At 49.0% G+C, this 275755-nt stretch overlaps 19 protein-coding genes, 1 long non-coding RNA gene and 3 other non-coding genes across 41 annotated transcripts; 10 read left to right on the top strand and 13 right to left on the bottom strand.

Moving 5' to 3' along the window:
* Positions 1–3935: 3935 nt before the first annotated feature.
* CRCP (CGRP receptor component) lies at positions 3936–37933 on the bottom strand. Of its 8 annotated transcripts, none has more exons than XR_012588302.1 (7): positions 37683–37825; positions 33853–33889; positions 30088–30186; positions 26741–26835; positions 21301–21510; positions 13629–13686; positions 3936–5199 (listed from the first exon to the last, which is right to left on the bottom strand). XR_012588302.1 is itself a non-coding variant. In XM_074594598.1 (7 exons), the coding sequence occupies exons 4-7, from the start codon at positions 30094–30096 to the stop codon at positions 5056–5058; spliced, it is 306 nt and encodes a 101-aa protein (XP_074450699.1). In that variant the 5' UTR covers positions 30097–30186; positions 33853–33889; positions 36833–37056; positions 37683–37708; the 3' UTR covers positions 3936–5055. The 8 variants fall into 8 exon arrangements, 7 of the variants coding, with proteins under 7 accessions (XP_074450699.1, XP_074450697.1, XP_074450701.1 ...); XM_074594598.1 differs by lacking the exon at positions 21301–21510 and adding an exon at positions 36833–37056 and having other exon boundaries at positions 37683–37708; XM_074594596.1 differs by lacking the exon at positions 21301–21510 and adding an exon at positions 36917–37056 and having other exon boundaries at positions 37683–37708.
* Positions 37888–37958, bottom strand: TRNAG-GCC (transfer RNA glycine (anticodon GCC)). Its single transcript has one exon. It is a non-coding gene; the product is annotated as a tRNA-Gly (tRNA).
* A 4151-nt stretch (positions 37959–42109) lies between these two features.
* LOC141746078 (argininosuccinate lyase) lies at positions 42110–50631 on the top strand. The gene is made up of 17 exons (XM_074593840.1): positions 42110–42187; positions 42321–42383; positions 43825–44019; positions 44856–44939; positions 45267–45323; positions 45580–45677; positions 46313–46390; positions 46812–46889; positions 47034–47086; positions 47425–47487; positions 47705–47819; positions 48485–48569; positions 48751–48810; positions 49071–49154; positions 49357–49437; positions 49814–49920; positions 50394–50631. Exons 2-17 carry the CDS (start codon positions 42372–42374, stop codon positions 50542–50544), a joined length of 1401 nt encoding a protein of 466 aa, XP_074449941.1. The 5' UTR covers positions 42110–42187; positions 42321–42371; the 3' UTR covers positions 50545–50631.
* Positions 50632–55076: 4445 nt separating this feature from the next.
* LOC141746077 (argininosuccinate lyase-like) lies at positions 55077–64418 on the top strand. The gene is made up of 16 exons (XM_074593839.1): positions 55077–55270; positions 57297–57491; positions 58448–58531; positions 58859–58915; positions 59175–59272; positions 59908–59985; positions 60287–60364; positions 60797–60849; positions 61274–61336; positions 61554–61668; positions 62328–62412; positions 62591–62650; positions 62911–62994; positions 63266–63346; positions 63597–63703; positions 64177–64418. The coding sequence occupies exons 1-16, from the start codon at positions 55247–55249 to the stop codon at positions 64325–64327; spliced, it is 1413 nt and encodes a 470-aa protein (XP_074449940.1). The 5' UTR covers positions 55077–55246; the 3' UTR covers positions 64328–64418.
* Positions 64419–65823: 1405 nt separating this feature from the next.
* Positions 65824–77983, top strand: GUSB (glucuronidase beta). Of its 2 annotated transcripts, XM_074595815.1 has the most exons (12): positions 65824–66486; positions 68061–68249; positions 68611–68792; positions 69317–69459; positions 69974–70161; positions 71104–71256; positions 72047–72225; positions 72597–72743; positions 73909–73993; positions 75554–75730; positions 76341–76476; positions 77761–77983. In XM_074595815.1, exons 1-12 carry the CDS (start codon positions 66160–66162, stop codon positions 77916–77918), a joined length of 2064 nt encoding a protein of 687 aa, XP_074451916.1. In that variant the 5' UTR covers positions 65824–66159; the 3' UTR covers positions 77919–77983. The 2 variants fall into 2 exon arrangements, with proteins under 2 accessions (XP_074451916.1, XP_074451917.1); XM_074595816.1 differs by lacking the exon at positions 69317–69459 and having other exon boundaries at positions 65833–66486.
* On the bottom strand, positions 74972–96340 carry VKORC1L1 (vitamin K epoxide reductase complex subunit 1 like 1). Its single transcript, XM_074595834.1, has 3 exons — positions 96113–96340; positions 85155–85264; positions 74972–84464 (listed from the first exon to the last, which is right to left on the bottom strand). Exons 1-3 carry the CDS (start codon positions 96304–96306, stop codon positions 84238–84240), a joined length of 531 nt encoding a protein of 176 aa, XP_074451935.1. The 5' UTR covers positions 96307–96340; the 3' UTR covers positions 74972–84237.
* A 3538-nt stretch (positions 96341–99878) lies between these two features.
* Positions 99879–102491, top strand: CHCHD2 (coiled-coil-helix-coiled-coil-helix domain containing 2). Its single transcript, XM_074595836.1, has 4 exons — positions 99879–100118; positions 100640–100886; positions 101481–101643; positions 102169–102491. The coding sequence occupies exons 1-4, from the start codon at positions 100069–100071 to the stop codon at positions 102177–102179; spliced, it is 471 nt and encodes a 156-aa protein (XP_074451937.1). The 5' UTR covers positions 99879–100068; the 3' UTR covers positions 102180–102491.
* Positions 102492–103759: 1268 nt separating this feature from the next.
* Positions 103760–115903, top strand: PHKG1 (phosphorylase kinase catalytic subunit gamma 1). Of its 5 annotated transcripts, none has more exons than XM_074595825.1 (11): positions 103779–103991; positions 106355–106488; positions 106765–106940; positions 107263–107317; positions 107898–107963; positions 108207–108370; positions 108988–109078; positions 110035–110188; positions 110277–110402; positions 111039–111329; positions 112800–115903. In XM_074595825.1, the coding sequence occupies exons 2-10, from the start codon at positions 106406–106408 to the stop codon at positions 111288–111290; spliced, it is 1167 nt and encodes a 388-aa protein (XP_074451926.1). In that variant the 5' UTR covers positions 103779–103991; positions 106355–106405; the 3' UTR covers positions 111291–111329; positions 112800–115903. The 5 variants fall into 5 exon arrangements, with proteins under 5 accessions (XP_074451924.1, XP_074451926.1, XP_074451929.1 ...); XM_074595828.1 differs by lacking the exon at positions 112800–115903 and adding an exon at positions 112225–112745 and having other exon boundaries at positions 106374–106488; XM_074595824.1 differs by lacking the exon at positions 112800–115903 and adding an exon at positions 112225–112745.
* SUMF2 (sulfatase modifying factor 2) lies at positions 112135–118618 on the bottom strand. 3 transcript variants are annotated; one of them, XM_074595831.1, is made up of 9 exons: positions 118508–118618; positions 117143–117299; positions 115569–115683; positions 114929–114973; positions 114577–114727; positions 113992–114047; positions 113464–113548; positions 112769–112934; positions 112135–112433 (listed from the first exon to the last, which is right to left on the bottom strand). In XM_074595831.1, the coding sequence occupies exons 1-9, from the start codon at positions 118560–118562 to the stop codon at positions 112421–112423; spliced, it is 843 nt and encodes a 280-aa protein (XP_074451932.1). In that variant the 5' UTR covers positions 118563–118618; the 3' UTR covers positions 112135–112420. The 3 variants fall into 3 exon arrangements, with proteins under 3 accessions (XP_074451932.1, XP_074451930.1, XP_074451931.1); XM_074595829.1 differs by having other exon boundaries at positions 112135–112363; positions 118508–118601; XM_074595830.1 differs by lacking the exon at positions 118508–118618 and adding an exon at positions 117989–118031 and having other exon boundaries at positions 112135–112363.
* A 1685-nt stretch (positions 118619–120303) lies between these two features.
* On the bottom strand, positions 120304–127790 carry CCT6A (chaperonin containing TCP1 subunit 6A). The gene is made up of 14 exons (XM_074595822.1): positions 127570–127790; positions 127204–127267; positions 125548–125682; positions 124783–124956; positions 124523–124626; positions 123704–123814; positions 123014–123173; positions 122675–122757; positions 122171–122267; positions 121896–122043; positions 121447–121580; positions 121236–121338; positions 120840–120912; positions 120304–120658 (listed from the first exon to the last, which is right to left on the bottom strand). Exons 1-14 carry the CDS (start codon positions 127701–127703, stop codon positions 120586–120588), a joined length of 1593 nt encoding a protein of 530 aa, XP_074451923.1. The 5' UTR covers positions 127704–127790; the 3' UTR covers positions 120304–120585.
* Positions 123961–124096, bottom strand: LOC141746946 (small nucleolar RNA SNORA15). Its single transcript, XR_012588549.1, has one exon. It is a non-coding gene; the product is annotated as a small nucleolar RNA SNORA15 (small nucleolar RNA).
* LOC141746948 (small nucleolar RNA SNORA22) lies at positions 125089–125220 on the bottom strand. Its single transcript, XR_012588551.1, has one exon. It is a non-coding gene; the product is annotated as a small nucleolar RNA SNORA22 (small nucleolar RNA).
* Positions 127791–137734: 9944 nt separating the features above from the next.
* LOC141746760 (uncharacterized) lies at positions 137735–139225 on the bottom strand. The gene is made up of 2 exons (XR_012588474.1): positions 139089–139225; positions 137735–138994 (listed from the first exon to the last, which is right to left on the bottom strand). It is a non-coding gene; the product is annotated as an uncharacterized LOC141746760 (long non-coding RNA).
* Positions 138273–143399, top strand: PSPH (phosphoserine phosphatase). Its single transcript, XM_074595833.1, has 5 exons — positions 138273–138519; positions 139184–139318; positions 140851–140996; positions 141742–141890; positions 143213–143399. The coding sequence occupies exons 1-5, from the start codon at positions 138299–138301 to the stop codon at positions 143321–143323; spliced, it is 762 nt and encodes a 253-aa protein (XP_074451934.1). The 5' UTR covers positions 138273–138298; the 3' UTR covers positions 143324–143399.
* Positions 143400–148212: 4813 nt separating this feature from the next.
* NIPSNAP2 (nipsnap homolog 2) lies at positions 148213–163383 on the bottom strand. Its single transcript, XM_074595832.1, has 10 exons — positions 163176–163383; positions 158716–158855; positions 158592–158637; positions 155613–155707; positions 153582–153652; positions 153029–153169; positions 152586–152617; positions 151225–151319; positions 150261–150344; positions 148213–149424 (listed from the first exon to the last, which is right to left on the bottom strand). Exons 1-10 carry the CDS (start codon positions 163259–163261, stop codon positions 149360–149362), a joined length of 855 nt encoding a protein of 284 aa, XP_074451933.1. The 5' UTR covers positions 163262–163383; the 3' UTR covers positions 148213–149359.
* A 2101-nt stretch (positions 163384–165484) lies between these two features.
* On the bottom strand, positions 165485–169149 carry MRPS17 (mitochondrial ribosomal protein S17). 2 transcript variants are annotated; one of them, XM_074595837.1, is made up of 3 exons: positions 169084–169149; positions 167520–167666; positions 165485–166224 (listed from the first exon to the last, which is right to left on the bottom strand). In XM_074595837.1, the coding sequence occupies exons 2-3, from the start codon at positions 167640–167642 to the stop codon at positions 165934–165936; spliced, it is 414 nt and encodes a 137-aa protein (XP_074451938.1). In that variant the 5' UTR covers positions 167643–167666; positions 169084–169149; the 3' UTR covers positions 165485–165933. The 2 variants fall into 2 exon arrangements, with proteins under 2 accessions (XP_074451938.1, XP_074451939.1); XM_074595838.1 differs by having other exon boundaries at positions 169008–169086.
* Positions 169150–169350: 201 nt separating this feature from the next.
* On the top strand, positions 169351–194859 carry LOC141746750 (merlin-like). Of its 4 annotated transcripts, XM_074595819.1 has the most exons (20): positions 169351–170176; positions 170580–170686; positions 173760–174008; positions 175502–175619; positions 177662–177787; positions 178147–178269; positions 181943–182026; positions 182798–182866; positions 183087–183169; positions 184415–184490; positions 184938–185075; positions 186805–186879; positions 187660–187773; positions 188207–188329; positions 188915–189132; positions 190033–190135; positions 190926–191053; positions 191636–191786; positions 192478–192699; positions 193714–194853. In XM_074595819.1, the coding sequence occupies exons 3-20, from the start codon at positions 174001–174003 to the stop codon at positions 193747–193749; spliced, it is 1995 nt and encodes a 664-aa protein (XP_074451920.1). In that variant the 5' UTR covers positions 169351–170176; positions 170580–170686; positions 173760–174000; the 3' UTR covers positions 193750–194853. The 4 variants fall into 4 exon arrangements, with proteins under 4 accessions (XP_074451920.1, XP_074451921.1, XP_074451919.1 ...); XM_074595820.1 differs by having other exon boundaries at positions 169351–170686; positions 192478–192687; positions 193714–194859; XM_074595818.1 differs by having other exon boundaries at positions 169351–170686.
* Positions 194860–206958: 12099 nt separating this feature from the next.
* LOC141746759 (C-C motif chemokine 3-like) lies at positions 206959–208015 on the top strand. The gene is made up of 3 exons (XM_074595839.1): positions 206959–207102; positions 207428–207536; positions 207716–208015. The coding sequence occupies exons 1-3, from the start codon at positions 207030–207032 to the stop codon at positions 207810–207812; spliced, it is 279 nt and encodes a 92-aa protein (XP_074451940.1). The 5' UTR covers positions 206959–207029; the 3' UTR covers positions 207813–208015.
* Positions 208016–209327: 1312 nt separating this feature from the next.
* LOC141746783 (E3 ubiquitin-protein ligase PHF7-like) lies at positions 209328–211686 on the top strand. Its single transcript, XM_074595901.1, has 9 exons — positions 209328–209466; positions 209653–209744; positions 209831–209932; positions 210241–210365; positions 210454–210616; positions 210735–210841; positions 210966–211079; positions 211312–211430; positions 211580–211686. Exons 1-9 carry the CDS (start codon positions 209328–209330, stop codon positions 211684–211686), a joined length of 1068 nt encoding a protein of 355 aa, XP_074452002.1.
* A 92-nt stretch (positions 211687–211778) lies between these two features.
* On the bottom strand, positions 211779–212780 carry LOC141746625 (C-C motif chemokine 3-like). Its single transcript, XM_074595499.1, has 3 exons — positions 212645–212780; positions 212211–212319; positions 211779–212031 (listed from the first exon to the last, which is right to left on the bottom strand). Exons 1-3 carry the CDS (start codon positions 212715–212717, stop codon positions 211935–211937), a joined length of 279 nt encoding a protein of 92 aa, XP_074451600.1. The 5' UTR covers positions 212718–212780; the 3' UTR covers positions 211779–211934.
* A 1273-nt stretch (positions 212781–214053) lies between these two features.
* On the bottom strand, positions 214054–215493 carry LOC141746396 (C-C motif chemokine 13-like). The gene is made up of 3 exons (XM_074594789.1): positions 215279–215493; positions 214715–214832; positions 214054–214311 (listed from the first exon to the last, which is right to left on the bottom strand). The coding sequence occupies exons 1-3, from the start codon at positions 215349–215351 to the stop codon at positions 214212–214214; spliced, it is 291 nt and encodes a 96-aa protein (XP_074450890.1). The 5' UTR covers positions 215352–215493; the 3' UTR covers positions 214054–214211.
* Positions 215494–216265: 772 nt separating this feature from the next.
* Positions 216266–217505, bottom strand: LOC141746395 (C-C motif chemokine 3-like). The gene is made up of 3 exons (XM_074594788.1): positions 217242–217505; positions 216960–217074; positions 216266–216786 (listed from the first exon to the last, which is right to left on the bottom strand). Exons 1-3 carry the CDS (start codon positions 217312–217314, stop codon positions 216681–216683), a joined length of 294 nt encoding a protein of 97 aa, XP_074450889.1. The 5' UTR covers positions 217315–217505; the 3' UTR covers positions 216266–216680.
* Positions 217506–241126: 23621 nt separating this feature from the next.
* On the top strand, positions 241127–271617 carry TMEM132E (transmembrane protein 132E). Its single transcript, XM_074595812.1, has 9 exons — positions 241127–242378; positions 256168–257065; positions 257964–258104; positions 261744–261936; positions 262169–262312; positions 267217–267422; positions 268024–268303; positions 268387–268578; positions 269088–271617. The coding sequence occupies exons 1-9, from the start codon at positions 242306–242308 to the stop codon at positions 270114–270116; spliced, it is 3156 nt and encodes a 1051-aa protein (XP_074451913.1). The 5' UTR covers positions 241127–242305; the 3' UTR covers positions 270117–271617.
* The last annotated feature ends 4138 nt before the right edge of the window (positions 271618–275755 follow it).

Genomic DNA, 275755 nt, shown 5'->3' with positions numbered 1-275755 from the left:
ATCGCCCACCTGCGCCGGGGAGGAGTCAACGGAGAGATTTCCACGAGTCCTCCTCAGTCACCCGGACCATTTCAGAACCGCAGATGTTCTTATCAGCGAGGCAAAGCTCGCAGGGCGAGATGCTATCTGTAATTTAAACGAACTGGTACAACTGCAAAAAAAAAACCCAAAAACCGGACAACTTTTCAGGCACGAGACACCTTCTTCGCGCTCCTTCCGCAGCACGGCTTTTGAGTCGGCCTGGCAGCCCCTTCGCGCTGGGAGCTGGTACCAGGAACAGGCTGGAAAAGGCTGGTTACGGGCAGCAGATGGAAAATGAAGAAAAGAAAAGCGGGAAAAGCCCCATCTCGGCCAGGCCGAGGTGCACACAGGCTCCCCCCGACTCCCCTTCCCAAAGCCCGAAGCGTTTCCGAAGTCACTCGAACAACAGCTCCCAGTAGCTCCCAGTCGAGACTGGTGCTCTCCAAGCCCATGCCCACGCACAGGGAGGCGGATTTCATGCCTAGGAAGCGAAGCGTGTTCTGGGATGCAGAACATGCTGTCGGCACGCTGCCGGGGCAGAGGGCTGCCACCCGCCGGAGGCAGAGGCGACAAAAAGTTTAGTCACAGAAAACGCAACACAGAAAAACGTGTGCGTTTCAAAACCGGGATCCAGAATAATCCCAGTTTGCGTTGGGTTAATTGACCCATGGCTTGACTCGGGGGGGGCCGAGCACAGCCAGCGTGAACGAGTGAAATATTCTGTATTTCAGCCCAAATTTAAGGCAGCGAGAGAGAGACGCCAGGGATTAATTTGGCCCATGGAGTAACGTTAAGGAAAACTCACGAGAAAAACTGTGATTAAGATCACACTGAAACACCATCTTAATCCCAGCAGCATCCGGGGACGCAGCCTTCATTCCAGAGGAGCCTCTTCTGGACCGGCCCCAGCTCGCTGTCGCGGCAGCAGCGCGCAGAGGGACACGCTGAAACGCAGCGTCAGGCTCAAGCGACTGCTGAAGCCGCGGGCAGGGCACCAAATCCGGCTGAGATCTTCCGAGGCTGTGCCCTTCTCCCTCTGTCAACATCCCAAAGTACCAGCGCTGGGCCAGAGCCCCACGCGCCCACCGGGAAAGGGGCCGCGCTGCACCAGGCGCGGACGGGAAGGGGCACAGGGGAGAAACCCCCAACCCGCTGCCTCAGCTCTTGACGGGAGCTGCCTTTGCCTCTCAGAGGGAGCACACGGAAACAGCCCAAACCCACAGCGGGAGGAGGGGGAAGCGGAATGACAGCAACACTGAGGTGGGACGGGAGCCCTGGAGACCACCCCGTCCAACCCCCTGCTCGAGCAGGGTCAGCCAGGTCTCCCCCCTTCACCATCAGCTGGGAGGAACGTGTATTTCCGACGGGATGAAGAGCAAGGTACGGATCGGGCAGCTGGAGCTCACCCCACTCCCTCCCAGCACAACCTCCCAGACAGCGCTGGGACCTGCGGGAATCTGCCCAGGCCACACGTGGAATTCCCTCGGCAACAATTCCGCGGTGTCCTACTTACGTTTCTTGACTTTATTTCTTCTCCGGTATGACAGTTTGATTATTCTTCACGCGTCCGGTTACGGCAGCTGCAGACATCACCCCTGACGCGGTATCGTTACGCGACTGGTTAATTGTTTCAGGGCACGATTCTCAACTGGCGTAAATCAGCCCGGTTTGGGGGACTTCAGAAGCAATAGCTTAACTGTGACCAGTTAAGTAAGAAGTTATGTACAGCACTATTACTGACAGGACCTTTTAAAAAACATTTGCATCAACACTTTTAAACTTCAAGACGCTCGGTAGAAGTTATTTAACCCTTCCAGCACACCGACGCATGAGGCACAGATGTCATTTCCATGTACTACTTGGATGTTGTTTAAAGACACGCTTCAGAAGACAACCTGCTTCAGAAGAAAACCAAAATGCCCAACTCTTGGGAGTTTTGGGGTTGCTTTTTCTAATTAAGACCACACACCTTTCTATCTCGTCAACGCACCACACAAATACAGACAAACAAAACGCATTTTGCTCCCGGTACAAAGAGGAGAGCTTGCCGAATTCTGCATTTCGGCGGCGGGCCACAGCCTTACACGCAGCCCTGCCACGGCGCGGCCGCCACCAAAGCTGCTCAGCTCACCCAGAGGGATTTCCCACATCTCCTACAAAATTCCCTGCGGAACATCTCAGTTTCCAAAGCACCTGTTTCCCTTTCCCAGCACCAGGCAGGAGCAGCAGCTCCTTCTCCTCCCATAAAACAAAACTTCTTGCTAACGAAACTTCTCCAGCGAGGACTGCCGAAGAGCCCTAAGGAGAGCTCTCCTCCTTGGGCTTCCATTTACGAGAAGCCGCGACACCTCACAAACAGCTTGAAACCTCCGGTAAATTCTGGCACCTCGTTCCGCCCTCTCCCAAAGCAGCGCCGAGAGCACAAGAGCTGCCGATCTGCCAAAACCCAAACGCGTGATACAAAATAAAAGCGAGGAACACACAAGAAACGGGAAAGGTAGAAATAGCACGCACCGCTAAATATTCACAGAGTGCGGAGCGCTCTGCCCTTTCCTTCTCAAAATCACAGACCAAGCTTTTAAGCGCCCAACACTCACGCGTTTTTCTTGTCCCCCCGACACATCAGAAGGCCGCTCTCTTCACGCCATCTTTCTTGTCCCCTCCAAAAGCACTAGCAGAGTACACTTGCTGTGTTAGGCAACCGATGAGTTAAGCAAAGGAAAAGCAGCCCTGGAAGACAGGCAGACCTTTTACGCAATATATAGGACACTGGAGAAACGGTATCACATAAGCAAGATGACATTTGCTTTCCATAAGCCATTTCTGAGTCTCGGGTTTCCGAAGAACACACCCGAGAGCAAACGGCACAAGGCAAAACCTGCTCTCGGAGCCAGAGCAATTCCTCACCTGCACCTACACCGTCCGAGAGCACAGACAGCAGATTTAAAAACGATTTCTGGATGAAATGCAGATGTTGAAAACCCAGATCCCTTCGAATGTCACTTAGTATTGCATTTTTTGGGAAATTACAGTTTACGTATCTTAATTGAGACTGAACAAGCTATCCATGCATCTGCACAAGTTTAATGTACGTATCCACCTGGAACGGATTTTTGATAAAAAAGTTAAATAAAATAGCAAGCGAAGAGGTTCTTACATCTTGTACGATACACATACACCAGAAGACAACGTGGATGCTGGCAAAAATCCATGATGATAACAATCCAGCAATTCCCAAGATGGAACACACAACTTCAGAGATCTGTTAAAATATTCTTGCTGGCTAAAGATACTTGCGATCTGCTTCCGTCTGCTTTTCCTAAGTTTAGAACACGCTTCGATAACTTAATTTTAGAAAAAGAAGACAGACAAAAATGTAAACACTTGCAGCCCAAGGCCACAGCATGTCAAACACCACCGGTAACCGGTAAGAGTGAAAATGCTAATTTTAACATTAATTTCACATCATTCCCTTATATGCTCTACTCATCTCCTTTGTTTTGTTGCCCATTTAGAGAGAAAATATAAACTGATCTATCACAAAACCCACCAAGGACTTTTCCCCTCTAACACTATACTTACCCACCGAAACGTACTTTTAGTCTTCAGCCTTCGAACGCATTTAATGTAAGATAAATTATGTTCAAGAGGTAACAAATATATTTTCCAATAAGTTCCTTTCCTCTCCGAACATCAAAAGAAGCTTAAAATACCACGGAAATGCGTATCATAAATCCCCCAGACACTGGAAGTTATCGCTCCCTTTCATATATGGCCCAACTAAAGCTCAGAATGCGTAAATTCTTTGCATAAAAACACAAAATAAAACCATGACAGAAGAGGGGGGGGGGGGAAAGTCAGAGATTCTGATTCAAGGTCTTGTATCTTTTCTATAAGACACAAAATTCCCAGGATGTAATTCAAACTTTATTTCTATTTCCAGTATATTATAATAATTATAAAAGAATGGTCTGCAGTCACAGTATAAAACCAGTGCCATGTGTAACTCACGACTTATTGTATATACACACAGAAGATTTATTATAATCATCAATGCTTTCAACATTAAATACTTGATCCTGAAATCTTTAATCAGACAAAAGCTCAGTACACAAAACATTCCGCTCCAACCAGGACAGATTCTCATTCTTCTAAACCAGATCAGGGCTTCACTTCGGCGTTGACTCATTCATTTATTCCACGCTCGACAGCACGTTCCCAAGACTGTGACTTGTCTATAGATAAATACCGGCACAAACGTTCAAAGTGAAATTACACTCCTTATGCCTAAATTTTCTTCTGCTTATTACTAAGAGCCTTAACGTTTGAGTCCAGAGCCTCAAGTGCTGTAAAGTGGCCTGGCTCGGCTGATTTCAGCGGCAATGTGTTGATTTAGCTGATGATCTAGATCTCTTTTTTATCAAGTACGGACTGTCAGACATCCCTGAGAACAGTTACCCTGCCAACACATCCTCTCGAATTCCACAATGCCAGCAGCCTGCTTGAAATCCTCCGGCCAGATACCAAGCAGTTCTGGTACATCCCTGTATGTTCTGATCCCTGAGAACAGCCCCTTTCACAAACAGCTCCAAAAGTTGGCTTTCTATTGTAGACCGTATTCTGAAAACCAGTTGGGCAATTCAAAAGCATATGAAAGCAATTATAATTATAGTACTGCTGTGATAATGAGAACATCGCCAGCTGTATATAAGCCTATTCAAACGTACAGCTGTTACATGGGTAATCGAAAAAACACAAAAGCTTCAGATTCTGTGCCCCATAAATTCTCAGACTGCTACATTACAAACCCAGTTACCACCATCCCTGTTCATGACAAAATGCCAACACAACAGTGTCCTTTTCCATGCTTTCTTGTCAACAATTGCGTCCCTCATCACCTCCGAGTAATAAAAATTGTAATACATTTTACAACGATGTCCAATACAAGATTAAACTGGTATCAAGTAAAAACCAGAAAAATATTAGCTGATTCTCTTCTGCTGGAATTGTTGCCAGCTTTGGCCTAGACGCCTCCTACGCTCGGTCACCTTTGCTGTCGGTTGCCATTGCCGAGTCTCTCTGTTGTCCTTCCGAATCCCCTGGAAGAATACTGGTGACGGTTTGGAGAAGGGACTCAATCTGCTCTTCTGTTAGCCTTTCCTCGCTTTCTTCTACCATCTGCAGGTCGAAAAAAAAAAAGCCCATTGTAATCGTTAAATCCATACTTCCTTCCTCAGCTCCAAACAGAAGGACTTAACTAACCGGGAAATACTATTGCCAATGGATGCAAGACATTGTCTGAGCTCACGACAAAAGCATTTTACAAAGGGGAACTCTTACAATATTTTCAAAAGGAAAGAAGAGCTCCATTGTTAACCACTACAATTGGCACTCCAGAATGAGCCCCTGCTTTCTTTACAACAAGGAGAACACCACGCTCAGAAGAGGTTTCCCTCCCTGGTTTCTCCTAACGCCTCTCTCAGCCTACACATCAGTATCCTGAGCCGGGCTTTTCATTCAGCTCACGTCCAGACCTACCTTCCAGACCTCTTTCCCCACGTTCCTGTGCTTTCGTGGGAGAACTGAGATGAGATATAACCCAAGAGTGGTTACCGAACCGCGGTATCGTACCCAGCACCTAGACTATTAAGTAATCAGGCCATAAAAGAAACCACCTAATCCTACAGCAGCTATACTTTATTGGAATTTGCTTAGATTGTGAGATTCCTGAATATAAAGGCATATAAAAGCTCTGAGCAACACAAAACATGCTGTCACAAACCAACAATAAAATTCCGTAAGATTAATTAGGGACCTACTCTCACTGCGGAGCTGTGGGATCTCTTATATCACCGCTACCAGTAAAAACAACTGCCCTGATTTAAAGGCAGCTGTTAAAAGGAAAAGCTTGTCAGAGGACTGGAAAAGCAAGCCAAAAGAACTCTTCAAACGCAAATGAAACCAATTAGGATTGCGGAGTTTGTGATTTTCTTTTTTATACAAAGTCCTTTAAAATGTCCTTTGAAGCGCAGTGATTTATATTAATTACGGTTCCAAGTCAGCGCAGGTTTAATCAGTTCTAGCTATAAATTGTCAGCTATTCAGATGCATCTTGCCTTCTAAAAAGCAGAGTGATATATTCAATTAACTTTTTTTTTTTCTCCTCAGTGTCCTGCGAGCCCTCTTTGCACAATCTGATCATCTTTCATCAGCCATTACACACAGATCCTTGACGAGAGGAAAGCGAGCACGCTGGAACCCACTCATGTAGCAAAAGGCAGACAGCGAATACCCATTTGCAAGCGACTGTTTCTGGGGACTATGCCGATCAAAGGATGAAATTCTCTGTGGAGCGGCTTTCCAAGCACGGCGAGTTCAAGAACCGCTGTAGGACCCTGGCTTGAAGAACAGCCCTGGCTCTCATTACTGCCGTCTGCGACACGATACGCTGTGAGTTAAAATATACTAAAAATCCTCCTAACGTTACCCTTCTGTGCAAGCAACCGCTGCAGCTACTGAAGTGGTATCGGATAACTGCCTACTAGGCTGCATTTCAGAGGCGCTCAGCAGCTTGGCCAGCACACCTTGGGGCATCAACATTATACGATAAATTACGTCACAGTGCATACATACACTCTGTGTTGCCAATACTGCTGACAAAGCCGTTACTCTTCAGATGACCTACGCTATTAAGTTTTGTAGAGCACTATCAGCCTGGTTTTTGGACTGGATTATAGTGTTATTAATTACTGTTACACTGAACTTCAAAGGCGACAGCCCCATAGCAGCAGGAACCGTACAAAGAAAAAAGCCCACGTCCTTTGGACAGGCAGTATCACTTAAGGCAGAATGATTTATCTCTTAGTGGCCCATGTCTCCTGCATTCGTTACCGTCCCACTGCTTTCCGATCCTCAGAAAAACGGCCCCTGGCCTGGTTTAGATTTGATTTATTGCATCGCACAAAGTCCCCCCTCTCTTCGCCATTTAAATTTTACCCCTCCCTATATATCTCCTTCCCCTGTCTTCTCCAAACATTTTCTCCTTTAGGTGCTTGCTTCAGGTAGCCAGAGTCAAACACGAGGTTTTGATCAGAATTTAAACAGATAATAGACAGCGATTTCTAGATCAGCAACTCAACTTCTCCATTTCAGGCAGGATATAGTTACGCGAGTGTCTCATCACTGCTTCTGACGCGCTCCGCAGTGCCGAATGAGTAACGCCCCAGCTCCCAGTATGAACGACCATGTTGATGTCATCTGTGCTGGCTGCACACAGGAGCCTGCAAGACCGACAAACTGCAGATACGACGGGGGACACTGACAGAGGAGTTCTGGTGATTGCTCTGGCAGTTTAAGAAATCACGCTTTACCAGAAAGTTGATGGAAGAAAATAGTCTCTCACGTTCCAGATGCTTTGGTGCTGTAGCTGCTGTCTCATTAGCGCGTTGAGAAAAGCATCTTTAAAGAAAGACGCTGGATGCTGCACTGAGGAGTGGGTAAGGCAGCTCCAAATTCCCTTCTGTTGACAGATCCAGTGTCTCTGCCAGAGGGAAGTGGTAATTCCTTAAACCGTGTAGCAAATTCATCAAGGGCTCACCTCTCAGTGCCTTGAGCCGCGCATCCTCACTGCCAGCTCTCACACCAGGAGCCACCGATAGACAAAAATCCGCATTTAGCAGGAACGACAGCTTATTATTGAAGCTGATGCTTCAGCACTATTTTGCTGTGACACTATTCAAGAGTTTGAAGGATCAAAAGCATAAGCTATAAAAATCAATTTTTTTCACTCTTCGGGGAAAAAAGCCTGAGCAGCAACTTATGAAAACATAAGCAATTAGGAAGCAGCATGCCAAAAGGAAAAATTCAAAAATTAAGCACAGAGAGCATGTAGATAAAGAGATAAATGAAACAGTCCTCAAGGAAAACAGATACCAAGGGAAACAGGTCACTCAGAGGATTATTTTAGATTCAACAGATATTCACACAGTCTTCTGATTTACAGCTATAAGACAAAATACCTTTGCAACGCATAGTGCCAGGAAATAATGTCATGATGCTCAGAAGAGAAATTACGCGTGAGAAAAAGCCTGAAAGGCAAGAAGAAATAATTGTATTCAAGTACCTACTTTCCCAGCGAGAATTTCACCAGTACATGAAAAAATATCTACCAAAAAGCCTTTGTAACCTCTAACTTGCCTGAAACTGCTCAAGCCACAGATTCAAACCATAAGCAGTCAGGAATGTGAAGTTTATACTAAGGAAAACAAAAATGCAAACGTTTTTAATAAGTGTATGACATAAGATGTTTATGTTGGCAGTGCCATGTGCACCAAATGGAAATAGCTGACCCTCGCAGACGATGCCACGCGCAAAGTGTAAGGTATCATCAACCAGCTGAACTGCGTGATTTTCAATATTCAGGGGTTCGCGCCAGTAACAGAATTGGACAAAGCTACAGTAACACAACTGATAGGTAAAAAGCACCCTGACGTGCAGCAGGACAAGCGTGTCTCCTTCTCAGGGCTGAGAGCAAGGGGTTTTTTGAGATGAATGCAAGAGGAAGGCAGCAAGCCATGTCAGCTACGCTGCTTCTTGCAGTAAATAATTCCTAAGTCATTATTGCTTTTCAGCATCTATTCTATACCAAAGTGACTACAGGGGGTTTGTAACAGACGTTATAGCACATTGATGTCGTTCATACATGCATACAGCACGTATTTCCTATGAAACGCAACTGCGTGGCCAAGATCAACTGAGTCAAGTCAGGCCTCGATAACAACTTGGGTTTCACTCACATCACTAACAGTTAGTCTTTAAATTCTCATTGCAATATACGCATACGGTAAGCAAATGTCACGTTTCATTTCCCCCTCAGCTAATGCTCTAAACAATATCATCTACAGGGCGACCAAAGACGGAATCAAGGAAGGAAGCAGCAAAACTTCATTTGGTAACTTCACTGGAATAACATTCTTACAGCTAAAAAAAACAGAGCCGTGTTCCACCTGCAGCTCGCATATATTTTTCAAGCCTGAGTGCTTAGAGTTGATTCTTACTTCATGGATAAATATACCGATATACACAGCAGATCTGTCTGTCGAATACATACGACATATTGAGAAGGCAGCAGAAGCGACTGTACTGCTCACCTCTGAGAGCAATGCTACCTTTATTTAGGAGTCTAAACCCCAATTTTTCACCTGCTTAAGCACCTTGTACCTACAACTGTTAAGCCACAGCTTATGCATTGACTTAACTTGAAGTGCTCAAGAGGTCCAACTAACTCACGTGGGCTTTAAGCTTAAAGTTAGGCAAACATTTACCCAGTGGAGAGTATGTCAAGAGAAGGGTGCCAGTTCTGTTCTGCCTCTCCAGACACATCCCTGCACAGGCTTTCTGACACAGCAAAACGAAACGTGCATCCCGCATCCATCACTGAATCCTGCTACAAGAGAACGAAAAGACAAATCGCTCGCCAACTGCGGAATTAAACACTGGCAGACGCCTCGCTCAGTACCGTAACCGCTACCGGGAACCAGCACTGTGCTCGTTAAACAAACGTGTACGTGGAATATTTCATGACCACGCAGTCTTTCCCAGCTGCACATTTTAACAGTAGCTTTTTTTAATTGAACACCACGTACGCATTTCTCAGAGGAAGAAAACAACCACAATCACCAAATCAGAAGGTAATAACATATCTACATTAAGCAGTAAGTCACACTAAAACCTGCTGACGGCAGAAAGTTACTTTCAGAAGCTTTTAAAGGTTTTATTTACTGAGAAGGTAAATGTGAAACCACTAGCCTGACTATCAAGTTGAAAAATTTCAAGGATTAAAATGTTTACTCATAAAATAAGTGTGAAAATCTGTATGTTCATAGTGCCATGTACACACGTAAGCACAGAACATGAGCACAGATGTATAGCTATATATACACACACACACATACTTGTCTAGATTTTTTTTTTTAACTCGGTCAAACAAGGACAAACATTTTAGGAACGTGCTTTCCCTAATTACAACCACACCTTATCTATTCTGCTTACCCAAGTAAAAGCAAAGTATAAGAGACTTCATCATCCTCACTGTGCGTCTTTTAAGCTTTCAATGCTAATGTTTATCTCCTGAGCCTCCTGAGCCAGGACAATACACCGCAAATGTTGAAGAACAGACACGCTGAAGAACCTTAAAAAGTTCTGAAAGAACTGAGAAACTGTCTGACGGATAAGTAATATTTGATGGGTAACAAACCTCAGCGTCCCAGAAGAGAACAGTTTGTGGGTTAAAAGCTATTGTTTATTTGAATAATAAGCTAAGAATTTTATTTAAAAAGTAATCAGTAAACTACAGTGAAAAAGGAAATAGGGGTTCCGATGACTTCCAAAGCATTCAAGCACACAATTTAAGTCCAGTGTAGGAGGTACATGTTTTATGAGAAAATCACTGTTATTTCCTCCTTTGAGCAGTAACTTGAAATTGTTCAGCACCAACATGCTGAAAGAAAAAAAAGCGCATAAAAAAGGAATAAAATAAAAGACTGAATTACTGGATTAATGCCCCTCAGAGATAATTAACCAAGTATGCAAAGTAGGAATCAAAATATATTGTTGAGAAAATAAAAGGTTTAAATCCTCAAACATCTTCCATTTTCCAGAAGAATACTCTACGTTATTATTTTCTATTCAACAATAAAAGACAATCTGCCAGGCTGATTATGCAGCGCACATATCACAAGGTACAAAGCTCCCTGCGACGGAAATTTAGTTTTAAAAAGCACAGAATTAAAATCTACTTTTCCATTCAGATAGAAAAATGTAGAGCAATTTGTTAATTAGAAAAGATGGTACTTAATCTTCTCAACCCATCATGGCTCAGCATTAAGTAACGCTGGACCACTGTCATGGTTAGATCAACATCACTGTCTTTTTTTTTTTCCTTCCTTTGTGAACCACTGAGCCAGGAACAACATATGTTAAAGATTAAAACAGGAGGTCAAGATAGCTGCAATGTGTACAGTGTTTTACCCTGTGGGACGCGAATTAGAATTTCATGCTCCTTTTGTTGCTATTGTTGTTTGCAAATAAATCCTGGCACACAGTCCAGAAAAGACAAATATGAACAATACAGCAATTCATGCATCAGGACTCACAAAAGAACTTGAGATCAAAAGATCACAACATAAATTTGCTTTTTAGCTTAAATATAATTTTATCAAAAATGCTTTATTTTTTTTTACACGCAACTAAAGACAGGGAATTTTATAGAAGGAAAGTAAAAAACCAAAAAGCTGGAACGACAAAAACGGCGACAAGCAGCAGTCAGTGTAACCATCCTCTCACGTCAGCTGTTAAAAGCCTATCCGGTAAATCTGACTGCATTCCAGGGACAGGCGGCACGGAATAAAAACCGGAGACATCAAAACTATTCGAGCAAGTGAGAGACAGAGATATGACTTGCTTGGCATTTTGTTCAAAGTTGTTGTTTTAAAAAATAAGATTGACTTGCCTACATTATATGAAGTGGTCAGAAGTTTTCATCATCATTTATTTCTGCTATCAATCCCAGGAGTGACTTAAAGCTTTTGCGTGGCAGGGGCAAGTTCAATGAACAGACAATCAAGGCAATTTTAGACCTAAAATTCACTTCTCTGTAGGTTGTCTGTCATCCATCGACCGCGGTGAACTGATGCGCCTGCACGAAGTCTGTCTATGGGTAATCTTCTCCCTACCGACATCAAAGAAGAAAATGCTGGGCGCCTCCGCGGCTTTGCATTATTTTATACTCAAAGATGCTTGGAGAAGACAGAACTTTTCTGTGTTCAAAGACATTGCACTGCTACGGTCTCCTTCCCCTGTCCTCACCAGAAATCAAAATGATTCAGGATGGCAATCAAACGGCAAAATAATCATTTCCTCGCTATTGCTCCCAGTCTCTATATTTCACTAACAAAAATGGCCTGCAGTTTCCTAGCAGTTATTGAGCTCAAAAGACTTTGATGTGCTTTGATGAAACCGCAATTTTGGGGAGGCTTAATTTAATGCAGCGTTAACAATCCAGTCAACCTAGTTTACTGCAATACTAGTTTTGGAGAAACTTGCCCTGGGAATTACAGGGGTACCGCAACGGAACAGAAGTAACTGCATCCCCAGTACTTCCATGATGATACAAATTCAGGCTAGTTCCCAAATCTACGAATATTATGTTTTTCACTAGCTGCTTTTGATCATTAGAGAAGGGTTACATATCAATAACGGACTGATACTGAACTCAAATCTCATACCTGTATTCTCTGAGCTTTAGCAATGAGTTTTATCTAACTTTGACATTACAAAATTTGGAATATCTGAAGTAAAACACTCTACCGAAACCTGACTTCTAATATAAAGGCCCAAATTTCTTAGATTTGCCTCCTGGATTTCAAACATGACACAGGAGCAAAAGTATTTTCAATATTTCCTGGATAGGTAAGATAACGAGGAATTAGGTAGGATAATGACGGGAAGAGGAGAAAGACAGACAAAACCACACGGTCACCTGAAAGCAGCAAAAGATTACTGCATTTAAAGAAGGGGAAAAAAAGACCATATATGGCCTATATATAATAAATCTGTGTCTGAGCCCACAAAGCTAATAAAGGTACGAGACAGGCTCTAGATCACGGCTTATGAATAACTTCCTAAGCAAAACTCACAAAGCCTTAATGCTCTTGGTTGGGTTGATGATTGACACTGATCTCTTCAATCACAAAACACAGTATTAACTCCTCAGCTAGAAGCATTTTTTTTATGAGATGCTTTCAGCATTACACTGTCTACTCCTTGGCTATGAAAGAATAATAGTCCTACTGGTTAGGACTATTTAATCCTCTTTAATCCTTCCCTTTTTTCGCAGCAAAATACGATCCTGTTACTACATAGTTTGATTTCAGGATAAGATTATAAACAGATGTTCTTAACGTAAGAGATCTTTATTAAAAGAATATCCTTATTAAAATAATCTCTTTATTACCACAGTGTTTTGTATTCCTAAGGAGATACTTCAGAGAATATCACCATCTATTTCTATTTAGCAACAATCCCTCTTTACACCAGAATTACGCTTAACAGATTGACAATGGCTACTTCCCATCAGAAAGTCTGTTTATATCCATTTCTCATTCTGCACCACTGCTCAAAATTCCGTACCAGTCATTACTTTTCAGCGTGTTTAGTTTTACTGTAACATAAAACCCTGCCATCAAAACAACCAGGTCATCACAGCTGTCAAAAAGTGAAGTACTTGATTACGGAGCAGCAGCAAAAAGACTCAGGTTAAACATATTTTTAGTCGCGATACTGTAACTAACCTTTAACGAGTGCATCAGGCGTTTTCACCATGTGACACCGAAGCAAACAGAGGTGGAGAATCTGCCTGAGAGAACGACGGGCAAGTCTCTGAGGAGGTCTCAGAGAGGAAGCGGAGTGGATTTGAAACCACGAACGTAAAGACGTGCATAAAGGGATACGTTCAATCACTGACCATGAGAAAGTAATTATTCAATTGATCTTCAAGGTTAAAGCTGCTTTCATCTAAGCTCTGAACAGTCAGGAGCGTTGTTACTCACCAGCTGTATTTCAACTGCTGTCACAGGCCTGTGGTTAAGCAACTGCAGCTTTTCTGCCCTGTTTAAAAGCAAAGCGTAAAACAATCCGCGTTACTATATAATTTGAGGATCCTCCAAAATGCCTGGTAAGAGGCAAATACATTTCTGATAGTTTAGTTTCTGACTGGGTTTGCAGTGTGGTTTAATTGCCACGATAATTTGGGTATTTTAAATACAGGACTTGTGCGTTTAGACATATTGCTGCTGCCATCTCTAGTCTAAGGTGGGAAGGCAGAGGACCTGAGACCGTTACTGTACAAGCATTAATTAACATGCCCTGTTGCTTTGTTAAATGCTGAACAACTTGTCAAAGATCACAGAGTCTTTTGCTATGAACACACGACCACAAGAACAATTATCATACCTAAGAAGTTACAACCCATTAGCCAAATGGCAATAACTTGTTTATTCTTTTAGCCCATTGCAAATACAAAGTTAAAAGAAAAACAAAAAACAAATAAAAACCAGCTTGAAACCACTTGGTGTCTCATGTACTCTCTACACCCCACAGAGTTTAGGCCAACGTATTTTTCACACATCATTATAATGGGCCGAGGCCATACTGTTACACAGGGATCTTTGGGCAAAGGCGTCTCCTCAGCTCTGTTCCCACGCCAAGCCTACCCTTCTGCGCTGTTTCTACAGCTCTCGGGCACCAGGCAGCAAACCAGGCGGGGGGCTGAGCTGGACTGCAGAGATCACCAACCTCTTTTTCCGAGGTTGTTTTGGACTTGATTCACAGCACAGGCCCACAAAGACTGGCACGACCACAAGCAGCAAGGCAGCAAAGATACAGAAAATGTCAAAAAAAACCCCCAATTGCCACCTTCGATCAGTGCCTGAGCTGTAAAGGTATGGTCACTTATTGTGGTTTAAAAGATGAGCGATAACTCATTAATTTACAATAACTCAAACACTTCTGACTACCATTCCGCACTCCAAGGCGGACAGAAAGGGATTCCGCGCATTCAGATGTGGAGTCTGGTGCCTCCAGCCCAACAGCACTTCAATCAATATTACCTTCTTTTGTTTTCATTTTAGATATCAACCACGTTGCATCCGTATTTTTAACAGTTCAAATTCCATTCCCCTCTGCCTACAAGGCGAAGTCAGCAAAATTTCTCTGACGCTGTACTTAAACACGAAACACTTTAATATTCAGCTGGAGCCAGTGGCAAAACCCCTGGTACATTCGGAACCACCACTGAGCTCACCCAGCATCACCGCTCTTCTGGCATCATTTTAACCAAACAGCTATTAGCTCCACTTTCTCATCACGAAATCACAAGATCTCACGAATACCCATTAAAACACTTTGATCATTAAAACAGAAATTAAAGGGTGTGAGGGAGACAATTTCACTGACATTTAAAAATAATTTTTTTTTGGGGGGGGGGGGGGGAAGATGTGATCAAACAAGTATGTTCATTAAATGCAAACCACAACATTTAGGCAATAGCTCTGCAGCCAAAAATTATTAATTTTACACTCTACTTAAATACAAATAATTCTAAAACCAAAGTAAAAACAGCTGTCATATGCCAGTAATGCCCATTTCATTAATTTCAGAAGCCCAAAACATTAACATTGACCACATAATGGCAGCATGGCCAACGATCTGAGCTGATCTTTGTGCTTTAGAACAGAAAAGCACAATAATACAACACTCCTAAAGACAAAACAGATGTTTCAAAGGGCATATGAAACAGTAACAAATGCACTTTTATAATAAAAACTTACAATTACAGTGTAATAATAATAGAGACAATGAGTAAACAAACCTGAACATACATTTTTTGTGGGGGAAAAAATCTTGAATTATTATTATTATTATTATGATGTACGCCAGCCACCTATTTTTATGCAGCACCTCTATCGCAGACATTGATGCGTTCAAGTGAGAAACGACAGTTAACACGCACAATGTTCCAGTCTATGACACAGTAGTAAACTACGATTTTGAAGAATAAAAGCTTGGAATTTATTATTATTTAAAAGGCATCTTTAATGTATTATTTAAACTGATTCTGGAGCTTCCGCCTGGTTTATTGGGCCCGTGGGTGGCGTTCAGGAGAACCCAGAGGCCGTAACTCACAGCCCCGAGCTCTCCCTTGCAGGCGTTTACAACTAACAGGTCAATCAATGTCTGTGTGTCTGGAGATACTTCAGAGACACCGCCTCACGCCAAGGGGCGTCCGACACTGGCTGCCCTTGAAATCTAACCCCAGCTAACAGCTCCTACCATCGCCAGGCATTTCAGTACTCCATCATTCACGTACCTGCACCGGTACGTGCTCAAAGACCAGGGTGTTGAGACTTCTCAGGAGGAGCCTTTGAAGGCAAGGCGTTGCTCTGGTGTGCACGTGCGCACACGTGCGTGCGTCAAGAGACTGAATTTCATACTTAGGAAGGCAGGCAGCCGACTGCCAAAGAGAATAAGGCCCTCCATTTAGCCACCAAACACACCGAATCAGCAGCACCAGCATAAAAGTTTCCAGGCTGATGTCGCCTGAAGGAAAAAGCGCTGTATTACCACAGACTGGGGGATCTACCAGACCCTCTTCAGCTAAAACATCTGTGACTGCAAGTGACGTGGTGGTGGGAACAGGACTACGGGAGACCGCGGCTCAGGGAAGACAAGGGCTTTGCTGATACCAAACATCGGGATTCAGTATAGCAGAGGGTTTTGCGATGTGTATTCACAGCCCTTAAGAACAGAAAATCGTTCCGAAGAGCTGACACGCTGACCGTTTGTTGTTTTTAGATCCAGCCTGCTGGTAACAAAACCAAAATCCTAAAAAAAAAAAAATAAGTAACATTTTTTAATTGTTCCATCTAGTGCCTGAGCTATTCTGCCACCATTTTTATAAAATGCTGGAAAATAATTTTAATCACAACTTTCAGCTTCAAAAGAAAAGCATGCCGTTTTGAAAAAGGCAGCGTTTGTGAAATAGTAACAGCTCACAACAGAAAGCTGCAAGAAATCCTCCTGTAATTTCGTTTACCATTAAAAAGCCTACATAATTCAACATCTTGAATTTACATTTACTTTACAAATGTACCTATTTTTTTTTCTCTCTCAAATTCAAAATTGGAGAAGGGGATAAGGAATTAAACTTTATAAAGAAGAAAAAAAAAAAAGAAGAAAACTCCATTTTAGTCAACCACAGAACTGTGCAAAATGTCTGTTTAAAAAACGAGCTCAAACATTTTGGGTACCACCCTAGCCTTTTAATCTTCTTTTTTACTTCTACGGGACCACATCAGAAGATGTTTCTCAGTCTTCAGGAAAAGCTTGCAATAAAGTGACATTTGGTAAATGCCAAGAAGAGTAGCAGACTGCACATCGATTTCAGCTTTCACAGCTAAAAAAGATTATTTTTGCTGAAGAACAGGAGGATGCTTCTACCTGTGCATCGGCCCTTCCAAGCGGGGCCATCAACTTACTCCTTAAAAAACAACAAAAAAAATTGTTCTTAAAGCAAATATTTTAACAGCGGTTTCAATGTGTTTTCTAAGAAACACCAACTATCAAATTAGTTACCTGAGCTTGCCCACACTTATTTGTGTGTCCTGTATATAGCAGCAAGGGTCACTATTTTACTATTTACTATTTTAATATTTACTATCACTATTTTACAGGCGGTAAGACTGAAGGGGAACAATTAAGCGGTGACTGCTTTAAAGGTGTTGGGTTCCGGAGGTGTAAGAACAGGGAAGAGATGTGGCGTGGGAGGAGAAAAGAAAAGGCCCTTGAGACAGCACATCACAGCAGACGTTGCCGTGTTCTCTGAAGGCTCCGCTAAATAATGGTGAAAAGGACAAGCCAGACCTCCGCCTTCCTCTTGGAGATTCTCTGGTGCCTTGAAAAGGATCCCTCCTTCCCTTCATCCAAGGCGCATCCAGGCTGCAAAAACCCAGGAGGATCCTGGGGAGAAGGTCCTTTGTGTCAATTACGGTATAAATCAGTATTTAAAGGCAATTCCCACTGTAGCGACCATGTTCTCCTCCTGCAGAATAACTGTTCACGTTTCTCCTTCCTCTCCTGTTAACCACCCCTTGGCAGCACAGGGTTTGGGCTTAAATTCTGCATGCTGGGATTTTACAGGGGACACAAAGGAATCGGAATTAACGTGGTTAACCAGATTTATCAGACTGATTTATCAGGCTTTAGAGAATCAAGGATGAAAGCCAACCGTGTTTCCATTGGTGGGAAGCAGTGAATACACCTCGTTTATTTTCCCATGCTAATCACTTACATCTATTTGGCAGCTTGATGTTTACAACAAGAGACTATTAAGAGCATGGCTGAATTTAACACTGAACTGAGAGCACCACTGTTGGCTGCTTTATTGTCAAAAAGAGAAGGTGTTTACAACTGCTGCCATTTATTACCATCATAAGTAATGAAAGGACAGAAAAAAACCTTAAGATTGATGGGAGACGAGTACCGATATCTTTTAGACCAGAATTAAAATTGAGAACAGGCTATTTAAGGAATCAATGAGAGAAAACCCCCACCCTCATAAAATTGTAGTGAAAGACAGCACTGCCATAAAAGCAGAAGTCCTACCAGAGCTGGGTAAAGAATATTAAATAACATCTTCAGCGTACAAAAATCTGGCCAACGCATCTGAATAAACGTGTGAAAGATTTAGGGCTTTTTCCTCAAGAGCCAGGAAACTGCCTGGTGACGCAGGCGCAGGAGCTGCCGCGCTGGTCCTGATTTTCAGTGTTATTTGCTTTATGGTCCCTGCCCAAGCACGTGTCTGTGCCTCAGCTTCCACACATCTACCACAAAGACAACATTTTCAGCGCCGGCAGGAGAGCTCTGAGGACACCTACTTGTAAAACACCTCCCCCTCCTCCCCAAGCTCTACTTACGAAGACAGACTTTTACGTTCCCCGTGTAATGAGTTCATACAAGTTTCTCACGCGCTGCACACTCACGCGCCACCTCTGAGATCAGAGCCTTTTCAAACAAGTCTTGCTTCACTTTTGCAGCAAGACACATTCCGATCCAGTCCTACAGCTCCACCACGTCTCCAGACCAAACAAATTATCTGACTTTTACAAAAGTGCACACAAGATAAATTTTCTCATATTCTTGTTTTTCAAAGTAATATCTGTGAAATTTCTTGCCAACAAAACTTCAGAGTATTTGCAGTTTTAAGAAATGTGTACAGAAGAATGAGAGATAATTTGCAAGTAAATCATTAAAACGTGTTATCTGAAAAATTTCATGCTTGTTTTTGATCCGCAAAGCTCCCTGCTGGAAAAATGACTCAGAACATCAAAAGGGAATTAGCAGCAGGGTGCAAAAAAACAAAAGCTCCATAAATGACACACTTCATCTGAAGGTGCTTGCGTAGTGCTTCAGGGTTTTAGAAATTATGAACGCTAATTAACACTAAAAAATAATAATCTTTAGACATGTTAACATTATATAATTACTATTTAAGCAATGCATTTTTTTAATGTACATAGAGATTGAATCCAAAGGCACAGAGGAATGACCAGCTACTCAGTAACTGTCATTTCCAATTGGTACCTTGCCAATTATTTGCTGATCAACCTAGATCTTCATTGTCAGAATGACGTTTAAGTTACTTCATTTTGGCAAAAATATTGCAGGATGGCAAAGGGATAACTGGCTATAATTGAAGACATTTGGACAAATATGTTGATACTAGCATGGGTACGCTGGTAGCAGTGAGGGTAGATACGCTCCTGTAACAGAGAACAGTAACCTTTTATCTGTTCCTTTGTGACTAGTAAATACCCAGTTCTAAGATTATTTAAGAAATACCAAGCGTGCATGTGTGCAAGCCAGGGGCAGTTACCGCTGCTTACTCGGGAGGTCCCGTTAGCAGCTCTCCCTGCTGCTTGTACAGAACACAGACACACACTCCAAAAGTTCACGATCTGAGATCAGCTCTGGGGACCCTGTTGATGTTTTGGTCCCAGCTCTTCTCGCTGTCTGCAATTTCTGACCTTCCTACTCGTAGCAAATGGAGCGACCAGAAGGTTATTACTCTTGGTATCCCCTTGAAGCTCACAAAATGCCTCTGAAGTTCAATGTTGCAATAGAAAACAGGATTTCGCAGCCCTCAACACCCGCAGTAAGCAGCGTGTCACTGCGTGCAGTACGAGTCGGAGCTCAGTGCCCACCACACTGACTTCTTCTAACGCTGCTACCAAAAACTGACTGTTACGATCAGGGTCTCTGTGCACCTCGGATTTCTTGCCAGCACATACACAAATTAGAACCTAAATACCCACAATTCCATCAGAAATAAGCTTTAAGGAAGGCAAATACTGCAAGCCTGAACATGCATCTGTATCAGTGCTGACTGCAGCGCTTTGCATGGGCACAGACATGATAAGCCTGGATTTACTTCATGCTCCATTACACCTAAAAAATAAACAGAATTTTTTCCAACTCAGATGAATCCATCTTTACACTTTCTACAGCATGTATGTTTACACTCACGCTCATTAAATAAAAAGGGTAACCGTCCCAATCAACTAAACAGAAGGTGAAGAGTATTTTCAGCTTAATTGCCCCCCATAAGTAAGTCTTTGTGTTTCCTCTGGACTGCCCAGATTTTAGTAACACTGTGTAGAACACGAAAGCTGCTCATTCAAGAGAAGAATACATACAAAAGATGAGTGACGGCTAAAAGCCATTTTCTCACATAAAAGCAAGATTCCCCTAATCAGAGTTAATCGCCCGTTATGCAGACTCTTACAGGACCTGCCTAGTGAGAAATCCCCAAATGGCAATTACTGCTGTCAGCCTGAGCGGAGCCTCCCCGCTTCTAGGCCACATCCAGCAGTAGCTGAGACTCAGCCAGAGCCAAGATCAGCATTTCCAGCTGAGGGCAAAATGATGTGGAGCGGGCCCTGGGACATATAAAGCTCAGGCTGCGGGAGACAAAAACGTGCGCAGTTATGGGGGAAGAAAATGGGTCTGAGGTCTGCGTTTGAGGGGAGAGCGTACGATGTAGGAGGTGAGGATGCTGGATTACAACAGCGTAATCCTTCGCAATCAAAAAAATGTTCACCTAGAAGACAAAAAAAAATAAAATAATCCCTGTTTTGTGCTGAAGATGACACTGTATATCCGGGTAGACAGGATGGACAGCACTTGCTACAGTCCATAATAAATTCACAGATTCTAAAAAATAATAAAAACAGTTACACACTGTTGTGTAAATTAAAGACAAAAAGTATCATATTCTGCCAGCAGCGACCCAAATATTTACAGCACTTATATTTTAACCAAAACCTGGTATTATGTGTCTTGGTATTGCCCATTTTTTAGCTCCTGAATTGCTAGACCGTATGTAAATATATATGCATGCACATTTTGTTTTTCTAGTAAGAGATCCATAGGCATGGGTAAGAAGAGAACAGTATTAATGCCAAGATACAGCACACAGAGCTAAAAAAAAAAAACCCTAAAACCTCTGTGACTGCGCAGAGGCAAATTTATCCTCAGGAATGTATGTTTTTTAGTTGCTAGGAAAAGCATAAGGTAACGGCAGTATGCATAACCATGTCTTTTATTACTAGCTGAAAATATTTAAGACTCAAATCCTGTGGTCTTGAGTCAAGCACGGCAACTCACGTAAAACGTCGGCTGAATGAAGATCACAGGATCTGGCTTAGGGATGAGCAGTCCCGAGCGCGGTCTGTGCAACCCCAGCGCCGGTCTGCGCGGCGTCTGGGCAAACATACCCGGCTGCGTCCTCCGCAGGGATCACCGCTGTACTTCGCTGTCAGTACCTTCGCCCAGGATGAAATCCGAGGGCTGATAATGGTGCCTGAACACAAAACACTGAGCAACACCGCGACAGATCAAAGGGTCAATTTCCCATCAGTTCAGAGGGAAACACAACAGCCTTTTATAAGACTATTAAATGATGCTATTGTTAAACTAGCACCACCCTGACTTTCGTGTTGAATATTCACTTTGAAAGCTCAGGAGCAGACAAAAATGACAAAATAAATCATTCAGCCTTCAATACTGTAGAGGTTTATATTTGTTGTAGTTTTTGGCAGTAGTGAGGGAAAATATTTTCTAAAAGTATTACTGATTTTCAGCCCAACACTTCTTTGAATGTGTTGATTTAAAGACAAAAAAGGCAATATTTATGTCCAATTTTTAAAAATTACAATAATATGCAGTGATTGGAAATTTGTTTATTCCAAAATTAGATCCAAGACATGCTATTGGTAACAGGAAGTACAAGTACAGCCAATTTTCACTTAACCACAATTACAGGGCGCAAGCTTAATAAATGTTCTTTCCGTACAATGCCACTTGCACTACCTTACAAAACACGAAGCCATTCCAGGGACTAAAACTGGAAAATTAGCTGCTAGTGGCATACTGTATTTCCAAGTACCACATGGCTTACTGTACTGCGGCGTTAGCCAAAGCCTGAGGCCTCAACAAGGTAATAATAAAATTCACTGTGATGTCAGTTCAGAGCTTTTCATTTTTTATTTTTTTTTTTAAAATCTCAGTTCTGCAGTTTCAATTTTACCAAAATAACTGATGACAAGGAAAAAAAAAAACTGTGCTTTACCATACTTTACTGACTGCATCAGTGAAATATATATTTAGATGTCTTTGAATTTGCTCCACTTAGCAAGGCAGCTATCTGAAATGACTCAGGAAGGTTTAAGTTTTTTGTACACGTTAGTATTTATTTTTAAAATTTGCCTTTTAGGAAAAAGTATTTTTTTCCGCCTGTAACACTGATGAGAAAAACAAAATGGGTGGCTGCCAGCAGAAAAGATGCGCTGGTCTGTTAACCTGGTTTTGAGTAGCAAATATGAGCAGTGACAGAAAGAAAAGCCTTGAGATGATTTTACAGGAGCTGCACCATTTGCCAGCGCAGTGCTATCAGCTCTGTAACTGGAGCCAGAGAGTTTTAGGATATTAGTCTGATGAGCAATGCATTTTGCACGGTTAGTACTGCAGGTCTGGAGGAGGAGGGCAGGAAAAATGAGAATTCACTTGATTAAAAGCTCTGTTCTTTAAATGAATGTGCCTCAATTCTTGGTGCTTCCCTGGATGGTGTCTGGTCTTTCTTCACTACCTGGAAATTCTCAGATCCACCAGCACAACCTAGTGCTTGCGTGCTGCAATAACATGCTGAGCGGGGAAAGTCAGCTCCTCACACTACCTTCCCTCCAACAGGCTTTTAGAGACAGCTGCAAATCACAGAATCACACACAATGGTTCGGTTGGAAGGGTCATCTCGTTCGGGTTGGAAAGATCGTCTCGTTCCAACCCCCTGCCCTGGGCAGGGACAACTCCCACCAGCCCAGGCTGCTCCAAGCCTCATCCGGCCTGGCCTTGAACCCCTCCAGGGATGGGGCAGCCACAGCTTCTCTGGGCAACCTGTTCCAGTTCTCACCACCCTCACAGTAAAGAATTTCTTCCTGATATCCAATCTAAATCTACCCTCCTTCAGTCTGAAACTGTTACCCCTTGTCCTATCGCTACACTCCCCGATCAAGAGTCCCTCCCCATCCTTCCTGCAGGTCCCCTTCAGGGACTGGAAGGCTGCTATAAGGTCTCCTTGGAGCCTTCTCTTCTCCAGGCTGAAATCCTTCTTATATTCAAAGCCCTGAAGTCCTTGTATTAGAAAAGAAGTTCCTGAGCTTAATTAACAGCACAAACACACTGCCTAATTGTTTCCTCTTTGATTAGAGGCAGAGTCATAACATGGAAATCAAACAGCAGAGAAAGCAGTCTAAGATGATGAGATGTTTCTGACCAGTTGTGCCTTTTAACCACATTTTCTGTTCCTCTTGCAACGAGAAAACTGAAAACGCTGCTGTGCCCTCACCGAGAACAGACACCAACTAACATATAGGTTAAATCAAATCAGCGACCTTCAGAAAACCAGCAGAGACAGCATACGACCAGCTAAGAGATTAAGGGAGAAGCACATCTTCAAATGCCTTACCCAGAAAGGACGCAGCAAAGACAGACTCTAGAGTTCATTACTCTTCGTGGGAGGAAAGGTCATTACAGCGAGATCATGTAAGCAAGGTCCAGGAAAGCTAACATTGCAGGTTCTTTCCTCTCACAGGGGAAGAAAGCTCTCTACCAGATAACTGGAACGAAATCTCGAGTGAAGTCTTTTATACAAATACCACCTCCATCCCGCAGAATGGAAATGATTAAAGGCATTAGTTTTTCATCTATTAAACAACAGAGCAGCGTTGAAATGATCTTGGTTATGAACCAAAGGGTAGTCAAAATTTCCTTGGAGGCATCACTATTTTAAGTGGTTTAACATAAAGTGCATTATATAGCAATTGCACACCATATGCTTTCTGTGTTTTGGTGTGAAGAGGCTGCCAGATGGGCTCTGATACTTCTAGCTTCAAGCGTCTGAATGGAAAAGATTAGAAGAAAGAAGTGCCAGGATCACGCTAAACAATTCTGTTTCTTATTTTGTAAAGTACGTGGCAAATGCAGAGCTGGCAAGTTCTTTACCAGATGACAAAGATATTAACAAAGTAAAAGTTGTAGAGGATGCTCAAGAAACTAAAGTATGGCAGTCCAGTCGGAGTTCTGATAAGCCATAAATGCAGTAAATTTGTAACCTGAATTAATGGTTGGCTCTTCACTTTCATCCTTCTGCCATTATGCAGACGGAAATGGGAATAATTCTCTTGCTTATCTTACAGACTGATTCAGAGAAAAAGGAGAGAGGGGATGATACCTAAAATCAAAGGCACCTCCTAGCATCCATTAAAAAAATAAAGTAGTCAGAAAGCCCATCTAAAACTTGTAACTATTTCAACCTTTGCAGCAGTGCTATATTCAAGCTCACAGAACAGGCAGGCATGGGAAGGCGAATATTTGGGTAGACTTTCTACAAAATATCTAGGCACTACGGGGGACTGAGAGATTTTGCAGCTAGAATTTTCTGGTTTAAGATCCAACATCATTTAATACTTCACCCTCGGAGACGCCAGATGGGGGAGCAGATGCGCGGTCAAGGTATCTAACGTAGTAACAGAGCTCCTCTGTCTTTTTCTAAGAGTTAACCCTGAGGTCCTGGTCAAATTCTACCAGAAACAAGTTTAGAAATTTAAAAGAGCTTTAAAACAAAACAAAAACAAAACAAAACAAACAAACAAAAAAAAATCAACCTTTGACTTTTAATGGGACTCATACCTAACTCATTCAGTTACTTCTGCAAAATCCTATTCTGCCTTTTTAACCCCCGCTGGCTTTTTGCTGTGACACAACATTCTTCTGGTGCTTTCCCAAACTGCTGCCCTGTACAGACTGAACAAGCTCATTTCATTTCAAAGAGGACGACCGTTTCACATTACCAGAAATGAAGGATTCTCACTACTTACACCAGAAATAGTCTGCTGCCAATTTTAAGATACTCTCTTTCATTTCAATACTATCAGCTCTTTACAGTAAACAGAGAATATTTTCTCCATGCTTCAATACCTCCATGACAGAAAATAATTAAGATACTTTGCCCACTACAGAAATTAGTATCCTGCTATATAAAATGAGCTCCGGGAGGACTAAACACTGACATACTGACCTGGCAACTTTAGTTCTACAAAAGAAAGCACTACGAGCAAAGTCACAATACCCACGACAAAGCTTCCAAGTACTAGCACCCCTGTGTCTGCAATGACAGCAATCCTGTTATCAGAGCTGCTGATAAACTGGTCGTGAGCATAATTGTAGGGAGGGGGCACTGAAAGTCAACAAAATAGCTGACAGTCTGCTTTCTACTCAACTTACTATGCTTTGGACAGGGTAAAAAGTTGCCTCGCAGCACTGCGCTCTCCAGATGCTCTCACTTTGCATTTCTTTTTGTGACACAACCAAATTATTAGCAGGGGCCTCCTTCCCAGAGCACAAACTCCTTGGGAGTCCTTCCAGCAGGGAAGAAAAATACAGCATAAATACAGTCTACACAGCATAAACTACTCCTTCGTGGTGAAGGAGTCGTCATCTAGAAGCAAATAAATCTTTGCTTTTTCTGCTTTAAAAAGCAGATGACTGATTAGAGCTACCCAAGCAAGCAGACAACAGATTAAATTTCTTTCAGGTCTGACTATTTACAACAGGCTTCGCTCACGCTCTGGAGAGAGGTTGGAGAGGATTATGTGTTTCTAGCACTGTGAAGAGGCATTCGCGCCGCTGCCAAACAGGAAAAATGCCCTTTGAGTCTTCTTGTAACTGTGAAGAAAACCTTTTATTTTCTAGGCAGGACTTCCCAAAATAAGAAGATGAACCGTATGTTCAGCTTTCCTACAAACTCTGGGAGGGAGGGAGAAAGCAGAGGGGGAAGGAAGGTTGACACAACAATTAAGTAACTGAAATGTACATCTCAGAAATCCTAGTGGACATAAACATCAGTGGACAAACAGCATAAAAAGAGAAGATGAACATCTTAGTTTGCTAAAGGCCAGTTAGAGAGCATAACCCTGAGAGATGGGTTCACAGATTCTCATAAACCTTAACTGCAGAATAACATTCTTTCCCATACATCTATATTAGGATTTTATTTACTTATGACATCCCTGCAATACAGACACCTTTTTTGCCTTAGGAATGAATGCATTTTTGCTTAAGGAAGTCCGTAAAAATAAGACTGATAATAAACTGAGCTTGGGTTGGCGTTTTTTGGGGTTTTTTTTGCAGTTCTCTAACTGTGTTCAAAACCCATTTACAACTCACAGCTTCTTCCTCAGAAAATATTTCATGAACTCTGTGCTTGGTCCATGCGAAGCCATGCTAAACCCCCAACTACTGACAAGAATCTGTTTGAGAAATACATTGGCAAACACGGGCCTACTTATGGAAATACTCATCCACATAGGCGTTAACGAGGGAAGGAAAAGATGTGTGGATGAGTACTTAAATAACCGCAGAAAATACTTAAAATATGTTAAACAAAACCAGACAGATTATCACGTGTACATGATCCCCTGTGTACGTGGGGATCAGTTTTTCAACACGTCCATGAGTTCATACTTTTATTCAAAGGCACATTTCTACTCACTTGGTGAGCTTGTGGCCTTTCATTGCTGCCAGGAACTCTCTCACGGTCTCAGGACTCTGGTATCTACAGGGTGTTTTTGAGATGTACTTCAGCGTCTGCAAGGGATAGGAAGAAAGTACACATTATTTCACAGTTATTATCTGCTTTACCATGTGTGCATGAAACAAGCCGGTTTTGAAAAGTCTCCTCAGTACTACTCAGAAAAATTGGAAATCAATTCAGGTTTTGGGATTTGGCTTTTTTTTTTTTATTTTTTGTTTTTAAAGTGAGAAGTGCTGTCATAGATGATAAATCACATTTTTCAGTCTTCAGTAAGACTATACTGGTATTTGCTGAGGGAGTAAGAAACAGGCAATATGTAACTACAACATTATGGGATAGAAATCACATTAGCACTTTTACATTGGTACTTATCCAGAAAGCCCCAGTGAATTCATCCCGTAAAGACGTGACCCAAGCAGCTCACTATCCACCAGGTGGGAACTACAGCTTTGACTATTCCCTCTGTGCCTTTGGGCGAGCAATTTATCTGAACTGTTCAAAGCCCAAAGTCGCACGTTGAAGAGTTCAGGAAAGGAGCAAGTTTCAGCTCTATGAAAAAAACCACCTGCTGTTTGTGAAAGACATTTGCTTTCTTGGTTTGAAATAATCTCAGCGGATGCTAAGACTGTGATCAAGCCATACTTACAGCTGTGCTGAAGAGTTACTCGGATTTACTTTTTATTTTAAAAGCAACAAACATTTACAGATTCAAAGCTAGCTTAAAAAGGTACAAAGACACAGGGTTTGGGGATTTTTTCTGGTGTTTCTTTTTTGTTGTTTTGTGTGTGTGCGTGTGTGTGTGTGTGTGTGTGTGTGTGTGATGTTTCAGTTTGTGTTTTTCTAAAAGCAGTAGCACTTCAGAAAACCTGAATGCTATTCAACCTTAAAACCATGCTACCTTCTGCCAAGTTTTCACGTGCCAGGGATACTCTCACCGCCAACCCATCAGTAACTCATTAAGCTCTCCAATCTATGGCCGTTTTCATCCTGCGTTTTTGGCAATGCTCTCTTAAAGTTCATAGAAGCAGGTTAGGTGGGTTGTCAAGAAAATCCGCAAAAACACTGTAGTATTAGAAATGTTTATCTGACTTGAGATGATTTATCTTTGCTCTATTTTTGACATGCAACACCTACCAACCTCAGCTAACTTCTGCTGAGGTTACATCTGCTTTCTTTAAAAAGTGACATCGAGCAGACAAATAATACATAATGTAAAATAAAACCACAAATTCCAGTTCACAGCTGTCTTTTCACTGAAAGTAGCTTAGAATCTTCCTGAATGTTGCTTTGATTAGACCCCAAAATGAAGAGTGGGAAATAACGAGCATCAGTGGAAAAGTCAAGGAAATCCTTGCATTGTCTGCATTGCGTGCATCAGCAACTGAAGGATTTAAAAGAGTATTGTCGATGCTTGTTTTGAATTAAGGAAGAAAATCTTCATCAGTTGATCCTGCACAGCTACACATAAAGCTCAAAAGTATCAGTACAACTGACTCATGATGCACTAACTGGATTGCAATAACAGAGCGTGGTAGGATACCACATGCACAGATTATTAATAATAATAATAAAACCCCATAAAATTCTATGTGATACTCTTTGAGTTTCTTTCTCAGAAAATCTCTAAACTGAATATTTATATTTGAAAAGTCAGAAGCCCAAAAAGCTGAATCAGTATTCACAGAGCAGAAAACAACAGATACTGGGGGAAAATGAGCTACAAGATCCGTATGGCAAATAAGAAAATATGCGAATATGTTTACAGTGTATTTCCATTAAAATCTGTTATCACTTTAAAATGCTAGGTAAAAAACAGACTTCAACAACACAGGAGAATTCATCCTACTTAACAGATAAGAGTGTTGATGAAATACGAATCACTGGTTTTCTTAAGCACCAGTTTCCCTGGACTACTGAGAAAAGCACAGTAAGGTAATAGTAACCTTCCCTTCTCCGAGTTCCATCCCGACCTTTTCCGATAAAATGGAATTATTATACACAAATAATGCCTGACATGAAATCATCGTACTACCACGTAATAAGATTATTCAATAGGAGTAATTTCTTTTCCAGTTTAGTCTTTTTCAGCAATTTCAGATCAATTAAAATGCCAGACATAGAGCACGACACAGCTCCAGTTCAGCAAGCTTCATCTAGTTATTTCAGTACCAATGGATACAAGCCTGCACAGAGCTCAGGAAGACACACTCAGCATGAATAAAAACAATCCTGCAGGATCAAATTCGGGTTTTCTTTCAGTCGGATGCAGAGAAAATGTACATAGAGTTTACATCAGCTTCACTCCACGCACAAAAACGAGCATCCTACAGTTATTTAGCATGGAGCAATATAACATGGCAATTAAAGCTTTAAGATGCATTCTAACAAAATATACTTACAGGATCTTTCTCAGCCATTTCAAAGAGGTACAGGAAGAGACTGTTAGTCTCCATGAAGATTTAAATTAGATTTTTTGTAAGCCCCTATTTTGTTGAATATGAGGCTTAGGAATTACAGCTCTGTACCTTTTCAAACAAAGCCAGAACTAAAACAAAAACAAAGCCTAGGCCAAATCTTATTCACATGAGTAGTTTCACTGCTCAACGGGATTACTATTGCAAGCAAGGCAAACTGCTTTCAACGTCCTGCCCGTCGTGGTGCTACTCACGCAATTCTCTGACACGGACACAATAGGTCACACCGCAAGTTTGGTACAAAGTTGCTAATTTGAGATATTGGAAATGTTCGTATTTGCATTGTATGATTTTAAAAGTTCTTCCTAGCAACAGATTGAACATCCGGCATCCAACTGATTTCACTATCTGTACGTGTAATTTTGTTATTCTGGTTATCCATGTCTGGCTCTTTTGACGACAAAAAAAAAAAAAAAATCTATTTTAGTGGGAAATTATTAGTTTAAGTCTGTTAATAAGAAAATATCTGTGCCTCAGCTTTGAAACCGTGATTAGGTGGTATCATCAATTCATCAGACGATAGCAAGTTCTGCCCTGGGTCTTAAAAGGATAGAACATTTGGAATCAAAAAACACCCACAAAACCGAACAGTTAAAATACAACGGGGGTTTTATTCCTTTTGTGATTTTAATAAGAGCAGCTGCATGCCTTGACAGCACCATTAGCCTACAACCCGAATAAAGCTACCACAGAAAAGCAGCAAAAAAAGTGTATTTTACTGTGCTTTTTAATAGGGGAAATTTCATAAAAAATTATTAATATACAGACCTAAGGATGTGAATTACTCCAGCTTGGGCTAATTTGCAAAGGAAATTTCACAGTGCTACTCACTTCATACATGATTGTGTTCAGATTCTGCTGACCAGAGCTCTGCTTGTTCTTTCCGCTCTCTTTGCGCTGCTGCTTAAGATCAGTAAGTAACTGGAACACCTAGGGGAAAAAAAAAAAAAAAAAGTGTTTCAGAACATTTGAGAGTATGATTCTATGATTCTGTTTTACCTAAAAATATTACAGCAAGAAAACATAAGTGAACAACGCAAAATCCTACCAACCAAGCAACAACAACAACAAAAAGCATGGCTTCTTTGGTGAGTATTTTGGCACCAGAATCATCAATAAGTATGAAAATTGTTTTTTAAAAATTGTGACTATTTTAAACAGATTTTCAGCGCTTGTTAAATGTTATCTAAGAGCCACAAAGGAGACGCTGACAGGATGAATCTATCCTCGTTGTTTATCTTATCTCAAGTCCGGCGCAGAGTTGGGCCATACACGCTGTACGGGCACAGAGCTCCCCTTTAAACGCGAGTGATGCTTGAAGCAGAATGTCACACAAGCTCACGGCCCTGCTGGATTTGTTATGAGAGACGTACCTATAATATTAAAACGGATATACATCTTGTCTCACAGAGATGCAATTTTACATTACCTGCAAAAAAGAAGTAAACTCTGCAAGTGTCACGCTGCCAGGAACCAACTAAATAAAGGCTTGACCTATAGATGCTCCTGATATTAGTGATCCTATTGTGAATTCCAGTGGAGTTATTCATAATAGTAAATGTTACAGTGACTGGTAGGGTGTTATGGTACGTTAAACCACAAAGATTAAATTAGCTCCCTATTTCATCACAACAATGTAATACAAGCAGACATTCTTGAAAAGAATGTAATAAAGTTGTCTTCACAGATATGATGCAGTGAATACCGATGTAGGAGCGAGATTCAGAGGGTGAGTCTGAAGGCAAGGAAAGCGTTTTGGTTTTTGCATCTGTGCTCTGTCAAATCTGCTGCAACACCACAACATCTTTATTCACCATAGCTAGACGCGCACCAAAGTGTTGAGACAGCATCACAATTGCTCTTTTATTCCCACATTAAATCACATTAGGTTGAAATTTCTCCAGATGTTTTGCTTCGGGCTTTACGGTATACCCAGAGCCAATAACCACAGCAGAGTAACAGATCGCTTCTTTCTGTTTATCCCCTAATTTTTAGCTTTTTTTAATTTTAAAGATCCAGTTCCAGGGGTATTATAAACTGACAAGTCCACAGAAATAAGAATACAATCATTTCTAGACAATGAGAAATAAGAACATTACTGGCTACAAATCCTGCAATTACTTTATATTGCATCTTCTATAAAAGAGGAACACTTATCAACCCTGACCTGAAAGCCAAAACTCAAGCTATGAGCCTTTATCTAATAAATATCTAAACAAAATGCAGCCAGTGACAACAAAACATGAAATGACAACTCCAAATTCCCAGAAATGTAGGCATGGAACACGTATCTGTCCTGAATATTCCTTTCAAACACCACTTTCTGTGCAAAATATTACATCGATACAGAGAACGTTGGCTATGCCAGCCAAACCGCAAGTGGAAAGAGGAGCAAACAGAAAGAGATCGGTGGCTTTACGGGAATCAGCACTTTGAAGAGCAGAGAAAAGCCATGCCCCAAAAGCCTATAGCTGCAGAGATCATTTTGCAGTAAATAATCTCTGAAATACTTACTGTTTTCTTCACTGCAACAGTACGTGTTTTTAACAAACAGACACTTAGTACGAGTTTGGCTGACATAATATCATCTCTTTCTTAGGCAAGCCAGTTCTTTCCACGTACCTCATTAAAGCCCTTCTAACAGTCACCAGCTGGTTGCTCTGCTGTACACAGACAGATGCAGCTCAAGACAAAACACTTCAAGATTTATTTCAGGCTAGGATGAAACAGCTGTGCAACTTTTAAGCTTCAGCAATAAAACAGTTATTAAAACCATTCAAAAAAATTACACTCATAAACAAAGCACTGAAATCTTCCCGTTACCTGGCTGAAGTTAAACCAACAAGAACGTGACATTTCTTCCTACCTCACTAAAAAAATACCTTTGCTCAGGAGAGAGGAAAATGATTCAAAACTTATCTAGACGAGAAAATAAGATTTTTTTTTTGTGTTACTATGTTATTTGCATGCCAATATTCATTGTTTGTTACGACAGGGCACTGTAGCTTCCCCATGACACCAGATCAAGGTACATCACTGGCTTCTAGGGGTGTTTGTCCTGAGTAACACATCTCAGATCAGCAAACTGCCTCACCCTTACTATAACCTAACCTGCTTTGGAAACACCTCAAGATGTTTAAAAAAATACTGCCAAGCATTCAGAGGTGTAAAACTGCATTTCCAGTAGCACTGGCTTTAACAAAACCAGGTGTTAATGAGCTACAGGTTCTCGGATGATACTGCCCGTCACAAGTTAAATACGAAACATTGATTCTAGCAGCATCCATCTGTGAAAAATGTTTGAATTTTTCTGCAAGAATTTTTATTTGCAATATTAAAGAGACTCCAGCAAGCAGTGTGTCACGTATGTAGTGGTATATTGGCTTATCATACGACAAAATTCAGAAAAAGATACTTGGACATTGCTGCCCAGTTACAGAGGTGTCAACATTCCTGATCTGGGATTCGATGCACCATATGTCAGTCAAAGCAGCAATGAATCCCGTGCACTTGCCCAAATACACCAGTGTTTGAAGATGTGGAGAATCAAATTCATAGAATCATAGAATTGTTCGGGTTGGAAGGGACCTTAAGGATCATCGAGTTCCAACCCCCCCTGCCGTGGGCAGGGACACCTCCCACTAGATCAGGTTACTCAGAGCCCCGTCCAGCCTGGCCTTAAAAACTTCCAGGGATGGGGCTTCCAGCCCCTCTCTGGGCAACCTGTTCCAGTGTCTCACCACCCTCACGGTGAAGAACTTCTTCCTAACGTCCAGTCTGAATCGACCCATCTCTAGTTTTAATCCATTCCCTCTAGTCCTACCATTACTCGACATCCTAAGAAGTCCCTCCCCAGTTTTCTTGTAGGCCCCCTTAAGATACTGGTAGGCCACTATAAGGTCTCCTCGGAGCCTTATCTTCTCCAGACTGAACAACCCCAACTCTCTCAGTCTGTCCTCACAGGAGAGGTGTTCCAGCCCTCCGATCATCCTCGTGGCCCTTCTCTGGACACGCTCCAGCACATCCATATCTCTCTTGTAGCAGGGGCTCCAGAACTGGACGCAGGACCCCAGGTGGGGTCTCACGAGAGTGGAGTAGAGGCGGAGAATCACCTCCCTCGACCTGCTGGCCACGCTTCTCCTGATGCAGCCCAGGATACGATCGGCTTTCTGGGCTGCAAGTACACTGCCGGCTCATGTTATTCTGAATAACAAACCACACACAGAGGATTCAACAAACTAACCACACAGCAACAGAGTAAATACAACAAGGCGGAAGTTAAAGTTACTGACATTCCGAAGATCTGCTCCTCATCTGTTTGAAAAACATTAATTATATCTGGTTTTATAGATTTGGGATCAATCAAATAATACTACAGCACCCATTACTAGTAAAAACAGAAAACTAGTAATTTTTCAGAGAACTAGATTTTCTTTAAAAATATTTTTTCTTAATAACAAATCAAATGGAGTGGGTGGAAATCACATACAGGTCTTGCTGATTGCCACTGGCAATTCTCAGCCTCCAAAGAAGTATGTAAGTGACTGACTACAGCTTTAAACTGCCGATTTAAAACCAAGACACAGAGTAACTTACCTCAAAATTACTCAGCAATGCAGCATTTGCATCTTTTCTAAAAGGAAAAATGAAAATGATTAATTTATATTCCAAAGGAAACTGTCTAAAATTTTTCTTTGCTGAGTCATGCAGACTCTAAAACAACAGACACTACTTTCATAAAGTTTAAAAAAAAAAAAAATCATCAAGAAATCTATTTTTGGTGATTCTATAATTACCAAGTTGTGGCCACCTCTGGAAAATATTTTTCCATGCTGTTAGTAGAATTATTACATAAATATATAGTATATTTTGCACAATTTGCCCCATAAATCATAACACACTTATACACCATAGTCTTTTTACTCAGCCTATTTCACTCACTCACCCAACTTTACAAACTAAAACCAAATTGCTTTGCCTCTTCCTTACAAAAAAGGGCCTCCAGATTTATTAGAATAAAGACCGACGGGGAAAAATCATTCAGACTACACACACTATTTATTTATTAATGAAGAGTACAGAAAAAGAAAATACAATTACTGTTTTTAGTGCAATGGACATGTGTGTATAGATATAGATAGCACTATATAAATATATATAGTAATATACAGTGAGAAATATAGCACTATATTTACACATACTGTACTGAGTAAGAAAACCTTATTGCATTTCAACTTTATTTATTCTTTGACTCTTTATGTGGCTACTCCTCTATTAGCAGCGCAAGGCTGAGAGTTTCCCATTTTGCACCAGCCAAACACTCCCCACTAATTCTGTCCCAACTAAGCACGAATCATTATCCGCCACTGCTACACTGAACGCACCATCCTTGAATCCAGCTCATATTTAGATTAATCACACCTCTATTACTACCGGATATTGTAATTTTATATTTTTAAATTAAAAAAAGGGAGAAAAACCAACACAGAACATCCTGTATTCCTGAACAACACATTTCTGCTGAGCAGTCAGTCGCCGACACAACAGAAAGTTTCCATACAAAAGGAAAAAAAAAAAGGCCTTTCTCAGGTCTGTGCAGCAGCTTATAAAAAAAGAAAAAAAGAAAAAAAGGTACAATGTATTGTTAAGCACCATCAACTGTTTGAATAGAATTGTCACGTTCATCACTTTCAAACGAGTTAAATGCGTCCACAGACTTCCACAGGTTCTATCATTGTTTTTAAATGAAAAGGACCCTCTAAAATACGCTGAGATGAACTTCAACTTCCATTTCGCTGACTAGAGTGAAACTTCAGCAAGTGAGCTCACACACGCATTAGTTTTCATTCATGTTTTACAAACCATATAGCTTTTGTTGTTAGGTAAATGCAATTCTTCAGAACGTTTGCATTCAGGCTATCACTACAGAAATCCCTATGGATCAAAGACATTCTTTGTTAGAAATAATAATGCTACAGAAGATTTATATAGGGAATTATTCTGTTAAGTAAGTGAAAGGGTCATATAGAGTAAATACATCACTGTAAATGAGCCTGTGAAATCTATCTGAAGTTAAATTATTTAAGACAATTGAGTCTTTTTTAATTCAAAACCACTTTATCGTTCAGAAAAATATTATTTTTTTTCTAACAATGGATGGCAAACAAGTCAGTCTCAAATCTCCAACAATTTTTGTTGTGCTGAAATACCACAATTACAAACTGATCAACAAGACCAGTTTCAAAAAACTTTTGCAGAACTTAGCAGAAATACAATTTTCTTCAGCCCTAACTTTCATGAATCGACTATCAATTTTACATTCAGAAAACAAGAAATTATAAATGAATTCTGATGTATATTTTTAAGTAGCCAACTAAACTGTATGCTTAACTTTTACAAGATCATGAAAAGGAAATACATCTCATGTTAATACCAAATGTATAAACACTTTTTAGAATCTTTAAACAGGTAACATTTGTCCAAATTTCTGTCCAAACCAAAATATTATTGAGAAGGTCTGCTGCATATAATATAGAAAAATATCTTAGTATATGGCATCATACCTCTAAAAATACCATTCACACTTCATGTTTTTAAATCTATTGCTTAAGATATGTTGTATATTTAAATCAAAATGTTTTCTGGAGAGTTCTTTTGTCTAGTCACAGATACTTCTGACGCAGTAAGAACTTAAGAGAGGTTTTCCTAGTTGCAGAGCTTCCCTCTATGAAGACGGTCAGGCAGGAGGCAAAAGATTAGGGAGATTAAATTCCAACAGCAATTCAAGTGCAAAATGGACTAAATCGTTCCATTCTCACGCACAGGGACGTTCACCCACAGCTCAGGACTCACCCCCAGGTCTTCTGCCCCTGATGCACCTTCCCATCGGTACTAAAAGAGGTAGCACCAGTCAAATACATGGAGCTACTCAAGGCAGTAAAAAAGAAGCGGATGTATAAGCATCATCACAGACTTACTATTAATGGTATCGAAAGCATCTTTCTCATCAGGGCAAATCCTGTCTTTCCTCACATGCAACAGCCACTTGCATCCTGTGTATGTGTTTCACAGCATTTTTCGGTATACAACAGCAAGAACAGCTCATTTCCCTGCAGGCTGCTACTCATGTTGAGGTTACAAACCCGTATTTCAAACGGAAGTTTCTTATTTGCTATCTACTTTCAAAATTTATGCATAGAAGACTTAATTATAATAGCATAGAAGATGTAATGACAATAAAGCATCCATGGATAACATGAACTGCAATAGCTCAGCTGACTTTGGTGGATGCTGACATACGTCCCATGGGACTCGCATCCTCCAGGCCAACCAGTGCCGCATACACGTATATAACCACACAATGTAACGGGCCCCACAGACCTCACCAGAATGAGTTTCTGTGCTTCAAAATCGGTCAAATCCTATTGTTTTGTGCCCAAGTGACGCTAACAAGACAGAAACATGCATAGTGCTGTCCGCATAGGAAGGCAACAAAACTTGCTGCCTGGGATGGCAACCTGGGGGCCAGCTGGTGTACGTGCCACGAACTATCAGCTAGCCAAAAACTGTGACTCGCCTCTTGTATTTGCAACTGCTGGGGCACACCCGTTAGGTTTTTCTCCTTCTGCAGCACATTCATCTCCTACAGTTAGCTGTCTACCTGATGCTCACAGGAATCACTCTCTCCCAGATGCCGCAGAGGATTCACATTTCACCTCTCGCGGGGCAGAACAGAAAACGGAGCGCGAGGAGGCAGGAGGGCAGGGAGATGGAGATGGGACTCATGCTGAGCCATGACGCCTTTTGCCCAGGCACGTGCATCAGCATGATTTTTAAGCAAACAAAAAAAAAACCCAACTCAGTTTCTCGTCAGAGTGCCTGAACACGCTGCTAGTTACAGCGGCGTTAAAGGCCCAGTGCATCCTCCCATACAGATCTACCCGCACACACTGCAGACAGGCCCATATAGAAATAGCCCCCAGACCACAGGGAGACAGGCCCATATAGATGTATCCCCCACACCACAGGCAGGCCCATATAGATGTGCCCCCCCACATACCACAGGCCGGCCCATACAGATGTACCCAAAACACCACAGGGAGACAGGCCCATATAAATATGCCCCCCACACCACTGGGTGACAGGCCCGTATAGATGTACCCCCCACACCACAGGGAGGCCACATAGATATACCCCCTACGCCACAGGGAGGCCACATAGATATACCCCCTACGCCACAGGGAGGCCTATATAAATATGCCCCCCACACCACAGAGAGACAGGCCCATATAGATTTACCACACACAGGCCCCTGCGGATATACTCCCCCTCCGCACCCCCCCACCCGGGCCCTGGAGCCCCCGCTGCCGCCACGGAAGCTGGGGCTGGGCTGGAGGCGGCAGCAGCCCGTCCCCGCCGCTCCTTACACCTCCATCTTGTCCCCCGCCGCGCCGGGACCGCCCCTGGTCGCCGACGAACTTCCCCTCACACCCGCAGCCCGCTCGGCGACGGCGAGGACAGTGCGAAGCAGGCCCGGGCTGAGCTAAAAGAGGTTCTTAGCGGCCGGGACGGAAGCGGAAAAGGAAGGAGAAATAAGGAAGGGGGGGGGAGGGGATTAAAAAAAATACCCACTGCATTGGCCGGGAATCGAACCCGGGCCTCCCGCGTGGCAGGCGAGAATTCTACCACTGAACCACCAATGCCGGTGATGGAAGAAATATCCCCACCCCCTTCCTTGTAACTTCTGCGGACAGAAAATGGCAAAAAAGTTGTTTCCACTAAAAGGTGTTCTGAAAACCTACTCAGACTCTGCCAGCTAGCCGCTCCAAAGTGTGATGACAAGGCAGAAATTCCATTATAGAGGTCCTTCCAAATAAAATCCGTAGTCACATGCAAACAATGCTGTAAGGCTGAACTAGCTGTGTAATACTCCTATTGCCTTTTAAAGCAGCTGTACATACATTTTACCAGGCTCAGCAGCATCATATGTCTTTTCCTACCACCACTGTTATTCTTTCCCATTTAATCCATGTGCTATTAAATTTTGCAAGAGCCCTTTTCATTCTCAAGAAAACCAGAGACACTTCATGGAGTGCAAATAGCTGAAAATCCTCTTGGCTACAGCAAGGAGAATTGTCTGGCTCAGGGACTGAGTGCCAGGGAAACATCGATTAATTTATTTTGCCATTATCGCTCAGGCAAAAGTTTATATGCAAACACAACAACACTAACTCCCTAAGGAGTCACATACAGGGCTGTAAGAGCCGTCTGGGGAACCAAATGTGTTAGACTTCTTGTGCCCACAACCTCCACCTTGCGACAAACAGCTCCCAGCTCTCCAGGAGCCATCGTCAGCGGACACCTAAGTGCTGGGCAAAGTTTAAAAGCCTCCTGCAAAGCTTTTTCAGCCCCTTTCAGCTGCGGACTCCTAAAAAAGTTTCAGTGGACATGTGGATCCCATCACATACAGGTAGAAATTAATTTATACTGCAGAATAATTTCTCATGGAGCCCTATGGAAAAAGAGCCAGAAGAAAGGTCTCCAAACTGTGGACTGAAAGCTGCTGGTCTGACTCGGTGACAGGATGCAATGGATGCTGTCCTTTTTCATGTTAGGATTAAAGGACCTTGTAAATTGGCCAAAACCGGCAGAGCAAATGCTCTGTAACTTCTCTGCCATGTCCCAAACCCTGCGCGTGAAGCTGGCTGTACACCCCCGCCCAGCCAGGCTCAGGGGAAGAAAAGAAGAGGGAGGATGTCACCTTCGTTTGAGAGTGTGGTACTTCCAGATTATCAAATTTCAGAGTTTTGTTACAGAAATCTACTAATCCTTGCCACCGCTCTCTTTAGATACAGGTTCAAAATCTTCAGCATATTAATTTTATTTCTCCTTTGCATCTCTTCACACCTCTCCCCCAGCACCAACTTCTCATCTTTATTTTCACTGTCTCTCCAAAAGCTTCATTCCAGACCTTTGCTGATACGCTTTTTTTACAACCCATGATGGTGATGCCCGATCCCAGCAGCTGGGATCAATGAACACAACACAAACGTCCCCCTAGCTTTCAATTATTTTTTTTTTTTCTAATAGAGAAATTCTCCTAAATATTTCCCAGTGGAGACATATAGCCTGCTAGGGTGTAGATACATATATTTACAGCTAGAGGTCCGCTGGCATCACGCAAGGGAGAGAAGGGGCATATCGAAGCGAGGACTCATTCCTCTTACATACAACTGATGAGCTCAGTTCACTTGGTTTTTAATTGCTGCACTTTAGGTGTTAGACAGTTATGCTCCACCATCCATAGGGAATGCAGACATAGGTTTTTCTAAATGTGCTTAGCATGTCAACATTTTGAGCGTGGGCTTGTGATTGTTACCGCTAAGGCTTGGTGAGAGAGGGGCCTCGGTATTAACTATTGAAAGCAGGGGGCCTAGCAATTGCCATTGAAAGCAGATCTGCAGGGTATTTGTATTCTTTGTCACGAAAGATGTTTACTGTATTCAGCATTTCGCTGATCACCCTATAGTGTCTTTTTTTTTTCCTTTTACATTCAAAATTCATTAAACAAAGTTGTTTTTAACAAAAAATGTCAGCACCGCTTCACATCAGTCTCGCTGACGGTGCGTTTGACCAGCACTTTCAGCCCAGAGAGCTTTTTTTCTTTTTCTAAACCAAAATGACAGTTAAAAAAGAATGTTTTTAAAGAAGGTATGCTGTAGCACTTTATGCCATCCTTTTTCTTCACAGTTATGAAAATAAGTCCTATTATGAAAAGTGTGTTTCTAGAAAGCACTCCCCAAGTATTGCACTCTTTTAACAAAAAATGTTCTCTAAAAGAAATAGCAAGGCTGTGACTGATTACAAAAGCAAGTACAAATAATGTTCAAATCTTTGAGGGCATTAAAATACATTTAATTAAACATCTCAATGCTGCAAAACGGGCAATTTACTCTCTAGTACTACCTCATTGTACCTCATCTTGGAAAAGGACGTAGCTGGGAATATTAATGTATAAATGATGTGCCATTCGCTGGGCCAGAAGGGGAAATAAGTAGAAGACCTTTGTCTCAGACTTCCTTGGTGGTGGGGAGTTTGGGGGTTAACCTTTCTATATCACTAAGCAAATAACGTAATGAAAGAAGATGATGGGATGTGGCGAGCCATCCAAACCGGAACAAATAGAGAAGAAAGTAATGAGAATACGTTTCAGTGTACATTAGAAAACCGGCTTTGCAATACTATTTCACTGGTTTCCCCTCAAAACAGTTCAACTCTCCAGCTCCAAGCCCCTTTAAGAAAACCCACTTCTTCAATGTCCATTTTTATGTTAATGACTTCTGCTTGGATTTACAGTTTCACTTCCATTTTTATTATAAAGATATTACTCTGTATTCTGCATTGCTTATTATACAGACAGGATAGTTATTGCCTGCTTAATCGACAAATGGGAAAAGAGAGAATTAATAATCTCCTAGATACAAGCTGGGACAGGAGTTAAGGCAGCATACTACAAACAAACTAATCCCTATGAAGTTTGGTAAACACGCAGCGATACCGCTGACAGATCCCATGTGAAAGCACGCGTCCTTGCCACATGTAATATCAGACACAGATTAATAAGATCTTGTTGACATAGATTCACTCTGGTTATAAGTTCAGTGCTTACTGTTTTCCCAACACATCAGCAATCTCCTGTCAAAGGCCAGAGTAAGGACAAGGATGCTCCTAAAGGGTGAACAAGGCAAGAAAAGTGGTAAAAATGAGGGATTTCAGAGTAGGAAGGAACATGATCACAAAATGATCAAGCGCTGTTTTCTAGTGTAAATGTCCTAGTGTAAAAGGAAAAGGAGATAAGTTGCTGAACTAAGAGAAGAACAGTAGAAACGGACAAGAGGGTCAGTGAAAACAAAGAAAATAACCCAACAAAATGTGGATGAGGAAGTTGGAATACGTTTCCCTGAGCTCTGTGAAAAGTTTGGACCATGCAGATGGAAAAATATTATACTGTAGTAGCAGACTTCGTCAGGAGAACCAGCAAGGGTTCTGCTTTCTGTACAGTGGCTGCAGAAAAGTGCTCTGTGTCTGAGGAGTTAATGAGAAATTGGTGCTGAGCCGTAGTTCTGCGAGTTGCTGCTCCCAAAGTTCTCTTGTATTTTTAATCGGTTCTTTACTTCCATGATATTTAGGGTTTGATGAGTTTAAGATATGGGCTATTTGCCAAGGCTGCTGGACACAACCTCTCACCCCACAGCCACAATCTGAGGCTCACAGGAGCCTCTTGGCAAAAGTGACCCCACGCAACTTGGTGACAGAAGGGAAGCCCCAAAGCTGGCGCTGCAGCATCTTACAAGTCTCACACACACAGAAACGGGAAGAGAGCAACTAGCTCCCGTGTATTTTATTCTGGTGTGTTTGCTGGGCTGGCAACGGGGACAGAACAATGATGCCCCAGCCATCGTATTAATTACATTCATATCAAAGATTACTCATTAGAGGGGTATGACACAGAGTGATGTGACTCTTTCAGTACAGGGATATTCCCAGAAAAGGAGCTGATCTGTCAGGAAACCCCACAGAAGACACTCTGGCACTGCAGAAGCACTTGCCTAAAGCTACACCAATAACTTCACTAACAAGCGACACACGAGCATCCCTCCCGACCCTCCTCCTTGCAGCAACCCTGCCTCCAGAGAAACTTCTTTCCCGGACTTGCTAATCATGCCCTGATCGAGCAAGGGCCGGAGACAGGAGAGGGGTGGGAAGGGCGAAGGGGGCTGTGTGATGGGGGGGACCGGAGCGGGGCCGGTCCCGGGGACACCCCGCCCCGCCGGGGCGGGCCGAGCCACCAGCCCCGCTCCGAGGGATGTAAAAGCGGGGCGGCGGGGCCGGGGAGAAGCGAGCGACCAGCCGGGGCTGCACAGCCGAGCAGGTGAGCGGGACCGGGTGGGCGCCGGGGACGTGGGACTCGTTCCGCACCAGGAGCGGGACTGGGGAGCAGGACCGGGACTGGCACCGACACCAGGACCGGAGGCAAAGCCTGACCTCACCTCACTGTTCCACAGGTTGCACCAGTTGCCAGGATCGCTGCACAAACGAGCAAAACGTCGTCCGAAATGGCAGCCGAGGTGAGGGCGAACTTTGCTTCTCTGGTGGGGTGGTCTCGGGGTGCTCCAGTAGATGCGAACTCAACTGCATGGTAACCCCAGCTCCGCAACCTGCCAGGCTCGTTTGGGTGCTTCTCACTACTTGGTTTGTTTTCCTGGGGTTTAAATGGAGAAAGCAGCAGGAAACATATTTGCTGCAATATTTCTGATGACCCACCTCTGATTCTGGTGAAAACCCACAGTAGCGAAGATACAGACTTAGATACCTCGAAGATATACTGAGATACCTCTTCCCCACCCCAGCACTGGCCTTTCCCGCCCCATCCCCTCTGCCACTTGCCCCAGGGGACTGGTTTCCCAGCGAGGAGCTGCAAAACCTTTGCTTTTTCAACTCCGATTTCAACCCCTACGAAGCTCCTACTGGCAAACCTGCTTCAAAAATAGATCTCCGGCACCCTGTGCCTACACCCTGCCCTCGGTTGGACTGGATGATCTTAAAGGTCTCTTCCAACCAAAACGATTCTATGATTCTCCTGCTCTCAGGCTGGCTGGTTCAGACAGTCTCTGGGCAAAGGGCTGCCCGGTTCACCGGCCCCAGCCCCGCCGGCCGGTGGCCACCGGACCCGGGACCGGCCCCGGTCGCCGCCCGCTGTCCGTGGTAGCCCGGCGCTGCGCTGCTTCAGAGACCTTCTCGGGGGTAGCTTGACGCCGTGGTGTTTTGGTTTTTTTCTTTCCGTTTCATTTTACCCTAACATTTGTAATACTGAAAGGTACCCAGACCTCCCTGTCTGGAGTCTACACCTTAACCAGTTTTGTGCTAATCTCATGCCAAAGCTTGCAAGAACATCGTGGACTCTGGAGATGCTTCAAACGGTAACTTCAAACGCTTCATAGTTACAGGACTGTTTTAGAGCACGTGGCTTGTTCTAGAGCTGTGCCCCACAGCTCTTTGTCAACCAGATATTTTCATATAGCCTCCCTAAAAGACTGGGGTTTTTTAATTATTATTTCAAGTAACAGTAGATACTAGCTGTCACTATATCCCTCACTCTCTTCATGTCTTTTTCCCTGCCAAGAGACTACCACAGAGTGAGTGATCAGCAGCTGCCTTAAAAGACAGATCCATGCTGATCTTGCACCATATGCCCTGATATTAATTTTTAAGGACAGGCCATACTCTCTCCAGAGACCTGCAGGAGTAAAGTATCTTGGAGGACTCCTGAGCCAGCCCTGACACCTCAAGGGCTAAATTCTAGTGACAATGACATGTTCTCTGCTTCTACAACTACTTGCCAAAGCTCTTAAAGTCCACGCCTTTTATGCTTAATAGTACAGCAGAGAAAAACCATTCCTGAACTATGTTCTCAGTTTTACTTGGATAAAGAGTGGGACGGACATTAACTGATTTTTAGGGGATATATCAGTAAGTTTTGAACATGCCTCTTAACTTCATTACTTGCAGGGGGATAAAATGTTGGGAGGAAGGTTTGTCGGAAGCACAGATCCAGTCATGGAGATGCTCAGTGCTTCCATTACCACTGATCAGAGACTGGCTGAAGTTGATATCCAGGGGAGCATGGCGTATGCCAAAGCCTTGGAGAAGGCCGGGATCCTATCTAAAACTGAGCTGGAGAAGATCCTGAGTGGCCTGGAAAAGGTATTTATTTCTTCATATTTGTAATGCATGCTGGAATGAATGGCTTCTTATCTGACAGCATCTGTAGTAGCCTCCCTGAGTTGCGCTCAGTACACTTGGAGGCATTCTGGGCAGGGGATTGATGCTCCAGTTGATTCCCGCTAAGGGCACCAAAGCCCGGCAGTAGGACGTGAACCGGCTGACAAGCCCCCAGTGACAGCCTGATGCCCCGATGTGCACATTGTCAGTGCTCAGTAAGGCAGCCCCGCTGCCTCGGTGAGGTGTGCTCAGTGTGCCCACACTCCTCCTCAGACTGAACATTCACCAGGAATTGTTTCAGTATGAGGTAGGACTATTCTTTTTCTGCTGGCACTTGGGATCCTTTTGAGGCTGGCTGGCTGAGTTAGTAGGAGGCAACGCATAGCATTGTATAGGGGTGAAGAGAAGTCAGCAGCTAAGCGCTTTTCTAAAATATCCATTGTTGTTGCTCACCCAGCATGGACGCTGGTGACTCTATACAATGTTCGTATAGGAAAATCTTTGTGGCCGATGCTAAAGCAATCACTGACGTTTCAGCTCACTTTCCCATTGCACTGCGTAAATCCTCCTGTGGCCATAACGCTGCAGGATCATCACGGGTGGAGAGATGAATCCCACCAAGTGCAGCATAGAATATCAGGATACAGCAAGCAGCCAGCCTTGGCCTGAAAGAACAGGAGTGTCAGAGCTCACGTGAGACCCAACACTTTCATTTCCATTGGGACGGCAGAAGTTGGTATTTGCTGGGGACAATTTCAGCCCTCATGCGCAGCAGGGTACGAGTAGTGGCTGACTGGTGTTTCTGCTGATGTTTGTAGATCTCTGAGGAATGGTCTAAAGGAGTCTTTGTGGTGACCCAAACCGATGAGGATATCCACACTGCCAACGAACGCAGACTAAAGGTTTGGGTCCTCTAACCTCTTGTTCCTGTTCCTCTGTAGCTAGATCTGCTTGACGTTAAGTGCGTGCACCTCTTTCCCACTGTGAAATTCCTCTGGACCTTGTGGCACTGAAACCCCAGGTGCACAATCAAGTGTCTCCAAGACCACTTTTGTGGAAGGGGCACTGTACAAGCATAGAACCCCAACTTGCCCTTCCCGAGAAGAGATCCCATGGCTACTCACAGGATCCTAGAGCTGAGTCCCTTCCAGGCAGGGAGGAGGTCTGCTCAGGCGGAGTTTCCTCTTTAGATACAGAGACACTGATTGAAATCCTCCTCTTGTCCTCAGGAGCTGATTGGAGACATAGCTGGAAAGCTGCACACTGGAAGAAGCAGGAATGATCAGGTATGTACAGAATCTTTTTTTTTGCCTTTGTACTCCTCCCCCAGCCCATTTCAGGAGACCTCGGACCAGAATGGCTTTGGCTGTCTTCCTGGAGAGCAAGATATAGTGGCATTACCACATCAAAATGACCAAACGATGAGAGGAAGATGCACCGTCCCGTCCTACAGAAGAAGGAGGAGTTCACTTTGCAATCAAAGTGGCCAGTCACTAAGTATGTCCCTTTCTGCTTTGACTGACTGTGGCCAATCTCATCCAGGTTGTGACTGACTTGAAGCTCTTCATGAAGAACTCCCTCTCCGTCATCTCCACTCACCTCCTGCAGCTCATTAAGACCCTGGTGGAACGCGCTGCCATGTAAGTCCTTTTCCACATCCCCCAGCCTTGGTCTTGCACGGGCAGGAGACTTCTAGGCTTGCTCTTTGACTGACGCCAACCAGGGCAGCAGCAGGGTCTTCTGCGGAGGAAGTTACAGGCAGGCAGTGGGTGACAGCACAGGGAAAGACAACGGACCCTCTTTCTCCACAGTTCATGTCACAGAGACCTTCCTCTTCCCCCAGTGTGTCCTGGCAAAGGAATTGAGGTGGGAGGTCCACACAAGACTTTAGAAGGTGCCAAATCCATCTGAAGGAGTGGGGAACTTTAATGTGTCTCATGTATGAGAAAAGCCCAGCTGTGTTCAGTCCTGTCTAACTTTCCTCCTCACCAACCACACTCCCAAACGGTGGTGGACAGGGCAATCTGCCTGACACAGAGGGATTACCGTACCAGACAAGTTTCCAGGGAGGCCTGGGCAGACACACCACACTGGACGATCAGGACCATAAACCCGGTATACTTAGGTAGCAGATGACAGGGAGAGGAAGACATAAATAAAAATCAGCACCAACACAGGCTAAAGAAGTTCTCCTCACGACCTTGCCAGGAAACCCTGGAGTGTTCCTGCCACTGCCCTCTATCCTGCTCACCTCTTTCTCTCCTTTCACATGCAGAGAAATCGATGTTATCTTGCCTGGCTACACCCACCTGCAGAAAGCTCAGCCCATCAGATGGAGCCAGTTCTTGCTCAGGTAACCACCTTTCACACATGGCTGGAGGAAGCCTAGAAGTGCACCATCCTCTGAGGGGGCAGCCTGGGGTGGTGACAAACCAGCGCTAACCTTGCAAACTGGAACAGAAGCTCCCCATGTTCCCGTGTGGCTCTGACCAACCTGGGACTCAAGCACTGAGTGGGCAACGGATGCCAACTCCCTGTACGCTGCATCCCTTGGCCAGAGTTACATCTCAGCTAATGGGGTCACATGGAGAAGCTTGTATGGCTGCTAGCTGTTCCACTTCTAAGTGCCTAAGTGCCTAGTCTCCATTTCAAGCCTTTTCTGTTCAAGAGGGCTTTCCGGGCTCCAGGCGTGTCAGCATACTGCTGGGAAAGGAAAGTGACATTTTCTGACTTCAGATGCTTCATCTCTTATGACTTTTCATGTCCTTTCCTAGCCATGCTGTTGCTCTGACCCGTGATTCTGAGCGCCTGGGAGAGCTGAAGAAGAGGATCAACGTCTTGCCTTTGGGAAGGTAAAGTCTACCGTTTGTGTCGTCACAGGGCCTCGCTTTGCTCTGCAATGTCTTCAGAGGTGCCTTCCCTGCTTCCTAGAGCTTAGTTTTGGTTGGAGTGTGCAGGCTACCATGCGTGACTGGTGTTTCTTTTTCCCCTGGCAGCGGTGCTCTGGCTGGCAACCCACTGGAAATTGACAGAGAGCTTCTGCGTAGTGGTAAATGTCTCTCTCTAACTGAGTGGCCCAGGAGGGAGGGAAACATTAACACATGTCTCCCAATGGCACCGTAACGCACTGTCCTGGAGCCAAAGCCTCTCTTTTATAAGGCTTCTTACTGCAATGCCTGTGGGGTGGGAGCAGGAAGAGCCACCTCTGCTGCACGCTGGATGCTTGGGGCTAATAACAAATACCCGAGTCAGTGTAACACTTAGATACGTTTGTGTTCCTGGGGACTACTCGAGGGCTCACAGTCACTTGCATGCTGGGGCATCCTGCTGCATTCAAGCTCCAGAAATGCCAAGCCTGACCTCCTCTGTCCGTCACCTTCCTTACAGAGCTGGACTTTGCCACCATCAGCCTGAACAGCATGGATGCCGTTAGCGAGAGAGACTTTGTGGGTAAGCACAACTCAATCACTTCTTCCCACCACTGTTTTCGAAGCAGGCTTCTGAGACCTTCCCAGTAAACCCCCTTTAGTAAGGGGACTGAAATCCCTCACCAGGAGTATTTATACAGAAAATGTGTTTGCTCATGTTTAAACTCCAGTCAGGGCTCCCTGGGTTGCCAAGCAAACAAGCACCTTTTTCACGTCCTGACTTCCTGCTTTCTCTGCAGTGGAATTCCTCTCTGCTGCCACCCTGCTGATGATCCACCTCAGCAAGATGGCTGAAGATCTCATCATCTACAGTACCAGCGAATTTGGCTTTCTAACCCTCTCTGATACCTACTGGTAGGTTTCTGATCTCTGGGGAGTAATTCTCCTCAGCTGTCCTCACCTGGGAGAATGAGACAGTGGTTGGGGTCTCCCTGCTGCACAAGGCTGACACAGCATTAGAAAGCTGGCAGAAAGGCAGCCTTAGGGTGAATATTCCTCAGTAATGACCACTTATTTCTCATTCTGGCAACTCAACCAAGCCTGCATTCAGCAGACGCTCCTCCTCCCCAGCAACCGCTGGCAGAGAGAACTTCCTCCTCTGCTGGGAATGCCAGCCAAAGCCCTTCCTTGACTAGCCAGGTTTGCAATCCTAGCAGACTTCCTGTCTCTCAGGGGGGCACAACCACAGCCCTCCCTCTCCCAGCTCACAGCAACACTTAGCCTGGCCTGTTGATACCAACACTGGAGGAGCTTGGGGGCAAGCTTCCTTTTTGCTTCCTCTTTGAGAGGTGGGGTGTGTGGTAGCTCCAGGCAAGACTGCAAAAACAAAGGCTCTGCTTTGGCAAACATGAGAAATTCTGCACACTCAGTTTTCCTACACCCTAGGAAGGTGTCCAGGGAAGGGGGATCTATGTGTTACATTTGGAGGGCTGGCCCAGTATGCTGCATCGTCTATCTTAGCCCATGTCTGTAGGACAAGGGTTTAACTCACCGTTACCCTGCACACACTTTTCTTTCAGCACTGGCAGCAGCCTGATGCCTCAGAAGAAGAACCCCGATAGCCTGGAACTGATCCGCAGCAAAGCTGGCCGCGTGTTCGGACGGGTGAGCCTGCTAAAGAAAGAAGTGGGGTGGGGAAACTGCTCAGACTGGGGCTGAAGAATCTGCTTTCTTCATCAAGAAGAAACCAGCCAAGGGTCTGCCCAGTTTAGACTCTGAGCCTCTGCTGGGACAATGATGTGCTGCTTTTCCTAGAACTCACTGCCTCACCTGTTTCTCTCTGCAGCTGGCTGCTATTCTCATGGTTCTCAAAGGACTCCCAAGCACCTACAACAAGGACCTGCAGGTAAAACACGTGTTAGTTTTCGCTCCATTTCTCTGAGCAGACACAGCCGTCTTCTCCTCTTGAGCAGTCTTGCCACTACATTTCCCTGCTTGTGTGTGGGATGCGGAGGAAGGGGCTGAGGCACGGCAAGCTGCAGTTGACACCCCAGCCACAGCAGAAGCCCCTGGGATGACACGCCTACTGTGATGGCCGGGCTGCCTTTGGGCTTTTGGGGTGCATCAGGTTGACTTAGAGCAATTTCCATCTCTGTTCTCACGCAGGAGGACAAGGAGGCCGTCTTTGATGTTGTGGACACCTTGAATGCTGTGCTCCAGGTTGCCACTGGAGTGATTTCTACCCTCCAGGTAAGGCTTCAGCCGCTCATTATTGAACACGGTTGGTGGACACGTTCTGTGAGTGAAACGCATAAGAGAGCTCTACACTGGTCCTAAGATGAAGGCTCTTCAGTGCCTCACCCACACTGCTCATTATGGCTCCCAATGGCAGCTAATGTGTCCCCAAGGAGGAGTTGATGATAATGTCTCACTCTGACCCTCCTTTCTGCAGATCAACAAGGAGAACATGGAGAAGGCTCTGACCCCTGAGATCCTGTCATCTGATCTGGCTCTCTACTTGGTTCACAAAGGAGTAAGTATCAGAGGAAGACTTGGAGCTCTGATTTCGTTGGATGCACAGAACACTGCTCAGTGAGGGCCTGAGATGAGGCCTTCTGTTCTGTCCCCAGGTGATGAGCAGTCTGGGTCAACAAACACGAAAGCTGGAAACCCATTTTTTACATGTATCCCAAGTAGTGGAACTGCTGCCAGGTGGACCTGGTAGTAATTTACAGGTGGAGTTTTACCTCCTAACGCCTCCCCTCTTCACATCCCAGAAAACCCAGATTCACATGGCATTACCCTAAGCGAAAACAAGCCCACCAAAACAGACAGCACATCCATTTTTTCCTTTGAGGCTGCACCCCAGTTGCCTGGTCACTGACTGCGGCCTCTGCTTCTCACTGCAGATGCCATTCAGACAAGCCCACACTGCCTCTGGGAAGGCCGTCCACCTTGCCGAGTCCAAAGGCATCACCATCAATAATCTCAGCCTGGATGACCTGAAGAGCATCAGGTTTGTATCGCTAATATTTTGCCACGACCCCCCTCAACAGACAGGTATCAGCCTCCCTTCGTATGGGCCTCCTTATGGTGCCCTTCCCCAAAATGCCTGGACCAGACAGCACCCCAAAATCCTCCTGGCCTGAATATCAATGCAGCTACTGCTGGGCCTCAAGTAACTGAAGGGGACAACATCACTACCACGCAGCTCCATGGGCGCATGGGCAGCAGCCATCGGGAGGGACCGGAGGAAGCTCCTCCTCCAGAGGAGTTTGGCTTAAACTCCCTCGCGCTCCCCTTGGAGCCGACTCTTTGGTCTGCCACGAGCAGCTACTGCCAGGCACTAGAAGTGCAGACACAGGGCTGCAAGAGGCCTTTCTCCTTGGAAAAGGGCTCTGTCTCCACTCTCTGCAGGCACTGAGCGTGTAAAGCCAGCCCACGGCACGCGGCCCTCTCCACTGACACCTCTTCTCTTTGCCTCCCCAGCCCCCTCTTTGGCAGCGACGTCTCCCAGGTCTTCAACGTTGTCAACAGCGTGGAGCAGTACACGGCCATGGGTGGTACCGCCAAGAGCAGCGTGACTGCCCAGATCGAGCAGCTGAGGGAGCTGCTGAAGAAGCTGAAGGAACAAGCTTAGAGTGTGGGGAGATATCCCGTGAATGCAGCGTTGTGCCTTTCACACTAATCTGGAGTTAATAAACACTGGGGTGTATGTAGTTCACTGAAACTCCTGTCTTGCGTCTTTCTTCTTAGGGGCAAGATTGGGCCGGGCTTCCTCATCCCTCGTGAGGCTTGGGGAAACGTTCACTAGTGTGAAAGAATGAGGGCTCTCCCCTCCCTGGCAGTGGAGATGGTTTATGGGGTGTTCAAGCTCTCGGGGACTGGTAGGCAAAGAGCAGCAGGAGTGTCTGTCTACAACACAAGACCTGAAAATGCATCTCCTGAACAGGAGGGTGGTGGACTAGGGAAGTGATGGTGCCTTTGTACTCGGCACCACTCAGGGGTGAGAACACACCTCAAATACTGTGTTCTGTTTTGGGCCCCTCGCTACAAGAAAGACATTGAGGTTCTGGAGCGTGTCCAGAGAAGAGCAATGAAGCTGGTGAGGGGTCTGGAGCACAAGTCTTATAAAGAGCAGCTGAGGAAATTAGGGTTTAGTCTGGAGAAAAGGAGGCTGAGGGGAGACCTTATTGCTCTCTACAACTACCTGAAAGGAGGGTGTAGCGAGGTGGGTGCTGGTCTCTTCTCCCAGGTAACAAATGACAGGACGAGAGAAAAGGGCCTCAAGTTGCACCAGGGGAGATTTCGATTGAATATTAGGAAAAATTTCCACACCAAAAGGGTTGTCAAGCATTGGAACAGGCTGCCCAGGGACGTGGTTGAGTCACCATCCCTGGAGGGATTTAAAAGATGTGTAGACGTGGTGCTGAGGGACATGGTTTAGTAGTGGACTTGGTAGTGTTATGTTGACAGTTGGTCCTGGTGATCTTAAGGGTCTTTTCCAACTGAAATAATTCTGATTCTACGCAGCACAAGGCTGGATCCAGCAGTGCCAGAACAGGCTACACAATGTGCTGAGGGAGGCTTGTGGGTGTGCACAAAGAGGGATACCTGATACTGAATCTGTAACACATGCCACATCTCCAGCTATCGCTGCCCTCCTCACAGGAGTATACTTGCCTGCCTGCCTTCTGGCAAGGGGGATTAAGTGGCCAAAAGAAGTCTCCTCACCACCTGGCACCTAAACTTGCGTAGTCTTAGGCAAGGACTTGGCCAGCAGGTCAACCCACAGGTCATTCCAGCCCATCACAAACCCACCTTTGGCTCTGGTTTCCACCAAAGCACAGAGGTTGCATGGCCCCAGGTCAAGTTTTTTCCTCTGTGTGACCCAGGCCAAGCTAGCTGGGGCAGAATGCTTGAAAAGAGACTGGCGTGGCTGGCTCCCTCTCACAAACCTTATTCTATCTTCCGTCTGTCCTTACAAAAATATAACCAGAACAAAGACCAGGAAAAGCCTTACTTGGGGAATGAGAATGCAGCAACCTCGTGTCTTTCAATGGATTAAAACATTTGATTAAACAAACACTCAAAACATTAATCCCCACTATTGTTCTGAAGTGATTTCTGGATGGAATATGCCTGCTACTTGATTCAAAAGGCAGAGAAAGAACAGTTGTCTACAGGGAAGGTGGGGCGATTTTCATTAAGCTCTAAATCAGCTTGAACCTGGCACCCACAGCACAGTAGCGCTAGTTTTGTCACGGGCAATCTCTTTTCTGTCAGAGCATTTTAAAGCTGGCGTCTTGCTCAGCACCCTGCCCCCCACGCTAATGCAGCAACACGTTATTGACTCAGTACTGCAAGACTCGGTAACCCACACAGGTAATGGCAGTAGCGCAAGCATTGCCTCGCCGGGTTTAGGTTAAGTACTAACTGCCATGAGCTACATCTCTTGCCATTAACGAAGTACCCCAAAAGACACAAACTGCTTTCATCCTACCTTTGTAGCGTTTGTGCTTTAAACATGTGGGAGAACCAGCAACAGAACTTCCCCTTCTTCAACACTTCCCCCCAACTTCGGTCTCCCTTTATTCTGGCCCTAAACCCGATCTGTTCTCCTGGCATTTAAAGAACCGCACATTTCAATTACCACTCCATAAATCTCCTTTGTTTTTGCTCTGTTACTTCCTGCTCTGTTTCTGTTTTGGCACTTGTGTCTCCCTCTCCAGATAGGTTAGCTGTGGCCAGGAAATCACTTATGCGTATTTAGCTGACAAAAGAACGGAGCAAGAGAGGGAGGGGACACCAGTACCCAACACCAACAGAGTCAGAAGAAGGGATATCTCCTCATCTCCACCCTACAGGTTTTTTTTTTCCCCCTCCCACAAGCTTTTTTGATCCATGCCACTCCCCTTTTTTTTCCCTATTTGTATTTTCCAGCTCCTGCTCAGTACCTTCAGTGGCCTCAGATGAATAGATTTTCTCTCGCTGCCAGCAGCAAACGCCTGGCGTTGTTCCTCCTGACCAGTGCTCAGCAACACAGGGCCCTGCTGAACTGAAAGCAAAAGGGAGGTTTTAGCAGATTATCACGTCAGTTTCCTACTCAAATGAGTAGTTTATGATCACTGGTACTTCCCACCCATCCACCCTTTTCTTAAAATTGTGAAATAATTTAGATTGGGAGGGACCTGGGGACCTGTGGAGGTCTCTGAAGCTCCACAGACATTACAGGAGTGTGTGGTCCACAGTATCTTCAGACTTTCACCATCACCCTACTATGACTCCTGGTGATTTGGGATTTTAAAGCCCTGTCCCTTACCACAGGAAGATCTGTATAGACAAAAGGATCAGTGGCTTGGATTTGATTTTAAATACCTGCTCCATTACAGATCGCAGGAAGGGAGTTAAACCAAGAATTCACGTAGGCTGATCATGAGCTACTGAGACTCTCCCCAGACGGCTACGTAATTCTGATCTGACACCCAAGCAGATAACAAACCTACAGAAGGGCTTTCGAAACATTACAAAAAGTAGTGAACTCTTCACTGGATCCCCCAAAGGAAAAGATCTCTAACCAGCTTTTACACTCTGGAAAACTCCTACTGACTATTTTGCCTCCTAAACAAATCACTGTGCCTGGTCTCTTTATCCCCTAGCTCTCTATTGATGAGCTAATAGCACTTCTCTGCCACCACAAGAGAGCTGTGAAAACAGATGCACTGCGTGACTGCAACGTCCCCTGCAGGCACCATGGGTGAATTTGAGACAGCAATATCCCAACGTGTCCATCGAGACTGGACTCCCCTTTGACAGGGGCAACACAAACCAACTCATCGTGATTCTTCAACCATTTCTGTTCCTCACGTTACAGAGAGATACACATACAGATAAGTGGAAAAAATACAAAGAGGCCTGGAACTAATGGAACAGAAACTGAAGCTTTCACTGTTATATTTAACTATGTAACACTGTTTAAATACAGGTAATATTAAGAAATCAAAGCTGTCAGCTACCACACATACATAGGGTTAATGATATGAAAACACAAATAGCAAAACAGATACAGGGGAACTCTGAAAGTGCAACAGAGGTCCCATTTTCCCTTTACGTGGGAAAAAAGGACCCTGTGGGTCACAAATAGTCTACTAGGGAGAGGTGCCAGGACCAGCGGGGGTACCCTCTCACCCCTCCTGGCCGCAGTGCCTTGGGCACCCTCTGCCTTCCCTTTTTCACTTGGGGCAATTTCTGTACAGTTTCTTCAGAGAGAAAGCTGTGCCATCTTTGCATGGGTTGTGCATGTTCCACATAGCCAGGTGAGCCCGTATCACAAACACCACAAGGGAAAGCCTCTCGCTGTATATGATTCGTTCTGAATGTAAAGCTAGTCCTTAATATTTTGCCAAATACTGACCCCCTGTCTAGCCCCCATAAAAGACGAACGTGTCAAGAGAAGCATCAAAAATTAGGAACTTCAGATGAGGAAGGAATCTGGCAACAAAATGGTTCAAGGAGCTTTCTCAGAGAGATGCTCTGTGCATCTGCAAGCCTGAAATTCTGAAAGGGAACAGGGTCATTATCCCAGAAAAAAATGATCATAAGGGAACTGTATGAGAAGCACTGAATTAATAGCTGGCTATGAATCCAGACAGAGAGTTTGAGCCTTGTTTTGGACTGATATTGAAGGCAGCACACTGGAAACCCAGATGCAAAAGTACTAGGTCATTCAGGCTGGGTAGCCAGAGGCTGCCTGATGCTAGCCATGTCACTCGCCTGCGTCCCCTCCACTACAGAAAGCAGCACGCCCTAAACCTGGAATCCCACTGTGCCCTCGACTTCATCTTCAACTCAGAAAGGGGGTGAATAGTAGGACAGAGAAGAAGATAGGAAAGACAGCTGGACTAGCTCCCTTCCTACCTGAATTATCCCATAGTCCCGTGACAACAGGGCCAGAGAAAAACCCAAAAGGGGACAAGAAAACTGGGATGTACTTCCCGCACTCGCTCAAAGGCTCTGACAGTGCACAGGGAAAAAACTATGCCGTAGCAGCACACTCCCTCAGGCAAAGCAGAAACATCCCTGCGCTGCGGGGTGCTACGGGGAGGGGGGACCGGAGCGGGGCCGGTCCCGGGGACACCCCGCCCCGCCGGGGCGGGCCGAGCCGCCAGCCCCGCTCCGAGGCGTGTAAAAGCGGGGCGGCGGGGCCGGGGAGAAGCCAGCGACCAGCCGGGGCTGCGCGGCCGAGCAGGTGAGCGGGACCTGGGACCGGCACCAAAGCCTGACCTCACCTCGCTGTTCCGCAGGTTGCGCCGGTTGCCAGGATCACTGCGCACACCAGGAAAATGTCGTCCGAAATGGCAGCTGAGGTGAGGATGAACTTTGCTTCTCCGGAGGGGCAGTCTGGGGGTGCTCTGGCAGACGTGAGCAAAACTGAGTTAAAAATCTAAATCCCTGCCATTTCCTCCAGGCTCTTCCCTGGGAGAGAGAAATAACCAACGGGGTTCGTTCCTGCCGACTTGCATTAGGCAGGACGTACTTTACAGCAGCTTGTGTAAACACTTCTCCGTACAAAAGCTGCATTTTCAGTTTCCGTGCTTGGTAGGCGAGATGTGACTAGTCGTCTTGGCAAGTCACGCTTTCTGCCTTCCAAATGGCCACTACCACCCTGGCCTCCTCTGCTCCAGGCTGCAGAGAAGGGTCCATCAGCTGTCAGACCATACTAGCCACTTCCCTAGTCCTAGAGCTAGCTAAAGTTAATCTTTCGGTTTTGATTTCCCGATTGCAAATGTATCTGTTGCAATGTTTCTGCTGACCCTCCTTTTCATTTGGTGGAAACCTGTAACACTGAAGATACACGTAGATGTACCGGTTCCCCATTTAAGCGCTTACTTAGCCTCAGCTACTGGCCTTAACATTAGCATCGCCTGTGTCGTGTTCCTGCAGGCACCACATGCATGATGAGGACCTCTAACACTTTTCTTTTTCAATTCTGATTTCCCCCTCTGCCTTCCCTCATCTTTCTGACAAAGCTGCCCTAAAGATATCAAAAAACACGTGCCTACGCTCTTACCTCTGTAGGCTCTCTCCTGCTGTCCTCTCAGGCATGTTGTTTCAGCAGGGATCGGCAGACGTGGGGAGACAGTCACTAGGGAAAAAGTTTCTAAGGTTACTCAACAGTGCTTTGTCTGGCTAATAAAGCCCTGGCACAGATCAGTTTGCAACTGTCGCGCCAGCGCCTTGCTGTCCACGGTGGCTATGGTGCACAGCAGGAGAGACTGACAGGGGTGTTTAGATAATCAAGTAGATTCGTATTTATGCCCTTCCCCTTCCTTTAAATGTTCTCCCATTCCTTTTTTTGTGCCCGCTAGAGGGCTTTTGAAATCTTGGATAAGTTGTAAGGTCTCTGCACGAGTAAAATTCCTACCTGTTTCAGTGCAAGTTTGCCAGAGTTAGGGCTTCAGGGGGCATCCTACCAGGGCAAGCAAAAAAGCTTCTGACCAAGTGACATACACGGCTCTTAGCTAGCGAAGCCATTCAGCTGCTGAGTCAGTGGTGAAAAAAGCTTACACGCACCCTGCTGTGATGCACAGCTGGAATCGTGTACCTGTCTTGGCTCACCCAGTGAAGTAGCCACGTAGATGACACATTCAAGTGCGTGAGGTTACTATACGCTTGGTCTGTGTAGAAAACCAACCTTTGTTCCTATGCGATTAAAAATTTCTTTTTCTTGATTTATTTTTCTGAACATTCCTGGTGCTGAAAGGAACCCAGAGCTCCCTTTCTGGATTCTACACCTTAACCAGTTTTATGCTAAGCTTATGCCAAAGCTTGCAAGTACATCACGGACTCTGGAGATGCTTCAAACGATAACTTCAAAGACTTCATAATGTGGCTTGTGCTGGCCTAGAGCTCTTTGTCAATCAAAGAAAAATCTCTCTGTTAGACCAACAGCACAAAAAGGACTTAGAGAATACTAGCTTTCACTATATTCCTTACTGACCACTTTACGTTCCCCCCTGCTTTAAAAGGCTATGAAAGGGTCGTTGACCTGCAGCTGCCTCAAAAGAGAAACCCATGCTGGCCTTCCAGCATATGCCCTGATACTCAGTTCAAGGACTCCCTGCAGAGTCCTGCAAAGGTAAAGTATCTTGGAGGATTCCTGAGCCTGACCTGACACCTCAAGGGCTAAATGACAGTGACGTGTTCTCCACCTCGTCAATTACTTGCCAAAGGCCCTGAAATCCAGGGGCTTTGCTGGTTGGTGCTACCACATAGAAAGGACAGAGCTGAACACGGCCTTTTTATTGGAGAACTAGATCACTGGATATTACATGCATAGGACCACAACTGAAGTTATTAGGCCTCTTTAGTTTGCTTCTTCCTCTCTCTCAGGGGGATAAACTTTGGGGAGGAAGATTCAGTGGAAGCACAGATCCAGTCATGGAGATTCTCAACGCTTCCATTACCACTGATCAGAGACTGGCTGAAGTTGATATCCAGGGGAGCATGGCGTATGCCAAAGCCTTGGAGAAGGCCGGGATCCTATCTAAAACCGAACTGGAGAAGATGCTGAGTGGCCTGGAAAAGGTATTTCTTTCACAAACTGTCATGTGTGCTGGAAGAAATGGCTTCTTACCTGACAGCATCTGTAGTAGCCCCCCTGTTTGGTGTACCAAAAAGCATCTTTAAATGTCCTCATGTCCTATTCCTTAGATCTAGGCATGTGCTGAGGTGCTTTGTGAAAGGGAATGCTGTACGAAATCACGGACATGGCAGGCCCAGGTGTACTGCACTTGGTACAGTTGGAAGCATTCTGGGCAGGGGATTGATGCTCCAGTTGATTCCCGCTAAGGGCACCAAAGCCCGGCAGTAGGACGTGAACCGGCTGACAAGCCCCCAGTGACAGCCTGATGCCCCGATGTGCACATTGTCAGTGCTCAGTAAGGCAGCCCCGCTGCCTCGGTGAGGTGTGCTCAGTGTGCCCACACTCCTCCTCAGACTGAACATTCACCAGGAATTGTTTCAGCATGAGGTAGGACTATTCTTTTTCTGCTGGCACTTGGGATCCTTTTGAGGCTGGCTGGCTGAGTTAGTAGGAGGCAACGCATAGCATTGTATAGGGGTGAAGAGAAGTCAGCAGCTAAGCGCTTTTCTAAAATATCCATTGTTGTTGCTCACCCAGCATGGACGCTGGTGACTCTATACAATGTTCGTATAGGAAAATCTTTGTGGCCGATGCTAAAGCAATCACTGACATTTCAGCTCACTTTCCCATTGCACTGTGTAAATCCTCCTGTGGCCATAACGCTGCAGGATCATCACGGGTGGAGAGATGAATCCCACCAAGTGCAGCATAGAATATCAGGATACAGCAAGCAGCCAGCCTTGGCCTGAAAGAACAGGAGTGTCAGAGCTCACGTGAGACCCAACACTTTCATTTCCATTGGGACAGCAGAAGTTGGTAATTGCTGGGGACAATTTCAGCCCTCATGCGCAGCAGGGTACGAGTAGTGGCTGACTGGTGTTTCTGCTGATGTTTGTAGATCTCTGAGGAATGGTCTAAAGGAGTCTTTGTGGTGAAACAAAGCGATGAGGATATCCACACTGCCAACGAACGCAGACTAAAGGTTTGGGTCCTCTAACCTCTTGTTCCTGTTCCTCTGTAGCTAGATCTGCTTGACGTTAAGTGCGTGCACCTCTTTCCCACTGTGAAATTCCTCTGGACCTTGTGGCACTGAAACCCCAGGTGCACAATCAAGTGTCTCCAAGACCACTTTTGTGGAAGGGGCACTGTACAAGCATAGAACCCCAACTTGCCCTTCCCGAGAAGAGATCCCATGGCTACTCACAGGATGCTAGAGCTGAGTCCCTTCCAGGCAGGGAGGAGGTCTGCTCAGGCGGAGTTTCCTCTTTAGATACAGAGACACTGATTGAAATCCTCCTCTTGTCCTCAGGAGCTGATTGGAGACATAGCTGGAAAGCTGCACACTGGAAGAAGCAGGAATGATCAGGTATGTACAGAATCTTTTTTTTTTTTGCCTTTGTACTCCTCCCCCAGCCCATTTCAGGAGACCTCGGACCAGAATGGCTTTGGCTGTCTTCCTGGAGAGCAAGATATAGTGGCATTACCACATCAAAATGACCAAACGATGAGAGGAAGATGCACCGTCCCATCCTACAGAAGAAGGAGGAGTTCACTTTGCAATCAAAGTGGCCAGTCACTAAGTATGTCCCTTTCTGCTTTGACTGACTGTGGCCAATCTCATCCAGGTTGTGACTGACTTGAAGCTCTTCATGAAGAACTCCCTCTCCGTCATCTCCACTCACCTCCTGCAGCTCATTAAGACCCTGGTGGAACGCGCTGCCATGTAAGTCCTTTTCCACATCCCCCAGCCTTGCTCTTGCACGGGCAGGAGACTTCTAGGCTTGCTCTTTGACTGACGCCAACCAGGGCAGCAGCAGGGTCTTCTGCGGAGGAAGTTACAGGCAGGCAGTGGGTGACAGCACAGGGAAAGACAACGGACCCTCTTTCTCCACAGTTCATGTCACAGAGACCTTCCTCTTCCCCCAGTGTGTCCTGGCAAAGGAATTGAGGTGGGAGGTCCACACAAGACTTTAGAAGGTGCCAAATCCATCTGAAGGAGTGGGGAACTTTAATGTGTCTCATGTATGAGAAAAGCCCAGCTGTGTTCAGTCCTGTCTAACTTTCCTCCTCACCAACCACACTCCCAAACGGTGGTGGACAGGGCAATCTGCCTGACACAGAGGGATTACCGTACCAGACAAGTTTCCATGGAGGCCTGGGCAGACACACCACACTGGACGATCAGGACCATAAACCCGGTATACTTAGGTAGCAGGTGACAGGGAGAGGAAGACATAAATAAAAATCAGCACCAACACAGGCTAAAGAAGTTCTCTTCATGACCTCGCCAGGAAACCCTGGAGTGTTCCTGCCACTGCCCTCTATCCTGCTCACCTCTTTCTCTCCTTTCACATGCAGAGAAATCGATGTTATCTTGCCTGGCTACACCCACCTGCAGAAAGCTCAGCCCATCAGATGGAGCCAGTTCTTGCTCAGGTAACCACCTTTCACACATGGCTGGAGGAAGCCTCCTCCACCCTTGGGGCCCTGCTCAGCTGGAGCCTAGAAGTGCACCATCCTCTGAGGGGGCAGCCTGGGGTGGTGACAAACCGGCGCTAGCCTTGCAAAGTGGAACAGGAACTCCCTGTGTGACTCTGACCAACCCGGGACTCAAGCACTGGGTGTGCAGTGGATGTCAACTCGCTGTATGCTCCATCCTTTGGCCAGAGTTGCCTCTTGGTCCTTGTGACATTTTCTGACTTCAGGTGCTTCACCTGTCATGATGTTTTTCTCCTAGCCACGCTGTTGCACTGACCCGTGATTCTGAGCGTCTGGGAGAGGTGAAGAGGAGGATCAACGTCTTGCCTTTGGGAAGGTAAAGTTTACTTTCTGTGAAACGCTAAAGTCTCACTTTGCTCTGTGAAATGGCTAAGGAGCAGATCTTTATGTCCCCTGAACCACTGGGGTTTGTATGCCATTTGCGCTGCATAGCTGTGGGGGCACAAGCCTTGCTTCTCTCACCAAAGAGAAGACTGTTCTAAAGAGAAGACTCTCACCACAGAGATACTGTTCTTTCTTGAAATCAAGAACTACAAAGCTTTCATCAATCAAACCTTCTTCTTTGGAAGAGATCTTCTGGTTTAGTCCAGAGTTGAGAGTTTGCTGAGCCTCAGGCCACACTGTGTGACACCAGAATGAACTGCGGGAGGGAAGCCTTCAGAGAGGTGTCATTACTGCCCGCTAGAGCTGTTTTGGTTGGAGTGTGCAGGCTACCATGCGTGACTGGTGTTTCTTTTTCCCCTGGCAGCGGTGCTCTGGCTGGCAACCCACTGGAAATTGACAGAGAGCTTCTGCGTAGTGGTAAATGTCTCTCTCTAACTGAGTGGCTCAGGACTAATCATAATATCTGGGAGTTGGGGAAGCATTGATACATCATCCTGCTGTTATTTTGGATGTGTTGTAGCCTTTTAACGTAGGGATAGAGGGTAATAAATACAAAAAATGAATATGATCTGATGCTCCATGATGGAGGTGGGAGGCAGCTCCTAATGACTCCGTAAGCCAGAAGGATTTTTACAGTAGAAGCCTGTAGCCTGGGAGCATAAACAGAACTACCTCTGCTGCATGCTGCATGCTTGGGGATAATAACAAAACCCTGCTCAGCATGTTTGTGTTCCTGCGACTACTCGAGGGCTCACAGTCACTTGCATGCTGGGGCATCCTGCTGCATTCAAGCTCCAGAAATGCCAAGCCTGACCTCCTCTGTCCGTCACCTTCCTTACAGAGCTGGACTTTGCTACCATCAGCCTGAACAGCATGGATGCCGTTAGCGAGAGAGACTTTGTGGGTAAGCACAACTCAATCACTTCTTCCCACCACTGTTTTCGAAGCAGGCTTCTGAGACCTTCCCAGTAAACCCCCTTTAGTAAGGGGACTGAAATCCCTCACCAGGAGTATTTATACAGAAAATGTGTTTGCTCATGTTTAAACTCCAGTCAGGGCTCCCTGGGTTGCCAAGCAAACAAGCACCTTTTTCACGTCCTGACTTCCTGCTTTCTCTGCAGTGGAATTCCTCTCTGCTGCCACCCTGCTGATGATCCACCTCAGCAAGATGGCTGAAGATCTCATCATCTACAGTACCAGCGAATTTGGCTTTCTAACCCTCTCTGATGCTTACAGGTAGGTTTTTCATCTCTGGGCAGAGAGCCCTTCCCTCAGTCCTTCCTCACCTGGGAGAATGAGACAGTGGTTGGGGTCTCCCTGCTGCACAAGGCTGACACAGCATTAGAAAGCTGGCAGAAAGGCAGCCTTAGGGTGAATATTCCTCAGTAATGACCACTTATTTCTCATTCTGGCAACTCAACCAAGCCTGCATTCAGCAGACGCTCCTCCTCCCCAGCAACTGCTGGCAGAGAGAACTTCCTCCTCTGCTGGGAATGCCAGCCAAAGCCCTTCCTTGACTAGCCGGCTTTGCAATCCTAGCAGACTTCCTGTCTCTCAGGGTGGCACAACCACAGCCCTCCCTCTCCCAGCTCACAGCAACACTTAGCCTGGCCTGTTGATACCAACACTGGAGGAGCTTGGGGGCAAGCTTCCTTTTTGCCTCCTCTTTGAGAGGTGGGGTGTGTGGTAGCTCCAGGCAAGACTGCAAAAACAAAGGCTCTGCTTTGGCAAACATGAGAAACTCAGTTCACAGCTTTCCTACACCCTAGGAAGGTGTCCAGGGAAGGGGGACCTACTTATCACCCTTGGAGGGCTGGACCAGTATGCTGCATGACCTGTGTCAGTAAGGACTGGGGGTCTTACTCACCGTTACCCTGCACACACTTTTCTTTCAGCACTGGCAGCAGCCTGATGCCTCAGAAGAAGAACCCCGATAGCCTGGAACTGATCCGCAGCAAAGCTGGCCGCGTGTTCGGACGGGTGAGCCTGCTAAAGAAAGAAGTGGGGTGGGGAAACTGCTCAGACTGGGGCTGAAGAATCTGCTTTCTTCATCAAGAAGAAACCAGCCAAGGGTCTGCCCAGTTTAGACTCTGAGCCTCTGCTGGGACAAGGCGCTGCTTTTCCTAGAACTCACTGCCTCGCCTGTTTCTCTCTGCAGCTGGCTGCTATTCTCATGGTTCTCAAAGGACTCCCAAGCACCTACAACAAGGACCTGCAGGTAAAGCACGTGTTAGTTTTCGCTCCATTTCTCTGAGCAGACACAGCCGTCTTCTCCTCTTGAGCAGTCTTGCCACTACATTTCCCTGCTTGTGTGTGGGATGCGGAGGAAGGGGCTGAGGCACGGCAAGCTGCAGCTGACACCCCAGCCATAGCAGAAGCCCCTGGGATGACACGCCTGCTGTGATGGCCGGGCTGCCTTTGGGCTTTTGGGCTGCATCAGGTTGGCTTAGAGCAATTTCCATCTCTGTTCTCACGCAGGAGGACAAGGAGGCCGTCTTTGATGTTGTGGACACCTTGAATGCCGTGCTCCAGGTTGCCACTGGAGTGATTTCTACCCTCCAGGTAAGGCTTCAGCCGCTCATTATTGAACACGGTTGGTGGACACGTTCTGTGAGTGAAACGCATAAGAGAGCTCTACACTGGTCCTAAGATGAAGGCTCTTCAGTGCCTCACCCACACTGCTCATTAAGGCCCCCAATGTCAGTTGCTCAGGAAGTCAGAGGGTCCTTTTAGAGCCAGATCCTTTCTAGATTAAGTCCCCTCACTGTGACCACTAACGTGTCCCGAACGAGGAGCTGATGATAGTGTCTTGCTCTGACCCTCCTTTCTGCAGATCAACAAGGAGAACATGGAGAAGGCCCTAAGCCCTGAGATGCTGGCTACTGATCTGGCTCTCTACTTGGTTCGTAAAGGAGTAAGTATCAGAGAGAGACTTGGAGCTGTGATTTCTTTGAATGCACAGAATACTGCTCAGCGAGGGCCTGAGATGAGGCCTTCTGTTCTGTCCCCAGGTGATGATCACTCTGGGTCACCAAACCTGGATTCACATGGCATTACCCTAAGCGAAAACAAGCCCACCAAAACAGACAGCACATCCATTTTTTCCTTTGAGGCTGCACCCCAGTTGCCTGGTCACTGACTGCGGCCTCTGCTTCTCACTGCAGATGCCATTCAGACAAGCCCACACTGCCTCTGGGAAGGCCGTCCACCTTGCCGAGTCCAAAGGCATCACCATCAATAATCTCAGCCTGGATGACCTGAAGAGCATCAGGTTTGTATCACTAATATTTTGCCACGACCCCCCTCAACAGACAGGTATCAGCCTCCCTTCGTATGGGCCTCCTTATGGTGCCCTTCCCCAAAATGCCTGGACCAGACAGCACCCCAAAATCCTCCTGGCCTGAATATCAATGCAGCTACTGCTGGGCCTCAAGTAACTGAAGGGGACAACATCACTACCACACAGCTCCATGGGCGCATGGGCAGCAGCCATCGGGAGGGACCGGAGGAAGCTCCTCCTCCAGAGGAGTTTGGCTTAAACTCCCTCGCGCTCCCCTTGGAGCCGACTCTTTGGTCTGCCACGAGCAGCTACTGCCAGGCACTAGAAGTGCAGACACAGGGCTGCAAGAGGCCTTTCTCCTTGGAAAAGGGCTCTGTCTCCACTCTCTGCAGGCACTGAGCGTGTAAGGCCAGCCCACGGCACGCGGCCCTCTCCACTGACACCTCTTCTCTTTGCCTCCCCAGCCCCCTCTTTGGCAGCGACGTCTCCCAGGTCTTCAACGTTGTCAACAGCGTGGAGCAGTACACGGCCATGGGTGGTACCGCCAAGAGCAGCGTGACTGCCCAGATCGAGCAGCTGAGGGAGCTGCTGAAGAAGCTGAAGGAACAAGCTTAGAGTGTGGGGAGATATCCCGTGAATGCAGCGTTGTGCCTTTCACACTAATCTGGAGTTAATAAACACTGGGGTGTATTATAGTTCACTGAAACTCCTGTCTTGTCGTTTCTTCTAAGGGACTTCATTGAGCTGGGCTTCCTCATCCCTCGTGAGGCTTGGGGAAATGTTCATTGGTGTGTGAACCTGGCAGTGAAGCTGGTTTATGGAGTGTCAAGTTCTAGAGACCCAGTAGGTAGAGAGCAGCAGGAGTGTCAGTGCATGTGTTGAGGGAGGCTTGTGCGTGCCCACAAAGAGAGATGCTTGGTACGACATCTGCAACACACGCCACATCTCACTCTCCTTCTAGGATTATGTTTCCCTGCCTTCCTTCTGGCAGGAAAAAAAATAAATCTCCTCTCTCCCTGACACTAGAACTTAGCCAACAGGTTAACCCGCAGGTCATCCCAGTCCGTCACAAAACCACCTTTGGCTCTCATTTACTCCGAAGCACAGAGTTGCAAGGTCCCAGGTCCAGCTCCTTCCTCTGTGTGACATGTGCCCTGATTTACCTCCAAGCTACCTGGTGCAAAGTGCTTCAAAAAAAAAAAAGCCCTGGCACTGCATTGCTGTTGCCTCTTACAAAACTAATTTACCATCTTCCCTTCTGTCCTTACAGAAGTAAAATCAGAACGAAGACCAGGAAAAGTCTTACTTGAGGAATGAAGTGCCAGGAAGTCCCTGAGTCCCCTCCTGCTTACTGCCATGTTTCTCTGGTTTAGTACATTCATCTCACCTTCCAGCTAAGTTGGCTGCGGCAGGGAAATCAATTATGTACACTTCATTCAGGTGCAGAGGCAACAGCCTCAGAGGAAGGGATTATCTCCTCCTTCCCTCACGGTTCTTTTCTTTCCCCTCATAAGCTTTTCCCCCGTTTTTTCATACTGGGTCCGTACCTTCACACGTCTCAGCCAACTAGACTTTCGCCTCTTCCTACCTGCCACTGTTCAGCATCTTGGGGGTCAATGCTGCGTAACGTGTGGCCCTGCTGATTGAAAAAAGAAGGTGGTTTTAGCAGATTATCATATCTCAATCTCTACCTTAAATAAATAGTTCATTATCACTGGTAGTCCCCATTCAACCCTCCACTTTTCTGATATCCTTATGTCACCAAGCCTTTCATTGTTCTGCAAAGAACTGAGCTGTTGCTTCTGTAATTGAATCAGGTAGAGCATGACTGACAGCTGCTTATTGCACATGGAGGTACATGTTCTCATCCAGGGAACAAACACAGGCTACAAATAAACCTACTGTAAAATTAAAATCAATCCAATGGCATTTCCGTCCTCCCTTGCCCTGTGACACTTTTCTCCATCCTGCTTTATTCCTAACAAAATTCTGAGGGATGTGGTTTGAATAGGAAAGGTTACCATGCTGCACAGATGAGTTCAGGCATGGTTTTCTAACGCAGATTTCACGTCCCCAAGACTCTGTCTGGTTTTCGGTGCTCTTCTTTGCAATTTCCAATAACTCCTTACCCTCCTGCTTCAACAAGTGACTCTGAAAATAAATAAAAGTAAGTAAGCAAGCAAGTAAATGAATCATAGAACGGTTTGGGCTGGAAGGCACCTTAAAGACCATCTAGTTCCACTCCCCTGCCCTGGGCAGGGACACCTCCCACCAGCCCAGGTTGCTCCGAGCCCCGTCCAACCTGGCCTTGAACCCCTCCAGGGATGGGGTAATAAATAAAATAAAATATACTAAAAGAAAGAAATAAATGAAATAAAAGAAACACACACAGACACCGTAAATCCAGCAATCCTAGACACAGCCCAACCCCTGCAAGCGTCTTTACGATGGCTCGGGCAGCCCCGGGCCCTGCTCGGGCCTTGCCGCGGCCCCTCCCGCCGGGGCGGGCCCTGCCCGTCCCGGTACTGCCCACAACCAAGATGGCGGCGGGAGCCTCAGCCGGCGGCATGGCGGGGGGCTGCCGCCTGCTGCTGCTGGGGCTGCTGGCGGGGCTGGGGCGGGCGGCGGCCCCGCCGGGAGGTATGCTCTACCCCCGGGACACCCCTTCCCGGGAGCGCAAGGAGCTCGGCGGCCTCTGGAGCTTCCGCGCCGACTTCTCGCCGGGCAGGGACGCCGGCTTCGCGCAGCGCTGGTACCGGCGGCCGCTCCGGCAGGTAGCGCGGGGCGGGCGGGGAGGGGGGTCTCCTCCCGGGAAGGGTCCCCTGCACACCGGGCTGCCTCCCCCTCCCGACAGCGGCCTTTCCCCCTCCCTTCCCCAGCGGGCTTGTCTCTCTGCAGAGGGTTTTCTTTAAAGGCTCGCTAATTACCCACCGGCTCTGATTAGCTGCTCCTCAAACTACAGCCACCTCCAGCTCCCACGCTGCCAAAGCAAGGCTGGCCTGGCACAGCACGAACCTGTCCTCTGCAGCACAGAATAAACAAAAAAGGTGCCTGGAAAGGGCACTCTGGGGTTATTTATTCCAAAGTAGCCACGTGCAGATAAACAAGTTGCAGCGTAACTGAAATCCGTTGTGCAATTAACACCATAACGTACAAGAAAGAAGTTATGTGTTCTACGTGTAAAATGTAGGCGTCCTTCGTGGCTTCTGTTTTGGCCCTTTGGGCAACTTTTTGCCAAATTGCAGAAGACGCTGTGCTGCTAGCGGTTTTGGGAAGAGAGTGGCAGAGGAGCGGGATCCTGGGCTGTGCCCCCCGCTAAAGGAGGGCTGAGAAGTGCGGGCTCAGCCTGCTTCAGCCATCAGAGAATCTCCTTGAAGGAGACGCACATTACGGCCATCCCCACCAAAGGTTATCCTGTAGAGACTGGAAAACCCACTTCACCACCCAGGGATTTTCCTGCTGGGGTGTTCTGGTGTCGGACAAGGGCGCTGAGTGTCCCTGCAGGTCGGTGCTGAGTCAGCCACGCGCGTGATGCTCATCCCCAGGCGACCGGACCTTCCTCGTTCCGCTCCCCGTGGAAAGGTTTCCGTAGGAAAGGGGAAGCTCTCCAGCTGTGCGCTGCCGCAGCGCTCATTTCTGCAACATCATGAGTGCAGCAGGTGCTAAAAATGAACGGTTTTATGTTGCAATAGCATCTGATTTCCTCAGTGTTGAGTGTAGTACAGCACCGCCTGCCTATAATCCTCATATTAAAAATAAGCAAGTGAATTGACTCTCTCGCAATCCTGAGGAATCTGTGTTGCTTTCAGGGAGTGACAAAGGCTGGACTTGTCCCAGACAGTCTCCATGGACCTTACCTGGAGGATCTGTCCCAAAATATCTGATACTTTTCCCACTCTCCTGCTCCAGGGTAGGCTCCCAGCCTGCCACGCAGCACCCTGGGCCAGTGAACGGACAGCACACCAGCACTGCACACCAAACAGCTGGAGTTTGTGGGAAGTCCCAGGCTGAAACAATGACCTGGGCATTTTTTTCCCCCCCCCCCCCACACTTCTCTGATTCTGCAATACCAGAGCCATTAATAAAAGCAGTTCCCTATCATAAATCAGGAGGGGAAAAAGGATATGAGCAGCTTCTTCCTCTAGGAACAGGCCTGGTATCAAGTAGGACTTGTATAGGACCACACCAGTTTCTAAATAGGTTTTCCCAAGTATTTCCACTTGGCAAAGGGATTGGAAGGCTGTCAGTGGAAGGGGACACGTCCAGCAGTACAGGTTGGACAATCAAGAGAGTAAAATTTGTTTTTGTAAATGATCTGTTTCTTCCCTTTCTGTGCAATTCCTGCCAGACCGGTCCCGTGATTGACATGCCGGTGCCTTCCAGCTTCAACGATATCACTCAAGATCCCAGCTTGGAGAACTACGTCGGCTGGGTTTGGTATGAGAAAGAGGTGCTGCTTCCTCTCCGATGGCTCCAGGACAACCTCAACACCCGAGTGGTGCTCCGTTTCGGTAGTGCCCATTACTACTCCATCGTGGTACGTTGCATGGGAAATTGTCCATGTGTTTCCAAAATCACACTGCGCTAAAATCTGTCCTGTGACTTCTTCAGCAAACAGACCTCTTCCTAGATTTTATATCAGTTTGCTATTTTCTTACCTCTTGGCTGTTTTCCTCCAGCCAGGAACTTGACCATGTTTACCCCGTCTCTCTTCTCCGATCCTCCAATATCAGGACTAGTAATTAAAACATTTCCTTGCTACAGGATCATCCCCAAACCATGTGTCTCAGTGACACTTGTACGTGACCCAGACCTGGGTCCTTCCCATCTCCTTGCTACGCATACCACAAAACCCCAGTAACTCTCCCTCTTGGGCTCACGGGTGTCTTCTCCTGCAGTGGGTCAACGGAGTGCAAGTTGTGGAGCACGAAGGGGGCCACCTCCCTTTTGAAGCAGATATAAGCAGCATCGTCCAGGGCAGCCCAGGGATCCCCTGCCGCATCACTGTCGCGCTCAACAACACCCTGACACCCCACACCCTGCCTCCGGGGTCAATTCAGTACATGAATGACAAGACAAGGTGAGCTGTTAAAGCGCTGTACTGCTGAGCTTATCCCAGGGATGACAGAATGGAATTTATTCAGCTGCTGGTTCATAAGACCCTCCGAGCAACTTAGAAAAGCATTGTTTGTATTTATGCCAAAATTAATCAGTCGAGCAGGGAGGAGTTTAAGCTTTGGTGTTATGAGGAGTCCACACTGAGTTATTGCATCTGTTTTATACACAGGGAACTGAAATTAAGTGATTTGCCAAGTTGAATCAACAGCAGATTTGAGAAGCTTCAGTTCAGCTGGAAACTGCAAGTCCCAGCTATCCTGAAGGATCAAACCTATTCAGTGCATTAGATGTTTGTTAACTGGTGGTTCCCTTCAGCGTAGCAGCAGTAGCACGACTGAGAGATAGCTCCATCCTGTTGTAAAGACTATTTTACCAGCTAGCATCTATTTTTACATGACTATTTTACATCGCTAGCGTCCATATGCTGCCTTCAGTTCTTGTATAATGAAACATAATGTAGCCATTTCTCCTGTCTTGCTCACTCAGGTATCCCAAGAACTATTTTGTACAGAACATCAGGTTTGATTTCTTTAATTATGCTGGAATCCATCGCCCGGTTGTGCTTTACACCACTCCTTCTGTCTACATAGATGATATTACTGTGACAACTACTTCATCAGAGAGTGTTGGTAGGTCCAGAACAATTACAGCAGCTATCTCAGGCTCCAAATGGAGCTGACAAGGGCAGCAGAGAAAATATACTGCAAAAGTCTGATTGAATTTGTTGCATAGTGGCTTTCTATTGAACCTGAGCTGGTCTATGGCACAGCTCAGCAGCTGCAAGAATATGATAAAGAGTTCAGAAGCAGTAAGAGAAAAAGAAGTGCTTGCAAGAGACTACTGTTAAAGCGAAAGGATGATCAGGTGTTTCCCAAAGTAGAATTTCTCAGTAGGGGCAGTCTTCCTGCCACTTGAAGCAGGATTATCTCTAAGTAACAGAATTGTGTGATACACAAATCTGGATGGAAACTTCTGGACCCTAAGACAGACAGGTCATGCTTCCTACATTCTATTCACGCCACTCTGTTGTTGTTCTACATCTCCCTCATTTTTTAATGCTGCTGTATGTGAAAACCCTCCAACATTTGATGCATGCATTTTTCATGGCAGCCTCTGATTGTCTTTTTTTTCCCTTTGAACCAGCAATGGTGCAATATCAGGTGTCAGTTGTTGGCAGCACACTCTATTCCTTGTCCCTGAGTTTACGTGACCAAGAAGGGAAAGTGGTTGCTACAGGCGATGGGCCAGCTGGAGAGCTAAAAGTCCTGAACCCAAACCTTTGGTGGCCTTACCTGATGCACGAGAACCCTGGATACCGCTACTCCTTAGAGGTAACAGTGACATTTCTTCCTTTCTGTGTGTGTTCCCTCTGACTGTCTAATAGGGTTAAGGAACTCCCATATGGCCTATTTTCTGCACTCATCTTCTCCCGCAGATCCTGTTCATGTGACCAGAGTGGCATTGCTAATTAGACAGTAATGAAATCAAGCTTTGCCAGCTTCCTGGATGCTGAACTGAAAGGTCTGTTGGTGAGAAGAGGGGGGCATGCCTGGAGAGCACATACGCGCTCTCAGATGCTTGGCCTCCACATTTAGGGCCAAATCAATCCCTTGCAAGAGGACCATTTGGAACAATACAGGGGAGGAGATACCTCTAAAGCAGAGAGTCTCTGAGGAGCAGGCTGCTGACCACGTCCACATGCTTTGCCATGCAGTGAGCTTTCTTCCCACTCTGCAAGAGTTCAGCATCAATAGCATGAGCCTGGAAGACTGTGTGAGTAAGGACGAGCAGTGACGTTTAGGTGCAGAAATTAGGGCAGATGAGCTGCTGTGAGTTTCCAGGGGCTCAGGTTTGTAGCTCTTGTGAGCAGATGACGTTTCAGTTGTTGGCTGGTATCGAGGTGCAGAGAAGAAGAGGTGTACCGCTGTCTTGCTGGGGGGGATGAAATGGCCTGGATGCGTAAGGAGAAACAAAACTGAAGCTCTTGCGGTGAACAAGCCCCGGAAGGGTTATCCAGGCTTCATTCTCCATCATTCTGCTTCCCCAGCTTGGATTCCTGTTTTCTGCTTAGTCAGACCTTGCTCCTTCCCCGAGGAGGCAGGTGGGGACCGCAAGAGGCGGCTGAAGCAGCGGTGAGGAGCAGGCAGGGTGCCGAGGCAGGGCTGGGAAATATGACGGGCAGCCAGGACAGCCCTTACAGCCAAGGGGGAGGGAGCACAGGGCATCCCTGCGAAGCCCAGCGCATCACTCGCGTCTCCCCGTTGGGAATCCAGGTGAAAATGCAGGCGCAGGTGAACGGGGCGTTGCTGGAGGACGTGTACACGCTCCCGGTCGGCATCCGCACCGTCCACGTCACCAGCACGCAGTTCCTCATCAACGGCAGGCCCTTCTACTTCCACGGCGTCAACAAGCACGAAGACGCAGACGTAAGTGTGCGGTGATGGTCGTGGGGGCACAATGGCACCTCGCTTTGTGCCATTGAGGCGGCAACAGCTCTTGCCTCCCCTTTCCACCCAAAGGGGCTGTTTCCTCACATCCTTCTCCCAGGCTGGGAGCTGCCAGGGTGAACATTAAGGGGACACGATGCCCAGTCCTGCCATAGTCGTTAACATCCCTCTCAGGGCCCGTGGGCGAGCGCGGGCTGTGCTGGCAGAGGAGCTAAACGACTCCCCGGCCATGGCTTCCAGTCAGAAATAGCGGCTCCCGGGTTCCCCACCCCGGGAAATGCCGGGGACAGCAGCCTCCGGCGGGGAAGGTCGGGGCTGCGAGGCGCGGCCCGGCCACAAGGCGGCCCCACAGCCGCGCCGGAGGCCGAGCCGCCCCGTCCCTCCCGCCCCGCCGCTCTCCTCAGGGGCGGCGGGAGCGCGGGCTCCCCTCGGGGGAAGGCGCAGAGCCCCGCCGGGCCGGGCCTCCTTCAGCCTCATGGCTAACATCTGTGAAGGGGAGGGAGAGGACGGCCTGGGCAGGGCAGGGCAGCTCCCCGAAGTGGCCAGTGCCAGCAGCTTGGCTGTAACCACCATCCCCTCTTGCTTCTCCAAACACCCAGGGGCTGAGCGTGCATGTGGCAGCATCCCTCAGCGGCAGTCTAGAAATGGCGCCCGGGGCTGGAAGCGCTCTGTGAGCGAGCAGGGCCGCAGTGGTGCCCAGCTAACATGCGAGGAGGAGCCCTGTCCCGGCAGTGCAATGGGGTGTGATGTCTCTGTCTCCCCCCGCCAGATCCGTGGCAAAGGCCTCGACTGGCCCCTGGTCGTGAAGGACTTCAACCTGCTGCGCTGGCTGGGGGCGAACTCCTTCCGCACCAGCCACTACCCCTACGCCGAGGAGATCATGGACCTGTGCGATGCCTACGGCATCGTGGTGATCGACGAGTGCCCGGGAGTGGGGATTAAAATGCCGTAAGCAATCGCTCAGATACCCTTCCCCTTGTTTCTATCTTCGTCCCTGGCACCGTGGCCGCTCCCCTCCCGCAGTGCCCGTTGACCTGATAATGGAAGTACTTTGCTCTATTTAGAAATCGGCCCGTTGCGCCACGTGTGCCTGGTGAAGTTGGGCAACCGGAGGGCGTTTTGCCACACGGCCGTCACGTCACTTGGTCTGGCTTGATTAACAAGCCCAAACCACAGCCCTGAACTGTGCAGCAGGCGTTGGGGAAATAGGGCAGAAGCCATATTCAGCATTAAGGCTCAGAGGCTTGAGTTTTCACAGGGAAAGGCAAAGGGGATAGGTTTTATACCCTCACCGTATCTCTCTTCCTCTTGTCTATAAGCGAGAGCTTTGGGAACAAGTCCTTGCAGCATCATCTGGTTGTGATGGAGGAGCTGATCCGCAGGGATAAGAACAGGCCGTCCGTTGTGATGTGGTCAGTAGCCAACGAGCCGGCATCGGAGCTGCCCCCAGCAGCTTACTACTTTAAGTAAGTGCGTCTGCTTGTATACAGAGCTGAGGCTTGAATCTCGGCAGGTGATGCATCTTCTTCCTTTGGGATGGTACAGAGAAATAGCGAAGAGAGGGCAAGTGTTTTTTTTGGGAACCCTGAAACGGTACCTGCAGATGCAAACTAAACGTGTAACCGCTGCACGTGTTGAACGGATGCTCAGAACCGCACATCAGTCTCAATCTGCTGTTTCTGAACCAGTAAGCATCTGCAAAATTACCAGGAGTCCGTTTGGTCTGAGCATCTCTTCTTGACCTAAGGGTTCAGCAAAAGGAGACCTGATGGAACCAGGATATTCCTTGTTAGCAATGGAAGACAAGTGCTAAATTCAAAGCTGAGAAATAATTGGCCTTTAGTTCTGAAGACAAGGTTCTTCGGTTAGTGCTAGTTATTTATTCTGTAGGGGATTGTGACACCCCACTTCAAAGCCGCTGCTTCGAGTTCCTACAGACCCCTTGGGTTTATTTTTAAAGAGATTTAAGCTTTGGATAGCCAAGACTTGTCCCTGTAATGAGGTAGCAGCCTGTCCCTAGTATCTGTAAGCACATTAAGAGGTAACTGTGAGTTTTCGTTCTTTAGAATGATCCATCCACAACCTTCCTGCAATATCAAGAAGAGAGCTTCATCCTCCCATTCTCCCTCATCTCGGGTTTCCTCAAAAGCAGCCAACCTTTGGCTGCTCTGCCTGCTGTGCTGTAGGGCTGGGGCCTGGTGCTTTTGCAGGAACACATCCCGGGAGTTGCTTAGAAACTTTCCGCTGCCCTTCTCACATTTTTGTCTTCAAACTCACTGTCCCTTCTCCAGCTTCCAAGCTGCTGGCACCAACAGACAAATTAGCATGCCCGTGGTCGGTATAGTTTCATTCGGGTCTCTTTTTCAGGTGGGATAGCACCTGACTTTGTGACAGATAAAGGTCTCTTTGCCATCATATTTATACTCCTGCAGAACTGGCTAGAATTGCAGGCACTTTATAGCAGAGGATCACTAAGTATCCTGTAGTATTTAATTAAAAATACTCTGCCTGCTAAATGAAAAGCAGCTCCAAATGTCTGAGGGGGGGTGGTGAAAGGACAGAGAGCTTGGGGAAACGGGGCTGTGCTTCTCCATGCTGTTGTTGAAGTCTTGCTTTACTGTTTGCAAACAGGACAGTGATAGCTCACACTAAAGCTCTCGATCCCTCCAGACCAGTAACCTTTGTGACAGATGCTAATTACGCTCTTGACCGTGGTGTAAGTTTACTTTATTTCCTAGTTTATGTTTTTGTTTTTTTGTTTTTTTTTTTTTTTAATTCATACATAAAATTTCCTTTTCTTGTCATTTGTTTTATAGTCCTTTCCCCCCACCTTCCCAAGTTTACTGGAGATATTTAACAGGGAGAGGCAGAAGAAAACTTACTTTTTTGTTTCTAGTACAAGGCACCTTATCCTGTAGTTGTAGTCCAGCTGAAAAGAAATTATCTGTAAGAGAGAAGAACAGTTTGTTGTCTTGAATGAAGTATTAAGGATCAGAGCTCTGGATGCCATTAACATTGTCATGCTTTGCTATTCCATTGATTGGGTTTTCACTTTCGATTAAACCAAAGCTTAAACCTCTTTAAAATGCTAACAGCCCTTGTGGAAGTCTAAAGAAGGAAGCTTTGCTTTAATACTTGCTTTAAACTGCTCTAGATCTTCTTTGGCAAATGTCTGTTAATGCTGAATAATCTAGAAGCTCTTCCAGCTTCATAATTAAAGTCCTAGAGCTGTATAAACAGCCAAAAGGCGCTTTTCCTGGATGTCTGTGCCTTAAGCTGGCCACAGCATGAACCAAAGATCTTTAACACACATAAGTTTGCTTCCGGGGTAGTTCCTATGTAATTGCTTTGTAATACTTGTCACTACTGTACAAGAAACACTTCTAGCAGGCAGATTTGTAGGTACATGATACTGCCACACATCCCCACTACAGGTTACATTTTGTGGGGTTTTTTTTCAAGCTGTCCTACAATTAGCAGGAATGACCTTCTGTAACTCCGAGAGGTCTGTTCCTCCCCACTCCAGGAAAATAAAACTGATGGCTCTAGTTTTGAGGGTGCCCCGCAGGGATCTGCTCTTGGCTACCGCTGCTTCCTCAGGCACGCACACCCAGACCCTGACAGCCCAGCCCCTCGAGCGTGTTCTGACTAGCTTGAGGAGACGCAGGAAAACAGAACCAAAGAACAGATCTCATGCACTGAGGTGATATTAGAACTTTTTTTTCCTTTTATTACAAAACATGTTAAGAGAACATTGAACAAGTTACATACAACATCACTTTATCTTTAGTGGGCTTTGTGCCCTTTTATCATACTGTCCATGTGGTAGAAATGGCATATAACTTGCAGAATGCTTAGTCTTAGTATTGCACCACTGATGCACAAATTTAGTTGCTAGTCAAAATATTTGACCACTAACTTGATAATCACATTCCAATACTCAAAAAGTACATCTAAATGTACCAGCAAGCCAGAGACATCTTGGAAACTCAAAAACTTCTAACAAACCTGAGGATGAAATGGGTTGATCTCGTTTAACTCTTTGACTCCCTACATCTGTATGAAAAACGCCAAATTTATGCACTATTAGCTTATTATCTTGCTTTTTTTCATGGGAAAAAACGTCACGTTGGGAGGGCCTGAGCGGTGGGGGAAGACTCTATTGTGTAATGAAACTGCATTCCATGAAATAAACCAAAAGGAGGATTTAGCTTTATGAGTGAAGGTTGTCTACCCTGAGCCCTGTGACAAAACACTCTCCCCTTGTTTTCTGTAGGCTCCTTATGTGGATGTCATTTGTGTAAATAGCTACTTCTCCTGGTATCACGACCCAGGCCACCTGGAAGTTATTCCACTACAACTCACAACACAGTTTGAGAACTGGTATAAAACCTACCAAAAACCCATTATCCAGAGTGAATATGGAGCAGACTCGGTTCCTGGACTTCACAGCGTAAGTGTTATAGATGCCCTAGATGGAAAAAAGCACTGCTCTTATAGGGTCAGTAAAATTTAAGTAGAAGAGGTTGAGCCTGACTCCTTAGTTTTGAGATGCAGTAGCTTGTGAGTGTCTGAAATACTCCAGGATTGTAATCCTGCTACACTGAAACGAATGAGCTTTGCCACTGACTACCAAAGGTTAGATTCTACCTAAAGAGAAGTTTTTAGCTCTGAGCACTTTGAAATCTGTACTTCGGCATTTGCAGACAACACTTAATGGGAAGATACGACACTGGAGAGCAAACATCCATTTCATGATGCCGTCCTGCATAGAAGGGGGTGGCACTCCTGTCTATACCTGTCATGGTAAAGCACCATTACCAAGCAACACCACAAACTCCCCCCCAAATATATCTGGCATTATGTTTGTACTTTATGTGCGTCTCCCATTGTAACGTCAGTAGTTGCTATTCATCACTAGACAGCCATTGTTAATGCAGCGGCAATGAAAAGACCAAGCAATCCTAAAGCAGGTCCCCAATAACTAGGAAGTGAACATACGGAGCCTTTGCTGAGATTAACTGTCACCTTAATTCAAGGCCACCTCTTTTTCCTGGCTGTAGGATCCACCTCTTATGTTCAGCGAGGAGTATCAGAAAGCTATGCTAAGAGAGTACCATTCCATTTTTGACAAAAAGAGGAAAGAGTACGTGATTGGGGAGCTCATATGGAATTTTGCTGATTTCATGACTAATCAAGGTAAGCTTATATTTATATTCTAACCAACTCTCCATCCTCCCTGCAAGTTTAAAATGGTTTATGATATACAAAGAATATTGCGCTGTAGGGTAGGAGAAAAGGGCACTCTGCTTACCAAGACAGAGCGCAGCTGGTTTCTGTGAGAAAGTCCGGCATGAGCGAAGCAAGAGGAAAGGTCCTGCCTGTACTTAATGAGTCCCCTCTCTCCAGCTTGAGCTCCTAGATGTCCCACCTGCAAAGATGTTCCCCAGAACATGAGACAACGCACTAGGGCGGAATGCCAGGGAAGCCTGTGAGCAAACCCAGATGACTTTATTTCTTGGCCATCCTCAATTCAGAGCTTCAGTCAGCTGTTAGGGATGTGTCTCACTTGCTTCGTATTTCATCTACAACTGCCCTTAGTAACACAGCACCTTAAATAACGTATTATTAACTTGGTAGAGGTTTAGCAAGAGAGGACCTGATGCCACACTGGTAGACGACTGTCTATCATGACGCTCCATCCGCTATTAATAAATGATAAGTGCATTTGCAAAGTATGGAGCATTACTTAATCTACAGTGCAGACAGTCACACAGAAATTAAAACAATTACAACTCAGAGGAGACCTAGTAAGGAACCAGTTATGCATATGCCACCTGCCGTGAGTTAGGGTGGTGAACAGTCAGTGTTAATTTCAGGCAGAGAAACACCATTAAGAATAATCTGTAGAGCACCAATATAGGTATTAGAAAACTAAGTCATTGTAGAGAAGCGGTCAGAAAAGTAGTATCGATTTCAAATAGGACGATGGAGAAAATGTAGACAGGTTCATATACACATATGTAGTTCCAGTCTCTCTACATGTTGCGATCTTCTTCTCTAGTTTCCTATCAAAACTAAAATAGGCAAAAAGGATATGGACACCACTAAAGGACAGTACAGGCAAACGGTTAGTAATCAACATTTTCACCATCAAATTTCAAAGTGGAACTAATAGCAGAAGAAACATCTGCTGTAAATATAATACTGATCAAGTTAATGGGCACACCTGAACTAACTGTCATCAACTTACCAGTTGTAAATACAATGAATTGCAGCTATATTGCTCAGTTACATCAATTAATCTTGCCAAGATAACGCAAGTTACATTTGCCAAGTTCCCTGTTGTACCTGACTATGTGTAGAAGAAAGTGCATAGGTCTCTTCCACCTAACCTGATTAGCATGTACATCATAACAGTTCACAGCTGGGGATATAAGAGCATTTTATATATACTTGCTTTATTTTATAACTTCTCTGCAGGGACCACACGTGTCTTGGGGAACAAGAAAGGAATATTTACCCGCCAACGACAGCCCAAATCAGCTGCATTTGTTCTTAGAGAAAGATACTGGAAGATTGCAAATGAATCAAGCTGTCTTCCTCCTATAATAAAATCACATTCCCTCTTTCTAAAGTGAAATCAAAAGGTATAGCGGCTGGGTGCTATACTGAACTTGTTCATTAAATTTCTGTTTAAATAATACTTATGCCTGTCTCAAGTCTTGCAAGTCTACTGCAATTTCTAGTCCATCTGAATTAGTGACTATGATACAAAGCAGATCAGAAACACTAGTTTCCTACGCTTAGCCATGTCTGTAGGCTTCCTGTTTCCAGGTACTAAAATGAATATTCAGAGTTTCAAGGAACTGAAGTTAGAGATCCTGACTGAGGTATCTGTTTATGGCAAAAATGAATTAAAATAAATTACATGATACAAATCAATGCTGAAGACTTAAAAAAAAAAAATCCCAGTTACTCTAAATGAACATCACATCCTTCCAATGCAAATGAGGTTTTCCAGTTATACTCCCCTAACAGTTAACGCTACTCAGATCACAGCAAATTGTCCACAGGATTAACGGACGAGAACAATTTAAATAGCTTCTCTGGCTGGACAGAAAGTACGTGGCTGGCTGAGAAATCCTGAGAATTCACAGCATTCAGGAAGTGTATGAACCACCACTTCTGTGAGGATATCCAACGCACTCCAATACAGCATGGAATTCTTACTACAGCAGCAAGGTGGAATATTTTAGATAAGTAGGTACTACATCAACTGAACTTTGTTTAAAACTATTTATTTTAATCACAGTACCAGAACTGTCGCTATTAGATACGGTTTTACCTCCCAGCACGGAAGGGCTTCCTTCATATTCAATTGTTGCTATGCACTACAGTAACAGTAGTCTAGAGAGTAAGTTTGATCTAAACCTTTTTGATACTGGCCTGAAGCATCCTGGGGTAGGGTGATGTGTAAATTAATGTGCACGCACTACTTTAGACAGTGATGTAGTGTAGTAACATCCCTTTCATGTGGCACACCAGTCTTAGAGGACTCTAAAGGCCAGGCTTTAGGCTGTGCTAGATTCTGCCAATACCCACAGAAGAGCTCAGCAGACTTAGTCTGCAACCTTCTTATTGCAACATCCCAGCGCGGTCCCAAGAGCAGCGTCACCCGTAGCAGAACTACAAGATTGGAGGCTGCCTACTGAATTTTGGAAGTTGGCACAATTACATAGTTTCATTATTCCAATTCACAGATAACTGTGTGAAACTGTTGCTCTGACTATTTTTCCTGCAACTGGCTCTTCTGCTACTACCTCAAGAAAAGGACCAAAACATCTGCCAGTATAAAGAAAATATTTGCTCTTATGTTGTGTCTTGGCCGAATTCCCTTTCCTTTAGATGTGGTACATTAGAAACCAACACCACCTTCCACACTGCCACAGGCAGAATAAGGACATACACGTTCACTGCAGATTTCAATTTCTCTTGCGTTTTTAAGGGAAAAGAAGAAACATACTATCAATATTCTTTATGGTTATACCACCTTAGGTCTACAGATTTTCTATATAACTAAAAACCCAGAGTGTAAACATCTATCCGTAGTAAGAAGACGCTTGCTCAAGTGTACCATGGTGTAAGAGTGAATGCCATATTTAAGCCCACTGCTAGTGTTTGAAAGCAATTTCAACTTCTCGATCTCTAGACATACATTTTTTTAAATCGTCTTCTTCCCCATTTCAACAGACATGACGTACCAACAGCTGCCACATCAAAATACAGATAAAGATTTGACATTGTTAACGCATTACAAACTGGGGCTCAGATCCCTGGGATAACGCACAGCGCTTGCGGTTGCAGAAGAGAAAGCTATTACTTTAGTTCAGTCCAACAAGACAGATGCAAAGTTGAATATCCACACGTATGGTAAGCACACGCTTCAGCACATTTCAGAGTCGTAGCTCCTGCTTGTTCTCAACAGCTCAGTGCAATTGTAAACACAACCCGCCTTATCCAGCCCTTCCCCAAAGCCCCCTCCCTCCCCCCCCAAATCCAGGAAAACACACAGCAGTTGCCAGATACTTTGTGATCTTGTCAGAGTGCAGTTAAAGCACACCTACAGAACCAAGGAAAGCATGAAGCGATAAAAATAACATACTTAACAGGTTTTTTTGTGCATGTTGCTTCAAGAACTGTAAACAGTTAAAGCCTCAAGCCAATGCTGCTCAACCTTTACACACCCATGTGCACACAACATTCAGCAAGACACGATGAAGCTGCAGAAATTCTATAAACTGGTATCTCTGGGGACCCAGGTGCTTTAACCCTTCTACTGCTAATACACAATGTCTTTGAAAAAAAAAAATAAAAATCACAACTTAGTACATTTCTAGAAACAGAATTACAGTACTGACTTTAAAAACAGTTTCTAAGGCTCAGACTGAGTCCAAAAAGGCCTCTGATTGGGTTCATTCAAGCTCTTACGTTTCGACTGCATGAATGCAGCGTAAGAATGATTGCAGCAAGACGTCCACAGGTAATTTCTACATTTATTTTTTTATACCAAAAAAGTTATGTGCAACAAATAGAATTCGTACATATTTACATTGTTTTACCTGTTAGCAAAATTGTATCCTAAACCTCCAATAGAGAATCTCTCAACCTATATTGATAAAAGGAACATCTGCCCAATGACTCCATTTAAATGGATGTTTAATTTGGAGTTTAAAGCACTAGTAATAAATAGTTGATGGAACATATTATACAGAACAAACACCTAATATTTAGGCCATGCTTAATACAGTTTTATGGTAACAGAATACTTCATCTTTTCTGGACCAGCTTTGTCTAGATCACCTTTAAACAACATTGGCAAAACCAAAGCTATTGGATCTCTCTTTGACTTTAGCCCATATAAATTAGGAGCATCAAGTGCTGCCTGAAGCACCTCACCAATCCTTCTGGAGAATCGAGAGACTGTACAGCAGAAGACAAATGCATACTATGGTATGCAGAAATCTCCTCGTAAGAGAGATCTGCTGTCACATTAGAGATCAGAGGTGGCAGGGAATGTTTCATTGGCCTTAGCTTCACAAACACTTTACAGTAAGAAACTTCCAAGAACATTCATTTCCTAAACAAGACTTGAATGCTTCGTTGGCCTTAAGAGTAGCAAGTACCTTACAGTAAGAGGATTTTGGGAATGTTTGATTCCTAAGCAGGTTTTGGGATGAGGTTCTTTTGCCTTTCCAATGGGCCTCTCCCTGCAGAACTTCCGAGAGCCAGGAGGGGGAGGGGGGGGAAAGCCCAAATTCAGAACCACCATTTGCAGATTATTATTTTTTTCCCCTCCGTTCTCATTGTTGAGACCACAACCAGAATCTGTGTAATGATGCTGCTGTCCCCCTGTCTCTCTGCCAGAGCAGGTATTATTGTTTAGCTTTTTTACCCATAATCTTGTACCCTCAAGATTTCTCAGAATTTGTGCCTACAGATGCGTAAGGCTCAAAGTAATACTGAGCACATATTTGCCACAACATTTGTTTCGGATGGGGGACAGGCAGGGGGGCAGCTGCATGAAGCACTCGTCAGATCTCCATCACATCGCTAATTTTAACCTGAGCCATTTTACTGGAAGAAATATGCTGTTTCTATCATTGAGAGCAACGAGGAAAGAGTCAAAGAACTGGAAGCAAAAAGGTCCAAATTTCTACTACTAACATTATTTTGCCCTTTATTCAGGCCAACTGCATTTCTGAAGCACAAGAGAGAAAGTAGAAGAGTTAGGGCCACTTCTAGCAAATCACTTCCAGTAAAAAGTAACTGCAAGAAAAGCACACAAGACAAGAGAGTTCACAATTAAGGATCAGATTTGCAAGATCGTGCACGAAGTGTAGCTGCAAATTCTTCCAGAGACCAAACTCAATTTCCATTTGATCCCTAAGTGCACACAAACAAGGACTGCAGACACGACTGCTCAAAATCTGGCCCTAAACAATTTTACTAAACAAACTGAATTAACAGACTATGCCCACACAGACAAGCACAAGACACAGTGAAGTTAGTCAACACCTAGACTTTCAGCTGATGGGGCTTTTTTCCTTTTTTTTTTTTTTCTCTTTTTCTTGGTGTAGTACACCCAGAAATTGGACCAAGTAATCATTGATTATACTTGTCTCCACTGCTGCTTGTTCTGAGATATTAGCACTGCGACTAACCATTTCAGGCAGCACGTGTTCACCTCTTCCTTGGATGAAAAGACGCCTTTAGTGTAGATCACAGGAATGCATCAAAATAAATCTATTCAACATATTAAACAGTGATATTGCCTCAGGGCTTACAAGAGAACAAAGCGAAGCCTTGAGGGACCAGTTGAACATCATTCACTCCCCTCATATCAAAGTTCAAGGCATTTGAGAGACAGAACTAAACATCAAGACAAGCTTTAACTATACTCTGGTCAATACAAAACGCATTTAATGAATTGTTGTCTAAAACTGTTAGACAAGAGGGACAAGTAATTTAGTGTTACATGCAACAGATGTCTGTTAGTCATACCACAGAACTCTATACATAAAAGCAGTTTCCACCTACATCCTTGATACAAACCAGGAAATTACTTCAGTAGTAATTTAAATACTATTTTGTGAATTCAATCTAAAAATTCTATTTTCTCTACGGAACACTGCATGTTTCACAGTCAAGTTTATCCTCAGCAATTTAGTGTTTATAATCCACTTAGCCATACAACATAAGTGTCTCTCTGACATTCATGTTTAAGAAAAAAATCCTAAAATTAAGTTAAACTAATTCTTTAAATAAATGGGTACGCAGTTGGAATTCTTCATATTTAGAAGCTGACAAGGGCAAAAAGCAGCACAGCACCAATTACAGAAAGTAGCTGAACCTACACATTTTGGTGTCACAGAGTCTGAAACACAAGTATTTTACTTTTTCGGAATCACATTGTCAGCCTTCTATCACGTTGATTCAACTGAAACAATATTGCTACCACTTCTCGGTCTAAAAACTAAAATAGATCTCTTAATACTCTTCTATCCCCAGCAATTTTGCTGGGAATTTTGTTTGTTTGTTTGTTCATTTTTAAAGCAAGGACACTTCTGCCTGCCAAGTTCAACACAAAGTATTTGGTTTAAGATTTTAAGACAGAAGGCACTTTTAATATTCAGCCTTAGAATACTGAGTGCAGAAACATTTACAATTTTGTTCCTTGGTTTAAATCTGCAGTTTAATTTTTTTTTCCAATTATAGTTATTAGAGAGAGCAATGATAGCGCTATATCACATTTCATTTTCGGGAGCGCATTTACTTACTTATCCCACTAAACAGGTTTCCCTTCCAAGGGATCTTACACACGTCAGGCCTAAAGTTCATTTCCCAATATAGCACAAGCCAAAGATCCTGACGAAGATCAATTAAGTAACTGCTTCTTCAGTGCACTACTTGGTTATCCCACTCAGTCAGTGGTTTCCACTGCAAAATGCCATTTTATACTGCAGCAATTATACAACATCAAACATTAGTAACACTGGCTGTCTGACCGCAGTTCAAAAATGAAACAGCTCTGCATGGAAATTAAGTCCTTTCAAAGAGCACTCTTGGACACACCAACCCCCAATCTGCATATAATATCCTGCTGGCAGCTTCCTAGTGACCACATTAAGCTATTTTCATTCTGTACAGAAATTAGTGAAGTTGTGGTTTCATGAACATACTTCAGGTTTCAGCTTTAATTCCATTTTCATTACTGGAGACAAAAAAACCCAAACAAAACCACCATGGAACAAAACCTAACCATCATTCTTGAGAAAGCACTAGCAGTTAATGCAGCAACACGGTGTTCTCTAGAGAGATCACTTCTTCCATCACGTCAGTCGACTATCAGCAGAACGCTCTGACAGCTCCTAGGCTAACGAAACTGATTGTACAGTGAGTTCTCCAGGGATGAAACCAATATTTCTAATTTTATTTACAGTATAAGTCCTAGTCAAATCTAAGTCCATCAGCTAAAAAAAAAAAAGTAATACACATACTGTAAACATGGCAACATTAAATATGGTAATACTAGTCTAGAATATTTAATGTCATGATCACATCTTGTTATACCTGAATTTATATACAGGATATTTTATAGCAAGTGTTACCCACTTCACAAGTGGAGGGGGAAGAGAGAGAGTCTAGGTTTTGCTGTGGCTAAAACTCCTTCAAAGTAAAGTTAAAGCTTGTCTTTGATTGTATTAGAGCTTTCTTTCATAACCACATTTAAATTGAAGATTAGCACAAAAAATTATCTAGGGCCCCTTCAAATTTATAATTAAAAATTCAGTTATGATTCTCAGGGAAAGTGTCTGATATGGAGAATAAAAAGTTACTGCAAAATAAACTTAATGGAAGTTGGGTCTTCAGACTGTCAGTCAAGAGTTCAAACAGGCGTTATTCCTGTTTGGGTTGGAGTTGCCGTTTCCAGGCCTCGTTCAAATAAACTAGTCGTTTGTAGTTGATGATAAAGAGAATGAAGTTCAGCAAATATGTGATGACGCAGACAATGCAAAATTCCTTCAGCACGAAGTACAGAATGTATGCCAAGTACAGTGACCCTACTACAGACACTATGGAGGATGTCATGAGGATTAGAGCTGCTACTGCACTTGCTGTCATACCTGCAACGAGAGAGAGAAAGTTACTACCGCTGCTCTCATTTCCCCCCCTTCCACACAAAGCAAAAAAGCCTGAGCACTAATTCAAACTGAAGGCTACTCAGCAAAGTTTGTTTTTTTTACATAAAAGTCTGTTTAAAATACCATGAGTTCAAGATGGCTGACAAATCGCTATTTGGAGGGGAGCTTCTAGGTTCTGTACGACAGTCCTTTGATAAGAAGTGTGTGTTGTATTTACCATCTTCCGTATTCCTGAGTTATGGGAAAGTTACAGGCTGGTCAAGTTATGTCTATCAATATTAATAGCTTTATAGCATATAGTGACAAAGAAATATGCATACATTACACTTCATGCACTTTTTTGCCTGCTATCTCTATTCCTCCTGCAAAACTTGTAACTTCCATTTTTATTTCTTCTCTTTTCTATTGTGCAATCCAGTGCTAAATATACTTAAGGCAGCAACTGTCTTGAAGCTTATATTATTAATAGCATAGCAGGAGAAAATGCAATTGCTCTTGTTATCAGTTGGGTTTTTACGCCCTTTGGAGAGATGTATCATCAGACTGCTGCTTAGAAAAAAAAAATCACATGCATTTATCTGGTGTCTTGCAGATTGCACAATGTATAATGCACTACTCTCATCACCACAGACCTGTTACATACTTTAGGCTCTAAATTGAATTAATACTTACCAAGTAGCATTTGTAGTATATAAAACACGAGTCCAAAAACACTGTTTGACTGATTTAGTGCACTGTCCTTTCCAAAGATGGAACCCAACAGACCGAATCCTCGACCCCATCTGTAAAACAGTGAAACTAATTAACTTGTATTTGGGCACCTAGTGCTTTACATTGGTATTTTCAATTCATCACTGCTGGGGGGGGGAAGAAGAAGAAACATATATTCTGACATGACCACTGCAGTCCTATGTGAAGTTGAGGGTTATCCTGGAAAACCAAGCAGCTTGCACCAGGAGGTGCACTAGGTACAACTTTATCCCACACATCGCTGATTAATGGTATTTGACACACCAGAAACTACTAAGTTCACGCAGTTGCAGCTTCACCAAATACTATGCCTGCTTTATAGAGTTGTAGTTTAAAGCTCTTTTGTCAAATAAACGCTTCCTTGCTCCAACGATAGCTTCAGCAGTTCTCTCCACCCTGGTAAGCTGGACACATGCTCACTATACAGCTGAGGGAAAATGGTACAACTTGGTAACTAGTTACCAGCTCTGCCAGCACCTACCTCGCTGGCATCCGAGCAAGCAAATCAGAACATATGTTTGCACTTCAGCTGCTCCCGATCAGTCTGACACTTTAGGATGAACCCAAATCTGTCAAGCAGATGAGCTGGGGATGGTACCGTAACAAGATTCACAGATCTCATTTGTTAGAGCCCTTGCACAGTGTGGCATTTTGAACTAGCACCTTAGCCACAAAGCGACTTTCAATGTTTTAGTGATAAGGTAGAAAGTGACACAAGCCCTACAAAACTGCTGCTGCAATGAGGGGGATAAGAGATTAAATTAGCAAATGTATTTGTGCTAGAAACCATTAATTTGATGCCCTAAGGCATATCACACCATTATTTGTAAAAGCAAAGTGAGGACCATATTTATTAGTGTCACTTGAAAATATAAGAAGTTAACACTACTTCAACATGCAACTTAATTCACTTTCAAGAGAACATTAGGATATCGGCAGCATGTCTTCAGAGCATCAAGTAAAGCACTACATAAATGTAAGGCCAGGTTCACATTATCAGGTTGACTGTCCCATAACTATCTAAGAAAAAAATGCAATTCCTCACTGCTGTCGCAGCAGAAAACGCCAGCGTGCTACATTTATGCCAACGGAAGTGCAGTTGGGGAGTAACTTGCTGTATTAGATGCACTGGTTCTACTAAACCAAGACACAGCATAGGTTTGCTCTCTGCAAGCTACAGGCATGCAGCTGATACACTTCACCAAACATCTGAGACCACTGAAAGTCTACCACCACGTCACAAGCAGTTTCCTCACACAATAAAGTACCGCAACCATCTCCAAAATACTTTATAATCTCACAGATATGTGAGAGGTTGTCCAGCCAACAAATGCAGTATTAAAGAGCGAGACAAATATATTAAAGGTATCATCATTTTGCATTTAATAGCCTAGTTTTATTTTTTCATATTACCACATTTATGGGTTTTTCAGCTTAGCATCCACCGCTACAATGTATTGTTCTAGTCTCCAAGTGAGAATCTTTCGTAGGGTGACAATAAACTCCATTTGAACACACTCAGGGTTTCCTTACCGAGAGACTGAACAGCGTAACTCCAAGCGTGCCCAAGTCTGTGGTTCAGCATTAGCCCAGCTCAAAGTAACCGCGGGGTGCTGAATTCCTACCCTCTACCTGCCCCAGCTGTACGCTCTGGGTTCTGATGCTCATGAGATCCTGTCAAGTTTGAGGGCGAACTCAAGCTTAAAACATCAGAAACTTTAGACTACAGAAATCTATCCCTACACTTAATCTGCAAGTGAATAAAATGTTGCTAATGGAAAGATAACGAGCTCGTGCCCTTCCTGACAGTCAGTAGTCCCAAGTGATCTGTTCATAGCTGCAAGAAGGTCAAAGCACAGTGAAAGCTTTTTCCACATGCAATAGTTCATGAAGTATCTTGTTGGCCTTGTAGCAGCTTTAAGGACATCAAGTATTACATTTCAGTCCACGGAGTACAGCTCTAATCTTGCACCTTATTCCACACACTTCAAGACAGCACAGCAGCCTGCTGTTTTAAGACTAAGCACTTTTTCCAGCCTTATACATTTGAAGTGTGAGGAAATTTTCTGCAACAAACTGAAAAGCAAAATATTTAGACTTTGTATATTTCTATTTCTATCTAATTTCTCTACTAAAGAGACTAAATCATCTCCTAATTCGATCAAGGAGGTCCCAAACCCCACTAAAATGCACAATGAACCAAGTACTTTTGCAGGCATTCGGAGGAAGGAAGAAGACTGAGTATGATAACCTTCCTTCTCACACCAAAATCACACAAATCACACCTGAGTTATGACAACTTTGAAAGTTTAAAAACATATGGCAAACAAATAGCAAGAAGATTGCAGTCCTAATGACAGAATAAACTCCAACAAATAAAACATCAGTAAAAAGGACTATAAACTGCTCAGTTCTTCACCGAACTTGTCTTTCTTATAAAGAATGTAATTTACAAGAACTACTGTTAACTTGGATCAATTTTTTTGGATACAGAATGTAAGTCAAATGAAGTGCACTAATTAAAGAGCTGCTTGCACAGCAAGATAAACCCAACTTTTTCCTGGTACCAACTTGTGGCTCCCCATCCCTGGAGCAGTCAAGTGTTCTGTTGTGCAAATTCTGCTGAAGTCACCCTGGGTGATTCAGAGCACTATGACAAACACAAGTGGCAAGCCGGCTTTTGCCACTCCCGAGTTTCACTCCTATTAAAAAAACCCAAAGTAATCCGAACTAACTTCAAGGAAGTTTTAAAATAAATCTCTAAGACATCTTCCTGTATGTTTCAAGTAACTCCAGTTCCCTCTGTTCAAGACGGCACCCCATCCGCAGGTACAACTTGGAATGTTCTTCAGAGAAGTTTTCAGAATAGTGATTCAAGAAATGCAAAATAAAGTGTTTAGAACTGTTCATGTCGTTTCCTAACATCTAAAATTGAATACAACAGTAACTTTTAATCCAATGTGCATTTCCTTTTATCAAAAGGAGGTCTTGAAAATTATTATCCACTCTCTAAACAGCGTCCCTTTGGTTTTCTGATACTTAACAAAGCTCAGAAGAGTTGTATATTTAGAAATTTAAAGCTGTATTTGAATGCACTTGACACTTCTTAACAGGAAGACAAGAAGAACCGAGGTCATTTTGATCCACAAGCGATATATCTCCAATAAAATCTTATACTGTTAAATCACTACCTCTTTTGCACAGTTATGAACATCTTCGACATTCCAAAATGGTGTATTATGGGAGTACACTTTAACTTTAAACGTTTTACCATGATTTATCAGGGACAGTTCCGCTGGCAGAAAGGCAACCAAGAGAACCTCATGCAGTACACCAGTATCTCAGTCATTTTAAAGGACAAGTAAACAACCTCCATCTTTAAGAAGTTCAAAGCTGGAACACTTATCAGTATTAGCTCAAAATGCAACAGCATTCCAAGCCTGCCAAACACAGCAAGTCAAACAAACAAAAAGTATGTATTTAGCCAGGAGTCAGACTGTTATCTCATCCACCCTCTGTAAGAAATGCTTTACTGTTTTTTCTAGCCAAGCACCCCAATTCTGACAGTTACCTGCAGATGATGTTTTTAAGGGCTTTTACAAAGACATCATCCCTCAAGATGCTCTCCTGGACCTCAATTATCATTAAAATGAGAATCAGCTTAAGAAATTTCTGAACTGTGGCTTCACCTGCATCAAGAGGCTCAGTAGCCTGCCTTGAAGCCTTCCTGAATGTACCTAGGTACTCTCTGAACACATACTTTTGACCTCCACAACATCCTCCAGTGATGAATGCCAGAATCGCATCACCTCAATGTCACTTGGCAATCCTTAGTTCTCATGTCAAGAAAAGAACTACAGTATATTCATTTTAACATGAAAAGAATCATACTAGGATCAGGTCAAGTCCCGCTAGCATCAGTACCATGCCCCTAACATCAGCGAGTAGCAAAGGCCTTGAACAAAACGCACACACACTTCCCAGTTTGCATTCTACTCTCCTAAATATCTGGCTGAAAATCCTGCAGAAAATCAGCTTATTAAATGGCATGTCTCATTCAAAATCTGAGAACACTCTGCATTTGTGCAGCGGCAGGTTTTCCAACACATTTCTCTCTCAATCATATTTTCAGAAAACTGTAAGGGAAGAACTCAAGTTTTGTTTTCTGAGTAGTAGTAGATTACTTAAAGCCCCTCATTTCAGGATTATTTTTCATCCCATAAACATTATTCTGTTATCAACAGCAAGCACTGTTTACTACTTTGTAACCCTGAGGAAACAATAAATATTATTTATCTAGTCTAGGCTTTTTTTAGAAAATTATATGCACATTTCCTTAAGCACCATGTGACTTTTGAGATAAGTTAGGGAACAGAATGAAAGTTCTCAGGAGGGGAGTAAAGCTGACCTATGCTCACACATCACCTTCAGTGAAAAGCTCATATAAAGGTCAAAGGATCCAGAGCATGTTAATACTTCGCAGTGTTGAGAAACTTTAGTTGCAGCTTCTTTACAGCTTCACCAGAGGATTTTGCATTAAACCTAGTTCATGGTTACAAGGTCACTTACGCCAATCTAACACTTTTAATAAATTAAGTAAAAGCCTTCAATTAGAAGCCAAAAGAAAGGAGATTAAAATTTCCTCATTTGTAAGTTTGCCAAGAGTGCTCAAAAATTTTGATACAGTTAATTTCATGTTTAAATCTATTAGCAGTATTTACCATAAACAAATGGGATTCTGTTCTGTATATCCTCCAGCTCTACCTCAGAAACAGTCCAAAAAAATGTCAGTGCCTAGATCAGCAAAGTCTCAAGAAGACAGTGGTTAATTATTTTATAGCTGTCTTTACAGAAGCACTGGTTATCCAAGCTACAAGCCAACAGCATTGTATTCTTTCTACATAATCTCTTCTATTAAGATATCATAAATTAAGCCTGTATTTGAACTACAGACACTTTGTTAAATTTACTCCGCATCAGGCAAAATAATTCCCAGCCCTATTGCAAATTCCAGTCAAGCTAGAAATTATGTATTTATGAAAAGCAAAAATACATGTGTTTGTGTATACACTGTAAGGTTTGGGGGGGGGGGGGGGGGGGGGAAGAGTCCTATAGCTGGGGTACTGCTGAAGTATTTAGCCATCGATTTTTGTTAAAAGACAAAAATCACTCGAACATCAGCTTCTGATGCTTTGGGAACAACTTGCTGTAATTCTGATGAAGCTGTTTTTCTACAAGTGTTCCCGAAACACCTTCCTTCCCCAGCACACGAAATAACCTCTGGATCCCTCTCAGCTCACACCCTCCAGCCTCTGCACCCTGCCTCCCCAATCAAGTCCACCCTCTATCAGCTCTGTCTGAGTCCTATTTGCACTTGTGCTGCCCGTCTGGCTGGCAGACCAAGTGGGATAGATAAGCTTAGCTCACACAGCAAGGTTGGGTTTTTTTTCCCCCTTCAGCAGAAGTATTACTTTGAGTCTCTCTCCCTTCCCCTTTGGCATTGAATCTGTTTCTATAAAACTTTATAACTTGTATCCTTTGTTAAGTTTTGCCATGGAAAATGAAAAATTATAAAATAAATTACTAATACACAACACAAAGGCAAAATCTTCTCTAGAAGCCAGTCTGAAAAAGCAGAATAATACAACCTATCTCGGCCTCAAGTTGTTTGCGCTTTTTGGCTTGGCATCCTTAGCTGTAAAGCTTGTCTCATACTCATCTAGCTATAGCTCTGCCAATTCACCATCATCTCGAACCTGCAGCACTCAAAATCCTCCTGAAGCAGAGTGCTTGACATACTAGATGGATTCTGTCTACACTGATTTCCCCCTGCTCAATCAACAAACTAGACATCTTCCAACGTTCCTTCAGACAGCAAAAACAATGAATACTTCCTACAGAATAACTGAAAAAGCATTTTTACACCTGCTTTCTAACAATTTGCAATCCTCAGAAATGAACAACCACCAATTTCAAATTACAGGACAGATTATAGCTAAGTCTCAGGAGGCAACATTTTCAGGTAAACTATTTTGGTAGCCTAAGAACCACACATGATTCCTGTTGAACGACCACCAACTGCTCCACATACTGCCCTTCATCAGTTTAACTAAACTTCCACCTTTTTCTACACAGAATGGAAGATACATAACAAAAACAATTAACTTGACTCAGGATAAAGATATCACTGACCAGAAAAGAGCAAAGACTTGCAAAACTAGTAAAATTAAAAAAAAAAAAAAAGCCCACGGGCCTCATTTGTGTCCAGTGGTTCACAAGAAGGAACTAGACAAGCTTTTCCCACTACCTGCACAAAGCTACTTTTACCATTTCTCACCTTAGATCAGTCACTAACAATTGCAGCTGTCAACCTCAAACGTATCTGAATGCTTGTTTGCAGATACAGCAATAAAAAATGCTGGGAGATCAGGAACTTACCATTCATATGAAAGATAACTGCTATATAATGTTCTTAACCTGGAATCATGCAAACTTGACAGACATCAAGTTTACAGGAACTGCCCCACAACAGAACTGAATGGGAACCTGCAATATAAACATCAGGTTAGGGAGGAGCTCAGAGAAGTTTTCTTCCATGTCCCATTTCCTCAGATAATAGGGTTGTTCTTGTCAACTTGATATCTTACAGTCTGCGTTCTATAAAGACGCACCAGAACTGTAGTTCTAGCAAGGTATGCCTCACTGAAAAACCAGCACCGGTCAAAGTTTTAACTGCAATATCTTATAGGATAATTGCACGCCCACTCTGCAGAGGAATCATCTCTACACCAGCGTAATTATACTCACACAACATAGCACTGAAACACTATGTCACAAGACTAAACAATTCGAACATAATACAGGTCTAAATTCACTGTTTAAAATTATTTATGAAGGTGAGCAGAACAATACAATAATACTACTACAGTTGTTAAAGGCCACACTTGGCAAATCCAGTACAAGAGCTGCATGTCTGCACAGATCTGTCTACAACACACACAAAATTTTACAGATGTGCATTTTCAAGAACTAACAGATGATTATTTTGGTGCGTCCACTAGAAGACGTAAGGCAGACATGCATATCAAGATTTTTTCAGAACAGGCATTTCAGAGTGGCTCAAATGCAAGATGACAACCCAAGACCCTGCACATTAGCATAAAGTTCAGACATCTATCAAATTATATCCAGATGAACACAGGTTCTTAGAATCCTATTTTGACTCTAGAACTTCTTCAGTAAGTTAGCTAAAGATGTTAACCTAGATCAATATTGACTATTTCCAAACCTCTTCACTTACGCAGCTGGCCAAAAGCTACAAATATTGCTAAAGATATACAGTGACATGTGCCCTTTGGTCATTCATGCCAGCTATCTTAAGTGTGTATTAAAACACGCCAGGCTACAAAGCTTCATTCAAAAAGAGCCATCCATTAATCTGCTCTGCAGAAACCTTAAATCAATCAAGACGGAATCAAGCAGAAACATATTAAAAGACCCAGAAGTCTTCCAGGGCATGAGAAAGAACAAGCAAAAAGCTCTGGGTCTCTGCATTACTACTTAAATGCCACATTTCATTTCAAGCCATGCCACTATCCATACTACTTGAAACTCATCTGTTAGTTTAATTCCCTCTCTGAAACTACTGTAACAGCAAAAACAAAAATATTTTTCAGGAACTGCTATTAGCCAGTTTCATTATAAATAAAGCCATTCTTGCCACTTAATTATTCTCAAATACAGGAGAGCAGTTCACTTAAAACCTCTACAACAACTGTTGAATTAAAACATTAGGTATTTCCCTAATACTTTCCCTTATTGTACAGTCCTTAGGTGTTTTTCTTTTTAAACTATTTAATGAACTTTCCCCGTGATAAAAGCTTGAAATATGCTGACCATTAACATTTTGAATAAGGGATACCAGGAAGGTATCTTTCCAACACAATCTTCTGGATGAGTCAGTCTCTGATATAAGAGTTTCCATGCTCCTCCCTCTGTACACTAGTAATCTTTTCAACATTTCTGTTCTCATTGTTGCGCCAATACCAGATTTGGCTTAAAAGCAAGACTTGGAAATATCAACAGCTTATTAGTGAAAAAAATCCTCTCCAAAGACCAGAACTTAGTTCCAAAGTAACTCAGCTCAAGGAAGAATATACTAATTTATTCTAATTATTCTATACAGTTAAAATTAATCCCAGCACTATGATGTGCTTGTCAAAGTTCAGTCCACTGCTAGAGTCAACACTTGAAATGTGAAGACGGTTACATTCCATTAGTAAATCTAGCTTAAATAGTCACACAAATGAATGAACACTCTAGAAATCCGTAAAAGCCACAAAGTACAAGTTCGTCACCCATTTAACCCTGTAAAGTTAAGCCTGCTAATCAGCTAATATAATTTGTGACTGGCCGTGTAAGATCCTAATGAAAAAAGAAACGGTTGAAAGTTAAATCTGTGTTTCTTGTGAAAATGCTGGAACGCAGTGATTGAAACTCTGCTATGTCAGTAAAGTCTAAGTAGTAGTTAAAAGTTCCTTTTAGAAATCAATTTGCAGAGAAACTTTAGTGACGTGTGGTAGGAACAAGGAATATTCCATTGGAGAGAGGGAGAGAGAATGAGTGATAAAGAGCTGTGGCAACATGGAAAATAAGACTACTTTCTTTCCTTGTTATTCTTACTTCAAAGTTTAATAACTTGCCCTCTTGTCTTAGTTTTAAAGCAATACTCCTTTTTCGTCTGTGTCCTGTACGGCATTGAAAGCACATTCTTCTCCAAATATGGCTTGACTAAACAGAACTTGCATGCTCCTTTTCCACAAACTCCTCTTACCACCTGCTCTAATTACCAGGATCTATCCTGACATTTGCAATACTTCAGTCTTTAAGCATGATTCTCCTAGCAACTGCTAGTGAGATTTTAGTCGATTTTATCCTTAACTGTTCATATTATTACATAGAATTCCTGCAGTAAAGTACTTACCGATTTTATCACGGCATACTCAACATTTCAGCTGCAGCATTACTAACAAACCCTATAATTACCAAGCATTATTCCGTAATTAGAAATACCTAAAGACATATTTGGAATTATTTTACTTCTTCAAAGCATTTAGTAAACATACGTTAAAACTATTACTTCAAATGCCCTATCTCAATAGCAGCATTTACAATAACAATAAAAAAAACTAATGAAGGACCAATTCTACACAAGAACAGACTACAGAAGCTACTTAGGTGCTTAAATCCCTGTTATTCTCTTTTTAACTCTCTATCTGTGGTAAAATTCTTAATGTCAGTAGTTTATGCAAAATTTTCATTTATAAGTTTACATTATCTGTCAAGCTTACTGAAGTCTCCCCATTTAGATGGAAACTTCTCATTTTGCAACACTTCTCAAATAACAGACAGAAAAGCAGAGTTAAAGCCCCCGTTCAATTGCAAGAGCGTCCTTTCAGACATCTGTAGATACACATCTCTGTAACATAACACAATCCCACTTCTGTCACCACAAAAGTGGTTTTAAAACTAAGAGTTTCTTCTACATTTTGCCTAAACAATTTAACCAGCTTCTACCTTGTCAGAGTATGGGCACATTCTCCCCCACTGGCTTGTTATGATAATACAGCAAGTACCTTTACAAACCATGACAGCTTTTATGCAGGTTACACTGAAAAGAAAAAAAAATAAAACCCCCAAGTACTCATTCAGCTGCAGGCCCTAACATGATAACAACAAAATTCTCATTTAAAAAAAGGAAGTACTTGATACATACATTTGCTGAATAAGCAAGCCCCTCCCTTCCCATCTCCTTACTTATAGATCCCTCTGCATACATCTTTATATGCCTATATATATATACACACACGCATATATATATACGTGCACAGAGCAGTTTTGAGATTGCTGGCCAAATCACCTTATTTTGTTAGTTGAAATACTTGATTATATGCTTCCAGGGGAGTTTCTTAGCCAAATTACACCCAAAAGTATTTCTGATAGCATATTTATACTGGTAGCACTTGTAACCACACAGCAGATTAAGTCTTTTCACTATTATAATTCAATCAACTAGTTACTTGATGACACGTCAAGCTAGCAGCATATTAAAATTTATACATGGACTCTCCTGACAGAAATGACAACCACTGGCCTTTAAAAAACAACTGCTAAAGTAATTACTGACAGGAAACTCTACAACAAATCAAGATTTGGACTGGGCTTTTGCTGCTGAGGCATACAAATCTCTCTCAAATTAAGTACTTCCTCTGTATCACGAAGGCGATCTTCTGTGCTGCCAGGTAACATTACAATGAAAAAGCAATTCAGATACTCCAATTAAAAACAACCCAAAGCAAATCATCTGCAATTGTACATGTTTATGTTGGCCTCAACCACTCGTCACACCTACAGCATTTCACTCCAACGTGCATTTGCGACCAAAACGCCTGTCACTCTAGCTAATTGCCATGGATTACAACACAGAAATTGCGGGTGCCTCACCCTCCTGGGGTAGCGATTCCCAGAAAAAGCCGTTCCCACACCAGCTCTCCAGAGAAGGGGCTGCCTAAACCAGGAGCCCCCACCTCCCCCTCCTCGGCCCGCCCACCCCGTTGCCCCCAGCACAGGCCCAGCTCCCTTTACGCCTCAGACAGCCCCTCCCGGGCCGAGCCCCGGCCCGCAGCCGCAGGCTCCTGCCGCCCGGCCGAGCCCCCTCAGCGAGCCGGGCCTGGCCCCCAGCACCCCCCGCCTCAGCCCCCGTGACGCCGGAGGCAGCGCTCCGAGGCCCAGCCCCACCGCTCCCCGCACTCCCAGCCCCTTCTTCCCGCAGCGGCCTGAGGAGGCGGAGGCGGCGGCGGCGGGTCCCATCCCCGCCTCACCTGGAGGTGATGGCGGCGGAGCAGCGGACCCGCTCGCTGAGGTCGCACAAGGCCTGGTAGTGGAGGTCGCGGCCCTTCTCCCGCTCCAGGTGGCAGGCGTAGAGGGAGAGCAGGATGCCGGCCGCGCACACGGCGGAGCGGGCCACCCGCTCCCAGCGCGGCACCGACACTCGCAGCAGGACGGGCGCCGCCATCTTACCCCCTCCCTCCGCCTCAGCCCCGCGACGCGCGCCCGGCGCCGGCCCGCCGCGCACGCGCGCCCATATCCCATTGGCTGGCGGGGCGGGCGCGCCCCTCCCGCCCCGCCCACTCCGAACCGCGCCGGACGTGGCGCTCCGCGACGACGTCACGTCAGGCCGGGGCGGGGAGGGCGTGGCGTGGGTGTTACGGCGCCACCTGGCGGCCGGGGGGCGGCACTGCGGGGCGCTCCGTCTCCCGCGTCCCACTGATTTCAGCAGGAAAATGAGTTTTCCCCCTTTTTTTCCCCAGATCCGGGCTGTTCCGGGGAGTGCTGCGACACCGGGCACGGCTGGCGTGACGCTCAGGGCGGATATGGCCCCTTGGCTGGTCTCAGACAGATGCTCTGGTGGGCGTTCCACGCTTTTTATCACGATTTTGCAGAGAATGAGCCCAATTCTCAGCATAGCTGGTGCCTCCTGTGTAGCGGGACCCTTGCTGAGGGCCCTCCACATTACCAAAGTTTACCCTGAGGCTTTCTGGGAGGTGGAATTTGGACATGCGATATAAAAAGTGCATTCAAAGTTTGGTTTTTTCTTGCACACGCCATCGCCTGGGGCTCCGCCTGGCTCCGGAGCAGCTGCCGATGGATTTCCCCCAAGCCTCGCTCAGCTTATCTTTGGAAGAACATGCTTCCCACTTGAGAAATGGGATGGCATCATCTGTTTCACGGATCTAGGATGACATTGGTATCGCACCCCTAAATATAGCCGGCAGACCTGCGAGTCGATAGCGCGACTCGGAACTAGATGGATACGACCAAAGGCAACTGTGGCTGGATCGTCTTTCTCTCATATGTCTCCGGTTTCTATCAAAAGTAGCATCACTACAGGTCTGGCTGGAGTTTAAGAACCAGCAAATATCTCTGGTCTACCAACAGAAGTCACCTAGAAGCTGAAAACAAACGACCTTTGCTTACTATAAGCACCCATCACTATTATTGCTTTATTTTGAGGACGGCCACCAGCTCCTTGTTCTCCTTCCCTTCCCCGTTTCCTTGCAGGCACATTATGGCTGGGCATTACCAGGCGGAAGAGCGAGTCAAAAACGAAGCTCTGCGAGTTTTCCCACAGAAGGCAGGAGGACGAAACACAATGGCAGCATTCATGCCGCAGCCGTGCCATCCCTGCCGTCATTGTGCTGCAAAACAAAAGGAATTCAGACAGAGACCTGTTGCAAAATGACTTCAGACACAAGAAGGAATCCTGTCAGCAAACAAAAAAAAAAAAAAAGGGAAATTGAAAACCATTAATTAAAAAGACTTGAGAAAACCATCAATTAAGAAATGAGTTGTTTGAACTCTAGCTAGCATATAAACTAAATTAAAAATCCCCCACTGTCTATGCTGTGCCTTCTGCTGTCAACGGGAAGAAGGGGAAAGGGACAACGGGAAAGGAGCAGAGATGATCAAAGATTGAAGGGGCAACCAAAAAAATAACAGATGTACTGAAGCTGCAGGAAAATAAATCACCCTATCTATCTCACATATTTATAGGTTAGCCCCTAAATAAGATAAGGTCTAGTCAAAGCTTTTCCTTTTTCTAACCCAAATGGACACCCTGGGCCGTGGGGCGCTGGAGGCATTGCTGAGGCTGGCAGCAGAAGCCGGAGGAACGGGGCTGAGCCCGGCCGTACTCCGGGAGCTCCCCACCGCCATCCCGGGCCAGCCGCAGGAGAAAGAGTGCCAAATCTGGAGCGAATTCCTCACCGTCTGTCTGCGGTGCAAAACCCATAATGCTCCACAGGCGTTCGACAAAACCCCAGACCCAGAGCTGCTGGGGAGGCAGCCAAAATGGAGAGAGGCCAAGAGCAAGAGAACCAGAGGGAAGACACCTGCGGAGGCGAGCTCCTGCAGTAACGCCAGCAGCCTGAACTTACACAGACGCCGCTGTTCTGAATATACAGTTTATGTTTATCTCCTAATAATTTTTACATTTAACAGCAACCGCTTTTCTGACCGAAGCTTCGCTTTTCGATTATCACTGCTAAATAAACTCACAATATTCACACTTCCTTTATCAGACAATAGTTCCATCCCCTCATATACAAGATGTTGAAATGACTGGTCTTGCACAGCTACCTCCCTTACAACTGAAGAAACTGTGAACAAGCAATTTTTGTCACGAAAACGGCTTTATAATGAAGTGATGTTGCAGGGCAGCAATGACATTTTGGGGATGAACTCTAGGGATAAGAAGTGAGGTGCTTGCTTATAGCGAGAAACAGAGTTTGAAATTTCACCTTCTGTTGAGCCTAATTTGAGAGTTTATTAACTTATTAGGTCTAATCCTGTGTGTTACTCATCTGGACCCTTTTCATTATTTTCAATGGGTCAAGAAAAAAAACCAAACAACTTGTGCGCTGTGTTAACTGAGTAAATAAGGATGAGATTCCAGCAGAACAGTTTTACCTCTGGTATATCTGGACTTACGTAGTAAAATCTAGGGGCTGTGTTTTAATTATATTCCAAGTTATATAACTTGTGTCTTTCTCCTTATCCTTATTAAATGATTCATTCTTCTCTAAAGGTCTGGTATGGTTAAACTTAATAAACTCACACCAGCTTCCAGTAATCATTTGTGTTTTGTCTAAATCACTCCCTCTGTAACATAATAACGTATATACCATATGACATAACATAATAACAAAGTGCAGTGCTGTTCACTTTATCATAACAGCTTTGGATTTAGCATCATGACTACATTTTATTGCTTTCCCCTCCCTAGGCTACACAACGCTAGTCTTTTCAAGCCATCTTTCACCATCTGTCTCCTAACTTCACAGCCTTTTTTCCTTCCCTTTTTTTTTTTTTTTTCCCCACCAAAAAAGCAGCCACCTTCCAAACCCTGACCCAGGTGTGCAGAGCTCCCCAAACAGCTGAGATGGGGTCAAGGCTTGCTGGAGCAACCAGTGACCCTGGTACTCTTGTGATGTATCCCATGTTAGAGCTGCTGTGTATAAAAATAACAACTTAATTAATAAAAGACATTCCTCAAACTATGGACAGTGTCTCAAAACGCAAACCCAAAGAGCATATGCTGGCCCGTGCAGATGTGTCTTGTGCATGGGGCAGTGGGGGGCTGGAGGTGCCCTCACACTTTTTTTGGGGTGGATCACCATGGACCCCAACCTTTTGGGTAAAACTTAGCAATTCCATGAGAGGCTGAAGGCCTTCACCGTCTTGCGTGCTGCCACTCTCCAGAGAGTGATCCTCACAGGGCAGGCACAGGCTTAAACGCAGTTTAATTGTTTATTTTCACAGCGGGACCTGCCGCCACCCCTCCCACCCACCCACCCACTGCCGTCGTACACCCAGACCCACCGCCATCCTTCCCTCACACCGCCGCCGTCCCTCCCTCGCTCGCTCCCCCATCGTACAGCAGGATCCGCCGCCCTCCCGCCCACTACCGCCGTACACCCAGACCCGCCGCCGTCCCTCCCTCACTCCACCGTCGCACAGCGGGACCCGCCGCCATCCCTCCCCCGCTCCGCGGTCGCTCCCTCACTTCGCCTTTTCCCGCTCCGGGGCGTCCCCTCAAGAGGGCGGTGGAAGGGGCGGGGCCGGCGTGAGCCCCGCCCTCCCCGCGCGGCGTTACGCGGTGACGCAGGCGCGCACGCGCGGCGTGTGTCGTGTGACCTTCAGCGGCGGCGGTCGGTGGCGGGCCGTGCTCCTTCGTCTACCCTCGTCTCTCCTCAGCGAACCCCGCCTCAGCCCCGCCATGCCCAGGGGTGGCCGGAGCCGCACGTCCCGCGTGGCGCCCCCCGCCAGGTGAGGGCTGCTGGGCCCCTTCCCTTCTCCTTTCCTTCCCCGCCCCTGTGTAGGCCGCAAAGGCCTTTCCGCCATTCCGGGTCTGGGTGACGCACCGGGGTGGGGGGTAACGGACATGGTGAGGGGTGGCCCGGCTGCTTTGAGCTCGGTGAGCGGAGCGGGGAGGGCGCTTGGCGGGGATAGAAGTGGATCTGTTCAGTGCTCGGTGCCTGAGCCCTGTTTCATCAGCCCCTTTTTCAGGGGCCCTACTTCATCAGCCCCTTTCAGGTTATATCTCATTTCCCGCAAAGCAGCGCGGTCCTCTGGGGTGTGGGGGTGCGGTTAGCCTTTAAAACGCAACCAAAAAGAAGCCAGCTAGCCTGACCCTGTTGTGCATAAATCACTCACTAGAACACTGAGTTCCAGCCATCAAGGGGCAGGGTGTAACAAGGACGAATTGCAAACGCGCCCGGCGACCGGGGGCCTCTGCCTGGTTTGAGTTTGGAGTGATGATGTGAGGTTTCTCTTTTATGTCCTTGCAGTCGGGCACCACCAATGAGAGCTGCATCACCGGCGCCTGCTGCTCGGGCACCTGTCCCAGCAGCGGCACCACCTTCTGCTGTGGCTGCTCCTGCACCGAAGCAGCCTGGGCTGATGGCACAGATGGCTACAACCGCTGCCGGAGTTGCTGTCGGCTCTGCTGTAGGCCATACCATAGGTCACGCGCTTACAGGAGGATTTAGTGGAGGAAGCAGCTCTGAAGCTGCAAGGCCTGATATTACTTATCAGGTAAGAGAAAATACAACTGGACACCAACTAATGAGGCGCAGTTAATGTGGCGTGTCATGTAACTTGGGCTGATGTGATTGCTATAGACATAAAGACCACACAAATCATGGCTGGGAAAGCTGAGGTAACTTCAGTGACTCAGTCTCCACTGTAACAACCACAATCACCATGAGTGTCTAAAAGTAGTTCAAAGGGATGCACGAGTGCTTGTGGTAGGGTATTAGTGTTCTTTTATGCTGTAGTGCCCCTCTGATTCAGACAGGACTTCATGTTCCAGGTCTGATGACAGTAAGATCTCTTGCAAGACCTTTTTGTGCTGCTCAGACATTAAGATAGTGTTGTTACCTTGCCCAGCTGGTATCCAGAGTTACCTAACTGTTTGTAACTTACAAAACTGTTGAGAATGTGTCACGCCACTGCTGGAAGCTATTTTGTACTTCAGCCCATTCTTTGTTTTCCACTTAAAAAGTAACACTAGCACAACATTTTGACTAAAACGCAGGGAAGGCATACACAGCAAGCAGTATGGGGGTGGTGGGGCTTCGTAGGCTGGAGCTGTCACACAGGTGCTTACGGAGGCGTCTGCCATTTCAGGAGCCCCAGGCAGCTCAGCCTGCCTACCAGCAGCAGCAGCAGTCGCAGTTTGCTCCTTGCCAGTATGAAATGAAACAATTCCTGGAGTGCGCGCAGAACCAGACTGACCTCAAGCTGTGCGAGGGCTTCAGTGAAGTACTGAAGCAGTGCAGGTTTGCTAATGGTAAGTAGACAGCGCTACCAGAGTGCTATTAAATGAGGTAATCGGTGAAATTATTGTGGTAATGTCTTTTTTTTCAATCCATCCAGTGAAGAACAGGGGTTGGTACAGAGCACGTACGCTAAAGTCAGTTAAAGCAAGTTGCTGTTCTTTTTATCTTCCTGGTTTGGTCCTGTATGTGTAGCTGGAGGTGCTAGGGTGGAGAGAGGATGAATTCCTGAAGCTTTTGTGCTGAAGCTAACTATTTAGGAGGGCGGTGGCAGTGTGCTTGGAGAATCAGTGTAGCATTGCTGGCCTGTACAAGCGCCTGTTTGGCACAACAGACAAACAGTCCTGAGCTGGGAGAAAAGAGACTGCTCAATGCGGGTATCGGGGTGCATGGCTGAAGCCTGCAGCTCAACACCTCCCAGCAAACAGATGAGGGGAGAGGGAACACCCTAACAATCTGCTTTATAGCAGGAAAGACCCCCTGCAGTTCAGGGACTCAAAACTTACTCTGATTAACTGTAATAACATCTTGCCTTGCAGGTTTAGCCTAAGCCTTCAGAACAAGGTTGCTGAAGACCATCTTACAGGAACTGACCTATGAATGGAAAAAAGCTTCAGTAATAAAGTCTAAAGCTGTCTGATACCTTGTTAGTCCATGTATTCACACTATGGTCCTCCTCATGGCTTGATTCCTGCTGTAGCCGCTACAGATGTGATACAATTTACAGCCGCAAATTAACTTAGCACAAAATGGAAGAATGAGCAATAAAGCAGAATGAACTAATTTGGGTTAACCGGTTTGCTGATTGTTGTGTTGAATGTAAGTGGTACGTGTATAAATAAACTTCTCTCTTTAGAAGTACTGTGCTTTAGTGGACTTTGGAGTTGAGTCTCGAGGGCGAGCAGGTCAGGACTGATTTTGGCAGGCGTCCGTGTGCCAGCAGCGGTGCCTGAGGGGCCGGAGCTGCAGGAGTTCAGGAACAGTAGCTCAGCAGTTGCCAGACATCTCCTGCTTGAGCATTTGAACCCCCCAGGCGACTTCTGATTAAAAACTTTTAGAAACAAGCTCTATATTCAGATTCAAGAGATTCTGAGAAATACCTTCCCTCTGCTCAGAGGGAGTCTCGGTGGTAGGCCGTTACCTGTGCGAGCCTGTGCGATATCGAGCAGCTCTGCACTTCTAAGATAGCACCGTTTTACATCGGACTCGCAGTTCCCAATGACGCGAGCTGAGGCTGTGGGTTTTTTCTTCCTCCAGCTCGTAATGGGAGTTGTGGACTGAAATGAGAAGGTCTAGCCGACTGCGGGTGCTATGACTTTTTCCTCCTCGCACTCGGCTTAGTGACAAAGCAACTGCTGCCACACGAAGTAAAAAAAATAAATGAATACTTAAAGTATTTACTGGTGCAAACCCTCCTTTTTCCATCAGAGGGAGCAGCCAGCTCAGGCCCTGCAGAGTAAACACTTCAGGGGTGTCGTAAACCCCGCACTGACAGTACCGGGAAGGTGAACTGGGGTGGGGGAGAGCGTGTCGGGGAATAACATTGCACCGAAAAGTGCAATTCCTGCTAAAAATACTTCCACAGCATGACCTGTTTTTTCCTGAACTGCCTTTTACACAGCTGGGTGTTCTGCCTGTTGCCAAGAGCCCCCATCTCTGATGTGGAAATGAAAAGATGAAATCGGTATTCAAAATGGGGAGGGGGGGTTACCTCAAAATAGGGGGACGAGGACAAAAACTGCCTTTTCCCGGTGACACGAGCGGTTTTGCTTCTGCGGATGGAGCCGGCGCCTCTGTTACCGGGCGTTTCACCCTCCTGGGGGGGGGAGAAAAATAGAAAAAAAAAAGCATTTTGGGCCACAAACGCCTGCAGCTGAGTTTGCAGCAGAGCGCCCTGAAATCTTTTGGGGAGATGCGGATTTCGGGAAAAGCACAACGGTTTTACAATTCGCAACGCTGGGACGGCAACAACCCCCCGGGCGACCTGGGCTAGCGGCGACCGGGCCAGCCGAGCCCTCCCGGCGGCTCGGACACCCCCCCGAACCGGCCGTTTATCCCCAGGGCCGAGCCCAGGGAAGGGTTAAGGCCGGCGGGGGAAGTCCCCGAACCTCCGCGCCTCTTCCGCGGCCCGCCGCGGGGGGTGCCCGGGCTCTCCCCCCCCTCCTCCGCCTCACGCCCCGCCATGCCAAGCCGCCTTACCCTTTATTTTTGGCTCGGCGGAGCCGGGCGGCCCTGAGCCAGCAGCGGGACCGGCGGCAGCTCCCCCGCGTCGCCCGGCGGCGCCCAGGCCCCGCTCCCCGCCCGCCCGCCCGCCATCGCCCGCCCCGGGCCTGGGGAAGGGAGCCAGGCTGCCCGCAGCGAGGTGAGGCCGGCAGCCGGGGTCGGGAGGAAGGGTGCTTGAAGGGCGGGGAGGATTTCGAAGCCGGCGGGGTTGGTTTTAGCTCGATTTCGGGATTATTATTTTAAGCGTTATCACCGGGAGCCGGCCGGGGCTCCGCGCCCGCCCCGGGGGGTGTCGGTGCAGGAGGTGGGGTGGGAACCGTGGCGGGGTGGGGGGAAAAGTGGCCTAAAAGCTGGCTTTAGCTTGGGCTTTCTAGGTTTATCTCAATAAATATTTGCATGATATCGAATATTTAGCGAGGGGAACATGCGAAACCCCCGTTTGCGCGCACACGCCGCGGGGGGCGGGGGGGGAACAGCCAACGCCGTTCGCAGTCCGGCACCTCTCCCTCGGGACAGACACCTTCCCCCCCCCGACCCCCTTTTACCCACCCCGACCCCCTTTCCCCACCCGTTGCCCTCCCCCGGAGCTCCTACGGCGCTGATAATAAACCCGGCTTATCCCGTTGGTGCCCCGCACCAGCTGCTTCTGCGCCACCGGGATGTTTTAAACAAACTCCGGGGCTTTTTCCTCCTGGAAGCAGGTGGTGACGGACCTCCAGCCCTTCCCCACACCACCACCAACCCCCAGGACTTCTGATTTTTCAGCTTCCAAGAAATCCAAACTGTTGTTTCTCCCACCACCACCCCCAGAGGTGTTTTCTTTTCCTTACTCCCTGTTCCTGCCTCTCATTTGTGATTTCAGCCCAGACTTGCTTCGGCATTGCTCACGATATTTCCAATGGCTAAAATATTAGCAATTTTATCAAACTCATGGCTGTTTAGAAACGCTCCAACCCCCGTCAGACATCCCTCCCAGCAGCTGACAGATACTTGAAACACCGCATCAGTCTTTGTATCCAGGTCAGGACAGATAACGCATTGATAATAAGATTTAAACATACTTAGAGACGCAAACCTGCCCGGCAGCGTCCTGCCGGAGTTATTGCCCCCTCGGAGAGAAGGGCGAAGGAAAACCTGCATTATCGAGGCTGTCTTGCCCACTTACTGTCCCTTCCCCAGCAACAAACTGTCACCCCAAAGTGACAGTTTGGCTGCCCAGGCTTATGAGAGCTGCTTTCCGCACTCGCTGCCGGGTCTCCGTCTATGTTTGCAGAGCAGTTGGACCTGGACAATTGGGATTTCAGCAACGCCAGGCGCAGGAACAAGCTGAGGACATTCAGTTCCCAGGGCTTAAAGGGAAACGCTGGTGAAAATTAGGGATCAGGACTACTGATTATTCCCCCCCCCTCCAATCAGAATATTGTCATACTGCTCCATCAATGGCAGCACATACCAAAAAAAAACCCCCAAACAAAACTAAAAAATAAACGGGACAAAAGCTTTTCGGGAGTTTTGGAGGCAGCTTGGCAGCGCGCGGCCGAAGAATCTCGCTTGGCTGCTGTCCTCAGGCTGGCTTGGCCCCGGCTGACCCCACGGCGCTGGCTGTCCCCGGCCACCCGGTCCCCCACCTGCCCCGCCGAGCCCCCCACGCCGCTTCACTGTCCCTCAGCACCCATTTTCCCTCCTAGGTCCTTTCCCCTTTACTTTAAACGCTATTTTTTCCACCTTGTTCTCAGCCAAACTATTGCGGGCAACTTTGTTATCTTCAAAATAATCAGGGAAAAAAAAAAAAAAGGAGGGAAAAAAAAAAAAAAAAGGCAGGCAAGGCGGGTTTCAGCGCTTTGCAGGGGTCTTTAGGTGACGTCGGTGTGGGGTGACGTTTCTGGAGGCTGCTGCTGTTGGGGACCCTTGGACCCGCTGTGCCAGCACCCCCCTTGCTGCTGCGCGCCTTTGTGAGCTTAAGGTTCAGTTCAGCCACTGCCTCCCCACAGCGGGAGTCTTAAAAATGAATTAAATTGCTTTCCCGGGTGGGAGGGACCTGGAGGAGCGTGGCGTGGCCCTCAGCACGCGGTAGGAGCTGGAGGATGACGCCCTGTGAGCTGGGTGCGGATGCTCTGCAGGAAGGGCCGAGGTTTTGGGGTGCCACAGTGCTTCCCAACGCCTTTGGCCCCAGCCGGGCTCCTTCTGCCTCCGGGGCCAGCCAGGCTGGGGGTGACTCAGTGGGATTTCTCCTGTTGTCCTCGACAGGATCTCCACGGGGTCCTGAGGGCAAAGCTTTGCTTTTCCAACCAGCAAAACGTCCCTTTTTGGTCTGTGGTCCAGGACCTTCCTCCTCATCGATTCATAGAACTGTCTAGGTTGGAAGGGACCTCCTCCTCTTCCACCTCCTCCCTTCTCCTCCAGCTCAATGTTTTCCCCTCCGGTGGGGATCGGGGATGGGGCAGGTCCCTGCTCCTGCCCTGGGTGCAGCGAGTGCCCATCCTGGCTCTTTTCTGCTTACAGCCCCTTTCTGCCGGCACAGGAGCCCCGAGTGCCACCAGGCAGGAGCCAGAGATGACCAAGGAAGACGACTTACCCGACTGGAACTCGTCCAAGGAGTTTTATGAAAAATATGAGCCGAAGGAAGTTTTGGGCAGGTAAAGCTTGTTCTTGGCAAGCTGCGATTTCACCTGCTCCAGTACCTGAGAGCAACAGCATCCCCTGGGAACCCGATAGGAACAGGGCCCGTAGCAGCACGGGGTTAAAAAGAGCATGAAGAAGCACTTCCCATCAGCTCAAAACCTTCTGTCCCACCAAGACAGAGCAAAACCCACTTGTAGATGAAAATACCAGCCAGCCGACGGCATGGCCGTGGAGTCAGGCTGGATGGGGAGGAGTGGAAACCCCCATCTCGTCTGTGTTGTCCCTGGCAGGGGGGTGAGCAGCGTCGTCCGTCGGTGCATTCACAAAGCCACCCGGCAGGAATATGCCGTGAAGATTATCGACATCACGGCGGGTAACATATCCCCCAAGGAGGTGCAGGAACTGCGAGAAGCCACCGCTAAAGAGATCGACATTCTCCGGAAAGTCTCGGGCCACCCCAACGTCAGTAAGTCAGGCTCGGAGCATGAGGGCAAGGCGGGGAGGGGGTGGTTCTGCCACATTTATTCTTCGAGGTGTCCCCAGAAAGGGTTTTTGGGGTGAAATCCCTGGAGGATCAGACCTCCGCTGGTCCTAACGCAACACAGGACGCCTGCCCAGAGCATCATTTGCTCTACCTCTGCGCGCACGCCAGCAGCGCCCACGCTGCCCAGGTTGTCTCCCTACCAAAACTCCGGCAAAGATCAACTCCTCGTTAATTCAATTAGATGAGCAATTACGGACAGGAACATGCTATATGCTGTGCTCACAGCCCCCCTCTTTTATTGCAGTCCAGCTGAAGGACAGCTATGAATCCAGCACCTTCTTCTTCTTGGTGTTTGACCTGTAAGTACCAGCTTGCCCGGCACCGTCTCCCCAAGCCCATTCCCGCTCTGCAGATGGCCACCAGCCCACGCTCGCCCCAGCTTTTTATGGCCCAGACAAGGCAAAGCAGGGGTGGGGGGGACACGACACACACAACCAGCTCTTGCTTAAGGTAGAAATGAGCCGGCAGCGTTTCCCCTCCGTCAGCGGCTCCGCGCTGCTCAGGTTTCCCCGTAACCTTTGGTGGGAGCCGTCACACGTCCCTGCGGGTTATTTATATGCCCAGCGGGACCAGGGCGCGCGTGACGCCGCCACCCCTGACGCCGGGGCAGCGCGATGGACGTCAGCGGAGGGGGATGGTGCCGGGAAAGCCCCCTCCCTGTCCCATCCAAAACCCACCCTCTCCGGGGACTGCCTTTCCTCCTCTTGCCTGATGTTTTGCAGCAACACGGAGACATTTTTACTCCTTGTAATGAACAAGTTGGCTTGTCGTTTTGTGCAGTGGGTGCCCTGGGGCTGTCAAGGGGCAGCGATCCTCCCCAGGGGCTCGGGGACAGTTTGCCACCCATTTCCCTGCCTCCACTTTCCCTCCCGCACGCAGGATGAAGAGAGGGGAGCTCTTCGACTACCTCACCGAGAAAGTCACCTTGAGCGAGAAGGAAACCAGGTAAGGCCTGATGCAGATGGCCGAGAATCACGTTGCAAAAGTAGAGCCAGGGGTTCGAAGGATGACCTTGCAGCCGGCATGGCACCCACGGGCAAAACAGCACCCTGGGCTCTGCCCTGCGCTCAGAGACGGGGGCTGAGCTGCACCGTCCCTTTCCCTGTCCCCATCCCATCCCATCCCATCCCCGGGAGCGCGGTGCCAGTGGGCGTTCGGGCTAGGAGAAGTGCTGTCACCCATCCCCAGGAAAATCATGCGCGCGCTGCTGGAAGTGATCCAGTACCTCCACTCCATCAACATCGTCCACCGGGACCTGAAGCCGGAGAACATCCTCCTGGACGACGACATGAACATTAAGCTGACGGACTTCGGCTTCTCCTGCCAGCTGCGCGAGAACGAGAAGCTCAAAGGTAGGAGGACGGCGAGGCGGGGGTGATGCTGGGTTGGCCTGGGTCCACCCCATTGCTGCAGCGCCCACGGGGAGTCAGCGGAGTCTTTCCAGCCCCACTGTCTCCTTGGGGCCGGTCTTGCTGCCGCGGGTGCAAATTGGTGCCCGTTGGCTTGGGGTGTCCTCCTGCTCACGCACAAGCCCGGCTCTGCCTGCGGCACAGCCTCCGCACCGCACTCCTCGCCACGAAGAAGTTGCTGCCCATTAGGAAAACCATCCTGTTCTTTCCCCTTGTTTCCCCTCCAGCTGAGCCCCGTTACCCCATCCATTTGCTGCCCAACGTTAAGGTTTTTTTCCCCCACTCCCGCTCCCTCCTTGGAGCCACATAACAAACAACAGGCGTCCCCCTCCCACCAGCATCCCCATCACTCTCTTCACTCGCATTTTAGCCATTATAATCCACCAAGAGCAGTCACCAGCGAGACGCACGCAAGCTGCAGTTACTCCCTTGCGAGCGCCATCCCTGCAAAGATCCCGCCTGGGATCCCGACCCCCTCCTCGACTGCTGCGGGGGGGGGTGTGGGGATGGCACAAACCCTCCCGGCGGGCTCAGGGGGATGCTCTGCCCCATCTTTGCAGAGATCTGCGGCACGCCTGGCTACCTGGCCCCCGAGATCCTGCAGTGCTCCATGGACGACGAGCACCAGGGCTACGGGAAGGAGGTCGACATGTGAGTGAGCCGTTTGCCCTCCCGCCTCGCCCCTCGGGCTGCTCCCAAAACGCGCCTGGTTTGAGGCACGGCGGGAGTTGTGCAGATGGGGACCCGTTCGAGTGTTTGGAAGGAATTAAGCGATGCCCAGAAAAACACCCCCGGGGGGGCCAGGCGGGGCTGTCCTGGCGGGCTGGGGGCTCTGGCACAGAGCTGGGGGAGCAGCAGCCTGGGGACGAGCCCGTCTCCCCGCTTTGGCCCATTGGGGAAGAGGGAAAGCAATGCTTTCTGCTCATAAAAATCAACTCGGGCTGGGCTCCAAGACACAGGGCTTTTTAAACACACCCCGTCGCAAGACATGAACCCGAGGCAGCCCCTGAGAGAGCAACCAGCTCGGGGAAGCCCATCAGAGCCCTGCAGGGACTCTGCCACCATCTCTGGTGGCTTCAGGCGCGGACCTGCAGCAGTCGGAGATTTAACCAACCACTCGAAACACACTGGGACATTTCAGCCCCTTTTTGGTTTTAATGCCTCCGTTAACTCCCACGCCAGGACACCGCACACCGCAGCCTGCCCTGAGACAGCCCCAGAGCATCCAGCCTCACTGGTCCCACCACCTCCCACCCTCCCGCATCCTCTCCCTCCCCTAGAAAGCCCAAGAAAAACTAGGAAAGGCAAATACCTCCGACTCACAGCCTCCTCCCGCAGCATCCAGGAGAGCAGCCCCACATCAGCTCAACTCAAAAACCCCAAGCAGTCCCTGCTCCTTATTAGCCATCAGGGCTAACGAGCCCCAGCAGCGAGCTCAGCCTCCCCCATCAGACACCACGCAGGGCAGCGTCCTCCTGGTTTTCCAGGGTGGCAAAGCCCGGCATGTCCCAGCTGGGGGGATGCACCGAGCCACCCTTGGGGCACAGACCCGTCCGGGTGCCCCCCGTGCCGCTCGGGGCTGGAGGGTCCCTCTGGGCTGCCCGCAGGTGGAGCACCGGGGTGATCATGTACACCTTGCTGGCCGGGTCACCTCCCTTCTGGCACCGCAAGCAGATGCTGATGCTGCGGATGATCATGAACGGGGACTACCAGTTCGGCTCCCCCGAGTGGGACGACCGCTCGGACACCGTCAAGGACCTGGTAGGCGTTTGGGGATGGGAAAACCTTATTGGGGGGGTGGATTTTAGACATCTGGGACACCCTGACTCGAGCCAGTGCCCTCGTGCAGATCTCCCGGTTCCTGGTGGTGGACCCACGGCAGCGGTACACGGCCTGCGAGGCGCTGGCCCACCCCTTCTTCCAGCAGTACGATGTGGAGGAGGTCCGGCACTTCAGCCCCTTCCGGAAATTTAAGGTGAGGTTGGGTTTGGGGGTGTCTCAGCGCCCTGAGCCCGGGAGCTGCAGGAGCCGGGCGGTGGGATGCGTTTCCCAGCTGAGCTGGGAGAAACTGGGAGTTCAAGGCGGCTGACGGACCTGGGCTTTGGCAGGATGTGGCAGCCTGGGTGGAAACCCTTCTCCAAGCACCCTTGTGCTTAATTTCTGGTACTTCTTAAGGGCTTTTTCATAGAAAAGGATTAAATAAGAAAAGGGAAAAGCCTGCCTCCTCCTTCTCATAAGGAAAAAAAAAATACCGAAAAAGATCACTTCTAAGGGGAAATTGATAAGCCTGACATCCTGTGGGTGCATCAAATGATGCAAAAGTTGATAACACAGAGGAATCTTTTCCCTTCCCTTCCCTATAGCCAGCCATTGTAGCAGCTCAGAGGTACCAGTGTGGCATTAAGTGACACATTTAGGACTGACCCGCAGTTTTGATGTTAAGGGCCCACTTGGAAAAAGCCCGTAACGCTCACACGGGACTAAACCGCTGTGCCAGGAGCTGGGCTCCCTCCCGACTCCTCCACACCGATAACAGCCATGTGGGATGCGCTGGGGCCGGTCTGGTGCCGTTATAGGATGAATTCCAGCCTGTCCCCTCCCCGTGCCACAGGTGATCTGTCTGACCGTCCTGGCGTCCGTCCGTATTTACTACCAGTACCGGCTGGTCAAGTCGGTCACCAGGGAGCTGGTGGTGCGGGACCCGTACGCCCTGAAGCCCGTCCGCAAGCTGATCGACGCCTGCGCCTTCAGGACCTACCGGCACTGGGTGAAGAAGGGGGAGGCGCAGAACAGAGCCGCCCTCTTCGAGAACACCTGCAAGGCCATTTTGCTGACCCTGGCAGCCGAGGAAGGGCTGTTTTGATCGCCGCTGCGTAAGCCGATGAGTTTACTCAGAGTTAAGGCAAGTAAAATCTTTGAAAACCTACTAGTGGTTTTGGGTTTTTTTTGCGTTTTCTTAGAGATACGGCTAGCCTCGGGTCAGGTGCAAATAAACCCACAGATGGCTGCGATCTGTGCCCGGGGTACGGCCCGCTGTAAGGGGTGGGTTTGGAGAAGCTGCATCCAACAGAGCTGTAACCGGCTGCAGCTGCCGCTGCGCTCGGAGCAGCGGAGCCGCTTGGGGCAGGCTCAGCGCAGCCCCGGGGCGGGACGCGTTTGGGGCAGCCGCAGGTAGAGAAGGGGTGAGCGGTGCCTGGAGGGGCGTCCTCGCCCACCCCTGTGCTCGGGGCTTTGGTGACAGAGGTTGTGCACAGCCGGTTTGTAGCCCTTATGCTGGCTGGAACACCTGGGAGAGGCGGGTCACTGGTTTGCCTCACCCGCGCGCTCAGAAACCAGCGCATCTGGTTTTGCCACTGTTCAAGGGTCAATAAAGGCGCCTTGTTTCGCTTCGGGAAGGCTCGGATGCAGGTACGACGCTGGGACTTCCCAAGGAGATGGGGACTGATGTATGAGTCCCCCTTCCAGGGCTGTGTCCCCATTGCTCCCACCCAGCAGCTGCCCCTCAGGGCAGCCCCACGCTGGCTGTCACGGGGGGGCCGTGGGTGTTCGGTCGCTCTGGCTGGGGGTCGGAGCAGCTCCGTCCCGGTCCCACATGCACGCACCCCTCTGCTGATTTAAAACGGACACCAAAAGGAGAGCTGTAATATCTACTGCACCAAGAGGACATTAAAGACAAACCACCCTGGCTGACACCCCAGTGCAGAAAGGAGTTTTAGCTAAAAGTATTTATTTTTAATTTTAAAAACTGTCTGGGTTTAATGGAAGTGACCACTGGGGGTTACGGTTCGTCTCCACAGGAGAAAATGCCTTCAGGTCTTCCCGAGTGACCTTCAGAGCTCGGGTTTGGTCCGGCTTTTCTCGGCCGTGACGGGCGGGACGTCAGCAGCGCAGCGGAAGCTGAGGTTGTCGGAGGCTGAGTCCGGCGTGTTCCCCATTCTCACGGGGAAAAGAGACCCAAAGTTAGGGATCCTGCCTAGTCAACGCTTACATCCTTCAATGCGACCCTCTGTAACAGACCAGAAACGTCTCCCACGTCCCTTGAACTTCAAGAAAAGTATTTTATTCTAAATACTTGGTGGAAAATACACATGGCAGCGGGGTTGGAATTAGATGATCTTTAAGGTCCCTTCCAACCCAAACCATTCTATAACTTGAAAAGCAATTAGGAATGTTATCTATAGCAGGAAAAAAATTAGCGGTCTTTTTAGCGTGTTTTTCTAATTGCTTCAAGAGAAATGAGAGTAGGAGCAAACAAACGTCTTTTAAAAAAAAACCAAACCACAAAACCCTTCCAAATAAAACCAAGCCAGAAGAAAGCACCTGGGCATCGCCCAGACTTACCTGGTAGTGACACGAGCTTTGTGATTCGCAGACCCGTCTGCTGTGTCGATCCACGAGGCACCTCTCAGGACCTGCATCTTCTGAGCGCGCTGCCTCGCCGAGAGCCCCGCAGCGCGGTACTCGGTCGCCGTCCACTCCCAGGTGTTCCCCAGCAGGTCGTACAGCCCTGAGACACCGACGGGTTCACATCAGGATTACAACAGCACATTTTTAAGGGCTGCAAAAGCATTTTGGTTTACGGGAGGGGGCGGGCAACATTCAAAGCATCACTGCAAGAGCGTGGTTTAATGGTGAGACTGGGAAGCAGGAGCTCTTTGCTGGATTTCAAACTGGCCCCAGTTTAGAACTGGACCTTTCAGGTGTCTCATCGTTTCCCGTCTGCATGAGGGCATGGCATCCGCCGCCCTCAAAACAACGTGCTCAGGATTTTCAGGTAAATCACACTGAAGTGCAAAATAAGCGATTTCTAATTAGAAGCAGGGGCTGGTTTGGGACATTGAAGTGCACCAGGTGCACGTCAGGCAACGTCAGCAACAACCACCAGTGCTCCTGCTGGGCTTGGTTATTCCACCAAGATGCTGATGTGATCCCACATCGTATCTGAAACTCCTCTACAACTACAGGATTTTATAATCAGTGTTCATTTAGGAAGCAAACGCCATGCCTAAAACTGGGGGGGGATATCTGGGCCGTACCGTAGTTGTTCTGAGGAGGGAACGCTGCCACCGGAGAGACGCCGTGATAACCGTCTTCAGCCGTGTCGGCCCTCGGGAACTTGCCCTGCAGGAAGAAAGATCACTCCGAGCACAGAGCCGCCGCCGAGGCCACACGCAGTCCTGCTCTGCACAGGACCGCCCTACACTTAAATAATGGAAACAACTCTCTGTTGTAAATTAACTCTACGCAGCGTTTCTGGCCGAGAGAGGAGATCAACCATCTAAAGTCCTCCCAAGACAACCTCCTTTTCAAACAAATTTATGTATGAATTCTTGGTTATGTAGGAATTTCTGGAAGCACTGAAATCCCGGTTTCCCAGGGAAGCTGGGCTGAGTCTGCTCCCTCTAAAGCTGTTTTCGGGTAACTGACCAGGAGCCGGATTTTGGCACCCTGCAGGTAAGGCAGCATTGCTTCCCAGCACCACGCAGCCACCCACGCTCTGCAGTCAAGTTAAACACCACCCTCAGAGGAGCTCAGAGTAGACAGGATGATTTTTAGGATCTTACCTGCCACAGATTTGTGCGGTTCGGCTGAAACTTGTTTCCCCAGGGATACACCCTCTCTGCCAAGGAGGAAGAGACACCCGTTACCCCTGTGTCAATCCAGCCTCTGCATTTCCCTATTTTTAACCAGGCATTTAGGACCGTCTTTTTCTGCCCAGCTCAGGACACTGAGGGGGGGTTACACGAACGGGGCTTGTCCGTCCAACCCCTACGGGCACTGCCAAGGAAGCGAGGAGAGACAGGAATCAGCCACAGCTTCCCATTTACAAACCATCGCTCCTGCCGGGGCATCCCACGCTCCCCCCAGTGATGCCAGCACCAATGTCGGGGGTCGCTCCTGGCCCCAAACCCATGACATGGTATTTTTATAGCTGGCAGAAGTGCTTTGTTTGGATACATCAAGACCATAGATACGCCACTTTTTCTTCCTATTATTATTACTATTATTATTTCAACTCCCAGGCCAAAAGAGGTGGTTCAGCCCCAGATTAACCTCTGAAAACATCCCTGGATGGAGGTTTGGATCTGGTAGAACTACCATGACTCGACACCTCGGTTTGGAAGAAGGTGGGAGCTGGTGGTACGTACGCTCCAGTCCTCCCCTGGCAGCAAATTCCCACTCCTCCTCCGCCGGGAGCCTCTTCCCTTTCCAGGCACAGAACGCCCGCGCGTCATTCCAGCTCACGTGCAGCACCGGGTAATCCAGCCTGTCCTTGATGCTGGAGCCAGGACCCGAGGGCTGGGAGGAATCGCATCAAACAGATTTTAATTGATTTTATAAACTTTCCAATTAAAAAGGGACTAAAGGACAGAACAGGGCAAGTGCAGCAACCAGAAATGTTATTTTTTCCCCCTATTTTCAGTGGATAAGGTTCAGCACACACTAACGCATACACGCTCCCAGCATGGAGGGGACTCACAGCACCTGATTTTTACCCACCTGTCGCCAAAAAGCCTTCTCGATGGGCAGCCACCAAGGGGCAGACTGGGAAAAGAAACGACACCAGATTAAAGCTGAACTGGCAACACGCCCCCGACACCGTCCTACAGCAGCGTGTGTAAAGCAGAGCAATTGTTAGTCTGGAAATGGTTAAACGCTGCCGTTTGAGCTGGGTTCTCACTGGCATTTTCACAGTGCTTTCCAAAGGAGTAGAGGCATTTGCTTTTAAAAATTAAAATAGATCAAGCAGCCCATGCTGTTCAGTTTTTCTATTTTAAGATTTAATTAGTAAACTACTTTGAAATGTGCTTTTCTCTCTCCCAGCGCACTGGAGCATCTCAGGAGCCCAGTCTGACAGCGTTTGGAGAGGACGTTAACAGAGGAGCGCCGTAAATCAACCCAGGCTCAACCCTACTGATAGTTTCAAAAGCAAAACAACCCAAGACTAAAGAAAAAACCACTGAGAAGGGCCAGGCTCTGCACTGAGAGCTAGCTGCTACTCAGCAGAAAAGCAATACTGGCAAGGGTCTCCCCTCCTGGGCTTTTTTTACTTAAAACAGAGAGGTCAGACAGGGATGTGATCAGAGATACCACCTCCACCATCTTCACTGAAATGCGCCCCCACAGGATTTAGATTTACCTCCAGTTTTTGGGTGACTTTTTTTTTCAGCTCTTCAGATACGAAATCCTCAAAGACAAAGCTCCAGCCAAACGCTTCCGCTTCTGTTTTGTATTTCTTTTCTCTAACAAACTCCCTGGCATAAATACAACACGCTCAGGCATCTGGGTAAGTTCCCCCGCCAAGCCGCACCGCCAAATACAGCCATCTGCACGTGCGCCAAGTTCAGAGCAAGGCAAAACGTGCAGGACCTACAGACACCCCATCCGCCGAGAGCCCCGGCTCCTTCCCGGCACAGCTCCGCTCGCTGGGATACGCATTTCACACATAAAACACTCCCGTTGGCATCTGCTCCCAGATCTGATCGTTTTTATGTTACTTATGCAGGGAAACTCACCCTGCGCTCTGGGCTTCCAGAAAATATAACAATTGCATAGACCAAAAAAATCCCTTAAAAGCCACTAAAACTTATAGCTCCTGTTAGTTAAATCCCCCCCAAAATGCAAAAGTAAGTCACACGCCGCTGAACCGCCTCCCCCTGCTCCTGTCCCATTTGTTCTCCCATTGCCCCAGCTGCAGTAATTGCCATTCCTGAGTGTCACTGGGCAGTTACTGGTGTGTGTTGGCTCTTTTTAAACAACGAGGGCTCAGCCGGGCAAATAACGGCATTTCCCGGAGCACGCATTGGTGCTCCGTGCAAGGGCTTCCATAAAAGAGCTGTAATGGTCTGGTGTTTCCAAATGGAAACGGAACCTGTAGGGACCTGGAATCTGAAGCAGTACGGCCCCCAGTGGTCAGGAAAAGACACAAACACACTAAGAGCAGGTTTACAAGGGGAAAAGGAAGAGGAGGGGAAGGGAGGGAAAAAGTGGGGGAAGGAGCGGGATGGGGTGGGGGGAGAGGAAAGGGGGAGAGGAAAGGGGGAGAGGAAAGGGGGAGAGGAAAGGGGGAGAGGAAAGGGGGAGAGGAAAGGGGGAGAGGAAAGGGGGAGAGGAAAGGGGGAGAGGAAAGGGGGAAAGAGTGGGATGGGGTGGGGGAAAGGGGGAGAGGAAAGGGGGAGAGGAAAGGGGGAGAGGAAAGGGGGAGAGGAAAGGGGGAGAGGAAAGGGGGAGAGGAAAGGGGGAGAGGAAAGGGGGAGAGGAAAGGGGGAGAGGAAAGGGGGAGAGGAAAGGGGGAGAGGAAAGGGGGAGAGGAAAGGGGGAGAGGAAAGGGGGAGAGGAAAGGGGGAGAGGAAAGGGGGAGAGGAAAGGGGGAGAGGAAAGGGGGAGAGGAAAGGGGGAGAGGAAAGGGGGAGAGGAAAGGGGGAGAGGAAAGGGGGAGAGGAAAGGGGGAGAGGAAAGGGGGAGAGGAAAGGGGGAGAGGGAGAAGAGAGGAAAAAGGGGAAAAGGGGGGGAAAAAAGAAGCACATTTACAAGCCACACTGGTAAGATGCTTCAGCTCCCACCCATAGAGGTGATTTATTACAGACATATTTTTTTTGTCCCAAGGGAAGTGCCGGCAGCGCTGAGCACTGGGTTTCAGAGGCAGGAACCAGCTCCGGCACCAGCCGCCGCGTCCCCCTGCCCCGGGACCCAAACCCAAACCTCTGCTTTTACCTGAAATCCCTGTTGGTGACGGGATATTTGTCGATAGCAAACGGCTTCACCGTCACCTCCTTCACAGGCCCCTCGTCATTCCTCTTCTCCAGGGACCCGGATCCCATCCGAAACGTCCCCCCGGGCAGCTGCACCATGCTCTCATCCTTTCCGAACGCTGAAAGTGAAGAAAATTAGTACAAGAACTTCTTTTTTTTAAGTTAATTTTTAAACACGACCACACAGGACAGCGTGTATTATTTGCCAGAAAGTCACTTTCTTACTGGATGTCGGGGGCAATATAGTAAATGACTTTAATTAGCGTTTGTAGAGGCCTGCGTATATTTTGATAACAAGCTTAAAATACTTTAGAGTCGCGTTTTCAGTGTTTCCCTCAGGAAAGGGCAGCTCCAGGCTGGTGAAATCACCAAGGCAGCTCCTTTAAATTAACGGTTTGCTGCAATTAGAGGAAAGAGGAACCTATGAATCATAGAATGATAGAATGTGTTGGGTTGGAAGGGATCTTTAAAGGCCATCCAGTCCAACACCCCTGCAGTGAGCAGGGACATCTTTAACTCAATCAGATTGCTCAGAGACACGTCGAGCCTGGCCTCGAATGCCTCTCTGGGCAACCTGGGCCAGTGTCTCACCACCCTCAGTGTACAGAACTTCTTCCTAATGTCTCATCTAAACCCACCCTGCTCTAGTTTAAACCGTTGCCCCTCGTCCCATGGCTACATGCCCTCACAAACAGCCCCTCCCCAGCTTTCCTGTAGCCCCTTCAGGGACTGGAAGGGGCTCTAAGGTCTCCCCGGAGCCTTCTCTTCTCCAGGCTGAACCCCCCCAGCTCTCTCAGCCTGTCCTCACAGCAGAGGGGCTCCAGCCCTCGGATCATCTTCGTGGCCTCCTCTGGCCCCGCTCCAACAGGTCCATGTCCTGCTTGTGCTGAGGGCTCCAGAGCTGGACGCGGTACTCCAGGTGGGGTCTCACCAGAGCGGAGCAGAGGGGGAGAATCCCCTCTCTGGACCTGCTGGCCACGCTGCTTTCGATGCAGCCCAGGATGCGACTGGCCTTCTGGGCTGCGAGCGCCCACTGTTGGCTCACGTTCAGCTCTTCCTCCACCAGGACTTTTCCGCAGGGCTGCTCTATCACCTCACCCCCCGGCCTGTTTTGACAACGAGTGCTGTCCCGACCCCAGTGCAGGACCTTGCACTCGGCCTTGTTGAACGGTCCCACCTCTCCAGCTCCTCCAGGCCCCTCTGGGCCCGCCGACCGCGCCACTGCGCTTGGGGTCACGGAGGGGAAAATAAAGTGATTTTTACGGCTTCCCACCACCGAGCCAGGGCAGAAGGACTGGCAAAACCCCCCAGCGGCCCGGGCACTCACCCGGCAGCGCCCAGTAGCCCAGCAGCAGAACCAGCCCCGCCGCTCCGGGGGCCATTCCCGGCTTTCCGGCAGCGCCGGGAAGCGGGGCCGGGAGGGCGGGTCTGACCCGGAAGCGCTGCCGGAAGTGGGGAAGCGCTTCCGGGTCCTTCCCGCGCCGGGCACCGCACGTGGGTGCGCAATCGGGGCAGGTTTTCTTCTAAAACCGGGGATTTTTGTAAGAAAAGGGCTATTTTCATAACACGGCGATTACATATAAAGGTTGAAACGCCTCCTGCTGCCGGGGCCAGCAGCAAAACCACCGCCGCCCTCGAGGCATTTAAGTGTATCACGTGTAAAAAGCGTTTTTCTTTCTTTTTTCTTAAAAAAAGGTTGCTTTCATAGTCGTTGGGTTGTATTAAAATTGACATTAACTAGGAAAATGAAATGTGATGTAATCGAAGCAGCCAAGGGAACCCGCTGCCGCTAAAAGTCCGCTCTACAGCCCCAACCCTCTTTGATCGTTTATAGAGAAATTAACTAGATGTGATTCATCTCAGATTAAATTAAACTACCTACCAGACAACGCAGGTTTGTTGATAAGCAGGATACTCCTGTCAAGAGGGCGATGAACCGAAGGCCTGGTCAGCAAACTGAGAAAAGCGCCTGGAACTGCCAAGATTAAGAGGAAAAGCAGATAAAAGGTAATTCCGGTTGCCACCACCGACCCAGACCATCCCACCTCCTCAGAAAGAGCGCAAGGGAAGAAGAAAACAAGAGCCTGCACCCAAATTCACATCAGAAGCGAAGAAATCTCAACCAAGCATTAAAGAGAATAACAACTAATATGTATTTACTCTTAGAATATGTAATAATCAGTGTATAAAAAGGGACATTTTTGGAACAAAGGTGTGCTACCGCTTTGGGACGAGCACGTTTGCGCATTAATGGAATGAACTTGGAAATGCCTCTGCTCTGTGTGTTACTGCCTTGCGCAGCAGGTAAAGAAGCCAGATTTGGAACAAGAGCTCAGCCAGCCACCTGTCACTAACGATCTCTTGGTGAAATTAAACCCTCTCTCAATTTTTTTTCCCCTTATCTGGGAAATGGAGTCCAGAACCGTGATAGCACTGAAGATTTCTCCTCTTCAGTAAAGTCAGATTTACTTGCGCCTACATAAAGTGACAAGTATTTGTCTTCAATTAATTTATGGTATACATTGTGCATCGTAGCCTGAAATATCAAAGTACTGTATCGAGCTTATGAAAGAGACCTCTTTTCAGAGTCTAATGATCTTTTGTTCTTAGGATTGTCTGTTAACGAAGCTGGATTAGGGAAAATCATTTCAGGCTGCAGGAGGCTGTTCCCCTCCCCTAAACCCAATCCCTCTTCATTGTAGGCTGGATCTAGAGACACAGTTCTGGGATATTGCTAATTGTCCATAAATAATGAAGCAGGAACAGTGCCAAAAATCTATCAGTGTCTTATAACGTGGACAACACCATGCAACAGCTCTTTCAACACACTTCAAACCCTCCGGAGTACGTTAACTCACTCAGCTTTACCTGTAAGCAAGTACAAAACTATGAAGTGATTGGTTTAATCCAGCTTTATGATGAATTAACAAATGCCTTTAGCAGTTATTTCGCAGCCCCCCCACCCCCCCGGAGCAGGAACGCTCTGCCCTGGCAAGTATCAGAAGCAATAACAAAGTCCGGCACGCAGAGCGGGGAGCCAAGAACTGCTGACAAAGCCTCCAAGCAGAACGTTCAAACCCTTGGCCTGAGGAAGGTGAAGTTTTAAAATAACCGACACACATAAAGCACAGAACATACCAGTTTATTGGGTAAAAAGGAAAGCAACCTCAGTTGTACACTTCAGTGAAATCAAAAATAAATAACTGATTTTTAGAGCCAAATATTGGAATAGTTGCTAATTGAGTGGCCGTGTTTACCAAAGAGGGGCTGCTCGTTACAGCAGATTAATTTTCTGTTGCTGGGAAAATCCACCAGGGCTAAGAAAAGCGCGCCTTGGGGTGGATTTCTGAGACATGCCCTGGGGCAGTACCGGAGCCGACCACCGTCGACAGCAGCACATCCAACTCAGCCTTTAAGAGAGGACATTCCAGCTCGCATAATTTCATCCACCAAGAGAATGTTGCTGGCAATCACCGTGCTAGAAATATTAAATAAATATTGTTAGAATATCTGTTTTGACATAGTTCAAAGACAACTCAGCTTCACTTCTGCCTTTCACGACAGCTTCCTCTACCTGGGATCGCTCGATTCCACATTACTCTATCAACTTAAACAATCAAACACCCACTGGTATTTAAAGTGAAAATACTGTAATTTACCATGAATGAAGCAGTTGCTTTTTGACATTATAATTATCCCAGATTCCAGCTGCTGCAGCTACCATTGGCTCACCTACAGAAGAAATAAAGTCTTTAAATAACCAGTTCTCATAATCCAAAGCAAGATTTTCCTCTGTCCAACATCAGATATCACTTGCTACATCCAACCCAGCGCTACTGTCCGCTTTATTTTCACAACAAACTCGAACAGAACCCACTGAAGGACTCCAGCACGCCATGGCTGACTGCAGCAACAGGATGCCCACCACGGCATTCTGCACAGCTTTTTATGAAAAAAAGGTGCAGCTTTCTGCATTCAGAGCATCTTTACTCCTCATGGAGCTGCCATGACAGTTTCTTACTTGAGATTGTGCCATTATTTGAGGAAGCTCTTACCAGTGTTCAGATCGACCCCAGTGAGTTGCCCCGATTCCGCGTGCTCTGTCTGAACCTTCACCAGTGTCTCCTGGGGATCGTAACCAGAGTTCTGAGCGAGAACCTTTGAGAGAACAGAGGAATAATTTCACCTTAATTAAGAGACCTCCAGTAGAAAGAGCGATGGGTCTTAGCATGCTTTAAAGGCACTTTATTCAGGGGTTCCTCATACCTTAGGAATGATGAGCAGAGCATCAGCAAAAGCCTGAACTCCAAGCTGGGCTCTTCCTTTTACATTAGGTTTATGCTTAACAAGAGCATTAGCTACGGCCACTTCTAGGGCACCTGCTCCTGGGACCACACAGCCTGCAAGGGAAAACTCCATATTCAGACTTCACAATAAGCACCTATTCCAATTTAAACAGTTAATTTTTAGTGCAGTTTGAGCTCTTCCCTTATCCTTAAAAAGCGAGCTTCTATCTGATCAGGTAAGCACTTATTCAGTTACCAACTAGTTGTAAAATATCTGTAAGAACGGTACCTAAAAGCACTTCACATTGAGATACACTCAGTTTGGTGTCTGCCTGCCTCGGATACCAAGGAAGTGATACAAAACCCACCATTTCTGGGGTGAATTTCAAGAGAAGACCCTAAACATTGCATAACAGAGCGGAGACTTACCATCCTCAATAGCATTTTTAACAGCACGCAGACCATCTCTTACTGCGTCCTTGATTTGTGTGAGCGTATGCTTATTCGGCCCCCTGATCAACAGGGTAACAGAGCGGGGGTTGTCACATTTCTCAATGAAGGTGTATTTCTCTTCACCCTGGAAAACAGGATTATGTCTTCATGTCACACATTTGCTTAATCCACATATACACATAATAAAAGAAAAGCTGGCATCAATGAGGCATATTTAACCTGTCTTCAGCTGAAAGCTGAGTTGTACTCACCAATGTATACTCATAGACAAGCCCTGCGTGTCCCAGGCAGTCAGGAGTGAGATCCTCCACGGAGTTCATGGCAGTACCGCCACACGCGAGGGTCAGTCTGAGAGAGAACATACTTAATATAAACCAAGTGCTAAACTGTGTAAAATGTGAAGTTGCTAACGTAACAATAGCATTTCAGCATGCAGAACGCCATGCTTCCTAGGCTTGGAACAGTTTGCTTCTGTTCATGGAAGAGCTCTTCACCCAAATGAGCTTGCAGAATTAAATCTCCTCTATAGGTATCTGTATTTGAAGCAGACTGGTATCTGAAATTCCAACATCACTCCAAGTGCTGGACAGACATTCCTACGGTTTGTACAAACTCCCCCGAGTTACACCAGAAAGAGCTGAACAGGCTGAAGTGGACTTTTTAGTGCAAGTCCTTAAAGGTGGATTCAAGCCAGACCCGACTCTTGAGTTTGTAAGAATAAGTTATTTTACTCCCTCCTCTCCCCAGGAACTGACCTTTCCATGTTCCTCCTTTTAGCTCTCCGCAAAGCAACTATTCCTTCTTTTGCAAGTGCATCCAAGGAAAATGGGTCAATTCCCTAGAAGCAGACAAAGTGACCGTAAGGATAAAGAAAAATCTAAAAATGCCCTCTCTCAGTCTGACACTAATAAGTTCTTCCTCAGGGCTCAAAGATCTCCAGTAGGAACTGTATGCATATATTCAAAAGTTCACCAGCCAAAATTCAGCTATTTTTGTCTGAAGAACCATACAAAATGAGTCAAACAGCATGCGGCTTGCCAAGAAAGCCAACATTTTCAATTAATTTTTATGGTTAGTTACACCCTTCATCTCACCTTCTGGTTGATCACAACAAATCCTTTATCTGAATCACCACAAACTCTTCTTTTCAAGGCTATGATTTTGTTCACTCTGTCTTCAATGAACTTTCTTTCTGCTTTCACTAGCTTCTCTCTCTCTTCAGCACTTTTATAGAAAAATCCAGAGCTCACCTCTCTGTACAAGAAAAAAAAAACAATGAAAAAGCAGTAAGACAACTACCCTCGGTGCTGTAGAAATAAACTTAAGCATAAGGAAACAACCCTTTCAGCTACATTATTAAAAAAAGAAGAAAATCAAAACAAAACAATCAAGAACCCCACCCCAAAGCAGCATGCTGTTCATAAGCTCTAGTTCAGAGCTTTTCCATTTGAAACTGAGCGAACTCTGAAGTATATTTATATGTTTGCTCTAAAATATAAAATTATGCCCAAGAAAGGAAGGACTTCCAGCCTTTCTTCAGTAACAAAACAATATAAAAACTACTACAAAGTTCTGCCTCTCAAAGACATTTTCTCAGCCACCAGCTTCCCTTTTCCGAAAAAGGATTGCAGGAGCATCACCTCTGCCATTCCACCTTCTACATGACCTGCCTGGCTCTTCAAGAGTCTATGCAGTCCTTTCAGTTCTTATTTAAGCACACCTTAAATAAGAGTCTTTTCAGACAGGAGCATTTTCTGCTCCTCACCTTGTTGCTGTGTACTTACGTTTTCTCATATTCTAGAGAAACATTGCAAGTAAGAACATAAGCATCTTCCACTCTTTTCTTCATGTCAGGATGACGAGCACCATGATCCAAAACCAGCCCCCTTATCAGCCTGAAAGATTAAAAAGCACTTTGTGTGTCAACATACGCATACAGAAGACACGCACTTCATGGAAGGGCAGACTAGTCAGAGAACCAACAGTGGAACTGGTCCAACACGAACTGCCTGGGCACTTGTGTTTGGAGTAAACAACGATCATGTATCCCACTTCCAAGGGCATGCCCATTCTCACATAAAAAGCATACCAATCAGAGTGTGAAAAGGGAATTTATTCTGGCATAGTGTCTGACTGCATTAGCTACTGAGGAAAGCTAGTGCAGAATTCGTCCATGCCACTGAGGTAAACAGAAAGCCTATGGAATACCCAACTAGATGACTACATTCCAGTTTCCAGTTATCAAATGCTATTTTGTACTTGTAATGGACAAGTAAAAGCCTAAAGCATAACTAAGCCACAGACATTATCACTAAGAAAAAAAGCATTTATTCAACATTTTACGCAAAAGCCAAAGCCAGTGTTATTCTTAGCTATTCAAAAATCTGGTCAGGGAATCAAGTTCGGCAACTGGGAAACTTCTGCTATCTAGACAATTTATGGCTGAAATCTGTATTTCTGCCTTTCTTTCACCCCTTCCCTAATAACTTTTCCAGTGGTAGCTTTAGGACACGCAAGTTCTTCCAAAAAGAAAACAAAAACCCACAGACGGCTCAAACATCAGGGCACCATTAAACTGAAGCTCAAGGATACTCGTTACTTACGTTGTGTCAGTTTCTGATTTGTGCTTCATCTCCATAATCTCTACCATGTGGAGGTCAATAGGCTCATCTGGTTTTCTGACTGTCAAAACAGAATCTACTACAGCCTGGAATAGAGGGGAGGGGAAAAAAGCCCCAAAAGGGGCCATTAGTCTCCCAAAGTGCAAATTCACATCTTTCCATCCACCCTTCACTCAAATAATAATGACAGCACTTTAAAACCTGAACCTCTTCATATAAGAAGAGGCAGAAGAGACACTTGCCTCTGTTAGGATGTCAGCAAGCTCGGTATGGACTTTAGTACGGAGGGATGTTCTGGCAACATCTATAAGAGTCTCCCTGTCCATTTCCTTGGTTACTTTGACCTGCTCCAAAACTTCAAGTGCTTTTTCCTTTGCAATCTCAAATCCTTCTGCTACTATTCTAGGGTGCAAGCCCTAATGCAAGGAAAGAAGGGAAATCATTAGACAACTGAAGACAAAATAGTACTTTTTCACAAATAGAACCTGTGGTTTCAACATTCCATGTAATGTCAAAACATAGAGAATACGCATCCTACAAAGACAAGAAAATGTACTGTCCTTCTGAATACATATAAAAGGAATGCAAATCCTTCCAATGCAGAGGAAAAGTACAGATTATTCTAGCACAGAATTGAAACCAAGGGAACTACAAAGCACACTTGGGTGTTCACTGTGCCACATGGATGCCTACTCTGTAACTCTTAATATCCAAAATACCTACTAGCAGGGAGGATCCCCTTGTTAACGTACAAGTGAAAGCATTTTCACTCACACAAAACAGACAGAAGTAACAGCAGGTATCAGACAAAACCTTATTAAAAGCTACAGTATCCCCCTCTCCAGCTTTTCCTCATTTTACAAGTTCTGTGATGCACTCATTTTAAGCAGAAAAATTCATTTTTATGTTTGAATTATGAGTATTAAGCATTGAACAAAAAACAAGTTGAATGGTCTCAGATGAAGCTTTTAACTTGTCCACCTACAAAAGAAATATTGCATACATACCTCAGAAATATAGAGATCTGCCTGCTTTAGGAGTTCTCCAATGATCAGGACGTTTGAAGTAGTACCATCTCCAGTGATGTCATCTTGCGCTGTTGCTACTTTTGCTATCAAGGAGGCTGTGGGGTGTTGTATTTGCTAAACAAAAATAAGAAGCCAAGCAGTAAGTCTTACTGCACTGGTACAGGAAGCAAGCAATATGAAATCAGCTAAAGAAAAATTTAGACTAGTTGATGTTTTCATGATTTATGTCAATTCAGCAGGTTTCAACAAATACCACCAATTAACAACAGCCACTTACTTTAATAACAAATTGATTGAATTAATCCACATAAGACTATTTCCCCCCCCTCAGATTATGCATCTATACACAAAAATGTTGAGTGCTAAGAGCCAAACTAGTCTTCAACTCATTACGAGCTTGACGGAGCCCTTTTCCTCTTCAGGCAAAGGATGCACCATCACACTAGACTGCTGCTGGCAATAAAACCAGCATGTTTAGAGTTAATTTAGGAATCTCTGCATGAAAAGTGCTGCACATACCTTAACTGGTTTGCTATTCCTTTGGCAGTTTATTTTACTCATTCTAATGAAACTAAAGAACATTTGATTAGCTTGTTTCTTGCCAGTTCCTCTGCTAAGTAGCACATTTGGTGTTCCAGCTACAAGCATCAAGCCTGTCTCACTAAACTTCAGAAACACCACACACAACCTTAGGTTACTTACAGAAGTCAGTCTTTTAAATTAAGGAACACACAAATCACTTAGCATCTCCAATGGCTGACTGAAGAGTATTTTAGCATAGGTTGAAGCCTGTGAAGCTACAGAACATTATCCACATTTGAAGAGGTTGGTGCTTGGTAACTGTACTAGAGCAAGACAAAATCCAGTGGGACCATTTATACTGTTGTTTAGCTTTTTATCATTATTTTCTTAACAGTACTACCTCTAGTGTGAAAGAACCGATTTAATGATTTTTTCCTGTCTGTCAGATCACTGTGTACATCAACTTCAATACTTTACGCTGAATTACATCAGACATAGTGGAGTGTAATACTCCACACAGCCCAACAGGCCACGTTCATCTGGGGGACAGAGGCACACCCCAATCCCACAGCCCTGCCCCTGGGCCCACGGGAGGTCCCATCCCTGTGGGGTAACACCTCCCATCACATAACCTTTACCCCTACGGTGGGGAAATGGTGATACAACCCCAGACTCGATGGGAAAGCAATATGAGCTGCATCCATCACTCAGATTTAAACGCTTTCCAGGCCACACACCCATGAAGCCTCTGCTGCCCTAGGCCTGCTCAAGTGTAACGGAACTATGCTTTCTGTAAGCAAAACAGAAAGCTACGGAAGTGCCAGTATCATTATTTAAACAGGAAACATTATTTATGTTTCCTTTTTAATTGCTAAATTAGCACACAAACTTCATTCAACAGCTACCAAGCTGCATTTCCTTACCGGGCACATTTACCCCTCAGTGCATGCACAGGCCTAAATACTACAGAAATACGGGCCGGGGGCAGCAGGGGACGTGGTCCCCCCCCTCAGCCAGAGGCACTCAGAGACCATCAGCAGGCTCCTGCCTCCCTAAGTCCCCGCCACGGCTCCCCAAGGTTCCCACCCCCGCGAGGGCAAAAAAACAGCTTACCATTTCCTGCAGCAGCACGTTGCCATCTTTGGTCAGCTTGATGTCTCCAGCCCCCGACACCAGCCTGCGGGCGACAGGAGGCGGGTGAGCAGCCTCTCCTTCTCCCCCCCATCCCCGTCCCTAACATGTGCCCGGCCGCAGGCCCGCACCGCTCCCTCCCCATTCATTCAGCCCTACACGGCGGGGCGGCCTCCGGCTTTGTTCCCCACCGCATGGCGGCGGCAGGAACCGCGCCCCGGCCCCACACGACCCTCCTCCCCGCCCTTTTCTCCTCACGTTTCCCCTCAGGCCTTAACGTCCGCCCGGCGCGCTGAGGCGCCTGCCTCCCCCCCTCCCCAAACCCAACGCCGGGGGGGGTTCCCTCACATCTTCATGGTGCCCTTGGGGCCCAGGTTGGTCCTCAGCACGTCCTGAAGCCCGCGGGCCGCGCTGATGTTCACCGCTAACGCGGCTTGGGCACGGGCCACCTCCGCTTTGGGGTTGAGGGCCTTCACCGCCATATCTGCCGCTCCGCGCTGGGCCAGGCCACGCCGGGCGAGCCGAGTGGGTGGGCGGGGACTACATAGGCCACGCCCCCCACACCCGCCCCTTCTAGAACACTCCGGGGTGCGCGCACGGCCATTGGCTCACAGCCGCGCCGGCTGCTTTTCCATTGGCTGCGGCGCCTGTCGCTCCGCCGGGATGCTCCCGCCCCGCCGCTGAGGGGCCGCGCCCCCCGTTAACCGCGTCCGCGCCGCCGCGGAGGTTAACGGGGGGCGCGGCCCCTCAGGGGCCGTGACCGGTCGGCAGAAGCGTGAAGAATAAATAATTAAACCCGGCGGTTTAACATTAGGTCGGTGTAATTAATAGTTAAGCGGTCCGGCTTAATAATCAAGAGGGTTCTTGGTAAAAATTGGGAGTTGAGGTTAATCGAAGCCGTGTAGGCCGCCGGGGCCTGCAGAGCCAGGCCGATCCTGGGCCTGGACCCTTCAAAAGGCTTTATAAACGCGGGGGATGGTGTCTCCCAAGGGCACACTAAGGTTTGCCGTGAGGCCTGTGGAAGAAAACCACAAAATATTACTGAAGTCAAGGCCATCTTCATGGGTGCTGGAAGCATTGGGCCTATGTGGCCTGTCAGGGCCCAGCCCTTGAGGCTGCATCTTGCCAGCTTTGAGCTCCTGAATGGAGGAATATTGGCAACTTTCCTTGAGAGAAGCTTGAGAAGACACTCCATGGGCACAGATTGCACAGTTTGGCTCCCACGTTGCCTCATCCAGGCTTGTACCCCTAAACGCCCATCTGCTACCTCAGAGCAACTGGCAGTATCAGGTGTGACACAACCCTCTGGTTATTTCCAAGTATTTCATAAGGAAGGTGCCCGCCCCCGGAATAATCATGGCCCGTGGCTGCAGAGTGGTGCCAGGAAGATCCGGGCCAAGCTTTTTTTGGTGTTCCTGCAGCCCATCTGCTCCAGAGGGTGCTAGCCGCCAGCAAACACACAATTGGCCCGGAGGCCAGGATTTCCTCAGTATTTGGTACAGAGAAGACAGACAGCCTTCCTGAGGGCTTATCCACCAGGCATGAGGATGGCAGAGGGTAAATCTCCTCCACTCCGTCCCAGTTTTTGCAGCAGGGAGCTCTGGATGCAGCCCTGGATGCTGGGCTTCGGCAACACAACTGCTGCGGAGCAGCAACACAATGAGCTGAATGTGTTTTCACTCCACTTTCAGTAGTAAAGTCTAAGCCTGCTGTTGCGTACAGTTTTGTTGCACAAGTGTTTTGGGGGAGACTGACTGAAAGAGTCAGTGAGTGTCAAGTGTCAGGGCAGAGTCCCCAGCCTCACTGGTTTTGGCTGTAGACTATGGCACCTGCTGGGAATCTGCTCTGCTGCTTTGGGTGAGGATCTCAGGTTTCTGGGCAAAACGCCATGCTGTGCAGGAGGACTGCCATGCCTGGCCGGTCGGTCTGACTTGGCAGGTCTGGAGGGGACAGGTGCTAATATGCTTGGGTTTCTGGTTTTTAAATGTTTTAGATAAAGTTGGTGTTTGAATATAGCAGACCACAAGTTTGGAGCTCTTTTGTTTAGCTGAGTGGTCCATGTGTCTTGTGAAATATTTTAATGCTGACTCTTTAGTATAGTGTCCGAGCTTTCTGTTCTGTTACTGTAATCATTAGAAATAAACATTAAACATTGCAAAATGCAGGAAATTACACTTGGCATTTCGTAATTGGCTCTGGACCTCTCCTGTTAATGTTTATTCTTCACACTCATTGGGATGCTACTGGCCTGCCGAAAACCATAACAAAATAAAACATGCCAGCCCAACCCTGAGAGGCTGCAGCGCTAACATTAGAGATGTCTCGATGCAATGCCTGGTTAAAACACCTGAATCCCCAGATCTGCCCTAGATTCTGTAGCCAACGGGTCACACACAAGTACTTTGCTATTCTCGCTTCTCTGATTTGTAATTTTTTTGCCTTGATCCTCTCTTTGGGGCTGTTCTCAGCAGAGGGCAGCCTTGTCAAACCCATATGCGTACCAGCGGGCCTGTTGAATTTTATATTTTCCTTGCTGCTGTTCTGTGACCCTCATGGGTGATGTCCCATGGAAAGGCAGGAATTAATTTGTCCTAAACACCTGCGACATGTGGGGCTGGATGCTAACAGTGATAAAGCCATTCCCCAAGCAGGTTTGGGTTTGTGAAGGGAATTATTACTGTGAGAAACAAAATTTGCATCCTGGCAACTTTTAGTTTGAATTTTAGATATTTTTTTTTTAAAAAAAGGGAAGCCATTTTCAAAGACATTCTAGTCCTTCATGTAGGTGATCTCTGCTTTTTATACAAATGGAGAGGTTTCGTAGTCACATATAAGAGTTAGCTGCTTTGCTTGTGTCGATAGTTGCACGTCCACATGAGTTGTGCTTTTCACTCCTCAACATCCTTTTAAAGCTTCCAGGCAGAGCTCTCCATGTTTCTTTCCTGGATCACATGTCTGAGGATAGTTATTTTATGGTATAGTAACATTTCTCATTAGCATTTTCACATTAAATCCCCATTCTGCAGCATTTTTCAGACATCAGAACAAGCTTTTCTACATTTTTCAGTCAGCTGTAAGCTTAGCTTTCAGTCTTAGCTTGTTGAATTCTTCTGCATGTTTGTTTTTAATGCCTAGTAAAAATACAGGGTAGATGCTTACTTGGCCTACATTGTCCTTTGAAATCAATGGATTTACAACAAATTACACCAGATTAGGATAAAAATATTTAACTGAATTACAACCAATGTGTCCGTAAAACTAGGCCAAATAAAGGGAATAATCCGTCATGAAATATTCCGCAGCAATTGTCTTAGTCAAATCGGGGACTGCTTATCTTGGCACAAAACCTTCTGAGATTCCTAGTAAAAGCAGTTTTCTTTCATCTTTATCAAGATCTGTTTTCATTTAACCTTATTCACAGAAATGATTTCTACATCTGTTTTAAAAACCTACTGTCCTGCCACGATAAAACTAACAGGACCAGACTGAACAGTGAACCACGTCACCAGTTTTGTAGCAAAGGGGTTGGTGCCCGCTTTTCCTGACACAAGAAGTTACTAATAGATGCTCATGTTGAATAATAGTTGTGTACTGACAACTTCTTAAAAAAATATCAAGGAAGACGTGGGAGGAGAGGCACACAAGGCTATTGTTTTAATTTATTTTAATTAATGCATGTGATTTTGAGGGGTAATACTGCCAGAATTGCAAAAGAGATCAGGCATAGAATGCGACTCGTGCATCCAGTGGTGCAGAACAGTCTTTCAAAATGGGCAGCAGTCATAAGACTCCTATCACAAGCGAAAGAAAGAAGCTAAATCAGCTAAATCTGGCTTTCTTGACCTTGAACCAAACAACCAGCTTCATAGTCCTGGGTTGGCAGCCTCCCATTTCCTAACCGATGTCCACGGTCATATCTGAGGGAAGCTCGTCTGTGGGACGCCAAAACACAAGCACAGACAGGTTTTGCAATTTATCCGTTGTATTTGACAACGTTACATTTGGGGAAACAAAACAGAGCCTTCTCAGAAGCAGAAGTTTTAATTTTGCCTTCAAAGCTTTAGATGAATTTTGATTCGATTTTTTTTGTGTGTGTAACATTGCACACTCTAATGCACCGACTAACAGCTTAAGCCAAAATACAACATTGCAATCTTAACTCACAAAACCTTTCATCTCACCCACAGTGAAAGAAAACAGTGTCCCTGCCTCGCCTCCGATTTCACGCCAAGAGAAACTCCTGACTGCTGCTTCTCAGAGCCCCTCCTCGGCTCTCGTCCCTCACCCTCCCGCGCTGGTGCTCTGCGTGGAGCAAGGTGAGTTTGCCAAGACCCGTCTTGCTCTCCATGCCCGTGGCACAGGCTGGCTGTCGGGCGAGGAAGCTCCCCATCATCTTCTTCAGGGTCTGCTCCCTGCCAAGCCGTGCCTCCCCAAGCTGGGAGCGCTCCAAACTGGGTCCGAGCAGCTCCTCCCCCGACGCAGGCGAGGTTACACCTCTCTTCCCTACGCCTGTCAGCGAACAGCTGGACTTCTCTGGTTACATGTGTGCAACCATTTAAAAAAAACATCCAGGCTGGCTTACTCAGCAGATTATAAAAGAGTGATTTACAAAATGCGGCTTTCTTCCAGATCAGCCCGTGCCGTTGTATTTATGTGACTGAAGGTCTCAGCTGATCCCTACTTTTCTTGTGCAGCCAAGAGGTTTGCAGCAGCAGCAACAGCCACGGCCAGTACAATACTGTAAGTCACTGGGAACGTTTTTTTCTCTCAGTTTGGAAGGGGTTGGCGTTTGGTGTATCAGATCCATAACACTTACCATATTTTTCTAGCATAGAAAATGAAGACTATCTTCTGCTGGGGCTGTGACTGTGCCGCCCGGCAGGATGCAGCAGCACCAGCAGCAGCGTGGTGCCTGTTTTATAACAGCAGCATGAATGAATGATGCAATCATGCAGGGGGGAAGCATCATCATTTTGTCAGGACAGGCAAGAGGGGATTGGAGAGTTGGGAGGTGTATGTCAACATCCACCAGGTTCCTTCTACCTCTTTTCAACTACTTTTTAAAAAGTGCGTAAATAAATTCATTGTTAGGCACTGCTGTTCAGATACTAGTGTAGAGCTGCAAACAGTTCATCTCTTGACTGGCATACAGGTTTGTGTTGCTACCTTTAAAACCTGAACAGAACACCAGGAAGTGTGAGGCAAGCTTAGTGAGGTTAAGGACTGAATCTTTCTGTTCTCACACTGAAAACCACAGAAACTCACAATTTTGGATGGATGGGTAGTAGAGTAGTACTTGCAGGGATATAAACAACAGTCACAATTTGCTTAAGTATAACTAATCTGCTTAAATGTATCCCCTTTCCTCTAAAGCTTTCAAAACATATTGCTAATACAGAGAATTAAGCCTCAGCATAGAAAAGTTGTATCACTATATTATTCCCATTTTACAGACACAGGACTGAAAACAATGAGGATTAAGTGGTTTCTTTAAACTAATACCATGGAAACGCTCCTGTGAATATTCTTACAAGCAGGACCAGTCCTGTAGTGGGAACAGGTCCTGAGAAAAGTTTCAAGAACTATTTTCTCCAAATCCCTTACTCTAAGCAGCAGTTTCCCTTCAATGAAACGGAATAGTTTAATGCAGTTGCCTTTCTGTATATCTCACTGCATGTTCAACGCAGTGTTACTCAGCTGCGGGAACGTATCTCAGAGTGAATCTCAGTGAAGTGCTCGCACCTTGTTAAATGAGAATCAGAATCAGAAACACTAGAGACTGTTTGCAAACTGTAGGATATTCCTGAGTGATCTGTTTCAAAAGAAATTTTAGGTAATATTTCATTAAGCTTCACTTAATCTGCATTTTTTCACAGCAATAAATGTGAACATAATGCAAAGTAGCAGCGTGGTAGCACTTCTGAAAGCTGAAATATGATAACAAGTGAAGTCTAGTCACAATGAGGATTTTGAGAGATCTTCAAGATCTCATCAAAATATACCAGCCCCAGGACACCTGGAGTTCTGAGTACCATTTACTTGTTCCTTTTGCAATATACGTAGCAGATACTGCGGATGTTTCAGTTTTCGCAGTGCAGCAAGTGCCCTTCTTTGAAGGGTCAGCAAACAGAAATGATTTTGGTTGTTTTCCTTCGACATGTGGCCTTACATAATTCTCGTGCTTGCTTCTGTGACTCCACCCTCTCCGTTACGAAACAGAGCTATTTCTTGTGGAAATGCCATTTTTTTTTTCCAATGGCCTAACGAAGTACTTCATAGTCTGTAGGCAAGGAGATCTCATGGGAATTCCACTTTTCTGATGCAATTTCCTTTTTCTCCATCTGTATTTCAAGTTTCATTCTACCTCTCTACCTCTATTCTTATGTCTTCTCTAGACACTTTGCCCATTGCTTCTTCTCTTCCCCACAGTATTTTATTATCGAACCTGTTGAAATGTTTGCTGCTTGGATGCTTTTCCAACCAGCGAATAGTAGGATAGGAATAGATTGCCTATCTGAAATTAAATGGCAGAAACATCAGAGATTTTCTACCCATGTTTTTCATCTGGAGACAAAACTCATTATTTGTGTGAATTTCTTTTTTCTTACCGTCTTATTAAAACATTGACAGATTTAAGCAATCAGATGCCCTGAATTTCAGAGTAATTAATCTCTGCCAACTGTAGAGGCCTATACCACTCTGGAATAAAAAATTGCTGTTCTCTTACTCCAGCTGTTAGAGATTTGTCCATAGAAAGGTTTTACACAGCTTCAATTCTTTTTGCTGGTGTTTCCAAGTGACGCTTACCTGTGGATAAGCTACTGTGTCTGTCCTTCTTTCCTATGCGCACTTACCCAGAGTCAGTTCCAGGCAGCTTCCTGGTGGATGACATGCCAGGATGGCCCAGTGAAAATTTTAAAAACAAGGGAAGGAGCAGAACCTCTCCTGCTTGTATTTTCCCTCACTCCTGTTGCCCATTACTCAATGACTAAACGCCTTGCCTTACGCTCTCATCTACCCTTAGGGCTGGGAAAAAAATGTCACGAGTTTCTGAAATTGGCATGTTACCACTTGGAATGGCATTTTTCAGCCTCTGGAGCTGGTGGTGGCCCCCTCAACCTCTGCCAACAAGGGCGGAAGAACCTTATTTCACTCCAAGTGAACCACCTTTAACTCCTAAAATTTACTTTCCCCCCCAGCAAGACTCCCTGCGATAGGTGAAGCTTGCTTCATAGGTTCTCCCCTTTGCTCCTGGATGAGCTTCCCTACTTTGCAGTTCATCACAAGTTCTCCAACGTGTGTGATGATACATTAGCCAAAACCAGGTCTGTGTTTTCCAGGACTCAGGGTCCAGCTATAGCAGAAAGATTTTAGCAGGTCACAGGCTGAGGGAGATCAGAAACTACTGATGGTTTCTGCATTTCAAAATGCAATTCTTCCCTTCCAACTTGTCATTTTTAGGCGCTATAAACCACAGCATGAAACTCTTTTGAAAGAGTTATTGCATGGAACAAAGAGAGGACAGGGTTAATTCCAACCATAGCTCCACAACTGGCAATTCTTTCTCTAACTTGTTTATTTGCCCATCAAAATGCAAAGTCCACCACAGCGGTGGTCTCCTCATTGTAAGGAGCATCCAGAAGGGAAAGGAGTATGGGAAATGTGGATAACGGAGGGAAAGAAAAGTTAATGTTTCTTTCTTCCTGCTCACGGTGTGTATTTCTAGGGATACCATTTTTCTCAGACTAAAATTTTGAAGACACGTGTCCAGAAACATATTTCAGGTTTTTGCCAAGAAATCACATCACAGTGCGGTGTCCCCGCACAGTGACATTGCATCATAACGTGGTAATGTTGCAGTGCAGCCTCAGGTTAGCGTGAGGCAATGTGATGGCTTTGCATAATAAGGAATCGGTGTTGGAACACCATGACGCAAATATTCCGCCACAGTGATGCAACAAGTTTGTCCAGTAGAACAAATCTTTAAAATTGGCACCAAACCCATGGCTGAATTTTTGGTGGATTTTATAATTTCCAGTAGGCTGGAAAAAATTAACTCCCCACCATTTCATAGAATCATAGAATTGCGTAGGCTGGAAGGGACCTTTCAGGTCATCTAGTCAACCTGACTCTGACAAAACCCATCACTACCCCGTGTCCCTCAGCACCACGTCTGCCGGGCTTTTAAATCCCTCCAGGGATGGTGCCTCAACCACTGCCCTGGGCAGCCTCTTCCAATGCTTAATAACCCTTTCAGTGTAAACAATTTTTCCTAATATCCCGTCTAAACCTCCCCTGGCACAATTTGAGGCTGTTTCCTCTTGTCCCATGGCCTGTTCCTTGGGAGAAGAGACCGACACCCCCCCAGCTACCCCCTCCTTTCAGGGAGCTGCAGAGAGCGAGAAGGTCTCCCCTCAGCCTCCTTTTCTCCAGGCTGAACACCCCCAGCGCCCTCAGCCGCTCCTCACAAGACTCGTGCTCCAGACCCCTCACCACCATTAAAAAATGTTCGTGGATTTATTTTGTTTTTTAATTCCGCAGCACAAATACGTCTATCAAATAGCTGTCAAGGCCTGCCCTAAAGTCAAAGCCCTCCTGCTCAAAAAAATCAAAATCTTCCACTGAAAATACAAACACAGTGCTGTGGAGCCAAGGTCAAGTCAAGGCTAACACAAAGTAAACTTCAAATTCACGTGTCACCTGTCCACCCACAGCCAAGTCTTAGCTCAGAATCTGTCAGAGGGAAGTTTTTATGTGCATGGCCAGTTAAGAGAGAGAGGTTTCTCTTGTGTGCCGTGCTGATGGAATATGACTATTTCTTATATGTACAGCGCAGTCTTTATAGAAAAATACAAAAAACCACATGCTGTCTGCGGCAAATAATTCTTTAGTGGTGCTTCTAAGGCTAGACCAGAGTTTTACAGTATGTCTGCGTGCGGAACAGCTCTGATGCACAAAGAGCAGAAACCTGTCAGACTATGGTTCAGTCCTTGTTTCTGCCCTTCCCAGAGATGGAGTTTGTAAAAGCCCTTTTCTGGAATGTCTCCTTTTTACCGCGTCCCCGCTCACCTTTGCTTTCTGCACACTGGGGAGGTTGAGTCCAGGCTTGGTCCTACCTTCCCACACCTCAACCGAATGCACAGGAGGGAAGTAGGGGCTGGCTGATACCTGCTCTCCCATTCTCACACCTGCGATGCAGACGAGCGCTGAGGAAGCTCCTGTGTCACCTTCTTGGCCTTGTGCCAAAGCCACAAACCCACTTTGGGTACTATAGTAGTGCGTTCACACCAAAAAACTCAAGAATAGCTAGAATGACCCTCTCAAACAGGCTGCTTCGTGGCTGCCTTTGGATAGCTTTGCCTTCAATGTGACTTGCTCTGTCTGTTTCTTGCTATTTCATATCTACCTGTTTGTTAAACAGAGATTATTTCTTACAAATTTGGCTGTTAGCTGTTCACAGCAGGTTTCATCGCTTAGGTATGGTGGCTTCATTTATACAGACTTTTACCTTTCAGTGAAGGTCTGGAGCATTCTCTTTTATCCTATACGCATGAACAGATAAAAGATGAATGTGTGTTTTTTTTTTCAGTGATTATGGTAATTTTTCATAAAGCCTTTTGTATCTCAGTATTCACCGTATGGTTACTAGTCGTGGGAATAAACCCAAAGTTTCCTGTGCCTTCTTTGCCCATTAACTATTTATCTGTGATCTCTCAGTGACAGAGTCACCTCTGGAAACAGCACTGGTGTTTACCATGTGTAATCCCTGGATGACTCCTGTCTGGCAGTGAGCTATATCAGTACCGATCAGTTCCTGTACTTTTCCACAGCAAAGTACATAGCGATCATCTTCTCCATCTTCACTGGATGTCTTTTGTGTCCGGAGGTGCAAAGTTTGTCCAAAAAAACAAATGTTTTGTGGCAACTTGTGTAAGACCTCTCACCATCAAAATTCACATGATGTACAGGAGAAAAATAGATAAGCGAGAGGATAACAAAAGATGAAGGTATATAACACAGCGAAGGTATATAACATGCTGTTTGACCATATTTTTCCCCTATCCCAGAAAAAGGGAGAACCTGCTACTCAGATCAATTACACAAGATGTGTCCTGAGGGATGTCTAAGAGATTAGAAGAAACAACTGAACAAAAACTTCTACAAAAATCTGGGAAGTGAGATAGAACACTGTTATTTCTGTCTAACTGTACAGATTGGTAAATAGTAAAGTCCACACAATCCCCTTACGAAAGGGTGAAGCACAAGATGAGTAGGGTAGAGTAAGAAAATACTTGATTAACACCTCATGCTTCTGGTCTGCAGAAGTGCTCAACATATTTAAGTGGACACATACAAAAGGGAAGAAAGAAGCTTTTGTCAGACATTATGGAAAAAGTTGTGTCGTGATGCGATATCTTAATGGGTTGAGTGAAGTTCTCAAAGCTCAAGACAAGGGATTTTATAAAAGACTAATTCCCAATGCTAATGGCTAAACCTTCTATGCATTCATAAATGGTGAGAATATTTAGTTTTTATTAATCAGGACAAAGAAAAGGATCTAAAATTTCATTTTAGGGACATTTAGGGACAACCTAAATTTAGGGAAAACCCGTATTTAGGGACAACCACTCACTGACACGTTTAAGATAGTTATGTCTACTGTGATCAAGCAAATCCTTAAGGGCTGGGTGTTTTTTAATATCCCCTGGAGCAACTGATTCGACACGCTAGACTGGGTCTGATGAGAAAATAAGATGCATTTGAGCGGTGAGGGCAAGATGAGACTGCGAACTGCAAGTCCCACACAGCAGTTGGCAGTCTGATCGTTCAGCAAATGCCAAGTATTACAACCTTGAACCCCATGGGAACATCAATGGGCCGAGCCTGCAGAGAGCAAATCAGCAACTGACCAAAGCTGCACGGCCCACCTGTAACGTAAATTGAACATCGTAGGCAGCAACAGCAGAGAGCAAATCAGCAACCGAGCCAGGCCTCCACCACCGCTCACGCTCTTTGATAAAAGCTGGCTACCAGGCTGTGCTCGTCCCTTCTTGCAAGAACCAGATCAGTTGCGCAAATGGCTCAAGACGCAGTGCAGTACTGCCACTCAGAGAAAGACTTTATCTTGTCCCCTCACAGTAAGAAGGTTCCAAAAAGGATGGCGTCCCTCTTGGAGATGAAAGAAATCTTCCGCAACGCTGATGCAGTGTGCTTTGACGTGGACAGTACAGTCATCAGGGAAGAAGGCATTGATGAGCTTGCAAAGTTCTGTGGAGTCGGAGATGCCGTTGCAGAGATGTAAGTATATTTGCTGTTTACTTCATAGGAATAGTAGTAAAAAATAAGGATGGATAAGGTTAATCTGTGACAAGGAATTTACAATAGGGATTGCTTCAACCCTGTCATAGGAGATTATTACAGTTTAAAAAGGATTTTGGGAATAAGTGGAATTAATGCATAATGAAGTAACTTCTTTTGGAACTGTGAAGCCACTCAACAAAACTATACCAACGTACATTCTCTAGTGGAAATGCTTTCAATCAGCCCTCATCATTAAACTCGGCTAAGCACAAGCAAACCTTATTATGAGATGGAGAAGAGGAGACAACTCTCTCAACACTTCTCTGAGGCTGATGTAGCAAAAGTTGTGTTACTTTCAGAGAACAGCACCTGGGCCCCAGTTTAGGAATACGGGTCCCAGTGGCTCAGATGCTCTCACAGAGGGAACGAAGCAGTTTTCCTTTGCCTCGCTGGTTCTCACAAGAGCTCCGACCTGTGGAGATGATCAGCAACCAGTGGTTTTCAGTGCACCAGTCTTCTCCTTTACCACATAGATAGGGTAGAACCTAGAACCTGTGGCCTCTTACCTTGTTCCTCGTTATTCTTCTTTAATTAACTGTTCTTGGGAGAAGCTTTAACTTGTTAGGTGTCACTGATTTTCTTTCTTTGGATCACAATTTAGGACGCGCAGAGCTATGGGTGGCACTGTGACATTCAAAGCAGCTTTAACGGCACGATTAGGTCTCATACGTCCCTCCTATGAACAAGTGCAGAAATTAATATCTGACAACCCACCTCAACTAACACCAGGAATAAGGTAAGAAAAATTTCAAATGATCTAACAAAAAAGTCTTCCAAAAGCACATGGCATAAATAAAAAAAATTCTGTGATATTAGGGAGGCTGTACGACCATAGAGCTGGTTTACATTGCCTTCCTACACCATTTCCACACTGGTTTTGTACAAAGCTTATATCAGGAGCTTATAATGGCCTGACTCCATGTCGGGTGGCTAAGCATCCTTGTAAAAAGAAAACACTCTTGGGTATTAACTGCCATTTTATGGCATTAACTGCCATTGGTAAGCTCAAATTCTGGCTCGAGGATTAACTGGGCATGGAAAATAATCTGTTCAATCACATCTGGTTTTTGGTGGGTGATGGAACTGGGAAGAGATTTAATACCCAGTATGAACTACTGGCTTGGTCTGTTCTGCAATTATGTTACCGCTCTCTTACACCTCCGCGTGCACTCACACCCCTGCGCTCAGCTTAGGGGATCCATCGGTCAGAGCTACCCATTCTGTACTGAAGTCCCCAAAAAAGTATTAAAAAAATCACTAAAGGGAAAGACATATATATGTCTGTATTCATTCATCTTTGGGTTTGGAATAAATGTTAACTCCAAGTCTAAAATATTTTTAGCACATACAGTACTTTTAGGTGATATTGCGCTTGTAGTTTCTCCTTGAAACGAAGCACACGCTCAGGGTTTTCTGTAGAAGGCATAGCTTGATCTAACTACAAAGAGCACATTGTTTCCTTGTTTAGAATCACATGATTTTCCTTTTCATTCCTTGCCTTTCTTCCTCCTTTTCTGTGTAGCCCGCTTTAAGCCTCCACTTTGCTTTTTAGTGTTTAGCATTTCTGCTCTTACTGCCACCACTTCTAATGCTCAGCATTGCTGCACGCTGACCTTCCTGCTTCTAGAGCCAAATCCCATAAAACTCTTAACTGCCTTCAAGCCCCGTTGACATTAACTGAGTCTGAAAACTTCTACTTTTTTGATTCCTTTTCTGTAGCTGGTGCCCTCTTCTAAAGATGGCATTGATGTCCAGCGTCTGGGGAACCAACTCTGAATTAGAAAATGTTCGCACTTTGCACACTTTTCAGCCCGCTTTTGCATTTTGGCGCAGTGGCTTTCTCTCCCTCACATTCCCTACTTTTTCCTGCATTATAGATTCATTTTCTTGCTGTTGTTTTACTTCAGAAGAAAATCTGAACGAGATCTGCTGTCATTTGTTCAAGGGAACTAATGTGAACAGTAGGAAAGTGCAAAGAAAAAATTTGTAGAGAGTCCTTGTTTCTGAGCAACAAAATGCTTGTTTGTCTCTAGATGTGACGGTTTTGTTCGTCTCTTTTCAAGCAAGGTGTATGCACAAAGTTGCAAGGAGAGAAGGGAAAACTTTGGACAGCAGAGATGGATGGAGCTGGAAAGCAGCACACATCCTAACTAAACTGGAATGACACAAAGAACGGGCAGCCTTGTTTAGGAAAGATGTATTTTAACTTTCCTGTTACCCCCAGATGCTGCCGGGCACTCACGCTTGGCGACTGCTCTTTCTTCGCAGGGAGCTGGTGAGCAGGCTTCATCAACGAGGCATCCAGGTCTTCTTGGTCTCTGGGGGGTTTCAGAGCATCGTGGAGCACGTAGCCTTACAGCTGAACATTCCAACAGCAAACGTCTTTGCCAACAGGCTGAAGTTTTACTTTAATGGTGAGATTCCCTTGGGTCCAAACTGTGAACTATTGGGCTACAGATACTGTCCAGCCTACATGACCTTGTTACCGATCCAGCTAGCTCCAAGTAGGCAAACTGCAAGACCTTACCAAAAACATGAGTTCGGGTAATTTTCCAGATATATGACAGTTACTGTAGTTACTTTTTAATTGCAAGCTGTGCCAAAGGTAAAACATGTTACAGTTGCTGACAGCAGATTTTCTCTCGCTCCTTCAAGTTAAAAGAGTTTAATACACTTACCTGCTTTCAGAGCAAACTTCACTTTCAGGGACTTTGAGGTACGGATGGAGACCCATGCACTTTAGCAGAGCTGCTCTGGACTTTAAGCTGGTGTAATCAAGCAGAACTGCGGTTAGTGAGGTTGTTTCTTACTCAGCGTTTCACACACTGTCTATACATCGTACTGGAGGCTGCTTTTGAAATGTTTACACCAGTATGACCGGACCAGGGTGACTGGGAATGGATTTGTAACACTACCTGTACAGCGTTTCTACTTTTGCCTTAGCATTTCAGCTCTTTGAAAATATCTCCATTGAGACTCGGCTAAAATCCTGGTTTTTAAACTTACCTTTAAATTACTTTTTTGGGATGCTGATATTGTGAGGCTTACAGGACTGCACGTAATTAGCTGTTTTCTGAACTAAAGACCATAGACGTATATCTTTCTTCATTTACAAAAGAATATGCTGTGTGTCTCATTTGTCCTTCCACTGTGTTCTAGGAGAATATGCAGGATTCGATGAAACACAACCAACAGCTGAATCAGGGGGGAAAGGAAAGGTTATTACTCATCTGAAAGAACAGTTCCACTTCAAGAAAGTAGTTATGATTGGTGACGGAGCTACAGACATGGAAGCCTGTCCCCCTGCTGTAAGTATGAAAGAACCGGAATTCTAAATTCCTTTTGAGCAAATCCTTTGGGGGAAAAAAGGGCGGTCTGAATTCTGTGTAGGACTTCAGGGAAGATCTTTAGCACTTCCCACAGCCTGAGAGAGATCTGCGCAGGTAGTTTTCCTCCGGAAAGGCTGCGTCATGCAAGGGTTGATTTCTCTCAGTTCAGACCGTCTCCGTAAGGGTGTCACCCTCTAAGCCAGGGTGCCGGCAGGGTCCTGCAGGACCGTGTAACAGTCTAGCCACCTGTCTCAAATCAAGCTGATGTTATCACCTCTGCCCTTCCCCTCTATGTCCCCACAGTAAGTGCTTGCTTCTGTGCAGAGGTCTTACCCTCCCAAGATCCTGAACGCTGATTAGTGGTGCTTAGCATGAAGGTCTGGCACACATCTGGTGCACGTTTACCTGATACTGGCCTACCAAGAGGGTTCGTTTCACTGCACAGTGATGATACCTTTGAAGATAGCAGCCCTGATAGGGTGAAATAATAAAAAAATGACTATAAAGACAACTTTATTCTAAACAGTTATTTCACAGAGGAGACATCTTAATTCCATCTCCCCTCTAGTGCCTTTCTCTACATAAAAGTACCCCAATAGCCCTTCTTCGCCAGTGCTGAGGGACAGATATCCCGTACGGAAAAGCACAGGAACAACCTCCGAGAGCTACTGCTGATGTGAGTTAGGGCAGCTGGTCCCTCACTGTTAAATATCGGCATGACCCAAACAGCTTCGTGTTTGCTTGATGCTTTCTACCTAAACGCAAAAAAGAAGCAGTGGAAATTTTAAACACTGCGCTTTCACTGCAGATGGTTTTCCGAGATGTAGAAATGATGATTGTTCCTGGTTAATGATTGAAGACATGGTTAATGTTTACTTTTGGTATCTATCAAATGAGGTAAACAGAGTTAAGATAAACAGTATAGGAATAATTGTGAGATGCTGCATGCACGTTCCAATGTTAACTCATTCCTGCGGATGAAGGCTTTATGTTGCATCACATTTACATGGTATTTTCAGTAAAATCTCAGACCTTAACAATCTTGAAGTTACAAGGTACTGAGACACACCTTTCCTATCGGGAAAAAAACTCTAAGAACCAAAGTGGTGCAAAATTAAATGTTAATGAAGTTCTTGTTAATAAATTTGAAAAATGAACATGCAAAATGAAATAAGGGGAAGCGGCAGGAGAAATACCGTAATTTTAAAGTCTGATCTTAAAAACAAACTTAACTGCTGAGGAGCTCCATTCCTTGCATGGGCCTGCAATAATCTATGTGCCCGTTCTTTCTGTTTCGCCAGGACTGCTTCATTGGATTTGGAGGAAACGTAATCAGAAAGCAAGTAAAGGAGAAAGCTAAATGGTACATTACTCACTTTGACGAACTGCTAAAGGAACTGGAAGAACGATAAATTATACAGTAAAATAATATATTTAACAACTATAAATTCATTATACAGTGCCATTAAACATATATTTGTTTGCAAAGTTGTGTTCTGGATTTTTTAATGGTTCTGGGCGTTGGGTACCTTCATCACTGGCTTGAAACTTGTGTTGCGAATGGCACCGTTCGACTCAAATATTTTGCAATGAAAATGATGTTTTTAACCATCTTTTCCAAGGCAGAAGAAGTCAGTTGATTATTCACTCACAAGTGAGGCCAAAGTTAGGAAATTATCAGTAAGTTAACGATACCGTAAAGGATTTGCCCCTGGTCAATACTGAATATCTATTGTTTCAGAATCATTGAGGTCAACACCTCTACTTATGTTGGGTGGCAAAAGAAGAAGGGGGCCACAAAGGAGAAGTCTGTCTAATCAGTCATAATAATAATAATAATAATAAACAACAATAATATACTGTAATAAACTATATTGTTTACCTTTTAGGGTAAACAGTATAGTAAGTACTTTCCATTCCAACGAATCCCAGACCTAGGTTAAACAGTGAACAGATATGTAGGAAACATTACCGAGTATCCCTGATTTCATTAAAATATGGCTAGAGGAGAACCTGAGACGTCACCTGCTACTCAGCATCACTGTTACTCAACCTGCAGCCTGACAGACGTGAGAGACATGCAGATCTGAGCTATGTGCCATATTCATCAGAGTCCAAGAAGTATACTTTAAGGCGAGTGATATATTGGTTCCCAGACTTCATTAAAATACGTTAAACAAAACTCCAAACTGGTGATTTTGTAAAATGGTCACACTGTTTGTTTTATTTATTTAATTGTCCACCCCAATCAACATATAACTGGATGGAAGCCAATTAATCAACCTTAAAAAAAACAGGGCCTACTGATTAAGAAAATCAATGGCTCAATCAGAGCCAGCAATGTGCCCTTGTGGCCAAAAAGGCCAGTGGCATCCTGGGGGGCATCAAGAAGAGTGTGGCCAGCAGGTGGAGGGAGGTCATCCTCCCCCTCTGCTCTGCCCTGGGGAGGCCGCATCTGGAGCCCTGTGTCCAGTTCTGGGCTCCCCGGGTCAAGAGGGACAGGGAACTGCTGGAGAGGGGACAGCAAAGGGCTACCGAGATGATGGGGGGACTGGAACACCTCTCTGATGGAGAAAGGCTGAGGGGTTTGGGTCTCTTCAGTCTGGAAAAAAGACGGCTGAGGGGGGATCTTATCAACGCTTATAAATACTGAAAGGGGGGGTGTCAGGAGGACGGGGCCAGGCTCTTTTCAGTGGTGCCCGGGGACAGGACAAGGGGTAACGGGCACAAACTTGACCATGGGAAGTTCCATCTCAACACGAGGAGGAACTTCTTTACCCTGAGGGTGGCAGAGCCCTGGCACAGGCTGCCCAGAGAGGTGGTGGAGTCTCCGTCTCTGGAGACAGCCCAACCCCGCCTGGACGCGTTCCTGTGCCACCTGCTCTGGGTGACCCTGCTCTGGCAGGGGGTTGGGCTGGGTGATCCCCAGAGGGCCCTTCCGACCCTACGATTCTGTGATTCTGTGAAAATACTGTGAAACTTACCTAGTCTCTGCCTCAAGTGTGGATCAACCACCCTTAAACTTTGTGCTAGAAATAAGTCTAACCTCTTCTAAGTACTTCTCTGAGCTTCAGCTAACGAATCCTAGTTTCTTAAGGATTTGTCTTTTGTGGCCACAGTGTCTGACCCAAGAGGGTTCTTACACAGAATGCACTTGATAAATGCACTTTTTGTCAGCAAGTTCTTGACAACGCTTCTGTCTTTTTCACCAGCTTTGCTGACGCACCATGGTACTTTTACTTCCCTGACTTACAGGAGTCTCATCTCTGAGAGTGTGCAAAGCTTTACTAATGTCAAAATACATGTCACACCTCCCGCTCCCTCCCATCCGCGCAATACCAGCACAGGAGAAACATGGGCTGATAGGACATGATTTGCCCTGGTAAAAAAAATCTATGCAGGCTCTTATCTTCTGGGTGCTTACAAACAGTGCCAGTATTTTTCTGGAAACTGAAAATTAGGCTGTGTGTGGCAATTCTCTTTCATCCCACCACATAGTTCGTAGATGGGAAAACAAGTGATGCACCTCCTTTCCGAAACCTTAACTCTCTCCACAAGATAATGGCAGGTTTTCACAACTTGCACTAGATTTCCTTGATTTAATAAGATTAAATCAAGGTGCAGTAAGAGAGCTCCTGTCCAACTGTTCAAGCATCACCAACAATTAAAACAAATACTGGTTCTGCCCGCTTTGCGTCATCATCAGAAAGGATACAGGGGAAAGCGGCGTTACTAAAGCCACGAAGAGCGATGAATGGCAGCTCTCAGTAATGCCATCTAACGTTTTTGGCAAAAAACCCAAAGCAATAATTGCCTGAAGCTACACCAGCAGTTGAATACTAGTGAAGTAGAATGGTTGAAAGAAAACAAATCCAGAAACAAACTTCTGATGGCTTTTCAGAGCAAGGCAGACACACAAACAGCTATCCTGACTATCTGTACACAGAGCTTAAAAACCTTCACAAAAGCCCAGACAGACAATAGCTGGCCGGCCGCTCACCAGAGCTCTTCTGGGAGTAGGAAACATGATCTCTTTTCAACTCGTCCTGAGAAAAAGCTCAGCCAGCTCCACGGGCAGCCCATGTACAATCATGCTTTTGTTTAGGCAAGACTGCACGAGTAGAACAAGCATAAACTCTTTCTGCTCTCATTCAGCGTGTCCCTCTGCAATTCCAGTTATGAAGCAGAAGCGTTTCCATTTGCTGCAGCTTTCTGTCTTATTAAAAGGGCGCTACAAAAAAATAATAATCTAACATTCAGCCAGTCAGCTCTAGCTACAGGCCCCCATCCTGCCAACGCTGTGACGTGCTCGGCTTCAAATATCTGTAATTTCAGTAACGTCACCGTCGGACCGCGCGGGAGGCTCTGTGCCGCAGAGATGTTAACATTCACAGCAGGCTCCTCCGCCAGCCTGAGCGCTATGGAGACGCGGCCTTGCGCCAACCATTTCACAAGAGCCCTTTAGGTCCGACCGGTTTGGAAAAAAAAAGAAATAGCACCCCCATCCACTGGGCAAATATCAAGCCTGACCTCTAGTCCAGGAGGTACCAAAAGGACTACTGAGTGTAGTGAGGGGCTAAGCTCCCCTGTCTGTACAATACTGGAAAAAAATAGCAGAGAATAAAGCAGAGTGACGGAAGTTTCGCCGTTACGACCAAGCTACCGATTTACCTGAACGTATCCCACCACAGTAGAGCAAAGTCTGGAGAGCAGCACACATCAGGCAAGTAACAGCCGGTCTTCAGGTGGGTCTCCCGACTACAAGCATGGGGAGACACCGCTTCATATAAATAAAGCCTTTTATTTTAATGCCATTATTCCGGGAGGCGGAATTGCTTTAAGTCATATATTCAATCTGCACGAGGAGACTCCTTAGAAGAGCAGTTTGCAGTCTTTTCTAGGAAGACTACAGGACAACTAAACTTCAGTTTTAACTGGGTCTTCATTACAGTGGAACGAGAACTGATAACTACCAAAGACCCTTCCAGGCATTGTTCCCCACTTTCCAACCACTGGAAAGCGACTTCAGTTCCGAACTCTACGAATTCTGCTCCAAGAAATGCTGAGGAATGGCTAGGCAAAGGAAGAAGGCAGGCTTGGCCGTGAAATTAAGAGGGAAAAATCACAACAGTGTTCATGACAGGGGAAAACCAACTTCAGGGCGGGCTCGGGCAAAGGGAAGTGGGGAAAGATTGGCATTACTTATTTACCTGCCGTGTTACGGGAGTTTACATAGTTATCTGTAACTAAAATAACAAGAACTAATCTCTCTCCAATGCCAGCCAGAGCACGAGTCTGAAGCTCAGAACGACAGGAGGCACGTTCATAGCACATTACAAACACACCGGTGGGGATTCACATCTTGGGTAGCCCATAAAGACGGAAGAGACTTGTACCGTACGGTGTCACCCCGCAGGACGTCCGGTTATTCCTTCCGTTTCTTATTCATGCAAAACTTTATTCCTGACTGAGCTTAATTCCTGGTGTGCGTGTCCGAAGGTAAGAAACACATCTTGCTTCAGAACCCACAAAATCCTGTAACCCCCAAAATGTTTCTCGCCTTCTGTCTCTGACTGAGATCGCTGGTTATGAGGGGTAAAAGTTACCAGCACAATTCTCTGGGAACAAGAAATACGGGAGGACGCTGGGGGAAATAACAAGGACTGCAAGCTGCGCCTGTCATCCTTTTTTTCCTTTTGCAGCTTAAGAGTAGTCCCAAAAGTCTGGAAAAATGACAGCCTGAAGTGACAGAACGGCTCGTCACTGATTTACAAGAAAGAACAGCTGAAAGGACGTGCTTGGCCCACTGAGTAAGGCAAGCTGAGAACTTTAAGCTAATATAGTACAGAATTTTACTCAGTAAAATCCCATAATCGGTTGGCAACAGGAGGCAAAATATGAAAACAGACAAGAATCAGATCAAATATTGACTTTGTTCCAGATGAAATTCAAATGAAGGCGAGAGTGCGGTGTATTTCACACGGGAAGAAAAGAAGAAATCAGACCTGAAACACTACGCACAATTTGTGGAGAAAAATCAAGAGAAAAAAATATTTCCTATTTATACCATAGCACTCAGGACCTCTAGAACAATTAGCAAAACGGGATGTAATGGAGATATTGTAAATTCATTTTGGAGGAGGAAAGCAGAATATTGGGAAATGCTGCCCCTGACAGAGAGGAGTGATATTGGCTAAGCAAGCTGAAATATTCTATGCAATTATTCAGATTTTCCATAATAAACACTGCAAGATCAGAGAAAACACAGGTGGGGCAATACATATGAGGTGCCAGTAAAATGTGAAAATTAAAAGGATTTTATTGACTGATATGTTCTTCCTGAAAACTCATTGAAATGTACGAACTGGACATTCAGTAACTGATTTGTACATTCTGTATGTTACACTGAATCTTGTAGCCACTTCGAAGAGAGAATATTATTTTCACTTACAGGATGTTCACATCATTGCAGACACCAAAAGTGTTGATATATTCTAGTCTAAAAGTGAAACCAAAATAGAACTGGACATAATGGGACACCGCTTTATGCCAATCCTATTGACTCAACATGCGCCAGTTTCACACACCAATTCATAAGTACCTACTGTACACTTAGTGAAACACCCGACCAAGCATATGTCTGAAGTCATGATTGCTTATGAAATTAAACCCCTTTTCCTAGACTTCCAAGTTATTTGTGGAGAGAAATGCTATTGAACTGAACTTGATTCTCTGCAGGATGCTCAGGCAGTCACGTCTTGTCAGAATCGCTTTGGAAACTGTAGGTTGTACTCCGCAAAATTGATTTCAGGTGTAGATACCTACACAAACGCGCCACTAGTTTCAACAGGCTTCGGAGTCCTTGCAGAAGAGAATGCCCCATTCTCTGTCCGTAAGCTATCACCTGACAAACAGTATTACCCTCAATTAACGACCGCCCATTTGTAAATTTAGAGCTGCTTCACGATTTCAGGCCTGCTAGAACAGCTAGGTGTTATTTCAGAGCAGCCCGAGGGCTTCAGAGCTTCGGATTTCAGAACTCCCACGTTTGTTTTTAAAATCTGCAGTCATTATAACGTTACACAAAGGCCACAGCGACCGTAACGCTCCACTGTGTTGCTGAACGCTGGGCATTGTCTATGTAGCAGAAGACGTAAATACTGTATGCCATACTTAACCTGAGGAGCTGTCTCACAGAGGAACTCAGATATGTCTTTGTACTTGTTTTCAATTAACCAATCTTTTAATTACAGTCCTGTATTTCTTTTTTTTTTCCTGGTACAATCCTAAGAGCAAAGGGTCATTAGATTCTGAAGAAAAGAGGTCTCTTTTATAAGCTCAATACAGTACTTTTATATTTCAGACTATGATATACAATGTATACCATAAATTAATTTAAGACAAATACTTGTCACTTTATCTATGTAGGCACAAGTAAATCAGTGACTTTACTGAAGAGGAGAAATCTTCAATGGTATCATGATTCTGGACTCCATTTCCTGAATAAGGGGCACTGAAAAAAATTAAGACAGGGTTTAATTTCACCAAGAGAGATCATTAGCCGTTCTGCACACCCCGTTTGAACAGATATTCTTGTCTTTAAGTTACTCTCCTAGACAGTGCATGCCAAGTCATCAGTAACCACCAACATTCCTCTAACGGAAGCACAGTAGTTTTGAGAGCAAGTGATTTTTTTAATGTAATCTGTCTGCTCCTTTGAAGACAAATATTCCTATTCCGTTTCACCATAATGAAAGCTATCTTACATTTTTCTGGTATACTTCCTTCGAGACGTACCCTATGGAACCCAAATCTGACGTGCTTAGCATACTTTTGGGAGTTTTGTTAGGAAAGCCATCTTTGATCTCAAAGATCTCCTGGCTTCTACTTCCAAAGTCTCAATTCCCTTTTCAAAGGAATGCATTTTTCAAGGCTCCCATATTTCATGAAATATGAATCATATATATATATGATATATATATGATATAAATCATATATATAAAGCGACGTTTCACTACTGGGTTCCCAATTTTTTTTGCACACAAACTTAAGAATTTACACAAGTCTGTTGTTATACAGGAGAGGCGCTTGTATAAAAACTTACTATTGATGTAGCAATTTTTTAGCAATTAGGCAACTTTTTCAAATGGGTACGAGCAATTGCAAAATTCACTTTACAGCTCAGCGAAATGTCCCTCCTTTCCCTTACTGTAGAAAAACTGGCACACAGACACACACACACCCCCCAGAGATGCAAAACTTCTTATCATTGTGCAACGCACTGAAGAACAAAAATGACGGCACGGACAAAAGTCTACCTCCAGCATTCCAGTGAAGTTAATAGGTTACCTGTGTAATAGACTAGTTCATCCCAGCCAGGTTTATTCCACGCAGCGTTCCTTATATCTTCTCTGGTTTGGAGATCTTTGTAAGCTGGTGAGGGAAAAGAACACCCGCAAAGCTTAGAAGCAACTCCTTTTCCTCCTACATGGGAATAGCTCCCTTAAAAGTATTCTAGCGTGTAATTAGGAGGCTGCAAACACTGGGATGGAAAAAAGTTCTCCGTAAAAAGGAAACGCTCCCAAACCAACGCAAACAGAAGGAACCAGGGAAGGGAGAGAATGTCTTAGACACAGGTAAGACAGATAATGCAACAGAGTACAGTTCTACGCGAGTGGTGTCAGATTTCTAATGCTGCAATATAATATTCTGAGTTGTTGAGATATGAAGATCATATATAGAAATCTGAAATATACAGAAATCTATATATAGAAAATAATTCTAAAATAAATATTAGACAACGAGTTTCTTCCAGCTGAAACAATCCTAATATGTGAAAAGCAGCTACGCGTTTGTGGAGACTAACACACAGAGAAAGCCAAAACACCGCGACGTAGTAAGGTAAATAAATGCTTGACTTGTCTTTTTGTAGGTGTGCTATAGGTGATGCTTGAAACTAAACTGTAAAAACCTGGCTTCAGCGTGAAGGGGGATGGAGAAGAGAGATGGCAGGACGTGGCTTGTCTTGCTTATGTTATTGAAAGCAAACAAGTAGTCCCTAATAAGAAGGGCCAAGAGGAACTGTTGATGGAAACAGAACGGAACACGAAATGTTCGCTTCTGCTCGCTTGTTTGAGAAATAAAGGTACCTACACAAAAATTAAGAAAATCAACACTGTTGCTGTAAAACAAAAAAAAAAGCCTCTTAAGACATTCCTTTGCCTTTTGTAAAAACCTTGTCTCCTGGGCAAAGTCAACAGTCTGTTACAGGCTGATTCAGGGAGAAAAAAGCAGAGAATACAAACAAGTTTACCCCAGAGGTGATGAACCATGTAAAGCTGTCCAATTTGTGAGAAAAATCCTCCAACTGCTTCGTTATTATCCTGTCGGAAACGAATTGCACGAGCCCTACAGAAGAGCAAAGCAGCCATTAAAACCCGCAGATCTGGGTAGGAAATAAGGGATAACTGAAAGGAGGGCAGAGTTCAAAGGACGCCCAAATGTTAAACAGCACTTGCAGTACATTTCAGTAATTAAAAATGGAACAAAAATATCCACAATACACTAATTTTAAGCACTAATTAATTAAAATATACCTATATATCTTGTTAAAATGAGCTAAAATTGGAGGCTTACAGCTTCACTAGGCCGTGCATTCATCATTCTTTATCTTCAACATTAGATCCACTCTAACAGTAATTGCTGGAACAGTGTTAAAGTGGTAGGACATTTTTATAGCAGGCTCTTCTAAAATGAAATCCTTGAGTTTCAGCGGTATCATCTTTGCCACATTCACTCACCATAGATTTTGTGGTAGTGCAACACAGCTTTTTTTTATCCACGGGGACTTTTGCGATGCCGTTGTCCTATGCAACACTCCATGATTTTTTTGTGTAAATAACATCAATATCTCTCAACTATAAATCTGGTGCATCTTCTAAAGCAGACTGTCTACCACTATAGATATGCCTATTTTATAAAAATTCTAAATTCAATTTACTTTATTCAAATTACTGCAACTAAATAAATTATATTGATGATATCTAGCAATCCAAGCCCTCACCTCTGTCACAATAACTGAAAATACTCCAAATTATTTAACTGTCAACCGTTAATTGCTGCGTGGACTTCAGTGGTTTTAAGTAAGACGAAATCAGAAGGATGTACTCAAGAGAAGACTGTCTCAAATGCTTTTAATCTATATATTAAAATACAAGCGTACCGCTAAATAGGTTTTCAAGAAGCAACTTGACTTTTAAAGATTAAAAGAGCCAAGACTTAGGCTGTTTAAACTAAAAGTCCGTCAGCTTTAAGTGGTGGCGTGAAAGTTGTGAAAGATCAACATAGTCTCAAGGAGTTCACCACCGCCCTTCACTGAGCAGCGCTTTCTGCTGAAAATATACGTTTTCTGCTATTTTACATCAAACTAAGAGGGTTACGTGAAGGAAAGCCAAACCGCAAAGCCCACAATGTTGTTTGCCCACAGAATTCCCCTTTCTTTCCTCAAAGGATAAATTAAGGGTCAAAGAATTATCTTACAAGTTGCGTACGTACAGAAGCAGGCCACGAACTGGGTGACTGAAATGCTTTGGTACCATTCTGCCACCTCCACTTCATGATTTTTAAACATGCACCTCTCAAAGAGAAGAATGCAAGTGCTAAAGCAACACTTACCAGTAATTTCCCCACTCAATCATTGTTCCAGGCTACAAAAACAAAACAGAGTGTTAAAACTGTAGTTTAAAGAAAGTTAGAATATTTGGACAGTTTTCACAACGTTTACATAGGGAAAACACGATGTATTAACAAAATCACTTCCTTCAAGTGATAAACATATTATAATAGCCCATAATTACTCTGTTTACTAACTGTATTGCTTCTTAAATCATTTGCCTGAAGTTTCCAGGGTTTTCAGCCCTGCAGATATTAGTATCTTGTCGGAGCCTGCCTTCATTTCGGACCCCCCACTTTGAGAGCAACGATGACTCAGGCATCAGCTTCGATAAGAACCAGATTTTTAAGATGAGGTCTGTTTTCCATCTACATTGTATAAACATGCTTTCGACATTTTAAGACAGCGTAGAGCTTAAAAAAGGAAAAGAAAAAATTCAGCTTACTCTAAGTTGATAGGATCTCAGTTCATAAATATTAGGCCCCTCCCTGGGAACAGGTTCATTCCAGAAACTAAACTCCAACAATAACTGGTTCTTGCGCGAGAGAAGCATGTTACCTCTTTCTTTGCGAAACTCTGTGAATTCCTAAAAAAACAACGTGATCAAATTGTGTATTACGTTTCAACAACCAAAAGCAGCATACAATACGGTGGCTTAGATATATTGTTTTAATGCTGGCCTGGGGCTCTGGGACATTGAAAGCCTTTAAATTGTAAAGGCATCTGAAATCACCCTGGCACATTTGAAATTTCCAAATGGCACGTTTACAAGGCGCTAAGTGTATTCGGGTATTAAAATTCAGTAAAATAAAGGATTCGGGTATTAAAATTCAGTATTTCTGAGTAAACCCTTTTCCAAAGAGGTTTCTAAGTTTGTAACGGAAGTGATGAGATACCAAAGTAGAAGCAGGTATCCAAACGTGCAGGTTTTTGCTCAGACTATTCTTTGTTCTCTTCTGAGTAAAACACCCAATTCTAACAAAATCCATTCATTTTACCTTATTTTGACGGAGTTTACTCATGACCTCATTGAGAGCTGGATAACCTCCCTCATATCTCCACAAATGAACTGAAACAGAAAAAAGGAAGCTTTTTCAGGGATGTCACAGACCAGTGCTAAATCTTACGGAATATCACAGTATAAAATGCTCTTCATACTACAGAATTATACAAAAATAGAAATCAGGTAACAGGTTTAAAAATAGATTTTCATAAAGAAAGCGTTGAACGTTTGAACATTCTACGAATAATGGAATGATCTGCTTTTTGAAAAGGGTTCTCGGAGAACTTTGCACTCTACTCTGAAGGTAACAGAGAAATCTCTGAAAGGACTGTTTGTTGCCATGCTAGTAAGATGTGATGACTTTATATGGCTGTAGTTGAAATTGAGACTCAATTTGAGAGGACGACTTAATTCCAAAAATGTGTTTTATACCAATTTAAGAGCAACAGAGGGGTAGACTTTTTAGTTCAGTAAATTAAGCACAAAGAGCAACACGCTTTCTGTAGGGCATGAAAATGATGCAAATGCTATTTCTGAGGTAAACATTACATTAAAAAAAGCGGAAGATATCTGAACATGCTAGAATTGTTACATTTGCTAGGATTTTAACTGTAAAAACAATTTCAGAACAGGTATCTACATTTGAGTTCTTTCAAAGCAGTCTCTTTCATAAATCATAATAAAGTCCTTTAATAAATCATAACAAGATTTATTTACAAGCACTTAATGTAGCAAGGCAACAATATTTCACCTCAAAGAATGACAAAAGCCATTTTCTCTCCTCTATACCAGTCCTATGCCTTTTCCAGGAGAGCGAACTGGAGACCAAGGTAGGGCACTTCTCTAGGATAGCCCATTCATCCAGTTCGCCTGCTTCTGCTGTCTGAGCCCCAGGGCAAATTTGATATATCCACCTAATACCAGCACAGCCTGGGCACAAGGACTGAGCAAGTCAAAGCCCCGTAATCTGCTTTATTACACTGCTAGAACTGTTGCAGCAACATTTTCAAGGCAGGCTACGGATGCAATTACAGACGGAGTCTGTGTTAATACGTCACAAAAGCAACGAATGGGACTTGGCTACGGTATTCTCATTTCAATTGTCTTCATTCCCCCATTTCCCTTCAACTTTTAGAACTATTTCTCAGACACTGTTTATCTACTGTTATTTCTTTGCATTTGTTCAGTGTCAATATTGCAATGTGCTGTGAATGCAGGAAAAACTGATGTGTACAGGAGTATATATTTCAATAACGAAGCCGTGACATTGATACCAGCAGAGCTCTAACAATGGAGCTACATAACAAACTACGTAACAAATACCAGTACACCACTCTCTATTTGTGGCTTCCCATTTCTCCAATTTCCCAGAGCCCAGGAAATTGTTCAGGTTTTCTCTCTACACTAGACTTTTTGTAGTTACCTCTGTAGCAACTCTTCCGTAATTTCTAGTTCCAGTATATTTTCAATCGGCACAGTTGGGCAGTATCCTTATATTAACATGCACAGAGACGGTTTTACTTTCCTCCAGTAAAGGTCTAGCTTATTGTTGAGTTTACAATGCAATCATTTTTTCAGATGGCGTGAATGATTTGCATTTCATTATCATACAGCAATTACAGTATGAAAGTCTGAGTAAAGCTTTTATTCCGGCCAATGCAAGATAAACTCTGTCTTTGTAAGCCTTTGCCCCAGATATTCAGGAACACGATCTGTGCCCGCAAAATAGTACAGGATCACATTTGACATGCATTTCCCCAAACTGTTAATCTACCACCTGGAAAACGTGAAAGTGTATTAACAATAGGACGAATTTTAGGAATTAATGCTTTACTGTCAAACTCAACAAGACAAAAAGCAAGCACTGTAAATGTTAATATGACTATTGATAACAGATGCACACACACCCTCGCTGTATACATTGCTAAAGGTTTACTGTCAACAGAGATGATTTAAAGAGAAGAAACCTGCCAAGCACACGTTTCACTTGTACGGTTTTACGTTCTGTTGTACTTCTATCTCCTACCAGCCTGATCTTGCTCTCCGTACCACGTGTTCCAAGTCCCCACCAGTGCACATGGGTAGTGTTTTTCTTCATGAATCTTTGGCAGCACCTCTTGACTTGAAAACAAGGAATACAGACACTGTGTTGCATTTCCTTCAGGGAGGCTACAGTTGATATGTATAACAAATCACCACGCGTTTATCATTATGGTATGAAAATTCACAAGCTCTACTTTTCAGAAGGGAAAGCTGAAATACAAAAATCTGCTACACAGGGGAAAGACAGCTACAACACTATGAAAAATTAAGGTAAGCGTTACCATTTCTTAGACCGTATGACAAACAAACAGCACGGCAGAATTCTTTCAATGCAATAAATTAGGTCTATCACCTACGAGGCTACCCAACACATTAGGAAAATAAATATCAGGATGTTTCACTTACAGAAAACGCAGCCTAACTACATGGGTGATTCGCTTTAGGAAAAGTTTTTCTTTACCAAGGGAGGTAAAACACACAAAAATAGGAAAGGACAGTCTTCTGTACCAGTTACAGTGCTACTAATTCTGTTGAGATGAATGAATAAAACCAAGTATTTTGATAGATCAAACGATGACTGGACTTCATAGCATGAAGCCAAATTGCCTTCTACGATTTCAGAAAGCAGTCTTAGTTTGAGGCAACTTACCCATTAAAGCGTACAGTGAAACCGCCTTAAAAACACCCCCAACACAAAACTTCTGTTTGACTATTTCCAGTATTTCTAACATTTTTTCAAACTTTAAAAGCGGCCTACATTAGCATTAGGATGTTAAGTTTTACCAGTTGCAGACTCGGTTAAGACAGGTTTCACTGCACCGTCCTTTGATGAGTAAGTCAATTATTCTGGTTGAACTTTGCCTTTTAGTATTTTTCCCTGAATAACTACCCCTCTTACCCAGTTTGGCCCCTGGGCAATGAGTCTCTGCACAGTATCAAATAATAGGAAGCAGGCTGGTCTTGGGCTGAGAGTCATGAGATAGGAGTTTTCCTCTTGATTCTGCCACTGACTTTCTAGACAACCCTGAGCAAATCTCATTACCAATGCGCACCTCAAGACTTCTCACTACATAGCGTAAATAATACGACAGACTGACTCTCCAAGGGTGTTTTCAAGGATGTTTCACTATCAGTTCATTTTTGCAAAGTATAATGAGATCCTAGAATGGTAGCTTTAAACAGGAATGCTAAATTATTACAATAACCCTGAAATATATCTTGTTGCAAATTATAAAAAAGAACAAAACAAAAGAAACACCCACAGAAAATCTTATGAACACCATCTTTTTCCTTTTTAAAAATAACTGTTCCTAATTCTTCAGAAGGGGTCCTTAACCACAGTGATTCGTGAAGTACTCTCACAATTGCCTTCATTACATTATTTCTTTATTAATACGTGATGACTAATCCTTATCCTGATTTGATACAGAATAAGGGATTAACCTGTTCATCTTCAATTTAGGGAGAGGAAGGAGGGAAGCTCAGGGAGACTCAGGTTTTTTTATTACTCCATTCTTAAGTTTTCTCCTTCCCCAGAATACTTAAATTTGCTTTGGTTTGGAAAGAATAAATCTAGCTACACATACTTCATCTGATTGCTGTGAGCAGTTTCTTTCTTTGCTGTTGTCTCTTTTCTTGAAAATAAAAGCCTCTGCTATCACTCAACATTTAGGTAGCTCATGAGGTATCATGGAGAAGCGGTTCCCTGTTCTGTATAATTGGACATGTTTATACTAAGCTTTTAAACAGAAAGCTGGATGATTGCTAATTGTGCTTCTCTGTGTATTTATTTTTTTTTTTTAAACAAAAAAGCTAAAAATACCTTATGATTGAATGTTATTCTAGTGGATTTCTATGTTTGTATAGCAAGGAAAACAGTTCTGGATTATCCAGCCCCATTTTAAAGCTGAACACATGAAGGCACAGAGATGTTAGACGACCTCCTCGTGGCTGTACAGCCAACCAGTAACAGAGTCAAGGACATAAACTGGGAGTTCTGAGCTCCTTCCCCACCCTCCGGCCCAGCGGGTGTTCTCACCAACACACCATACTGAAAAAATTGGTTGCAACAGGGTATCGTTATGCTAAAAGTGTTTTATTTAACTGACAAGGTGATCACTGTCAAGAGAAAGCACTGCTGTTTCCAAATGTGTGAGGCTCGCTGCATTTCCAAATTTAAACATCCAGTTCCTGAGAAGGCAGCTGTTCTGGCTCCAGAGCAGTGATTATGTAGGCAGAACAGGACTAACATTTCTGCAATTTCGTCCTTAAAGTAGTAAGTTCAAAATGTTACCAATTCATACATTTTATGAAGTTGTAACTTTTTGGAAAACCCGTAACAGTACTTCTCCCTTTGGGGGATATCACCCCAATGCGAAGATCCTATCCAAGGATTTGCATAGCTCTTTAAGAGTAGATCTCAGGAACGTTACTTTTGTAGAAGGATATAGACGAGCTAAAAGAAAGTCAACCCCCGGGTTTTTAAAGTCTCCTCAAATTTATACTTCAATTTAATACTGGCATGTAGTTTTACTTACCGGTGATCTCTCCCTTCCCTTCCTGTATGCAGACAATAACCACCCTGACCACATTCCTACACGGCAGCCGGAGTGGGACACGCTAGCATACCAGCAGCTACCCGCATGCACCAGCAAGCGTAAGACAACTAAGGGAAGGGGGGGAGCTGTTCCAACAAATGTCAACAGTATTTTCACAAAAGGCATCATCCTAAACTGCAGCTTGGGAAAACGACACCTCCAAGAGGGAAGGCAGGGGGTGAAGCGAGTAAAGTATCTTTTGCCATCTCCCTCCAAGAATAATATAAACTATTTAACACCATACGCTGCAAGTAAAAGCCGAATTTTTCCACCTCCCCTCTGAATAATCATATTTGCCAATTTTCAGAACAGCTTGTGATCAAATCAACACGTCTAAAATGTGAAAACATAATACGCACACTTACCAAAGCTTGTTGTAGGCGTCTAGACATTCTGGCTTTACATTGTGAACTGAAACAACAATATTACGTGAGAAATGCAGGAACAGAATAAAGAAATAGTGATGTTAAATATAAAAATATCACTCACTCTGTAGTTTATACAGACTGCTGGTCTCTCTTTTGGCTAGAAGGTTGGAGTGAGCATCTTTCCTTGGATCGACTTTGCGAACAAATAGCGATTTTAACCAACTGTCTTCGCGAGGTCTGCTAGCTGAAGACGCCAGCCCCCTACACATCAACAAGTACATTATCCTGTCATTGAGCATGTCTTGAAAACGCCCCCAACGCGGGGAGGATAGGCACAATCACGTTTAATGCAAACAGTATCATAACACACAGTTATATATACGTCTGTTACCAAAACTTTTCATTGAGCCACTTCCTAGCAAGGTAAAGGCAGTTCTTTCCCCACTGAGATTTACGCTCTCAGAGCTGAAGAGTTAACCGTACGCTATCCACTTTTATTCTTTGTGCACACGGCAGGGAATAGGTGGATGGCTGCTTTTGCTGCCTATTTATCTTCTTTTTAATCAAGCGTCTTTGCTCAAGAAGGCTGGGTCTGCCCTGATGTACACAGACAAGAGTGAAAAAGAGCAAAAAGACAGCGTGCATAAGGAAAAAGTTGTACAGGGTAAATAGGAAAGTAACTGCCATATGTTGCTTAACTATAGCTCTGAAAAAGGAAAAGTTCAATAGTGCATCGTTCAAGAGAAAAAATATAATGGAAGTCTAATTTGGGAAAAATTATGAGTGGCAGGAAACAAATATTTAAATTCCAAATTCTGGCAACCGTACTACGTAGGGGTGCAGATCCACATTTTTTGTACAACATTCACCATTTCCCTTTCTTTGAAACAGAAGGATTTCGCTGTCTTTTTTTATCTAATCATTATGCGGTTTCTGCAAGCACACTTCCAAAATAATACCGCTTCCCTTTACACCACAGAATGCACAAAGCATTACAACTGATATGATAACTGTGCTTTTTAAAAATGATGTGTTAAGGAATTACTGTTCTCTTTTCCAGCTGACAGAAGACACTCTCTATCACCAAAAATTGTGCAGAACAAGAAAGTTGATGCATTTAACTGATTCTCTACAATGTATAGCAAGGGACCCCAAGCTCAAATGTTTTTTCTTCTTTCTCGTAAGAAGCACTTCCTTCAATTTGCCTCTGTTTGTTATGGGGTTTCTGCTAAAAAACTACAGTATTTCTCTGATAGACTAAAAATATGTCACTGCAGCTGGAAACTGAAACCTTTTCCTGCCTCAGAAGTCAACTTCTCACCCTTAACTACTGACTAGGAGATCCCGAAGACAGCTATCAATCTTCAGCTATAAAGCTGTCTTCCAGATATCAATAGTTTGTGACAATCATCCAAGGAAAAAAAAAAATAGGGAAAGAAAATCTCAGCTTCCTTTGGGAAAAATATCTTCATAAACACGCCTGTCTGTATCACACCAAAGTAGTTCACTCTAGCTGTGTTTTTCAACAATTAACCTTTGAGTCCCAATGTCTGAAAATAACACAACGAACTGGTTCACCCCGTGGAAGCAGGATGGAGGAAAGGAAAAGTATTTCATAGCAGAGAAACAATAACAACCAGAAGAACAACTGCAGCTGAGATGACCTTCAATATTAAGAAGCAATTGGTAAATACCTTATTGGTGTATTTATTGCAAACGGTGCCTTCTTTGGCCCTAGGCAAACACACAAACACGCTACTGTGCTGAAAGCCGAGCAGCTAGTCCTGAGTCTAAGTATTTAAAAGGGCATTCCATGATAAGGCTCTTGCCAGAATGGAGTGAAGGCAGCTGCCTGGAGCCGACCTACCTCTGATCTCAGCTGGGGGAGGCGAGGCACAGGTGACACACCTACATCAGCGTTGGCACAGGTGCCCCAGGAACACAAGCTGTCCCAGATGACAGGGGGTAAATCCCACCTAATAAATCCAAGTTGTTTTAAAAAGCTCCCTTAAAGTAAGCACTAATGCTCACTAGGCAGCAAGCAGGGCTTTAGGAGACAGAACTCAATTCTAGTCCTGCAGTGCTCATTTTTGCAACTCAGATCTGTAAACCATCACCAGTTCCTCGCCTTTATTAAACAGAGTTAGCAAACTAATATTTAGGCGGCTCTTCTATGAGGATTATTGTTTGCAGCAAACTTTGAAGAGGCAAGAGACAAATAATCATGATCCTTTTTTTGTGAACCAGCTTTATCAGCAGCAAGAATAAGCTGGAGTTATGGGGCTAATACTGAAAAGCAAATTCCTTTGCTATTAGGAGAGTCTCGTGACTTGAATGTTAAACTGCACCTAAAACTGGAGGTATATTTAATTTTCAATACAACGAAATGAGTGATAGTTCACATTTATGTAAAATCTTTTACCCAGCAAGGGTAAAGTTCCTCATGAACAACGACTAACAAATCACGACTATCCATCTAAACATCCACTTATAACGAAGAACGGTAACAGCTGAAGTTTATTAAAGCGGATATTCAGTACACCCAGCCTGAAATGCCAGGGCCTTCTTTTTAATCCACATCCTTACAGAAGTCCTACGCTACTGGTGTCATTCTAGACGCCCACAAATCAGGAAGCCCTGAACTGATTACTAGTTCGCTCGTGTGGGCATTATGTACCCAAAATTAGCTTTGGAAGAGTAGGGACAAAATTCATGTCTTTGGACTGCCACTTGTGAGCATCAACCACAAACTGGTTCAAAACCAATCCACCATGCAAAAGATCTACTTTTAACTAACTTCTTAATATTATAATTCTCAATATTGTAACACCTGTTCCAAGTAAAAGAGATATTGGATCGAAATCGTTCCAAACCCCAAACACCACGAATGAAAATGTGAATTTACACACAGAGTGAATGTATACGGAATTACCATCACGCTTCACAATTTTTTTATTTTCTGGGAACGATACTTATTAAAGAGAGAGTTCATGCAAGCTTTTAAGGCACTGCATGACTTTGCTAGCAAGTTGGTATCCTACAAATGTTGCCTATGGGCTGAGCTTTCTTGATACGAAGATTGGGCTGTGAACACAAAAGGATAACACCGAATAGCTCGCTCAGATTAAAAGTGATGGTGAAAAAACTTCTATTCCACTTAGCTTCTGCTTTAGCACAAAATATAAACTGGGTGGGAGATATCAGGTCAAATATTTAGATTTTGTAGTAACCCATGTCTGCCTGGAAGAGAAAAAATAACAACTTGCCCATAACTGACAGGTTTTGATCTGTGGTCTAAACGAAGTTTATTTGAAACTAAAAAAAATAAAATCCCCAAAACATGCACATAAAATCTCACAACGTATACTCTCCACAACTCTCCCCTTTCCTTTTTTAAACCGCTGCTTGCAGTGATGCCTTTAAGTCTTGCGCGGGGGCTGCTGCCCATTCTGAGGCTTGAAACAGCAGCTTTCCCTGCTTCAAAGAAAGGGTAGAAAAAATGCGTGTAGACCCATCCCAGTTTGGCCACTTCTGTGTCTCCAAAACCCAGGGAGCACGCGTGTCTGCTTCCTACGGCCCAGACACACGCGTGCACATCTGTGCCCAGAGAGCTGTGTTTGTGTGCGCACCCTCGCCACCCCGGAGGTGTGTGCGTGTGTTGGACCCTTCACACATGAGGCATGTGGGTGTGTGAATGTCTGCACCCCAAAACTTGATGGATGTGTCTGTGCGTGTGCCCTGACACCGGGGGGCTGTACACACGTGCACACACATCCCAGCTCCTAAGGGAAGCAGGAATACCCATGCCCTGACACCCAAGGGGTGCACACGCCTGCTGGGGTCCATGTGTGCATCGTGAAGGCAGGCAGATGCTGGTGTGCGCGGCCACGCACCCCGACAGCGGGGGACACACGGGTGCTGGGTAGAGGCGCAACCCGGCATGGTGTGTGTGGAGCGGTTGTGTGTCCTGACACCAAGGCGTGTTGTTGTGCGTGTACAGCCGTGCACCCCAACACCCCTGCTGCCTGTCGGAGTCGGGATGCGGAGCAGCTGCACACCCTGGTCCTGGAGGGACACTTGGGAGCAGGGCATCCATATATCCCAACAGCAGGAATACACGTGTGCAGGGTGGCTGTGCAGCCCGACACTCGGCCAGACGTGGCCGCGGGCTGCCCGTACACCTTGTTGCCGGCAGGGGAAAGGGGACGGGGGCGGCAGGCACCCCGTCCCCGGCGGGGCCGGGCTGCGGCGCGGCGGCCCAGCGGTGCGGCCATCATCCCCACCCCGGGGCGGACTCGGGGGAGGGAGGGGAAGGGGCTGGCCTTGAGGCCCATGACCTTGAAGGACACCCCGAGCGGGTCGCACTGCCCGCCCCACGGGAGGGCCGCGGGCCCGGCCCGTCAGCTGCCCTGGCGAGCGGGGCGCCATTTCCAGTCAGGAAAGGGGAAGGGAGGGTCGGGGGGGCGAGGGGGGAGGGAGCCTACGCGGCTGGGCGAGGGGAGGCGCGGGGGGGCGTCGGCTCCGTCTCCAGCTTCCCTCGGCGGCCCTCTCCCGCCCGCCTCAACCCCCCTCAGGGCTCACCTGAGGGCCAGGCCGCCGCCGGGCGGGAGGCGCGGCAGGGCGCTGGCTCCCGCCAGGCTCCGCCGCAGCAGCACTCGCGCCGCCATCTTGCTCCGGCCGCCGCCTCCCTCCAGGGCCGGGGGAAGGCGGGGGGCGCTGCAGCGCCGCCGCCGGACGCGAGGGGCGCGCGGGGGGGGGGGGGGGGGGGGGGGGCGCAGCCACAACGGCGCATGCGCAGAGAGCCCCGGCCCTCCACCCGCTCAGGTTTCGGGGTGAAACAGCCCCGTTTTGGGGTCTCGCCTGAAAAACCCGCTTAAGAGCCAGCCCAAGCGTTTACTGAATCACGCGCAAAAACTTTGTTCCTCGTTCATTTTTCACCCACACGGAGCTGAAGTGTTTTCTTCACGCCGTTCCAGCCGCAGGAGTGTTTAATGTGGCTCAATTGGCCGTGCCCGCTACCATCAAATCCTTAAATAAATTAAGAATAAACTCATAATTAGGCTAATGGTTAAAGGACAGTTCTAAAAGCAACTAGCCAATCCACACAGAAAAGAAGTTAATGAGCAAACCTGGTCTTTCTACATAGCACGTAAAAAGTTTAAATCATTTCGCTATGGGGTTTCTATTGCCGTTTTATGATTTTTGTATCAGCGCTCAGAGGCTAGCACACACAACAGGCTTTAGCATCTTTAAAGTACAATGCTGGTGGCGCCTCTTTAAAAACCAGTTTAACCTGCAGCTGCCATCATTCTTTAAAGAACAAGCTACACTTCAGAGGACATACCTTTAATCACATTTTGATCTGACAGCACATCGAGTTCTCAAGCAGCACTCCCAGAGCCTACCTGTGCCCTGAAAAACTCACAACCACCTGTGATCATTCAGTCTTGGGGGGGTGGAGGACGTTTTCACAGCTACTCAAGAAAAATCACAGGAGATACCAGGAAAGATGATTTACTTCCCCAATTTGATGTAGATGCAACTCATTAACCAAACAGGAACCTTTTTCTATTTCTTATAACCATTATATGCACAGTTATTAGAACACTCACATCCCAAGTACCAAGGGTGAAGTTCCTTTACTGGATACAACTTAGGTGTGTTTCCTACAGCCCAGGGCCACCTTCCAGCCTGGGTCTGATTTCTCTCAATCTCTGCTGGGGATAAAGTTTCACATTTTACATTCGCTCCAGCAGCAGTCAGAGCCTTAATCAGCCAGCTGGAGTTACTAAGTCATTTGCATAAACCCAAACAACTTCAACAAACATATCAACAAGAATAACCCACCACCACATGTTTAAGACACCTCCTCAAAGTTGGAGATCCCATTCGCATTATTGATATACAGAGACATTTGAATCAAGGGATCTTCATGTCTCAGCTTATCGATCTGACACAGGACCATACCTGAGGACTAGCATTCAAAGAGCTGTGTTTTTTTTTTGTTTGAAGCACCAAAGGAAGTTTAAGTTTCTCATTCTTCCCAGCCCAAATAGCTTGCTGAGTTCAACTGGACTTTGTCAGCAGTTTGCAGGCAGCTGAAGGAAGTTAAAGGGCAGATTATTTACATCACTCTGACAATGGAAGAGAACACAACTGATAGCTCACTAGTGTAAGCTGGCTCAGTTTCTTAAAGTAAGATACTTTAGGTCACAGAAACTCTGTTCTGATACACCTTGTTTAGCTTCTGGTCTTAAAGACTTATGACATAGGTAGACACCTCAAAAAGGATTTCTCATAGCTTTAACACACCACTCTCCCCAGCCCTAGCCCCCCATACAGGGACATGGAATACTGTCCCCACAAATGCTGGGTTTTGAGGCAGATTCCCCTTTAGATCTGAGTAAAGTCAGCAACACAAGGCTGCTCTACCAGCTGCTCACTCTTCCTTTGCTTTGTGTCCTGGAAGACAGGACATAAAATCCCCAGAGCTGCAGCAGGATAAAGTGATCTTTAATCATTAACTGCTATGGCCTTCTAGTTTCATATTAAAGTATGCAGCAAACTGGTACCTGTATCTCTTAAAACATGTTGTTTTAATTAGCTTTTCTGATGACACTAAATCTAACCATCTACTTTTTTGGCTTTGTATTCTTACCAGCTTCTATTTTCTGCTGGCAGTTCAAAGAGATCCATCTCTCCCAGAACTAAATACTTCCTTTGGACAGTTTACAAAGGCAAGCATGCTAAGCTACCCAAAGTTTTTATTCTCACCTCCCTGCCATTACAAAGACAAGTGGCTGTGTTTTTGTTAGGAATTCTGGAAGCTAGAAGATACTGCGGTGTGGTGTGAGCAACTGTAAGAGGAAATAAGGACACATGCCGGTAGCTGGTTTTAAAATTCTACACTTCCTTTCAAAAGGTTTAATAGCATTATCTTAAGTAATCCTACAAACCACAACAGTCTGTCTGAAATACAGAACAATCAAAAAACATAATGACCCTCCTACCAAACTTAAACATTACACAGTTATATTCTTGTCTTTCTCAATATACAAGAGTCACTCCAAGAGAGCAGGTGGCTTTTGAAACTGTGAAAGCTTGGGCCAAAACTACATGCAACAAAAGGAAGCGTTAACACTAAACTCACATTTTCTCTGTATTTTCATTTAAAGATTTGAGGCGCCTATTGATCTGTAACATCTGTTCTTATAAACAACTATGTTTACTATTTATTTTGACTGCAGATTTCACTGAAACATTTAACATATAACAGCAGGGCTCCAAACATCCCTGACAGAGACAAGCTGAAAAGCCCTCTGTTTAAATATTTTCCACACTATTTGTCTGTTGAACAAACTTTAAGTTCCTGAAGTTTTTCACTTAGATATGTAGTATCTGCCTCTGTCAGATTTTCTGAATCTGACAGATTTTCAAGGAATCTGGTTCCCGCACAGGGCTTTCCTGTTATTGGATCTATGACATTTCCAACCTTGAATACAATTTCAGCCAGTTCGTGTTTCACATGTTTGCTCCTTCTCTCAGGCAAAGCTTTCAGAAGAACAATATCTCCAACAACACACTGCTGCAATGGATCGTGGGCAAAATAGGTTTTTCGTTTGTTAAAGAACTGTTGAAGGAAAAAAGGAAACCTTGGAATTAGATTTCAAAATTAAGCAATTGGCAAATATATAGTTAATATAAAACAACCCTAAATTTCACTACAGAGAAGTAAAGTCTTAAGTATTTTTTTAAATGAGATTCATTTTGGATCATGAAAAGAAATGCAACTGTGCACTCTACTGTTGTTCCAAAGAAAGCACAGCACCACACTCCCCCGACAATCTCTCTGCTCAGGATGCTGTCGTCAACCGAGCCTGTAGAAAAGGAGATGGGGCAGAAAAAGCCAAGTACAAAAAGCTGTTCATGGTGAACATGTGGATACGGGTAAAAATACCAAGCTCTTCGCTTAACCTAGATTCCCTTTCCTAGCATCACCACTTTCCACTGGCTTCTCTCCTCTCTAGTTCTGCCGTGTAAGCCTTTCCTCTCCTTAGGATGCTTCACATCAACACTGCCTCAGCAAGACAGCTGACTTGGCTCTTCCAAGCTGAATGATCTTCCTGTGCAGTCCACACTTCAAGAACTCATATGAATTCTTATTCATCTAATACATCTAAAGTTCATCAGCCTTGACTGAAATCAGTATTTTGAAGTTTGTCATTTGAGGGCTTTCTTGTTCAATTCCTTTTCTTTCATATAAAAATTCAATATTTATTGTTATTGGAACAGCAGAATTCAGAGTCTTAAGAAAGAAATTAACAGGTTCTTCTACTGGGTGAAGCAGTGGACTGGGATTACGACCCATTATCTAATCCTGACTATATCCTTAAGCTTCTGGTCACCAAAGGCACATTTCCCTATCTAAAAACTGCCAAAATATTATTTTTAACCTCCCCATTTGAAATCATTAACAAGAAGTGATAAATACGAAGCTCATATAGCACATCACAGTACAGATTCAAATACTAAGTATGCTTACAATTATGCATGCAGAAAAATTGCTACAAAATTTATTGTAAAAGTAAATAATGTCAAGTTTCTAAAACAAAGCATATTCCATATCAATATGAAAAGTTAAATGTAAGTGTGAAACAAAAAATTTACTTTCTCAGCTGAGATCAAATGAAATGTATTAATAAAGCACTTCAAAGAAATACATTTAACAGATAATTTGTAAGGAAGTCTCCTTGCCACAGACTGCTTTTCATCCTTTGCAGTCAACCCCACAGACAAACCTTATGCAAGTTCCTTAAGGAGTCTGCACTATAAAGAGCTATCAAAAACTAAGAGTCAAATCAATAAAGCATGCTTCCTCACAGTACAAAAGTTACCATGCAAGACAAGACGATAACAAGCTTTTACCTTTAGTAAATAAGGATCTAGCACAAGCCTTGTCACTCTCACTTTGGCAGTCTTCTGCATTTTGGTTCCTATGACTTTCCCTACTATCCACTTTGCATGGACAGCTCCACGTGGTACAGACATTGTTTAGTTGTGGTCATCCAGCGCCTGGCAACAAGCAAGCAGACATGTTATTTTAACAAAAAATTCAACCAGTTTCTGATCAATACCAAAGTTATGATTTCCATTTCAGACTAACAGCTCAATTGGGTCCTTTTGTTGGAAAAACATGGTAGATACAAGCAGTTTAAAACCCAATATATTGCACTACCTCAGCCTTGTTTTACAGTGTAAGAAAGGATGGGAACATGTCCCCATTCCCAGGGAAAGTTACTTCAGGATGGCAGTAAAAACAGACATAATTGCACGAGGATGAGACCTTAACCCACAAAGTCCACAAAATTCCTTTGAATCATACAAATTGTCACATACACAATATGGAAATGTGTTGCTGTGGACATTATTAACATTTTTAACTCCTGCTCCAGCACCTTTTTTTGCTGGAGACCTGTTTTTCAGGTCTGCATATGACCACATTTAACCCAAACAGCAAGTAGCCTATAACTTTTGTTCAGAAAGGCATTTGCTTCTCTAAATCTCATTAGCTGAGCTGATGAAACCTAAGAAAGGCAGTAAGTTTCTCAAAGCATAAATGACATATCAAAGAGTTGTCTGACCCACAGTAAGTGTAATCACTTTTGAGTTAGTTCTTTCCTGTAGGTAATTATACTCCATTACCTTATTTGTTTTGTTTAATTAGGGAGAGCTTTCTACACCAGTCTTGCAAGTCATGGACAAAATAGATAGCTAAATATTAGAAGACTTAAACCAATATTAAAACTGATGAAGACTAATGACGTTCTTCTCTACCACCCAGCTACGTGCTGTTAAGGACAACTGACACCTCTTGAATTCTCCATCTATCCATTTTGTAAGACTAAATGACACTCTCTTTGATGTTGCAACACATCAAAATAAAAGTTTAGGGATACAGAGACACATCCATAGGATTAACTGCTTCAAGCAGCAATACTTAAGGTTGATTTTACCATCCTTGATTCAATTGTGTGACACACAGGGCTGGGGAATGGAGTCAGTGTGAGGGACCCTCCTGTAAAACAAAGCTAACCACCACCAACCAACCACACAGTGACCAGGCCGGGGAGAGGCAAACGTGTACAAAATAAGCAACACCCATAAAGCACAAGGCAGCTACCAGCAAGACAGGAGGCGTACAGCTGGGCTGGGCATCTCTCACAGCGAAGAAAACGATAAAATAGGAAGTTCAAACACACCGTGAGCCTTCCGCCCGCCCACCCCCAGCTCTCCACAGCCCTCCACGCCAGGCCCAGCCTCAGCGGCTTCCCTGCCAGCAGGGCTAAGGGGGAAGGCCCTGCCTCGCAGGCGTCAGGCCTTCACTTAGCACCTCAGCCACCTTCCAGAGAGTACCTCCAGCCCAGGGAGCGCCCCATACCCGCGCCCCACCGGCCAGGCCCCACCGCAGCCGCCCCCCAGGCCCTCTCACCGCCCAGGCTCCCGCTGCCGCGCCTCAGGGGCCTTAAAGACACCGAGCCGGAAGGGGCGGGGCCGGAGCCGGAAGAGCAGCGCGGCGGGGGCGGGGCCAGCGGCGGGGAGGGGCGGGGCCTCCTGAGAGGATTTAAAGACGCAGGCGGCGCCCACTACTCCTTCAGGAGAGCGTGGGGGGGGGGCGAGGGTGTTAGTGCTGGAGGCTGTGTGTTGAGGGTGCCTGAGCACGTAGTAAGAGAGTAAAGCTGATAGAATTGAGGTTTTTTTCCCTCTCTTAGGCTGAAGGGGCTAGGGGGCCCTGCCTAGGCCTGCGGCCAGGGGAGATGGGGGAGTCGTGTGGGCCTGGGCCGTGTTCTCTTAAGGAATTGCTGTCTGTGGGGAGACTTGCCCTATCTCTGGCCCTTATGGGCTCACACAGCTGAATCCGGCCTGATTTTTGCTATAAAGAACAGGCCTGGGTGCTATTTTCAGCAGCAATGTGTTGTGGTGTAGGGCTGGACATAATCTGCAGCAGGCCTCGGTGTGGAGGCGCTGGAAGGAGGTGAGGAGGCAGGGGTGCGAGCGCTGAGGGGCCATCTTACACGCTGGAATTCAGGGGATGAAACAGTCAGCACAGCCTCTGTGCGGCTGTATGGCGCTGAGGTCTGTCTGCATAGGAAGTAGGTTTGTGCCCTTCCACCTGCTGTTAGGTAGATGAGCCAAATCTTGAAAGTTTTCTGTGTAAATGTGCAATAATTGTAACACGTATGAAGTGAGAGCTGGTCTGTTGTCCTTGCTTGTCCATACCCTGGTAGAAGTTGTAATTCTGTAAGTCTGTATCTAAAAAGGAGGGGTTAAAAAAAAAACACCCGCAAACTGAGTAATGGCAAAAAAAGTCTTGTCTTTGACATTGCCTTTGAGGTGGTGTGCTTCTGGCAGCTCATGGAGCTTGTCTGTGTTAATGTGACTTCAGGCTGAGGCTATCCCTTTTTTATTTAAATGTCTTCATTTATCTCTTTCCACTTGCAAGTATTTTGGCTGCTGCCCACTTTTCAGGCTTGTTCCCTTTAGGCGTTATTGTCCCATCATCTCTCAGCACAGGAAGAGGGCAGGTAGGGAATTGTATTTACTTAATAGGACAACACTGTGTAGCTTCCCTTTTTAAGGTGGCTGGGTATGGTGAGAACAAGCTGTTCTCTGTATGGCTGGAGACACTGTTGAAATAGTTACATCAAATACTATCAAAGGAGTTATCTGGAAGTTCATTATCAGTTCTTACACATATCCTGGTCAAGATTCACGGGCTTCTCTTATTTTAGTGCCTTATTGCTTGAATTACAGTGGTGAGAAGTTGGGAGGAGTCTTGCTGGCACAGGCAGGAAATGGTTAAGAGTCTCTCATATCACCTGGGAAAGCAATTCTTTGATTTTTCAGAGGGCGCTAACATGCCGCAGTTCATAGGAAACAAAGGAAAGGGGATCAAGTATAAAAGTTGTTCTTGGATTTTATTTTCAGTGGCAGAATTTGTGAGGGCTGGATATTGATGTCTGCTGAAAAATACAGAATTTGGGATTAAAAAGAATTTTTTTCTTCTTATCTTTGTTCAGAAAATGATCTGTGAGGTAAGTCTTGATTCTAACTGGTGACTTTAGATAACTTCTTTTTAGATTGAGAGGTAAGAAAAATCTTTATATTGCTGACCTGTTTTAAAACAGTGAATTCTTTGCTTAAATTGTTACTTGGGCAGGGCAGGGAGCACAGGCAGAAGTGTGAGTCAACAACTGTAAAAAGCCAACAACGCTTTCCTGTATTGTCTGCATTCAAATTGCTTGCATTAATTTCTTAGCTTAAGTGCAGAAATTCAGGAACTGGGAGAAACATAATGAGTCAGGGGAATTTGCGATTAAGAATTGCAGTAAATATTTCAGCAATGATGTGAGACTTTCAAATTGTAGTAGTGTCTATGTTAATGTACTTTTGCAGTTGATGCTTCAAGTATCTTCTATTGGTGGCTCTTAAAGTACTTCCCAAGCCTTGTTTCTAAAGAAACGCACTGCACTCCCAAGGGTTTTATATTGCCAGCTTGCGTAAGGCTTTTGCTAGCAGATAGTGCAGTTGATGATCCTTAAGGGTGGACTGCTTTTGGGGTATGAGAGGGGTCTCACAATTGCTGTTAATTCCTAGCCTGTCTGCAGCTGAGGCTAAGGAGGTCTCACCTTAGAAAGTGCTGCTGGCTTTTTTGTGTGTATGAAAACAGATGCTTTTTCACTTGAGTGTGGCTGACCAAAGTGTGACTGGATGGTAATAGCTCATGTACAGTTGTCACAGAGGAAGTGCTATGGGAAGGGAAATCTTTATACCCTGCAAACCACCCATTCACCTTGGAAATGCCAAACTGAAAGTTAATTGTACTGTCACTCTTGGGAAGGTTAACGGCAGCTTGTTCATTGAGGTGTTTCTCTGTCTGTCTAATGTACTGAATTTTGGCGGATTATTGAGCTTTTGTGGGGGGAATGCTGATTTAATTTTCTTTCTATTTGTACTTTTCAGTTAATACTGTAAGTGGTATCTGATGTGTGGCTTATTTCCCATTTCAATAAAATGTGCAACGCAGTGGTGTAACACTGCCCATCCAGTGCTGTGATATAGATAAGCATCAGTCCTTGCAAGAGTCGCCTTGCCAGTTCTTCTTGCTAGTCCCTGCTGTTCCCAGTTTTGCTTAGGCACTAGTTTCTCATTGTCAAGAAGGGAGAAGACTATAATCCAGCCAGAGCTGGTGGATGTCAGTTCTTTCATCTTGGACATGAACATGCCGAAAAGGCAGAGTCAGGACCGTTTAGTTCCTGCAAACTATATTCCTCATCACTGCATTTCTGTTCCCCTCATCAAGCAAAGTTTTTATCATCTTTCTGTTGGTTTTTATAAGGTGCAGGAGAAGCTGTGAACATTCACAGCTTCTGAACTATCTGTTCCCAGATTCTGGCTGGACAGGAATCTTTTATCACCCCACCCTATTTTGGATTAATGTGTTACTTGGTGAGGTTATGACATACTCTGATCTATCGCTTTTTGCTGCTTCTGGGTATTGAGCTTGGACTCCTCTGGCAACTGCAGAAATAAATCACTGGAACTCAATGACAGAAACTCTATCTTGAAACACATTGCACATGATTCACAGTTAAATGTTGTTACTAGCAGGGATCTAGAGAATGGATTGCTTTTGCATTTAAACAAAAGATTGCAAACACAGATTGTCTCATTCAGCAAGATTTCTCTTATTTGAAAAAGTTATTTTTCTACAAACTTGACTGTTAAGTGCTTTTGCTTATGTTGTCAGTATCTGACATGCCATTTATCTGACATGCAGTGTGAAAATCTTTTCCGTTTCTTTACCAGTGCTGTTGATTAAAATGCAGTTTACATTGCTTGGGAAAATTTGATATTCAAAAATGTCTTTTCACTGTGAGTCAGAATGTACTTTTCCATGGAATAAAAATTCTGGAAAGGAAAAAAAAATGCTATTGGAAATGTTGAACAAATTACATTGTCATTTCAACCAGGTTATACAAGAAAAAAGAAAGAACTTCAAAGTAAAAATGAAGGGCTCTGGTGTTTTTGTCATATTTTGAGAAAATTATTACATTCTTCTGCAGTTGTTCGATTTTATCTGTTCAGTGTTTTCCATATGAAACTTTGAGAATGTTCTGTACTGGCCCTAACTCCAAGTTCCTGTTTAATTCAATTGGCCGTTTCAAATTACCTATTAAAAATGAATTATGAAGCTTTTTTCTCCTTTGTCTCAGCCATTGGTGTTTCTTCTAGAACTAATAGAAGAAGGGGTAGTTTCCAGTATTGTGCAGTAGTTTGTAGTCCTCACGCTTTAAGTGCTGTGTCCAATGGTATGATTATTTACAGTAGATCCTGCGTTTTGAAGAAAACTAGACAGGAAAGACCTCTGGAATATAACAGGCTGAAATATAATTTTGCTGTTAGCTGTGTTGCAACTTGCAGATTAGAGATAAAAAAAAATACTGGAATAATTACTGCTGTTTTGGATGCCTTCACATGATGCTCTCCTTTTCAATGCTACTGTGGTCACATTACACTGTACTATTATGGTCATTTTCTGGTTTTTAAATATTCCTTTCCCCTTAATTGAAAACACTTTTCTATGCTAAATAGAAAGGACTTGAGCTCTGCTCAGTGTGCACTGAGGTGTTGCCTAAATTATAGAGGAAAGCACTCTGTGTCAAGAGCTGTTTTTCACTCCTCTAAAAAGATACTCCCTGAGGACAGGCGGGTACCCAGGGGGTGACTGGATTTGGGCTCTGGCTATGCCTGTCCCCGAAGCACCCTGGCTGGCACTGATTCTTGGCAGGGTGAACTGGCCTCTCCTAGCACTAGTGGCAGGCACCAGCAGAAGGACCACTTGGGAAAATGCCATTCTTGAGGTGGGAGTAGATACTGTCACACTGTTTTGGATAGAAGTTCAGAAAGATAGAAATTCCATCCTACGCTTTTCCAGCATTATGATATTCTTATTGTTAGTGAATTTTTCTGTGTGCAATGTGTCTGCAATTTAATTAAGCCCATTATTCCTTGTCTGAACCACTGTGGTCATGAAGAACAGACATTATAGTGTCTTACCACACTTGTCCCTTCTCTGTACTAACCAGTACTTTCATTTTACCACAGATTATTTTCTAGCCCTTGGATCTCTCCTTTGGATTCTCTCCAGTTAGCCCATTATCTTTCCTGAAGTGTGTTGCCCCAAAACGAACAAGACTTCAGCAGAAGCTTCATCAGAGCCAACTGGAGGGAGAGGACTCCTCAACTGGTCTCGATGGTGTCAGAAAGATGAATTTCCTCCTGAGCTTTTCTTCCCCACTCTGAGTTGTCTCAAGTACTTGTTCGCAACTTTGCTGCTGATGTCCATATGATTTGGTAACTAACTCATTTGTTCTCTGCCTCAGCTTCCCTACAATTTGAAAAGAAAAACTTCCATATACATTTTACTTCCTATTTAGCTACTTGAAATTTTTGGATGAGGGGCACAAACAAAGGAAATGGAAAATAATCAGTATGTTTGCAAGCTCATTTACTGCTCAGCAGAAGCAAAGAAGGGAACAAGAATTTTATAAAATCCTGGACGGTACAGGCAAATGGAACTTTTCAGTATAAACTAGAACTTTATTTTGGAATTCCTTAAGGAGAGATTGGAAGTCTGCCACACTGTAATAGTCTTATATTGTAGGAAACCAAGAATGCCTCAGTCTCTTTTTGACCTATATAGTTCACAGATACTAACTAGGTTGTGCAAGTCTGAGCTGTTAATTTTATAAAGTAAAAACAAGAAGAAAACTTTACAGGCTGATTTCCCATGCTTAGGAATAAACATGAGAACTGCTTAGTGCAGATTCACACCATCATTTAACCCCAACTTTCAACATTTGGTTTGAATAGTATCCACAGAACCCTCATGGCGGTGGAAATAGCATGTCTCATCAATTTTCGTGATGGCATGCAGTCAATCACATTTAGAATAGAAGATTTGTGAAGGAATTTTCTCTAGGTTTCTATAAAATTAAATTCATTTCACCTCAAGAACTCCACTGGAAAAAATTGTGTTCTGAATAGCTTTCATCATTGTGAGTTAGTATGCCCAAAAGAACGGGGTAAATCCAGCTTAATTTCACTGCATATATTCTTGGCATTTGTATCATTTCAGGGAGTTAAGATGTAATTTTGTAAAGAAACTCAGTAAGTTAGTTGCTTAAACGAGCCATAACTGCTGGAAAAGATTGAGTTGGATTTGGTATCACAACGTTTTGCTGCGTGATGTAACTTTCCACTGTGTTTTACAAGTGGAGCCTCCGCTGGTGCATTTAGTGTTGGTACAAACTGCAGAGGCCTTTACTGTGAAAGGAAATTTTGCTCGGATGTGTAAAAGGGATGAGGAATGTCATATTTCTGTTGGCATTATTCAAAAGCCAGGTATTACCTTTATGAAACTGTAAACATTCATCCATTGCAGCGTTTTGTTGCAAGAGAGGGCTGGATTCCATGGATGCGGCTGATTGTGTGGAGCATGAGGACTGGCTTGGAGGTTCCCTAGACATCCTCAGCTGTAGTGAGAGGCAGGGCCCTGGATCCTGCAATGTGAGGTCTGAATGGAGCTCTTTCTAGTACTCCAGGAACCCAGCATTTTCCAAAGTCTGAGAGGAAAGACAGGAACGAGATTTTGGAGCAACCGATTTTTTTTTTTAAGGAGTAAACTAAATGTTTTGTTTCAACATCCTTTCTTATGGGCTTGGACACAAAAATGCATATTTAAAGATGACTTTATTCTGCAAGTTTGGACTGCTCCTACTTTGGAATCTAACCAAGAACACGTTACTGAATTTCCAGCCCTAAATGTAATGCATGTTTGATTTCAGGTGTGGCTATCCTCATAAACTAAAAAATATGTCCATCCGAGGCCTGAAGAAGAAACAACCGAAGACTTTTAAAGTCAAAATTATAACAGTGGATGCTGAAATGGAGTTCAGCTGTGAGGTAAGAGTCCTGAGCAGAATGCTAGAAAGATGGAGATTGATCTTTGTATTAACAAGACATAAATTTGAAAAGTTCAGATTATCAGTTCATGGATGGTCTTAAAACTGATCTATTATTTTTATAAACAGTGGATTACTTAGGCTCAGTTGCATTCTTCTGTTAAACAACTCTGACTATTCGGAATTAAAGCTGTTTCCATGAAATTCATTTGACTGTGACACAGATAAATTAGCAGCAGGCCTGCTTTCTTCATAAGCATTCCAGCCCATGATACAGGGCCTGTTTGTAAGTATACCTACTTCTCCACAAAGTTCTTTTTTTTTTGTAAGTGACACGGCTCTAGGACACTGCTGGCTTGGATAAAGAAGCCTGGTCAGAGCTGTTCTAAGGTGTTGCTTATAAAATAATTTGTAAAATGGTACTTTTGTGCTCAGTTGGTCTGGGACATTCTTTTCAAATGTGATTTGATTTGCCATTTGTAAACTGTAGTTTATTTCTTTAGTTATAATGGCTGGTTTACATCTCTGGACAGAAGAGAAAAATGATCAAATGAAAAAGCTAGTTTTTCTCCTATTAGTTAGGTCTATTTAGTAAATTGGCTAGAGAAATCATGACTGGAAAAATATGGGAGAAAACAAATATAGCAAGTGATCAATTGCTAAATTAATTGGGCTGCACTGTTGAGGAGACAGAACTGTGCCTGATTAATTCCTAATCATCCAGCAAAAGCAAAGACAGACATAGAGTTATTTTGAGAAGAGAAATTAGAAAACTTAGGTCCAATGGGACCGGCAAGTCTAAAGAGAGACTTGACTATCTTGTGGGGCATTTAGTATTTCATTTAATAGGTCTCAGACACAGAATTGATTAGTCACAAGCAGTCACAATGATCTAGAATACTTGCAGAGTTGTGAAAATAAAGGATTTGAAAATTTCATGAAATCACGGGATTTTTCATAGTTGGAAGGGACCTCTAGAGATCATCTAGTCTAACTCCCCTGCTAAAGCGGGATTGCCCAGAGCACGTTACTCAGGGCTGCATCCAGGTGGGTCCTGAAATTCTCCGGAGAAGGGGACTCCACAACCTCCCTGGGCAGCCTGTTCCAGTGCTCTGTCACCCTCACCATAAAGAAGTTTTTTCACATATCTGATCGGAACTTCCTATGTTCCAGCTTGTGCCTGTTACCCCTCGTTACTTGATTCAGATATTAGTCTTCGTTATCAAATTCAGGTTGATGTATTCCTTTGCTATCTCTCCCTTCTCCCCAGATATTGCTCCTTTTGCTGGGATGATTTCCTGCTTTCCATCCAAATATTGCTGAAAAGTTTTGTTGTTTGCCACTAAGTTTTTAGTGGCTGACCTATGCAATTAGACAAAATAATCTTTTTAACATGTAGCCAAACAGAAGAAACAGAGGCAGTTGTGCTGCCTCTTCAGTGAAAAAATGAGATCATATGTGTATGAATTTTGGGACCTTTAATCAAAGTTTCTGTTCTCTACGGAGCAAGGCTAGGAAATTACTCTAGGAGACAGGCTCCTGTTCGTTTAAATCAGAGTAGCATAAAGGCTTGGCTTGGTGCCACTGAAATAACTGAGGTTTATGGAAGATAGATTTGCTTTGATTGTTTGGCGTTTCTGCACTGTGCCCTGACACTCCTTTGATTTCCCCTGGCCGCCTCTCAGTCTCTCCAATTTGTGTAAACTATTGAATAAGATTTTTACAAGTATTAATAAAGCCTTGCTGTGTCCTAGGAAATCAATAGTACAATCCTCATTCCCTGTGCTCATGAAGTGCATGGTGCTGTGGTTAAATGACCACAGCTGCTCTGTGAGTGCTTCTCTGGAGGAGACGAAGAGGGAGGGAGTGCATTGTGACTGTTGCACCTTTGCTGTAGACAGCAGTAGGCATATTTCATTGGAAAGCTAAAGCTGAAATAAGACTTCGTAGGAGAAAGGCAAATGGTAGCCTGGTTTGCTTGACTGAAATGTAGCAAATTCATTCAAGACATACCTGTTTTCCTTAATTTTCTTTTTCTTATAGATGAAGTGGAAGGGAAAGGACTTGTTTGATCTGGTGTGCCGAGCACTCGGTTTAAGGGAGACTTGGTTTTTTGGCTTGCAGTACACGATAAAAGGAATGTGCACCTGGTTAAAGATGGACAAAAAGGTATAGGAAACAAAAAATAACAGCATAGTAATTTTCTACTTAAAGATTTACTTTTTTTAGCGCAGGAGCTAAAGGAATGTGTTACATGACAACTCATAGTTTTAGATGGTATCATTGTTTTAAGACTAAAGTTTGTTTTATTTGGTCTGATTGCTTCTAATGCATTTGGCCTTAAGTATCCCACGCTGATCGCCACTGTATGCACTGATTGCTATTAGATTAAAGCTCAGCACTGCCCGTCCTTCTAAAATATGGAAAGTCTGCTTTAAGTAGATTATGTCTGCTTTCTGATTAGCCTCTGGAATACTATTTTGAGACACTTATGTGCTATTTTTGCTCCTGATTTTATCTTTAAACAGGTTTTAGATCAAGAAATCCCTAAAGAAGATCCCATTAGCTTTCATTTTTTGGCTAAATTCTACCCAGAGAAAGTAGAAGAGGAACTATTACAGGAAATTACCCAGCATTTATTCTTCCTTCAGGTCAGGAACAGTTTTTAGCTATGAATTCCCTCTGTATTTACCCCAGTCCTTTTGTTTTGTCTTTGATCTTGTTGGCAGTTGTTAGTCTCAGAATGATTCTGCTTCAGCTGTATCAGTGTCTGTAAAGATCTCATTTTTATGAAATACAAACATCTCTCCTGACTGTGATTTTGTGTACTGGTAAGCCGAATGTTGTTTGCCTTCTGCAGGGTTTTGTTCTCTTGATGGCTTCTCTTACTGTTTGTGCAAGGAATGTGAGGTAAATTGCTGAAACCTGTAGCTTCATGTAAAATGACTTTTACGCCTAGCAGTTGGGGTGATAATTCCACATCTTGATACTCCAGACTTGTTTTGCTCCTATAGCATGTGTTGGGGCGGAAAAAAAAAAATCCATGCAAGGCTGGCACTGCTTGAAGAACTGTGAGGTGTTTGCCCTAACTAGTCAGTAGTGAGAAGTATAAAGTGAAGCCATTGTTTTTATTGGCTTCAGAAGTTATCTTGAGGACTGTGTCATCTGGTCTGCTCTGGCTGCAGCTAAGTTGGATGAAGAGAGTCTCAACAGCTCCTTGTCATCGTTGTCTTAGACCTGCTGGTATAACCTCTTGTGTGACCATTCCCTAACCTAGTTCTTTCAAAATGAGCAGAATTAGAAGAGACCTGTTATTAGATGTACGCACTGTGTGGGGAGTGACTACACAAGCAATTACGGTGGCAGTTGTGAAGGTGGAGAAATGCAAAGGAATGGTGATAAGCAGTTGGGGACAATAAGCTTTTTCACCCATATCAGCTGCAGAAAGAACAAGACCTATGACCACAGCCTATCCCTGAAACTAAAACTTGCAAGTTCCTAAAAATAGACTAGGCGGTTTCTGGGAGATCTGGTTGTGTACAACTGTAGAAGGCATAATCACTAGAAAACAAGAACTCCCTAACCTGGCCTCCTTAAATGTTCATTTGGGATTGTAGGGGGGAAAAAAGATCATAAATTTGATAGCCTTTCTGAAATAAAGGTTTGTTCACCTAGCAAGTTTCAAAAGGAGTGCAGCAGCACACACAGCTATGACTCAGAAGATTTGCCCCAATGTGTGATCCTTTTAAAGACAGTCTGGAGGCATCATGTTGTCCGATAGCCCTTGGATGCGAAGTGCTGTTCCCTTGCTATGGTGTTGGTATTTTTCTGAAACGCCTGGACTTGCATACACTGTCTTCTGCCAGTCAGATTAGCTGGTTGAGTTGTCTTCTACTCATGCTAGCAGAATAAATCCCCAGCCCTGACAAATCTTCATTACAGATAGCAGAACCCGTTTCAGCTCTGCCACAGGGGCAGCTAGTGAGGAGCTGCAGGACAGCAGTACTGTGCTCAAGAGCAAAGTTGTTAGCTGTGTAAATACATCTTGGTCTTTACACCATGGTGGTTCTTACAAATTTACAAATTTCCATTAGATGGAAACCAGTAAAAGTAATAAAGTTAACCCCACATATGCATTGATGCTGGTAGCTTTGCAGAGGCAGCTTTCTTATTTGCCACTTGGTTTTCTTTTGTTCCAGAAATTGTTAGGGTTTCCTTAGCTCCATTAAAAAGTAGATGAAGGAGCAAATTCTTGGCGTACAGTGCTTCGTTATCAAAATGAAGATGCATGGGCCAGGAAAAGCCATGCTGTGGCTCCATAGCTGCAGCAACAGGCTGTAACTGTAGCAACAGGTATACAAGCATTTTGTTTTGGGTTATCACTTGTTGGTCAGCTGTTTTGTTCCAATGTCTGTGACATCCAGCTTCTCTGCTGAGTTCCTGTGGAGTCCTCTGCAAATTACAGCCTTCTGGTGTATTGCTTTATTCTGGTAGCTTTCAGCAGTATGTGTCTGTGCAAGTAGGTTGGGTGCATGGAATACATTCAGTCTGCATCTGTAAATAAACACAGTAAATACACTTGTTCCCTGAGGAGGATGTGTTAATGAAGTAAAGAGAAAATGCTGCTGTTCGAGGGTTAATATACTAACTAGAACTTCATCCAGAACCCTTAACCACTTGGCAGTTTGTTTCTTAAGCTAATTTTGGAAAGGAATGAGAGGGGAGAACTCTTTTCCTAGTCTTCTAATCCTGATTTTTTTTAACTTTTTTTCTTTTCTTCTTGAACCTGCCTTGACTAGCAGATATGCAATTAGCAAATTCTCCTCATTCCGAAGTAGAAAAACAAGTCTTAAACAAATTTGAACTTGCAAAGTTTCCTCACTATAAGAACTTAAGATCACACCTGGATGCTAATAGGAAAAACATGTACAGACATCTGGATGCCTACAGATTTCAGCTCTACTGACTTACTTAGACCTTTACAAATTAATGTGGCATAACAGCTTTTTGCAAAATGTGTGAATAAATGTAAATGACTAAAGCCAAATGTCTGTTTAAAGATTAGGTAATGTGCTCCTTCATAAAGAAGTATAACAAAACGTCCTTGTAAGAACTGATCAGAAAAAAACCCAGACACTTATGGTGAATTTATCTTAAGTTGTTCTAAATTCTGAAATGTATGATTTACACCATGGAGTATGAAAGCTGGAGCTTTCCAATTTGGAAGAAAAGTCTTTTCATTCTTTCCATTTTAACAGCTTAGAAAGAATTTTCACCGTACTGTAATTCAGGTTCATATATTGTGCTCACCAGAGACTAAATTTAAAAGAAAAACTTTCTTTATGGTTCATTTCAGTTCACAGTACCTAGAGTGCCAAAGTATATTTGTAAAGATAGCTCAGTGCTATCTCAAGTAATTTTTCTCTTTGGAAATGTTTAAGACTGCATTATGCAAAATTTTCTTGTCTTGTGCTTGTTAGTATGTTAAATACATTACACCTGAGAGGAGGATTTGGGAAGAGTAATTTCCCCTTCCTTCTTCAGGTTTTCAAGTAAAAATTACCCAACTGATTTAAAATCAAGCAACATCTTACAAACTATTACACCTCTGATCTTGATAGCACCATAGATTATTAAAACGGAAAGTACCTTAAAAGACACTCTACCATTTATATTAAGCTTTTATTTTTAACCCCCTATGTTTTTGTTGTACTTAGACCACTGTAATTGAATAAAGTGCTCTATTAGTCAGCTTCCCTTTGTGGGGTCTCCTTTATTCTCTCATTCTGGAAAGCTTGAGAACATACTATTATGGTTTTCAGTATGTCTCTGTCCTTGGCCATATTAGCTGGATAGTCCTGAGCAGTCTGGTCTAGTTGAACCCTGCTTTGACTAGATGGCCTCCAGAGATCCCTTCCAACCGAAAATGTGATGTTTTACATGTTGTAAAGCTAACTTTTCCAAAGCAGGAAGAAAAAGAAGAATTGTTAAAAGGAATGACATGCAGACAGTTAACCTCATGTTTTATAACCCATTCTTTTTCAGCACTCCTTATATGAACGTGTGGGGATAGTCAACTGGCATTTCTATGAACTTAGAATTAAGATACTATAACTTTCAAAAGTTGGGATTTTTTTCGTTAATTGTGATGCTAAGTAAAGGCTTCCTGTGTTTCTGAATGCCTTTTTATTGTTGCTGCTGTTAACTCATAATGGTGGTGTTTGGTGCCAACTTATAGTCTGGGCATGTCTAGTTTCTTTTCAAGCCTGACATAAGTCCTGACTTTGAGCTTCTTTAACTTGCCCCCTTTTTCTCTTGATTTAGGTTAAGAAACAAATACTGGATGAGGAAATCTATTGTTCTCCAGAAGCAACCGTTTTACTGGCTTCTTATGCTGTTCAGGCCAAGGTTTGTGCACAGAAGTCCTCTTTTTTTATTATTGATTTTTCTTCTCTTTTTAACCAATACATTACACGTGGTGTTATGTAAAATACAGCAGTGTTAAAATCTGCTATTAAAGAAGTAGGTCATCCTGTGAGGTATAGATGCAGCTAGAAAAATAAGCATGAGATGCCACTGCAAGGATTTTGGTATTATATACTATGCTTTCACAACTTAGGGGATTTCTTTGGACCTAACATCTTAACGTAATCTTTCTCCCAGCTAGAAATTGTTCCTGTTTTAAAAAATGTCCAGGGATACAGCAGGTGCTGATACGAGAGCTCACAATGGAAGGACATGATGTTTTTTAGTATCTCTCAGAACACCGTTCACTCTGTGCTACCGAGACCCACACATCTACAATAGCAGGAGGTGAACACAAACTCTTAGCAGGGCTGGATCTCTGCAGCAGCCCAGCCTATATGCAGAAGGCTGTAGGAGTAGGGGAGCTTATACTCCTGAATGTAGCCTGTAGTTCAGAGAACGGTACGAAGCCATGGGATATGCCTTCATATCTGCAGTTGCTGAGAGCTGCTAGGGCTGAAGTCTAGAGTTACAGGCCACCTTAGTGGCTGTACTGGAGCCATGTGCATAGCACAAAGGCTGGAATTAACTTCCATGGACAACAGATGAGGGGAGCCTGTTTATTATGTGTTACCCTGTATACAGGAGAAGCAAAGCAAAATCTGTCTCGAGCAATTGCATCAAACTGAAGTTTCGTTTCTTTTCTTGGGACAGTATGGTGACTACGACCCAAATTTTCATGAGCCAGGCTTTCTAGCCCATGATGAACTTTTACCCAAAAGGGTAAGTCGTTATTCTGTATAAAACCATATCTTTGAATCTACTCTTTGCAGCACAGATATTGCTGAGGGATTAACCAGAGCATTAGAAGCTGTTCGCGTTTGCCCTGAACTTGGCAAAATGACCGAGCTGTGAACTGCGTTGCTGCATTCACGGTACTTGGGAGAGGCAGCACATGTATTTGTATCTTCAAAGGAAACCAAACTCCTTCCTTTCCCTGTAGGTCCTCAGGCAGTATCAGCTGACAGCAGAGATGTGGGAAGAAAAGATTACTGCTTGGTATGCTGAGCACAGGGGTATCGCCAGGTATGGAAATCATTTCATTCTTTGGAAATCCCATACATTTCATTAACTGGTTATTTGCTGTCTTCAGTGAAGTTTGGCTTTTGTAGAGTGAGCAAAGAAATACTGGCTTACAAGCTGTGATGTTAACAGGTTAATTTATAACTAAGGATAAAAAGACCCACTCATCTGGGGTAAAAAGTGTCTTGTGTAGGGCTCCAAGTGCTTGTAAACCGGACTTGCTTTGAAGTGAACAATGAAGCTGAGAGCTCTTGCAGAGTTTCGTGAGCTAACATATCAAACATAAGAGTCCTGTCTCATCAGAGTCCGTGTATACCAGCAGAGAGAAGTTTCTGCAGAAAGTCTGAGCTGTGTTGAATTTGGGGTTTGCCCTGAGAGATTAGTCTTTTCATTTAAGGCTGTTAGCTACCTGGAGTTGCTGCTGTGTCTGCCCCATGTGGCAGCTGCCTTTCTGGAGCCATATGATGCCAGTCTCTCCCTAGAATAAAAGGGAGTCTGATATGTTTTATACCTTGTGAAAATCATGGCTCAAAAGGGTATCACCATACTTAGCAAGGAATCAAAAAAGTGAAGACATGGCATTGTAGTCCCAGGACTGAGTTTTGATGCTAGTCTATGTGGACATTCAGCTACTTCAAACACATTCCGCATGTCTGGAAATTCAGTTAAACAAGAAGCAGGAGCTGTTGGCACCCAGAGGGAGCCGTTCCTAATATTTCAGTTCAATTTTTCTTTGGCTGTTCTAGATGCCTCTTAGCGCTATTTTTACTGCATCTTTTCCTCAAGACTTACTGGTGCCTCACCTTGAAGGGAGAAGAATGGTGGGTGGAGAGTTTCTCACCCTTCTTTGGCCCCACCCAAAGCTCTGTTTAGAATTTTTTAGGAATCTTTTCTCCATGAATCCTACTTCCTGAAGGAAATATCCTCATGTAATGGAAAACAATGGTAGGGTATGTCTCCAAGATGTAATAATGATGGAGTGGCAAAACTAACGCAAGGATAAGACTGGACTCAAATTTTAATAAAGATTGCACTGTACATGATTCAAAATAGGTACAGTTTTACTGTCTTCATTCTGCAGAAATACTGTTTTTATTATCCTTTTTCTATTGTTGATAGTAAGGTGGCAAAATTAAAGAAAGTACAAAGAACCAGGTTGCCTGTTCTTTTCTAAGTGGGAAACGTAGTCAGCTAGGACAGAAAGGTTGGTAAGGGATCTCCAAGTATAATCATGGCCTTATTCCCTAGGGATGAAGCTGAGATGAACTACCTGAAAATTGCCCAAGACTTGGAAATGTATGGTGTCAATTATTTTCCTATTGCTGTAAGTGCTTTGTTTTAGCAATTTTCAATTGCTGTAGATGATGGCACTGTCCTTTTAAAATCCTCCGGGGAGTCTAGAACTAGGACTTCTGCTTTTCTCTGCTGATGGTGGGATGCATACTGATTGTCCTGACTTGGTTGACTAGCCTACTGAATGAGTAGGTGAATAAACCAGTTAAGATTAATGTTTTACAATCTGACGAAGGTCTTGAGTAGCTCCAGGTGTGCAATAGGAAAGAGGGGAGAATATCTAAAAGTTGGAGCGGCTATAGTCAACCTAGAGCTCTGGGTTTATTAGCTAGCAGTGACAACATTCATAAATTTAATGGAAGTATCAATTTCTGAAAAATACAGATAAATATCAATGCATTAGAATAAGTGTGGTTCTCGTCTGTGTTTTTTTTAATGTCACCATAAATGGCTATTACTGCTATCTGTTGTTTTTTAGCAAAATAAAAACCATACGGATCTCCTACTTGGAGTTGATGCCAAAGGTATTCATATCTACAGCATTAACAACAGGTTCTCTCCAAATAAGTCGTTTGAGTGGAGTGCTATCAGAAACATTTCCTATAGTGAGAAAGAGGTATGATGGCTTTGGTATATTATTCTTTTTATATGGGCATGGGTGTGGACTGGGATTCTTGGAACAGGCTGAAAGCTATCTCTGTTTAAATAATTTGGGGGAGAAGGGGAAAATCCTAGGGAGCTTTGTTACAAAACTAAAAATAACAGACCTGCCTCTCAGATGTGCTGTGTAACCTCGGTTCCCCTAGGAGCCAGAGGCTGCTCTGAGCTCTCCAGACTTGTGGAGCCCACTGTTCTGGTTCCTTCCCTGCTGCTTGTCCTTTGCAAAACAAGCATGTTGATCTCCGAAAAAGATATTATGAGTGCCACCGTGACTAGCTGCTTCAGTTATCTTAGCAGGAATTAGATGATCTGTAAAGACTTAATGCCATTTTCATATGCAGAAGCTGTCCTTGTAGATGAGGCACGCTGGCGAGAGGAGACATGCAGGGAGATGTACATGTTTTTCTGCCTGAATTCTGCCAGTCCGTCAGTGCCTGATTTCAGTCCAGCACAGCCCTACCATTGCAACTTCACTGGGATTTCAGAGCCCATCTTTTACTTGCACAAAGTACAGTGGGGAGTGGGTGAAATTTAGTCTCATTATAAATCATGTGGCTACATGGGAGGCTATAATCAGAAAAACAAAACCAGAAAAACTGCATTGATACTGGAATACCTGGAATTTGTCAGCCAAAGGACAGCACAGCCTGTTCCATTTTCTGTGGGCCTTTTGAAAAACATTGAGGATGAGATTTGCTGTCCAGACTCTAAATCAGGCAGGACAGTCCACAGGAGTTCTGCCTCCAAAAAGTTTTTGGTCCTTGCATGACACTAAATTTCCCCCCCGGTCTGTGAATAAACTGCTTTAACTCCCTATCGTTGGGAAATTGAGCAGCCCTATATTAAAGCTCCACTATATTCAGTGACACATTCACAGCCCTGCTCCTCACAAGTCAGTACCTTCAACCCGTTGTTACCGACGGGGTGAAACAAGCTGTAGGACATTATGATCTTGGTGACTCAGATGGCCTGAAATTATACAGTGCGTTGCAAATGAATTATGGGAACAGAGTGCTAGCTAACCCATGAGTCATAGAAAACAGGATCTTAAAGAATGGAGCCATATTTTTGTTGTGCAGCCAAACTGAGCACAACACATGAAGCAAAACAGTGTGTACTGACCTGGCAGCATGAAAGCCCTTCGTGTCCTCTGGAAACAGCTTTGGAGACAGGACTGAAAACGTGAGAAAGCAGGAGCTCCAGGACTCTTATCTGATGGTCAGAAGAACAAGTCCTTCAGGCCCTTGATACATTTTGTTTACACCTGCGGTGACTGGTATCCAGAGTGGTGTTTGACATCTCTCTGACTTCTGGGGATTAGTAATGTATTCTGGTTTCCTGATAACCAGTGCTTGTTCCAGTGCTCTTAGTATAGTTTGCAATGCCCAGATGGTGTTACTATGAAAACCACCATCCAAACTGGCACCGGGTTGGGTCTGTGGGAGACTTTATCTTCTAACAGCCTGCTACAGGAGCAGAGCAGATGAGCAACCTGTGTAACAGCAGCCCTGGTTCTGATGCTTTTGAGCAAAACGTTCTTGCATCACTCTTGCCACATTTGTGGCATAAATCACTGCTTCCCTGGAGAGAAGTGAAGATGGGCTAAAGTTTGCATTAGTATTAATAGATTCAGCTTTGGTTTTCCTCCTCACTGTTTCCTTTCTTTTTTTCTTTTGCCTGTATAGTTAACTATTAAACCTCTTGACAAAAAAGCAGAAGTCTTCAAGTTCTTTTCCTCTCAACTCAAAGTGAACAAACTGGTAAGTGTCCTGTTTTCCTTCTTTAAAACTGAGCCTAATAATACTGACTGATACCCGAGTGAGGAATTTTGTTTGTAAAACCTATGGGGAGGCCAGGGAGCATTGAGTGTCAGCATGTGTTTTCCTGAGGATTTGTTCTGTCTGGGAAGTCAGGGTGCATATGTTTGTCCTCTCTGGGAAGGGGAATGATGGGTGGAAAGTGAGATGTGAAAGAAGGTCCAAATCACAAAGGGAAATCCAGGTGCTGGAAGGGGAGGATGTAGCATATGGAAAGGTGCAGAGCCACTGCAGCATCTGGCTGCGTGGCTGCTGTGGGTTCTTAATCAGTTACTGCCTCTCCTTTTCTGGGAGAAGTAACAAGGCAGGGACCTAATCAACTGGCTAATTGTATCATCACTGATCGCTTCCTAACACAACCCTAGGGGCCGGGTCACTTCTCAGTGAGCTTGTGGAGGGGCCACCACAGGTGACCATTCCCACAGCTACGTCTTGTGTACTCTTGGCCAAGATCTATTGCCTGTTCTTGTTGAGGAAAGTGGAACCAGAGTGGGATGAAGGACAGAAGGAACCCCTCATCCTGTTAGGAACTTTTCTCAACTACTATGTACCTGGGTATGAGTCTGCCCTAGGCACTGATTTTCTTGGAAAGGAAGAAACTGCCAGCACTTGTGCTGGAGTCAGAATTGTCAGCTTCTGCCCTGAGGCCAGTGCGGGGCTGTTATCCCTCTGTCTGGGGCACAAATACATCAAAACAGCATTTGCTTTGCTTTTCCTATACAGATTTTGCAGTTGTGCATTGGAAACCATGATCTATTTATGAGGAGAAGAAAAGTGGACTCAATAGAGATCCAGCAAATGAAGGCACAAGCCAGGGAAGAAAAAGCTAGAAAAAAGGTAAATTCTTTCTGCTCCTCTGTTGTTGAAAACACTGATTGTTATTCCAGCTGGTGCCCCTGCTGTCCATGCATTGCATCAATATGTGCGTGGGAGGTGAGAAAGTGCACCAGGATTGAATGTGGGAACAGCTCTAGTATGTATGGAGCATCTGAAGATGTAAGTGATGTTTGTGAAACTGAATAGGTGATCGCAAAGATTTGGGGTACATGACAGATGGATTCAAGTGCTCTTCCAGCAGTCTGAAACAACACGTATTACCTGTTAGAGGAGTTCAGTGCTGCAAAGTGCAAGCAGCTTCAGCATTGCATCTCTGGTGAATATCAGTCCAGCAGCTAGACAGCAAGCTTAGATTCATTTGCTGTGCTGCCTCAGGCCCAGATGAGATTCTGCTGCAAACCCACAGACGTGGTATTGTGCATTCTGTTTCCAGATGGAGAATCAAAGGCTGGCCAGGGAGAAGCAGCTCCGAGAAGAAGCTGAGCGAGCCAAAGAAGAGCTGGAAAGGCGTCTTTTCCAGCTGGAAGACGAAGCCAGGCAGGCCAACGAGGCCCTGGTGAGTAGCACATTAGTTTGAATATTCTAGTGCCTGATGGGATTTCTTGTTTTGGAAGCATTTTTTTTTCTTATAGCTCATGTGAGACACCAAGAATTATAGCTCAGACAGCCTGAAGAGTTTCTGACCACTGGTGGAGAGGGCATGCTGGAATACCTGGGAAAACTCCGATCTGCCATAATCTCCATTTGCTGTGAGCCATTCACTCCCTGTATTTGGTTCACAGTGCTTTCCTCAGGCAAAGAGGGAAGAAAGGAAGCAACCTTGGAGCTGAAATTGGGAGAAAGGGGCATGATATGCTGGCAGCTGAAGGGGCCAACTTCAGTTTTTGGTTATGTTTTTGTCCAACTCTAAGCAAATGTGTCTCCTTGCTTCGTAGAAGTGAGAGGTAGGAAGGAAGTTAGGCAATTCTGGAGGAGAGGAGGAACATCAGGCCCTACAGTTATGTTTACTGTACTTTTTAGTTTAAGGAATACTATTTTTATCACTTGACTTTTTGTGAAAAGGTGTCCTCTTCCTGACTGTCTGCAGGGGTGATTTTGTAGATGCTAGACAGGGTAACTAAGAAAAATTGTTTCTTCTTAGCTCCGATCCCAGGAAGCAGCAGAGTTGCTGGCTGAGAAAGCTCAGATTGCAGAAGAGGAGGCAAAACTGCTGGCCCAGAATGCTGCAGAAGCTGAGCAAGAGCGACAGAGGCTGGAGATCACAGCTCTGAAAACCAAGGAAGAAAAACGCCTGATGGAGCAAAAGATGCGTGAGGCAGAGCTGATAGCAGTGAAGCTGGTGAAGGAGTCTGACCGGAGGTTAGATTTGCTTGAGTGGGGTTGTGGGTCTCTACTGGGATGCCTGGGTGGAGAGAGTGCTGCTTTTTTCAGAGCTAAGCCTGGAAGGGAGGGATTGTTCCTGAAGCAACACTTCAGAGTGACTAAGCCTTCTTGCATCTTGTTTGTTCCACCTGGTACCAGTGGTTGTGATACAGGTCAAGATGTTTACAGGGGATCAGATGCAAGGCTTTAGAGTTGTTTAGTATTAAAGATACAGAATGCAGAAGCATTTTCTATTTCACGTTATCAAAGGAGCACTGGCTACCTAGCTATCTAAATTTACCAATCTATACGCTGTGAGTTACAAGAATGTTTTCATTCATTAGTAGCAAGTGATGGTCTCGTATCCCTTTCAGATCTTCGAGAAGTGTAAACCAGGTAAACTCCCTTGGAATATAAACCACTGTATAAGCATCTGCGTGTTCCCTAACACTGTGCTGCCTGAAGATGCAGAGCAGACCAGTGTTGACAGAGGATGTTCAACCTTGCTATTAAGGGCCTTCTGCTTGTTTTAGGATACTGCCAAAATGCTTGCCAAAACAAAGAGCAGATATGTTGCACCTCTCCCCACCTCAGGGAGGATCTCTGACAGCCTGGAGAATCTGTATCAGCAGGTCAGAACTGAGCCCATGGAAATTAGGAGTAGGAAAAACATGTTAATTCAGCCAGTTTGTGAAGGATTGTCTTTGAAAGCATGTGTTCATGCTGTGACCAGTTCTCCATGTGGCTATCCTTCCACCAAGTATCTTTGGGTAAAGGAATCACTCCCAGTAATGGATCTTGTTCTCCGGAAGCTAGTGAGGTGTGTAGCTCTGAAATCCATGTGTTGCTGTATACTGGAAATCATCAGCCGTTCACGTCAGGATATTTGTCTTACAGAGCCAAGGAAGCAGAGCACCTGAAACAAGATCTGCATGAAGCCAGAGAGGCTGAACGGAAAGCAAAGCAGAAACTCTTAGACATAACCAGGCTTAACTGTCCTGTAAGTTTCTGCTCTACTGGGCACCACTTCATCTTCAGAGATAGTCAGACATTTATTGCATTTTTATAGTCCGCATCAAGCTGAGTAGTGGCATATCTGCATGCACCTGGGGGACAAACACTATAGGACCAACTGGTGCTTAAATGCTGCAGCTAGGATGGAGGTTGTATTTGTTCGGGGCAGTGAGTCAGGATGATAAGAAAGGGGAGACAAAAGTAAAAAAACGGGACTGGTGTTGGGACTTAGGGAACAGAGATTGTCTTGCCTGCGTTTATGCCTAATGCTGACTCTGTGCCATCTCAGTCAGGCGGTGCTTTGTTGAGGTGGCTGTACTGAGCCAGCTCTGTTATCCTGGCATGCGAATTGCCCATGAGTGTCTTTAGGCAAAGCAGATGAAGCTGTCTCCAGCAAGAAGGCAGAGCTAAGGCTGTCTGCCCCAACTCCCTCTTCTGCTCCAGTCTTGCTGAGAATGGATTTCCATTCTCTGCTGAAATAGATGGGAACATTGCAGCCAGGATACTTCTCTGCCCTTGGATTGGGGCAGAGGGTGGGTTGTGGACTTCAGCAGTTCATCTGGGGCCACTTGGGTAGAGGGGAAGGCCTGCAGGAGCATCTGTGTGTCTCAGAATCCGTGGGTAGCTTGCGAAATCATAGAATCATAGAATGGTTTAGGTTGGAAGGGACCTCAAAGATCATGTAGCTCAGCATGGCATTCTTGCAGAAGCTGGAGAGATAAACCCAAAATCAAACAGTCAGATCTTACTGATAGTGCGTGTGTTGCCTCTTTCAGCACATGGCCAAGTACCCACAATACGCGCCAACTGACACCAGAGATGCCAACTTTGACAAAGGATCCATAAAGCTGGATTTGAAAGACATTGACCTCAAGAGACTATCCTTTGAGATAGAGAGAGAGAGGTATCAGTATGCTTATGGTGTAAATAAACAAGAGTGTTTATCATGGAAAGTACAGAAAAGAAAAAAAAAATGTCTGGGAATCACAGTTCATCCTTTTAACAACTCAGGATGGCCTCCTACTTGTACATACGGCTGGAGGTGTGGATTGTGTCCGTGTAAGACTAGTTATTTACACAGAGGAAGAGTGTTGCGGTGGCATCAAGCCGTGACAAGTCCAGAGCCCTTGTGTCTTGGAGAGCACTTTGTCAGGGGCAGGGTGCTTTGCCTGAGTAACATCATGTTAGAGGACAGAAGTTTCCCTCCAGTGTTGAAGTGTGGTATTGCTCTGGTATAATACATCGAGAGGCTTTTTCTCTCTTGCTCGGGAAGGGAATGCTTGGTAAAAAGTTAATGTGTGAATGCTGAAGGGTGGAAGTGACCCTCCTTTTCACTGGGTCAGGGGAGACAGGCTGACATGTGCCAGACTTCACTTTAGCTATCAATAAACCAAAATGAAACAAAGAACTTCCTCTCTCCTCCTTCCACACACACTTGATATGTGTCATGCCAATAAGCTTTTTGCCTCCAATGTGTGGACTACAGGCTGGACTACTTAGAAAAGAGCAGAAAATTCGAAGATCGACTGAAAGAACTGAAGTCTGAAATTCATGCTTTGAAACTAGAAGAAAAACAGTCTGGGCTTTACTCTCATTGGAATGAAGTACTGGGATCCTTGGATCGCTCCTTAGGAAATGTATGTACCCTAAATACCTGCCACTTGTTTCAGCAAAAACTGTAAAAGAATTGTGTGGGTGTGCCAAAGGTAATTGCTGTATTCCAGTTCAAGGCACATGGTTTAGTACCCTTGATAGTAAAATATTTAAAGCATGAACACAGACAAGGAAAATTCATGTCAAAACAAAATCTAAGAAGTTTTTTCCTGGGTGCAATACCGGTACTGTAAGCAAAAAATAATCATTTTATTTTACAGATTATGAAATCACAGTAAGGGTTTAAGGTCTTGGAGCAAATTAAATTCTTGTAACTTAGTAACACATTTAAATGTGGTTCCTCAGAGTTTGCATCACATTCTGATTCACATGCTTTATGGTTGCTAAAAGTCATAAAAGTCTTGATGTATTTTTTTAAGGCAGTGAGGCACTAAACCCAGATTTTTGTCATAGATTTCTTATTATTTATATAAACACTCCAGCCTCTTCCTGAATCAGTGCAAGAATAGGGCTGATTTTGTCTTTCCAGGTTGTTCCATGTGTAGCAGAAGTGGCTCCGAGTCAATGTTTTTAGAGAGAGAAGGGAGGCTTGGAAAAATTATGAGGGTCGATGGCCTTTATTTTCTGACTATGCATCTGATGTTCTTTTTTGGCTTAATGAGTGTTGATATATAGAGAGAGCATTAAATTTCCATGTGTTCTTTTCTTTTAAAGACCCCGTCATGGATGAAAACCTTTGAAATGGGAGATTCATTAGATATAAATCTTCAAAGACCTTTTCCTGCTTACTCGTTAAATACTATGGGCAGCTGGCCTTGTACCAACAAAACTCAACACACACCGACAGTGGAAAAGTCATCTTCTCAAGCAAATTCCATGGCTGCCAACAGTGCGGGCACACGAACCAGAAAACAGATTATAAAGGTAATCAGATTTGTAAGTAAATTCCCAAATATTGACTAAAAAGTTCAGAGTTCAGAGAGGTAAAGAATGTCTGGCTTTAGGGACCTGTTTTGTCCAGCTCTGTCACAGCCTCTCAAATGATGAGGCAATGCCTGGCTGTTGCATGAGTTTGGAGACCCTGCGTTGGTGCACCGTTCGGCACTGTTTATAACTTGAGGCCACTTGTTTTTTCTCACTTGTGAGCTGAGCTGGAATGCAAAGCTGTGAGCCTTGGTAAATGAAACAGAGGTGCCCGTCTGCGGGAGGATGGTCTGTGTTAAATTTTACTTGTATCATCTGGGTTTGGAAATAAGAATGTGCTCCCAGGTATAGAGAGCTTAAAACATAACTGTGCCTGTCTTCTGGTTTGAAGGGGCAGGCGGTAACGTACTAATAAATGCCTGGATTTCCAACAGTTCAGTTCTCTTCCAGTGCGTTCCCTGTCAGAGTTCTGAAGAGCTAATGAGCTGGGTCTTATGAAAAAACAACCTACTTCTAAATTTCACTAAAATAGAGAATCTAGCATGCATTCAGGAAGAACTGTAAGGGCATGTGGTCTTGAACAGTGTGAAGGAAATAAGCTTTCTCTAGGCAATACTAAGGGGCAAGGTATTAGGAATAAAGAAAGCTTGATGTATTTGCTGCAGTTTGTATAAACAAAACTGAGGGGTGTTAGAATCGGTTAGAGGCTCTAGTATAGAACATTCAAGACCTGAATCATCAGGGTTGTATGCTTAGAACTAGAAGGAACACAACTGAGTGTAGCAACAGATGAGAAAGCAGCTCTTTCTAATGCAAGTAACAGAAGCAACTTTTAAGACTAACCTAATCCAAATAGCAGGGGTGAGGTAAATATGTTTGTCTTAAGAAAGAAATAAAAACTGTTGCAGATCATCTTGCAAAAGGCTGCAGAGTCAGAGGTAAAGGAAGGACAGGACCAAAGGCAGTTACTCTCCTTTAAGAGGAGTTCAGGGCAAAACTAATTTTTCTTATTTGATTTGCTTTTAGGTTCAGCAGCATGACTCGGATGTGATCTACATTTGAAGCCTCTTGTTCCCTTACCAGACTGGTAGAACCTGGTGGCCTTTTTTTTGGCTGCTGCAAAATGCACCTACACGAGGACACGTGTGCAGTTGTGTCTGCTGACAGACACGGGGATGAGAGACACGGTACTGTAGTTAGAGCGGTGCCATTCAGCTTCCAAGCACTTCCAAGCTGGGAGCGCTAAAACTGCCAGTGTAAAATGGGAAATGCCTTTGGGTACGATGGTAAGCATACAAACCCAGAGGAGTGTTGTTTACTACTTATGCACTTTTGAGGAAACACTTCATACTTTGCTAAACCTTCCTCCCCCAGGTGTGTTTTTACATACTGACTTATCAGGATGGTACTCTGCTTTTGTAGAAAGGATGCTAGGCAGCAAGCGTCCAGGAGATGTTTGGGATGAGAAAAAAAAACATGAGCTTGGTGTTTACCTACACAAGAGACTAATTATTGTTTTTGTTCGGTCCATGGGATATGACTCCCACAGAGCTGCTCAACATCTTTAGTGTTTGCCTGCCAAATGTTTTCCTTTTTCTCCCTAAACATTTCTTGGTTTGCTTGATTGATTTGCATTTCTCTGTGAGAAATCTCAGCTTTTAATTCCAGGTGTAGAAGTGGACATCTTCAAATACCTCTCACTCCTGGGGGAATCCTTTGTTTGGAATGCAAAGCTTCTGTTCTCTTCACAGTTTCTCACTAGAGCAAGCACTTTCTGTTGCTTTTGCTGCTCCAGCAAACTTTGCATACATCAACTTGTTTCCTAGTTCTGTGTAACACAGGTTCCAAATTAGACAAAGACAAAGGACGCTGTTGGTGTCTGCTAAAGTTGGACTTGTTTCTCGTGGAGAGGTGCATGCAGTGAATTGTCTGCCTCATCAGTAAAACCTACTTGTATTTTCTGGTTTTGTGTGTGTTTAAGTGTCTGTTTCACCATAAATCTTCAGTCTGAGGACTTCTGGGAAAGCAGACAATATGCAGCTGTAGCTGAAGTAGTAGCACAGTTGAGCATGTGATATGATGTAAAAAATATTAATGTTAAATATCTTTTTCTAAAAGCTAAGATTAAAAAAAAATACATTCAATAAAAAGCTTCAATTTCCACTTGCTAGTAACAGCTGTGAACTGAATGTTGTGTCAATATTACAACAACATTAACAAGGCAAGTTCTAAGACCAAATACACAAATCTCCTCTGTATGCATCTGCAGCAGGCTGAGGGCGCAGTGGGGAGCAGCGCCGGTAGCCAGCTCTGGTCTCAGACTTTTACAAGTCACGACAGTTACACGGCAAGATGCACATAACAGTGATCTGCAGTGGCGTCCTGGTGTCGTCGTTTTCCCAGCCTCGAGAGCAGTTGCTGCCTCTGGTGTGCGGAGGGAAGGGAGAGTGTTAATTCTCTTCACAGCTCTGTCTGATAGTTGTTTGCGAACTGTTGGCTATTATGTGCACAGTTTCTGATCTGTCTGGGAAAAGCCTTGTGTGTGAATGGAGAAGCTGTTGGAGGTGTCAGACTGAAGAGGCAGATGCTGTCGAGGTCCCAGGGTTGGGTGGGTGGCACTGGCCAGGACTTGGATGGTGGTGAGATAGGAAATAGTTCTAGAGGAAAACAGTACAAAACAACTCTGGACATGGCATTCTTGGATTTGGGGGTGGGGAGGAGTGCTGGGATTTCCCTCATTTTTCTTTTCCTGTTTCCTCTTTTTTGTGTACGTTGTGCCACAGGTAACTAACCTTGTACTTTCATTCTGCCCATGTGCTGAGGTTTCCTCTTGCTGTCATATCTGGGCTGCATCATGATATAAGGCGTATCAGAGGAGAACTGTTCCACATGATTGATTTATTTCTTTGGACTAGTTCCTGTATATGACAGTGAAGAAACGGACAGGGTCACACTGCTGCCAGTTTAAAAAGGAAGTTTATCCACACAAGCTGTTCTCAGTCTGCTGGCTTGCAGGTATTCTTGCTGTGCATTGTTCGCGTGGAGCACCATTTTCCTGCATACTTGTATGGGTGTGTGAAAGATGAGATGGGACAAGAGGAGCTGGGATCTGCTGGAGAAATGCTTGCTCAAGCAGGGATGAAGTTGGATGTACCAGGCTGTTGCTGGGAGGGCACTGTAAAGAGAAGTGCCACTTGGGTATTAGTTTGCTTAAAACCTAAATAAATATTTGTAGCAATTAAACTTTGCATGTTAGTGCAGCTGAGGCTCATGCTCACTTGCAGTATTGACCGCTTTTTAAAACAGGCAGCTACAGATACATTGAGGAGGATGTGAGATTGTCTTTCCGTTGAAGAAAGTATGAGAAGGTTTCCCCAAAGCAGGGAAGAGAACGCAGATGTCATGTTCTAATCAGTAATTGCAAGATTTGTCACCGTAAAGAGCAAGGTATTTGTCTGATGATGCTGTTGGCATCTTTGAACGTTCGAGGCCCGACAGAGAGCTATGGTGAAGCCCTGTGGACCTGCGGGCAGCAGTCAGCAGATGGTGCTGCAATACCGCTCTGCCGCACAGCTTAGACGTGCTCTCAGAAAGACCTGGCTCAGAAACCCTGCATTGCTCCTTGGGAATCGCTGCCAATTTCTGTGTTCCCACACTAGCCTGTACTTGCTTGTATTCTCTTCCTGGAGTTTAACTTGACATAATTTTTGATGGGGATTCAAAATGTGCAAGCACTATACTCTGAGAAGTGATTATTGCCCAGCTTAGTCCCATGGGTATGAGCTAGCTCCCCATATTACCAAAAAAAATCCTGTAATGGTTCTGACACATCATTGTCATCATCAGACTGTGAAAATGGCCTTATTGAGTGGATTTTGTCCATAACTGCCAGAAGCATGTGGGACCCCACAGGTCCGGTGCTATGTGATATTTTTATTAATGCTATTTGAAACAAGCATAGGCTTGTTAAATTTGCAGAGCGTGGAAGGATTGTGGTGTGAGTCTAAAGAGGGTGAGAGAGGCCTGAGAACAGTCTACAAGGGTCACTGCGAGGAGCAAAGAACAAACTCATCCTTTGTTCTCATGCTGGAGGAGTCATAACATTCTGGTCTCGAACTACAGCAAAAAATGGAAGAAAAAGTATTCCATCAGTGAGGAAGTGCCAGTGGATCACCTGGAGAGCAAGGAAGTGTGTTCCTAGAGTGACACAGTGAGTGTTGATCTTCTGTATGGAAGTTGATGACTCCCCAGCCCTATCTTCTGTGTTTCTCTGAAAAACCACTTGCTCTAACCCTAAGGGGCTCTCCCTGCCCTCATAAAAACCGTAGGTGGGAAACTGCGTATTCTTGCTCAGCAGGGTGCTCCTGGCTGAGCCGTGGGAGGGAGCAAATGCCGCTTAGTCCTTAGAGATGGCATGTCCTCTCCAGGGACCTGTCTCTTAAAGACCGGCCAGTTCATATCCACCTGGCCCTGGAAGGTGGCCACCACAGTGTGTGTGGCTGACCCCTGAGTCATCTGCTCTTGGCCTTTTCCACCCTGCGCTGCTGCTATGTCCAGTCACCAGCAGCATGATGAGTTCGCATCCTGCCTTCATGGACTGCTGGTGCAGAATTGTGCACAAGCTGGCCTCTTCTTCCTCTTCCTTGCAAACAGGCTGTCATCCCTGCATCTCACTGTGTTCCTGCCTCACTTCTCTCTAGCCTCGTGCACTCCGTGCCAGCAAGGTCTACCGTTGTCTCTTGTGCCCAAGATATTTGTTCTCTGTTGATGGAGGCAGCTGCCAACTTTGTGTGTCCTTCCCAGAGCATCCCTGGCTCTTGCGCTCAAACCTCAGGAGTGTGTGTGGGGGGGCACTAGGCTACCACCCTTCATTTGTCATTGCCACATGTGCTCCCAGCCTGCTGCTCTTGGTGATGAGTATGGTGGGGACACAGTTCCAGCACGTGTCATGAGTCCTTGGTGGCAAAAATCGCAGGTCAAACCGTTTTCACGCAGCTCTATGGGCAAAAGACAGGCCCAGACATGCAACTCAGCTGTTATTATTTCTTTTTTAAAATTTTTTTAAAATTTGTTATTATGTGGTGTTATTTCTGGTTCTCTGCGCTCTTTGGAATCCTGTCCGTCTTCCTGCAAGGCATTTTCAGGAGTAGGAGGGGTCAGCTTTTCGGAAGGGCTCTGGGCATACAGGGGAGCCCACCCCTAGGGCTGCATTGGGATGTTTCGACGGGGGCAGAAAGTAGTTTTCCCACCAAAGAGCACTTTGAATCTGGAGGGATACCTCTGCTGGGAGGAGAAGGCTGTTTGTGCTGAATTACAGGCAGCAGTGGAGCCTGCAGGAAGGAGCCGTCTCTCAAAAGGACAGTAAAGGGCTAATGGTTGCCATTACTCCGGGCTTGGTCCTAAAAGCAAAGCCAACATGTGACAGCTTGTTACCTGCCGGGCTATAAACCTCTGCTCTCACTGGGGAAGTCGCAGGAGGAAAAATCAGTCCTTTTCAGCTAAAACGTGGAAGAGACTGTCCAAAGGGACAGCTTTGTGGCTGGGCCATGGGGGTGGGAGGATGCTGTGGGTGCTGGGGTTCACCGGCTGGGGGGGCAGGGATGGAAGTGAGAGACCTGGAGGGACCATTAAATAATCCTGCCTACAGTGTGATTCAGTCCTGTGTCCTGTGGTTGAAAAGAGGAAGGGGAAAAGGATACAAGCTGAGCCCAGAAATAGTCTTGTGCCAGTAAATTTGAAAGGGAGATTCCAGAGAAAGAGGAAGTCAACAGAAAAAGTGTGAAAACTTAAAATACTGTTATAAAAATCCATTGACTTGGCGAGAGCGGCAGCCCAGGAAGCTCTAAGGGACTGACAGGGCCAAGTATGCGGAGGAAACCGAAAAGAGAGAAATAGAAACCCCTGATGATCCCAAAGGAGGTTTGATGTGCTTAGGTGCTGCGGTGAAGGTGACCGTGTTCTGGGGCTGTGGCAGCAAGGACAGCGAGCTGGGATGGGTAAATACAGGGAATGCAAAGAGGTTGCAAGCTGCAAAATTAAATTAACTCCTGGGGAGCAAGAGGCAGTGAGTAGTCGGCTTAGGAGATGGGGGTGTCTGCACTAGAGAGACTCCTGCCTCAGCCCTGCTCCTTTGGGGTAGGGAAGGAGGACCTGTTAGAGATGGGAACGTCCAAAAAGGATGCTCTGAAGGAAATTTGTAAAAAGTGCTATTATTCAGTGATTCTAGACTGTAGTGGTTGAGCTGAGTAGGCCAGAGGGGTTTCGGAGCGAAGCAGTTAATCACACACCAAAACCCCCACAACCGCTGAAACCACCGCCGGTCCCCGAGGGGAACAAGTGAATGTAGTGTTTGTCCTGGGGATAAGAGAGCAGGCAGCTGACGGTGTTTGTACAGCCCTGTACAACATTTGATTCCAAACCAACATTGTGGTTAGTGACACTTTTTAATATAGGACTCTAAAACGCCTCCATGAATAGGCCCTTGTAAAGACAAGCCAGTTCAAATTCCGAAGGAAGGCCACACCTCTAGTCTGGCTGGCTTCTCCAGCACCCTGGTTGCCCAGTAGGACTGATATCCATCCAAGTGATGGTTGTGTTTTATCTGCCCTGCTTGGGTCAGAAACTGGCACGAGAAACTTACTAGTGCCATGTGGAAATCCTAATTTCCCATCTCTTTGTATTCCCAGCTGGTTTCTAGCCATATGTCCTCACACCACCAGTGTCCGCTACACCTTTTTTCTGCCCCTGATGCATTCACACGCAGCAGTCCCTCATTTTCTGAACCCTTCAGCCCAAGCTCTTTACATTTGACTCTTCTTGTGTCATATATGACACCAGGGCCTGGTCACAGCCTTGTGATTTGTAGCATGGGTCTTTCCCTGCCCTAGATATTCCCAGCTGATGGAATGGCTGCTACTGTTATCCCTTGTCCGCAAGAGCATGATTGTACAGTCTGTGCTGCTGAATCAAATCCCTTCTCCATTACTCCAGTCCTCAAGGTCATTATAATCTTTCCGTGTGATATCCTGGCCTCTTCTAGATTGATGATAGCATCTCATTTTGCTTCATCAGCACATTTCCTTTGCATTCTCCTGCTTTTCGTGCCAAGATCATTAATGCAAATGTTAAGCAGAATAATTTTTGAGGCAGAAACTCATGGAACTGCATTGGTGAACCCCCTTCAGTGTGACACATCCCCTTTCGGCTGAAGCAATTACCATGCCCCTTTCAGACGGCTTTTTACCCACTTTACATTTCATATGCCAGTCACATCTTCTCCGGCTTACTTAATAATTTACTATGTGGCACCCTTTCAAATGTCTCACTGAAGCCCAGACGAGCGAGATCTACTGCATTTCCTTCATCGCAGATATCTGTGAACTTATGAAAGGAAGCCATTAGGGTCGTGTTGGTGCGCGTCAGGACCCATACAGCCTGATGCACTGCGAATATGTTGTATCTTGTGCGACGCCTGAGGATCTGGAGAGGGGAGTTCAGTGGGAGGCACATGTCTGCAAAACACAAGATTATTTACGTTAATCAGGGTTGGAGGAGACTGGGGTTTAACAGAGTTAGTTGATGGAGCAACATCGGTGCTAGCTGATGACATTCACTCGGGAGTCATTTGAAATACTAATTTCTGGTTTTAAGGTCAAATGAGCTACAGTTACTTGGGGAAGAAAAAGGCCTGTGGTAATTTTTTTGAGTTTATGGACAGATCTTAAAGATATTTGGGTCCTGAGTATTTGGCCTATGTGACTTGGAAGTCTCTGTTCCATTCTTCTTCAATGACATTCAGGTCCCCTAAATGCCATTTTCTTTAGAAAATGAGACTTAACGTCTCCTTATTTTCTAGAGTTGATCTTTGGTGCTGCAAGTCCAAGGATTAAGCAGAATATGGGAGTGCCTGAAGGATGGGACAGAAACTAATTCTCCAAATGCCATAACGTCGTTGTAGAAACCAGCAGGCTGATCTCTGAATGCCACGTTCAGCTCTGATCATTTTGACTCTGAGATGGATAGAGCCGACACAGAAGACTTTAAGCCAGACGATGAAAGCATTTAGCGACTTGGAGATGAAAGACTGAAAAGAGTGGGGTAAATAGATGAAGGGAGCTTAAAAATAAACATTCAATATTGATTATTTACCCTTTCATGCAGAAGAAGAAAGGGACATCTATGTGGTTAAAACCATTTAAAGAGAGAAACAGTGTACTAGAGAGAAATATTTTGACACAAGGCATAATTAACGTGTGAAACTCTCTGCCAGAAGGTCTCATCAAGAGCAAAAAGTGGAGAAGAAAGACAGAAGCAATTGCTATGAGATAACCCCAGCTGTGTAAGTTTAGGGTTTTTTTTTATTATTATTATTTTTAGCCTGTTTTCATGGAAATGGGGCTTATGCAATCTGCTGTCTGGGTGCAGGAGGTAATGATAATTGGTGTCTGCCAACTCAAAACGGAAATCACTTCTTGCCGACAGAAAACTTCTTTTTAAAGTCCCAATGATGTATTCATGTGAGCAGGCGCAGATCTCCGCGGAGGCAGCAGCTGAGAGCCAAATGGCACAGAGGAGGTGTAGGTCTGTCCGCCTGGGAGACCGGAGCCCATGTGCCCTTGCAAACCCCAAACCAGCCCTGCTGAGAATTGGCCCCTGGGTTTTCCTCCACCTGAGCACAGGGCTGGTGATGGGGCCTTAGGGGAAGGCAAGAAACCGCAGGATGGTGGCCTGGGGTGGGTGAGCAGAGGGGGAGGCTGTGGGTGCTGTTTTGGGGAGCTAGGGCAGGGCGAAGCTGAGTTCGCGGTGTGGCAAGAAGGTGCCGGTGGGCTGGTGAGGGAGCTTCTAACCCAGGTGTTTCACTCTGCCTTGTCCTCCTGCGACATGCAGAGGGATGTGTTTATGTTGAGGTGAAGCAGGGTACTTCCTTCTCATATAAATGCTCGCTCCGCTCACGCGGCATTTCTCACAGAATCGTAGGGTTGGAAGGGGCCTCTGGAAATCACCCAGTCCAACCCCCTGCCAGAGCAGGGTCACCCAGAGCAGGTGGCACAGGAACGCGTCCAGGCGGGGTTGGAATGTCTCCAGAGACGGAGACTCCCCCACCTCTCTGGGCAGCCTGTGCCAGGGCTCTGCCACCCTCAGGGTAAAGAAGTTCCTCCTCGTGTTGAGATGGAACTTCCCATGGTCAAGTTTGTGCCCGTTACCCCTTGTCCTGTCCCCGGGCACCACTGAAAAGAGCCTGGCCCCGTCCTCCTGACACCCCCCCTTTCAGTGTTTATAAGCGTGGTTTTATACCTCTTATAAAACTCTTATAAACTCTTCCCTGGTTTTGTTTAAAGGAATGTATCTGCTTGTCTCAGGGAGGAAGGGTTGCTTGAGACTGGGGACTTGGAGTCAGTATGGGAGACTCCGGGAGAGGGTGAGAGAAGCTGAGGCTGCAGCTGTCTCTGGGTGAAATATATCCCCTGGAGTGGTCTCTAAGGTCTCGGACGTAGGGCTGAGGGTGACCAGCTCAGAGCGTCCCTCTGGTTTGGTAGAGCTCTGCTGGGTGGCTGGAGGAGGCCAGGCACGTGTGCTTGCAGGGTCAAATAACCCTCTTTTTGTTGGACTTTACTAATCCCCTTGTGTTTTTCTGTAATGTGTGCACAGACTTTGCATGCTGCAACCTCCCGCCTGGGGAGAGATTATTTTTGCTCTGACGGCTCTCTTTCCTGTCAGTCTTTAGTGTAGAATTCACTCGAGCTGGGGGGGCGAAGAGGTCTCTCTTTGATCCAGGACCATAGAAAAATCCCCGTCCTGGGTTGTGGGTCTTTGCGCAGGGCATAGCACAGGATCCTCTGAAGGGGAAGGGGCATTCAGGAATTTGAATTAAAAAGACAGCAGTGGAGACTGGTTTGGGAATTCCACTTTGAATGCTGAGTTACTCTCATAAAACAATACACGCAAGGGTCAGTGACAGCTCACTGCAGGGTGAGACTGACAGCGGATCTGTTTTCCTTGTGACCTCTAGCCATGGGACCCCTTTGCATAATTTTTATCAATGATGAGTGTCACTTCCAGGGAGATGTTTCATAACGCCGTGTGGTTTTCTCTATATTTGCATGGGATTGTGGTGTTGGCAGTTTCTTTGATTTCTTTCTGCCTGTGGTTTCCTTCTGTCTTATGCTGGCACGTGGTGAAGGCAGAAGGGCAGCTGGGATCCCTTTAGCGCTGTGAAGCACCCCGCGTGTCTGGCAGCCTCTCCTAGAAGAGGTGCAGGGAGCATCCCTCAGCCCTGACTCAGGATCATAAATACAGTCTGCTGCTGGCAGGGGTTTGTCCTCAAGGGTAAGCTCACTGCAGAGCTGGGCAGCCTTTCCGAAAGTCGGCTGCTATGAGGCCGTTGTGTCTCAGCTTTCCTTAGCAGGCCTGGGGACCAGAAGCGATGTTGAACTCTTACAGTGACCGAGATCATCCCTCATCTTCTCCTCTAGTCTAAATGAATCCCGTGACATTGGCTGTCCGTCCTGTCCAGACATGGGATTTTCTTGCTGCTCTTTTCTCGCTCTTCTCCTATCACTTATTTCTTGAAATGCGAGGGCCTAAGAGGCAAGTTCCTTGCTAGCAGCGGTCACCCCGGTGCTGAGGAAACCTGGGGGGCTGCTCTGACTGCACATCGTCCCTGCAGTTTCTGGCAGCTTTTCACATGTCGCCATGCCCCCACCTGTCACCCTGTGCCTTGCCAGCTGCCTGCCCTCAGTCAGTAACCGTGGACCCTCTGCTCTTTTGACTGTGCTCACAGTCCCTGGGGGTAATGTGTTTTCTAGACTTCAATTCCTCCGTTTTCTTAAGGAGGCACATTCGAGGCAGTGCTAAAGGCAACTGATAATGCAAGACTAGTGTCATGTTTGCTCATCACGGGCTTGCTGGTACCTCTCCCACTCCATGTGAGGTTGTCCTAATCACTAGTGATTCAGAGATGGCCGCAGCCTGGCTCAGGAGGACGTTAGGGGAATCTTTGGGGCCTTTTTGCTCGACCATACCTGCCTTATCTACCTCTTCCTTACTTCTTTGTTCTCTTTTTTTTCTCTTATTTGTTCTCCCTTTTCTCACCTGTGTGCACTAAATTTTGATTCTGTTCAGTACTTGATCATAACCTCTTGTTTTGTTTTTGCAAAGAAAAGCCCTTCCTAACTAATGGGCTTTTACTTTCTGTTATTTTTCCAATTTGTATTTGTAAAGCTGGGTTCTTCCTTCCCATCCCTACCCTTGAATTTGTCTTGTATTTCTCTGGTGGATTAGAAAGTCATCTGCTTCCATGGCAGGAGAAATAAAACCATAGTCATTTCTTCACTCTCCCTTTACATCAGTTCCTTATATTTAATTCCTTAAACACAAACTGTCTACTTTTGCTGAGCTGCAATTTTGTGCAATTCATTGAAATATCCTCAGTTCCAGTCAGAATGGAAAGTATTTCATCAGCATCCAGTAAGAAGTCCCATCCGGCTCTCATCCGAATGGAGAACCGAAAGCTTGACCAACTACTTGTGCAGCAAAGAGGAAATATTTTCACCATTTCCATCAGAAATAATCTTTGCAATTGTGAGATTTTCTGTGGTTCCGGTTCCTACCGGATGACAAGCTTTCCTCTAGTAACTGCTAAGGCCGATGCCCACAGATCATCTCGCTTCTACTTCTCATTGCGATAATCTCAGTTTCTAACATTTGCTGGGTGTGGGATATTCCCTACCACCATCCTGGCATTTATTGCTTCCCGTTGCTACTCTCTTGCCTATCCCACCTCATTTCTCTCTGCTTGGGCAAGCAAAGGGGCTCCCACCACGCCAGCGTTGCCCACTGCCATTGCTCATCCCGTGACTCGGTTCTCCTGCCCAAGCCCAGCTCAACCCTGGCTCGGGGCTGCTCTCCCCAGAAGGATCCCACCCTGGGGTTTGGGGAGCTCAATGTCTTGTTTCTACCGACCCAGAGAGCAATTGCTGGTTGCCTTCATTATAACAGCCTGTTGCATGCTGATGTCCTCCCTCACACTTCTCCTTGTTAAACAAAGCAAAGCTGGCTCTGGTGAGGGCAGGAGGGACACCAGAATGGGGTGGTTGGAGGGCAGAGGTCTGGGGCAGGTCTCTGTGGGAGACATGGGGGTTCACAGGCTGGAGGTTCATAAAAACACAAAAGGCTTCTGCTGGCTGACCCCTGAACTTGGGATTGCTCTGCAAATAGAGGACGGTTTGAGGTTAAGAGAAACCTCCTTGTGACTGTGATGGTATTAACAGAAAAACTCATCCAGATCTTCAGTCCTCTGAGGAATTGAGCCTTTTCCTCTGCTTTTGCGTACCCAGTGACATTTGACAGGCAGAAGCATTTACAGCAGGTACTACCTCTCCTCCAAGGCCTTCTCAAATGCCCCAGATGGAGACCCTGGTCACCATTAATTACAAAGGATTTAGTCATTTGTAGGCCCAGGCACAGAGTGGCTTAAACAGAAACACGGGCAGTTGGAGAAGGGAGCTGGAGGGGTGGTTTCTGTTCATACCACCACCCTGAGGCCCGGCCAGCGCTGCCTGGCTCCTCCTGAGCATCTCCAGTGAGATGATTTACACCCGCTCTCACCTCCGTCCCATCTTTTCTAAAAGAAACAATCACAACCTTCTCTCCTGATCCTAGACCTCCTCTCAAACAGGTGCTGGCTTGGAGAGATGTATCCTTCAAACAGGCTCCCGTTTGGCAGGAGAAGGTCTTCTGGGCAAATGGCCATTGCAGCCACCCTGAGGTTTATCCCTGGGCGTGAATGGGGAGCGTCGCCCCTGCCGTGCGGTGGGGGTGGGAGGACGGGCACAGCCGTCGCTCAGCATCTCGGTGAGTTAGACTATTCCCATGAATCAGGGCGGCGGGAATTAGTCAGGCTAAGGGTCAGGAGGCAGGCGGTGAGAGGGTTGTGTGAGAGCTGGGAGCTGGGCAGCAAACCTTTTGTGGCACCATCAGGCAGCATCAGGGCAAGGCGGGAAAAAGAAAAAATAAGGAGAAAGTAATGAGTTCGGCAGCTCTTTCTTTCTGGGTGCGCACCGGCCGGGGCTTTTGGGAATCACCCTCTGGGATTGTAAATGCTGCCCCTTTTCGGTCATGCTACGATCTCTTCATGGCTTCATCCGCAAGGCTGCAAGGAGCTGATTTCAGTGGGCACCAGCGGCATCCTCTCCTCCCTCCAGCTCCCACTCTTAATACCCTGTCTCCTGACATAGATTTATTTGCTTTTTTGGGGCTAAGCCAGTAGAGAGAGAGCTTAAATTGAACGAAATTATCCTGCTTGGGAAGAAGCGGGCAAGCAGTAATTGCAACAACTTGGCTGTCAGGAGGCTGCAAACTGCAGCCAAAATGAAAATCCTTGGAGAGGTGAAAAACCCCTGTTTGCCCTGGGGACAGGGACGGTGGGAAGCTCAGATTTGGCCTGAGCCCCCTCCTCCAGCCCCGGAGCAGGGCAACAGAGTCCAGGCCATCCAGTCCTCCATGTCTCTGCAACCTTTCCATCAGGAGAATACTGGTTCTGTCCGTATGACTAGCAAAATGGACAAATGTGAGACCCCCAGTGGTTCCTACATGATCCTTCCTTTCTTACACGTCCAACCAGCAATCAGTGCTATCGGGGCAGGTGAATGTATGTGCAATGCATCATTACGGACCTGACCCTGTGTCCCTGCTGTGAGCGGTGCAGCAGGGTGAGCAGCGGTATTTGTGGCAAAACCGGGGCTAAGCCGGGATTGGACCCCTGGCAGTGGTTTTTGGCCAGCAATAGCGGCAGTGCCTGGGGGTGTCCATGCCACGGCCCCTGAGCCGGGCAGGGCTGTCCGTCCCCGGAGCAGCTCCGCAGCCCCCGGCACAGGGCTGCTGCTGGGGCCCTTGCAAAGGGAATGGCTGCCTGGAGCTCGCTGGTGTCGCTCCACGGCCACCTGCTTGGGATTGCCCTCAGGGCTGTGGCCACGGGGCTTCGTGCCCCGGCCTGGCTGATGGCCGGTGGGCTCCTTCCAGCAGCGGCAGGGTGGGTGTCGTGGGGGTTTGTGCTGCGCCGGGTCCCCGACGGGCACCCAAATGGAATCCGAAAGTCGCAGCCGCGTGGCTGCGCTTCCCCTTCTGCGGTTTCCCTGCCTTCTCCAGCTCAGCAAATCTGGGCGATCCTGACATAATTTCCTCAGTATGATGCTCTCATTTTCTTTCCTTGAAACCCTGTGCCCGCCCAGTGGCCGGGGATAAAAGGAGGGCCCGGCCAGAGGGGCCGAGCATCGTGCAGAGGAGAGCCCTGCAGCCCCCCCAGCTCCAGCCCCGCTCGCGGATCCCTGAGCCCCCGCAGCGCCATGAAGGTCCCCGCAGCCGCCCTGGTCACTCTCCTCCTCGTGGCCACCTGCTCCCCATCCCAGGCCCATCTCGGTGAGTCCGGCGTCGCCGCGTCCCCCCGGGGCTGCGTGTGCCACCGCGGCACGGGAGCTGCCACCGTGGTGGCCGGAGAGCCCCATCCCCGTCAGCGGGGACCTGGGGCTGTGGGGAGGGCTGGGGCAGGAGACCAGCGCCAATGCTGGGGCTCGGGCTTGGGGTCTCGGGGCCCTCCTGGGGGGCCGCCGCCAGGCAATATGCCACAAGGCGGGGGACGGGAGATGGCAGACCCCTGGGGAACGCCAAGCGCTGGTGGGGCCAGAGCCTGTGCTGCCGCCTGGGGTCTCACCGGGGCTGTCTGTCTGTCCCTCTGCCCTCACAGACGGCGTCCCCACCACCTGCTGCTTCAGCTACCAGCAACGCCCCGTCCCGCGGAGCCTCATCGCCTCCGCCTACGTCACCAGCAGCAGCTGTGCCCACCCGGGAGTGATGTGAGTAGCCACCGCTGCCGGGGGCTCGGGGGGGACGGCCGGGGCAGGGCCCCGAGGGTGGGCGGTAGGGGGACGGGGACGGGGACACGGCCAGGAGCACTCGGGGCGCTGCCGGCGGGACCCGGCGCAGGGATCCCGCTGCCCCGGCCCAGCGGCCAACACGGTTCTTCTGCCAACAGCCTGGTCACCAAGAAGAAGAAGAAGGAGCTGTGCGCAGACCCCCGGGCGCCCTGGGTGCAGGCGCATCTGAAGCACTTCCAGACCCTGCAGAACTGACCCTTCCCCGCTGCCACCCGCCATGTCCCCGGTGCCACCCCCAGCGGCCTGGGCTTCCAGCCGCAGGCACGCCAGAGACTACTTGAACTGCAGCCTTCTGCAACGAGAGAACTTATTCTATTTAACTTATTTCAGTGAAAGTAACTATTTTTTGTTAAGAAAAGGGAAAATACAAAAATAAACTTACATTTGGGAGGATCTGCAGATTTGTTGTATGTAAGCTAGTGGGGCACTTGGGGGGCGGGGTGTCCTTCCATGATCCTGGCCACTTCTTCCTCGGCCAAAGTGGCCGGGGCGCTGCGCGAGGGTCCTGCACCGGAGGGGCCGGAGTCTGGGCCGGCTGCGGCCGGGGACACTGCGAGGGGCAGGGAGGTGATGAGCACAGCCAGCCCAAGCCACACTGCCCCCATCCCCGGACCACAGCCCCGCGCCTGCCCCCCGTCTCCGAGGGCGGCGGTGGCCACTTGGCCCTGGGGACCCTGTGCCCCCGGCTGCACCCCTCACCGGCGCCCGTGTCGTTTCAGTCGCTGCAGTGCCAGGACTTGGCATCTTCTTCCGCAGCAGAGCAGCGCTGGTGTGTCCCGCGGGAGCCGCAGGAGCTGCAGAGCAGGAGTCTCCAGGGCCTGGGGGAGCAAAGGCAGCAACTGCCACCAAAGGCCCCCAGCTGTGGGGCGCCAGCCCTGGCGCCGTGCACAGCCCACCCCCACGCACCGGCAGCTGGAGCTGAGCTCCCCGCACGCACCCCGCGCCCATCGCCCGCTGGCTCTCCCGGGGAAGCCCCGTCCCTGCCCGAAGGAGGAGACGAAGGCACCCTCCGCTCGCTGGGGCTGTGGGACCGGGGTCACCGGCACTCACCCGGCACTTCTCTGCACCGGCCGGTGCTGCCAGCAGAAGGACCTGTGGGACGGAGGGGACACTTCAGTCCCAGTCCCTCTCCGCCCCGGCCCCTGCCTTGGCCCCGGCCCCGTGGGGCGGCTGCACTCACCTGAACTCCCCAAAGAACTGCGAGACGCAGCCCCGCTCGCTCCCGCAGGGGAAGTGGAAGATTCGGCGGCAGCGCCAGCCCCGGCAGGTGACCGAGGCACCCGGCAGCCGGCAGATGCAGCACCTCTGGGGGTGGAATGGTGGTGGACGGCGTCAGCGCCGCGTGCCCCCAGGGAGCCCAGGTCACCCTCAACCGCCACAGCCCCGCCATGTTTCGGTGGGATGCCCGGCCGGTGACACCAGGCCACTGCTCGATCCACCGACCCTCTCCAAATCCCCAGTTTCCGTAGAAATGGGCCTTTTTGGACGAAGGAGGATCTGGGGGTTGCTTGCCTTTCCAAATGTACGTGTCACACATACGTCCCCCAGCTCAGTGCCATGTCACAAAGACCCCGGGCTGTATAAGTAACCCTGCCCTAGCACCCCCAGCTTGATGGCACGTTTGACATAGTCACTGGAGAATCGGGGTTATCTTTGACCACACCAACGTCCCCACATCTGCCATCCCCTTCGCTGCAGCCACATGCGGTGATGGAGGCGAGGACACGACCCCACAGGAGACCCCAGTCGCCCCCTGCCCAGGGTCCCACCGGGCTGCAAGATGAGGAGACAGGACCCTCTGGTACACCTCCCCTGCCCAAACGGAAGAGTCACGTCCCCAAGGAGGAAGGTGGGCGCAGAGCATCCCCCTGGACACCTGCCAGAGGGATTTTGGCTGGTGCCCGGCCGTGCAAGCAGAGGCCTCTGTGCCCTGGGAAGTGGCTCCGGCCTCTCCCCCATTCCGCCCCTGGCGTTACCCCCACGGGCGCCCCGGCAGCACGGTGCTGGGGGTGACGGTGCCGCTGTCCCCCAGCAGTGTGCGGACTATGCCAGCGGGCGGATGTTGATCCCGTGTTAGCTGGGGAGCTGTGCCGTCAGGATGGGCTCTGCATCCATGAAAACTGCCTGGTGAGTCCCTTGGTTTCAACACCGGGCCCCGACACCCCCGTGCCCCCGGCAGCTCCTGGCATGTGCCCTCTTTTCCCCTCTTGCAGTACCACGCGAGCGGGCTCAGCCAGAGAGGGAATGATGCAGAGGGCTTCTACGGCTTCCTTTTCCCTGACATCTGGCAGGAGCTGAAGCGGGTGGCACAGAAGGTGAGGTCAGGGAGGAGCACGTGGCCCCACCGAGGTCCCCCTGCCTGTGTCCCGCTCTGCACAGGCCAGCAGCTCCCCAGGGACGCTCTGGCAGCGGGCTGCAAGCAACCCCCCAGATCCTCCTTTGTCCAAAAAGGCCCATTTCTATGGAAACTGGGGATTTGGAGAGGGTCGGTGGATCGAGCAGTGGCCTGGTGTCACCGGCCGGGCGTCCCACCGAAACATGGCGGGGCTGTGGCGGTTGAGGGCGACCTGGGCTCCCTGGCAGCACGCGGCGCTGACGCCGTCCACCTCCGTTCCACCCCCAGAGGTGCTGCATCTGCCGGCTGCCGGGTGCCTCGGTCACCTGCCGGGGCCGGCGCTGCCGCCGAATCTTCCACTTCCCCTGCGGGAGCGAGCGGGGCTGCGTCTCGCAGTTCTTTGGGGAGTTCAGGTGAGCGCAGCCGCCCCACGGGGCCGGGGCCAAGGCGGGGGCCGGGGCAGAGAGGGGCTGGGGCTGAAGTGTCCCCTCCATCCTGCAGGTCCTTCTGCTGGCAGCACCGGCCGGTGCAGCGGGTGCGGGCGGCGCAGCAGGAGCAGATGCCCTGCCTCATCTGCCTGGAGGCGGTGGCGGGGTGGCCCTGCTACGACACCCTGGTGTGTCCCGTCTGCGCCGGAGCCTGGTTCCACCGCCGCTGCATCCAGGTAGGTGGCACGGCCCCCGGGCCCCGGCGTGAGCACCCCTGCCTTCCCCGGGTTGCCCGGCTCCCGGGCGGGCAGACGGGACCCCCTGCGGCGGATGCTGATGGCGGCTCTGCCCCAGGGCCAAGCACTGTCCTCGGCCCTGCACCACTTCTGCTGCCCGCTCTGCCGGGACGTGGCCGCCTTCCAGGACGAGATGTTTCGCCTGGGCATAAAGATCCCTGACAGGTCGGCGCCGTCCCCTCTGCCTCCCTCCCGCTCCATCACGCTCCGGCCGATGCCCTCTGCCTCCCCGGGTGCCGGCGGGGTGTCCCCGACCCCTCCGGGGCTGAGAGCTCCCCTGCTCCCGCAGGGATGCTGCCTGGGAGTTGGATGGGTCCTTCGCGGACCTTTACGAGCAGCGCGGCTCCTGTGACGCCGGCCAGTGCCTGTGCCCAGCGGGGCGGCAGCAGGTGGAGGAGAACGGGTGAGTGCTGGTGACCCCGGTCCCCCAGCCCCAGCGAGCGGAGGGTGCCTTCGTCTCCTCCTTCGGGCAGGGACGGGGCTTCCCCGGGAGAGCCAGCGGGCGACGGGCGCGGGGTGCGTGCGGGGAGCTCAGCCCCGGCTGCCGGTGCGTGGGGGTGGGCTGTGCACGGTGCCAGGGCTGGCGCCCCACAGCTGGGGGCCTTTGGTGGCAGTTGCTGCCTTTGCTCCCCCAGGCCCTGGAGACTCCTGCTCTGCAGCTCCTGCGGCTCCCGCGGGACACACCAGCGCTGCTCTGCTGCGGAAGAAGATGCTGAGTCCTGGCACTGCAGCGACTGCAGCGACACGGGCGCCGGTGAGGGGTGCAGCCGGGGGCACAGGGTCCCCAGGGCCAAGTGGCCACCGCCGTCCTCGGAGACGGGGGGCAGGCGCGGGGCTGTGGTCCGGGGATGGGGACAGTGTGGCTTGGGCTGGCTGTGCTCATCACCTCCCTGCCCCTCGCAGTGTCCCCGGCCGCAGCCGGCCCAGACTCCGGCCCCTCTGGCGCAGGACCCTCGCGCAGCGCCCCGGCCACTTTGGCCGAGGAAGAAGTGGCCAGGATCATGGAATGACACCCCGCCCCCCAAGTGCCCCACTAGCTTACATACAACAAATCTGCAGATCCTCCCAAATGTAAGTTTATTTTTGTATTTTCCCTTTTCTTAACAAAAAATAGTTACTTTCACTGAAATAAGTTAAATAGAATAAGTTCTCTCGTTGCAGAAGGCTGCAGTTCAAGTAGTCTCTGGCGTGCCTGCGGCTGGAAGCCCAGGCCGCTGGGGGTGGCACCGGGGACATGGCGGGTGGCAGCGGGGAAGGGTCAGTTCTGCAGGGTCTGGAAGTGCTTCAGATGCGCCTGCACCCAGGGCGCCCGGGGGTCTGCGCACAGCTCCTTCTTCTTCTTCTTGGTGACCAGGCTGTTGGCAGAAGAACCGTGTTGGCCGCTGGGCCGGGGCAGCGGGATCCCTGCGCCGGGTCCCGCCGGCAGCGCCCCGAGTGCCCCTGGCCGTGTCCCCGTCCCCGTCCCCCTACCGCCCACCCTCGGGGCCCTGCCCCGGCCGTCCCCCCCGAGCCCCCGGCAGCGGTGGCTACTCACATCACCCCCGGGTGGGCACAGCTGCTGCTGGTGACGTAGGCGGAGGCGATGAGGCTCCGCGGGACGGGGCGTTGCTGGTAGCTGAAGCAGCAGGTGGTGGGGACGCCGTCTGTGAGGGCAGAGGGACAGACAGACAGCCCCGGTGAGACCCCAGGCGGCAGCACAGGCTCTGGCCCCACCAGCGCTTGGCGTTCCCCAGGGGTCTGCCATCTCCCGTCCCCCGCCTTGTGGCATATTGCCTGGCGGCGGCCCCCCAGGAGGGCCCCGAGACCCCAAGCCCGAGCCCCAGCATTGGCGCTGGTCTCCTGCCCCAGCCCTCCCCACAGCCCCAGGTCCCCGCTGACGGGGATGGGGCTCTCCGGCCACCACGGTGGCAGCTCCCGTGCCGCGGTGGCACACGCAGCCCCGGGGGGACGCGGCGACGCCGGACTCACCGAGATGGGCCTGGGATGGGGAGCAGGTGGCCACGAGGAGGAGAGTGACCAGGGCGGCTGCGGGGACCTTCATGGCGCTGCGGGGGCTCAGGGATCCGCGAGCGGGGCTGGAGCTGGGGGGGCTGCAGGGCTCTCCTCTGCACGATGCTCGGCCCCTCTGGCCGGGCCCTCCTTTTATCCCCGGCCGCTGGGCGGGCACAGGGTTTCAAGGAAAGAAAATGAGAGCATCATACTGAGGAAATTATGTCAGGATCGCCCAGATTTGCTGAGCTGGAGAAGGCAGGGAAACCGCAGAAGGGGAAGCGCAGCCACGCGGCTGCGACTTTCGGATTCCATTTGGGTGCCCGTCGGGGACCCGGCGCAGCACAAACCCCCACGACACCCACCCTGCCGCTGCTGGAAGGAGCCCACCGGCCATCAGCCAGGCCGGGGCACGAAGCCCCGTGGCCGCAGCCCTGAGGGCAATCCCAAGCAGGTGGCCGTGGAGCGACACCAGCGAGCTCCAGGCAGCCATTCCCTTTGCAAGGGCCCCAGCAGCAGCCCTGTGCCGGGGGCTGCGGAGCTGCTCCGGGGACGGACAGCCCTGCCTGGCTCAGGGGCCGTGGCATGGACACCCCCAGGCACTGCCGCTATTGCTGGCCAAAAACCACTGCCAGGGGTCCAATCCCGGCTTAGCCCCGGTTTTGCCACAAATACCGCTGCTCGCCCTGCTGCACCGCTCACAGCAGGGACACAGAGTTACAGCCGGAGCCCTGGCGGGAATCAGGCGGATGAAGGATACTCCAGCCTCCCTTCCCCAAATCATCTGTGTTTTCAATTTCTTCTTGCGTTTAAGGTAATTGAGACAAGTGACAGGCCAGTACGTTCCAAATTCCTCCTTCGCCATCCCCATTGCTGCTGTAGTGGGTTGATGGGCTCTAGGGGCTGTGGGAGGATTTTCCCCATGAGACGAGGTGATTCTCGGGGACCTGGAGCCCCCCGGCACAAGTAGGGTCACCCCCATGGGTGCCCATCTCTGGGGTCTGGCCGGGGCTGAAGGACAGTGCTAAACTTCCAGGCACCTTTCCTTCTGCAGTCCCCCCTGGATAATGCCTTCTTCCATCTGGGAAGACACCAAACCAACCCCCCAAGCCCCCCAAACCCAACCTTTCTCCCATTGCCAGCCTGCGCCTGCCTTTATCCCTCCCTCGATCCACAGCCCACTGAGGGGGGGGCAGCCTTAAACCCCGTGCTGGGGCAAGGGCTGCTTCGTCTTGACGGGGAGGTGGGGGCACAAACCTTGGCCCTGTGGGTTTCCCTGCCCTCCCAGGGCTCCCGGACTATTCCCGGGTCCCCACGGCGATGCCAAGCCCTGCTGTGAGCACCGTTTTCTCCCACCGTATTTACATCGTCTCACTGCAGCTGCAGGTCAGCACAAAATAGTTTATTAAAGCCATCGAGGGACATCCAATAGTGTGGAGGGGGCGATGGCACGGGAGGGGACAGACCCAGCTCCATAACAGAACGAGATGAGAACACACGGATAATTATGGGATGCAAATAAATAGAGTTGATGTGGAAGGCAGCTTCACGTGGAGGCGCTGGTTGTCTTTTTCTGCCGCTGATACTGTTGGAACCAGCGCTCCTCTGGGTCCACGCAGAACTTCTTCCCATTCAGCAGCTCCACGCTGTGGGGCAGAGAGGGGCTGCGTTAGCCGGGGGGGATGCAGGATCCAGCCGTGCCCTGGATTTTCCCCCCCTCTCCAGCCTGGGAATGCCTGCAGCATCCTTCCCCTGGCGTCCCCCAAAAATGCTGACTTTTATCAATCTCCGAAACCTTGGTTTCCTTCCCGTTTCTCTGGGTGGGTGGCAGCTGAAATGGGGGATTTTGGGGCAGTTTGGGATAAAGCTTCAGGTTGCGGGGGGTGTGTGCGTGTGCGTGTGTTTGTGCAAAGAGCCAGAGCAGGGCACCCCCACCCACGCATCCTTTGGGGTGGCTTGTTTTGGGTTAGCCCCAAAGGCAGAACACTGGCAGGGAAGTGAGGGTGAGGAGCGGGGTGCCGGGGAGGAAGGCTGGGCGGGGGTACTCACCGCACGGCTCTGTGGGAGCAGTGGGAAGGCGTCTTCTGGTAGCTCTTGATGTTGGAGGCAAGGATTTTCTTCCGCATGAACATGTCCTTGTAGCAGCACGTGCTGTAGGGGCTGCGCACTGAGAGGGGGTGAGAGGGGTTGGTGCCGGCACGAGGGGTGTGGGTGCTGCCCCGGGGGGTGTGGGAGCTCCCCTGGGGGTCTCTCCCTCTCCCTTCCCCTACAAGGGCTCTCCTCTCGCATCCCCAGCAGGGCTGCTTTGCCCCAGGGTGGGAGCCCCCCCCATTTCCCTGCCTGTGGGGGTTTATTCCTGAGCTCCCCAGCTAGGGGGAGGGGCTGGGGCTGAAGCCATCTCCAAACCTATTTTTGCTCCTTTTGAACAAGATCAGGACGGCCCCACGCGCAGGCAGCTGGCGATGCCCCTCACCCTGCCCCCAAACCCATGGCAGAAGCAGGAGTTGGAGCTCTCATCCCCCTCCCTGACCCCCCCTTTGGGTCGCCCACAAGTGGAGGAGATGGAGATGGAGCTGGGGCAGCTGCGGAGAAAGGCTCCGTGTCGGTACTCACAGGAGACACCCTGGCTTCCAGTCCAGAGAGCGGCCAGCAGCAGGGTGAGCAGCGCCAAGGAGAAGACCTTCATGTCCAACCCGGGGCTTGGTCAGCGCAGTGGCCGGCAGCTCTCGCTGACTCGGAGCCACCCAAGAGCTACCTGCTTCTCCTGCCGGCACCTCGTCATGATATACCCTCCCAGCCAGGCTTTCCGTGACATTTCTGGACTCTCCCTGGGGAAAGAACCGCCCAGAGATGCTGATAAAGGGCAACCAGTGAATGGAAATTCCTTCTCCTGGCCCCTCTGGCCCTTGTGGTACCCGAGGGCTGCTGGAAAGTGTGGTGAGCAGCCAGCGGCTCTGCGTCGCTGGTGATGCACCGGGGCCGGCAGTCTATTTTGGGTTTGGCTGTTGCCACCGGCAAACCACACAGGATGATGCTTGGCCTTGCTGAAGTCCTCAGTGAGTTTATTTTCAAAACCCGCTATTGTCAGCCTGGCTGCGATGCCTCTCTTGCAATTTTGCGCCGGGGCGAGTGGCTCAGCAGTGGCCGGGCTCGCCCCAGCCCACCCTCACCCTGAGACCTGTCACTGGCTGCCCATCGGGTGGCTGTGCCCGTCACAGCGTCTGTCACTGTGACAGTGCCCATCACATCTCCTTACGGTGTCCCAGGAGCGTGGGCTGTCAGTGGAGCCCTACCAGGCATCCCCGAGGGGCGGCTCTGATCGAATTTGGGCCCGGGGTCTCCCCTCACCGGGATGGCTGACGAGGAGCATGGGAAGCCCCCTCCTCATGGGCTGTACCTGCCTCTTGCCCCGCTCTCTGGTGGCTTTCCCAAGGCCGGCAAGGACGTGGTTTGGCCCCATGCACCCTCCCGGACTCCCCCACGGAGACGTAGAATCGTAGAATTGCCTAGACCCCAGCACTCGGAGATGTGGTCGAACACCCAGGCAGGAAAGCCAGCAGCAGGATCTGCCCTCTCCCAAGACACTTGCACAGCCAGATGTTTGCATGCGTGAGATTCCGTTTAATTCCATTCAGTGAGTTGTACAGAAAATAACCATGGAGCTGCTCCCCCTTAACCCCTCTGCCGCTGCCAGTCCGGCGGGCGCAGCCTCACCCAGACACGCTGCTGCTGCTGCCCGCAGAGCGGGGCTGAGCGCCTGGGGGCTGGCAGTGGGTCTGGACCCCAGCGCCCCACGGGGTCGGTACACCCCATGCCGGTGGGACGCCGGGGGGTGGCAGAGGCCCTTTGCCCCCAGGGAGGCGGTGAAGGTCGTCGCAGCGTGATGGGGAGGACGGCCCTGACGAGCTGCTATATCCAAACGTGGTGTCCCCGCTGCTGCCTCTGCAAAGGGGTCACCTTCGTGGTGTCCTGTCCCCCGTGGAAGGGACTCCCCGTGCTGCCCCTGGCCACCCTCCTAGCTGGGGATGGAGAAGGAGCTGACTTGGAAGCTTTGCTGGTACCTCTTCACCCAGGCCCTGCTCGCCTGGGCGCAGATCTCCTTCCCGCTCCTCACCCTGAAGCTGGGGCAGAGAAAAGACGGGGTTAGCGGGGTGGTGGTAGGGGGACCCCGGCGCTGAGTTTCCGAGGGGCTCAGAGGCACAGAGGATCAGGATTGGACCCATCGAAGCAAGACGCGGGGTCTGGCAGGGTCTAGAGGTGCTTTACCCCCCAGGGCTGGGTTTAGGGTACTCACATCACAGCCTGGTGAGGGCACTCGGGGCTGGTGGGGTAGCAGGCGACGACATTGTCTCTCTTGATCCTTCTCGTCTGGAAGTTGAAGCAGCACTTGTCCGGCACGGCCGGAGCTCCTGGGGACACAGCGCAAGCTCAGCTCAGCCTGGAGACACCCACCTCCCACCTCAGCCCTCCCGCCACGGGCACGGCGGCTCTTTGCGGGGGAGCCCCCCTGCACACCATGCACGAAGCCAACCCGTCCCCACAGCCCTGGGGGCTGTCCCCGTCCCCCAGCGCTCACTCTGAGCCAGGCTCTGGCAGCACAGCGTGGCGAGGAGGAGGAGGGCGCAGACCACTCCGGCCGCCTTCGCCATGCCGGGCTGCGGGAGAGCTCTTCGGTAGCGCCGGGGCAGAGCTGCCGTCTGCCGGGGTCACGGCCACCGGGCTGCTTTTATGGGGGAGCAGCGGGGCTGGCTTCCCCCGGGGGCCAGCGGTTGCGTGGTGAGGGGGAGGACCTGGTCCCCTGCCATGTCCCAGAGCACAGAGGGTGAGCAACACTCGTCCCTTCCCAGCACATCCCCGGAAAGGGAAAAAACCTGCTCCTGGGCCGTGCTTCTGCCCCCCTCTGCGATGGGCTTGAGATTGTTCCTGACCTCCTGCCTCCAGTGGCTGAGCTGCTGCCAAAGTTTGGCTCTGCGCCCCCGGCCCCCCGGCAGGCTGCGTGCCCCATGGCAGGGACCCCCGGGGCGGGCGAGAGGGTCTAGGCATCTCCCCTGGGTGGGACCGGGGCCAGGCTCAGCACCCTGAGGTCAGTGTCCCCCCCTGCGCCGCACAGTTGTGCATCCTATCGCTTTGCATCCCTCCCCAGGGGGACAAACGGCCAAATAACCCCCCCCCCTCCTCCAAACAGCCATAGAGAAACAGCTTCTCTTTGGTGGCGCCAGGCACGTACACAGCTCTGGGCTGGTTTTGGGGGTGTTTGCGGCTCTTTGGGGCCTGGAAAAGGCTGGGCATGTGGCTCCGCTTCCCCCGCAACCGGCACCAAAGCAGCAGCTCATGTTCTTGGCTGTGCTGAGCTGGGAAAGGCAGAGGACATTCTGGGCCTTCCTCAGTGGATTTTGCCTGGCTGCAGCTGTCCAAAAAGCCCCCTCTCCCCCCTTGGCCTCAGCAAATCCCAGGGCGCATCCCAGCTGCCGGCAGCTGGCGGACGGTGGGAAGCAGCGGGGAGATGCAGACGTGCATCCCCCCCGCCAGCCCAGCTGTGCGGGCAGCCACGTCCCCGCCGCGCAGGGGACACCGATGGCATCCTGCCAGCGTTCCGGCGCAGCCCCACCACGGCATGGAGACCCAGCTGGGGAGAACATGGGGTGCTGGTCCCAGCAGGGACCTGCCCTGATGGGAACAGGAACCACCTCCATGATGGGACCACACATGTCCCACCGTTCCCTCTTCTCCAAAGCCATTTCCCAGAAATCAGCCTCAATTTTTTTGGAGTGCACGTGGAATAAATAATAGGAGGGTGCAGCAAGCAGGGCTGGGTGATGCCCCAGGGTGGGTGGGTGCGGACATGGCGGGAGGTTGTGTTTCTGTGCCCGGCTGGTGGAGCAAAGCACCTTCCCGTCATCACCCCAACTCCCGTTTAATCCCTCCTGGGTAAGACCCTGTGGAGCGCAGGAAAGTGGATGCCTCCGGTCCTGATGCGGCACAGCTGCCTGGCTCGCCATTCCCACCCTGGATCCATCCTTTCCCTTCATCCGCCTTCTTACCCCCGCACACTGAGGAGGTCCTGGCCCAGCTGAGGTAAAAGTGGCCTCCTAAGGGTAGAAAATATTCCCTGCATTAAGAAAATGAAACAGAAGCACAAGGAAAACAAAAGAGTGTTTATTGGACTGGGAAAGGCCCTTTTTAAAGACTTCCATGCAAAATGCTGGGATACATCAGGCCGGGGAATTCCAGGAATGATGTTCCCGGCACCTGCAGCATCCCTCGATCCAGAGCCCAGGCGCTGGTATCTGCCCCATGGGGCGAGCGGACCCTGGGGATGGGGGATTTTGGAGCGTGGGGGATTTTCCACCCTGGTTGGGCCCCTGGAGCTGGCAGCCCCGGAGCACTCCAGGTCTCGCCTTTGTCTCAGGAGGACAATCCCCCTTTTCCCTCCTCACATCATCCAGGGTAGGGCTTTACTGGTTTTGGCACAGACCTGGCACCGGCGCGGGGCATGTCCATGGGGGCTCACAGAGGGGCCAGAGGCAAAACCAAGCTCTTCGTGAATTTAGGAAAAACTGGTTTTCACCCCCCTCCAGTTCATCAAACACCGTGTTTGGCGCAGAGAGGGGCATGGGACACGGGCAGACCCACTGCTGTGATGAGCTTTGGGGTGGCCCCACGGGTTCCCCGGTCCCGCATGTGGTCCGGGATGAAAAATACCCTTTTCCTTCCTTTATTACACTGCTTCATGTCGGCTCCTCGCTGGCATTCACAGCTCTGGCTCTGGGCTTGGCCCCGGAGCGTGGTGAGGAGCAGAGCCGCTGGGGACAGGCCACCAGCCTCCATCTCTGCCTGTCCCCTCTCCCAGGGTGGCAGCATGGTGTCCTGGGCCTCTGCCAGCCCTGCCTTTTGTCACCCTTATTTGCTGGGAAATCCCATGGCTGGGGAAATCCCTCCAGGAAATGCGGGGGATACAGGTGGGGGGACCCCAGGAAATGCTGCCTCATCCCTCCATCCATCCCTCGCACCGTGCCTGGTGCGGTGGGAGGATGGGGGGGGAGAAGGGCTGAGCCCCGCAGGGCCGGGGGGGGACATTGGCACCTGCAAAATGTGTGGGACAGATCCTGCTCCTGCTGCCGAGAAGGGCAGGAGAAGGTGGCAAATCTGGGGGCTGGCAGAGGCGTTTGGGACCCCGCTGGGGGCTGAGCTCTCATTGCCCCCTCCAAAAAAAATTGCAGGGCCTCCAAATCTCCCGCTGCTGGGGGAAACAAGGATGCCCCCATCCCACCGGCCCCACGGCTGCCCCACGCAGGCGTTGCTCCCCACGGCCTCTCTGCATCCCTGAGCAGAAAGCACAAGCAGTTCCTGGGGAAACCACCGCCTCCGCCGGGAGCGTGTCAGTGTTTAATTATCCTCCGTGCTCAGAACCTCGTCTCGCTGGGCGCCGCATTGCTGGGGCTGCCAGAGAGAGCTGCCGGGCACAGCGGGACGCCCGCTCGATGGCACAGCTCCCCCCGCCCCCCCGGAAATGCTGCTCCCCCCTGGGTGAGAGCTGCTTTTCCAGCTGGGTTTGCAGATGCTTTATTGATGCTGCGGCGCTTCTCCTCATTTCAGCTGATCGATAACCCCGGGGGAGGAAGATCTAAGTGCAGCGCCCATGGGATGGAATGGCTGCCGCAGCTGAGGCAGCCAAAGTCATGAACATGATCAAAAGCAGCTTTGCCAGGTCAGGTCTGTTTTCTATACAGGATTTGTTTGATGTATTCTTCTCCCGTTTAAATCTTTGTCTTGGTCAGATCATCTTTTCCATTACCTTGATGGGGCTGATGCTGAGATAACCACTAAATGCACGGCCCCGCGCCTGCTGTTTCCTTTTTTAAGGTCCTTGCCTGGCCCCGGCCACTTGGGACTTCCCCAGCTGCTTGCGGAGATGGGTTATATTGAGATGGGTCCACCCTCGCCTGTCCCCAGGAAGAGGTGGCTCATCGTCCCCCTGCACTTCTGCCACCCACGCCCCTGCGGAGCCCGGCCGGCTGCTGCCCAGATGCCATCACTTTCCCCAAAAAGCAGTGGAGGGTTGTTTTTTTTTGTGTCCAAGGCCGGAAAACCCAGCGGGGATCTGCACCTAACCCCAAAGCCGCTCCCCAGGGAGGGGGGAAGTGGGAGGAAGAGGCATCACCCGGTACCCGGCTGCCCCGAGGCTGTGGGGATGGGCCCATTTCCCGCTGTCGGAAGATGCAAATGTCTAGAAATAAGACAGAACAGATGCCGCCATCCTTGTCCAGGGGAGATTTCACCGGGAAATTCACAGCCAAGCCCTGATTTCGGACACGTTAATCACGCAGGAGCAATGACGAACACGCCGCAGATGTTGCTGGAAGAAGCTGCAGCCTCACGGCCAGGCTCGGACCACCCCATCTCCCCCTCACCCCCCTAAAGCAGGAACCCAGGGAAAGGAATGGCATCGCGTAGCTTTGATGTAGATCTCCAGGGCTTTGGAGCCCTCTCTCGATTTTGGAGCCCTCACTCTGCTCCTGGCTGATGGCTGCGCCGGGGCAGCTCCCCCTTTCCCGGGCCAGTGCTGGGCAGTGGGATGAGGGTCGCCCTGTGTCCCGTTGGTCCCATAACGGGGAAAGCAGCCCCAAAGGAAAAGGTTTTCAAGCCAAAGCGGTGGCAGGGGGGGGCTCAGGGTGCCAGTGGCAGAGCAAAAAGCTTTCCTCCGGGATGAGGATTTCTCTCTGCATCACCCCGGAGAAGGGGCTCTGTGGTACCCGTGTTCAGACGGCTCGTTCCCTGGTGGTTTATCCTCTCTCAGCTGTTCTGGGCTGAACTCCCCCCGTCCTGGCGTCCCCCGCCGTGTGGTGCCTGACTCATTTCCCATGTCCTTTGGCCCCCAGCATCCTGGCTGCCTCCGCTCGGGGACCGGCCCTTGCAGAAAAGCTGATTTCACACCAGACTCCTCTGCTTGAGATTACGATCAGGGCTGGGCTGCTCGAGTTGAGTGATCTCTTCCCCCGCTCCCCCAAAAAAACCCAGAGTTTAAAACTAAAATAAACCCAAAGCACCGTCTGCCTCCTTATCTGCACCCTGATTTCTGCAGATTGCACATGCCTCACGGTTTCCCAGCAGCCCAAAAGGCAAGCAGCAGCATTTAACGGTGGGAAAAAAAAAAGAAGATGCCCCAAAAGAGCAAGTAAGATGTTCACAAAGTCCTCTGCACCCAGAAGCCAGGGTAAAAAATAATTAAAAAAATTACACTAGGTACTTGGCTGGGGTCTCCGGATTTTCTCCAGGCACAAGAACCAAGGCTGGGCAGCGCCGGTGGGATGCTCGGAGATGGTGATGGGCAACAGGGTCAGCATCACCAGGACATGGGGGGCTCTGTTGCACCACCCCGAATCCCCCCGCAACCCGGCCCCGGGTCCCTGTCATATTTTTCCCCAGTCTGTAGCTATCAGCAACTGCAATCTGCTGCTTTTGTGGTGATAGTGATTGTTAGTTTTCACACGTATTTTCTGAAAGTACCTGCCCAGGGAGGAAAAGTCACCCAGCGGAAGGTGAATTCATTTCCCTCGGGACAACTCGGGGGTACTTTCCTTGTGTATCCTCCCCCTGGCACTGCTCAGAGCCGGGGGAGCGGGGACCTGCGTGGCCGTACCGCAGCCCCGCCACGGCCACCCTTCCCCTTGGCGTGAGGCGCTTTCGGAAATATCCCTAAAATGCTTTTGCAAATATTTCCTGGGTCGGCCGTGGGAAAGACGACCTTCCTCACCGCTGTCCCGCTGAGCTCGCTGCGGAGAAAATTAATAGTGGATGGCTGAGGTGCCATTGGATGTGGCACGGGCGATGGGGATGGGCGCTGGCCGTGTGGGGCTGGGGTGAGGGCCGGCTCCTGCTGGCCTTTGCCATTTTTGGGACCCTGGGTCTCGCTCGGGGCTCACGGCAGTGGCCGGACCACCAGCCCGGGCCAGGCGCTGGCCCATGGGAGCCCTTTGGTCTCACCCGACGGCTGCCCTGGCTCTGCCGGGCTTGTTGGAGGTGGGGGCAGAGCAGGGTTTGGGGTGCCGGCCTGGGGCACAGCAGCAATGGAGGGGTTTCCGCGTCTCTCCGAGCCTCCGCTGGTGTTTTTCCTCCGTTTGGCACAAGATGTCAGTGCTGCCCAAGGAACGGCCGCCGGTACCGTCCCACCGCACCGCCTGGCCGGCTCCTGGTGCTCCTTCTCCATCACCTTGGGGTCCCCAGCCCGGGGCGCTGCCCGGGTGCTCCCGGGCCCCGGACGTGGTCCCCCCCGCCGGCACGGACCCACCGGGGCTTCTCCCGACTGATGGAGATGCACCGAGAGCGGCAGGTCTCAGCCAGCTCCGTGGCCTCAGGTCCTTCTCCTTTGGAGACGCCACAAGGCACTCGGGCACCCCCGGCCCCACTGGAATCACCTGGGATGATTCCAGGAGCCTGGAAAAGGAAGGTGGAGGGGGATCAGCCCCATCCCCACATCCCATGGCACTGCCATCGCTGCCGCTGGCCGTCCCCCCCCCCTCCCTGTGGTGTGCAGGGGATGGAGAGCTGCTCTCTCCAGGCCGGCATCCCTCGAGGCGGGGATAAGATGCTCCATGCTGGGAGAAAAAAATAGGAAAGGGGATACAGAGGGAAAAGAAGCTGGGAATGAAAGAACCAAAACCTTCTACCAGCCACACATGGAAAAGGGATGGGGGGAACCCTCAAAAGAGTGTTGACAAGTCTGGAGGCTTCTGGGACCTCGGGTGACCAGAAAAATAACACATCAAAGACCTCATGTATGCCTGAAGACAGATAAAAACTCGGAACCAAAATGTTCTATGAATATTTAACTACCATCAATATTTAATTAGCAGATAGAGAGAGATTAAGAGCAAAGGGATCCATCCTCCGCATTTTCTCTGGCCTGGCTCTGTGGGCACGTGGGGGCTCGCAGCAGTGGCGAGGGGCACGGTTCTGCCTGCGGCTGGGCTTCGTGTCAAGATCGGGGTACAAAGACCCCGAAGGAAAGGAAGGAGCCCCCCGAAAGGACAGGCTCTGCTTTCCTAGCCCCGCACTGCGCGGCTGGGTGGGAGAGGGGAAGGATAACTCCTGCATGACCCAGGTGCTGCATCTCCAAAACAGCCATCCAACAAAAAATCTGCCAAAAAGTATTTTCGGAGATTCAAGATGCTCCCAAAAGAGCATCTTTGCCCACCAGCACCATGGGCCCCCACCACATTCCAGTGAATTGGCCGCAGAGGGTGGCAAACAGGGCTGGGAGTTCCTGCAGGGAGCGGGCCAGGATGCGAGCTTTCCCAAGGGATGCTCAGAGCCAGGCTGGGGGGGCTTTCAGGGAGCGCGGTGCTGCTGGGGGCTGCTCAGCCCGGGGTGCTCTGGGGGGCCAGGGCGCAGGGTCTGGTCCCGGGGAGGGACGCTAGTGGTGACTTCTGCCCCTGCCCTGGGTCCGTCCACCTTTCGGTCCACGCTCGCCCTCCTCCGGGCTTGAAATCCCCCTCCTGCCCTGGTGCCTGTGAAACCCTCTGCCTCTTGGCTGCAGCCAGTGGGGCAGAAAGGTGCCTGCCTGCCCCCCAAGCTGCCCCCCAAGCTGTCCCCCAAGCTGCCCCCCAAGCTGCCCACGCTTTTTTGGCTGCGTGCTAATGCGTCCCCCTCCGTGTCTAAGCCATATGTGCCTGAGTGTCTAATCCACCATTAATCCCTAATGACTAATCCTTTTAGGTGATGGCAATGGCTGGGTGGTGGCAGGAGGGGAGGGGATGGGCACCCCCTATGCCGCTGTGGTCCCCTCCTAGACCATGTCCCCGCGTCCCCTGTGTTGGGGGACATCTCAGCGGGCCCCAGCCTCCAGCCCAACCACACGGCTCCTACCCTTCGGGGGAGGCTCGTCCTGGGCCACCGCAGTCCCTGGCACAGAGGTGGGTGCTGGGAGACGGCCGAGGATGGGGAGGGCTCGCCTTGGCCACCCCTGGGGCCGGGGAGAGAGATGGGGGGGGGGTCCCACCACAGCTCAGCCCATGCTTTGAGGTTAGTTCCCTCTTTGGGAGCTGCCTTAGCTGGAGGGGGACTGGAGAGGGCAGTAAAAGCCAAGCCGTGATGGATTTTCCTTTCCTGCTGGGTCAGGCACAGGCAGGACCTGGGGGATGCGGGACAGGCACGTTTGCAGCCCCCAAAACTCCTCAAAAGCTCTTCCCAGCCCCTTCCTAGCCCAACTGTTGCTTGTGCAAGCGAAGCACTTTGTGGGTGCAACCGTGAGGGTGTCCGGACCCGGGCATTTGGTCTGGACCAGGTCTTGGAGGTGAGGATGTGGGACTGGGGTTGGGATGGTGCCAGGAGCCCCTACACTGCCCCGTCCCCTCTCTCCATCCCAGTGCTGGTCCCTACAGCCCATGCCAGCTGGCCGGTGAGCCGTGGTGCCTGTCCTTTTGCAGCAGGGGACATCCTGGTGGCTTTAATCTCCCAGACGGGGTTTTGTGGCCGACCTGGTCCTCGGGCATCTCCTGAGGGACGGATGCTGTGGAACAGGGTGGGTATGTCACCCCTGTTGGCAGCTGCTGGCAGGGCGCAGCCAGCAAACCGCTTCGCTGTACCTTTTCCCACCATCCAGGTTTATTTTCCCCTCTTATTTTCAATGTATTTGAAGGAAAAGCCCTTGATGCCTTTTCTCCCGTCCGCAGCAACCGGGGCAGAGCCGGAGCCCGGGTGAGCAGCGGGAGCCAGCCGGGCTGTCAGTGGGCATGGGTGGTCCCCACTCCCCATCCTCCCCATCCAGGCAGATCCCGAGCGGTACCCGGAGAACAAAACCAGCCTCCCAAAGCCCAGCCCGGTGTCTTTAACCACCAACAAAGCTGAGCCCAGCCGGCGCAGGACCTGACACTCCGGCGCGCTCCGCAGCAGTGCTGTCACCCCCGCGGCGGTTCCTGGCCCCGGGAGGATGGGGATTATGCTGGATCACTCGTGTATAAAATTGCTCCTCGTCCGGCGAGGAGCCCGTCGGCAGGGGAAGCTGCGATGGGCTGCGCTCGCCGCCCGGGCACGGAGACCTGCCGGGCCCTGCGCCGCGCGGCGATGCAGTGGCGGCGGCTGCAGTTTCCATATCTGGGCCATTCACCACTCGAGACTTTTAGCGCCCGGAGCAACGGCATGTACTGCTGATGAGTTCTTTCTGCTCCAGTAATTACAGTGAGGAATTTGTCAGAACGAGCTTTCTAAAACCTTCTTGTCTTGTTCTGATTTTACCTGGAGTGTAAAAAGTCATTAGTATGGTAAAACGGAGGCTGTGCTAAGCCAGCAAGCCATCCAGATAACACAGTTTACATCCAGTACACACTCAATATGCACAAAAAAAAAAAAAAAAAAAAAAAGGAAAAAAAAAAAGGAAAAAAAAATTAAAATAAAATGCTGGCTTTCTATTTTATCCAGATGGAGTTTTCCGTGGTTGAAATTAGCAGGATGGGAAGGCAAGCAGAGAAGGTGGCAGGCCTGTGGGCTGGGCACGGCGAGATGTGCCGGCTGCCGATGCCTCCTCTTCCCCCCGGCAGCGGTGCCTCTGGCTCCCACGGCACGGAGCACCCGGCTGCTGGTCCCCTCTGGGGTGGGCCAGCCCTGCTATTTGGGGCAATCTTGGTTTCACCCACAACCCTTCTTTCAGGAGCTTTCTCTCCCGCCTGCAAACGCAAGCCCAGGTTCATCGGAGACGTGTGTCGTGGTTTGGAGAGGCTCCTGCCGGCCCCAAGCCACAGCCCGTCATGGGCCTCTGCTGTCCCCGTACAAAAAACTGGTGTAAAACTCACCTGGATGAGGCCCGGGATCCCTCGGGGCTGCTGCGAGCATCATGCTGTGAGGCATCAAGGAAAACCCCTCCTGATCCCATCAGGGCCTGAAAATAGCATCATTTGTGGTTTCGGAGCCTCACGGCTCCTTTGGGCTCCGGTTTCAGGGATATTAGCAGATTTCAGGGAGCATCTGGGGAACTCAGGCTTGAAATGAGCCAGGAAAAAAAATCGGGAAAAAAAAAAAATCGTATCAATAGGGAAAAAAAAAAAGGAGGTGAGGTCAGGAGAAGTTGTGAAGCGGGTGTTGGCACCCTCCCTGCTATTTTCATCAGGGAATCGCAGCCCCGCAGCGGGGAATCACGGCGGCGTGAGCGGAGCTCTGCCCACACAGGGTCGCCGACCCCGCTGCGGGGAGGTGGATGGGTGTCATAAGGCCTGGGTCTTTCTTTTTTAACTTCCTGGCCAAAATATAATTGAATTTTAGCCAAATGTATAATGTGGTGAAGAGGATTTCACTTACAGACCCTTCCTCGATCTCCCTCCGGGGGACGATGCCTGGCTGGGTACCGCAGCATCCCCCCCTGATGCTGCTTCATCACTCTTCTCCCTGAAACCCAGCGGGAGCTCCCCCCCCCCCGCAGCCTTTGGGGCTTTTTGTTAATGGGAAGGTTTAAAAAAAAAAAAAGAGAGGCTTCTGTCTTGGGCTCTAATCAAAGCATTTTGGTTTGGATTTAATTAAATGATAGCTTTTTGGGGGCTGAAAGGAAACCCTTTGGCGGGGGCTGCTTGGATTTCAGGGTATTTCCAGCACCCCCGAAGGCCACTTCAAAGAGAAGAAGTGATTGCAAGGCAGAGCATCTCTGCTGATGCAAAACCCAAACCTTCAGATTTCCTCCCTTCGTATTTACTTTGATCAGCAACTTGGCAAGGTTCAGTCGAGTTTGGAAATGTTTTTTGGTGTCACCAGATTTGTCTTTCGGGCCCAGACATCCTGGGGAAGGGGAGAACTTTCAACCCAGTGTTATCTCCCCGGAGACACGGCGACTCCCAGGTGCCAGGCAGGTATTTTAGTGCTCAGATGGATATCTGGGGAATGATGTTTATAAGCCGGGCAGCAGATTAGCCCCTGTGCACAGCAAAGCTCGGCTTCTGCCTTTCCCCTTCTTTTGCCTCCCATGAGCTATTTTGGGGTGGAAAGTCCTATTTTTCCCTTTGCTGCACCCTGACTCCGCACACCTGAAGGGCCCTGGCGTGCATTATATAGCATCTCTGATTAATATTAATTATTCCCTTTTATTAACAACGTGAGACCCCGTTATCTGTGCGCCCTGGAAAGACCGGCGGCTTTGTGCTCTGCTCCCAGGGTAAATGGCAGGTGAATAAGATTAGGAGCTGTGAGTGTGCGCTGCCTAAGAGCCTTAACTGGCAATTCCCAGAAACGGTAGGGAAATAATTCAATATTATTTATGTGATGCCGCTGGGTCGGAGCCGGGCTGGGATCACGGCTCCCTGCAGCACAAGGAGTCGCCCAGGACACACCAAAGGGGGTTCTTTATTCCATCCCCCCGCATCCACCTCCAAACAGGGTGCGTTAACGGGACGGATTTTGGGGAGCAGTGGTGATGGGAAGGGTCCAGGTGTTTCTCCCTCCTCCCCTTCCACCGCTCCTGATCTGGGTGTCCCCAAGTGGCACCTACAAATCTGTCCCTCCTGTTGCCCTGCGGTGGTGGCGGGGCCATGGAGATGATCTGGAGTGTTTGGCGTGCCAGTAAAGCTGCCTTTGGTTCCAGAGCTGGAGAAGAACAGCGCTCATGCGGCTACTATTTCTATTTTGCTGAATAAAACGGCGGTTTTGGGTTGGCAGAGGGAAACGAGACACTGGTTCAAGGTCAAGCTCCAGTGGCTTTGGCCAAAAAACCAGAAAAATAACCCCATGCGGGTGATTCAAAGCATCCAACTTCATGCTCCCAGCGGGGGATTTTCTTTCCTCTCTTTGCCCAAACCCAGACCAGAAGCCAGCCGCCGTCACGGAGAAGCCTGTGGCTGGGGACCCTGCCGCCCCACGCTCGCTGCTCTCCACAGCTCCGCCTCTGCCCTTGCCTGATTTTTCTTCCCTTTTTTCTAGCGCCGTCCCCAGTTTCCAGCATTTTGGCTATCGCCCCGCTCTGCGGTGCTGCCCTTGACCTGCCTTTTCCATCACAAGGATGAGGAGGGTCTGAGGATGCCACGGGACGGAGCATCCCTGGGGAAGGCTGGAGGGCTGAGCCGAGACGCTGATTTAATGCGAGCGCTGCAGTTTACTCACTGGGAGAGGTACAAATATCACCTGTCAAGCACGTAACCTGGGATTCGGTCGAGGGGGAAGGCAGTTCTTTTATTTGTCAGGGTATATTCCCAGCTGCTAGTAGCGGCTGGCAAGGGCAGGGTCCGAAAGCTGCCCTGGTGGGATGCGCCCATCCCATCCCTGTGCCACCCAAACTTGTGCCCGCTTCTCGGGGACACGTGTCTTCACCAGCACGTCCCTCTCCGCTGACCCGCGGGGGCTCCGAGATGTGCCCTCGGTTCTAGGAAAGCATCGAGTGGTTTTACCGGGCTGGGCCAGGGTTTCTTCACCTCCCCATCCATCCCTTCGGCATCCCCCGGTGAAGCACCGGCGATGGGAGAAGGGAGTTAAAGTGGCTGGAAAATGCTATTAACAAGCCTCAAAGCCACTTTGCGTCTTCACATTGTTTCCAGTAATAAAGTCGGGTTATTACAAAAATCTATTACCATCAAAAGCTGATAAACCTCCAATCCACCCGCCCTGAGGTTTAATATTCCTCCTGGAGAGCTTTCCCTTTCCTGCGGCAGCGGGCCCTTATCTGCCATCACCCACCTGGGGGGGGGCTGCACCGCGGTCCCATTGGGTTTGTTGTTTGCGGGAGTTTCTAACCTACAGGATTTTGGATTCGGCATGCCGGAGCTGTTGGATCCTGCTGGGATGCAATGGACCCACGCAGGGGGGGCAGGTGGGAAGACCCGAGTGACGCCGTGGGGCTCGAAGGTGTGAGTTCTGACACCCTGCCCTTAAACCCCCCCCCCCCATTAAATATAGAGGTTTTATTAACAGGAAAATTATCTGCCAGCAGATGAAGTGCAGAGCCCCGGTGCCTGCACCAGGGTTCAAGGGCCGTAAAGAGCAGCAGCTTTTGGGGGGACCACATTGCCCCCCTGAGATGGGCCGGCAGCAGAGAAAAGGGAAATGGGAGGGGTTTTTTTTCCCCAGTTCCTGGCAGTTTTAGGTAGGGGAGAAGAGGAATTTGCTTTGGGATGGTTTCTCCCTCCTCCCCTAGTTATGGACAGATGGAAAGGTGGAGGAATAAGGAAATAAGGAATAAGGAATAAGGAATAAGGAATAAGGAATAAGGAATCAATCAGGAATCAGGAATCAGGAATAAGGACTAGGACAGGGTTTATTCCTGGCCCCAGGCTCCGATCCCAGCCCCATGGACGGGGACCACCCTCCTGCCCCAGACCCTGAGCGCATCCTCCCTGTAGCCAGGTTTTGGGGCTGCTGGCGCAGGGGATGCTGCCGGAGCCGCCGCTCGCTTCCAGCTTGGGTAAGTGGGAGTCCGGGATGGAGACTTAAGTGACAAAGTGCCTGCTTTTTAGTGGGATTAAAAATAGACGGCGGGCTCCTGGGATGGCACTAAAGCTCTGGCAGATCTGGCTTGTGGCCGGGCTGATAACGCCGGCGCCAGCGTGTTTTCTGGAGAGCTGTGGGGAGGCAGACGGGGCGGCAGCGAGCCCCGCGGTCCCGGGGGATGGAGAGCTTCCTTGGGCCCAGCACCAGCATCCGTCAGGGGCTGCCGTTAATTGCTATTAGAGACGCAGAGCCTCGGGGACCTGCTCGCCCAGCTTGAGCCATAGGGAGGATGGGGGCTGGTGGGGTCCTTTCAGCTCTCACCTGGGCTCCGCTTTTGGGGTGGAAAGGGTTTTTTTCTGGGTTTACCGAGAACTGGCACATCCGCGTGGACCCAGTGCTCAAATCGTGGCTCTGCGACGGGGAGAGGCTCGTGTTGGGGTCCCTCTGCTCATTTTGCGGTCACTCAGCTCATTTTGGGGTCTTTCTGCTTGTTTTCATGTCCCTCTTGCTTGTTTTGGGGTCCCAGTGCTCATTTTGGGGTCCCTCTGCTGAGCTGCAGCCCTTGCTGCTGCCCAGGGGTCTCAGAGGCATGTAACTAAGTAGTAGTGCAAGGGGATGGTGATTAATTAAGATCACTAACGGATGGAGCCGGGCTGGGCAAGTGCTCGCAGCTCCCACTGGCCTGGCTTTTCCCATGGGAATCCCCCCGCTGGGAGCATCCCTGCCTCCCCCGGCCCTGGCAGGGCCATTCGGGGCCAGCGCTGGCACTGAGACCTCCGCGGAGCCCGCGCGGTCTCGCTGGCTTCTGGAGGGGGAACATGAATCTTTCAAGGCTGCAAACGTCTTTTTTTTTTTTTTTTTTCTCTCTCTCCCCCCCCGCCCCGTCCATTCTGGGTGAAGAAAATGGATTTTTTTTGCAACTCTCCTCAATGTCACTGGTATGAAGAGACGGGAGCGGACGCTGTTTGTGCCCCGCAGACCCCCTCCCTGCACAGCCAAGCAGAAACTCGCTGCCTTCCCTTGCCTGCCCTTTGCATCTTCTTATTTTCCTCGCTGCCTGGTTCTTCGGGGAGAGCTTTGTGTGTGCCAGGACAACGCCTGACGATACGGGGAGGGACTTGTGCAGCTGGGGCGCTATGGCATCCCGTGGGCCAGCCCAGGGTCCCCCTGCACTACAGCCGGCGGGCACCCTTCAGAGGATGAGCACAGCTCTCCCCAGGGCTGAGATCTGCGCTAAAAGGGTGCTGTGATGGTAAAATTAAATCCATGAGGCGAAGGAAGGTGACAAAGGACACCCTGCAAGTCGGTGGCCGGGGCTCAGCCCTTTTGCCCACCTCTTGCAGAGCCCTCAAAGGCCGTTTGACTTTGCAAAGCTTGATTCCAGGATGGGGAAATACACCCTGTGCCCCGGCAGCCCCCCCGGGCGAAGGGGGGATCCTCGCCTTCGGCTCCGGGAGGGGAGGTGAGGTTGAGGAAGGATGCGATTGTCCATCAGACCCCTCGAGGAGATCAAAAAAGGGCTGCAGACGTCAGAAAAACCAAGCCCACGTCCAGCCCCGTTAGCAGGGTTGCTGTAGAGGATGCATCAGACACGTCATCAGAGACGTCCGGGGCTTTAATTGAGATGTGGCCACCTGTAGCCAAATACTGAATCATCTTTGGCCAGATACCGTCAAGGTCAGGAGCGTTTTGTTCAAAAAACCGCTGAGCTCTGATAGAAATTGTTGCCAGCAGCCTTAAATGCTGTTTTTTTACCACAAAATTGTGCTCCTTTCCCTGCCTGCCCGCCAGACAGCACAGCAGCAATCCCACTGGAAAATCCTCCCTCTCTCCTGACCATTCCCCACCCTTCCCTTCCACGCCTGGACTTTCCAGGGGCTTTATTTTATTTTAAATGGCTGCTGCATATTGAGCAGAAAAATGACGTTGAAGGAGGCTCTTTTGACCCCGGTGCTATAATTATTCCAGACTCCAGCAACGCCTGTGGTTCAAACGCTATTTTCCCTGACGCTTCCCAGCCCTGGCTGGCAGCTCCTTTCCATCGGATACGGGATTATCCTGCAGTCCCGGAGGCTCAGCGCAGGTGATAGGGGATGCAGGCAAAGCATGCATGGGTTTCCCGGCTGGTTTTTGCGTCCCGTGAATGCCCGGGTGCAAAACGAGGGTTTTTCTGCTGCTTTCAGGCGTGTTTTGGGTGAAGCTCAATTTCTGCTGCCCGGAGCCGGCACCGGCTGCGACGCTGGTCCTTCTGGCGCGGGCAGCAGGTTGCTGTTGGACCCAGAGGGCAGAGCAAGGAGCCGAACCCAGCCCCGGCTCTTACCTCTGCCTTCCCCCTGCGCCCCCCCAGCCCCTCCGAAATCACAGCAGCCCACTCCCACTCGGGTCTGCCTCCTCCATCCCCCCCCCCCCCCCCAGCTCTGGGGCGGCTGAAGGCGTTAATCCACTTTGTGCAAAACCAGATGGGAAAATGTTTGCTGCTAAATGAGGCTCCTGAAAAATTCATGGTCCTAAATGGTCTTCCAGGGGGTTCTTCCCCGCCCTGCCCCGCCCCATCCCGCCAGGAATGGGAAATCCCAGCTGGGAGCTGCTAATGGCAGGAAGGAGAGGGCTTCGCTGGCCTCCAGCTCCAGATGGGACCCCACGCCCCCGGGACACCCCGGCCATTAGCGGGGTGGCCATTACGCAGCACTGGGGCTGACCCAGATGAATTAACAGCTGCTCCATCGTTATCCCGGCCGGACACGCCAGACGGGCAGGCGCTGGAGATGGGGCTCTGAGCTCCGGGATAAAAGCTGGTCTCTGGTTTCGCCTCCCGAGGCTGATGGGCACCGGAGGTTTCCTCTTGCTGCGGTGGGAGGCACCCCATCTGCTCGTAGCAGAGCCCCAGCAGCCGCTCGGGAGCCTCCGGGGGGAATTAAGGCTGTGTTTGATGACTCCTTGCTCACAATTAGCTGCTCCAGCACTGGGTTGCCAGCCCTGGAGGGAAAGGCCCTGGGGAGGTGGCTGCTGGTGTCGAACCATGTCCCATGGGAGGAGGCACGGAGCGGGCATGGGGGAAACCCCCCTCCTGCTGCTGGGGCTTGGTGTTTTGGAGATGATTGGGTGCTTTGTGGGGTGCAATGGGGTGCCCAGCTTGGGGCCACTCTCCAGTGGGTGTCCTGTAGGAGATACTTGGAGTGGTGGGACTCTGGAGCTGCCACCACCCTGTACCCAGGAGCGAACTCAGCCCGAAGCATTGCGGTGCCTCCAAAAACAAGGCAGCTGTGGGAGGCTCAGCTGGTCTCAGCCCTTCTCCCAGTACCTCCCTCTGCCGCCGTCTCCGTCCCCAGTGAGCGCTGTTGTGACAGGTCCAGTGAAGGGGAAAGGGAGGCCCCGCTCGCTGCCGGGGCCTCTCGCTGCTCGGCTGGCAACCATCCTCAGCCCTAGCTGGCCACACGGTGCCAGCGAGGGTGGGTGGCAGAGGGGTCTCGCTGTGGGGGACGCAGAGCTGCCAGTACAGGTGTCCTCACCTGGAAAGGTCGTGGTGGCCATGGGGAGAGAAGGCAGCCAAGATGAGGAGCACCGAGGGGAGGAGGCAGGGACAGGGGGTGTGGGATGGGTGGAGGGAGGCAGGGATGGATGGATAGATGGATGGATGGATGGATGGATGGATGGATGGATGGATGGATGGATGGAAAGAAGGAAGGGTGGAGGAATGGAGGGAGGAAGGGATGGAGGGATGGGTGGAGGGAGGCAGGGATGGATGAATGGATGGATGGATGGATGGATGGATGGATGGATGGATGGATGGAGGGAGAGAGGGAGGGAGGGAGGGAGGGAGGAAGGGATGGAGAGATGGATGGAGGGAGGGTTGGAGGGATAGAGGGACGGGTGAGGGATAGAGGGATGGAGAGATAGGGGTGGGTGGGCACGGAGAGGGTATAGAGAGATGTACGGGTGGATGGATGGACAGATAGAGGGTATAAAGGGTGGGAGGGAGGGAGAGATGGATGGATGGATGGATGGATGGATGGGCAGACAAAGAGAGGGTGAGGTACATAGGGACTGACGCATGGATGGATGGGTAGGTAAATGGAGGGACAGAGAGAGGGATGGGTGCTGGCTGGACACGTAGCAGCTGACCGTCCCAGTGACCAGATCCAGAGCTAGAGGGACCTTTGCTCTCATCTGAACTGGCCATTTTTATGTTCTGCTGGTAAGTACCCCAGCCTCGGAGAGCTGGTGGGATCTCATCCCGCTCAGCCACTGTCAGGCCGTCAGCCTTGGGCCAGCCTCAAGCCCCGGGCCAGCCGCAAGCCCCGGCGCTCACCGAGCCGGGGCTCGGAGGACAGCCCCCCGCCAGGCAGGCAGGTCCCGCTGCCCTCAGGAGGTAGCCCACAAGCAGGCGCAGGCAGGTCCCCAGACCTCTCTGAAGGGCCAGTTTTTCTTTCTGTTCCCGCAGTAGCACCTCCATGGGCCATGCATAGCTCTGTTCCCAGGGCTGGACTGGTGGAGAAGCTGCTCTCGCAGCATTTCTCCCACCCCACGTCTTGTCATGGCTCCCCTTGTGTCTAAGAGGGACCTTTTGAGGCTGAGGCGTGTGCGTGTTTTTGTCAGTTTTCTGCCGCCTTCTCCCCAGCTTACAGTGAAAACCCATTACCGGGATAATTGCACAGTGCCAGTCTTTGCCGCATCCCACCGGGACCCATTTCTCAGGGGTCGGTGTGTCCATCAGCCGTCCTTGGGCTGGGAGGGATCGCTGGGGGTGAATGGACCTGGTGAGGAGCGAGTCGGGGGGATGCAGTGGGCACAGGGCTGAGCATCCCGGGAGCAGGGGATCCGGCCAAACAGCCTTTTCCGGGCAATTCCCAGCAGAGTCTACCCTGAGGATGGCCGGCCCCCCCAGGAAGGAGCTGTGGGGTGGCAGGATGCTGAGGACCCACACAGTACACGCCAATGAGCACATCTTACCCGATTTGGGGCCACCCAGGGTATTCCCTACCCCTCACCCTGCAAATCAGCCCAACTCCAACCCAGCCTCTTCGTTGTCCACAAATTGCCCAGGATGGGCTCGAGCCCAGAGCATCCCAGCTGGGGAAATGGAGGTGGGGGGAGAAAGTGGCTCAGATCCTGCCCCACCGGAGGGGGGGTTGTCCAGGAGCTATTTGGTGTGATGGACGGGACACCATGGCCACGCTGGGGCTGTGGGAAGGCTGTGCCCCACCATGAGCTCATCCCTGCAGCACCGTTAAGGGCTGCGCGGTCCCGAATACTCCTCACACCCTCCCCCCCGCCGCTGCGACCCTTTATCTGATTAGGGACCAGGGGAGGCCTAAAAGCCTCCGGAAAATCAAACTGCCTGAGCCGAGCCAAGCGAGGGGGCGACTGGGAAACCAAAGCAAATGGGCTTTTCTCCTCCTCTTAAGTGCTTTTCCCTGTCTGTCTTTCCATCTTGGCCAGAGAAGCAGGGAAGGGGGAGGGAGAGGGGGATGGAAAGGCGAGTCGGGGTGGTCAGGTGTCCCCCGGCGAGAGCGTGGGGCTGGTGATGGGGACCCGTCCTGGGGACACGGCCACCATGCGCTCTCCTGAACCCCTGCGAGGTCTCAAACAGCGCAGTACGGGGAGCGAGGCTGGAAAAGAAGGGATTCTGCATTTTTCAATGTTTTATATATATATGTACAGGTGTTTATGTGTGTGTGTATATATACATAGGTCTGGGTGGAGGGTGGCAGTATCTCCTCCAAGAGCGGGGTCCCTTTGCAGGCAGGGGCTTGCAGACACCCACCCTGCCTTCTCCCTGCCTCCTCCCTGCCTCCTCGCTGCCTCCTCCCTGCCTCCTCCCTGCCCTCCAGCCCACTCAAGGTCTAGAAATAAATGGTTGCAGCTCCGGAGCTGTTTGGAGATGATGAACGTCCCTCTTTGCCCCCATGAGACCCCGACCGTCCCTTCGGGCTCGTAGGAGAAACCAGCTGCAACCTCATCAGCCTTGCGGGACGGAGCGGGGCCGGGGGCAAGGCTCACCCTGCCTTCTCCTGCCTGCCCCTGCCTGCTCCTGCCTTCTCCTGCCTGCCCCTGCCTGCTGCCCGCCCTGCTCCGGGCGGGTGTATATCCATAGGGGCCATAGGGTCTGTGTCCCAGGCGTTGAATCCACTGGTGCTGTGAGTTTTCCCGTCATCCCTCCTGCACGCCTGGCCACCGCAGGGGTTTTGGTGATCCTCAGGTCAGGATCCATCCATCGCCGAAATCCCAAGGTCGGGATACAAAACATACTTTTGGTTAAGGCGGAATCTGTTGCCTTTGATTTCCCGCGGTCTGCCGGCGCCTCAGTCGCCCCCCTTCCATCGGAGGCCTTGGTATTTGATTTAGGTGCTGCAAATCCCCCCAACCCCCTCCAAAAAATTGACAAAAATGACACAAGGCCGGTCCCTGCATCCACCAGCACCCAGCCCCGTGTGCTCCCGGCCTCAGCGCTGCCATCAGCCCGCCGCTGATTTCCAAGGAGCTGCTTTTGAACTCATCCAAGAAGCTAAATCCTCCCCCGAATTTCCACGTTTGTTTTTTTTTTTTTTTTTTTTTAATTTTTCTGGGGGGAAAAAAAAAATACTAAAGCAAACAGCAAGGCAAGAAAAGAAACGCTATTGCTGGCCTCCCTGGCTGCCAAGATAACCGCCCCCTCCTAACGAGCTGCTGTAATTAGGTGCCTTGAATCCCCGGCGCTGGAGAAACATGGTGTTCATCAATTTTCTGCGAGGATGCCGGGGTGCTCCGGTTTCATACGGGGGGTTTTGGCACGCGGTGGATTTTCTCGGGATGCTCCGTTTTAAGACAAGGAGTTTTGGCCCGCGGTGGATTTTCTGACGTGCGTGTGGAGCACAGCCCGGCATCCGCAGGGTGCCGCAGGGATTTACACCGTCGGTCCTGCCCTGCGAGGGAAACCCGAGCTTTGGCATTGGCCTCTTATTTTCTTCAGAAATCCATTAAAAAAAAAAGTGGAAATGGAGAAATTTCCCCGCAGGGTAAAAATTTTTGGAAGGAAAAGGGAAAAACATCACTGCTGGCCCATTGAGATGCTCCCCTCTGAACTGCGGAGTCCGCAGGGTTTCCCGCTCGCGGGGCTATTCCATTCCCCCCGCTCCCCCGTGCTGAGACCCAACAACTTTGATAATGTTGACTTGTTATATCAGATAAAATATTAAAGGCCTATGATATAGCCCGGAATTAATATTTTAATAGAACGTAAAAGTCGAGGCAAAAGACGAATCCAAACAGTAAAAATTGAAATGAAACGTTTTTATCTCGCAAGAAGGAAAGGGCTCGGCGCTACTGCTTTGATTCGCCCTTCCGTTACTTTTATACGCTACTAAAATATTCATTTTAATATTATAAATATTGCATCCAATGTCTAATGCGCCGTTACACTGTTTGGGGCACCCCAAAGCCAAAACAATTTGCTGGCCGTGGGTACCACGGGGCGGCGGTGGGGGGGTCAGGACCTGCAGCATCCCGGTGGTGAAATATCTCAGCCCATTTCTTGCTTCTCCCACCCATTTTCCTCTGTCAGCATCACCCTGGGAGGAAGGAGACCCATGGGGTGGCCCCGGGGACCAATGATGGGGACCAGTGATGGGGACGGTCCCCAAGGGGGCAGAGATGGGGGGGGCGGGAAGAGCGGGACAGAACCACAGACCTGCATAACGAGCCATGAACCCTGCAAGGAAACCAGCTGGACAATTAATTACAATAAAAGGCTTTTTCTTCCCCCCCCCGCCTCCTCGCCTTAGAAATAATAACATAAAATTAATTTATGGCAATTACGGGATTTCTATATTTATGCCACTATCAGAACTATATAAGGAAAGGCGGATGATATAAATGTATTTCGGGCACTGCGTTGAAGGGGAGGGAACTGATATATATTTTTAATCACGTTCCGGCGTCAGCCGTTCAGCTCCCGCGCAGAATTAGCTGTCGGGCCGGGGCGCGAGCGCTCCAGCCGCTAACAAGGCAGCCGCCGTCGGAGAGAGCCGCTTGCAGACGAGGAACTTCCCCGCCTGTATTCTTCTTTATTGGCAAATAATGGGAAAAGGGAAGGCTTGGCTTGAGGTTTTGCTGTCCCGAGGCATTCCCAGGGCTTTTTTTTGTTTGTTTGTTTGTTTGTTTTGTTTTTTTAATTCTTTCTAGTTTATTGGTGATTTATCATCTTTGGAGGATCCTTGGGGTCATAGCGTGAAAAATTACAGCCCAGGGTGTCCCACCAGGTGCAACCCCCAGCTCTGGCTTTTGGTTTTTTGTTTAAAGCCCCCCCCCCCCCCCAAAAAAAAGTGGGGTCCGGCGCTGCACTTGCCCACACTGCTGTGTCTGGGGGAAATTTGCACCCCATGGGCCCCCCCACCGCTGGTTCATCCCTTTCGTAGCCCCATCCTTGCGTCGCCAGCTCCACCGCGACACCTCTGCAGCAGCTCCCACAGGGATTTAGGGCTGGATCCGGCGATTAGCACCTACCGGGCACTGTTATCCCAGCGATTAGTGCTTCCCTGGGATTACAGGCAGGTGAAATGCAGGTCAGGGATTAGCGGGGCCAGCGGATGCTTTCTGCCCGACCCGGCACAGGAGCTCTTGCTTGGGGTTTGCTTCCACAGCCGGGATTTATCCCCATGGATGTCGGTGACTCCAAAGTGCCTCCTGTAGGGTTTGCACCCCAAAGTCCTTCCCCTTCCCCTCGAGGGGCTGTTGCGGTCGGGGTGGATGCGATGCCATCGGGAGTGAAGCCGATGCCACCGGGGTGAGCAGGATGCATGGCGGGAGGTCACTGACGCTGGCTGCCTGGGGGTGATGTGGGAAGCCAAAGCTTGACACCCCAAGCTGCCTGGGGGTGATGTGGGAAGCCAAACCCAGCCCTCCCTGGACACCCCTCAATGTCTTTTTGGGGTAACTCCTTGGGATATCCACCATTGGGCTTTCCAGCGCATCGTATGTCCGAAATAGCAGGAGATGCTCAAGTGAGTCCCCACAAAACCAGGCAGGAACCTGCACTGGAGTCACATTTTTGACCTTCCCTGTCTTGGCTCCTGCTAAAATAACAGGATTTATCTCCGGCATCTCCCCAGTACAAGTGGCAACCTCGACTTTGGTCCTCGCTCAGGAAAGAGAGATCACAGCCCACCCCGGCCCCTCCGCCCGCCAAAGCCAGAGCCATAGATAAAATCCGACTGGGGTAAAAATACTTATTTCTGTAACAGTTGAAAGATACCCCAGCGGCGGTGCCAAGAACCTGCCAGAGGCGCGGCGGGAAGGTGCGAGGGATGGCACCCAAACACCCCGCTTTAAAAACCCTCATCCATCAGCAGGAAAAGGCTCCCGTGACGGGGCAGGATGCGGCGTGGTCCTGCGTCATCATCCCCAATTTCCTAACTCTGGGGCCCATTTTGGAGCGGGGAAACCGTGGGTCTGCCCCATCGCCCTCCAGGCAGGCTGGGGAGGGATGAATCACTGCCCGGCCACTGCTTTGCTCTGTCTTCTGCTTCGCCATCCCTGGGGATTCAGGCCCGTGCGTGAGTCAGCCCTCCCCTCCCCAAAGCAATCGGGAGATTGGCTTATAAATCACGGGATTTTTATGAAAACAAGTGGCAGTCGCCTGGGCGGTGGCGTGGGGCCGCTCGCCGCAGCAGACGGGTCTTTTTTGGTCACCAAAAATGATGCTCTGCCCTTCCCTCAGCGCCCCAGGCAGTGGGTTTCGGGGCAGATCCCATCTCCCTCCTCTTCTTCACCCTGGTCCCTCTGCCATCCCCCAGCGTCGTTTGCAAAGACCTCCCAGCAGCACCCAAAGGTGCCGGGGAGTGCACAGGGGCTCAGCCCGGGGGCTGTCCTCCCCCCTCGGCCCTGCCGGGCTGCCGCTTCTTGGGGGCATCTTCAGCTTCTGTCACTGCTCAAGGTCAATCCCATTAATTGCCGTGAATTATTTTGGCATTAATGGAGATGTCTTATGCACTTCCACTGTAAATGAGGCTGCCAGGAGGAACGCGCCGGCCAATATTTCCTGGTGAAGGGAGATGGAGAAATATATGGCAGCAGGGAGGGAGGGCGAAGGCACCTGGGGTGGTCACGGGGCTGGCGGAGGCAGGAAAACCCACCCTCGGGCTGGGGCGGCTGCACCGCGTGTGGTGCGTGCATGCGGGGAGGGGACACGTGGACCACATAGGGAATGGCTGCAACGGGGACTCGGTCCCCAAAAGCCAGTGTCCCCGCTGGGCACCATGCGGTTGAGGGGAACGTGGCATTCCCAGGGTGCGACTGCAGCGATGCTCCCCCAAAACGCGTCTCTCCTGTGGCTCCGTACGGTCCGGGATGAGGGGAATCCCTCCCCAGCCATGCTGTGAGCATCTCCGGACCCTGTGGGAGAGGGTCCCTGGGTGTGTGGTGTGGAGAGGACCAAGCAGACCACGAGGGACTGGGGCAAGGTGGTGGTTGATCCCCCGTCCCTGTGGGGGCACAGGGGGTCCCCAGCCACCTGCGGCCATGTGTGGGGCTGCAGCCGGGCCCTGCCTGCATGCACAGGGCTACAGGGAGGGGGGTGACCCCAGATCCCCCCTGGGGGCCACTGGCAGAGGGGGCCAGAGAGGAATGGGACACCCCAGCCACAGTGGGGATGGGGAAGGGGCCCAAACCCCCCCAGGGTGGAGAGAAGCGACCAAACCGAGCTGACCCTCTCCATCCGGGGGGTGATGAGGTGTGTGCCCCCCCCGTGCTCTGCACCTCTCTACTCCCCCCACCCTGGGGGTTCCCCAAACCCCATTTTTTATTATTACCCCCTTTCATTGCAGCGGCGGCGGTGCATGGCACGCAGAGGGGGTGAAGGCCCGCCGTGCAGACCCCCTACCCGCCCCGCCGCACCCCGGGGTGCCGGGATGGGGGGGGTGGGCTGGGAACCTGCTGTGGGGGGGGCTGCATCGCATCGCATCGCATCGCATCGCCTGGCATCGAATCGCATCGCGCTGCACCGGCGGGGAGCGGGGCTCCGCTCGGCTTCCACCTCCTCGCCCGAAGAGGAGGGGGGAGGAAGGAGGAGGAGGAGAAGGAGGAGGAAGGCGCCTCCCCCTGCCGCCCTCCCCGCGCTGGCACCCACCGGAGCCCGATGCGGCTCCGGCCGGGCGAGCGGCCACGGGATCGCCAAGCGGCGGGGCCCCCCCAGCGGTGGGGGGGGCCCGGAAGGGGACAAGAGGCAGCACCCCCCAAACTTGCCTCTTTCCCCAAGGCTCCTGCACCCCCTCTTTAATTTTATTTGCCAGCAGGAGGGGGTGCGCCCCCCCTCTTTAATCCGGAAGAAGGGGGGGTGGCAGAGGAGGTGGGGACCCCCCCCCTCCTTTGCATGCTCATGGCCGGCTCCCCCCGCTTCCAGCCCCGGCAGGGGGGCAGCGAGTGAGCCCCGGCCCCCCCCGGGCTGCGGAGCGGCCGCTCCCCCCCCCACCCCCGAAACTTTGCCTTCGGATGCGGGGACTCCGCCGCCGAGCTGCTCCTGCCGCTGATTAATTGCATCTGCCTGGGATTAATTATTCACCCGCCTGCTTTGGGTTGTGGTTTTTTGTTACCGTTGATTTTTTTTTTTTTTCCTCCCGGGGGGAGCGCTTTAATTCAGCTGCTTGGTTTTTTTTTTTTCTTTCTTTTTTTAAAATTTTTTTTTTTGGAAGAACCGCGCTTGGAAATCTTATTTTTATTCTCGTTGCATGGGGGGGCTGGCGACCTGCTAGCCCTGCAGCATCATCCTTCATCAGCACATCTTTTTTTTTTTTTTTTTTTTTTTTTTTTTCCGGGAGGGGGGTTACACGTGCTCTTCTCCCCCCCGCCTCGGCTCCTGAGGAGGAAGAGGAGGAGGAGGGGGACCCGCCCCCGCCGTCTGGGCGCTCCCCCGGTCGTCCTGCAGGCACTGGGGGGGGTGTGTTGCGGCAGGTTCGGGGTGGGGAGGGGTGGGGGGCCGGTGATGGGGTGCTCTGCTCGCTGAGCTGGGGGGGGGCAAAACCGAGCCCCCCCTAACCTGAGCCGGTTCACCCCCCCCCCCCCCCCCCCCCCAAATTCCGCCGTTGGCTGCTGCTCCCGGCTCGCACGTGGTTGGATTTAGGGGATTTCTGCGGGGTTTTTTTTTGGTGCTTGGTTGGATTCCTTTTATTTTATTTTTTTAAATTTGGGGTTTTTTTGCCACGGGGGTGGCTCGGGGCCTGCCTGCCCCCCCCCCCCCCCCCCCCCCAGGTTTTCTGGCTGCCCCCCCACCTTGCAATGGCCTCTCCGGAGAAGATGCACCCCGGGCCGGCCGCCCTGCTCTGCTGCCTCTGCTCCCTGCTGCTCCCCGGTAAGTGCTGCCGGCACCGGGGGCGGGGGGGGGGGGGGGACGGAAAATATATATCTTATGTGGGTATCTGCATCATGGAGGGGGTTTGCACCCATCTTACCCCTCCAGCCCCATCTGCCCCACTGTGCCCAGCTGGGAACTGCTCCCCACCCCGGCAGCCGCCGCCTCCCCTGGTCCTCTGTGCCCCCCCCCAGCGAAATGGGTGAAGATTAGAGTTTATTCCTGGCTTAATAAAATGACAGCTTGTGCTGGCGAGCGCTTGCAGCGGGCTGTGTCCCCGGGCAGGGAGCGGGGTGGCAGCGGGGGGAGATGGGGCGAGGGGGCTTCGGTGTCCCCCACGGCCCCCCCCGCCCCTTGTCTCCTTAATGCAGAGCTGCTTTAGCAGGAGGATCAGGGGCTTTATCCGCTATTATCCACTCGCTTATTCCCCAGACCCGTACCCAGCCGCTTTCCCAGCCTGCGCCGAGTTACAGGGCGAGCGCTGCCGAGGTGGCATCATTTTGGGGTGCGGGGATGGGGGTGCAGTCCCTGCCATCCCTCTGTTTCTTTCTATTCCCCCCCTCCGGCTTTTGGGACAGGGGTTTTGGGGCTGGTGCTGCCCCTCCTGCCTGCGGCCTGGGCAAGGGGGGTGGTCCCTGCCGCCTGCACTTGCCCTGAGTTGCATCCAAATCGCTGCCGTGCCACGGCCGAGCTGCGGTGACATCCCGGCCTGCCCCGGTGACACCCCGGGGGACGCCGGCACCTGCTGCTGGGGGTGTTTTTGGCGAGCAAGGCCGAAGTGGGGTCACGCACCCTGAGGGACACGGGGCCGGTTTCTGCGGATGGTTTTTGTCGGGTGATTTTTGTGTAAAACCAAGCCCCACCGATGCACCAGCCAAAGCATCTCTCCCCGGCTGCCGGCTTGGACAAGCGGAACGCGGGGGGCTCCTTGCAGTTTGGGGGGAGCCACCCAGACCCCTCCTGCCAGCCCAGCTCTGGCCGTGGGCTCAGCATGTCTTGGGGGCTGTTCTGTCCCGTCCCGCTCAAACCAGACCCCCCAGGGGCCGGAGGGGTCTCTGGACCATGCCCAGCTCCATTTTGCACCGGCAGCCCACGGCCGAGGCACTCCGGGGGCTCAGGAAGGGCTTTCTCAAGCATCGGCGCCCCCCGAGGCTCTTCGAGCAGTGGTGAAAGGAGGAGGCGGGGGGGGGGACACTGGAAACGTTGTGTGGAGCTGGCAGGGGGTTTCCCCCCTTAAAAAAACTCTGACCCCCAACACAGGAGCAGAGATGCTCCAGGCTGGCGAGCACCGCAACTTTACGTAGCATCCTTTGGGGTGGCGGATGCTACCCCCCCTGTACCCCGAGACTGGGTGTTTCCTGGGGTGCTGCCGGGGCAGGGTTTGCTGGCAGAGCTGTCTCTTTGGGACCCCCAGGTGAGGGGGTTCTCAGGCGGGGGGGGACAGTGTCTGGCAGCTGTCAGGGAAGCGCGATCTCCTTCTGCTCCTCAGTTTCCCTGGATGAGATTCAGCCGTCTGGGTCGGCGCTTCCCCACGGCGGGTGCGCTGCTGGAGGCGGCTGTCGGCTTTGCTGGCAGGTGACGGGAAATATCCCTGTGGAAGCGATTCCATCGGGAATTGCCTCCGGTGCAGGGGCTGGATGCAGCCCACTGCTCCCCATCCCCTCCCGGGGGTTTCTCAGCCCGCCCTGTTGCTGCTGGGACACCAACAGCCCGGTGGGTCAGGCCTCGGGTTTATCCCAGGGTGGGATCTGATCCCTGGGCTGGGGGATGCCATGGTGGGGGGGTCCCCGTGGCGGCGATGCCAGTGTGCGGTGGGCGAGGGTGGCCTGTGCCGGGTGTGGGGCCAGGATTTGCCGTGCTGCCGCAGGAGGACGCCTGCGCCGGCGGGGAGAGAAGCATCTGCCAGGAGTTTTTAGGCTCGTTTCACGACACACAGCTGCCCTCGCCGCTGCTTCGGCCTCTCCTGGACAAATAAAGGTCTTGGAGGGAGCCGGAAAAAGAAGCTGAGAGCTCCTAATATCTCCCAGCCTTTCTTACAAATCGTTTGGGCTGGCGGCAGGGGTCAGCCAGGGGCGAAGCAGCGCCCTGCTCTCCTGCGCGGGGTTTTTTATTCCCTTTTCCCTTCTTTTTTTATTTAAGAGCAACCCTCAGCGCCAGCCTTGCTCCTGCTGCGCTTCCCTGCCGGCACCGGGAGCCCCGGGAGCCGCTTGGCTGCCAGCCCTGGATCAGCTGCTTCCAGAAATGGTTGGGGTTGTTTATTGTTTTGTTTTGTTTTTTTTTTTGGCACCTGCGGGCTGGGATGGCCCCGGGGTGGTCCCAGGGCTTGCGGGAGGGACGGACGGACCCTGGGGACGCAGCGCAGTGAGGGGTACGGATGGTGTGTGCTCTGTGTGCTCGGCGCCGTTGTGCTGCGAAGCTGCAAGGGACCTGTTGGGATGCGGCACAGGGAGGGGGGATGGATTTACCCACTGGTTTGCGAAAGAACTTGTGCTGTCCATGGGGTTGAGCTTGGACTCCTGCGTCTTCCCTCTGCTGCCTGCTGAGCCTCGTACCCGCAGCGTGCCTCAGTTTCCCCTCTCCCAGAGGCAGCACTGGCCCAGAGGCAGTGGTCCGGGGCTGCTGGAGTTATTCAGCATCTGTCCCAGCATGCAGGGCAGGCTTGGCATCCCGCGTTGGATCCTACAGCCCCGGCACCTCCATCCCGCTGCCGGTGGGGATGGGGCCATGCTGCTCTCCCTGTATCTCCCACCCGTTATTCCCACCATGGGCAAGTCCCAGGTGTGGGGCTGGGGCTGAAGGATGATGCTGTGGGCCCATGGCTCCATCCCTGGTGGTGGCGGGGGCGGGGGGGGGGCTCCAGCCAGCGCACCCCAACCCCGGCCAGGGAGGGTTACACACTACCCCCGTTTCGGCTCAGAGCGTCTCCCGGCTGGAGGATTTTCAGACCAGCAGATGGAGATGTGCAATAACTCGCTCCCGAACCGGGAATGTACACCCGGCGTTTGCTCATTTAACGCCCGAACCGGGAACGTACACCCAGTTTTGCTCGTTTATCGGCCCCCATTCCCCGCCAAGCCGGTGGGGTCGGAGCAGCCGAGCATCCTGGAGCCAGGAGCGGAGAAGAAGTGGTAGGATCTTTCCTCCCCCTGGCAGACAGGATCCGGCCTCTGAGCTGGGTTCACCCTGGTACAAGTTTTACCTTCGGTGTCGCAGAAAAGGGGGTCACGCAAGGGCACCCCGGAGCCGAAAGCCGCTCGGCCGAGCGGCTTTCGGCTCCGGGGTGCCCTTGCGTGACCCCAGGTCCCACTCCATCTCCCCCCAATCCCGATACTTTACATCCCAGCAGGATGCTTGCGCTGGGACGTCGGGGTGCGAAGTTGGGCATCCCAAGCGGGAAATTGCCTTTTCTTCTCCCCTTTTTGTCCTCTCGGTGGTGTTGGGGAAAGAGGGATGAGGGATGCTATCGGCAGCCTGACGGAAATCCTCGGCAGCAGATCATTTTTTGGCCGGCGGCGTTGCAGGGTTTGGCCTTGGGGCTTTCGAGCCGCGTTAGGTGCCTCCGTACCCTCATCCCGAGACATTTTCCTGTGTCGGTGTGTGTCCCGTGTTGCTCCTGGGCTCCCCGCATCATGGGGCGGGGGGGAAACTGAGGCAGGGTATCGGGTGGCAGCAACCCCCTGACTGAGGTTTGCTCAGTGATTTTTTTTTTTTTTTGGTTTTTCTTTTTTTTTAGAAACCTGGCTATTTTGTTTGTTGGGTTTTTTTTAAGTGCCACTATTTAATTCACCCCGCCATGACCGGCTGCTGAGGTCCCTCCTCGCCCAGCCTCTCTGCATCCTAAAAAGAGGAGGAAAGGGGAAAAACAATCCAGCTGGGTCCCTGCAGAGCATCCCTGGTGTTGCACCAGCGCATCCCTGATGTTGCACCGGCGCATCCCAGCTCCATCCCCTCCCGTAGCCAAGCTCTACCCAGGGAGGTGGGCAGCAGGACGTGGGCTCATCCTGGGAGATGATGCGTGAGGGAAGAGGTGCTTACATGGCATAACCTGATTATTTTTTTATTTTATTATTTTTTTGGCTCCTGCAGCCGTCTGGCTGATACAGCCTGCCACGGGCGTGTGGAGGAATCGGCAAGCTGCCGGTGTGTTCCCCTCCTGCTTGGCGCCCGTCGCTGCCGCCGTACGAGCATCCCATCCATCTGGAAAAGGTCACTCCCGCTAATCTAATCAGAGCCTTTTATTATTAAATACACGGCTCTGCTAACGAGCGGCCCCCCGGGGAGCGAGGGAGGCAGCTGCTCCTGGGGTGGGATGCGCGGTGACGGGCCAGGGACCCCAGCGGTGCCTTTGGGGACAGAGTCCCTTCCGGGGAGTTTGTCCACGTGGGATGGCAGGAAGAGAAATGGTTCAGTGGTGCGAAGTAAGGTGGGTCCTGGTGCTCCTCGCCGAGGGGAGTGGAGGTTGGGGCTCACTGTTTCCCTGAAAATTGGGAGACACAAGGGGTTTGATGGTGGCCCGGCGTTCCCCACCCTGGGGCAGTCACCAGCCGGGATGGGGGATTTCTAGACTGTCACCTCTCCCCCAGAATGTCCCAGGTTTGGGATGCAGAGGCTTCTCCTTGGCCTGTGGCTCTCCTGGGGAGACCAGTCCCTTCTTTTATTTTTATTTTTAAGCTGTTGTATTTTTTAGCTGTCGCTCGACCTGTTGCCGCTCCCCGCTGGGCGCGCGTCCCTCGCCGCCGGCTGGGTGCGGAGCCCCTCGCTCGTGGTCTTGCCTCCCAGGGGGATACCCTCATCAAGGCAATTTACAATCATCCGATGGAGCTGCCGTCTCCTGCCGGCGAGCATTTTCCCATCACTTGGGCGTATTTGCTGTCCTTGATTTGTCACTAGCTCTGCTAACAGCCCGAGTGGGTGCTGCCGGGGTGGCTTTGCCCCTGCTTGCGGGTGCCGTCACCTCCTGGCCCCCGCAAGAGTTAGCGGGGCAGGTTTTGCCACGGTTAAATGGGCTCGGCCGGGACCGTTCTTCTTCTGCAGGACTGGCGAAAGTTGAGAATTAATTCATTTTTATTTTTTTTTTAAGGAAAAGGTATGTTTTCCCTCTTGAAGATAAATAAGATTGAAGATGCAATACCTGCTGCTGCCAGCTCGGTGCGGCTGCGGGATGCGCTCGTCGCCGGGTACCAGCTAAATTAACAAAGGAAGGAGATAGATTCAAGCCCTGCGTGTTTGATGCTGTGGCCACTTTGCTGGGTGTCAAAGTCCTGAGCTGGTGACGTCCCCAGCTCGGCGCCTGTCCCTGTCCCTGCTTTTGGGGCTGCTGGGGTGGACTGGGTTTATCCGCGGCTCCTTGGGTGCCTGTGAAATTGAGTCCCGCTCCGGCTCTGAACGCAGCCTGACGCACGTCACCAGGGGGGAAAATTAATCGGTGTCTAATCAGTCTGAAACGTGTCACTTGGCACATCCTGGGCTGGCGGTGGCGTTGGTGGGGGGGGGGGGGGCGCGCACAGCCCGGGGGATGTATTTGGTGTTCAGATTTGGAGGGTGCTGGGAGGATGTTCCTGCTCCCGGCCATGGTGGGAGGGGACAGAGACGGGACGAACCCCCCCAGAACATGTGGCTTTGGGGGGGGGGCTGTGTCATTGCATCACCTCCACCCCAAGACTGTGATGCTGGGGGCTTTTTCCTTGGGAGCTGCTGTCCCTGTCCCCGCTTCCCCAGGCCACCCTTCAGGGCTCTCCCCTGCTGCCTTGTCCTCCCACCTCTGGCTCCCCGGGGCGGGGGCGTTATCTGGGGAAACCATCTGTGCCCGCCTGCTGCTGGGGGGCTGCTCCCAGCTCCTGGCATGGGGGGAACCCAGCATGAAGGGGGGGACCCAGCCCGGGACCCACCAGAGCACGCGCTGGGGGCTCAGGGGCTGCCGGCTTTATCCCAGGGCTGCTCCCCCCCACCCCCTGCTGCCTTTTGGAGCCCCCAAACGTCCCCGCGGACATTTGTGGTCAGGCACTTCCTCATCCTTTCCCCCACCCCCATCTTTTAATTCATTTCTTCGTTTTTCTTCCTCCTCCGTAAAGGCCCTCTCCTCCTGTCCCCTGGCCTGTCCCTTGCCGTGATTTGTGGAAATTGCTCTAAAGTAGCTGCTGCGTAAAAGCCTTGCCGGCTCCAGGAATTTATGGCAGGCTGCGCCTCTGCACGGCACATCCCATTTAGGCCATATTTATTTATTCCTTTAGGTTGCTTGCTTATTTTTTCCCCCCCTTCTCCCTTTTTAATAGTTTTCCGGGGGAAACGCAGAGCTCAGCACCGCAGCCTGGTGTGGTGCTGGGGTGGTTCCCTTCTGCTTAGTGCTGCCGGCCCCGAAATACAGGCTGTGTGCTGGCCTGGGGCTGAGTCCCACCAGCATTTCTTATTTTCTTCCTTCTGCCAATGAAGCCGGGATGGACCTTTTGGAGGGGGAAAAGTCTCAAGGAGCTAAAAGAAAGGCAAATATAGCAGTGCCCACCAGGTATAAGCACAACCCTGTATTAGACACTAGAGAATCCACTTGGAGCCAGCGCTGCTGCTTGCAGGAAGGCTTGATTCACTTTTCCTGGCCAGCACCCACTCAGTTCCTACCCTGGCCGGTTTTGGGAAGCCTGGACCAGTTTAACCTCCCGGGCTGAGTGTTGTAGTCCTCGGTACCATGGGGCTTCCCAGCCCCGTCACCCCGTCGCCGCCGCGGCCATGGGCAGAGCTGGGGGCCCACAGCGTCCCCATGTCCCCACGTCCCTCCCTTCCCCACAGCCACAGCTGGGACGTCTCACCGCCACGCGCCGGGGGAAGGTAGTTTTACATTTGTAACAATTATTCACTTAATTGAGTTCCAATTAGCTGGGACTGGAGATGGAGGCTCTCGGCGCGTCGGAGGGAAGGGAGAGCTTGTTGTCTTTTATGTCGCCGAAAACAATTTTCAAGGCTCTGGCTGCTGGGAGACATTTCGGAGGTTTCCACGAGGGGCCTGCTCGCGTTTTCTAATTTTGGCTTCAGTTTTATTACTGGTGGTTTTTTTTTTTTTTTTCCCCCCTGGCTGTGTTGAAACACGGAGCAGGGGGGGCTCGTGTTGGGGCTGACTGGGTTTTGGGTGGAGGTGAAGGCGTGGAGGCCTTTGTTTCTCCTTGTTGTCATCTTTCAGGGTGTTTGGAGGTGCTGGCCCCACTTGGGTGGGAGTGTGACGTGGTGGGGACCGGTGCTATGGGCTGGGGAGGGAACGGGATGGGTGCGATGCCTGTTCCCAGGATGGGTGAGGAGATGGGGTGGGAGCCTGGCTCTTCCCTGGGAGCCGGGGCGACCTCTTGCTGGAGCATCCAGCTGTTGGGACATCCAGATGTGGGGCATCCCTGGCATTTGGGGCCATTGCTGCCCGTGTTTCCCCTTTGTGCTTGGCCCTGATGGCTGCGGAGGCAAAACCTGGGCCACCAGATTTTGGGGCTCTGGAGCCTCAGCTAAGGATCTGGGGGCACTCAGGGGAGCGGGGTGGCTTTATGCTGGCTTGGAACGAAACGGCAGTTGGGACATCCGTACTGATGGCCTGGTGAGGAACAGCCAGGGTGGGCTTTCCCTCGGGGGCTGCGGGGTTTTGCCGTGGTCCCCTGGCTCTCGGCGTTTTGGGCGGACCCGTCACCCCGTTGTCTCATCCAGGTGCTGACCCATGTGGGGAAACTGAGGCAGCGGCATGTCCTGCCCTCATCTCCCTGATTTCAGGGGTAGGATTGTCACCTTGTCACCCTGCTCTGTGGGTCTGGATCCAGGGAGAATGGGAGCACCAGTGGTCCCGGCATCACTGGCGGTGCCGGCAGCCCTGTGGCCCGGAGAAGCAGCATCTCTTGCTTGTGCTTGCAGAGAACCAGAGAGCGGAGCTGTGCCCGGGGCTGTTGCGGTTTGCAGGGTCCCAGGGCCCGTGTTTGGGGTCTTGGACGACTGATGAAATCCCGTGGGCCTTTTCGTCCTGCGGCCAGGCTGGTGGCTGAATCCCAGCAACCGGTGACCACCAAAACCCCTTCAAAGGGGTCTTGAGCCGGGCTTGAAGCCGATGTGAAGCCCTCTGCTAGGGACGATAGCACAGCTCCCTGCCACCTCCCCGCAGCCCTTCCCGTGTATTTAGCGAGGGTTTTATCATCGTGTCAGCTCAAGTCATTGCTTTATGGACACTTTTATGGAAACCATCGGTTTGCTCCGATGCGGGACCACCACAGAAGCCCAGCTGGTGTGGGCTATGGCCAGGGCACGTGGGGGTGGCCCGGCGGGAGACAGGGCAGCTGGGGCTGGTGTCTCACATCACCCCTATTTTGACATGTCCCTCGGAACTGTGTTTGGTCCGTTGATGCACCAGGCCCCCAGTGCTGCCTGGTAGCATCACGAGAGGTTTTAACCCTCCTGGCATGACCTCAAACCTCCCCTCTCTCTTCTCCAGGGCTTTTCCTATAGCTCTTCCCCTGCTAAGTGGGGATATATGTGCCGGGAGCCCCCCGCCGCATCCCAGGGGATAAGCTGGGATAAAGGTTCCCCGCCGGAGTGTGGCTAAAGTGATCCCTATGGCAGACAGCTGGGGCTGGGGCTAAGCTGGAGCTCAGCGCTGGCTATCGGTGCTGGATCAGGGGAAGAGGAGGAGGAGGCTCTTCGGCCTTGGGACGGTGTGTGGGAGCAGGGATGGGGCTGGTGGGGCTGTTGCAGGGGCAGGATGGAGGGGCTGAGCCGCACTCCCCCCGTGCCCTGTTTGCTGGGGATTTGGGGCAAGAAGGGAAGGTGAAGGAGCCAACATCCCCCACCAGCCATAGCTACGTCCCGTCTGTCCCTCGGCCTCTCTTCCCATGTGTCCGTCAGTCTGTCTGTCCCCAGCGTCCCCAAGCAGGGGGGATGGAGCAGGAGGGTGGCTGGTGGTGACCGAAACCCTGTGGTGGGACCTTCACCCGTGTGGGGATGGGCAGGGGCTTTTGGGTGCTGCTTTTTACATCCACAAGACCCCCTGGCCTGGGGGGGGCGTGTCCTAATTTTAAGGCAGGGCTGGAGGGTGCCGCTGCTGTCCCCGTGTGCCCTCAGCCCATCTGGCCACACGTCTGCGGCCGGCACAGGGCACATCTGGCCAGGCAGATGTGGGGTCTCGGCGAGGGGGTCACCGGCAGTTGCGTGTTTCCATGTCCCTCTCATCCCCAATCTCCCCACCGTGGGTCACAGCTCAGCCCGGCTCCACGTGGGGTGGGAGGGAGGGGACACATGGGAGTCCTGTCCCATCCCGCTGTGGGGCTGGGGTGGCTCCTCAGGCCAGGGGGGTCCAGGCAGCCCCCCGGCCAGTGGGAGCCTGGCCAGGCATGGAGATCTGCTTCTTTTGCTCGCGGTGCTGAGCTGCGAGGGTGGAAGGACCATATGGTCCCCTCTGCGCCAGCCTAATAAACCCGGGAATGCAGGTCAGGCGCTGCAAATCCCGTTAACCACAGCGGGCTGTGGAGCAGAGCCAGCGACCAGGGCTTAACCGTTCTGTCCCCCCAAACCCAGCCAGAGGTGGGGGTACGAGAGCCACCTTCCCTCCCAGGGGCTGCTAGAAACCAGGGGAGGGGCTGGGGACGGTGGTGTGGGGACTGGAGTCTCCTGAGCTGTTTTGCTTGTCTGGCCATCCTTCCATCCGTCCTTTCTCCTTCCATCCATCTTCCTCCCATCTCTTGAGCTGTTGTGCCATCCTTCCATCCATAGAATCACAGAATGGTTCGGGTTGGAAGGGACCTTAAAGATCATCTCGTTCCAACCCCCTGCCCTGGGCAGGGACAACTCCCACCAGCCCAGGTTGCTCCAAGCCCCGTCCAACCTGGCCTTGAACCCCTCCAGGGATGGGGCAGCCACAGCTTCTCTGGGCAACCTGTTCCAGTGTCTCACCACCCTCACAGCAAAGAATTTCTTCCTGATATCCAATCTAAACCTACCCTCCTTCAGTCTGAAACCATTACCCCTTGTCCTATCGCTACACTCCCCGATCAAGAGTCCCTCCCCATCCTTCCTGCAGGTCCCCTTTAGTTACTGGAAGGCCGCTATAAGGTCTCCCCCGAGCCTTCTCTTCTCCAGGCTGAACAACCCCAACTCTCTTAGCATGTCAATCCTTCCTTCCCTCCCTCCTTCCTTCCCTCCCTCCTTCCTTCCCTCCCTCCTTCCTTCCCTCCCTCCTTCCTTCCCTCCCTCCTTCCTTCCCTCCCTCCTTCCTTCCCTCCCTCCTTCCTTCCCTCCCTCCTTCCTTCCCTCCATCCTTCACCTCTTTTCCCTAGAGCTATTCTCTTGCTGTGCAGCCATTTCTGATCAGCCTATCTCCTTCCATCCATGCATCTTCCATTCTCTCTGGTGGTTCATCCATCCTCATCCAGCCTTTCTTTGCTCTCTAGCCAGCAGCCACGCATCCATACAGCCATGCATCTCCTGCCTCCCTTCTCCTTCCCTCCCCACCCTCCATCCCTCCACGGCGCAGAGCCTTGGGCTGGGCTGTGATCCACCGTCCTGGCACCCACCCCGGGCTGGATGCGGCTGGGTTAGACCCTCTCCCGGCAGGATTAGTTTATGGCCAAGGAACGGAGGCGCCGGTCCTGTTCCCCTCCCGGCGACAGATTATAGCATCATTTAAATGCATTTTGTCTGGGGAAGGAAATAGCTTCTCCGGGTGCCGACAATCTGCCTGCGCTGAACTAATCGTGACCGTCGCATTAATCTCCATCCCAGCTCATGCCCGCTCCCTTCCCCCGTCCGGCACGGCAAGGGTGCAGGTCTGTTGCTCGGTGCTGGGGCCACCCCGGGTGTCCCCGCTGCAGCAGGGCTTGGTGACACCGAGCTGCTGATACCCGTGGTGGCTTATCTGAGTTGACCAGGGTCCACAGCGCACATCTGCTCTGCCTGGCTGCATCGAGGAGAGGGGTTTTCCTTGCCACCCCCGGTGCACACCCCTTATTTGCCATCAGAGAATCCCCATGGCAAGGAGGAAGGAGCTGGTTGCCGGGGGTCTCTGCCACGAGCCGGGGCCGGGTGGCAAATTGCAGACAAAAAACTGCCTGCTTTTGCCCTCCCAGGGCAGCGGGTGGCTGTGGGTGCCCCTCGCTGGCGGGCGGCCGGGTGCTCGCTGGGGTGGCGCAGAGGTTCTCCCGTCCCCCACCCAAGGGACAGTCGGTGACGCCAAGCGTTTTGCACCATCCCAAGGGTGGGTTTCAGTCGGGGCCAGACTGGGCATTGGGTCGGGTGTATTTCGGGTGGGTTTTCTTTGTGAAATGACCTGATCTTTCCCCGAACCCCAGAGATTTTTAAGGGAGAAAAAAGGATGCTATTTCAACGAGTCAGTTAAACACAGCCTCTTCCCCTGGCTGCCCCTGCCGGCACCTCACCCAAGTGCTCGGGCTCGTGTCGCTCCAGCTGGTGGATCCTTTTCTGCAAATAATCTCATGCCTTGGAAAAAATCCCCTTTCCTAATTGCTGGGGACGGCAGGAGCAGCTGTGGCTGCGTCAACTGGGTTGCAGGGAGGACACCAACCTTTGTGTTTCGTGGCAGAAAGCAACCTCCATGAGCCGGAGGAGCAGAAAGCCCCTGGCTGGTGGTTATTTCTGAGCAGAGCGGCACCCGTGGGTGCTTTCTGGGGGTCAGCACCTCTCCTGCAGCTCCTGGCTCTCCAGGAGGTGGGAAAACACAGCGGGACAGGCTCGGCGGCCGGCGGTGAGCGGTGTTAGCGTGGCAGGGGCTGGAGCTGTGCCCACGGCGGTGCCGGCACGGTGGCCTTGCCGGTGATGCCGGCAGCCTGTCCCCAGTGTCTTCCCAGCCCTGAGGAATTTGCTGCCTGGCTCTCGGACAAGTTCCATCCCAGGCAGCGTAGCTGCGGATGCTTCCCGTCCCCGTATCGAGTGCTAATCCTTTTATGAGCCCTCTAAGCTGCTTAACTCCCCTCTGCCCCGCAGCAGGGAGTTCCCCGGGTGGGCTGCGGGGTCCCGCATCCCCTTCAGCCCTGGGGAGCCCAGCCATGGCCATGCTCCCGGCTGGGAAAAGCCCCAGGTCCTGGCATGCTCCGAAGCCCCCGCCGGGGAGGGGGCTGAGCCATTCCCGGGAGCCGAGCCGTCACATCCGCACCTTTCGCTGCCGCCTGACATGGGTAATTTGGGCTCTCCTGCTCGGGAGCCGCTTGGGAGCGGTTGCAATCAGCGCCGGGAACGGGGGGATGTGGAGGAAGGGGGGGGGACACCCAGGCCTCCCGGGAATCGTTGGCAGCCGCTGGCGGATGCAAAGACCTTGAGATGTCTTCCAGGCTCCCGCAGCTCCGGCGCAGCGCCTGCCGTCAGCCCGGCTCCGCACCCACCGCCTTTCGCAGCATTTGCTTTAGCAGAAAGATTTTCATGGGGTTCCTCTCCGCTTGCCGGCCGCGGCAGCCAGGTAGCCGGCTTCCCCTCCGAGGGGCTGGGGTGGCTCCGGTCCCCGGGAGCGTGTGGCCGGCAGGGGCTGCCTGCTCTGCCTGTATGGGGTTTATTCTTTTTTTAAGGCAAATTGGTCAAAATGAAGGACAAAAGGGATTTCCTCAGGCCCGTCAGACCTGGGCGCTGCTGGGGTTTGCCCGAGGTGGCACTGACATCATCTTCATCACTTTTCCACCGGGTCGTGTCCATGCCTGGACAAATTGGGGCTGGACCTGCTTTGGCACACAGGGCCAGCGGGTGGCAGCCCTGGGGGGGTGGCGGGTGACAGACCGGCCGTGACACCACCCTTACAGGCAGCCTGCAGGGATGGAGCGGGTTTGGGGCAAAGGAGCCGATTTAGCCACCTTCCCCATGGGATCTGGGAGCTAAAAGTAGGAGGAAAGCCTTGGGCTTAGATACTTGGCCAGGACCTGCCAGCCAAAAGTTAACCTGGACCTGCCTAAATTTTGGTAACGAGCCTCTGGAGAAACCGAGCATCCTTTTCTCCGTGCATTTGGAAGCAGGGGTGCAGCCAGTTGTGCCCTATTTCTTTCGACGAGTGGGTCCGCGCTGTTTCGGGCAGTGCCTTGGCGTGGGGGCCAGGGTGGGCAACCAGGGCTTCGGGGTGCCCAGGGACAATACCAAGGTTGGATGCTGTCGTGGTTTAACCCCAGCCCCCAACTAGACCCATGCAGCTATTCACTCGCCCCCAGCCCCAGTAGGGTAGGGAGAAGAGGGAGAAAAAAGGAAAAAAAAACAAACCCTCATGGGTTGGGATGAAGGCAGTTTAACAGAACAATAACGGAAGAGAAAATAATAATAATGGTAAAAGAATATACAAAATAATACAATTGCTCACCACCTGATGATGCCCAGCTCACCCTGAGCAGCAATTGTGGATTCCTGCCCCCCGGCCATCTCCCATTTATATACTGAGCGTGACGTCTTATGGTACGGAATATTCCTTTGGCCGGCTTGTCCTGTCTATGGGAAGCCGAAAAAGTCCTTGACTTAATATAAGCATTGCTTAGCAACAACTAAAACAATATGGGTTATCAACATTATTCTCATGCTGAATCCAAAACGCAGCAGCTACTAGGAAGAAAATTAACTCTATCCCAGCTGAAACCAGGACAGATGTGGCTTCAACACACCTTGGCCCAGCCTTGGGCAGCCCCTGAGCGTCCCTCCTGGCCGGACACCCCATCCCATGCCAAGGGTGGGTTTGGTGAGGCTCCTCCTTGCCGTGGGGCTGGATTGCTCCCACCTGGGTCCGCTCTCCCTGCGCTGGGGCTTGGGAGATGCTCAAGGGGAGGATGCCCTGCACTAACCCACACTCTCCATCCCTTCGCAGCCCATGCCAAGGGGCCAGCCCCCAGCCCCGAGCCCGCCGAGCCCCCCGGTGCCATCACGCTGCCTGTCAGCTACCGCCTGTCCAACACCCGCTTGGCCTTCTTCCTCAAGGAGGTGGGAGCCAGCCCGGTGGGCAACGGCAGTGCTCCACTGCAACGCGCCGAGCCCTTCGTCGTCTTCCAGACCAAGGAGCTGCCCGTCCTCAACGTCACCCTGGGGCCCTTCAGCACGGGGTTGGTGCTGCCCAAGGAGCAGCTGCAGCCCTCCAGCACCCTGGAGGTCCCCGACCGCCTCACCGTCAACTGGAAGGTGCGCGCCTTCATCATCCAGCCCCGGCTGGTGGCCAACCAGCCCGTGGTCCAAGTGCTCTTCTACGTAGCCGGCCGGGATTGGGATGACTTCGACGTCACTGACCGGCTGCCCTGCGTGCGGCTCCACGCTTTCCGCGACGCCCGTGAGATCAAGAGCTCGTGTCGCCTGCGGGGCAACCTGGCCACGTGCCTGGTGCAGGCGGAGCTGCCCCACGCCTGGTTCGGCCCCCCGGCCGTGCCGCTGGGCAGGCGGAAGAGCCCCGAGAGCCTGGAGGTGCCGGGCGAGAGCCAGCAAGCCGAGCTGTACTACACCCTGCATGCCCCCGACGGGGCCGGCCAGTGCCTTGGGGAGACGGTCCCCCGCCGCGGGGCCGGGGGGGCCAGGACCGAGGGTCCCACGCAGCACCCGCTGCTGCGCATCGGCAGCGTCAGCCTCCTGCAGCCTTCCCCGGGGCAGCCCATGCAGGAGCACCGGCTGGACGGCAACGTCTTCATCCGTCTGCCCGACAAGCCCCTCAAGCCAGGCGAGGTGCTGAGCATCCTCCTCTACCTGATGTCCAACTCCACGGTGGAGCACTTCACCCTCAGGTAAGGTCCCGGGGCTGCCCCCGCAACGGGAGCGGCCGCCTTTCCAGGGGATGGTTGTTTCGGCTGCGAAGGCAGCCATGGGCTGGAAGGGAGGAGAAGATGGGGAGGGCGTGTTGCTTTTATGGGACCTGCCGGGGGCTGGACCGGGTCTGGCAGGGCTTTGGGAAGGTGAAGGGAAGCTGGAGGGGCAGCTGGCACATGGTTTTGCAACGTTCCATGACTTTGCAGTGGGGGCTTCTTGGAGGGAAGGGAAAAGTTGTCCATGAAGGGTTTCCACCTCTGCATCACCACTCTGGTCCCCTGCCTTTGCCCTCCCAGCTGCTCCAGGATTAGGGTCCCACCAGCAGATGTGGGTTTGTTCACGGCCGCTTTGGGGGACAAAGTGCGTTATGGCCATGGGGCTGCTGCTCCCTGTCCCCCCCTGCACCCACCTCCTACTGCTGAGCACCCCAGTATGGGGAGATGTGTGGGGAGACCCCCCCTTGCTGCATCCCTAAGGATGGGGGGATGAGCCCCGGCCACATCTTTTCAAAGGGCACTTGCAAGTGTCCCTGTGGCCACCGGGCCAGCAGCAAGCCCCTGGCACGGGGGACATGGCACTCCAGGCTCTCCTGTCCTTCACCCCAGGGATGCCCAGCCCCACGGGGGTCTTACTGTCCTGGGGGGCAGCACTGGGGCTGGGGACCAAACCCCTGCTGTTGGGGTGATGGGGGTGACAAAACCCTATGAAAAAGAGGGGCTGGGGTGGGCTCAGCCCCATGCAAGCGACAGATGATGTTTCCAACAGCCAGGAGGAACTGGAGGCAAAAAATCCCCCCGCACCTAAGGCAGGGTGCCCGGGGGGGGGTCCAGGGTTGCGGGAGGGTGAGGCTCCAGCCCTGACCGTTGGTCTCCGCAGGGTGAAGGCCAAGAAAGGCGTCAACCTGCTCAGCACCAAGTCGAGGAGCGGGCAGTGGCTGGTGAGCTCGGAGCTGCTGACGGGCGGCAAGCACTCCACCGCCACCGTCGACGTGGCCAGGGCGGACGGTGCCGGCCCCAGGTAAGAGACCCCCCCTCTGGCCCGCACCCCCCTTCCCCCCTAGCACCAGCGGGGTTGGGGAAATTGCTGGGTTTGTCCCGGAGCAGTTCTTTCTCCCTTTGCCCCCACCCTGGGTGTCTGGTTGGCTGCGGTGCCCCGTGGGTGCTGGCAGGGGAAACTGAGGCACAGAAGTGCATGTCTCAGTCTGTGAGACTTCGAGGCACTGAAGGGGGATGAGCAATTTTTGGGTCGAACCCTCAGCCCAGCTGAGGTCAGGGTAGGTCCTGCACCGACATGGGAAAGGACTTAATTTTGTGCGTGGCTTTTAGCCTCGGCCGGCACCGTGCAGCTGGCTGGAGGGCAGGTGAAGGTGGGTTTCGTGGCGCAAGGTGGGCAGGTTTGTGGTCAGGCAGGTGGCTGCCCGAGGGCTGTGTGAGATGGTGTGTTCAGGTGGGATCTGCTCTGGGTCAACGCTGGTGGCCAAGCTGGGGCTCAAGCAACGCGGTCATAAGCCACGGGTACCGTTTAGCGGCTGCATCCCCGGCTCTGAGCTGGGATTGCCTGGCCGTGTCGGATGCTGGTGAACACGTGTGGTGGATTTGGGGGCTGAATTGTGAAGCCATGGAGGAGCCCCCAGTTTGGGGTGGGGTGGAAGTATTTTAATTTTTTCAGAAGTTTTAGTACTTCTTAAAGGTGGCGGCTCTTTTTTCACTATCCTGGTGTTTCCTCTGGGAAGGAAGGGGAGCAGTCCCTGGGCAAGGTCCCGTCTGGACCCTGAGGTGATGGATGAGTGTCGGATGGAGAGCATGAACCAAGGCAGCACCTGAGACGGGCAGAGCCAGTTCTCCCCTGCTCGACACGAGGACGCTGCCCGTTCCTGGGGCTCCGGGAAAGGCTCGGGTCAGTTGAGGAGAGTCCAGGGGATAGAAATGAGAACGATCCGAAGGAGCGAGGACCCACCAAGCCAAGCTGAAAACCCAGGGGCTGCCCGGCCTGGAGGAGGGGAGACGTGGGACTGGCCTGTGAGCGCAGGGAGGCTGCAAGGGCGAGGGGCAGCTCTGCTCCTGGCATCCACGTGAGCAGGACATGGCGGGCAAGAGCAGGGCATGGACACGGCGTCAAAACCACCAGCAGGAAAGACTCTGAAGTGCTGGAAAGCATTTGTTCCCAGGCTGTGGTATCTCCGTCACTGTGTGTTTGGGAAAAGGGAGCCAAGTGTCTCCAGGAGTTGATGGGCTCGAGCCATTCCTGCCCTCTGTCATGGAAATCTCCCCATATCTCAGCCCTCCCACCCCAAAAAGGAGTGGAGCTGGGGATGAGCTCTTGCAGAATGGAGATCCTCAGCTCTGCTTCAAACGTGAGCTCAGAAGCTATCTGCAGAAAACTCCTCTGAAGGGCTTACCCAGAGGGTGGATTTTCCTTTACCCCACACCATTCCATCCAGATACAGAACCAGAGTGTCCCGGGGGCCACGAGTCCCGTCCCCCCCCATTCTCTGCAGGGCCACCCCAGCGCCCCCGCACGTGGCTGCCAGACCTGTCGGCAGCGAGATCCTCCCCTCTCCCCCTTCCTCCTCTCCCTCCCCGTCTGCCGCCGCCGCTTCAAATCAGCCTGGAAAGGTTAGAGACGGAGGATGAATTTAAAGTGATTACAATCACCTTTTAGACAAACAACTACATCAAATATTAACGGAATGGAAAGTATGAATGACTTAAAGCCGTGTTGCCCTCCAGGCTGTGCAGCCGGAGGAGTTTGCTTCGCCGGGGCTCTGGGGGCTCTTGGCAACGCCGGCTGTGCAGGGAGGGGGCGAGGGCCCTGAGCTTTGGGGTGATAATGGCTAATTTTGGGCGGTTTTCGCCCCAGCAGCTGCATCCTAAGTTATTCCGCCAATCTGGGCAGCCCGGCTCTTGTCTCTGCCGTGGCCGAGAGCAGACGATGCTCGGGGAGGGCAGATGGTGGCTGGCCCCTGGCAGGGCTCCTGGGACGCCCAGGGGCACCCCATGGCCAAGAGTCCCAGCGCCGAACCGCCTCTGGCATGAAGCCGCAGCTCTGGTTTGCCTTTGAACCTGGCTCTTCCCGGCTGTATTTAACACTTCTGCATTGGAAGAGGCAGCAAGCGGCCAGATCCACTTCTTCTGGGTGGCCTTTGGCAATTCCCCTTTGGGGAACAAAGTCCCGGCAGGACCCCACCAGACCCCACTGCGAAGCCCATCGTCCCTGCGGCAGGAGCAGGGCTTCCCATGGTCTGGAGCAGCCCTGGCTTCTTGCTCTCCCCTTTCTCTGCTCCCTTTCACTCATTAGATATTTATCAGAGAGAAACCCGACTGTGCCCTGCATCCCCAGATCGATGGGACCTTCTCGACGGTGTGATGAGAGCGGGGCTGGTCCCGGCTTCTCCTTCCACAGGGATCTCACCTTTCCTCACCACTCTCCCTCCTCCTGCTCTGGGGGGGCTTTTGCTGGCTGTGCGGTTCCCGGGGGCTCTGGGGTGTCCCCTGGGGATGCTTTGCTTTGCGGAACCGTTGGAGGGAGAAGTGTCGCCTAAGGCGGGGGGGTTGCACCCGAGTCCCCCTGAGGGATTTGCAAGTTGGACACAGTGATAGGAGGGCAGGATCGCATCTGAGGAGGTTTGCTCATAGGGATGGGGTGTAAGTGATTTACGCTGCTGCCGTCAGACTGTGACCAAGCTGTGACGCAGAGGACAAGGGACACGGGCTGCTGAGTCCCCCCGTTCCCTTAGCTGGCACTGTGTGCTGGGTTTGGCAGTGCACAGCCTCTCCATCCTGTCCTGCCTCGGGGATGGCCCAGAGTTCGCTCCCTGTCCGTTAGCTTTGGGTCCTGCCATTAAATGTGTGGGGTTTTGGTGAGCAGATGGTCTTGGGGCCGTTATCCTCTGCCGGTCCTGCCTACCTCCCCCATCCCCTGCCTGTCTGCCCCACGTGTCCCCATGCAGGCTGGGGGACAGCTTTGCCCCGAGTCCTAGCTCAGTGTTGTCCCATCTGCTGTCTGTGGTTCTCCCGTGCCTCAGTTTCCCCATGTGATCCCCTTGGAAGGGGCTGTAAAATCAACAGCGTGGGCTGGGCTCTTGTACAGGGACTTATTTGCCGTCCGCGAGCGCGCTGCCCTGCTGGGTATGGGACACTTGGGATTTGGCCTGCGGGACACGAGTATGCAGGCGGGAGCAGCCTGGGGCAGTAAATCCAGCCGCACTGTCGGGAAGACGGAGCCGGAGAGATGAGGGCAGCACCTGCAGCCACCCGCCATCCCCTGGGCCTGTGGCCACAACACTCACCCTGTGACAATATATCACCCGCAGCCTTGGGAGAGCCCCCGCTTGAGCCACCGAGGTTTTTCTCCCGCTGGGGAGAGACAGTGAAATACATTTCTCCCTCCCACTGGGGAGATTCCCATGGGATGCTGTAGGTTCCCATTGGAGCAGCCCCCGGTGGAGGTGTGGGGGGGTCAGGACTGCTGTGTTTGGGAAAAAGCATCGTGGTGGCACCCACAGCACGGTCCCCCCAGCAGGCACGGCGACCCTGAGAAGGGACCAGCTGGGGATGCTCTGCGTCACTAGAGGGGAGCGTCTGATGCTGATCCCGGGGTGCCTGCGGGACCCAGGGCACCCAGCTCACCGCATCCCCCTCCTGTCCCCCTGCCCAGGGATGGGGACTCCTCCTCCGAGATCATGCAGCTGGATTTCGAGATGGAGAACTTCACCAGCCAGTCGGTGACGCGCCGTATCATGTGGCACATCGACTACCGGGGCCGCAACCCCCCGCCCGACCTGGAGAAGGTGGTGACGGAGCTGACGGTCATCCAGAGGGATATCCGGGCCATCGTGCCCCTGGCCATGGTGAGCGGATTCCTGCCCTTCGCTTAGCTTATCTGCTTTGATGTTGGGGACGGGTTGGGTCCCTCTGAGGGATCTCCCACTGGCCCATCCACCCCGTAGCACCCATACAGCCCACCCACCCACCCGTGTGTGGGTCCTTCTCTGCACCAGGGCTGGAGCCGGAGAGGGGCCAGCCGGAATCAGGGACAGGCTGCCCTCCAACACGATGTTCCTCTTTGCACCCTGTCCCCAGGACACAGAAATCATCAACACGGCCATCCTGACGGGGCGGACAGTGGCCATTCCTGTGAAGGTCATCGCCATTGAGCTGAGCGGCGTCATCGTGGACGTCTCTGCTATGGTCGAGTGCAAGTCCAACAACGAAGACATCATCAAGGTGGGTGCAGGGAGGGGGCTCTCCTGGCCCTAGTGAGGGGCTGAGCTTCCCCCAGGGGTGCTGGCCCCAATAGCGGCGTGGGCTGGAGCTGGATGGGCTGGAGCTGGTAGCTGAGCCCATGTGCCGCACAAGCCCACCCCATCCCATTCATCATCCCCTCAGTGGCTTCAGTCCATGTGTGCCTCTCCCTGGGATCTGTCGGGAGAAGGACAAGACACTTTGTCACTGTCCCCGGAGAGGCCATGGGATGTTCCGGCGCTGTGCAGGCTGGCACCAGGCAGCAGCAATAACTATGGGTTATCACGGCACTTAGTGCTGATAAGGTGAAACATTGTCACCTCGCAGTGTAAGCTGCACGTTTCCATCAGCGGCTTCACTCCTGCCTCCTGGTGACATCTATCTCCCGTTGGGATGGGATGCTGGGCTGAGCGCGGGCTGGCCCCGGCGAGGCGTGGGGGGACGAGCCGGGGACTTGGGGACGATGGAGGGAAAAGGGGAGGTTGGGGGAGAGGAGCAAGATGGGCTGCACGGGAGAGATGCTGATAAGGTGAACGCAAAAGGCTCACTGTTGCAGCAGTGGCGATTGCCCACGCATCCGCCCCAGCCGCCGAGGCAGCAGTTGATCCTCAAATCCAGCCATGATTTCTCCATCACCAGACCCATTCATCCATATACATTTTTCTATCACTGTGTGTATCCCTCTATCCGCCTCTCCGTATTATTTTATCACCATTTCCATCCATCCATCCACCCCTAGACATCGTTCTGCCAGTGGTGTCTCTCCCTAGACACCTCCCACCTCCTCTCCCTGCACGCACCCAGCCCACCCTCTCCGTGTTCCCGCTGCATTGGGCAGAGGCGGGGAGCTATGGTGGGGGTCTGGGGTCTCCCATGTCCCCAGGCTGGGGGACAGAGCCCTTTCTCCCCTTCTTCGCCACCAGACACCGGTTGCCCTCCCAGCCGAGCCAGGGGCGACGGGCAGAGCCCCAGCCCTGTTGGGACTTGCTGTCCCCGGTGGTCCGCGGAGGGGGGGTGACAGCCAGCGTCACAAACTGTTTACCCAAGTTCTTGACTAAAACTCCGATCCGTGCGATTTACAGCACCGGGTCTAATTTATGGAGACCGGTCCTCCGCAGCGTGATAAAACACTAGAGCAATAATACACTTCAGGATGGACTCCAAGACACTTAAACTGTTTAATGTGCTGCCTTTCTGCTCATAAATCTATTTACACGCTGTCCCCAGACCTGGGGGGAGCAGACACATGCACACAAGCTGGGATGAATAATGCATGGAGCAGCCCTCCGGCCCCGGCTCGCCTCCCGCTCGCCGCTCGGAGCCCCGTGCAATTTCTTGCTGAGTTATTTTGTGTTTGTGCCGGAGCTTCGTTTCCGAGGGAGCTCTCAGTTACCCGCTGAGATTGGGGAGTGTGATTACGGTGTCAGGGCTATAAACCTGTTACATAAATCAAAGCTTACATAGTGGGATGCGCTATCTGTTACTGTAAATAATTTAACGTGAAGGAGGGCTGGGGAGCTGCTTCTCCCCACGCCGCCTGTGGCTCGGTAGTGGTTGCTCTTGTGTGTAACGTGGAGGGGAAACGTCCTGGACCTGGTGGACGCAGCTGTGAAGGTGCCAGGGCCACCCACCAAGGATGGTGAGAGAGCAGAGGTGGGAGTCGTCACCCTCATCCCCGTCTGTGGTGACACAGGGCGACCGCCCGTGCTCAGCCCCGAGAGGAGGACCTCATCACTCAAGGCAGCATACAAATAATCACCCTGCCCTGCCTGGGTTGTGGCTTTGGAGACTGTGTACACGTTGAAGGACACGCAAGGAGTCGAAAGGCCACCTCTGCTGCCAGCCACGGTCAATGGGAGATGCTCAACCTGCCCTGCTATGTGAACCTTTCTTAGGAGCCCACCATCCAAACCTGCTTGAGGACCTGCTATGTGAACCGTTCTTAGGAGCTCAGTATCCAAACCTGCGTGAGGAGCTGCTGTGTGAACCTTTCTTAAGAGCCCACCACCCAAACCTGCTTGAGGACCTGCTGTGTGAACCGTTCTTAGGAGCTCACCATCCAAACCTGCTTGAGGACCTGCTATGTGAACTGTTCTTAGGAGCTCACCATCCAAACCTGCTTGAGGAGCCACCAGGAGCAAGTCAGCTCAGTGGGGCTGAGCCTCGGGGACATTGGTCACCCGCAGCCACCACCAGGACCTCTGGCTGGCCAACATGGGATCCCACCAGTTGTGGTGGCTCTTCCCACTCCCGAGGGCCGTGGAGGAGATGTGTCCCCTTGATCCCAAGCTTGATGCTGTGCCAAGGCGGGGAGCTCCTGGCGGCAGACGTGGAGCCGGCGGTGCCTTGGCTCGGAGCCCGGGCAGACCTCAGCCTCTCGCTTCCCGAAGCCTTGCTGCGAATCCGGGAAGTTTCTCTGAACAAGCGCGCACTTCATTTAAAAGCTAATCTGCAGTCACTCCATCATCGGGACAGGCCTGATGTGCTGGGAGTTTTTGTTGTTGTAGTTTCAACACCCCCCCCAATTGCTAAGCAAGTGGTCCCCAGAAGAAGGTGCCGGGGGGATTTATTAGCTAAGGTAATGCAAGCAGCAGCCCATCATATTTATTGTGATAAATGGCACAATATCCAGAGCACTTCATTGCTGGAGGATTTGCCCAGGAGCTCATCTTTATTCAGACGCCGCCCAGCCAGAGATGAGATTGTCTTTTCAGACGTGCTGAGCTGGTATCTCTGATGGGAAGACAAGGAACAAACCCTCCTGCATTGCATTTCCCTCCTGTGCCTGGGCAGCGGGGACTTCCCGAGGAGCCCAGGTCTCGTGCTCTGCGTCTCCCACCAGCCCCGGGGACCACGATCACCTCGTGGTGGGCTCCCGCAGCTGAAACTTCTTGTAGAAGTCAGGCCCTGCTCATGGGCTCGGAAATACAAAGTTCCTGCAGCTGAATGACCACAAGTGCCCAAAGATAAGATGGGGAGAGAGGCAGTGATGCTAACACCTCCGCTGTCAGCTACCGTGCAGCGTGGACTCAACTCCTTATCAGCCATCAGAGAATCCACGTGGGAGAGCAGCATGTTGGAAATAAGGGCAAGTGTAGGGTGCTGCATCTGGGGAGGAATAACCCCCTGCACCAGGACAGGCTGGGGGTGACCTGCTGGAGAGCAGCTCTGTGGAAAGAGACCTGGGAGTCCTGGGGGACAACGGGATGCGCATGAGCCAGCAATGGGACCTTGTGGCCAAGAAGGCCAGTGGCATCCTGGGGGCCATCAAGAAGAGTGTGGCCAGCAGGTGGAGGGAGGTCATCCTCCCCCTCTGCTCTGCCCTGGGGAGGCCGCACCTGGAGTGCTGTGTCCAGTTCTGGGCTCCCCGGTTGAAGGCGGCCAGGGAACTGCTGGAGAGGGGACAGCAAAGGGCTACCGAGATGATGGGGGGACTGGAACACCTCTCTGATGGAGAAAGACTGAGGGATTTGGGTCTCTTGAGTCTGGAAAAAAGACGGCTGAGGGGGGATCTTATCAATGCTTATAAATACTGAAAGGGGGGGTGTCAGGAGGATGGGGCCAGGCTCTTCTCAGTGGTGCCCGGGGACAGGACAAGGGGTAACGGGCACAAACTTGACCATGGGAAGTTCCATCTCAACATGAGGAGGAACTTCTTTACCCTGAGGGTGGCAGAGCCCTGGCACAGGCTGCCCAGAGAGGTGGGGGAGTCTCCGTCTCTGGAGACAGCCCAACCCCGCCTGGACGCGTTCCTGTGCCACCTGCTCTGGGTGACCCTGCTCTGGCAGGGGGTTGGACTGGGTGATCTCCAGAGGTCCCTTCCCACCCCCACCACTCTGTGATTCTGTAAAATGAGCCCTCCTGCGCTGCTGAGGTGCTTGGCGCATCAGAGACCGACTGTGCTGCTGGCTGAGCAAAGGGGTTTTATTTTTCCCCAGCAACAAACAACTCAGTTGCAATTCCTGATGGTGTAGGGGGAGGAAAAGGGGGTCAGGGTTGGGCCATGGGGCCACTGCAGATGAGAGGTCGGAGCCTCCCCAGCCTGGTTGTCTCCTCCCACCCTTGCTGGGAATCCTAGAATAGAGTCACACAATGTGTTGGGCTGGAAGGGACCCTTAAAAGCCATCTAGTCCAACCCCCCTGCAGTGAGCAGGGACATCTTTAACCAGATCAGAAGGAGAAGGTGCTGTTGACACTGACGGCCTAAGCCGAAACGCAGACGATGCTGCACTGGCATCCTCTTAGCTCCTTAATTGGCTCGGATCGGTTGGTAATAAGTGGCCCCCGCAGGATGTATTTGTTTTATAGCAAATTTAACTGATGGCATTTGCATAAATGGGAATTAAAAGCGAAAGAAGACGAACGTGAGGATTCAGGTGGACTCTGGGAAGCTCTTCCTGAGGTTAGCAGAAGGGACAGGGATGAGGCACCGGTGGGTACCTGCACACGGCTGGTCCGTGCTCACTGCCTGTGCCCTCTGGGCATGTGTGGAGGAGATTTTGGGGCAAATGTCCAGAACAAGCAATTTGTAACCTCTGTGAAGCGCCCACGCGGGTGCCTCTTGCTTGAGCGCAGTAGCGGGGGACAATTTGGTGCGGGGGGACCAAAAAAGCTGAAGCACCAAATGAAGGTGCCTGCAAGGGCTTCAGAAGAGTTGGATCGGGGGGAAAATACCCGACATGGCCATGGTGTGTGTGGGTCCACACCTCTGAGCAGGGACCTTGGGGAGGAGAGAGCATCCCCGCTCCTGGGCCACCTTTAACCGGGTATGTGCCAGGTGATATTTTGCTCCTCCGGCACTTCCCATCCTCCAGGCAGCCTCCTGCCAGGATCTCTGGTGTGTCTGCGGGAGCATTGCAACCCCCTCATCCTCCTTTCTCCCCCAGGTCTCCAGCAGCTGTGACTACGTCTTCGTCAGCGGGAAGGAGTCGCGGGGCTCCATGAGCGCCCGGGTCACCTTCACCTACGAGCACCTCTCTGCCCCGCTGGAGATGACGGTGTGGGTGCCCAAACTGCCGCTGCACATCGAGCTCTCGGACGCCCGGCTGAGCCAAGTGAAGGGCTGGAGAGTGCCCATCCTGCCGGACAGGAGGTGGGTGCTGCGGAGCCACCGCGCTTGGGGTCCGGCCAACCTGGAGAAGGCAAGATGAAGGTGGTGCTAGTGGTCTATTTGGCTTGTTCAGCTACTTAAAGAGGGGGTTTTAAAGATGGTGGAGCCGGAGTCATCTCAGGGGGTCCCTAGGGAAAAGGTGAGAGATCATGGACACAGGTTGCAGGTTTGTATGGAAGGAGGAACCACAGGTTGGTCAGACGATGGAACTGGTGGGGAACACCCATCCTCGGCAATGGTCAAAACTCCCCTAGATGAGGCCAGGAGCAGCCAAGCTCCAAAGTTAGCCCTGTTTTGAGGTCTAGAGGCCTCCAGGTGCCATCCCAACCCGAGATATCTTGTCCTCTCAGCTGGTTAGGGGGCAGAGACAACAGCGACCCTCTTGCCAGAAGCTGCTAAAGCCCTCAGAGATTTCATGGGCAACGGGCGTCTTTTTGGCCAGGAGCCAGCAGGTTTCTCCCGTGCTTGGGGAGAAACCAGCATTTCTCCCTGCCCAGCCACCCCTCTCCTTTCCTGGAGGGGCTGAAGAGCTGCAGCAGGAGGGAGCTTGGCAGCGCTGCCTACCCACTGCCCCATCCTGCAGGTCGGTGCGGGACAGCGAGCACGAGGAGGATGAAGAGGAGAGGAAGCAGAGCCGGGGCTGTGCCCTGCAGTACCAGCACGCCACGCTGCAGGTCTTCACCCAGTTCCACACCACGGCGGCAGAGGGCACGGGGCAGGTGGTCACCATGCTGGGACCCGACTGGCTGGTGGAGGTCACCGACCTGGTCAGCGACTTCATGCGCGTGGACGACCCGCGGGTGGCCCACATGGTGGACAGCTTCACGCTGGCCGGGAGGGAGCCGGGCACCACGCTCTTCAAGGTACCCCCCCGGCCGCCTTTGCCCCCCCTCGGCCAGTTAGGCTGGGGGTGGCAGGCGGTGACGGGCACCCTCGTCCCCTGCAGGTCGTGTCCCCGCTCATGGAGGCGGTGCTAGGCGAGACACTGGTGACGGTGGCGGAAGAGAAGGTCAGTATCACAGACCTGAAGGCCCAGGTGGTCTCCAGCCTCTCGCTGTCCCTCCACCCCAGCCCTGGCAATAGCCACACCATCATTGCCCGGACGTCCGTGCAGCAGACCCTCAGCTTCTTCAAGCAGGTGAGGCCAGGGGGGTGCACTGGGGCTTGGAGGGCCTGGTGTGGGTCTTGGGGTGGGGTGAGGGCTCCATCCGCAACCTCCCCCTTGCATATCCTGTCCACAGTCATCCCAGGCCCCCACAGCACCCGTTGTCCTTCAAACACCTTGGAGACCCCCAAAGTACCCCAGAAACCTTCATGCAGATCTATGAACCAACCTGGGGACAGGACACAAACACAGGGACAAACGGGTCTGGATGAAATGCTATAGTTCCCAGCCCAGCTCTGGTAGCCGCATCTGGCATGTCTGGGGCTGGGATTTGGGGTGAGCCTGGGCAAGCATGGGGAAAATTGAGGGAAGAATCGGCGAAAGGGAAAAAACAGGTGATGGTTGGAAGGAACAAGATGGATGACGGAGGGGTAAAGGGTCAATTGGATGGAGGGAAGGATGCAAAAGAGGAGGGATGGAGGGATGGGTGCAGGTGGGACTGGCATCGTGCTGGGCAACCGGTGCTTGTGTTGGTCCCGCAGGAAGCGCTCCTGAGCCTGTGGATTTCCTACAGCGACGGCACCACGGCCCCCCTCTCCCTCTATGACCCCAAGGACTACAACCTGGTGGTGAGCAGCTTGGACGAGAAGGTGGTCTCGGTGACCCAGGACCGGGCGTTCCCCTTGGTGGTGGCGGAGAGCGAGGGTGCGGGGGAGCTGCTGCGGGCTGAGCTGGTCATCTGCGAGAGCTGCCAGAAGACCAAGCGCAAGAGTGTGCTCTTCACAGCCTTGGCCAGCGTGCGGGTCCACTTTGGGTCCGAAGAGGACCCAACCTATGACTATGACCATGTGTCCAGCAAGCCAGGGTTGGCGGAGACGGGGGCGAGCACCACCCTGCGGGCAGAGGTGGAGAGGAAAGCGGAGCCGAGCGAGGACAGTAGGATGTCCAGCGCGTCTCACCCCACCGAGGACTTCCCCACTATCCCCACTGGCTTCGTCCAGGTGACCAGGGGGCTGACGGACCTGGAGATAGGCATGTACGCCCTCCTGGGTGTCTTCTGTCTGGCCATCTTGGTCTTCCTCATCAACTGCATTGTCTTTGTGCTGAAATATCGGCACAAACGCATCCCACCTGAAGGCCAGACCAACATGGACCATTCCCACCACTGGGTCTTCTTGGGCAACGGGCAGCCCTTGCGGGCTCACAATGACCTCTCCCCACAGCCTGAGAGCCCTGGGAACCCCCTGGAAAATGTCCAGACCTGCTGCCACGCGGACCACCACAGCAGCGGGAGCTCGCAGACCAGCGTGCAGAGCCAGGTCCACGGTCGCGGGGACGGTTCCTCGGGGGGTTCCACGCGGGACCAGAGCGAGGACCCGCTCAACTCACCCACCTCCAAACGGAAGCGGGTGAAGTTCACCACTTTCGCCACGCTGCCCTCCGACGAGCTGGCGTACAACTCCATCCCCATCGCTGATGAGGAGGACTTGGAGTGGGTCTGCCAGGACATGGGGCTGCAAGACCCCGAAGAGCTTCACAACTACATCCGCAGAATCAAAGAGATCGCTTAACGCAGGGGCAGAGGGGACGGGGCGGGAGGGAGGGGGCTGCCACGCCGTGCCACGCCATGCCACGCCATGCCACACCACGCCGGCTGCTTCCCCGGGGCTGGAGACCCAAATTTGGCTCTCTTGCGCGTTCCCTCTTCTGCACATCTCACGTCCTCCTCACCCCCTTGGAAGGCACCCCCGGGGGCCTTTTTCTTTTCTTGCCCTTGACGGTCTGGTTGTCCCAGGGGAGACATCGGCACACGTGTGGCCCCCCAGCGCACTGGCCTGTGGCAAGGGGGCAGCAAAGGGGGTGAGTTGGGGGGCAGGAGATGGATGGGGTCAAAACCTTGGCGTGCCTGTTCCAATGGCAAACGGGACGGGACGATGCTGCAGGTCCTGCTGTGCAGGGGGTGGAAGAAGAGAGATGTCCTGGCCCCCCCTAGGTGCCCAGTTGGGGGAGGTGGCAGGTGGGGGCTTCCTGAAGGCAACCCCCCTGCCTTTGCTGCACCAGGTTGCACAATTTTGGAGGTGAGTGCTGGTTCAGGGGTTTGCTGCCCCATGGCTGTTGGGGTGTTTGGGGGGTGGCCCCCACTCAGACCCCTCTGCCCCACGCTGCGGGTGATGCTGGGTGAGGCGGGAGGGGAGGGCGGCTGCCGAGGGGGCTGGAGAGCCATGGCCACCTGGGAACCGCTGTCCCCGTCGCCTGCTGTGTCCCTGCCCCAAGTGCCAGGCTCGCCCCCCCCTCCCTTTGGGACGGTGACAGTAATGTTTGCCACAGGAGCATCCCTTGGGGACCCTTGGCAGCTGCTTCTGCCCCCTCCTGCTGCCTGGGAAGGGCTGTGGCCCCCCGGCAGGGGTGTTTTGGGGGGGCCAGCAAGCTCGCTGCCTGTGAGCTTGCCAGCCCTTCCCTCTCTCTGCTCCCAGCTGTGGGGCTGGCGCTGGGACCTGTGGGGCCAGCCCCTACTTTCTGCCCCCCCCCCCCAAGTGCTAGGATGTGGCTCTGGGACTGGGAGGTGGTGCAGGGGCTTCCCACCACCCCGGGGGGCCAAGTGTGGATGGGGACACTCACAACCGGACCTGGTCCAGGTCTCCCACTGCCAGCCCAGTTCCCCCAGTGCCAGCCCGGCAGGGATGCCCGGAGCCAGGCTCAGCCTCCCTGGTGCCTTCTGACTGCCATAACATAACGCCTCCCCGCTCACCCCGCGCTGGCGGCAGCTCCCAGCCCCTCTGGCTCACCCCAGAGCACCCCCCCAGCCCAGGGCCGCCCCATCTCCCGGCCCAGCAGAGCATCCTCGGCCAGGGTAACCTCGCGGGGACACTGGGGTGCGGGGGCTGGGGGGGGGTCCCGGGCTGTGCACTGGTACCTGTGGGCACGGGGATGCCTCCGGCATCACGGGATGGAGCGGGGAGGCGGAGGCTGGCAGTGGATTATTTCTGGATTGGAAGTTACCCACCACTGTGTCTCTTTTTTTTTTTTTTTTTCTTTTTTTTTTTTTTTTTTTTTCCTTTTTCTTAAATAAAAAGACCAGAAAAGAAAAAAACAATGAAACAAAACGCCGAAACCAAAAGGCATTGCAGCACTGTGATGGGCCGTATCTCTGCCGCGGGTGCTCCCAGTGGTTTGGGGGTCAGGTCGGGGGGGTGCGGGGTCTGCTGTCGGGGGCGGGGGGGGGGGACGACACACTGCTGGGGTGCCAGGGGTATGGCTTGGCTTTCATCCTCACCTAAGCTCTGAGCACTCTGGGGTCAAAGCTGTGGATTTGGGACTTCTCTCTTCAAAATCCTCCCCCTCCTCCACAGCCTGATCAAAGACTGGTGGTCAGGGACGAGGTGATGCCGCAGCGCCATCCTCGGTGTCCCCCTGTGCCTCAGTTTCCCTGGCAGGCAAGCAGCAGCCCGTGGTGGCGTGCAGTGTTTCGAAAGCCTCTTTAAAGAATTTATCAATTTGGGGCTGTGAAAATTTCTCCCCCGAGTGGCCTTAAAACTTACCTGATAGCTCTATGCTGATTTTATATATACATATACATATGGGGGAATTGAGATGTGCTCAAAGGCCAGGCAGCTGATGCAGTTAGGCTTTTGCTGTGCCCCGTTATCTAAAGGACCCAGGTCTGGCTGAACGAGCCACTGAGCTGATAGCGGCTCTGAGCAGTAAAATTAATACAGCCGATTTCCCTGCTTGGAACTGCCAAGCCTCCTTGTTAAATTAACATACATGAATATTTGTTAAAAAAAAAAAAAAAAAAAAGAAAAGGCGAGGGGGAAGGTAAGAAAAGTGTATAATGAAATTTTGTAATTGTAATAGCACACGGCAGCGCCCGATTCCCAGTCCGCGAGCGCGTCTCAGGGGCTGCGAAAGGTGGAAGGCGGCTGGCGGGGGGACGACGACACAGACCTGCACAGGTCAGGGATCGGGCAGCTTGGCCCCGCTCAATGTGGGGTGTCCCCGCGGCTGAGCCTCCCCCCAGGTTTTGACCCCCTTCTTCCGGCTGCTTTCCACCAGCCCCCAACCCCCGCCCCCCAAGCAGCGCTGGCTGCTCGCCCACCGCCTCCTCCCGCCGCTCGGCAGCTATAGCCGGGCCCAAGGTCTGACACCAAGTGTCCGTGGCGGTTTTTCCAGCCCATCGCTTCCCATTTCAGCTGACGGAGCTGGTTTGGGTCTCCCAGAGCCTTTGGGAAGGCAGTGCCCATGGACCAGGGGGAGCCCGAGCTGTTTGCAGGGGCTGACGACGCTCTCGTGCCCACGTCTCCCCACCTTGGGTCCTACGGGTGGCTCTCCCCACCCAGGCACCCGCATCCCGGCACTTCGCCCATGGCTGCATCCCCGGGGATGGTGCAGTGGTGGGCGAGGGGCAGCGTGAGGGGGCGAGACCTGCTGAGGGTGGCTGGGCCTTTGAATGAAGGGAGCAAAAACTTCTGTATAGCTGTATAGCCAGCTATTTATTGATATATAAATACGTATATATTTGTAGTTCATGCATATGTATATATTTATTCTTTATACATATGCATATATGTGTGTGCATATATATATTTATTTTTTATTTATATATATATACATAAAAAAAAAATATATATATATATAAAGGATGGATGTGTGTAGTCGCTGTATGGGGACTGCAAAGGGCTTTGCTCAGGTGCAAGGGTGCACATACAGGCACCTGTAAATACACACACACTTGCCCCTGAGCATCACCCACCATCCCAGCCCTCCGGGCATTTGGAGCAGGAGGAAAGCAGCTCGCCAACCATTTATTTGGGCTCCTGATGCCTTCGAAGCCTGTCAGCAAATGGGTCAGGAGGCAGCCGGCAAAATACTGGGGACGAAGGCCAGGAAAATGGGAACTCCGTGAAGGCTCCGGTGGAGGCTGAGGGCGCCTGGTCCCTTCCCCAGCTGGTCCTCTTCACCCCTAGTATTGCGACTGGATCTCTTTCCCCATCAGGAATGACCAGTGAGGACAGGAAATTAAAAAAGAAAGACAAAAGACCCAAGAGAACAGTTGGGGCTGGCGCTGCGTAGGCTGCAGACCACCCTCACGCCAGGGGCTGGTGGCTACCTCCCGCCAGGACAGGCCACCGGCCACCCGCGCCCCAGCACCCAGCTAATCCGAAACCAGCGCCTTCCTCCCTTATCGCTTCACTTCCCATTCAATAGCTCCCCCCAACATCAAACAGCCCGAATCTCACTGAAGGAAAAAGGGGGGGGGAAAAAAATAATTAAAAAGAAGCCTCTATTCCAGCTCTCCTCTCGCGCTGCCCTCTGTTTATTCTCCGCTGCCGCTTTTCCTGTTTAGCGTTGGACTATCTGCTCCCAGCAGGCAGGGACACATTTGCATTTTAATGCAGCGTTGTGAGGCTGCACGAACCACCTGTGAGGAGGAGGAGGAGGCGGCAGAGCTGGGGACAGGCACCCCTGCACCCTGATGGATGCTTGCCCCCCCCCCCCGGCCCCCACCTCCCCGATCCTGCCACCTTCCCGAGAACCTAATAATCCCCTTTTTAAAAATGATACGCTCTCAAAAAAAAAAAAAAAAAAAAAAACAAATTAAAAAATAAATATCAGACCTCATAAAGCATCCAATCCTTTCATACAACAGGGAGTGAGGGTGAAAAATAGGAATTTTCCTCCGCTGAAGTCAGTCTTAGCCGAGCCCCAGCCTCCCCCCACCCTGTTTCTCCTCCCCCAGCCTCCCCCCCCATCATCTCCTCCATCCCTCCCCTCCATCGTCTCCCCCATCATTTTCTCGTGCCTTGGGTTTTCTCTCGACTGGCAACAGCTACCAGGGCCCTTTTATCCCAATTCCGCCCCAGTGCATCCTTGTTGTGCTCCCCTTGAGACGCCTCCAGCCACGTCCCCGCCACACGTGGGCCTGTCCCCGTGATGGGACATTTCGGACAGTGATGGGACATTTCGGACAGGGACAGGGACCACAGGACCCAAGGGGCTGAGGAGGACCCATTTGCTCTTCCACCCCGACTCCTGCTCGGCGATGCCATCTCCACCCTCCACAGTGCTGCCCCCCCCCATCACAGGGGATGAAGGGATATTCCCGACAGCGGGAGAGATTTATTTTCCGGGAATGCAAGCCATAGCAAGAGCTTCTCCGCAGCCACCGAAGGAAGTTTAATCAAGGCAGGACCCGTGTGCTGCCCCCCCCCACTCCTCACTGTTGACATTAACTGGGCAGGATTTGCACAGCAGCCAGAGTAATTACTTTGGTAATTGCACCATTATTTCTGGGGGCTTTCGGTGACTATTTTTTTCTGCCTGGCTCAGCAAAGGTATCTCCCTGGGGAAAGTGGAGGGATCTCTTTTCCCCAGACCAGCCGGAGCTGAGGATGGGCTTCCCAAGTGGCTCCAGGGAGTGGGAATAGGAAAGTCCGTCAGGTCCCAAACTTTTGGGGGCTCTTCCTCTGCGCTGGGAAGCTCTTCCCCTCCTGCCAGCTGCGGATCCCTTCGTGCTGCCAAAACGTTTCCCAGGGCAAGGGAGAGGAGCTGGAGCTGGATCCAGCCCCCACGACCAGCAGCCCTCGGGAGGGGGAGCAGGCTGGAGGTCCCCAAAACACTCGGGGACACTGACTTTCCTCCTGGTTTCCAGGAATTCCCCAGCACTTTGCAGGGACGGTGGGGACGGAGCCTGTCTGGGAGGTTTTCGGGGCTTTCTGGGAATTTTGCTGCTCTCCAGGACTCCCCTCGGCTCTCCGCGAACTCCGGGGCCTTTCTCTGCCTTTCCAGGAATTTCCTTGTAGCTTCTCGTAAATTCTCAGATCCAGAACTGGTTTCCAAACCCCTGACTTGACAGCTTGGATAACAGCTTCAGCGGATCAATAGCTGGGTCAGTAGAGCTTCAAAAGCCTCACAGCGCCCACAAGAAAGAGGGAAAGAGGGCTTGATTTTCCAGGAGTGCCTCAGTTTCCCCACCTGTCTGTGGCCCCAAGGCACCTCGAAGCCTCTCCGGAGCCGTCGGTGAGCAGCTGTGGGACGCTCTGCCTCGACTGACATCGTGCAATCGCCGCACGTCCAGAAATTCCCCATAAATAAAATCAAAGCTCCCTCGGGTGACGGGAGGATGGAGCTCATGGATGGAGCGGTGTGGGCAGGGATGGGGGGCTCCACCTCGGCTGGGTCCTACGGCGCTGGGCCCCGTATTCGGCACAGA

This window comes from Larus michahellis, chromosome 7 (genome assembly GCF_964199755.1).
Source record: "Larus michahellis chromosome 7, bLarMic1.1, whole genome shotgun sequence".
Taxonomy (NCBI): domain Eukaryota; kingdom Metazoa; phylum Chordata; class Aves; order Charadriiformes; family Laridae; genus Larus; species Larus michahellis.
The sequence above is the reverse complement of the archived record's forward strand: the minus strand, read 5'-3'. Positions and strand labels throughout refer to the sequence as shown.

Bases quoted from the DNA above. Each gene is read 5' to 3' on its own strand.
- LOC141746750 (XM_074595819.1), top strand. The intron at 185,076-186,804 runs GTATGATGGCTT...TTGCCTGTATAG, and splicing joins TTTCCTATAGTGAGAAAGAG to TTAACTATTAAACCTCTTGA. The intron at 192,700-193,713 runs GTAAGTAAATTC...ATTTGCTTTTAG, and splicing joins TTATAAAGGTAATCAGATTT to GTTCAGCAGCATGACTCGGA.
- MRPS17 (XM_074595837.1), bottom strand. From the start codon at position 167,642: ATGTCTGTACCACGTGGAGCTGTCCATGCAAAGTGGATAGTAGGGAAA. The intron at 166,225-167,519 runs GTAAAAGCTTGT...TTCCTTCAACAG, and splicing joins TAGATCCTTATTTACTAAAG to TTCTTTAACAAACGAAAAAC.
- SUMF2 (XM_074595829.1), bottom strand. From the start codon at position 118,562: ATGGCCCCCGGAGCGGCGGGGCTGGTTCTGCTGCTGGGCTACTGGGCG. The intron at 117,300-118,507 runs GTGAGTGCCCGG...CTTCACTTTCAG, and splicing joins GGGCTACTGGGCGCTGCCGG to CGTTCGGAAAGGATGAGAGC. The intron at 112,364-112,768 runs GTAAGTCTGGGC...TTTCCCCGTGAG, and splicing joins AAAGCTCGTGTCACTACCAG to AATGGGGAACACGCCGGACT.
- TMEM132E (XM_074595812.1), top strand. From the start codon at position 242,306: ATGGCCTCTCCGGAGAAGATGCACCCCGGGCCGGCCGCCCTGCTCTGC. The intron at 257,066-257,963 runs GTAAGGTCCCGG...TGGTCTCCGCAG, and splicing joins GTGGAGCACTTCACCCTCAG to GGTGAAGGCCAAGAAAGGCG. The intron at 258,105-261,743 runs GTAAGAGACCCC...CCCCCTGCCCAG, and splicing joins GCGGACGGTGCCGGCCCCAG to GGATGGGGACTCCTCCTCCG.
- LOC141746077 (XM_074593839.1), top strand. From the start codon at position 55,247: ATGTCGTCCGAAATGGCAGCTGAG. The intron at 61,337-61,553 runs GTAAGCACAACT...CTTTCTCTGCAG, and splicing joins TAGCGAGAGAGACTTTGTGG to TGGAATTCCTCTCTGCTGCC. The intron at 62,995-63,265 runs GTAAGGCTTCAG...TCCTTTCTGCAG, and splicing joins GAGTGATTTCTACCCTCCAG to ATCAACAAGGAGAACATGGA.
- NIPSNAP2 (XM_074595832.1), bottom strand. From the start codon at position 163,261: ATGGCGGCGCGAGTGCTGCTGCGGCGGAGCCTGGCGGGAGCCAGCGCC. The intron at 158,638-158,715 runs GTGAGTGATATT...TTGTTGTTTCAG, and splicing joins CAGTCTGTATAAACTACAGA to TTCACAATGTAAAGCCAGAA. The intron at 155,708-158,591 runs GTAAGTGTGCGT...CTTGTTTTCAAG, and splicing joins GACGCCTACAACAAGCTTTG to TCAAGAGGTGCTGCCAAAGA.
- LOC141746783 (XM_074595901.1), top strand. From the start codon at position 209,328: ATGGAGGCGAGGACACGACCCCACAGGAGACCCCAGTCGCCCCCTGCC. The intron at 210,366-210,453 runs GTGAGCGCAGCC...TCCATCCTGCAG, and splicing joins CAGTTCTTTGGGGAGTTCAG to GTCCTTCTGCTGGCAGCACC. The intron at 210,842-210,965 runs GTCGGCGCCGTC...CTGCTCCCGCAG, and splicing joins GGCATAAAGATCCCTGACAG to GGATGCTGCCTGGGAGTTGG.
- VKORC1L1 (XM_074595834.1), bottom strand. From the start codon at position 96,306: ATGGCGGCGCCCGTCCTGCTGCGAGTGTCGGTGCCGCGCTGGGAGCGG. The intron at 85,265-96,112 runs GTGAGGCGGGGA...ACTGTTTTACAG, and splicing joins TCCGCCGCCATCACCTCCAG to ATGGGGTCGAGGATTCGGTC. The intron at 84,465-85,154 runs GTAAGTATTAAT...CTCTCGTTGCAG, and splicing joins TATACTACAAATGCTACTTG to GTATGACAGCAAGTGCAGTA.
- LOC141746078 (XM_074593840.1), top strand. The intron at 46,391-46,811 runs GTAACCACCTTT...GTCCTTTCCTAG, and splicing joins TGGAGCCAGTTCTTGCTCAG to CCATGCTGTTGCTCTGACCC. The intron at 46,890-47,033 runs GTAAAGTCTACC...TTCCCCTGGCAG, and splicing joins AACGTCTTGCCTTTGGGAAG to CGGTGCTCTGGCTGGCAACC.
- PHKG1 (XM_074595825.1), top strand. From the start codon at position 106,406: ATGACCAAGGAAGACGACTTACCCGACTGGAACTCGTCCAAGGAGTTT. The intron at 106,489-106,764 runs GTAAAGCTTGTT...TGTCCCTGGCAG, and splicing joins CCGAAGGAAGTTTTGGGCAG to GGGGGTGAGCAGCGTCGTCC. The intron at 110,189-110,276 runs GTAGGCGTTTGG...GCCCTCGTGCAG, and splicing joins CGGACACCGTCAAGGACCTG to ATCTCCCGGTTCCTGGTGGT.
- PSPH (XM_074595833.1), top strand. From the start codon at position 138,299: ATGGCTCAAGACGCAGTGCAGTACTGCCACTCAGAGAAAGACTTTATC. The intron at 139,319-140,850 runs GTAAGAAAAATT...CTTTCTTCGCAG, and splicing joins CAACTAACACCAGGAATAAG to GGAGCTGGTGAGCAGGCTTC. The intron at 140,997-141,741 runs GTGAGATTCCCT...ACTGTGTTCTAG, and splicing joins GCTGAAGTTTTACTTTAATG to GAGAATATGCAGGATTCGAT.
- CHCHD2 (XM_074595836.1), top strand. From the start codon at position 100,069: ATGCCCAGGGGTGGCCGGAGCCGCACGTCCCGCGTGGCGCCCCCCGCC. The intron at 100,119-100,639 runs GTGAGGGCTGCT...ATGTCCTTGCAG, and splicing joins CGCGTGGCGCCCCCCGCCAG to TCGGGCACCACCAATGAGAG. The intron at 100,887-101,480 runs GTAAGAGAAAAT...CTGCCATTTCAG, and splicing joins GGCCTGATATTACTTATCAG to GAGCCCCAGGCAGCTCAGCC.
- LOC141746395 (XM_074594788.1), bottom strand. From the start codon at position 217,314: ATGGCGAAGGCGGCCGGAGTGGTCTGCGCCCTCCTCCTCCTCGCCACG. The intron at 217,075-217,241 runs GTGAGCGCTGGG...CTGTGTCCCCAG, and splicing joins CTGCCAGAGCCTGGCTCAGA to GAGCTCCGGCCGTGCCGGAC. The intron at 216,787-216,959 runs GTGAGTACCCTA...TCTCTGCCCCAG, and splicing joins TGCCCTCACCAGGCTGTGAT to CTTCAGGGTGAGGAGCGGGA.
- CRCP (XM_074594601.1), bottom strand. From the start codon at position 36,176: ATGTATTTGACTGGTGCTACCTCTTTTAGTACCGATGGGAAGGTGCAT. The intron at 33,890-36,108 runs GTGAGTCCTGAG...TTTTCCTTTTAG, and splicing joins CAGGGGCAGAAGACCTGGGG to AAAAGATGCAAATGCTGCAT. The intron at 13,687-26,740 runs GTGAGTAGAAAT...GCTTTTAAACAG, and splicing joins AAAGGCCACAAGCTCACCAA to GGCAGAAAAGCTGCAGTTGC.
- LOC141746396 (XM_074594789.1), bottom strand. From the start codon at position 215,351: ATGAAGGTCTTCTCCTTGGCGCTGCTCACCCTGCTGCTGGCCGCTCTC. The intron at 214,833-215,278 runs GTGAGTACCGAC...ACCCCCTCTCAG, and splicing joins TGGAAGCCAGGGTGTCTCCT to TGCGCAGCCCCTACAGCACG. The intron at 214,312-214,714 runs GTGAGTACCCCC...TCTGCCCCACAG, and splicing joins TGCTCCCACAGAGCCGTGCG to CGTGGAGCTGCTGAATGGGA.
- GUSB (XM_074595815.1), top strand. From the start codon at position 66,160: ATGGCTCGGGCAGCCCCGGGCCCTGCTCGGGCCTTGCCGCGGCCCCTC. The intron at 72,226-72,596 runs GTAAGCAATCGC...CTTGTCTATAAG, and splicing joins GGAGTGGGGATTAAAATGCC to CGAGAGCTTTGGGAACAAGT. The intron at 73,994-75,553 runs GTAAGTTTACTT...TGTTTTCTGTAG, and splicing joins ATTACGCTCTTGACCGTGGT to GCTCCTTATGTGGATGTCAT.
- LOC141746625 (XM_074595499.1), bottom strand. From the start codon at position 212,717: ATGAAGGTCCCCGCAGCCGCCCTGGTCACTCTCCTCCTCGTGGCCACC. The intron at 212,320-212,644 runs GTGAGTCCGGCG...CTGCCCTCACAG, and splicing joins CCCATCCCAGGCCCATCTCG to ACGGCGTCCCCACCACCTGC. The intron at 212,032-212,210 runs GTGAGTAGCCAC...TTCTGCCAACAG, and splicing joins TGTGCCCACCCGGGGGTGAT to CCTGGTCACCAAGAAGAAGA.
- LOC141746759 (XM_074595839.1), top strand. From the start codon at position 207,030: ATGAAGGTCCCCGCAGCCGCCCTGGTCACTCTCCTCCTCGTGGCCACC. The intron at 207,103-207,427 runs GTGAGTCCGGCG...CTGCCCTCACAG, and splicing joins CCCATCCCAGGCCCATCTCG to ACGGCGTCCCCACCACCTGC. The intron at 207,537-207,715 runs GTGAGTAGCCAC...TTCTGCCAACAG, and splicing joins TGTGCCCACCCGGGAGTGAT to CCTGGTCACCAAGAAGAAGA.
- CCT6A (XM_074595822.1), bottom strand. From the start codon at position 127,703: ATGGCGGTGAAGGCCCTCAACCCCAAAGCGGAGGTGGCCCGTGCCCAA. The intron at 124,627-124,782 runs GCAAGTGTCTCT...CCTCTATTCCAG, and splicing joins TTGCTGACATCCTAACAGAG to GCTGTAGTAGATTCTGTTTT. The intron at 123,174-123,703 runs GTAAGTACACAG...TTTCTTGTACAG, and splicing joins TCTCTAGAATATGAGAAAAC to AGAGGTGAGCTCTGGATTTT.